Source organism: Odocoileus virginianus, chromosome Y (assembly GCF_023699985.2).
Source record: "Odocoileus virginianus isolate 20LAN1187 ecotype Illinois chromosome Y, Ovbor_1.2, whole genome shotgun sequence".
Taxonomy (NCBI): domain Eukaryota; kingdom Metazoa; phylum Chordata; class Mammalia; order Artiodactyla; family Cervidae; genus Odocoileus; species Odocoileus virginianus.
In genome coordinates this window covers 7030-257787 of record NC_069709.1, presented here as the reverse complement: position 1 = coordinate 257787, position 250758 = coordinate 7030, and the positions used below count along the sequence as shown (strand labels likewise).

General features: G+C 38.4%; 1 pseudogene; it reads left to right on the top strand.

Moving 5' to 3' along the window:
- Positions 1 to 20887: 20887 nt before the first annotated feature.
- On the top strand, positions 20888 to 130652 carry LOC110148077 (BCL-6 corepressor-like; annotated as a pseudogene).
- Positions 130653 to 250758: the final 120106 nt, after the last annotated feature.

Below are 250758 nucleotides of genomic sequence, written 5' to 3'. Positions count from 1 at the left end.
GCACCTTCCACAGGCAGAGCAGCGTCCTTTTATTTCCTGACAAGGACTCTGGATGGAACCTCAGGGACTCTGTGTACTGTGGCTTAAACACAACTGCAGATTCTAAACTGCCAGTTCTTTGTTAATCCTGAGTAAACTTATCTATGCTGGAGAAGCAACTGGGAGTTTGTTCCATCTCAGTACTAAAAACTATTCCAAAAATGTTCATGATTACATTTCTTATGGTGGTCTATGTCCAGTGGCTCACTTTTTTTTTAACTGAAGGCTCACTTGGTGGTTGGAATTTTTTATCAATAATAATTTTAATTAAAGATTGCATAATGATTTTTAGACATAGTGATATTGCACTTAATAAACTACAATAAAAGGGAAATACAAATTTTATACACACTGGGAAATCAAAAAATAAAAATAAATTCTGACTTGCTGTATTGCAATATTCATTTTTTTAAAGTGCCCCAGAACAAACAAAGTAGAATTTCTGAGAATCTCTGCTTCTACTTTGCCGAAAACAAGTGTGTATGTCTTTGAGAATTTCATTTTTCCAGCCCCAACACTTGTCTAGAATCTGGTCCCTTCACTGAAATTTTCACTGCTGTTTATCTGTCCTGAATTAATATGCAATGGGAGCTGCAATCTGTCTAAGCTGCATCCTTTACTGTAACTTTTCAGGTTTCACTTATAAGTTCATGTCTCTTCGTGATTTTTTAGCAGTTTGCATATACAAGAGTATGTCTTGAAACGATCTTACTTCTTCCTTTACCAATCTGGATGCCTCTGGTTACTGTTTCCCCAGAGCTCTGTGCTCAATTACTGAGGAGTTTTGAGGGATACTTCAATCAAAATAACTGGAACATAACTTTGAGACAATCTATAGGGGTGAAATAGAGAGGGAGATGGAAGGGAGGTTCAAGAGGGAGGAGACATATGGCTGATTCATGCTGATGAATGGTAGGAACCAACACAACATTGTAAAGTAATTATCCCTGGAAAAAGAGTTAGCCAACTTAATAAGCTAGAGGACTTAATATTTAGCCCCTAATTTGGTAAAGGAAAGTTTCAGAGCCTCTTGCTTGGTGAAGAAGATGTCAGGGAAAGTCTTTAAAACTTTGACACTCCTTTCCATACCTTCCCCAGCGCCCTGAACCCACAAGTCACCATCATACCCACCACCTATCTAGCTGTTGGCTGTCACTTCTGGCCAGACTACTGAAAACTCTCTTATCTTGTTCTACCATTTCACTGTCTTCTTCACCAGTCCCACCCTTGGCAGTCAGACTGCATCTCTGCCAAGAATCTGAGGTAAAATTCCTGCTGTCTATATAGGGTAGGGACAGCTGGTCCTGAGGTTCTTCGTCTTGCACTGCTTCCCTTTACACATGTGCCCCATGTATGCTATGTGCTACACCCAGGAACATTTATGAGAAAGGCTACAAAGTCCTCCTCCCAAGGTGCAGTGGGTACACTGTCTCCCAGGGGCTGGCAGCTAGATAAAAACCAGGCCACAGTCTCTCCAAAAAGATGGTAGCAGTTGGCACAAACTTATGTGCTGGGTAGCTACTGTCCTGGAATATCCTCAGGATAAGGAAAGGTAATTACAGTCTGCAGCAGCATAGGGATTTCTAACAGTAAATCACTATTTCTGAGATTGCCCTTTCTAACAGCTTGTCAGAGCTTTGACGGTTTCTACTATTCATGCCTTGAGCTAAAAGCAGGTTACCAAGCCCAGGGGTAATTGATATTCAGTGAAAGGACATCCTTTTCACCCATAAATCTCTGAAGTTTAATTCATAATTTGCCAAGAGCTATTCATCCTCTGCTGTGTGTAATTATACAGATTCACACCCTACCTCAGGGTTCTGAACCTCAAGGTCCCTCAAAGCAGAGCCCATGAATTTCCACAGCCTGGAATTCTAGCACTGCTACTTCACTGTTAAACATTTCTTTATGACTCTCTTCCTTGCTGAGACCCTTCATCTTACAAAATTAGAATAAACAGATGTACAAAGACATGTGAAACTTGACTCTTCTTGTGACTACTGATCTCTCAGGATTCTGAAACAGTTTCCTTGCACTGTTTGGTACTAACACCCAGGAGCACACAACTGGGTTTCCACCCAGCCTGGGAAAAATCTGTTACTGAGAAAGGGAAACATACTAACAAGACACCTATATACCTGTCTATCATAGTATACTCCCACATACACACACCCTATGACAAATGCTGCTGTATCTCCAGGGGTTAAGTGACTCATAGACCATAAACCTCTTGCAGCATGACAGAGGGTCTGTCTGCTGGATTGCTTTAAAATTATTCTCTCTGCACTGGGTGAAAGAGACAGTTCCAGCTTTTCCAGACTATGGAACAAACAGCCTACAAATGTGTGCTCTTGGTAGTTCTGATGCAGAATATACTCTGAGTCTCACGGAGAACTCAGAAAAGGATGCAGTGTTAGCTGAAGACATTGGTCTTTACAGCATGTGAGAGCAGAGGAGATTAATTTACTTGGCTGCCCACCAAGTTCAGTAAGTAATACTAGCTTTCTGAAACCTACTGGTAAATTTCCTTATATACGCAATATTTAACATGAGAATAGTTGCATCATCCTGCAGACTTCAGATACATTTCTCTTTTTTTTTCCCACTTTTTAAATTAATCCATTTATTTTAATGGAGGATAATGTTTTACAATATTGTGACAGTTTTTGCCATATATCAACATAAATGAGCCACAAGTATATGTCTTCCACACATTCTCAAGCCCCTTCCCCTGCCCATTCCACTACCCACCCCCCACCCCATCTCTCTGGGTTGTCTCAGAACACCTGGCTGTCCTTGCTTCATGTATCAAACTTACACTGGTCATCTATTTTACATATGGTAATATACATGTTTCAACACTATTCTCTAAATCATCCCACCCTCGCCTTCTCCCACAGAGTCCAAAAGTTGGTTCTTTTCATTTGCATTTCCTTTGCTGCCTTATATGTAAGATTGTCAATATCATTCTTAGATGATAAACTCTTTATCATATAAATATATGTATAAATATAAATATGTATATATAAATATATATAAATAGAGATATAAATTCTTTCTAGTATATATTCATTAATATACACTAATTGTTTTTCTATTTCTGAATTACTTCACTCTGTATAATATGCTCGTTTCATCACCTCATTGTTTTATACTGATATAAAATACTTCTAATTCATAGGATAAATGAATCTGTGAAGTAGAATTTTCATACACTTTCCCCTATATGTACTAGCCAAAAAGAAAAAAAAAAAGTCAAAGATTACCAGCAAACCACTGAAAATTAGGAGGAAACCATGAAAAAGGCTATCCCTCAGAGGAAGCTTAAAGAATGAATCACTCATATCAATCCCTTCATTTTAGACTTCTAGCCTCCAAGATTGGAAGAGAATAAATATGCTGTTGTTTCAAAACTTATTTTGTGATGATTTGTTATAAAAGCCTTAGAAAAGTCATTTACATGATTCTTAATATTCCTATGCTTCATATGAAAAAGGGGCTTGTTTGACTTCTGTTGTATATTGTATATATCATTTTATACATACATATTTATAATATGCCAGCAAGAGTCCAAAAACAGTACTTGGATGTAATCTCAAAAACGACAGAATGATCTCTGTTCATTTCTAAAGCAAACCGCTCAATATCACGGTAATCCAAGTCTATGCCCTGACCAGTAATGCTGATGAAGCTGAAGTTGAATAGTTCTATGAAGATGTATAAGACCTTTTAGAAATAAAACCCAAAAGAGATGTCTTTTTCATTGTAGGGAACTGGAATACAAAAGTAGGGAGTCAAGAAAAACCTGGAGTAACAGGAAAATTTGGCATTGGAATACAGAATGAAGCAGGGCAAATGCTAATAGAGTTCTGCCAAGAGAATGCACTGGTTCCTCCAGTTCCATTCTTCTTTCTCAAGGTTACTTTGGCTATTAGAGGTTTTTTGTATTTCCATACAAATTGTGAAATTATTTGTTCTAGTTCTGTGAAAAATACCGCCGGTAGTTTGATAGGGATTGCATTGAATCTATAGATTGCTTTGGGTAGTATAGCCATTTTGACAATATTGATTCTTCCAATCCATGAACACGGTATATTTCTCCATCTGTTTGTGTCCTCTTTGATTTCTTTCATCAGTGTTTTATAGTTTTCTATGTATAGGTCTTTTGTTTCTTTAGGTAGATATACTCCTAAGTATTTTATTCTTTTTGTTGCAATGGGGAATGGTATTGTATCCTCAATTACTCTTTCTGTTTTCTCATTGTTAGTGTATAGGAATGCAAGAGATTTCTGTGTGTTAATTTTATATCCTGCAACTTTACTGTATTCATTGATTAGCTCTAGTAATTTCTGGTAGAGTCTTTAGGGTTTTCTATGTAGAGGATCATGTCATCTGCAAACAGAGAAAGTTTTACTTCTTCTTTTCGTATCTGGATTCCTTTTACTTCTTTTTCTGCCCTGATTGCTGTGGCCAACACTTCCAAAACTATGTTGAATAGTAGTGGTGAGAGTGGGCACCCTTGTCTTGTTCCTGATTTCAGGGGAAATGCTTTCAATTTTTCACCATTGAGGGTGATGCTTGCTGTGGGTTTGTCATATATAGCAAGCAATAAATGCTGGAGAGGGTGTGGAGAAAAGGGAACCCTCTTACACTGTTGGTGGGAATGCAAATTAGTACAGCCACTATGGAAAACAGTGTGGAGATTCCTTAAAAAGCTGGAAATAGATCTGCCATATGACCCAGCAATACCACTTCTAGGCATACACACTGAGGAAACCAGATCCGAAAGAGACACGTGCACCCCATTGTTCATCGCAGCACTGTTTATCATAGCCAGGACATGGAAGCAACCTAGATGCCCATCAGCAGACGAATGGACGAGGAAGCTGTGGTACATATACACCATGGAATATTACTCAGCCATTCAAAGAATTCATTTGAATCAGTTCTAATGAGATGGATGAAACTGGAGCCCATTATACAGAGCAAAGTAAGCCAGAAAGATAAAGACCATTACAGTATACTAACACATATATATGGAATTTAGAAAGATGGTAACGATAATCCTATATGCAAAACAGAAAAAGAGACTCAGATGTATAGAACAGACTTGTGGACTCTGTGGGAGAAGGCGAGGGTGGGATGTTTCAAGAGAACAGCATCAAAACATGTATATCTAGGGTGAAACAGATCACCAGCCCAGGTTGGATGCATGAGACAAGTGCTCAGGCCTGGTGCACTGTGAATACCCAGAGGGATGGGGTGGAGAGGGAGGTGGGAGGGGGGACCGGGATGGGGAATACATGTAAATACATGACTAATTCATTTCAATGTATGACAAAAACCACTGCAATGTTGTAAAGTAATTAGCCTCCAACTAATAAAAATAAATGGGAAAAAAAAGAAAAGAAAAGAATGCACTGGTCATAGAAACACCCTCTTTCAACATCGCAAGATAAGACTGTACATGTGGACATCACCAGATGGCCAACACTGAAATCATATTGATTATATTCTTTGTAGCCAAAGATAGAGAAGCTCTATACAGTCACTGAAAACAAGACCAAGAGCTGACTGTTACTCACATCAAGAACTCTTTACTGCCACATTCAGACTTAACTTGAAGAAAATTGATAAAACCACTAAACAATTCAGTATGACCTAAGTCAAATCTCTTATGCTTATATAGTGAAAGTAAGAAATAGATTTAAGGGACTAGATCTGATAGAGTTCCCAATGAGCTATGGACGGAGGTTCATGCCATTGTACAGGAGACAGGGATCAAGAAAACCCCCAAGAAAAAGAAATGCAAAAAAGCAAAATGGCTTTCTGAGGAGGACTTACAAAAAACTGTAAAGAAAAGAAGAGAAAATCAAGGGCAAAAAGGAAAGATATACCCATTTGAATGCAGAGTTCCAAAGAATAGCAAGGAGAGATAAGAAAGGCTTCCTCAATGATCAGCGCAAGGAACTGGAAGACAATAATACAATAGGAAAGACTAAAAATCTCTTCAAGAAAATCAGAGATACCAAGGGAACATCTCAAGCAAAGATGGGCTCCATAAAGGACAGAAATGGTATGGACCTAACAGAAGCAGAAGATATTAAGAAGAGTTGGCAAAATTCCACAGAACTATACAAAAATGATCTTCACAACCCAGATAATAACAATGGTGTGATCACTCACCTAGAGACAGACATCTGGGATGTGAAATCAAGTAGGCCTTAGGAAGCATTACTATGAACAAAACTACTGCAGGTGATGGAATTCCAGCTGAGCCATTTGAAATCCTAAAAGGTGATGATGTGAAAGTGCTGCACTCAATATGCCAGCAAATTTGGAAAACTCAGCAGTGGCCACAGAACTGGAAAAGGTCACTTTTCATTCCAATCCCAAAGAAAAGCCATGCCAAAGAATCAGATGACCACACAAATGCATTTATCTAGAACACAAATAAACTAATGCTCAAAATTATCCAAGCCAGGCTTCAGCAATATATGAACCGTGACCTTCCAGATGTTCAAGCTGGTTTTAGAAAAGGCAGACAAAACAGAGATCAAATTGCCAACATTTGTTGAATGATCAAAAAAGGAAAAGAGTTCCAGGAAAACATCTATTTCTGCTTTATTGACTGCCAAGCCTCTGACTGTGTGGGTCACAACAAACTATGGAAAATTCTGAAAGAGATGGGAATACCAGACCACCTGACCTGCCTCTTGAGAAACCTGTATGCAGGTCAGGAAGCAACAGTTATAAGTGGGCATGGAACAACAGACAAAATTTTGTGACAGTAATTGCTAATGACACTGTATTTTGTATTAAATTATGTATGTATTAAATAATATTTACAAAAATATTAAATATGTATATTTAATATTACAAAAATGTTTGTTTTAATGTATAAAACATTAAATACATTTAATACAAATGTTTGTATTATGTAAATACAAATATTAAAAAAAATATGTAATACATAATTGCTAATGACACTAATAACAGTTTAACAATAATAAACCTTTGAAAATCTGAGTTGCTTTTTGTAACAATGGAACAACTGTTTTGCCTTGAAAAGCAGAAACATGTACAATTTACTTCCCTGTCACTATTGCTCTGAATATAAAATCTCAACCACTCATATTAATTATAACTTTTGGCTAATAAACATTCCATTTTTCAGAAGAATGCATAATTATCAACTGTCACATACCAGGATTTTTCAGAGGCCATTAAAACAGAGAACACAGTTCCCTGCAGCTACATACATCTCTTTTACAGCTTCTCAAAGTGCCATGAAAGTAATCAATAACAGACCATGTATATTACCTCTAAGTAGCCTAGAATTTATAAAAACTAGAAGTGAAAGTGTATACTATTAAAATCATGCTTAGTGATTTGTGTGTCCATATTCTATTGTACTTTAACCTATTACTTCAAGAAATAATCATTAATCTATTCAATTTGCTATCAATTCAATAGTTTAACAGAATTAAATATCTTGGAAAGTAATAATCCAACTTACAAATTACAAAATATGATTACTGTTGAAATCAGTTTGTCATAACAATGTTTCAATTAAAATTGAAGTAGGTTTATGTTCTCTGTAATCACAAATATTAAATGGAAATAACATTAGCTTATTTGTCAGTAAATCTGGATAAAACATATTTAAGAAGGATAAAGTGTAGCTTGTCTTTTACTTAACAAAAATTAATCAGAGAAGATAAAATTTTCTTATTAAATAAAAATGGCTAGTCTCATTTGAAAAAAAAAAATAATAACCTAAATGCATAAAGTTAGATTTTTGAAACTTTTCTGATTTACTTCCAGTGAAGAATAAGGTGTTTTTTTTTTTCTTTTTTCCATGCACAGTTAAAACTTAAGGAACTTATTTTTTATTTTCTGGATATTTAGAAATACTTAATTCAGATTCTTTTGTGTGCTAAAAAATTACAAACAAAATAAGAAGTACCTTGAGAATTACAGAGAAGCCCAGGGAGATGAAGACTAAAGTTTACATCTTCAACTAAACTTCCAAGTTCAAAAAAAAAAAAAAAAAAGCTAAACATAGGAAATAATAGGCAAAACCCTCATTATTCCAAATATTACAGATCTGTTCTCTTAGTTCACAGGATGAGAAATTCTTAGTTTGAGCTAAAGTAGACACACAGAGATTAACATACTGGATTTTCTTTCATATAGCCAAGTGTCCATAAACTGGTAAGCATTTTACAGAGAGTAGCTTTTGAACAGAGGATGCAATTAAATCGCTAGTCATTACTACCCAGGTGAGAAATACTTTCATTATCTATAAATGAAATAAAAAGCAATCCAAAGGGAAAAATGAACTGAGAACACACAGAAGTAAAGACTTGTTACAGGCTAAAATGTACCTCTGGGAGCTAATAAAAGATGTGTGTAGAGTTGTAATGTCCATCTATAATGCAATTAAGTTTATCTTCTCTGTCAAGCATAAAGTATTGTACAATATCCAGGTAACCTATAACATAGTTTTGAAAACTTTACTTTTAAAGGATGGTATAAATGTGACTTTCAGAAAGGTTTGGCCAAGTAGATGATCAGTTCAGTTCAGCTCATTTCAGTCGCTAAGTTGTGTCCAACTCTTTGCGACCCCATGAATCTCAGCACTCCAGGTCTCCCTATCCATCACAAACCCCCTGAGTTTACTCAAACTCATGCTCATAACTATCTACAAATCAAATAATGATGATAAGTATCTACAAATCAACAATCAAAGGCAGGACTTGAGCCACTTGTGTTTGAAGAAGCTCTGTCCATCACTAGGAATCCTTTTGAGGACATTATATATGCAATTAGTGTTTTCTTGTGTAGCAAGCTTCAGAGTTATGCTGCACTCATTGTCAATGAGCTTTTTAGATCTGTACACGGTGTAGAAAATTGAAATGGACCAGCAATACATTTCTGCTTTCCTTCCACTTTTGTGCTTGCTGCCTATTTTCCTCTTCTGTTTCTGGAAGTGGTTTCCTAATGAAACGTGAAGTTCTTTGTCTCTGATAGGTGGAAAACCTGAGAGTGAGTTAACGAATCAGTGATAGTAGGGATTGATTTGACATAGTTAAAGGAAGAATTTTGGTAAAGCGTAAATTATTCTATTTCGGCTTTACAGGGCCTGTTGACATGTTGCTATTCAGAGAAATACTCCAAGCCTTGGATTTTCAGACGCACAGCGCAGGAACCCCTCTTATTCCACTTCCTGAAAGTTCGGGAAAGTAATATCTGCTCTCGGGTCATCTGCGGCTGCAGCTCAGGAAGCCAGGGTTGTGTCCTCTACAACCGTCAGCCCCAGAATGCGTTCAGCCTCCATGATTATTCCCTACAGCCCTTACCAAGCCAGCATAGTATTTTAGCAGCTTTTTGCTTGGGATTCTGGAGTCTTGAGCAATTGGTAAAGGGCTTTCGCCTCATCATACCTGGCACTCTTCAGATTGCCTCCTTCTCAAGTCCTTCATTTAACCCTCCAGCACCCTGAATTCTCTCTTCTGGACTTTCAGAGGGAGAAGGGAAGTTTACAGGAAATTGGAAACACAAGAGAAACGGGGAAAACCTCGGACTAGTTCTCAGCTTCAGAGATGGCCAGGGGCACCTCGTGCAGGGTATCACAGAGCCTGGGTGCTCTCTCTTTCCTTATGGAAGCTGAGGGATGCCCATTGGCAGAAGACACGGAACTGGAGAACAAGGGCTCCAGGTCTGCTTTTGCCAGATCCCTACTGGCCGATTCCTACTACCTGCGGTAAAGGTGACTGGTTCTCTTGGAAAGGCTGAGCACCACCCCACAAGAGAAATTACTTGATTCACTCTTAATCCTCAAAAGAGACCAAAAAACTCTCAAATCTTAGACTGTCTGCCCGTCCCTGCCACCCGCCGCCTTGCGGTGTAAGTAAGAACCTAGGAGCTTTGCTTACCCTATGGTCCTCCACTCCTGAAGGTCCAAAATGATTAAATGTTGTCCCCTAGAAAATGCAGTCTAAACACCTTTTGAAGACACAAAATCTTACTTCATTATTAGCGTGAGAACAGATGACTATCTCAACAGTTCCTTAAGTATTATGAGGAAGTAAATGGGCTTGAAGAGTACAAAATTGGTTTACATTCTTGAAGCTTTGACCCTTAAATTAGCAATGGTTTTTCAACTCAGAATAGGAGGTACATCGTTCGTTGTTGTTTAATCTAACTGTGCAGTTCAGTTAAGTTCAGTTGCTCAGTCGTATCTGACTCCTTGCCACCCCATGACCACAGAATGCCAGGCCTCCCTGTCCATCACTAACTACAGCAGTCCACCGAAATTAATGTCCATTGAGTCAGTGATCCCATCCAACCATCTTTTCTGTCCTCCCCTTCTCCCCCTGCCTTCAGTCTTTCCCAGCATCGAGGTCTTTTCCAATGAGACAACTCTTCACATCAGGTAGCCGAAGTATTGGAGTTTCAGCTTCAGCATCAGTCCTTCCAATGAACACCAAGGACTAATCTTCTTTAGGATGGACTAGTTGGATCTCCTTGCAGTCCAAGGGACTCTCAAGAGTCTTCTCCAACACCACAATTCAAAAGCATCAATTCTTCGGCACTTAGTTTTCTTTATACTCCAACTCTCACATCCATACATGATCACTGGAAAAGCCATAGCCTTGACTGGACAGAACTTTGTTGGCAAAGTAATGTCTCTGCTTTTTAATATGCCGTCTAGGTTGTTCACAACTTTCTTTCCAAGGAGTAAGCATCTTTTAATTTCATGGCTGCAATCACGATCAGCAGTGATTGTGGAGCCTAGAAAAATAAAGTCAGCCACTGTTTCCACTGTTTCCCATCTATTTCCCATGAAGTGATGGGACCGGATGCCATGATCCTGGTTTTCTGAATGTTAAGCTTTAAGCCAACTTTTTCACTCTCCTCTTTCACTTTCATCAAAAAGCTCTTTAATTCTTCTTCACCTTCTGCCATAAGGGTGGTGTCGTCTGCATATCTGAGGTTATTAATATTTCTCCCAGCAATCTTGACTTCAGCTTGTACTTCATCTAGCCCAGAATTTCTCATGATGTACTCTGCATTTAAGTTAAATAAGCAGGGTGACAATATACAGCCTTGACGTACTCCTTTTCCAATTTGGAACCAGTCTGTTGTTCCATGTCTAGTTCTAACTGTTGCTTCCTGACCTGCATACAGGTTTCTCAAGAGGCGGGTCAGGTGGTCTGGTATTCCCATCTCTTTCAGAATTTTCCACAGTTTGTTGTGATCCACACAGTCAATGGCTTTTGCATAGTCAATAAAGCAGAAATAGATGTTTTTCGGGGATTCTCTTGCTTTTTCCATGATTCAACAGATGCTTGCAATTTGATCTCTGTTTCCTCTGCCTTTTCTAAAACTAGCTTCAACATCTGGAATTTCACGTAATGTTGAAACCTGGCTTGGAGAATTTGAGCATTACTTTACTAGAATGTGAGATGAGTGCAATTGTGTGGTAGTTTGAGCATTCTTTGGGATTTCCTTTCTTTGGGACTGGAATAAAAACTGACCTTTTCCAGTTCTGTAGCCACTGGTGGGTTTTCCAAATGTGCTGACATATTGAGGGCAGCATTTTCACAGCATTATCATTTAGGATTTGAAATAGCTCAACTGGGCTTCCATCATTAGCTTTGTTCATATTCTTAGGAAGCAGTAAATATCTTCACATTTTATAGAATTGATCAGTACTAGAATGAAGAATTTTTAGGGAGGACATTGAAGCACAATTGGGCGATATAAATTTTGTTCTGATACTTCAACAGACTAACCACTCATGACTTTGATGAATCAAATTTATGTAACATTTTTATCTTTAGGGACAGACAATTTTCCAAAACAGTAAAATATGTTGAAAACAATGAAATATTAAAACACGTAGCCATCTTCCAGTTTTCAGCATGAAGTCTGATTCTAGGCCATTCTTAAGGTGTCTGTGTCTCTGAGGAGAGTTGGGCAGAAAACAGTACTCATAGATTACTTTTGGCTTCCTCTGCAGTGCCTCATCACTCTTTCCAGCAGTGCAAACTTCCATCACTACTAGATACTGAGGATATATTGAGTGCTATAGGATCCACTTGGTCAAAAATACTCCTATTTAGAAGTTACCTGATACCTTCATGCTACTAGGTCTCAAGTTCAGATAATCTTACCACCTTTCCATCCAATGTGTTGGTCTGTCTCAGAGTCTCCCTGTAAGCTTTTCTCCTACAAGGCCTCCTCCATGCCTTTATGTCACAGTCAGTCACCTTTTCTGACATTGAAATGTTCTACTTTCCCCAAGGACAACAGCCAAATACTTCTCTTGTTTTTCCCAGTATGGTTTAGGCAGAGGGTTGGGAGAAACAAAAAGAAAAGAATGTTCAATAGTGAAGTGTGGAATGTTAGCTCCCTCTCCACCCATTACGACCCCACACTGCAATTTAAAGCTCACTCTCTTTTGCTGGTGGTATAAGTTTGAATAATGGAATCCTGAGAATGGCTGCTGTACCTCAGTTCTAGGTATTTCTTTATCTGCCTGGTATCATCAATGTCATTCCCAGGATTTTGAAGTGACAGTGTTTGGTTTCTTTTCTGAATATTTAAGGAGCCACTGAGTGACCTGGGACTGTAGTCAGTGTCCTGTGCCTCCAGGGCTGCCAGAAAGTTAAGCATAATTGGCTTGAGTAGCAATTAAATGAAGAAATGTTCCTCACAGAGGCCCAGCAATGCAACGACAATGACCTTCCATTTTATTTTTCAAGGGAAAGATTATGGAAAGAGCATACTCAAAATTTACCCAAAATATTAGGTAGGCCTGTTGCATGTTTGGTTTGTGTTTATGTGGGTGCACAACTACTCCAACTGTCATGGTTCTCTGATAATAACAGTTCTGGAAGTGTCAAGTTAAATTCAGAGTTTCCTTTCTTTTCTTTCTTTTTTTTTTTTAAGAAAGCTATGTGTTTTCAGGTTAAAGTAGGACAGATTAATGTAAGCTCCCTTCAACAAAATGTTTAACCAATGTATTACCAAGTATACACCAAATATAACCAGTGTTTCCAATTATATCCTGTTAACAAGTAGGACAGAGTTTTACCAAACCTATGTAAATACCTACATTGCCGTGAAAATAAGAATACACAATATTTCAATTTCTGACCCTTCATAAAGATTAGGCAAAGAATAAAATATTCTTCATAAGGATTTCACTGAGTTTACCAAATCAGAATGAATCTACTAAATTGCTTTGAATTAAAGCTTGGAAAGAAAGGCAAGAGCTTCTTTCATAAACAAAAGTAGAGCATCAAAACAATATCAACATTATCTCTATATCAGTTTATTTACTCTTGTGGATTTAGTTCATGTTTTCTCAGATCCTGGTTTCATTGTATTATGAATAAGTTTCTCTACTAGGAAGAATTCTGGAAATCTTGATTCTGCTCATCAATATGGCTGTAATGTTGTCTAAACTTACTGCCAGAAGCATGTAATCAACAGTGTATTTGAAGTAGCAATAGTTTGAACAGTTTTGGGGGCTGAGAGAGTCCTTTTCTGTGGAAGATTAAGTAGTCTGACCTATGTGCTATGCTGTGCTTAATCATTCATTTGTATCTAACTCTTTGTGACCCCATAGATTGTAGTGCACCAGGCTCTTCTCTCCACGAAGATTCTCTGGGCAAGAGTTCTAGAGTGGAATTCCCCTCCTCCAGGGGATCAAACCCAGGTCCCCCACATTGCAGTCTGCAGGCAGATTCTTTACCAACTGAGCCACTAAGGAAATCCAAAATACTAGAGTGTGTAGCCTATCCTCCTACAGGGAATCTTCCTGACCTGGGAATTGAACCAGGTCTTCTGCACTGCAGGCAGATTCTTTACCAACTGAGCTACCAAGGAAGAACCAATCTGACCTATAGTTGATTGCAATTATAATATACTAAGCATATGTCAAGATATAAAAAATTATATTCTGTATCAAATTAAGAAAATCAGTAAGTCTGAAAAAGATCATAATCATCTGTAAATAAGTAAAATTTGATAGGCAAATCTAACATGCAGCCCAGTTGAAAACCACTGGCTTAAAGCATGATGTATTCAGTTAAAGAAGAAGAGTTGTGATCAAATTAACACTGAGAATTCTAAAAATAACTGAATATGACTGTTAATATTGCACTGTTTTGTCTAATATTAGGCAAAGAATGTGAACAAATCTCTTAGAAGTTTGTGTAAAGTATACACGTTCTGAACCATTAATATTATTAACATTTCCCTATTAAAATTTAACAGTGTTGGTTATGTATTCCTTCTGATTTGATAACCCTTCCATCATTGTTGAGTTTGAACAAAAAACAAGGAAATGTCTGTAAGGCTTTTGAATTCTCCTTCATATCTGAATGAGCACTGGGAAGACTGGGCACTGGGAAGAGGGAGGTGGGAGTGGGAATCAGGATGGGGAATACATGTAAATCCATGGCTGATTCATGTCAATGTATGACAAAAACCACTACAATACTGTAAAGTAATTAGCCTCCAACTAATAAAAGTAAATGAAAAAATAAAAAAAACCCAAGGAAATGAGCTCATCAAACTTTACAGACTTTGCTAGGATAAAATCTCTGAACATTTCCTAGCTTCTCAAACAAAATTTGCATTCAAAATTTTTCTTTCATTGTTTAAAACTATCTGGAACAAGTCATTTTTAGATACATTTAGAAGATATGACTCTTATGCCAACTATTTCAGACATTTTGCTTACTTTGCTTTCATTGTGACTATGGGATATGGAGAAGGAAAGCATCTGTAGAAAGTCTCAGAGCTTAGCAGTGGCACCTAATCAAAGCTACTGGTAATGAAAGAACAGTTACAATATAGCAATATCTGCAATATAATTATATTCAGAGGTTATGGTGGGCACCAGAAAAGAACTTTAAAAGTAGGTAAACCCCAGACTTAAAATGCGTAAAACTTACAGGCTGTTAGGCATAAGAATAAGTCAGAAAGGTATCTATAAGCAGTCTGGGAGCATTAACTTTACTTATTTGTGTTTAGAGAAGACTAACATGTTCTTTCTCTTTGATAGTTTTCTGACAGCTACAGAACAAAAAGTCATAGCTGTATCAACTGTTATTTCCTAATGTTTCTTCCTTTTTACCTAATATTTAACATTTCTCACACTTTTACAACATGTTTCTGAGGTGATATTTTTGGTCTGTTATATTGGGGCAAAGTTCCAAGTCAACCTATACTGCTTTCAAGGTATGATAAAAGAATGGAGTGTATAAAACCAATCACATAATACTTTTTTTTAACATCTGGAACCCTCATTTCTCTCTTTTTTCTGCAATAACAAGAACAATAAATGAGTGTATCAGATATGTTTATTCTCATATGGTTGTTGTTCATGTATGAGAATCTTGCTTCTGTTTAAGAGGAAACGAAAAGTGGATTTTTATGTTTTTAATAGGAGGAAACTAATTTGCATTTCTATGTAGTTATCTGCAAGTGCAATTATAATCTGTTCTCTGCAAACTAGGTTTTTCTCGTGGATTTTTTTATTGTGGGTGTGCCTAACCACCAGAGTTTCTTCTTTGCCTTGTTATATTTTCAGCTATCAGCACATCCTAGGAGAGCTTGTGTGGTTTCCTAGTACCTTGGAAGAGAGATTTTGTGTGTGTGTGTGTGTGTGTGTGTGTGTCAGAATAATGTCTGTATATGTTAGCTGTGGATGTTTGGAACTCAAAAGGGAAAACTGCAGGTTTCAACACAGGCTGCACAGACTCTGAGAAGGTATAGTTAGGAGGGGCTGATTGTGCCCATCTGGGGAAAGTCACTGACAACTTGATATTGGAGGATTCTTTGGCCATTTATTTATATAGCTCATCCTTAAGCTGAAGAAGGAAATGGCAACCCACCCCAGTATTCTTGCCTGGAGAATCTGAGGGACAGTGGAGCCTGGTGGGCTGCTGTCTATGGGGCAGACAGAGTTGGACATGACTGAAATGACTTAGCACCAGCAGCATCATATTATCTATTTCTTCTTGGTTCAATCTTGTGAGATTTTATAGTTCTAAGAATTTCTGCATTTCTTTTATGTTTTATTGACATATAGTTGAGACTTTTATTTTACTAAGTTTGTTTATATGTCTGATTTTATGCCAGTCTGAATACTGTGGCTTTGCAGAAAGTTTTTAAATCAGAAGCTTGAGTCTTCATGTTTGTTATTCTTTTTTGATATTGTTTTGGCTCTTTGCAATCACTAGAGATTTAATATGAATGCTAAAATGAATTCCCTGTTTCTTCAAATACATCATAAAGATTTTATTTATTTTTTTTCTTCCATTTATTTTTATTTGTTGGAGGCTAATTACTTTACAACATTGCAGTGGTTTTTGTCACACATTGAAATGAATTAGCCATGGATTTACATGTATTCCCCATCCCGGTCCCCCCTCCCACCTCCCTCTCCACCCCATCCCTCTGGGTCTTCCCAGTGCACCAGGCCTGAGCGCTTGTCTCATGCATCCAACCTGGGCTGGTGATCTGCTTCACCCTAGATATACATGTTTCGATGCTGTTCTCTTGAAACATCCCGCCCTTGCCTTCTCCCACAGAGTCCACAAGTCTGTTCTATACATCTGAGTCTCTTTTTTCTTTTTTTGCATATAAGGTTATCATTACCATCTTTCTAAATTCCATATATATGTGTTAGTATACTGTAATGGTCTTTATCTTTCTGGCTTACTTCGCTCTGTATAATGGGTTCCAGTTTCACCCATCTCATTAGAACTGATTCAAATGAATTCTTTTTGATGGCTGAGTAATATTCCATGGTGTATATGTACCACAGCTTCCTCATCCATTCGTCTGCTGATGGGCATCTAGGTTGCTTCCATGACCTGGCTATTATAAACAGTGCTGCGATGAACCCTCTTACACTGTTGGTGGGAATGCAAATTAGTACAGCCACTATGGAAAACAGTGTGGAGATTCCTTAAAAAGCTGGAAATAGATCTGCCATATGACCCAGCAATACCACTTCTAGGCATACACACTGAGGAAACCAGATCCGTAAGAGACACGTGCACCCCAATGTTCATCATAAAGATTTTAGAAGGGAGTAAATTTAATTCAAAAATTGCTTTGGGTATGCATGTTCAGTTGCTTCAGTTGTGTACAACTCTTTGTGACACCATGGTCTGTATCCTGTATTCTCTCATTTCTTGCCAGAGGCAATACAAATGCTGAACTCTTGCCAACAACCTAAAGCTCTAAACAGGAGGCAACTCTTTGAAATGCACTAAACACTTGTTTTATTTCTAAGCAGGTGATGCCACCAAAAGATCTCACAGATGGGGAAGACAGATGAGGGTAGTTGGACAAACTAATGCCCCAGCTCTAAATGATGAGGGTGGCAAGCAAACCCACACTCAGAGACCCTCTTTGCCTCTGGTGCAGCACAACAAAAGCCAGTTGGCACTAGTTAGGGCTGTTACACGGTATCTCCCCATCAACACAGTCAAAATGGTGTGCCTCTGGCTGCCAGGCTAGGAAGTGGTGAAGTTAAGTGACTTAAAACTGGAGTACCAAGACTATATGCCATGGCCAGGATCCATATTAGCAGAGGAAAAGGCATGTCTTCTTGAATAGCATAGTGTGTGTCAGAGAAGAACACCACCAGAGGAGTCCACATGTAATCCTGGGATAGGAGTTTTACATTTCCTAGATGGGGAGCCTTGCTGTCATTTCCCCCACTCTGCAGAGTCACCCCACCCCACCAACATCTGCTGAATATACTCCCTGAAAACAAGCTTTCAGCTTCTTGCTCCCCTAAGTCTTCTTTACCCTTGCAGGATACTACAAAGAAGGCAAGAGCAGTTGGGGATGAGGAACGCTAACAAAGCCTGAAAATCAGCTACCTGAAAATATTCCTTCTCTACTGGCAAATACAAAACTAGAGTGGCCAGTTACCCTGAATAGTCAGCATATCTTCAAAAATAACAAAGTTGGAAGTTTCACTCTTATTGATTTCAACAGATACTGTAAACATACAGTAATCAAAAGAGATTTTCTGACATAGAAACAGACACTAGATTATCAGAATATGAAATCTAGAACTAAACTCTCACAAATGTGGTTAAGGGTAGTAAAATCTGCTTTATGAAGAAGAGACAGTCCATTCAAGAAAGTGTGTTGTGGAAACTAGATATCTATGTGAAAAAGAATTGCATTGGACCTTTACCTTATACTATGTGAAAAATTAACTCAAATGGTATCAAATACCTTAAAGTATAAGATGAAACCATAAAAATCCTAGGAAAAAGTGGGTGAAAACCTTTATGATACTGGTTTGCGAGAATTTTGATATATGACACCAAAAGCATTGTCAAAACAAATAGACAAATGGTACTATATTACACCTAAAAATTTTGTGCATTAAAAACCCACAATGAACATGTGAAAAGGCAAGTCATGAAATAGGAAAAAAAATACATGGAAATCATACATCTGGTAAGTGGTTAATGTCCAGAATATATAAGAAATTCTATTATTCAACCATAATAAACAGCTGTCACAATAAAGAATTATAAATATTTAAACAGACATATTTTCCAAATAATATGTAAAGAGTCCATACATGAAAAGATAAGTGAAATACACATCAAAACTATAATGAGGTATCACCTCACGTTAGGATAGCTACCAAAAAAAAAAAAAAGTGTTGGCGAGATAAGAGAAACAGGAACATTTGCTCATTGTCATTGAGAATATAAATTGCTGCAGTTGTTACAGAAAACAGTATGAAAAATTCCCTGGTGGTCCAGGGGTTAGCACTCTGTGCTTCCACTCCAGGAGGCCTGGGTTTAATCTCTTGTTCAGGAACTAAGTAGAAAACAATATGGCAATTCATCAAAAAAATAAAAGTAGAATTATCATATGGTATAGCAATTCCACTTTTATATCTATATCTAATATAATTGAAATCAAGTTTCAGGGAGATATTTGTATAGCCATGTTCATTGAACTATTATTCATAATCGCCAAAATATGGAAGCAACCTGGCATCCATTGAACAATGAATGGATAAACAAAGTGTGTTTTATACATACATACAAGGCAGTATTATAAATCCTCAAAAATGGAAGGAAATTCTGCAAGAAGCTGCCACATGGAAACTGTCCATAGCACTGAGGATATTAGGCTAAGTGAAACATTTCCATCACACACATACACAACTCTATTATTCCTCTTGAAACTGATTAAATTAAATCAGTGATGAAATTCACTGATTAAATTAAAACATTCAAGGCAGAAAGTAGAACAGGCCACTACCACAGGGTGAAGAAGAGGGAAAATGAAGAGTTATGATTTAGTGAGTATGGAGTTAAATAAGCAGGGTGACAATATACAGCCTTGATGTACTCCTTTTACTATTTGGAACCAGTCTGTTGTTCCATGTCCAGTTCTAACTGTTGCTTCCTGACCTGCATACAGATTTCTCAAGAGGCAGGTCAGGTGGTCTGGTATTCCCATCTCTTTCAGAATTTTCCACAGTTTATTGTGATCCACATAGTCGAAGGCTTTGGTGTAGTCAATAAAGCAGAAATAGATGTTTTTCTGGAACTCAGCAGGTAGGTATCCTTCACTTCTGTTCTAAGATATTTGTTGTTCCCCTGTACTGAGAGGTAAACAATATGAATACAGTTGAACCTAAGCTGTGATGGGTGGAGATGGTTTCAGTTTTAGGAAACAATTTGCTACTGATTATTTTTAGAAAAAGGACACTTCAGGATATTTTAACACTTTCTTTCTGTGTGGATTTATAATTACCTCCATTTTTTATTGAGTTCATTGATGTAGATTAATTTTGTTCTTGAGAAGAAGAAAGTTCCCAACCCCAGTATGAAGACTTTCATGGCAAGATTACTGGGACACTCTTCTCAACAATCTCCTGCTCTGAACTCTCTGTGTCTTATACTACAGTAGTCTTCCTCCATCCCTTCATCTCAGTGTACATTCAGTAATTCGGACCACTCAGGTGGAGGTTGAAACCCTGCTTCTGGGTTTTTCCCTGCAGGCTGCAGGTTCCCACCATGCTCTGCCCCTTGATCGCCAGAAGGCTCAATATGTGCCAATAGAATTGATCTGCAGATAGTGCAGGTTACAACAGGCAGAGGTCAAACAGAAACCAGCTACACCACCCAGGAGATGAAAAGTATTACAGAACAGTAGAAGCCAAAAATTGATCCATGTCAAGAAAAATAAAACCCTGAAGAGCAGGTCCCAAGGCCGGAGATAAAAACCAGAAGAAATCCACCAACTATTCGAGGACGTGCCTTCAAACAGTGATAAATTGAGGTGGATCTCCATTACACTGTCATCCGCTCACCTTCTTCCACAAGGTGTTCATCCTTCTCCTCCCCAACACTTTAAACAATTATTGTGTGGTCAAAGTACCCAGACACTTGGGCATTGAGTTCGTGTGAACAGTTGTCTACTATTTTCTAGGTGCAGTTTCATTGAAATTCTTAAGAGGGAAATACGAATGGCTCCCTTGGGAGGAAACTGAGAAAGAGGTCCGGGTAGGCCTTGATGGCTACTCTCCAACTTCTGGATAGTGCCAGAGGAGTCTCAACTTCTGGAAAAGGTGGAACAGAGCAGGAAAGACTCCTCTGTCGTTTTTTAAGAAATTAGGATGCGTGAAGTACTGGGTACGATAGTAACAGTATGGTACTATGGTACCAATACTATTTTACAGGTCTCTTGAACAGCGACTGGAGTCTTGGAACCTAGCTAGGAATGTTACCCTCTAGGCCCACAGCTTAGGCTCCGAGGGGCAACGATGGTCACAGTTGCTCAGGACATTCCACCTGCTCGCGCAGTTAACGCCGTCTTTGTGGGGGAGGGGAGAACCGGAGTAAGTAGAGGAACGCCCCCTACTGGTCAGGGGTAGTTATCACAGAAGTTAAAGGAGTCCGTTTACCTTCTGGGAAACTCAAGCAGACGTTCAGTTCAGAATCACCCGTGCAGAAAATCTGAGACCAAGGAGACCAAGGAGAGCTAAGCTTGAACTGGAATTGGAGGAGGCAGCGGCGGACCGCATTTCTATCTCCAAGGTAAAACATGCCTGAGTGGCGTGCCGGGGGCCCGCGGGAAGGAGGGCAGATGGAAGTAAAGTGGTGAACCGGCAAGAGAGAGGCATTAGGATTGCAGTGCACAGCTAGCCGCCGACTGCTGAACTTGGTACATTATCAAAAAGATGATGCAGAGATGCTTTCCTTGTTGAATGTAGGAGGAGCTTTGCAGCTTCGTGAAAAAAGCTCTGGGGCGAGGACAGCTGCCTAGAGGCAGAACCAGTTAGAGGCCTGAGAGAAAGCTGTTAAGTCTGTTTCGGCCCTGCCCCGTTATTGTAGTGGGCAGGTGTGCAAAGGGTTGTCCACAAAGCCCAAGCCCTCCGTCTCCAAGTCTGGCAAGAGCCCAGTCCTCTACTGAATGAACAAAGGTGAATGAAATGTCGGGTACCCAGAGATGGGAAGGTTTGCTGCTTCAGAAACTTCCTCATCCCAACCTGTTCTCTTCCTAACACTTCTTTCCCTGACTCACACCTCAGGCCTGTTACACAGTTACCCACTTTTCACCACGTGTCAGCTCTTCAAAAAAGTTAAAAGTCCTCAGGAAAACGGTGCATTTTTCGCTTTTGTTTTTATCTAATAACTATAAATAATTTATAATGTAACCAACATAAGTAGTGCTGCAGAGGTACCGAGGGAGGGGAGGCAATAGTCCATATTGCCCGCAGGTTTCCTGGGGACTCTGTTGCGTGTCTAAGAGGAGACAGCTTAGCTGGAAGCTTTGAAGCTATGCTCAGGAGCACTGGTCGGGAGCACTGAAGAGAAGGTGGCAGTTTCTACCGCATTCTTTTTGCACTTGGGTAGTTCTGTGGAACTATGCCATTTGCTGCGTCTCCGCAGATGGATAGCTCCTTAGAGCTATGGCACGAGAGTTAGTTCGTACTGTGCAAGAGTTAGTTGGTACAGCTCGAGAGTTAGTGGTATGACGCGTGTGTGATTAAGAGGGTGTTGTGAGCGTCCAAATATTGGAGAAGCTAGGCTTGAAGTCGCACCCGGCCAGCTTTTCCTCAGCTGACTCCAATATGATAATTTCATGAAGATAAACCAATTGCCAAGAAACAGAAGAAAGTAAGACGTTCCCATTTGTTTGATCCACTGTCGGTTTGCACTGATAAATACATACTCCTTTAAGATGGTCTGCCTTCATCTCTCACTGTTTTCAATTTTCTGTTATAAGTTCCTAGGGCTGGAGGAACAATTGGGTGTGCAGGGCGAGGTCGGGAGGCACTGCATCAGTCTCCCTCGGTGTGTAGAGTGTATGACTGGATGCATTGTCTTGGCTGTCTTCCCGCCTTTCTCTTGTTAGAAGGTGCATTACAGGGTTCTGGAGACAGCCACCTTCCCTGGTTTATAAACTTGGGCCTGGCAAGATTTAATTTACCATTCCAGAAAGTTCATTACCTGCAACTAGATGCTTAGTGTAGTATCTGCATTCGCTGGCATCTGAAGCCTGGCACTTTCAAAATGGATGAGAGGAGGAAGGAAAAGGAGAATTATTTAAAGTGGTATTTTTATATATGAGGAGTGTCTTTTAAAATAAACCTTGGAAAGAAGTCATAGTTCAAGAAAGTATTTGTAAACAGTAGTATAAATGAGACAACTCTGTTATAAAACTTTTGCTCCTTTTGAGGGATGAAGGTAGGTTAGGAGAAGTGGTATTGGGTGCCTGGTGAAACTTTTGGAGTAAGGGTAAAAATGATGAAAAATGACCACACAGATAATTGAGTATTTCTGGTCATCTGACATTCCCTTCACTTATGAAAATCGACACTGGAGCTGTTGAGTTACTTTTACTGTGACAAATTTCAGTGTTGTGCAGGGCAGCAGCAGAAGCAGCATACTTTCTATTTAAATTGAACTTCACTTCCACATTGTTCTCACTCCACTCTGGATCCGTTTTGCCTTCTGGGTTTTTGCATTTCTTCCCTTTTTACTTTGGATAATAATTTCACTGATTAGAGGAGGGTAGGAGATGGCAATTGTTAATATAATACACATTTATTGCTAGGCTGGTCTCTGTAATTGTACGCCATCCTGCAGCTGGATTACCTGGGTTGAAAAAGAGTTCCTGAATTTTTTGGTGCTTTGGGAAGTTCCTGTTTGGGACTAAATGAGGTATAGAATGGTCCTTTGAAGTCCTTGGGTACCTGAGAGTTAATTATTACCTGTTCTGGTGAATTAGTTAGATCATTGGCTTTTCTCTCTTTTGAAGGTGTGCCAGGTTTGTGTGTCCTGGACTGAACCCCAGAAGATGCCGTTCTGGAAAGTTTCACTGGGAAGGGATATACAGAATGAGGGGGAATTAGCAAGGAAGACTGTGGTGCAGCTCCACGTTGCTGCCAGGCTGCTACTTCTCTCCTGACTTGCTAGTATCCTGTTCTCTAAGCACTGGTCTTACTCTCTGCCCTTTTATGGATTTAGTTCAGTTGCTCAGTTATGTCTGACTCTTTGCAACCCCATGAACTGCAGCGTGCCAGGCCTCCCTGTCGATTACCAACTCACTCTGTCCACCCAAACCCATGTCCATTGAGTCCATGATGTCATCCAACCATCTCATCCTCTGTCTTCCCCTTCTCCTCCTGCACTCAGTCTTTCCCAGGATCAGGGTCTTTTCCAGTGAGTCAGCTCTTCGTATCAGGTGGCCAAAGTATTGGAGTTTCAGCTTCAACATCAATCCTACCAATGAACACCCAGGACTGGTCTCCTTTAGGATGGACTGGTTGGATCTCCTTGCAGTCCAAGGGACTCTCAAGAGTTTTCTCCAACACCACAGTTCAAAAGTATCAATTCTGCTCTCAGCTTTCTTTATAGTCCAACTCTCACATCCATACATGACCACTGAAAAAACCATAGCCTTGACTAGATGGAGCTTTGTTGGCAAAGTAATGTCTTAGCTTTTTAATATGCTGTCTAGGTTGGTCATAACTTTCCTTCCAAGGGGTAACTGTCTTTTAATTCCATGGCTACAATCATGGATTAGACAAACTTTATATATAGACTACATACATTTGTGTGTATGTGTACACCAGAACATGTCACAGTGTTTGCACAGGCAGTCAGGCTGGCCTGGAAAGGAACACCTATCCACTAGTGGGTGCAAGTGCATGTATGTGTACTCACCTGCCAAGACTCAGGTGTCCTCATGCTGGCTGGGTTCTATCTGAAGTGAATAGCCCTGTGCCCTTGAGGGTATTGGTGGTGTAAATATCTCCAAAAAAAAACTAGCTTAAACAGAGATGGAGACTCCTTTCTTGCTGAAGAAGGAGGAGAAGAGGAAGTTTGTTAACTGAAAGAAGGGTGGAATATGGAGAGGCCTTGGCTAATACCCACTAGCAGGGACTATGCAGCCTAGCCTTTCATGTCTCGTGGAACAAAGTGGAAAGAGGATTCTAGAATTTCTTCTTTCTCAATATAGTAGAGGTATTGGGAAATTTTATATATATATAAAATGCACAGCATGAGGGAACAAAGCCTACTGAGTATTCCTAGAGGCAGGGTATCCTCCATGGGGGAAAACATGACTGTCTGGGCCTATTTCTTTATTTTCTGTTGACCTTCTGAAGTTTTTTGTTTTTTCTTTTTTTAACCAAAATCAGGGGATATAGTGTCTAGTTCTACTAGGTCAATCTTAGTGAATGAACTGGGAACGTACACAGTAGTCATGCTCCTTTAACAACCTGAACTTGGCAGACTAACCCAGTGCTCATAGAAAGGATTCATGCTGATGTTCAAGTACAGGAAAGTTTGCTTAAAGCTCTGTGGTTTCATACAGTCCCTTACCAACACTGAAGCAGGAGTATGATATAGGCCTAAAATACCAGACCAGTGTCTATAGGTGGCCTTTGGAGAGAGCAGAGGGGACCCTGAGTTGTATATATGAAAACGCAAACTTTCAATCAGGTAAGGGTCAGATAGTGAGAAATTTTCAGTCAGACAATCTCTAAACATGAATTGGAGATAAATATGTGGATGCTTTGGAGACAATATTACATTTGTTTAAAAAGTTAATATACTGATGCAGACATTAGTTATTCCTGAAACAATGTTAGTACATGGGTTACAGATCACATATTCTACACCCTAAAAATAATTGCTGCTAATTCCTCTTTCTGTTGTAAACCCATGTTGCGCTGCATGGGGATTTTTAACATTTTAGACAGTTGGGAGAGCAAAAATGCCAGAAGAACCTAAGAAGCTGTATGTGTTAGGAATATGTGTCTTCAGAAATTCTCTTGTTTTACATGTTCTGAGAAAAATCCAAAGAAGTGGACTCAGATGTCATACAAAAATGGAGGTGACTGGCCAACTGAGAAATAAACATTGATGTGTAAATACAGAGCATATAAGATATAGCTGTATTTTAAGAGAAAATATAGGATTTTGTTGAATTGGAAGTTGGACATAATTTTTGTTAGATGTTTCCAGAGATAAGTCTTTTTAAAGATATGAAAATGGCCTCTTGGAAATACAAAATAATTCATACATGAATATTCATGCTTATACACACAATCTGAATGATGAAACTCCTCAGTGCTTGATGAAAAATTTTTGCCTAGTGAAAGCAACAGAGGTAGGGAAGCTTGGGCCCAGATATTCTTTCACAGACTCACAGTGAAGTAATACATCTTTGGCCAGAAGGCAGCTAAGCACAAAGTGACCTAGCTAAGTGTGGCTGGCCTTCAATTACTAAAATTAAGTTTTTTTCCTCTCAAGCTGGAAATAGAATATGTGTTAAATATGATGTAACATTGGTAAGAGATTTCAAGTTATTGACCTTGAGTGGATGAATAGTGGTGGAAAAAAGAGGAATAGCTTTTCATGTTGTAGTGGAGAATAGATATTGCTGTTGTCCTGTTGCTCAGCTGGATTATGGCCTAGTGAATGAGAATGGAACTGAAAGAAAAGCTGTCTCTAGGAGGAATATATGGTAGTTATTGCCTTATCATTTTGATATGCTTCAAGTTTTTTTTTACTGGAGGAGGTCAAGGGTGGATTATCAGATGCCTCCTTATCCAAGGAGGTCAAGTATGGTGGATTATCAGAATCCTCTTGATCCAAGAGGCTCAGACCTGCTTTAAATTTGCCTTAAATTCCATGTTAGATTTGATTTGCCTCCAAAGTCTACTTTCCTCTGAGATAATCCCAGCATTCAGCTTTTTATTGAGAGGATTCTGGGATTGCATGGAATCAGGTGGGGGTAGGGATGGGTCGGATGCAGTGCTCATCAACTCCAGCATTGCCATGATGGTCCTTGTGTGCGCCCAACAGCCATAACATTGCTTCATGGCGGACAGTGGGCTCATACTTCTCCCACTGACCTAAGCAGGAGAGAAGCTGAGAAGCCCTTTGTATTTTAGGCCTCACGGTTACAGTGGTGCTCTGAGACTTTCAAAGGGGAAGGAGAGTGGTGCTTTTGGCAGTAATACATGTGCTTTAGGGTCCTAGCCACTCCCACATGCTGTTATGGTCTGGAAGCGAGTCAGAGGCATATGTGAGTGACCCTAGTTTCTTTGCCAGTATATATGGCCTGTGTGATTCTGTCTCTTTTGCAGCTGGCTACGATACTGACTCCTGGGTGGCAGCCACTGGAATGAGAAGCAGCTGGGACTGGAATGGATGAACTTCTCAGTTTGCCCTGTGGCCCAAGTGATCTGTCTAAAGTCAGGTGTGACTTGATGGTTCTCTCCAAGGTTTATCTTTGGAAAAGATATCTAATTTTTTTTTGAGTAAGAATTCATTGAGGGTTCTGGAAAGTAGGATGTTCTACCTTTATTTTTTGAGAACTATGTTTCTCAAAGTTACAGTGTCATTCAGCTCTTCTTTATTTCACACTTGGCGATCAGACTCAGGGAAGTTGGCTTGAAGAAGTCCCAAGAAGACAAAAATATAGTTTGTGAACTAAAAGACAAGAGGCAGAAGGTGATCAATTTACATAGACTTGGAATTAGGAGAAAAGTCATATTGATTTACATGCAGAAGCCCTGGTAAAATTAAACACTGTATGCTATAATAAATTTGTCTAGGTGCAGATAGATAGGAGTGGATGATTTAGGTGAAGATGCTGACAGCAGAGCAGATGGGAGTTCCAAGAGCCTCTTCCAGGATACCTCCTTCTACACCATTTCTGACAGTCCCCTTGCCCAACCTAATTTCTGTTTTCTCTTCACAGTATGGCAAGGAGACCAACAATTTGGATCTGAAGACTTAAATTTTTAAAAAGCTACTGCTTCAGATTTACATGTATTCCCCATCCCGGTCCCCCCTCCCACCTCCCTCTCCACTCGATCCGTTTGGCTCTTCCCAGTGCACCAGGTCCAGAGACACAGATGTATAGAACAGACTTTTGGACTCTGCAGGCTTTTATTTTTTGAGGCTGAAAAATACTTCATGTATGTGTAAAAGTTCATATATGTATATAATACATTTTGCAGAGTATCCATTCATCTGCTAGTAGTGGATGGTTGCCTTATTTTTGCTATTGTGAATAATGCTCTAGTAGAGATAGTTGTGAATATGTCTTTATACTAATCTTCTTTTTGTTCTTTCAGCTATATGTTCAGATATAGGATTTTGATTATCTAGAAGTTTAATTTTTAATATTTTGTAGAACCTGCATATTTTTCATGGTGGTGGTGGTGGTGTAGTCACTAAGTACTGTCCAACTCTTGTGACGCCAGAGACGATAGCCTGCCAGGCTTCTCGGTCCATAGGGATTCTCTAGGCAAGAATACTGGAGTGGGTTGCCAGTTCTTTCACATATTTTCCATAGAAGCTGCCTTATTTACTTTCTTTTTTTTTCTGATTTTATTTTCTAATGAATAGTGCATGAGGGTTCCGGTTTATTCCACATCCTCACCAACATTTGTTATTTTCTGTGTGTGTGTGTGTGTATGTGTGTGTGTCTGTGTGTTTTAATGGCCCTCCTAATAGATGTGGAATGAAAGCTCATTGTGGTATTGATGCATTTGTATATTACTTTGGGGAAATAGTTTTGTTCCATATCTTAAAATTGGGCTGTTTGTTGTTTTACTAATAAATTATAGTAGTTCGTTTTACATTTTGGATATTAACCCTTTCTCAGATATACAGTCTGAAAATATTTTGTCCCCATTTTATTTGTTTCCTTTTCACTGTGTTGGCTATGTCCTTTGATACAAGATCTTTTTCTTTTAGTTACATTTACTTGTTTTGTTGCAGATCCAGGAAACTATGGTCAACTCACAGGTAGCCTTCCTATACTTTCTTCTAGGAGTTTTATGGTTTTGAGTTTTACACTTAATTCTTTCATCCATTTAATTTTAAAATTATTTATTTATTTATTTTTGGCCATGCTGGGTATTTGTTGCTCTGCAGGCTTTTCTCTAGTTGAAGTGAGCAGAGGCTACTGTCTCATTTGGGTATGCAGGCTTCTCATTGCAGTGGCTTCTCTTTTTGTGGAGCACAGACTCTAAGGTGTGCAGTGGTTGCGACTCACAGGCTCTAGTGCACAGGCTCAGTAGCTGTGGTGCATGGGCTTAGTTAGCTCCATGGCATGTGGGATTCTCTTGGATCAGGGATCAAACCTAGGTCTTCTGCATTGACAGGAGAATTATTGCCACCAGGGAAGTTCACTCCATTTGATTAATTTTTTTTCTACTGTTACGTGTACAGCTTAATGGTATTAAATATACCATAATGTTGTGCAACCATTACCACCATTCACCTACAGAATTCTTTTCATCTTTTTTTTATCGCTTTTTTAAAATTTATTTTTATTGAAGGATAAATGTTTTATAGTTGTATTGGTTTATGCCATATATCATATGCATATATGCATATATATTATAGCATAATAAAAAGCTGAGACATTACTTTGCCAACAAGTCTGTCTAGTCGAGGCTATGGTTTTTCCAGTGGTCATGTATGGATGTGAGAGTTGAACTGTGAAGAAAGTTGAGCACTGAAGAATTGATGCTTTTGAACTGTGGTTTGGAGAAGAGTCTTGAGAGTCCCTTGGATTGCAAGGAGATCCAACCAATCTATCCCAAAGGAGATCAGTCCTGGATGTTCATTGGAAGGACTGATGTTGAAGCTGACACTGCAGTGCTTTGGCCACCTGATGGAAAGAGATGACTCATTGGAAAAGACCCTGATGCTGGGAGGGACTAGGGACAGGAGGAGAAGGGGACAATAGAGGATGAGATGGTAGGATGGCATCACCAACTCGATGGACTTGAGTTTGAGTAAACTCCAGGAGTTGGTGATGGACAGGGAGGCCTGGCCTGTGGTGATTCATGGGGTCACAAAGAGTTGGACACAACTGAGCAACTAAATTAATGCCATATATCAACATGATGCTTTAATTTTTGAAAATGGTATAAGGGTCTAGCCATATTTTACATATGAAGTCTAGTTTCTCAACACCATTTGTTGAGGAGACTGTCCTGTTCCCAGGGTGATTTTGATACTGTTGAAAATGATTGACCATACAAATCTGAGGGTTTATTTCTTGACTCTGTTTACTTTGTTGAATTGTATCTCATTTTATGTCTTGACTGAGTAGAGTATCTGCTTCCTCATGTGTTTTTAACACTGCTGTTGAATGTCAGTGGACCTTACAAATATGAAGGTTTGTTTCTGGGCTTTCTATCTACTCTTTTGGTCTGTATCTCTGTGTTCTTGTGCCACATTCATTTGACTACCCTAGCATTGAAATATGTTTTGATTCCACAAGGTGTGAGTTCTATTTACTTCCTCTTTTTCACTTTTTTTTTTTACCTTCTGAAGTTTTTTTGGAAACTATTTAATTTTAAGATTTTAAAAATATTTTGCACAAATGCTGTCAGAATCTTTAGAGAGATTGCTTGGGTGTGTGGGTTGCTTTGGAAAGTATCAACATCTTAAGTCTTCCAATTCATGAACATAGGATATCTTTTGATATTTTGTATCTTATTTACTTCTTTTCATGAATAATTTGTAGTCTCGTTCTACAAATGAGTGGCCTCTTTAAAGTTGTTCCTAAGTATTTTATTGTTTTTTCATCAGGCACAATATCAGATCTAGTCCCTTAAATCTATTTCTCACTTCCACTGTATAGTCATAATGGATTTGATTTAGGTCATACCTGAATGGCCTAGTGGTTTTCTCCACTTTCTTCAATTTAAGTCTGACTTTGGCAATAAGGAGTTCATGACCTGAGCCACAATCAGCTTCCGGTCTTGTTTTTACTGACTCTATAAAGCTTCTCCATCTTTGGCTGCAAAGAATATAATCAATCTGATTTTGGTGTTGACCATCTTGTGATGTCGATGTGTAGAATTCTGTCTTGTGTTGTTGGGAGAGGGTGCTTGTTATGACCAGTGCATTCTCTTGGCAAAAGTCTATTAGTGTTTGCCCTGCTTCATTCTGTACTCCAAGGCCAAATTTGCTTGTTAGGCTAGGTGTTTCTTGACTTCCTACTTCTGCATTCCAGCCCCCTATAATGAAAAAGACATCTTTTTGGGGTGTTATCTCTAGAAGGTCATGTAGGTCTTCACAGAACTGTTTAACTTCAGCTTCTTAAGTGTTACTAGTCAGGACATAGACTTGGATTACTGTGATATTGAATAGTTTGGCTTGGAAAAAAACAGAGATCACTCTGTTGTTTTTGAGATTGCATCTAAGTACTGCATTTCAGACTCTTTTGTTGACTATGATGGCTACTCCATTTTTTCTAAGGGATTCCTGCCCAAAGTAGTAGATATACTGGTCATCTGAGTTAAATCCACCCATTCCATTCTGTCTTAGTTTGCTGATTCCCTAGAATGTCGATGTTCACTCTTGTCTTCTCCTGTTTGACCACTTCCAAAGGCAAGAGTTCCAGAAAAACATCTGTTTCTTCTTTATTGACTATGCCAAAACCCTTGACTCTGTGGATTGCACAGTCATAAGCTGTAGAAAATTCTGAAAGAGATGGGAATACCAGGCCACCTGACCTGCCTCTTGAGAAACCTATATGCAGGTCAGGAAGCAAGAGATAGAACTGGACATGGAACAACAGACTGGTTCCAAATAGGAAAAAGAGTATGTTAAAGCTGTATATTGTCACCTGCTTATTTAACTTAAATGCAGAGTACATCATGAGAAATGCTGGACTGGAGGAAGCACAAGCTGGAATCAAGATTGCTGGGAGAAATATCTGAGGTTAAATTCAGATGGCACCAGGCTTATGACAGAAAGTGAAGAAGAATTAAAGATCCTCTTGAAGAAAGTGAAAGAGGAGAGTGAAAAAGTTGGCTTAAAGCTCAACATTCAGAAAACTAAGATCATGGCATCTAGTCCCATCACTTTATGGCGAATAGATGGTGAAACAGTGGAAACAGTTGCTGACCTTATTTTTCTGGGTTCCAAAATCACTGCATATGGTGATTGCAGCCATGAAATTAAAAGACACTTACTCCTTGGAAGGAAAGTTGTGACCACCTAGACAGCATATTAAAAAGCAGAGACATTACTTTGTCAACAAAGGTCTGTCTAATCAAGGCTATGGTTTTTCCAGTGGTCATGTATGGATGTGAGAGTTGGACTATAAAGAAAGCTGAGCACTGAAGAGTTGATGGTTTTGAACTGTGGTGTTGGAGAAAACTCTTGAGAGTCCCTTGGACTGCAAGGAGATCCAACCAGTCCATCCTAAAGGAGGTCAGTCCTGGATGTTTATTGGAAGGACTGATGTTGAAGCTGAGACTGCTGTGCTTTGGCCACCTGATGGGAAGAGCTGACTCATTGGAAAAGACCCTGATGCTGGGAAAGATTAAGGGCATGTGGAGAAAGGGATGACAGAGGCTGAGATAGTTGGATGGCATCATCGACTCAATGGACATAGGTTTGGGTGGACTGTGGGAGTTGGTGATGGACAGGGAGGCCTGGCCTGCTGTGGTTCATGGGGTCGCAAAGAATCAGACACGACTGAGCGGCTGAACTAAATGAACTGATTTTATTGTTTTAATGGTCCTGTAACATAATTGTTTTATTAATTGCATTTTTTCTGGTTGTTTGCTGTTAGTATAGAAAGAAATGAAGTTGCTTTTTCTGTATTGACTTTATATTCATTTGCTAGGATTTTCTTTCTTTTTTTTTTTTTTTTTTTTGGTGGACTCTCTAGGATTTCTACATAGTAGATTATGTCATCTATGAACAGAGAAATTTTGCTTATTTCTCAGCTTGTGTGCATGTATGTGCATGCTAAGTTGCTTCAGTCATGTCCAACTCTGTGTGACCCCATGTGCTATCTTTCACCAGGCTCCTCTGTCCATATTATTCTCCAGGCAGAAATACTGGAGTGCATTTCCATGCTCTCCACAGGATCTTCCTGACCCAAGGTTCAAACCTTCGTGTCTTAAGTATTCTGCAATGGGGAATGGGTTCTTTACCACTAGTGCCTCCTGGGAAGTATAGAACAGAGAAATTATATTTCTTTATTTCCAGGTTGTATCCTTTTGTTTTTTCACTCTTGCTTATTTGCCTGGCTTTGCCTTTCACTACTAGGTTGGTCAGAGTGAAGAAAATGGTCTTCCTTGTCTTACTCTTCTTCTTGTTTTTGTGGAAAAACTTTCTGAGTCTTGTTTGTTGACTATGAGGTTAAGTGATGACTTTGCATTTTTGGCATTTATTTTGTTCAGGTAGTTTACATTTCCCATTTGTTGAATTCTTTTTATTATAAAATAGTGTTGAATTTTGTTAGAGCTTTTTCTGTATCAATTGAGATGCTTATGTGTTTTTTTTCCTTCATTCTGATAACATGTGTTACATATATCGTTTATATGTTGCATTATCCTAGCATCCAAGAATAAATCTCATCTGTTACCTGGTGTTTTGTTAAAAATGTTTGTATAACTATTTACTAAGGATAGTAGCAATTTTTATTTTTGTAATGTGACTTGTGTAAGAAACAGTGTGGCTTTAACAGAATGAAATTTGAAGTTGTTCCTTCTCTTCAATATCTTGCTGAGTTTGAAGAGGATTAGTATCAATTCTTTTCAAACTGCTTGATAGAATTTTCTAGTGTACCCAGGTGATCAATGGATTTTCTTTATGGGGAGGTTTTTTCTATCTGATTCAGTCTCTTTGCTGGTTATAAGTAAGTTCAGATTTTCCTTTTTCATAGAAAATGGTAAGTTTTATATTTTCTTTCAGTGTTTTAAAAAATTTCTCTGACAACATTATAACACTGTCTCTCATTTAAGTTAATAGAGATTTTTTTTTCTTGGTTAATCTAGCTAAGGATTTGTCAATTTTCTCGATGCTTAAAAGAAACCCAGAACTTACTTTAATAGATTTCATTTTGGCATTATTCTTATTTATTAAATTAATTTATTTATTTTAGTTGGAGGCTTATTGCTTTATATTATTGTGGTTGTTTTTGCTATACATGACACGAATCAGTCATGGGTGCATGTTCCCCAGTCCTGAACCCCTCTTCCATCTTCTTCCTCACTTCATCCCTCTAGGTTGTCCCGGAGCACCGGCTTTGCACTGCTAAATGCATCAAACTTGCACTGGTTGTCTATTTTACATACAGTCTTGTATACCTGTTTCAAAGCTATTCTCTCCAATCACCCCACCCTTGCCTTCTCCCATATAGTCCAAAAATCAGTTCTAATGAGGTGGATGAAACTGGAGCCTATTATATACAGTGAAGTAAGTCAGAAAGAGAAACACCTATATAGTACATTAACTCATATATATGGAATTTAGAAGCACAATAATGATGACCCTATATGCAAGACAGCAAAAGAGACACAGCTGTTTTATTATTTTACTCTTGATTTCACTGATTTCTACTCTGATCATTATCATTTCCTTCCATATACTAGCATTGGGTTTAGATCTTATTTTTCTTGAGGTATAAAATTAAGATACTAGTTTGAGATTTTTTTTAACTCTAAAACATTTACAACTATAAATTGTAGTATATACAATTATACACTCTTAGTGTTGTTTGTTGCATGTCATAAGTTTTAATGTATCATGTTATCATTTTTACCTCTTGATTTTTAAAATTTCTTTTTTGACCCATATTGTTTTTTAAGAGTGAGTGACGTTTAATTTCCACATATTTGTGGATTTTTTCACTTTTCCTTCTGCTATGCATTGCTAGTGTCTTTCTCTTGGAGTCCAGAAAGATGTTTGGCATGGTTTCAATCATTTCAAGTTTAGTAAGAGTTGACTTGTATGTTAACGTATGGTCTGTCCTGGACCATGTCCTCATGTACACATGAGAAGAATGCATAATAATCAGTTGCAGTTGATATTTTTTCATATTGATCTTTTGTCTGATTATTCTTTTTTCTTGAAATTTATTTAGTTATTTTAATTGTAGGATAATACATTTACAATATTGTGATGGTTTTTGCCATATGTCAACATGAATAAGCCATAGGTGTACATATGTTACACCATCCTGACCCGCTTCCCACCTGTGTGCCCACCCCTTCCCTCTGGGTTTCCCCATGCACCAACTTTGGATGCTCTGCTTCATGCATCAAGCTTTCATTGTTATCTATTTTACATATGGTAATATGCACATTTCAAATCTAATCTCTCATCACCCACCCTTGCCATCTCTGGCTGAGTCCAGTAGTCTGTTCTTTACATCTGTGTCTCCTTTGCTGTATGTAGGAGTCAGTACCATCCTTCTAGATTCCATATATGTGCATTAATATACAGTACTTGTTTCTCTTTTTCTGACTTAGCTCACCGTGTGTAATAGGCTCCAGGTTTACTCACTTCATTAGAACTGGCTCAAGTGCATCCCTTTTTATAGGTGAGTTAGTTTACCGTTGTGTTTATGTGCCACACCATATGCATTCATCTGCTGATGGACATCTAAGTTGCCTCCATGTCCAGCTTATTGTGATCAATGCTGCAATGAATATTGAGGTACTTGTGTCTCTTTCAGTTCTGGTTTCCTTGGTGTATATCCCAAGAAGTGGAATTGCTGGATCATATGGCAGCTCAATTCCCAGTTTTTTAAGGACTCTCCCACTGTTGTTATACCAATTTGGATTCCCACCAAAATGTAAGAGGGTTCCCTTTTCTCCACACTCTCTCCAGCATTTTTTTGTAGACATTTTGGTGATGGCCATTCTGAACAGTATGAAATGATACCTCATTCTAATTTTGTTTTCCTTTCCTTTTTTTTTTTTGTTTTTGTTTTTGTTTTTTGTTTTTCCATTATATTTTATTAGTTGGAGGCTAATTACTTTACAATATTGTAGTGGTTTTTGCCATACATTAACATGAATCAGCCATGGATTTACATGTGTTCCCCATCCTGAACAGCTCTCCCACCTCCTTCCCCATCCCATCCATCTGGTTTATCCCAGTGCACCAGCCCTGAGCACTTGTCTCATGCATCCAACCTGGATTGGTGATCTGTTTCACACTTGATAATATACATGTTTCAATGCTATTCTCTCAGATCACCCCACCCTCGCCTTATCCCATAGAGTCCAAAAGCCTGTTCCTTACACCTGTGTCTCTTTTTCTGTCTTGCATATAGGGTTATTGTTACCATCTTTCTAAATTCCATATATATGTGTTGGTATACTGTATTGGTGTCTATCTTTCTGGCTTACTTCATTCTGTATAATGGGCTCCAGTTTTATCCATCTCATTAGAACTGATTCAAATGTATTCTTTTGAATGGCTGAGTAATATTCCATTGTGTATATGTACCATAGTTTCTTATCCCTTTGTCTGCTGATGGGCATCTAGGTTCTTTCCATGTCCTGGCTATTATAAACAGCGCTGTGCTGAACATGGGTAAGCGTGTCTCTTTCAGTTCTGGTTTCCTCAGTATGTATGCCCAGAAGTGGGATTGCTGGATCATATGGCAGTTCTATTTCCAGTTTTTAAAGAAATCTCCAAACTGTTCTCCACAGTGGCTGTACTAGTTTGCATTCCCACCAACAGTGTGAAGGGTTCCCTTTTCTCCACACCCCCTCCAGCATTTATTGCTTGTAGACTTTTGGATAGCAGCCATCCTGACTGGTGTGTAATGGTACCTCATTATGATTTTGATTTGCATTTCTCTGATAATGAGTGATGTTGAGCATATTTTCATGTGTTTGTTAGCTGTCTGTATGTCTTCTTTGGAGAAATGTCTGTTTAGATCTTTGACCCATTTTTTGATTGGGTCATTTATTTTTCAGAAATTGAGCTGCAAGTGTTGCTTGTATATTTTTGAGATTAATCCTTTGTTCGTTTCTTCATTTGCTATTATTTTCTCCCATTCTGAAGGCTGTCTTTTCACCTTGCTTATAGTTTCCTTTGTTGTGCAAAAGTTTTTAAGTTTAAAGAGGCCCCATTAAAAAACTTTGTTTTTGCTTTTATTTCCAGTATTCTGAGAGGTGGGTCATAGAGGATCTTGCTATGATTTATGTTGGAGAGTGTTTTGCTTATGTTCTCCTCTAGGATTTTTATAGTCTTACATTTAGATCTTTAATCCATTTTGAGTTTGTTTTTGTGTATGCTGTTAGAAAGTGTTCTAGTTTCACTGTTTTACAAGTGGTTGACCAGTTTTTCCAGCACCACTTGCTAAAGAGGTTGCATTTTTTCCTTTATATATTCTTGCCTCTGTTGAAGATAAGGTGTCCATAAGTGTGTGAATTTATCTCTGGGCTTTCTATTCTGTTCCATTGATCTATATTTCTGTCTTTGTGCCAGTACCATGCTGTCTTGATGACTGTGGTTTTGTAGTAGAGTCTGAAGTCAGGCAGGTTGATTCCTCCAGTTCCTTTCTTCTTTCTCAAGATTGCTTTGGCTATTCAAGGTTTTTTTTTTTTTTTGTATTTCCATACAAATTGTGAAATTTTTGTTCTAGTTCTGTGGAAAATACCGTTGGTAGCTTAATAGGAATTGCACTGAATCTATCGCTTGCTTTGGATAGTATAGTCATTTTCACAGTATTGATTCTTCCAATCCATAAACACGGTATATTTCTCCATCTATTTGGATTCTCTGATTTCTTTCATTAATGTTTTTAGTTTTATATAGTTGTCTATATATAGGTCTTTTGTTTCTTTAGGTAGATATACTCCCAAGTATTTTATTTATTTATCTTTTTTTTGCAATGGTGAATGGTATTGTTTCTTTAATTTCTCTTTCTGTTTTCTCATTGTTAGTGTATAGGAATGCAAGGGATTTCAGTGTGTTAATTTTATATCCTGCAACTTTACTATATTCATTGATTAGCTCTAGTGATTGTCTGGTAGAGTCTTTAGGGTTTTCTATGTAGAGATCATGTCATCTGCAAACAGTGAGAGTTTTACTTCTTCTTTTCCTATCTGGATTCCTTTTATTTCTTTTCCTGCTCTGATTGTCGTGGCCAAAACTTCCAAAACTATGTTGAATAGTAGTGGTGATAGTGGACACCCTTGTTTTGTTCCTGATTTTAGGGGAAATGCTTTCAATTTTTCACCATTGAGGATAATGTTCACTGTGGGTTTGTCATATATAACTTTTATTATGTTGAGATATGTTCTTCTATTCCTGTTTCCCAGAGAGTTTTTATTATAAATGGATATTGAATTTTGTCAAGGGCTTTTTCTGCACCTATTGAGGTAATCATTTGGTTTTTATCTTTCAGTTTGTTAATGTGGTGTATTATATTGACTGATTTGCATTCCTGGGATAAAGCCCACTTGGTCATGATGTATGATCTTTTTAATATGTTGTTGGATTCCGTTTACTAGAATTTTGTTAAGGATTTTTGCTTCTATGTTTATCAGTGATATTGGTCTGTAGTTTTCTTTTTTGGTGGCATCTTTGTCTGGTTTTGGTATTAGGGTGATGTTGGGCTCATAGAATGAGTTTGGAAGTTTACCTTCTTCTGCAGTTTTCTGGAAGAGTTTGAGTTAGATAGGTGTTAGCTCTTCTCTAAATTTTTGGTAGAATTCAGCTGTGAAGCCATCTGGTCCTGGGCTTTTGTTTGTGGAAAGATTTCTGATTACAGTTTCAATGTCTGTGCTTGTGATGGGGCTGTTAAGATCTTCTATTCCTTCCTGGTTCAGTTTGGAAAGCTATACTTTTCTAAGAATTTGTCCATTCCTTCCAAGTTGCCCATTTTATTGGCATATAGCTACTAGTAGTAGTCTCTTACGATCCTTTGTATTTCAGTGTTATCTGTTGTGATCTTTCCATTTTCGTGTCTAATTTTGTTAATTTGGTTTTTCTCCCTTTGTTTCTTGATGAGTCTGGCTAACAGTTTGTCAATTTTATTTATCTTTTTTTCAAAAAATCAGCATTTAGCTTTGTTGATTTTTGATAAGGTCTCTTTTGTTTCTTTTGAATTTATTTCTGCCCTAATGTTTAAGATTTCTTTTCTTCTGCTAACCCTGGGGTTCTTCATTTCTTCCTTCTCTAGTTGCTTTAGGTGTAGAGTTAGGTTATTTATTTGACTTTTTTTCTTGTTTCTTGAGGTAAGCCTGTATTGCTATGAACCTTCTCCTTAGCACTGCTTTTACAGTGTCCCATAGGTTTTGGGTTGTTGTGTTTTCATTTTCATTTGTTTCTATGCATATTTTGATTTCTTTTTTCATTTCTTCTATGATTTGTTGGTTATTCAGAAGCATATTATTTAGCCTGCATATGTTTGAATTTCTAATCATTTTTTCATGTGATTGTGATGTAATCTTACTGCATTTTGTTCAGAAAAGATGACTGGAATGATTTCTTTTCTTTCTTTCTTTCTTTCTTTCTTTCTTTCTTTCTTTCTTTCTTTCTTTCTTTCTTTCTTTCTTTCCTTTCTTTCTTTCTTTTCTTTCTTTCTTTCTTTCTTTTCTTTCTTTCTTTTTTATCTTTCCTCCCTCCCTCCCTCCCTCCCTTTTCTTTCTTTCTCTTTCTCTTTCTTTCTTTCTTCTTTCTTTCTTTCTTTCTTTCTTTCTTTCTTTCTTTCTTTCTTTCTTTCTTTCTTTCTTTCTTTCTTTCTTTTCTTTCTTCTCCTCCCTCCCTCCCTCCCTCCCTCCCTTCCTCCCTTCCTTCCTTCCTTCCTTCCTTCCTTCCTTCCTTCCTTCCTTCCTTCTCTTTCTCTCTTTCTCTCTTTCTCTCTTCTCTCTTTCTCCCTTTCTCTCTTTCTTCTATCTCTTCTTTTTCTTTTCTTTTTTAATTTACCAAGGCTAGATTTATCGCCCCTGGATGTGATCTATTCTGGAGAAGGTTCCGTGTGCACTTGAGAAAAAGGTGAAGTTGATTGTTTTGTGGTGAAACGTCCTATAGATGTCAATTAGGTCTAGCTGGTCCATTGTGTCCGTTAAAGTTTGTGTTTCCTTGTTAATTTTCTGTTTAGTTGATTTATCCATATTTGTGAGTGGGGTATTAAAGTCTCCCACTATTATTGTGTTATTGTTAATTTCCCCTTTCATACGTGTTTCCATTTGCCTTACATATTGTGGTGCTCTTATGTTGGTTGCATATATATTTGTAATGTTATATCTTCTTCTTGGATTGACCCTTTGATCTTTATCTCGTGTCCTTCTTTGTCTCTTTTCACAGCCTTTTAAAGTGTATTTTATCTGATATGAGCATTGTAGCTTCTGCTTTCTTTTGGTCACCATTTGCGTGAAATATTTTTTCCCAGCCCTTCACTTTCAGTCTGTGTGTGTCCCTTGTTTTGAGATGGGTCTCTTGTAGACAGCATATGTAGGGGTCTTGCTTTTGTATCCATTCAGCCAGTCTTTGTCTTTTGGTTGGGGCATTCAACCCATTTACATTTAAGGTAATTATTGATAAGTATGGTCCCATTGCCATTTACTTTGTTGTTTTGGGTTTGCGTTTATACAACCTTTCTGTGTTTCCTGTCTATAGAAGATCCTTTAACATTTGCTGAAGAGCTGGTTTGGTGGTGCTGAATTCTCTCAACTTTTGCTTGTCTGTAAAGCTTTTGAATTCTCCTTCATATCTGAATGAGATCCTTGCTGGGTACGGTAATCTGGATTGTAGGTTATTCTCTTTCATTACTTTAAGTATGTCCTGCCATTCCCTTCTGGCCTGAAGGGTTTAGGGGAATCCCTTTGTGTGTTATTTGTTGTTTTCCCCTTGTTGCTTTTAATATTTGTTCTTTGTGTTTGATCTTTGTTAATTTGATTAAAATGTGTCTTGGGGTGTTTCACCTTGGGTTTATCCTGTTTGGGACTCTCTGGGTTTCTTGGACTTGTGTGACTTATTTCCTTCCCCATTTTGGGGAAGTTTTCAGCTGTTATCTACTCAAGTATTTTATCATTCCATTTATTTTTATCTTCTTCTTCTGGGACTCCTATGATTCAGATGTTGGGGCATTTCACATTGTCCCAGATGTCCCTGAGGTTGTCCTCATTTCTTTTGATTCTTTTTTCTTTTTTCCTCTCTACTTCATTTATTTCCACCATTTTATCTTCTACCTCACTTATCCTATCTTCTGCCTCTGTTATTCTACTGTTGGTTTCCTCCAGAGTGGTTTTGATCTCACTTACTGCAGTATTCATTTTTAATTGACTTAAAAAAATCTCTTCTAGGTCCTTGTTAAACATTTCCTGCATCTTCTCAATCCTTGTCTCCAGGCTGTTTATCTGTAACTCCATTTTGTTTTCAAGATTTTGGATCATTTTTATTATCATTATTCTAAATTCTTTTTCAGGTAGATTCCCTATCCCCTCCTCTTTTGTTTGCTTGGTGGGCATTTTTCTTTTTTTTTTTTTTAAAATTTTTATTAGTTGGAGGCTAATTACTTTACATCATTACAGTAGTTTTTGTTATACATTGATATGAATTAGCCATGGATTTACATGTATTCCCCATCCCAGTCCCCCCTCCCACCTAGCTCTCCATCCGATCCCTCTGGGTCTTCCCAGTGCACCAGGCCCGAGCACTTGTCTCATGTACCCAACCTGAGCTGGTTATCCGTTTCACCCTAGATAATATACATGTTTCAATGCTGTTCTCCTGAAACATCCCACCCTCGCCTTCTCCCAGAGTCCACAAGTCTGTTCCATACATCTGAGTCTCTTTTTCTGTTTTGCATATAGGGTTATCATTACCATCTTTCTAAAGTCCATATATATGTGTTAGTATACTGTAATGGTCTTTATCTTTCTGGGTTACTTCGCTCTGTATAATGGGCTCCAGTTTCATCCATCTCATTAGAACTGATTCAAATGAATTCTTTTTAATGGCTGAGTAATATTCCATGGTGTATATGTCCCACAGCTTCCTCATCCATTCGTCTGCTGATGGGCATCTGGGTTGCTTCCATGACCTGGCTATTATAAACAGTGCTGCGATGAACATTGGGGTGCATGTGGCTCTTTCAGATCTGGTTTCCTTGGTGTGTATGTTGGTGGGCATTTTTCATATTCCTTTACCTGCTGGGTATTTCTCTGACTTTTCATCTTATTTAAATTGCTGTGTTTGTGGTGGCCTTTCTGTATTCTTCTGGTCTGTGGTCCTTTTAATTGCAGAGGTTCCTCGCTGTGGATGGGCTTGGGCGATTGACTTGTCAAGGTTTCCTGGTTAGGGAAACTTGCGTCGGTGTTCTGGTGGGTGGAGCTGTGTTTCTTATCTCTGGAATGCAATGGAGTGTCCAGTAGTGAGTTTTGAAATGAGTCTATGGGTTTGTTGTGGCTTTGCACAGCCTGTATACTGACACTCAGGGCTATCGTCCTGCGTTGCTGGAGAGTTTGCATGGTATGTCTTGCTCTGGAACTTATTGGCTTTTCGGTGGTAGTTGGTTTCAGTGTAGGTGTGGAGGCTTTTGGATGATAATTTATTAATTAATGTTCCCTGTATTCAGGAGTTCTCTGGTGTTCTCAGGTTTTGGGCTTACGCCTCCTACCTCTGAATTTCAGTCTTATTCTTCCATTAGCCTCAAGACTTCTCCATCCATACAACAGTGATAATAAGACTTCTAGGTTAATGGTGAAAAGATTCTCCACAGTAAGGGACACCCATAGAAGTTCACAGAGTTACATGCAGAAGAGGAGAGGGAGGAAGGAGATAGAGATGAGCAGGGGGAGAAAAGGGGGGATTCAAGAGAGGAGAGAAAGATCTAGGCAGTACTCTGTTCCCAAAATGTTCTCCATAGCCCAGAACACTGAAAGAGATTCACAGAATTGGATTGAGAAGAGAAGAGGGAGGGAGGAAATAGAGGTGATCTGGGGGAGAAAAAGGAGAGTCAAAAGGGGGAGAGAGTAATCAAACCAGTTCAGTAATCACTGAACTCCTGAGTAAAAATAGATACTGAAGGTTGGATTCTTAAATGTCCAAAGTTGATATACTGAAAAACAGAGATTAAAAATCTAGAGTACAGGTTAGACTCTTAAAAATACAATATTAAAAAAAAAGACAAGAAATTTAAGAAATATTTCTTTTTATTTTTTTTTCTTTTTTTTTTAATTTTTATTAGTTGGAGGCTAATTACTTTACATCATTACAGTAGTTTTTGTTATACATTGATATGAATTAGCCATGGATTTACATGTATTCCCCATCCCACTCCCCCCTCCCACCTCCCTCTCCACCCGATCCCTCTGGGTCTTCCCAGTGCACCAGGCCTGAGCACTTGTCTCATGTACCCAACCTGAGCTGGTTATCCGTTTCACCCTAGATAATATACATGTTTCAATGCTGTTCTCCTGAAACATCCCAGTTCGCTTTAAAAATAGAGTCCTTTTTTCCAAGCTTATAGTGGGTTATAAAAATGAAAATTAAGTAGTAATAGAGAACTTAAGAAAAAAGAAAATAAAAAAAATATTAAATTTTTTTTAATTAAAAAAATAGTAGTAAACACATATTTAGGAATTTTTCTGGAGCTGTTGCAGGCAGTGTGGGTTTAGTTCAGTGTCAGTTACTTTTCCTAGCTTATACTTCTAAATATCTATAGGCCCCTTCCAGTGTAGTTGGTGTTAAATATAGGGCTTTTAATCTGTTGCACCTGTCACTTCTAAAGCGGTTCCCTTTGTTTATTTGGCTTCTGTTTGCAGGTCTCTTCAGTGTCTAATTTCTGCCCTGACACAAGTGGGTGGAGGTGGTCTCTTGTTTAGGTTCGCTTGTTCAGTCGTGCTGTGTGGAGGGAGGGGCACTGCAGACAAACATCACTAGCAAGTGTGGGCAGTACCCTCAGTGTTCTGGCCAAACTGGGTTTGCTCCCGCTCACGCCATGTGTGCTTTCCCTGTCTACATTGCTCAGGCTCCAGGTTGCTCTACAGGGAGAGGGCCCTGAGTTGTGTGCACTTCCCAGGCCTAAGCCGCTCAGGTTCAGGTTTTGGATACTCCACAAAGGCGCAGGCTTGGTTGGGCCTGCCTTTTGCACCTTCCCCGATTCAAGCAGCTCAGGCAACCAGGAACTTGATGAGCGCATTCTCCCGAAGTGCAGTGATCCTTTCCCCCTCCCTGTCCCAGCCTGTTTCCTGACGCGCCAGGTCCAGTATTTCTTGTGTCTCCTCTGGGGAGCTGATGTCTGGCTGTGACCCTCCCGGTGGATGTCAATCATCCAAAATGTTAGGAAGTCTTTGGTTAGAAACTAGAAGCCTATTTGCAGTTTGGTAGGGGATGCCGTCTCTGGTGCCAAAGCTTGCCCCTTTCCGGCTTTGGCTGGTGCCTTCCTCCCCCCCTGCCTCCTGCCTCCGGCGGGGGATGGGCTAGTCCACAGCAGCCGGCTAGCTCTTCTCTGGTATTGCTCAGTTCTGTTTTTCTGCGAATGAGCCGGCTATGCCTTAGGTTAGAGCTTTTCACAGGTTAATTCTCTCTCTCTCCTGTTATCCCACAGTTTAACTTGCTATCTCATGTTAGCTCCCTCAGATTGCATTCAGGTTCGGTCCTTACCCTAAGAAATGCGGCCTGCTCTTCTCTGTTCAGCCCCCTCTTGATGGTGGCGGATGCAAGCATCTGGGGTACTTTTCTGCTGGGAGTTGCTTTAAGGCATGCAATCTGTGAGTTTTATTTATTTTTCCTCTCGGTTAGGATGCCCTCCGAGATTAGAAAACTTTCCCCAGACCTGCCAGTGAGAGGGTTTCCTGTTGCTTGGAAACTTCCTCTATTAAGTCTCCATTCCTGGGATAGGTCTCTGTCCCTAATGCTTTTGTCTCTCTTTTTATCTTTTGTATTTTGTCCTACCTTCTTTCGAAGACAATGGGCTGCTTTTCTGGATGCCTGATGTCCTCTGCTTGTGATCAGAAGTTGTTTTGTATAGTTTGCTCTATGTTCAAATGTTCTTTCGATGAATTTGTGGGGGAGAAAGTGGTTCCTATTCCCCTGCCATCTTAGCTTCCTCTCTCTCTTTTCTCTTTTTTTTTTTTTTTTTCCATTTATTTTTATTAGTTGGAGGCTAATTACTTTAAAACATTACAGTAGTTTTTGTCATACATTGAAATGGATTAGCCATGGATTTACATGTATTCCCCATCCCAGTCCCCGCTCCCACCTAGCTCTCCACCCAATCCCTCTGGGTCTTCCCATTGCACCAGGCCCGAGGACTTGTCTCATGTATCCAACCTGGGCTGGTGATCTGTTTCACCCTAGATAATATACATGTTTCAATGCTCTTCTCTTGAAACATCCTACCCTCGCCTTCTCCCAGAGTCCACAAGTCTGTTCTATACATCTGAGTCTCTTTTTCTGTTTTGCATATAGGGTTATTTTTACCATCTTTCTAAAGTCCATATATATGTGTTAGTATACTGTAATGGTCTTTATCTTTCTGGGTTACTTCGCTCTGTATAATGGGCTCCAGTTTCATCCATCTCATTAGAACTGATTCAAATGAATTCTTTTTAATGGCTGGGTAATATTCCATGGTGTATATGTACCACAGCTTCCTCATCCATTCGTCTGCTGATGGGCATCTGGGTTGCTTCCATGTCCTGGCTATTATAAACAGTGCTGCGATGAATATTGGGGTGCACGTGTCTCTTTCAGATCTGGTTTCCTTGGTGTGTATGCCCAGAAGTGGGATTGCTGGATCATATGGCAGTTCTATTTCCAGCTTTTTAAGAAATCTCCACACTGTTTTCCATAGTGGATGTACTAATTTGCATTCCCACCAACAGTGTAGGAGGGTTCCCTTTTCTCCACACCCTCTCCAGCATTTATTGCTTGTAGACTTTTGGATAGCAGCCATCCTGACTGGCGTATAATGCTACCTCATTGTGGTTTTGATTTGCATTTCTCTGATAATGAGTGATGTTGAGCATCTTTTCATGTATTTGTTATCCATCTGTGTGTCTTCCTTGGAGAAATGTCTGTTTAGTTATTTGGCCCATTTTTTGATTGGGTCATTTATTTTTCTGGAGTTGAGCTGGAGAAGTTGCTTGTATATTTTTGAGATTAATCCTTTGTCTGTTGCTTCATTTACTATTATTTTCTCCCAATCTGAGGGCTGTCTTTTCACCTTGCTTATAGTTTCCTTTGTTGTGCAAAAGCTTTTAAGTTTCATTAGGTCCCATTTGTTTATTTTTGCTTTTATTTCTAAAATTCTGGGATGTGGGTTACAGAGGATCCTGCTGTGATTTATGTTGGAGAGTGTTTTGCCTATGTTCTCCTCTAGGAGTTTGATGATAGTTTCTGGTCTTACATTTAGATCTTTAATCCATTTTGAGTTTATTTTTGTGTGTGGTGTTAGAAAGTGTTCTAGTTTCATTCTTTTACAGGTGGTTGACCAGTTTTCCCAGCACCACTTGTTAAAGAGGTTATCTTTTTTCCATTGTATATCTTTGCCTCCTTTGTCGAAGATAAGGTGACCATAGGTTCGTGGATTTATCTCTGGGCTTTCTATTCTGTTCCACTGATCTATATTTCTGTCTTAGTGCCAGTACCATACTGTCTTGATGACTGTGGCTTTGTAGTAGAGTCTGAAGTCAGGGAGGTTGATTCCTCCAGTTCCATTCTTCTTTCTCAGGATTACTTTGGCTATTCGAGGTTTTTTGTATTTCCATACAAATTGTGAAATTATTTGTTCTAGTTCTGTGAAAAATACCGTTGGTAGTTTGATAGGGATTGCATTGAATCTATAGATTGCTTTGGGTAGTATAGCCATTTTGACAATATTGATTCATCCAATCCATGAACACGGTATATTTCTCCATCTGTTTGTGTCCTCTTTGATTTCTTTCATCAGTGTTTTATAGTTTTCTATGTATAGGTCTTTTGTTTCTTTAGGTAGATATACTCCTAAGTATTTTATTTTTTTGTTGCAATGGGGAATGGTATTGTTTCCTTAATTTCTCTTTCTGTTTTCTCATTGTTAGTGTATAGGAATGCAAGAGATTTCTGTGTGTTAATTTTATATCCTGCAACTTTACTGTATTCATTGATTAGCTCTAGTAATTTTCTGGTAGAGTCTTTAGGGTTTTCTATGTAGAGGATCATGTCATCTGCAAACAGAGAGTTTCACTTCTTCTTTTCCTATCTGGATTCCTTTTACTTCTTTTTCTGCCCTGATTGCTGTGGCCAACACTTCCAAAACTATGTTGAATAGTAGTGGTGAGAGTGGGCACCCTTGTCTTGTTCCTGATTTCAGGGGAAATGCTTTCAATTTTTCACCATTGAGGGTGATGCTTGCTGTGAGTTTGTCATATATAGCTTTTATTATGTTGAGGTATGTTCCTTATATTCCTGCTTTCTAGAGAGTTTTAATGATAAATGGATGTTGAATTTTGTCAAAGGCTTTTTCTGCATCTATTGAGATAATCATATGGTTTTTATCTTTCAATTTGTTAATGTGGTGTATTACACTGATTGACTTGTGGATATTAAAGAATCCTTGCATTCCTGGGATAAAGCCCACTTGGTCATGATGAATGATTTTTTTAATATGTTGTTGGATTCTGTTTGCTAGAATTTTGTTAAAGATTTTTGCATCTATGTTCATCAGTGATATTGGCCTGTACTTTTCTTTTTTTGTAGCATCTTTGTCTGGTTTTGGAATTAGGGTGATGGTGGCCTCATAGAATGAGTTTGGAAGTTTACCTTCTTCTGCAATTATCTGGAAGAGTTTGAGTAAGATAGGTGTTAGTTCTTCTCTAAATTTTTGGTAGAATTCAGCTGTGAAGCCATCTGGTCCTGGACTTTTTTTGTGGGAAGATTTCTGATTACAGTTTCGATTTCCTTGCTTGTGATGGTTTTGTTAAGATCTTCTATTTCTTCCTGGTTCAGTGTTGGAAAGTTATACTTCTCTAAGAACTTTTCCATTTCTTCCAAGCTGTCCATTTTATTGGCATAGAGCTACTGGTAGTAGTCTCTTATGATCCATTGTATTTCAGTGTTGTCTGTTGTGATCTCTCCATTTTCATTTCTAATTTTGTTAATTTGGTTCTTCTCCCTTTGTTTCTTAATGAGTCTTGCTAATGGTTTGTCAATTTTGTTTATTTTTTCAAAAAACCAGCTTTTAGCTTTGTTAATTTTTGCTATGGTCTCTTTAGTTTCTTTTGCATTTATTACTGCCCTAATTTTTAAGATTTCTTTTCTTATACTAATCCTGGGGTTCTTCATTTCTTCCTTCTCTAGTTGCTTTAGGTGTAGAGTTAGGTTATTTATTTGACTTTTTTGTTGTTTCTTGAGGTAGGCCTGTAATGCTATGAATCTTCCCCTTAGCACTGCTTTTACAGTGTCCCATAGGTTTTGGGTTGTTGTGTTTTCATTTTCATTCATTTCTATGCATATTTTGATTTCTTTTTTGATTTCTTCTATGATTTGTTGGTTATTCAGAAGCGTGTTGTTTAGCCTCCATATGTTTGAATTTTTAATATTTTTTTTCCTGTAATTGAGATCTAATCTTACTGCACTGTGGTCAGAAAAGATGACTGGAATGATTTCAATCTTTTTGAATTTACCAAGACTAGATTTATGGCCCAGGATGTGATCTATTCTGGAGAAGGTTCCGTGTGCACTTGAGAAAAAGGTGAAGTTGATTGTTTTGTGGTGAAACGTCCTATAGATGTCAATTAGGTCTAGCTGGTCCATTGTGTCCGTTAAAGTTTGTGTTTCCTTGTTCATTTTCTGTTTAGTTGATCTATCCATAGTTGTGAGTGGGGTATTAAAGTCTCCTACTATTATTGTGTTACTATTAATTTCCTCTTTCATACTCGTTAGTGTTTGCCCTACATATTGCGGTGCTCCTATGTTGGTTGCATATATATTTATAATTGTTATATCTTCTTCTTGGATTGATCCTTTGATCATTATGTAGTGTCCATCTTTTTCTCTTTTCACAGACTTAATTTGAAAGTCTATTTTCTCTGATATGAGTATTGCGACTCCTGCTTTCTTTTGGTCTCTGTTTGCGTGGAAAATATTTTTCCAGCCCTTCACTTTTAGTCTGTATGTGTCCCTTGCTTTGAGGTGGGTCTCTTGTAGACAGCATATATAGGGGTCTTGCTTCTGTATCCATTCAGCCAGCCTTTGTCTTTTGGTTGGGGCATTCAACCCATTTACATTTAAGGTAATTATTGATAGGTGTGGTCCCGTTGCCATATATTTTGTTGTTTGGGGTTCACGTTTATACCACCTTTCTGTGTTTCCTGTCTAGAGAAGATCCTTTAGCATTTGTTGAAAAGCTGGTTTGGTGGTGGTGAATTCTCTCAGCTTTTGCTTGTCTGTAAAGCTTTTGAGTTCTCCTTCATATCTGAATGAGATCCTTGCTGGGTAGAGTAATCTAGGTTGTAGGTTATTCTCTTTCATTACTTTAAGTATGTCCTGCCATTCCCTTCTGGCCTGAAGTGTTTCTATTGATAGATCAGCTGTTATCCTTATGGGAATCCCTTTGTGTGTTATTTGTTGTTTCTCCCTTGCTGCTCTTAATATTTGTTCTTTGTGTTTTATCTTTGTTAATTTGATTAATATGTGTCTTGGGGTGTTTCACGATGGATTTATCCTGTTTGGGACTCTCTGGGTTTCTTGGACTTGGTTGGCTATTTCCTTCCCCCTGTTAGGGAAGTTTTCAGCTATTATCTCTTCGAGTATCTTCTCATGGCCTTTCTTTTTGTCTTCTTCTTCTGGGACTCCTATGATTCGAATGTTGGGGCATTTCACATTGTCCCAGAGGTCCCTGAGGTTGTCCTCATTTTTTTTTCTTTTTTCCTCTCTGCTTCATTTATTTCCACCATTTTATCTTCTAACTCACTTATCCTATCTTCTGTCTCTGTTATTCTACTCATGGTTCCCTCCAGAGTGTTTTTTATCTCATTTATTTTATTATTAATTTTTAATTGATTTTTTTTTCCTCTAGGTCCTTGTTAAACATTTCTTGCATCTTCTCAATATTTGTCTCCAGGCTATTTATTTGTAACTCCATTTTGTTTTCAAGATTTTGGATCACTTTTATTATCATTATTCTAAATTCTTTTTCAGGTAGGTTCCCTATTTCCTCCTCTTTTGTTTGACTTGGTGGGCTTTTTTCATGTTCCTTTAGCTGTTGGGTATTTCTCTGCCTCTTCATCTTGTTTAGATTGCTGTGTCTGGAGTGGGCTTTCTGTATTCTTGTGGTCTGAGGTTCCTTTTTATTGTGGAGGTTTCACCCAGTGGGTGGGGTTGGACGATTGGTTTGTCAAGGTTTCCTGGTTAGGGAAGCTTGTGTCAGCGTTCTGGTGCGTGGAATTGGATTTCTTCTCTCTGGAGTGCAATGGAGTGTCCATTAATGAGTTTTCCGATGGGTCTCTGTGTTAGGTGTGACTTTGGAGAGCCTGTATGTTGACACTCAGGTCTATGTTCCTGCGTTGCTAAAGAATTTGCATGGTATGTCTTGTACTGGAGCTTATTGGCTCTTGGGTGGTGGTTGGTTTTGGTGTAGGTATGGAAGCTTTTGGATGGTCTCTTATTCCTTAATGTTCCGTGTAGTCAGGAGTTTTCTGGTTTTCTCAGGATTTGGGCTCAAGTCTGCCTCTGGATTTCAGTTTTACTCTTCCAATAGTCTCAAGGCTTCTCCAACTATACAGCACTGATAATAAAACTTCTAGGTTAATGGTGAAAAGATTCTCCACCGTGAGAGACAACCAGAGAGGTTCACAGAGTTACATGAAGAATAGGAGAGGGAGGAAGGAGATAGAGGTGAGCAGTAGGAGAAAAAGGGGACTCAAGAGGAGAGACAGATCTATGCAGTTATCTGTTCCCAAAGTGTTCTCCGTAGCCCAGACACCCACAAAGATTCACAGAGTTGGATTGGGGAGAGAAGGGGAATGGAGGAAATAGAGGTGTTCTGAGGTAGAAAACAGAGAGTCAAAAGTGGGAGAGTATCACCACACTCCTGAATAGAAATGGGAACTGAATATTGGATTCTTAAATGACGAAAATTTATATTACATACTACTGAAAAATAAAGATTGAAAATCTAGTGTAGAGGTTAGACTTTTTGAAATACAATATTTAAAAACAAAAACAAAAACACACAAAAAAATTCAGAACTGTATTTGAAGTTTGGTTTAAAAATAGGGTTTCTCTCTCTCTCTCTTTTTTTTTTTTTTGGCAAGGTTATAGTGAAATGAAAATGAAAGTTAAGTAATAATAGAGGAGTATTAGAGGACTCTAAAAGGAAATAGGAGAGAAAAACAAGAAAAAGAAAAAAAAAAGAAAAAAAAAATTTTTCCCTAATTAAAAAAATCGTAAAAATATATGAAAATGAAAGTTGAGGAGTAATGGGGGAGTAATAGGGAATTATAAAAGAAAATAAAAGAGAAAAAATAAAAAAAAGAAAAGAAGAAAAAAAAATTTTTTTAATTAAAAATTAAAAAAAATATGTACATATATATCTAGGAATTTCTCTGGGGTTGTTGCAGTCAGCGTAGGTTCAGTTCAATTTCAGATAGCTCCTCTTTCCAGCTTACACTTCTCGATATCTGTAGGCCCCTTCCCGTGTAGTCGGTGTTACCTTCAGGGATTTTAACCTGTTGCACCGGTCCTTTCTGAAGCGGAGGTGATCTCTTATTTAGGTTCTCTAGTTCAGTTCAGTCCTGCTTCGGGAAGGGCGGGGTGCTGCAGACAGATACCGCTCTGTGTGGATAGCACTCACCGTGTTCCGGCCACACAGGGTTTGCCCCGCTTACGGGTGTCTGTGCTTTCGCCGTCTACACTACTCAGGCTCCCAGCTGCTCTATATGGAGCGGGCCCTGCGTTGAGTGCGGTTCCAGTTTTCGGGTACTCCACAAAAGCGCAGATTCGGTTGCTCCTGCGTTTTGTGCCTTCCCCGGCCTGAGCGGCCCAGGCAGCCAGAGGCTTGGGCGCAATCTCCCCTGGTACGGCGCGCACCGCCAGTCGGGTCTTCGGAAGTCTTTAGATAGGAACTGGGGGCCTGTTTGCAGTGTGGGAGGGGGTGGCTTCTCAGGGGCTGAGTTTGCCCTTTTCCCCTCCCCCCTGCCTCCTATCTCCAGCGGGGATGGGCCAGCTCTTCTCTGGAGAGTCTCAGTCCCTTTGTTTTGGGAACCACCGGCAGTATGTTCGGGCCAGTTAATTTTGTCCCTTGCTATCCCACAGTTTAAAAAAGCTCCCTCCGACTGCTCTCAGGGTCTTCGGGCCGGTCCTCACCCTAAGCAATGCCGCCCGCTCCTCTCCTTTCCGCCCCGCTTGTTGCTGGTGGGTACGGGCGTCTGGGGTAGTTTTCTGCTGGGAGTTGCTTTTAGGCACGTAATCTGTGGGCCTTGTTTAATTTTTCCTCCCAGTTAGAATGCTGAAAACTTCCCCCAGTCCCGCCAGTGAGAGGGTTTCCTGGTGATTGGAAACTTCCTCTATTAAGACTCCCTTCCCGGGACGGGTCTCCATCCGTAGCTCTTTTGACTCCCTTATTATCGTTTATATTTTGTCCTACCTCCCTTCGAAGACAATGGGCTGCTTTTCTGGGCGCCTGATGTCCTCTGCTAGCGATCAGAAGTTGTTTTGTGAAATTTGCTCAGCATTCAAATGTTATTTCGATGAATTTGTAGGAGAGAAAGCGGTCTCTCCGTCCTATTCCTCCGCCATCTTGGCTCCTCCCTCTCCCTTTTCTCTTATAATGAGTTGTTGAGCATCTTTTCAAGTGCTTATTAGCCATCTGTGTGTCTTCCTTGGATAAATGTCTGTTTGGAGCTTTTGTCCACTTTTTGATTGAGTTGTTTGTTTTTCAGGTATTGAGCTGCATGAGCTGCTTGTAATCTTTGGAGATTAGTTATTTCTCAAGTGTTTAATATTCTATTATTTTTTTCCCATACTGAGGGTTATCCTTTCACCTTGTTTATAGTTTCATTCTTTGTACGAGAACTTTTAAATTGAATTAGGTCCCATTGGTTTATTTTCGTTTCTTTTCCCATTACTCTGGAAGGTGTGTCAGAGAGGATCTTGCTGTGATTTATGTCAGGTAGGGTTCTGCCTATGTTTTTCTCTAAGTGTTTGATAGTTTCTGGTCTTAAATTTAGATCATTAATCCATTTTGAGTTTATTTTTGTGTATGTTATTAGAAAGTGTTTTTTTTTTTTCTTCTTTTTACACATAGTTGACCAGTTTACTCAGAACCATTGTGGAAGATACTGTCTTTTCTCCATTGAATATTTTTGCCTCCTCTGTCAAAGATAAGGTGTGTGGATTTATCTCTGGACTTCTGTTTTGTTCCACAGATCTATATTTCTGTCTTTGTGCTAGTACCATATTGTCTTGATGACTATAACTTTATTGTGTAGAATGAAATCAGAAATGTTGATTCCTCCAGTTCCACTCTTCTTTCTCAAGATTGTTTTGGCCATGTGGAGTATTTCGTTTCCATGCAAATTGTGAAATTATTTGCTCTGGTTCTGTGAAAAACACCACTGTCCATTTGAATAGTATGGATTGGATTGTATCTATATATTGCTTTGGGTAATATACTAATTTTTCACCATATTGTTTTTTTCAATCAGAAAGTGGAATATTTCTCTATTTGTATCATTTTTGTTTCTTTCATCAGTGTTTTGTAGCCTTATATATATATATAGGTCCTTTGTTTCTTTAGGTAAGTTTGTCCTAAATATTTTGTCTTTTTCATTGCAGTAGTTAATGAGATTGTTTACTTAATTTCTTTTTCTGATTTTTCAGTGTTACCATACAGGAATGCAAGGGATTTCTGTGTAAGAACTTTATATCCTGAAACTTTACTATATTCATTGATTAGGTCGGTTTCCTGCTGGCATCTTTAGAACTTTTTTATGTAGAGGAATCATGTCATCTGCAAATAATTCTTTCCTAATCTGGGTTACTTTTATTTAATTTTCTTCTTGAATTGCTGTGGTTAGCACTTACAAAACTGTTTTGAATAGTCATGATGAATAGTGGGCACCCTTGTCGTCTTCCTGATTTTAAAGCATGTTCCTAAGAAATGCCCTCAGTTTTTCACCATTAAGTATAATGTTTGCTCTGCATTTGTCATATATGACTTTTAGTTTGTTCAGGTACATTCCTTGTTTGCCTGATTTCTGGTGAGTGTTTATAAATGGGTGTTGAATTTTGTCAGAGGCTTTCTCTGCATCTATTGAAATAATCATATGGTTTTCATCTTTCAATTTGTTAATATAGTGTATCACATTGATTGATTTCTGAATATTGAAGAAACCTGGCATCTCTGAAATAAAGCCCACTTCATTATAAACTCTGATTTTTCTAGTATGTTGTTGAAACATATTGGCTAGAATTTTGTTGAGGATTTTTGTATCTATGTTCATCAGTGATACTACCTGTACTTTTCTTTTTTTGTGGCATCTTTGTTTGGTTTGTGGCATCTTTGTTTGGTTTTGGTATTAGGGTGATAGTGGCCTCATGGAATGCGTTTGGGAGTTTACCTTTCTCTGCAATTTTTTGGAGGGGTTTGAGTGAGATCAGTGTTAGCCCTTCTCTCAATTGTTGGTAGAATTCAGATGTGAAGCAATCTGGTCCTGGGCTTTTGTTTGTTGGAAGATTATTTTTTATTATGTTTTTTATTTCCATGCTTGTGATCATTCTGTTCATATTTATGTTTATTCCTGGTTTAATTTCAGAAGGTTACACACTTTTCTAATCATTTGTTGATTTCTTCCATGTTGTACATTTTATTGGCATATATTTGCTTCTTGTAGTCTCTTATGATTGCTAGTGTTTCTGTATTTTAATTTCTCCATTTTCATTTCTGATTTTAATGACTTTAGTCTTTTCCCTCTTATTACAATTTGTCTGTCCTATCTTCTCAAAGAATCAGCTTTTAGTATTATAGATCTTTGTTATAGTCTCCTTCATTTATTTTTCATTTATCTCTGCTGCTCTGCTCAGATGTTTATGATTTATTTCCTTCTACCAACTTTGGTACTTTTTTGCTATTCTTTTTCTAGTTGCTTTATGTGTAAGGTTAGGTTGTTTAGTTGATATTTCTCTCTTGAGATAAATTTGTATCGCTATAAAATTTCCTATTAGCACTATTTTTTAGTGAATCTCATAAGTTTTGGGTTGTCATTTTTTCACTATCATTTGTTTCTATGCATATTTTGATTTGTGTTTTGATTTCTTCAGTGATCTTTTGGTTATTCAGAAACATGTTCAGCCTTCGTATATTTATGTTTTTATAGTTTTTTTTTTCCTGCAGTTGATATCTAATCTTATAGCAATGTGATCAGAAAATATGCTTGAAATATTTCAGGTTTTTAAGTTCACCAAGGCTAGATTTTTGGACCAGGTCATGATCTGCCCTGAAGAATGTTCTGTGTGCATGTCCAAAAGCTGTGAAATCCATTGTTTTTGGATGAAATACTTGTAGATATCAATTAAGTCTAACAGGTCCATTGTATAATTTAAAGTTTGTGTTTCTTTATTGATTTCTTGTCTGGATGATCTATCCATTATGGTGAATGGGGACTTAATCTGTTGCACTCTTGTTGTGTTACTGTCAGTTTCCCATTTTATAGTTATTAACATTTGCTTTATGCATTGAGGTACTCCTATATAGTGCACCTAGCATATATATATTTGTTTTATCTTCCTGGATTGATGCCTTGATCATTATGTAGTGCCCTTTTTTGTCTCCTATAAAAGTCTTATTTTAAAGTATGTTTTATCTGACTATCCCACTTTCTTTTGGACTCTCCGTAGTGCCTTTGTCTCCTATAATAGTCTTAGACTATTTTGTCTGGTATAGGTATTGGTACTCACTTTCTTTTGATCTCCATTTTCATGAAATATCTTTTTCCAGCCCCTCACTTTCAGTCTGTATGTGTCCCTTGGTTTGAGGTGAGTCATTTGTAGATAGCATATATAGGGGTCTTGTTTTTGTATCCATTTGGCCAGTCTTTTGTCTTTTGGTTGGAGCATTTATCCATTTACTTTTAAGGTGCATATGATCCCATTACCATGTACTTTATTGTTTTTGGTTAATTTTTACAAACCTTTTCTGTGTTTCCTGTCTAGAGAAGATTCTTTAATATTTATTGAAGAGCTGGTTTGGTAGTGCTGAATTCTCTCAGTTTTTCCTTGCCTGTAAAAGTTTGGGTTTCTCTTTTGAATCTGACTGATATCCTTGCTGGGTAGAGTAATCTTGGTAGTACCTTTTCTCCTTTCATCACTTTAATTATTGTTATTCTGTCTTTGAACTCTATGCTTACCTTCAATTCTTTTAATTTTTTTCATTAACTACTTGGAAATTTTGGAATAGTATTCATTCATAGTTTTAATTGTCATTTTGTTCTTGTTCTTTGGAATTGGCCCTTTTATAATTGTAAACTGTATTTGTTTATAATAAAAATTATTTTATAACTTTCTTTTTTTCCTTCTATAACTTTTGACTTAATCTGTTCTTTCTCATATTGGTATTACCATCCCTTCTCTCTCTTGGTTACTTTTTGTATGAATTATCTTTATCCATTCTTTCACTTTCAGCCTATGGTAGAGAAGTATTTACCAGTTGTTATTTTCTGTATTTTTGAACATTTTGGTTTCTCAATTCTTTTCCTACTCTTACTTTGTTTTGTTGACATTAGTAGTAACCTGCTTTGATTCCCATTATTTCCTTTGTCTTTATTCTGTTTTCTTTGTTGCTACAGTGATTATATAAAACATCAATCAGTACTAATAATCTGTTTCAAATTGGTAACTTCTAAGGCTTGACCTGCCTCTTGAGAAACCTGTATGCAGGTCAGGAAGCAACAGTTAGAACTGGACATAGAACAACAGACTGGTTTCAAACAGGAAAAGGAGTATGTCAAGGCTGTATAATGTCATCCTGCTTATTTAACTTATATGCAGAGTACATCATGAAAAACGCTGGGCTGGAGGAAGCACAAGATGGAATCAAAATTGCCAGGGGAAATATCAATAACCTCAGATATGCAGGTGGCACCACCCTTATGGCAGAAAGTGAAGAAGAATTAAAGAGCCTCTTGATGAAAGTGAAAGAGGAGTGTGAAAAAGTTGGCTTAAAGCTCAACATTCAGAAAACTAAGATCGTGGCATCTGACCCAATTACTTCATGGCAAATAGATGGGGAAACAGTGGAAACAGTGACTGACCTTATTTTTCTGTGCTCCCAAATCACCGTGGATCGTGATTGCAGCCATGAAATTAAAAGACACTTATGCCTTGGAAGTTAAGAGTAACATAGAGTGCATATTAAAAAGCAGAGGCAATACTTTGTCAACAATTGTCCTGGTCAAGGCTATGGTTTTTCCACTGGTCATGTATGGATTTGAGAGTTGAACTATAAAGAAAACTGAGCGCTAAAGAATTTATGCTTTTGAACTGTGGTGTTGGGAGGACACTCTTGAGAGTCCCTTGGACTGCAGGGAGATCCAACCAATCCATCCTAAAGGAGATCAGTCCTAGGTGTTCGTTGGAAGGACTGATGTTGAACCTGAAACTCCAGTACTTTGGCCCCCTGATGTGAAGAGTGGAAAAGACCCTGATGCTGTGAAAGACTGAGTGCAGGAGGAGAAGGGGAATACAGAGGATGAGATGGTTGGATGGCATCACTGACTCAATGGACATAGGTTTGAGTGGACTGCGGGAGTTGATGATGAACAGGAAGGCCTGGCGTAATGTGGTTAATGGGGTTGCAACGAGTAGGACACGTCTGAGTGACTGGACTGAACTCAACTGAACTCATCTCTTCCTGTAAGTTAAATAAGCAGAGTACAATATACAGCCTTGAGATATTCTTTTCCCAGTTTTGAACAGTCCATGTCAGGTACTAACTGTTGCCTCTAGTCGTATATACAACCTTCTCAGAAAACTGATAATGTTGTCTGGTATTTATATGTCTAAGAATTTTCTATAGTTTATTTTGCTTCACACAAGGGCTTTAGCATAGTAAGTGAAGCATAAGTAGATAAGTTTTCTGGAATTTCTGTGCCTTTTCTGTGATCCAGTGGATGTTTGCAATTTGATCTCTGGTTCCTCTTCTTTTCTAAATCCACCTGTACATCTGGAAGTTCTCAGTTCACATACTGTTAAACCTACCTTGAAGTATTTGGGGCATTACTTTGGTAGTGCATGAAATGAGTGCAATTGTGTGGTAGTTTGAACATTTTTTAGCATTCCCCATCTTTGAGATTGGATTGAACACTGACATTTTCTTGTCCTGTGACCACTGCTGAGTTTTCCAAACTTGCTGGCATATTGAGTGCAGCATTTTCATAGCATCATGTTTTAGGGGTTGAAATACCTGAGGAGGAATTTCATCACCTTCACTAGCTTTGTGTGTAGTGATGCTTCCTAAGGCCCACTCGCCTTCACACTCGAGGATATCTGGCTGTAGGCACCACTGTGATTATCTGGATCATTAGTACCATTTTTGTAAATTCTTCTGTGTGTTTTTGCTATCTTTTCTTAATCTCTCCTGCTTCTCTTAGTTTTGCCATTTTTGTCCTTTATTGTGCCCATATTTGCATGAAATGTTACCCTGGTGTCTCCAATTTTCTTGAGATCTCTAGTCTTTCCCACTCTTATTGTTTTCCTCTGTTTCTCTGCATTATTCACCTAATAGGTTTTCTTATCTCCCCTTGCTATTCTGGAACTCTGCATTCAGATGGGTGTGTCTTTCCTTTTCTCCTTTGTCTTTTGCTTCTCTTATTTTCTCATCTATTTTTAAGCCCTGCTTAGACAACCATTTTGCTTTCTTGCATTTCTTGTTCTTTTGGACGGTTTTGATCACCAAGCCTGTACAATATTATGAATGTCCATCTGTACCTGATCTAATGCCTTGAATCTGTTTGTTACCTCCACTGTATAATCATAAGGAATTTGAATTAGGTTTTACCTGGAAGTGAGGCTTCAACAGTATGTGAACCAGGAACTTCCATGTGTTCAAGTTGGATTTAGAAAAGCAGAGGAACCAGAGATCAAATTGCCAATTCTTTGGATCATAGAAAAAGCAAGAGATTTCCAGAAAAGCATATACTTCTGCTTTACTGACTATGCCATAGCCTTTGTGTGGATTGCAACAACCTGGAAAATCCTTAAAGAGGAGAGAATACCAGATCTCCTTATCTGCCTCCTGGGAAATCTATATGCAGGTTAAGAAGCAATGGTTAGAACCAGAATGGCTAGAGCAACAGACTGGTGCCAAATTGGGAAAGGACTTCATCAAGCCTGTATATTGTCACCGTGTTTATTTAACTTACATGCAGAGTACATACATGTGAAATGCCATGCTGGATGAAGCACTAACTGGAATCAAGATTGCTGGGAGATATATCAATAATTTCAGATATTGATTAAAGTTGTTATCACCTCAGATGACTCCACCCTTTTGGCAGAATGTGAAGGGGAACTAAAGATCCTCTTAATGAAAGTGAAAGAGGAGAGTGAAAAATGTGGCTTAGAAGTAAACATTAAAAAAAAAAAAAACCCTAGGTTCATGGCATCTGGTCCCATCACTTTGGGGCAAATAGATGGGGAAACAATGGAAACTGTGACAGACTTAAATTTCTTGGGCAGCCAGTATTGAAATTCGCTTACTATGACCAACCTAGACAGCATAGAGACCAACCTAGAGACATTGCTTTGCTGACAAAGATCCATCTAGTCAAAGATACGGTTTTTCCAGTAGTCATGTATGGATGAAAATGTTTGACCACAGAGAAAGCTGAGTGCTGACAAACTGATGCTTTTGAACTGTGGTGTTGGAGAAGACTCTTGAGAGTCCCTTGGACTGCAAGGAGATCAAATCAGTCAGACCTAAAGAAGATCAGTCCTGAATATTTATTGGGAAGACTGATGCTGAGACTCAGTACTTTGGCCACCTGATGCAAAGAACTGACTCCTTAGAAAAGACCCTGATGCTGGAAAGATTGAAGGTGGAGAGGAAGGGGGTGACAGAGAATGAGATGGTTTGATGGCATCACTGACTCAATGGACATGGGTTTGGGTGAACTGCGGGAGTTGGTGATGGACAGGGAAGTCTGGTGTGCTGCAGTCCATAGGGTCACAAAGAGTCGGACACAACTGGAGACTGAACTGAACTGATATCTGGATGGTCTTGTGGTTTTTACTGCTTTCTTCAGTTTAAGTTTGAAGTTTTCGATAAGGAGCTCATGATCTGAGCACAGTTTTGCTGACTGTATAGAGTTTTCTCTGTCTTCGGCTTCAAAGAATATAAATCAGTCTGATTTCAGTATCATGATCTGGTGATGTCCATGTGTAGAACTGTCTCTTGTGTTGTTGGAAGAGGGTGTTTCTATGACCAATGCGTTTTCTTGGCCAAATCCTGTTAGCCTTTATGCTGCTTCATTTTGTACTCCAAGGCCAAGCTTCCCTGTTACTCCAGTTGGCTCTTGATTTCCTGCCTTTGCATTCAAGTCCCCTGTGATGCAAAGGACATCTTTTTAGATGTTAGTTCTAGAAGGTCATGTAGGTCTTCATAGAACTGTTCAACTTCAGCTTCCTCAACTTTAGTGTTTGGGGTATAGGTTTGGATTACTAAAGTATTGAACGGTTTGCCTTGGAAATGAACTGAGATCATTCGGTCATTTTTTTAAGACTGCCCCTGAGTACTACATTTCAGACTTTTTTGTTATTGTGCAGGCTACTCCATTTTTTCTAAAGGAGTTCTTTCTGACAGTAGTAGATATAATGGTCATCTGAATTATAAGTTCAGTTCAGCAGTTAAAAATGAGTTCATGGACCTACATTACAGTAGTACACTGTTTTATTTATCTTTGTACTTAGCTTTATGGGAAAGTATTGAAATCCATATGATTCTGTGTTTCTATGGAATATTTTTTTTTTGTTTTAATTTGAATGACTCCAGCTAGGATTTCTTCTAAGGAAGAAATGAATTTCTTGTGATAATGAATTTATTTAGTGTTTCTTAATTTGGGGGTAACTCTTAATTTCTCTTCCAGTGTTTTGAAGATGTTGTAATCTTGGTTAACAGTTGTTTTTTTCTTACACTTTTAATTTATCATCTACTGCTTTCTTTCCTGGAATATTTCTGCTAAGAAATCTTAGCAATTTTAAATAAGTCTGTGTATATATATGAGTCAGTTTTCTCTCACTGCTTTTCTGTTTATAGCTTTGTTTTTGGCCAGTGGTGGCACCTGAATAGATTTTTAGCCTTTAGTTGACACTCTTGGTATATCTTTTACCATTGGGTATGAAACTCAGTTCTGTCACCAGATACCAGGTAGAGGAGGAGAAAGATGCAACAGCAGTTTGACCCTTGCTCTGTTGATTTAGAAATGAAGTTCTATTTCCAATTATTTGTGGAAGATTGTTATATCTTCCACAGATTGTTATATTCAAGATGGTTATATTAAGTCTTCCCTTTATGTGTCCAGGAAAGAATCCACATACAACCCTGGCAGGTCTGGGGAGGGTTATTGTAAATTGTTAAGTGTTGTATATTGTCTCTTCTCACTCATTTAATAATTTAATTAGTATATATGAACTCTAAAATTATACAAAATTTTATGTGCTTTTAGAAAGCTAATTGATTGAGTGGTGAAGAAATGCAGGAAGCACATTTATGTACTGTGAGATAGAAGTGAAAATATATAAGAGTGAAGGGAAATGGAATAATGAAGACCCATAGATATTTTATTTTTATTTCATCTTTAACCATGTTTGCTCTAATGTTAGGCTACTGTCATGAAAAATTAATCTATGGACTTTCTTTGGGATAGATACTTCTGCTTTGAAAGAATAATAAATAACATACAAGTAATATTCTTTTTCTGTAAAGGTGGATGTGGCTGCTGTCCACTGGATTGATGGCATTGCAGAGCTGAGCATGGACTGCACTGGCCTGATCCAGAAGGACATATGTGTCCTTGAAGGTATTGTCTCTTCTGGCTGGTGTGTATTGGCTTCAGAAAAAGGTCAGGAGACTGGCATGAGCTCTTTAGGTGGAGCTGAGTCTTCTTCAGAAAAAAGTCCAGAGATGGAGGTCAAACTGAAGACACCTGAAACCTTGGAGGCTTCCACTGTCTGGAAAATGGCCAGATAACTTCAGTGCTGTGTACAAGACACCACTTAGAACACAAACAATTGCAGTCCCTACAGCAGCAACATTGGGCTCAGATAGGTCTGTCAGTGGCAAATGCAGCCATCTCAACATAGATGTGCTCTTTACTTGCAGCTGCCCTGGGTCAATCTTTACATTGAGGGAGCCATGCCAGACATCTCCCCTTCCTTCAACTTTCCAAATAAATCTCAGTGAACATATACAAGACATTGCCACCTCAGTTCTAAAGGTTAGCTCAGCTGATGTAGTCCCCGGTCTGTACAAATGAGGAGTGCTTTCTCTGCCTGCCACCACCTCAGTCTGTGAATCCCCACATGGTATCATCTCTTGCTTATCTGTGAGGCTCTCAATACCTTCATCATCCCCAGGCAGCCCACGTGTGCCTTGTGCTGAGAAAAGCCTGTCCTGGAAGATTGGTGTCAGTCATGATTAATTCCCACTTTGAGAATAATGAGCAGCCTAGCATCTTCTGCCAAGGCAGTCACCACTGGCCTACTGGGTGACACAGGTCTTCTACCACTGTCACCCTGGCCTTTACCAAGATTCAACTTTCCTTCCCAGCCCACTGCAAACATCTGCTCTGAAACCAATAAGCATTATGGCAGGATCTCCACCTCACCCTCCATCACCATGTTGAAGCCATGCATGAAGCTCAGCAGCGAGTGACTCTTGGCCAAACTCTGCAGCAGCAAGTATCCACAGGGACCTGAAAGGACACAGCCAGTTCCTGGGAACACTTGGAAAAAATTGCATCAGGGCAGAAAGGATGGCAGGTCACCTCCTCTGTTGGAGAAGCATATGGTTACCAAAGGTGTCAGCAGTAAGCCACTAGACTGGTCTTCTGAAATGGTGGATGTTGATGCTTCCAAAGCTGACCACATGAAGAAAATGTCTCCTGAAGTCTTGGTTCACAGCAGAGCAGAACCACTTCTGGTTCTCCAGAAGTGAGATTCCAAAAGAAACTATTTCCTCCAGGAAAAGATTGTGTTGTCTATAAATCCGACATCATTAGCAGAGCCCCCTTATTCTCATTGGTACATGGGCCAAATTCTAATGAAGAGACAGTGGTAGAGGCTTGCTATTTAAGAACAAGAGTTTGGACTTGGCCATCCCACAACAGTGCAGTTCATAAATGAGAAACACAGTTGCCATGGTCACTGATGTGTTGGGGTCAAGATTTAGTATGGGCCACCAAGCCTTTGTGTTTTCAGTCCCAAATGGCAATGTAGATGTCACCAGAACTAGTAGGAGCTCCATGGATTCAGTGGCATCTATTAATCAACATATTGGTCAGGTGATGATCACACCTGTCAAACAAATCAATGACACTGGCAGCAAGGGCATCAAAGCCAGTAACCCAGAACTCAATTTCAAAGCAAATGAGGATGATCTTCCACCAAATTTGGCATTTCTGTCTCCAGATGAGGTGTTCAAGTCCCCACAAATTTCCTACCATTGGAGTTACCTTCCTTACTCAGCACATGAAACCATGCCTCTAAATCCTCTCTCATATCATATCAAGAAACCTGTGCACCCTCATGCAGTTTTGTTGCTAAACAGTACTCTCTTTCCCAGGCATCTTGCTCCAAAGCCTTGACTCCCCTAAAAGGTACCCATGGACCGGCCAGAGTTTGTGACAAATAAAGGCACATTGCTTGAACTCCCTGTAGAGATCACTAAAGAACAAAAATCCGAGAAGTTATCCTGCTCTGATGAGTCCTCATATGAGGACCCAGGCCTTCAAAATAAATTTTCTGAGATGTTTCAAGCTAACAGAATGATTTTATATTCAGAGAACTCCAGCAACAAGAACCTAAATGCAAGCCCTGTCTAGAATCAAGAGAAAACTGTCATCAGAAATGACCACCTTCTATATGCAGCTCTTCTGTAGGAAGAACCGGATGCAAAATATAATGGAGACATATAGCCAGCTTTTCAACTGAGAGTCTATGCTCAGCCAGAGTGCTGAGGGCACCAAACCCCTGACTGATCTGGTGCTGCCACCCTACCAGGATTTAATTACCCTGAGAGAGGAGTTGGGGTGCATCAGTGATGAAACCTACACTTTCAAACACACTCCAGCCCCCTCAGTCTTTAGGTTAGCAAAGAGAGTGTCCCAGTGGGACCCAACAGGGAGAACTGAGAAATGCCAGTCTTAACTCTGTTCCTGCAGCCAATTCTGGGAAATGATTGCCTTGCTGTAACTTCTGGTGATAAATGTACCCAAACCATTTTGCATGGCTGGTGCCCCACCAGGTGTGGATATCACCTCCACCAATACCAAAAATTTAGCTGATGAGGCAGAACCAACCACTAGCAAAGTTCTGAAACCAAAGCTGTCTAAGCTGGCAAAGAGAATTGTTAACTCTGCTGGTTACGTGGGTGACTGGTTCAAGTGTGTCACTACAGAGCTGTATGCTGATTCCAGTCCACTCAGCCTGGAGCAGCAGGCATTGCAGCTGAGCCCTCCACCTGGATTGCAGCAAATTGACCAGTTGTTCATTTTTTAAATGCATGAAGAGGACTGGGGGCTTATTTTATGGTAGGACACCAGGGAGATTTGGTTAATGAAGCTTATAATAATTTAAATGTTTGAAATTATTGTTAAGTTTGTCCAATAAGGGAAATTACATAGTAGCATTCATAGTTCTTTCAGGCTAAAAAAAAAAAAAAAAACACACACACAAAAAAAAACACTCAAATGCTGATACCAGAAGTTTTAATAATTGCAGAGGATTTTAAAGGTTGCATGATGTTTGTCAGTTATTTTAATTTTTATGCTGTTAGTGTATGTTAACATTGATGTTCAGAATGTGTTATGTGATATTTGGTGAAAATGTGTAGCAGCCACATGTCTGATAGTCATGCAGGATTCACACATCCACATAAGAACACACCTCTTACATAGTAGTGAATTATGATTCATGCAGGAATATAGCAAGACTTTTATCATTATCTGAAAAATGAATAAAGCCAGATTATTTTTGTAATGTCATGAAAAAATATTAGCTCAGGTTTATGAAATTTGAGGATTATATATATGACCCTTAATTACATAAGGATTATAGAAGGACGGTATTTTATGTCTACCTGCTACTAATCACAGTTAGTTTTGCAAATTTATTCTTACAAATTATTCTTGCTACAATATTATATAAGCCTTTAGAGCTAAATTTTACTACCAAAGAGTTGAAGGGAATTTTATACCCTGTGCTCATCTTTGTTCATTGTGCATCTCTTCTTACCACTGTCTTTTACATTTGATTGTGTGTCTATTTTTCTGAAAAAAAGAATATCATTTTTGCAAGTGTATTCATTGAATGTGCATTCATGTAGAATATATATCTTCATACCAACATTTATGAGGAGTGTATGGTAGAACAGCTTTATTCCATAAATCATGGTTGGTTTCAGGCAAATATTTTTTGGAAGATACTACCCTTAAGATAAGGCACCTAAAATATCTTTGATGCTTATGTGTTGTTGTTGTTGTTGTTGTTATTGTTTTGATAGGGGGGGCATTCTGTTTTTTTTTTTTTTTTTTTTTAAGCATGCAATGGTGCAGTTTCCACAGTTGGAGATGATAGAGAGAAAGTGTCGCCAGCCTGAAGCCAAAGATTCTGAGATGTGCAAGTTCAGCCCTGTTGACTGGGAAAGGGTGAAAGAAAATCAGGATAAAAAGCTGAAGTTGGTAGCCCTGGAGGTCATCGCTGACCAGAATGACCCAGAGAGATATAAGTATGTTGTGATACCACATCTATGAGAACAGGGTTGACTCTACCTCAGAGTTGAAAGAAGTGACAGAAATAAGTTCAGTTTTCAGTTTAGTGCCTGCAGGGGAAAATAACCTGCTCTTTATTGTGCTCCAAAAAGAGGTTCTTGAGACACATACTTTTTCAGAGAAGTACTGACTCTGAAGTTAAAAACATATCTGTCTAGTACATCTCCAGGTATATCTCTGTGGCAGCGGCCTAAGGAAAAAAAAATATGTTGACTTGAAAATTAATGCTGAAGATTTTCATTTACTCTGTGAGTGAGTGTATAGGTGTGCTTAGTCAATCAATTGTGTTTGACTCTTTGTGACCCATTGGACAGTAGCCTGCCAGGCTTCTCTGTCCATGGGGATTCTTCAGACAAGAATACTGGAGTGGGTTGCCATACCTTTCTACAGGGTATTTTCCTAACTCAGGGATCAAACCCAGGTCTCCTGCATTGCATTCAGCTGCATTGCAGCTTAATTCTTCAGCATCCAAGCCGCCTGAGCATGAGCTTCCTGTAAACTGGCAGTAGGATAAAATGTTCAGTTTAGAAGTCAGCAAATGAATTATGTTAATTAAACTAGTAAATACATGAATAGGAACCATTAGCTGAAATGCCAAAAGACAGTGATACTTTCTTAATGAAAAATGCAGTTATGGTCTCCTTTGCCAACTCTTTTGCTTGGGCAAACCTAGGACCTGCTCAATAGAAATGCCTGGCCAGGAGTTGGGAAAAGGCTAAGTCAGAGAGCTTCATGAAACTTTTAGGTCAGGAAACCTCTCTTCCACAAGAACATGTGTATGTTTTGTAAATTACTTTGAGTTTTGAGCAGAGATTCCCTGTGCCACTTTTGTAAAGGATATAAATTTTTAACAAAGTTAGATTTTGTTGGGGTTTCTAAAATTACCTGCACTGTTAGGATTTTAAATTATTGGATAGTCTTAATAGTACTTTTTCATTTTGTTTACATCTAACTGGGCATGTCTCAACAGTAGAGAGGTTGATGTGCTGCTTTGTTGCTATGAGGAATTAGAAATGTCACCATGGTGATCCTTTTGTGAGGTAATCATATGGTACAACATGATGAATTATGGGACATATGTGCTGTGAGTCATATGACTGTGTTACAGAAAGCAAGTGTTAAAACATAGGCATGGTCACCTCAGCCTAGGCTGTAAGGTAAAGGAGATGTGATTTTCTATACTTAGAAAAGTGGCAGCAATAACAGATTGCTATGGTCAATACTCCTGCATATCTCTTTGTCTATCTGTTTGTCCTCAGCCATAGTCATTTGGATGGTAATTAAAATTACCTCATTTAAGAAAGTCCAGATTGAGATCTGCAGAAATGTGCTGTGTAGCTTCTCTTCTAAGCAGTTCAGATAGCCTGTGTAACTTGATACTCAGATGTGTTCATCAGGAGGATAATGATAAATACCTTGGGAGGCTTCATTTTGGTGCACTACGATGACCCAGAGGTGTGGGATGGGGAGGGAGGTGGGAGAGGGGTTCAGGGTGGGGAACATATGAAAATCTGTGTCTGATTCATATTAGTGTATGCAAAAACCACTACAATATGTTAAAATAATTAGCCTCCAACTAATATAAATAAATGAAAAAGAAAAAAAAAGAATCTGAATCTTTGTTCTAAGAGGCAGTACTGAAAATGTGTCAGTTATTTTATATTTGTTTCTCATAATGCATTGCATTGGGTGAAAGGGTGGATGGATCTAGTTTGGGAAAATATTCTCTTGTGAAACTAAGAAAACAACTATGAGTGGTCTTCCCAGGTGGCTAAGACAGTAAAGAATCTGCCTGCAGTGAGGGAGACCTGGGTTTGATCTCTGGCTTGGGACGATTCCCTGAAGGAAGGCAAGGCAACCCACTCCAGCATTCTTGCTTGGAGAATCTCCATGGACAGAGGTTCCTGGCGGGCTATAGTTCATGGGTGTAGTAGAGCTGGACACAACTAAGCAACTAAGCACAAATTATGGGTATGGATTTGTTGTTTCAGTGGACCATGACTTTAGCAGTACAGGTTTTCTGGTCATGGTTCAGAATGAGGAAGCACGGATTTCGTACTTTTGGGTCCTCGAGAACAAGGCAGGAGGTGACTAGGTGCAGGCACAGGAGTTCCTTGTCTGGCTGAGTAGGAATGGTGATATATGTGCTGCGTGATCCTAGACTTAGAGGGTAATAAAGCGCCCTCTTACATTCCTGCATGTTTTACCAGATGGGAAGCCTGAAGAAGACAGGGAGAGGGCTCACTTTTTAGAAGTACTATTGTTTAATGAGGAACAGGAAGGTGAGGGTCCCCCCACTGAATCTCTGTTTGCCAACCTGTATGAAATAAGTCATCACAAACCCCTGGATATTTTCTGTGGGTAGAAGACACTACTGAAAAAGTCAGGCAGGTGAAATGTAAACAAATTTCAGTTTTACTAAGTTTGAATGAAAGTGAAACCTTAAGAAGAAAAACTTCTCGTTGAGAATAATGGCTATTTAGACATGGTTGAAAGTGCTAACAGAGGTAGCAGTAACTGCATGATAGGTAAATACATGACACTTGAAGTTGAAATGTAAAATGTGGACTTGGAATCTGAAACTGCACTGGATCAGAGGACATATGTGACAATGAAAGAATGGAAATTTGTCTTTGGGATACGTTTAAGTAGTTGCATGTGAAGGAATATGGAAAGAATGTCAGTCATAGTGTTACATGCATAGGTGTTAAGAAAATTCCTCTTTGACAGGAAATGGGAGGGGTAACATGGTTTTAGTAATAAAAATTTTCCCTCCAAGTGTGAGAGAAAAGTGAACACAGAATTTTACAGTAAGCCGTTTGACTTCTGTGAAGTTGCCTGTGAACTTCCTAGATACAATTAGAAACTTTGCTAAAGAGTTCCATTCATAATTTTTTTCTTAATAATTTGCCCTGTTGAACCAAGTACATTGCTGGTTTTCTTTCTATAGCTCATATTTGGTAAATATTTGGCCTCTTTATTATATCAGCCTTCACTCACTACAAAATGTGAAGTTTAGCTTACGTTTTAATAGAGATTTTTAGATCAGTAAAAATCTGGACTTTGTTGGATTCTGCTGTGAAAGAAAAGGGCCAAGTATAATTAACACTTAATGTTCTTTCTTGTTTTCATGCCGCCAGCTATAAAATGATAGTTACAGATTTTGTCAGTATAGGAGATAAGGCATTATCATTGAGTATGGGATCTTTCACCTGCTCCCAAGATCTTCCATTCTCATAGTGACCTTTGGGCCTTCACTTTTGTATTATTGTCTCCCTTCTGTATTATTGTCTAGTGAGTGTAGCACTAGAAAAAAAACAGGACCCCTTCAAGGTCCCAGAGAACACAGATCTTCCTGTGGAGAAGGACCTGATGAACAGGCAGCCTGAAGGTGGGACACCACACAACCAGGTGGACTTGGAGATGTGTCATAACCTTACTCTCTTGTTGGACAGAAAGCACAGTATCTCAGGTGACACTGTGGAAGAGCTGCCAGAAGACCGTTTGCTGAAAGTCAAGTGAAAATGAGTCTCAAAAGGTTAGTTACAGGAGTCCAAAACTGAACTGAAAGAAGGCATGGTGCTCACCCTAGCTTCTCAATGTCCAGGTGAAGTTTTGGGGCAGAGAAGTGAAGGTCTCTGTTCTCATATCAACTCCAGGGCAACATGGCATGTGATTGTATACAAACCACAGGCTCCAAGTATCCTGCTCATACCTCCTTTTACACCTCATCAGATGCTTAGGCTGAAAGATAGCCAAAGAGAATATTCAAAATGCCCCAAGACTTTTTAACCTGTAGCAGAGATAGTGACCAGACCTCCCTCCTTTACTGTACTCCCAATACAGATATATGATGAAAGTGAAAGTAAAGTCACTCAGTTGTGTCTGATTCCTTGTGACACCTTGGACTGTAGCCTGCCAGGCTCCTCCACCAATAGGATTCTCCAGGCAAGAATACTGGAGTGGGTTGCCATTTCCATCTTGAGGGGCTCATCCTGACCCAGGGATTCAACCTGGGTTTCCTGCACTGCAGGCAGATTCTTTACTATCTAAGCTACCAGGGGCTCCTATACAGTTGTATGACAGTCTGACTTACTCCTAGGGTACTTTTTGATTACTTTGTAGTTATTTCTCCAATGGATGACTGACCTTAGAGGGAAATGACAAGCGGTTCCTCTAACCAGTTAGAAGACCCACAGTACAATGAGCTGACTAACCTGAAGCTGTGCATTGAATTAATAGGGCCCTATCACCCAAAGCAACACCACCTTGGAGAGCAGCAGATGTTGGCAGCAAAGAGCAAATGTGGCTAGCAAGGCAGGAAGAAAGTAACCCAGGTGGTTAAGCCTCAGGTCATGGCCCAGGGCAGTAAAATATCTGAGGAGAAACCCAGCAGAAAGAGGGCAGAGGCCAGATGCAATGACAGTTGGTTGGAAAATTCTGTCAAACCCAATGACAATGAACAAGGTATGAGGGGGCCATTCCTGGAGGGTGCGTCACCTACTCTCTGTGGCAGAGGGTGTTGGAGGAACCTGGAAGACACTGAAGTTGATTGAGTAGTGTGTGATTAGGTGGGCAGTTTTCCCATGAGATCCTACTAGCCTCCCTACTTCCCTCTGGAGTGTTTACTGAGAAGCTCGTTTGAAAGGAGGGAGCTTTATTTCTTAGGCCTTTCTTTACCTAGACAGTCGCTGCTGAGGAGGATGTTTTATTGAACCCTGTGGCTTAACAGCACCCTCATTTCATCTTCTTACTGAATTAATTTCCTACTTCTGATAACATAAACTGATTGTCCTTGTTTGGGACGGTCTTGTATCTGAGCCCACTCAGCGGGATTGGAAAAGTGTGCATAGCTGACTCTTGCTTTGGCCCTTTGAACAGTGTTGACATTTGGCATTCTGTGGGTTAACTTGTTTGCTGTTTGAATGTCAACTAGTTAAAATATTAAGGTTTTGAAGTAAAATTAGTATGTCTTTGAAAACTGAAATGATCAATGTTTACAGAAAGCTTATCTTTCTGTACCAGCTAAAACTTGAAATGCATTTTTTTCCTTTCCCTAAAGACACTCCTTCAGCTCCTTTAGGCTTTCCTGTATTCTTTTGACTCCCTACCCTTAAAGAACCTTTTTATCCACTATTGCAGGCAATCAGATTCAGACCCAGCCAAGCTTTACATCAGGCTTGATGAAATATACCAAATAGCCAGGAATTAAAGAAAGTCAGAAGCCAGATGTACTGCACACACATGAACAAGAGGATCACCAGGGATACACAGATGACATTGAGAAACCACCTGGGAAGATACTGTGTAAAACCAAGCACCTAATTCCTCATGAGCCTAGACAGTGCACTTCAATGACAAGGGACAATGCAGATGAGAAGGTACCTTTTGATATCCTGTACTAAATGATGGTTGTATGTGCATTCCACAAATCAGTGTTTGCTCACCTGTTCTTTTTTCTCAGGAAAAAGGCTCTCCTTTTTCTGACCTCCTTTTCCAAGTTCAGTCATTCATTCAAAGGACTATGTCTCCTAGGTGGTGATGAAGTTTCAAACTCATTAGATAAATCTCTTCCCCTTACATCCTTTTGACATCTGTCCCTCATCCAAACAAGTTAAAAGGAAAAGTACCTTATATTAGTTTTATATGTCAGGGAGAAGTGAAAAATGCAAATATTGGAAGATGGCCTTAAATGTTTGCACTGCCTGGTTTTATGATAGGTAACTATCCAGAGATTCAGAAATCAGGCCAAGATCACTTGTAACTATGATCAGTCACCAGCCAAGCAGAACCAGTCCTTGCAGTCACTATGTTCAGGTTTACTTCCACAGGTGACCCAGTCTCGCTCTCTACCACCAGAAGCATGGAGACTTAGTGTTAATAAGAATGCTGGAGAGACCCCTACAGTGGTCTGCCCGAGGTGGCTATGAGGTGGGTGTCCTTGTGGGCATTTCAATTCAGAAATTACTTGCAACTGCTGCTTGCCATGGTGTGCGAGGGTGCTTGGCTGGACTAGGATGGTGGAGGAGATGAAATTCAAAACAAAGCCGCCTCATATTATAAACTGAGCTAGGTGTTCTACCACAATGTTTGTATCAGTAATAACTGTGTTTGTGTTATGCTTCTGTTGATGACTTCTTTTATGGATGAAAAGAAAGCCTTGTCATGAAAATTCACTTTGTTTAACTAGGAGGGTTGCTTTGGCATTCTCTAGTCTTGCTCATTTGTCTCTGCTACAAAATTTAATCTAACCCAGGGTGTGTGGAAATGAGCCCTTTTGAATTCTCATTAGCAAGGGGAGAGAAGTTATTAGCCTTGTTTAGCTTGCTTGTTAATACATAGATATTGGGATTAGCTGTGCATCATGTCTGCCAGGTAGGCAGTAAGGCAGCAGGGTTGTGGAAATTGTGCTGGCCAGACCTCTATTTCTAAGAGTGCAGGGGAAACCAAGGGCAAATCAGACAAGGACTAAGAGTTTGCACCAAATTTCTTGCCCATTTCACCAGTATGGCTCCAAAGCCATCTCCCATCTTTCCAAGGACTGGGTCACACTGGAGTTGCCACCATATATCCTCCTCTTGTTTTGGGAGTAACTGCCACAGTCACCCAAAGTAACAGTATGCCAGGAGCCAAGTTTAGCAGCATGTCACACTGGATTCGGAGCTTGAACAAATGGAACATACTTGTTACCCACCAGTCAAGGAGTTGATGCGTCTTTAGTTGATGTGTCTTTCAAAAGGCAAGAAAAGCTTCTCACAAAATACCTCACAACTGTGAATGCCTAGAACAAACCCCTGTTTAACATGTTATAAGTGAGTTATTTAACAGTTGTCATAGGGTGTCTTCCTGTGACCCCTTACAGCTCCACTTACCAAGTTGGGTTCCCTGTACCCTCTGTCTATGTTGTTTGCATCACCATTTTCAGAACCTGACAGACAGATCTCTGCCAATTTTGACTTGAAGGAATACAGTGACTTGTTTTCTGATGGCAGATGTTGTTCTATTTGAAACTTTCACCAAGGTAATAAAACATTGAATAAGCTGCTGCCCTGTCTACTGGAAGAATGTGTGTATATTTATATTTTTAATAAGCCATTGATTTTTTAAGGAGTTTTAATTGTATAGAATTGAGGATAAAGAGTTCCCACACAATGTTTTCCTCCCAAAATTCCTATTATGAATGTTCTCTTATAATTGATATATGAATATTATGTGTTATTAGTAACTAAAGTTCATAGTTTACATTATAGTTCACTCTTAATTTTTTGCAGCCTCTTGTTTTAATTAACTACTGATATTTTAACATACCAAATAAATAAGTTTGATAACAGATTTAATGCAAACAGTTTACATAGAACAGAAAACGTAGGGGTACACTTTTATTTCATACTTGAAATGTATACGTTGACCCTATCATTAATGTTTAGTTCAGTAGCTCAGTCATGTTTGACTCTTTGCCACCCCATGGACTGCCAAACACAAGGTTACTCTATCCATTACCAACTCTCAGAGTTTGTTCAAACTCACATCCATTGAGTCAGTGATGTATCCACTGTTGTCCCCTCTCATTCTCTGTTGTCCCCTCTTCCTGCCTTCAATCTTTCCCAGCATCAGAGTCTTTTCTAAGAAGTTAGTTCTTCATATGAGGTGGCAAAAGTGTTGGAGCTTCAGGCTCAGGGTCAGTCCTTTAAATGAATATTCAGGACTGATTTCCTTTAGGATTGATTGGGCTTGATCTCCTTGCAGTGCAAAGGACTCTCCAGAGTCTTCTCCAGCACCACAGTTCAAAGCATCAATTCTTTGGCACTCAGCTTTCTTTATGGTCCAATTCTCACATCCATATGTGACTACTGGAAAAACCGTAGCTTTGACTACCCAGATCCTTGTTGGCAAAGTAGGGTCTCTATTTTTAAATACTGCTAAGTTGGTCATAGCTTTTCATCCAAGGAGCAAGCATCTTTTAATTTCATGGCTGCAGTCACCATCTGCAGTGATTGTGGAGCCCAAGAAAATAAAGTCTGTCACAGTTTCCATTGTTTTCCCGTATATTTGCCATGAAGTGATGGAATCAGATGCCATGATCTTCATTTTTGTGGTGTTGAGTTTTAAGCCAACTTTTTCATTTTCTTCTTCACTTTCATCAAGAGGCTATTTAGTTCCTCTTCACTTTCTGCCATTAGAATGGTGTCATCTGTATATATGAGATTATTGGTATTTCTCCCAACAAACGTGTTTACAGCTTGTGCTTCATCCAGAATGGCATTTCACATGATGTACCCTGCATGTATGTTAAATAAACAGGGTGACACAATACAGCCTTGACATACTCATTAATGTTAGTATCATCAGTTACTTGATGTTATCATTAATGTTCATAAATAAGAAATTATTTTGTGAATTAAACCTGAACTGGGATGGAACCTGAAGCTACTAGAGGCGGAGGTTATTTGAAATTTTGTGTGTAGAATATAGGGACAGGATTTTTTTATATAATAACATAAGTGTTTTCTTCCTGCATTCTGATCTTACAGGAGATTGATGACCTGGCTAATCTCCTGTGTATGTCCCTCCCTCCTTAAGTTTAGGGTTGTTCTTTAGCTCATTTAATCCATTCTTATATATATATTTCATACTTTTATCTAAACTTGTATTGTCATATCCCCCTACCACCTATGTAGTGCACCCATCAAATGGGTATAGTTTTCTATTTATCAATACAACACTATTGCCATCATCAAGAATTTCACATATGCTCTTGCCCTTTCACCAATGTGGGTATTGCTTACTTAAGCTATAGTGTAATTTAGGCCTGAGTATAGATATCTTTGAGGTTCACTATATGTAATCTGATCATATCCTTTCTTCTCTACACAGGAATTGGTGTTGTATTGCCTGGAAAATAAGATTTATGATGTGAATTATCAAGATAATGCAGGTTACTGTGCCCTCCATGAAACTTGTGCAGGAGGATGGCTCCAAATTACTCAACACCTTCTTATATATGGTGCTACTGTAAACTGTAGTGCCCAGGATGGAACCAGGTTAGTGGCTTGTCTTGCCTGGGTACTGGCAGTGGCCCTCATATAAGTGGGAAGTGCTTCAGAAACAGTGAATAACCACATTGATAGCAAAATCCTCTGGAACTGAGTCAGACATACTTCAGCAAAGAAGATATTTATTTTTTTTTCAGATCTTAATTGAAATATAAGTGATTTATAATGTTGTGTTAGTTTATACATCACAGTGATTTCACACACACACACACACACACACACGTACATATATATATTAGATTCTTTACCATTTCAGGTTATTCAGTTCAATTCACTTGCTCAGTGGTGTCCGACTCTTTGCGACTCCATGAACTGCAGCACGCGAGGCCTCCCTGTCCATCAGCAACTCACGGAGTCCACCCAAACCCATGTCCATTGAGTTGGCAATGCCTTCCAACCATCTCATTTTCTGTCATGCCCTTTTTCTGCTGTCCTCAATCCTTCCCAGAATCAGGGTCTTTTGAAATGAGTCAGCTCTTTGCATCAGGTGACCAAAGTATTGGAGATTCAGCTAGAACATCAGTCCTTCCAGTGAACACCCAGGAATGATATATTTTAGGATGGACTGCCTGGATCTCCTTGCAGTCCAAGGGACTCTCAAGAGTCCTCTCCAACACCACAATTCAAAATCATCAATTCTTCTGCGCTCAGATTTCTTTATAGTCCAACACTCACATCCATTTATGACCACTGGAAAAACCATAGCCTTGACTAGACAGACCTTTATTTGCAAAGTAATGTCTCTGCTTTATAATGTGCCATCTAGGTTGATCATAACTTTCCTTCCAAGGGCCAAACGTCTTTTAATTTCATGGCTGCAGTCACTATCTGCGGTGATTTTGGAGCTCAGCAAAATAAAGTCAGCCACTGTTTGCACTGTTTCCCTATCTATTTGACATGAAATGATGGGACCAGAAGCCATGATCTTGTTTTCTGAATGTTGAGCTTTAAGCCAACCTTTTTCACTCTCCTTTTTCACTTTCATCAAGAAGCTCTTTAGTTCTTCTTCACTTTCTGCCATAACAGTGGTGTCATCTGCATCTCTGAGGTTATTGATATTTCTCCTGGCAATCTTAATTCCATCTTGTGCTTCCTCCAGCCCAGCATTTCTGATGATATACTCTGCACATAAGTTAAATAAGTAGGGTGACAATATACAACTTTGATATACTCCTTTTCCCTTTTGGAACCAGTCTGTTGTTCCATGTGCAGTTCTAACTGTTGCTTCCTGACATGCTTGCAGATTTATCAGGAGGCAGGTCAGGTGGTCTGGTATTCCTGTCTCTTCAAGAATTTTCCACAGTTTATTATGATCCACACAGTCAAAGCTTTGGCATAGTCAATAAAACATAAATAGATGTTTTCTGCAACTCTCTTGCTTTTTTGATGATCCAGTGGATGTTGGCAATTTGATCTCTGGTTCCTCTGCCTTTTCTAAAACCGCTTGAACATCTGGAAGTTCATGGTTCATGTATTGCTGAAGCCTGTCTTGGAGAATTTTAAGCATCACATTACTAGTGTGTGAGATGAGTGCAGTTGTGTGGTACTCTGAGAATTCTTTGGCATTGCCTTTCTTTGGGATTGGAATGAAAACTGACTGTTTCCAGTCCTTGACCACTGCTGAGTTTTTTAAATTTGCTGATGTACTGAGTGCAGCACTTTCACAGCATCATCTTTCAGGATTTGAAATAGCTCAACTGGAATTCCATCACCTCCACTAGCTTTGTTCTTAGTGATGCTTCCTAAAGCCCATTTGACTTCATATTCCAGGATGTCTGGCTGTAGGTGAGTGATCACACAATCATCATTATCTTGGTTGTGAAGATCTTTTTGGTAGAGTTATTCTGTGTATCCTGCCACCTCATTTTAATATCTCCTGCTTCTGTTAGGTCCCTACCATTTCTGTCCTTTATGCCCATCTTTGCATAAAATGTTCCCTTGGTATCTCTAATGCTCTTGAAGAGATCTCTAGTCTTTCCCACTCTATTATTTTCCTCTATTTCTTTGCATTGATTGCTGAGGAAGACTTTCTTTCTCCTTGCTCTTCTTTGGAACTCTGCATTCAAATGGGTATATCTTTCCTTTTCTCCTTTGCTTTTCACTTCCCTTCTTTTCACAGCTCTTTGTAAGGCCTCCTCAGAGAGCCATTTTGCTTTTTGTCATTTTTTTTTTAATTGGGGATGGTGCTGATTCCTGTCTGCTGTACTCTCATAAATGTCCATCCATAGTTCATCAGGTACTCTGTCTATCAGATTTAGCCCCTTAAATCTATTTCTCACTTCCACGGTATAGTCATAGGGGATTTGATTTAGGTCATACCTGAATGTTCTAGTTGTTTTCTCCACTTTCTTCAATTTCAGTCTGAATTTGGTTATGAGTTCATAATCTGAGCCACAGTCAACTCCTGGTCTTGTTTTTGCGACTGTATAGAGCTTCTTCATCTTTGGTTGCAATTTGATGTCGGTGTTGACCATTTGGTGATGTCCACGTGTAAAGTCTTCTCTTGTGTTGTGGAATAGGGTGTTTGCTATGACCAGTATGTTGTCATGGCAGAACTCTATTAGCCTTTGCCCTACTTCATTCTGTACTCCAAGGCCAAAGTTGCCTGTTACTGCAGGTGTTTCTTGACTTCCTACTTTTGCATTCCAGTCTCCTGTAATGAAAAGGACATCTTTTTGGGGTGTTGGTTCTAAAAGGTCTTGACCAGTTTTCATGGAGCTGTTCAACTTCAGGTTCTTCAGTGTTACTGGTAGGGACATAGACTTGGATTACCATGATAATGAATGGTTTGCCTTGGAAGTGAACAGAGATCATTCTGTTGATTTTTTTGAGATTGCATCCAAGTACTGCATTTCAGACTATTTTGTTGACTATGCTGACTACTTCATTTCTTTTAAGAGATTCCTGCCCTCAGTAGTAGATACAACAGTAATCTGAGTTAAATTCACCCCTTCCAGTCCATCTTAGTTTGCTGATTCCAAGAATGTCGAATTCACTTGTCATCTACTGTTTGATCACTTCCAATTTGTCTTGATCCATGGACCTAACGTTCCAGGTTGCTCTTTACAGCATCAAACCTTGCTTCTATCACCAGTCCCATCCACAACTGGGTGTTGTTTTTGTTCTGGTTCCATTCCTTCATTCTTTCTGGAGTTATTTCTCCATTGATCTGCAGTAGCATTTTGGGCACCTACTGACCTGGGGAGTTCATCTTTCAGTGTCCTCTCTTTTTGCTTTTTCACACTGTTCATGGGGTTCTCAAGGCAAGAATATTGAAGTGGTTTGCAATTCCCTTCTCCAGTGGACCACGTTTTGCCAGAACTCTTCACCATGACCCATCCATCTTGGGTGGCCCCACATGGCATGGCTTAGTTTCATTGAGTTATACAAGGTTGTGTTTCATTAATACTAGACACACACCCCCCTGTGTCATACAATATTGCTATAAAATTCCTGTGGATTGTTTGTTTTATGTATACTAGCATGAATATGTCAGTATTAAACTCATAATTTGACAATGCCTTGGCTACCCCTCTCCCCTTTGGTAACTGTAAGTTTGTTTCAATGTCTGTAAATCTGTTCCTGTTTTGCAGATAAGCTCATTGTATAGTTTCTTTTTAGATTCCACACATCAATGATATCATACAGTATTTGTCCTTCTGAGTTCCTTCACTTAGTTTGATAATGTCTAGATCCATCCACATCTTTGCAAATGGCCCGATTTCATTCCTTTTCATATTCCACTTTGTATATGTACCAAAACTTCTTTATCCATTCCTCTTTCAATGGACATTTAGGTTCATTCCATGTCCTGGCTATTGTAAATTGTGCTACAAACACTGGGGTGCATATGTTGTTTCTAATTACAGTTTTCTCATATATATATGCCCAGGAAAGCAATTATATAATTATATAATTACACTGGATCATATATGGTAATTCTATTTTTACCTTTTAAAATAAATTTTCATAATGTTTTTGACAGTGCCTATACCAGTTTACATACCTACCAATATGCACAAAAGGTGTCTTTTCATTTTGTGGATGACTTTTATCTGCTTTGCTAAATGTTTTAACTCAATTAGCTCCCATTTGTTTATTTTTATTTTTGCATACTTACTTTAGGAGACAGATCCTAAAAGATATTGCTTACAATTGCTGCAATTTATGTTAAAGACTGTTCTGTCTCCATTTTCCTCTATGAGTTGTATAGTATGAAGCCATATATATATAGGTGTTTAATCCATTTTGAGTTTATATTGTATATGGTGATTGACAATGTTCTAATTATATTCTTTTACATGTAGCTGTCCAGTACCAGTTATTGAAAGACTGTTCTTCCAACACTGTGTAGTCTTGCCTCCTTTGTCATAGACTAATCAATCAAAAGAGTATGGGTTTGTTTCTGAGCTTCCTACCCTGTTCTGTATTTCTTTTTCTGTTTTTGTATCAATACCATCTTCTTTTTATTCTAGTTCTATGAAAAACATAGTTGATAGTTTGGTAGACAGAGATTGCACTGAATCTGTAGATTGCTTTGAATAGTATAGTCACTTTCAGAGTATTGATTTTTCCAATCCAAGAATGTGGTATACCGCTCCATCTGTTTGATTTCTTTCTTAAAGGTTTCTGCATAAGGGGCTTTGGTCTCTCTAGATAGTTTTATAAACAGGTATTTTATTCTTATTATTGCAGTGGTGAATGGGATTGTTTTCTTAATTTTTCTTTCTGATTTTTTATTGTTTAGTGTATAGGAATAGAGGGGATTTCTGTGTATTAGTATTGTAGCCTGAAATGTTACCAACATAATAAAGGTTACATATGACAGACCCACTGAAACATCACACTGAGTGATGAAAAGCTGAAAACACTTCCTGTAAGATCAGGAGCAACACACGAAGGGGGGCACACTTTTCACTTTTATTCAGAGTATTCTGTGACTTTAAGGTGAAAGTTCATTTCATCTAATGTCTAATTCACATCCACTGTTTTCTTGTTGAATTTTCTGTCTGGTTTTCTGGCCTTTGCTAAACTTGGAGTTTTGAAGTCTCTTGCTCTTCAGTTCAGTTCCGTTTACTCGCTCAGGCATGTCTGACTCCTTGTGAACCCATGGACTGCAGGATGCCAGGCCTCCCTGTCAATCACCAACTGCTGGAGTTTATTCAAACTCGTATCCGTTGAGTCAGTGATGCCATCCAAACAACTCATCCTCTGTCTTCCCCTTCTCTTCCTGCCTTCAATCTTTCCCAACATCAGGGTCCTTACAAATGAGTCAGTTCTTTGTATCAGGTGGCCAAATTATTGGAGTTTCAGCTTCAACACCAGTCCTTCCAGTGAAGATTCAGGACTGATCTCCTTTATGATGGACTGGTTGGATCTCCTTGCAGTCCAAGGGAGTCTCAAGAGTCTTCTCCAATACCACAGTTCAAAAGATTCAATTCTTCAGTGCTCAGCTTTCTTCATAGTCCAAATCTCACATCTATACAGGAAAAATGATAGCCTTGATGAGATGGACCATATTGGTCACAACTTTCCTTCCAAGAAGTAAGTGTCATTTAATTTCATGGTTTCAGTCACCATCTTCAGCGATTTTGGAGCATAAAAAAATAAATTCAGCCACTCTTTCCACTGTTTCCCCATTTATTTGCCACCAAGTGATGGGACCAGATGCCATGATCTGACTTTTTTGAATGTTGAGTTTTAAGCCAACATATTTTCAACTTCCACTTTCATTTTCATCAAGACGCTCTTTAGTTCTTCTTCGCTTTCTGCCATAAGGATGTTGTCATCTGCTTGTCTGAGGTTATAGGTATTTCTCCCTGCAGTCTTGATTCCAACTTTTGCTTCCTCCAGTTCAGCATTTCTCATGATGTACTCTGCATATAAGTTAAAAAAAAAAAAAAAAAAAAACAGGGTGACAATATACAGCCTTGACATACTCCTTTTTCTATTTGGAACCAGTCTGCTATTCCATGTCCAGTTCTAACTGTTGCTTCCTGACCTGCATACAGATTTCTCAAGAGGTGTGTCAAGAGGTCTGGTATTCCCATCTCTTTAAGAATTTTCCACAGTTTATTGTGATCCACACAATAAGGCTTTGGCATAGTCAATAAAGCAGAAATAGATATTTTTATAGAACTCTCTTGCTTTTTCGATGAAGTAGAAGATGTTGGCAATTTGATCTCTGGTTACTCTGCCTTTTTGTAAAACCAGCTTGAACATCTGGAAGTTCACGGTTCACGTAATGTTGGAGCCTGGCATGGAAAATTTTGGGCATTGGTAGCATGTGAGATGAGTGCAATTGTCTGGTAGTCTGAGAATTCTTTGGCATTGCCTTTCTTTGGGATTGGAATGAAAACTGACCATTTCCAGTCCTGTGGCCACTTCTGAGTTTTCCAAATTTGCTGACATATTGAGTGCAGCACTTTCACAGGGTCATATTTTAGGATTAGTAGCTCAACTGGAATTCCATCACCTCCACTAGCTTTGTTCATATTGACACTTCCTAAGGCCCACTTAACTTCATATCCTAGGATGTCTGGATCTAGGTGAGTGTAAGTGATCGCACCATCATTATTATCTGGGTCCTGAAGGTCTTTTTGTACAGTTCTGTGTATTTTTGTCACCTATTGTTAATATCTTCTGCTTCTGTTTGGTCCAAACCATTTTTGTCCTTTATTGTGCCCAACTTTGCATGAAATGTTCACTTGATAGTCTGATTTTCTTGAAGAGCTTTCCAGTCTTTCCCATTCTATTGTTCTCCTCTATTTCTTTCCACTGATGAAGGAGGAAAATTTTCTTATCTTATTCTTTGGAACTCTGAATTCAAATGTGTATATCATTCTTTTCTTCTTTGCTTTTCCCTTCTATTCTTTTCACAGTTCTTTGTAAGGCCCCCTCAGACAGCCATGTTGCTTTTTTCCCCCATCTTTTTCTTGGGGATGGTCTTGATCCCTGTCTCCTGTACAATGTCATGAATCTCCATCCATAGTTCATGAGGCACTCTGTCTATCAGATCTAGTCCCTTAAATCTATTTCCCACTTCCACTGTATAATCTTAAGGGATTTGAATTCAGTCATACCTGATTGATCTAGTGTTTTTCCCAGTTTCTTCAATTTAAGTCTGAATTTGGTTATAAGGAGTTCTTCATCTGAGCCACAGTCAGCTCCTAGTCTTGTTTTTGCTGACTCTATAGAGCTTTATCATCTTTGGCTGCAAAGAATATAATCTATCTGATATTGATATTGACCATTTGGTGACGTCCATGCGTAGGGTCTTCTCCTGTGTTGTTGGAAGAGGGAGTTTGCTATGACCAGTGTGTTCTATTGGCAAAACTCTTGTTATCCTTTGCCTTACTTCATTCTGTACTTCAAGGCCAAATTTGCCTATTGTGCCAGGTATTTCTTGACTTCCTGCTTTTGCATTACAGTCCCCTGTAATGAAAAGGACATATTTTTGGGTGTTAGTTCTAAAAGATTTTGTAGGTCTTCACAGAACACTTGCTCTTAGTTTAGTGCTTTCCGTTTTTTTTTCTTTCAGATGTGTTACTCTTTGTCTAATATATTTAGGAGCTGTCAAATTAGGTGCACATATGTTTACCAGTGTTACATCTTCTCGATATGCTGACATTTTAATAGTGTATTACGAGTTTCTTTGTCTTTTCTGATCCTTTTTGGCTTTAAGTCTTTTTTTTTTTTTTTTTTTGTAATATGAGTATAGCTATTACTACCCCCTAGTGTTTTTCATGTGTATGCATTTTCTGTTTTAGTTCCTTCACTGGGAACCTGTCTGTGCCTTTAAAATGAAAGTTACATATTTAATAACAATGTATCATTGAGTCTTTTTTTTTTTAAATCAAGCCACTATTACTTTCTGATATGACAATTTAGCTCATATGCATTTAAAATATTTATGATAAATATCACTGCAGATGATGACTGCAGCCATGAAATTAAAAGACGTTTACTCCTTGGAAGGAAAGTTATGACCAACCTAGAGAGCATATTAAAAAAAAAACAGAGACGTTAATTTGCCAACAGAGGTCTGTCTGGTCAAGGCTATGGTTTTTCCAGTGGTCATGTATGGATGTGAGAGTTGGACTGTGAAGAAAGTTGAGCGCTGAAAAATTGATGCTTTTGAACTGTGGTGCTGGAGAAGACTCTTGAGAGTCCCTTGGACTGCAAGGAGATCCAATCAGTCCATTCTAAAGAATATCAGTCCTGGGTGTTCATTGGAAGGACTGATATTGAAGCTGAAACTCCAGTACTTTGGCCACCTCATGTGAAGAATTGGCTCATTGGAAAAGACCCTGATGCTGGGAGTGGTTGGGGGCAGGAGGAGAAGGGGACGACAGAGGATGAGATGGCTGGATGGCATCACCAACTTGAAGGGCATGTGTTTGCGTAAACTCTGGGAGTTTGTGATCGACAGGGAGGCCTGCCGTGCTGTGATTCACCGGGTCGCAAGGAGTCAGACACACCTGAATGACTGAACTGAACTGAGAAGGAAATGGAAACCCACTCCAGTGTTCTTGCGTGGAGGATCCCAGGGACAGCAGAACCTGGTGGGCTGCTGTCTATGGGGTCTCACAGAGTCAGACACGACTGAAGGAACTTAGCAGCAGCAACAGGGGCTTAGTAGCCTTGTCTCTGTTTTAGGCTATTTTGTAGTTCTCATGTTCCTTTCTTAGTATTTTTGGTATATTTATTTCTGTGAACTGTTGATTTCCAGTGGTCATAAGCTAAGATTTCTTGTCTTTATTTTTCTTATCCTATGGTTAGTCTTTGCTTTGTGGTTACAATGACTCTTGCCTAAATCACCTTTTAGATATAATGGCCTAACTTCATGCTGACAACAGCATCATATATATCCCCTAAAATACTTATCCTTTAATACCCTGCTTTATGTGTTTACATTTGCAACTTGACTTTTGTATTATATAGTCTTTTTAAAAGAAATTTAATTGGTGGCTAATTGCATTACAATATTGTGGCGGTTTTTGCCATAGTTTCACATGAATCAGCCATGGGTGTACATGTGCTCCCCAAGTGAACCTCCCTCCCACCTCCCTCCCCATTCCATCCCTCAGGGTCATCACAGTGCAACAGCTCTGAGCACCCTTTCTCATACATTGAACCTGGACTGGTGATCTATTTCACATATGGTAATATACATGTTTCAATGCTGTTCTCTCAAATCATCCCACCCACACCTTCTCCCTCAGAGTCCAAAAAGTCTGTTCTTTACATCTGTGTCTTTTTTGCTGACTCATATATAGGATCATAGTTACCATTTTTCTAAATTCCATGTGTATGTGTTAATATACTGTATTGGTGTTTTTCTTTCTGGCTTACTTCACTCTGTATAATAGGCTCCAGTTTCATCCACCTCATTAGAACTGATTTAAATGCATTCTTTTTAATACCTGAGTAATATTCCATTGTGTACATGTGCCAGAGCTTTCTTATCCATTCATCTGCTGATGTACATCTAGGTTGATTCCATGTCCTGGCTATTGTAAACAGTGTTGTGATGAAAATTGGGGTACTTGTGTCTCTTTCAATTCTGGTTTCCTTGGTGTGTATGCCCAGCAGCGGGATTGCTGGGTCATATGGAAGTTCTGTTTACAGTCTTTTAATGAATCTCCATACTGTTCTCCATAGTGGCTGTATTAGTTTGCATTCCAACCAAAAGTGTAAGAGGATTTCTTTTTCCCTACACCCTCTCCAGCATTTATTGCTTGTAGACTTTTGGAAAGCAGCCATTCTGACTGGCGTGAGATGGTACCTCATTGTAGTTTTGATTTGCATTTCTCTGATAATGAGTGATGTTGAACACCTCTTCATGTGTTTGTTAGCCATCTGTATGTCTTCTCTGAAGAAACGTCTCTTTAGTTCTTTGGCCCAGTTTTTGATAGTGTCACTTATTTTTCTGGAATTGAGCTGCAGGAGTTGCTTATGCTTGTATATTTTTGAGATTAATTCTTTGTCAGCTGCTTCATTTGCTATTATTTTCTTCTGTTCTGAAGGCTGTCTTTTCACCTTGCCTATAGTTTCCTTCATTGTGCAAAAGCTTTTAAATATAATTATATCCAATTTGTTTATTTTTGCTTTATTTCCATTACTCTGAGAGGTGAGTCATAGAGGATCCTGCTATCATTTATGTCAGAGAGTGTTTTGTCTGTGTTTTCCTCTAGGATTCTTATAGTTTTCAGTCTTAGGTTTAGAGCTTTAATCCATTTTTGTGTTTGGTGTTAGAAAGTGTTCTAGTTTCATTCTTTTACAAGTGGTTGACCAGTTTTTTCCCAGCACCACTTGTTAGAGACATTGTCTTTTCTCATAAAAAGGAAAAGACATGGTCTTTTCTCTATTATATATTTTGCCTCCATTGTCAAAGATACAGTGTCCATAGATGAGTGGATTTATCTCTAGGCTTTCTGTTTTGTTCCATTGATCTGTGTTTCTGTCTTTGTGCCAATACCATACTGTCTTGATGACTGTTGCTTTGTAATAGATCCTGAAGTCAGGAAGGTTGATTCCTCCTCCAGTTCCATTCTTCTTTCTCAAGAGTGCTTTGGCTATTCAAGGTTTTTTGTATTTCCATACAAATTGTGAAATTATTTGTTCTATTTCTGTGAAAAATACCATTGGTTGCTTGATAGGAATTGCATTGAATCTATAGATTGCTTTTGATTATATACTTATTTTATTATATTCATTCTTCTGATCCATGAACATGGTATATTTCTCCATCTATTTGTGTCCTCTTTGATTTCTTTCATCAGTGTTTTACAGTTTTCTATATATATAGGACTTTTTCCCCCTCTTTGTAGTTTTATTAGTATTTTATTCTTTTCATTGCAATGGTGAATGGAATTGTTTCCTTAATTTCTCTTTGTTTTCTCATTGCTAGTGTATAAGAATGTAAGGGATTTTTGCATGTTAATTTTATATCCTGAAATTTTATTATATTCTAGTAATTTTCTGGTGGAGTCTTTAGGGTTTTCTATGTAGATGATCATGTCATCTGCAAACAGTCAGAATTTTACCTCTTCTTTTCAGGTCTGGATGATTTTTATTTCTTTTCCTTCTCTGATTGCTGTGGCCAAAACTCCCAAAACTGTGTTGAATAATAGTGGTGAGAGTAGACTTCCTTATCTTGTTCCTGACTTTAGGGGAAATGCTTTCAGTTTTTCACCACTGAGGATAATGTTTGCTGTGGGTTTGTCATATATGGCTTTTATTATGTTGAGATATGTTCCTTCTATGCCTGCTTTCTGGAGGGTTTTTTTTTTAATCATAAATGGACGTTGAATTTTGTCAAAGGCTTTCTCTGCATCTATTCAGATAATCATATGGTTTTTATCTTTCAATTTGTTGATCTAGTGTATCACATTGATTGATTTGTGAATATTGAAGAATCCTTGCATCCATGGGATAAAGCCCACTTGATCATGCTGTATGATCTTTTACATATGTTGTTGGATTCTGTTTGCTAGAATTTTGTTAACGATTTTTGCCTCTATGTTCATCAGTGATATTGGCTGGTAGTTTTTGTGACATCTTTGTCTGGTTTTGGTATTAAGGTGATACCCTTATAGAATGAGTTTGAAAGTTTACCTTCCTCTGCAATTTTCTGGAAGAGTTTGAGTAGGATAGGTGTTAGCTCTTCTCTGAATTTTTGGTAGATTCAGCTGTGAAGCCATCTGGTCCTGGGCTTTTGTTTGCTGGAAGATATTTGATTACAATTTCAATCCCCGTGCTTGTGATGGGTCTGTTAAGATTTTCTATTTATTCCTGGTTTAGTTTTGAAAACTTATGCTTTTCTAAGAATTTGTTCATTTCTTCCAAGTTGTCCATTTTATTGATACATAGTTGCTGATAGTAGTCTCTTATGATCCTTTGTATTTCTGTGTTGTCTCTTGTGATTTCTCTATTTTCATTTCTAATTTTGTTGATTTTATTCTCCTCTATTTTTCTCTTGATGAGTCTAATAGTTTGTCTATTTTATTTATTTTCTCAAAGAATCAGCTTTTAGATTTGACGATTTTGGCTATGGTCTCTTTTGTTTCTTTTCCATTGATTTCTGCTCTAATTTTTATGATTTCTTTCCTTCTACTAACCCTGGGTGCTCCATTTCTTCTTTATCTAGTTGCTTTAGGTATAGAGTTAGGCTATTAATTTGATTTCTCTCCTGTTTCTTGAGAAGGCTTGTATTGCTCTGAGCCTTCCCCTTAGCACTGCTTTTACTGGAGCCCATGGCTTTTGGGTTGTATTGTCACGTTTATTTGTTTCTAAGTATATTTTCATTAGTTTTTTTATTTCTTCTGTTATTTTTTGTTTATTCAGAAGTGTGTTGTTTAGCCTCTATATGTTTGTATTTTTAGTATTTTTTTTTCCTGTAGCTGACATCTAATCTTACTGCACTGTGATGAAAAAATATGTGCAGGATGATTTCAATATTTTTGAATTTACCAAGGCTAGATTTATGGCCCAGGATCTGATCTATCCAGGAGAAGGTTCTGTGTTCACTTAAGAAAAAGGTGAACTTCATTGTTTTAAGGTGAAATGTCCTATAGATATCAATTAGGTCTAATTGGTCCACTATATCATTTACAGTTTGTGTTTCCTTGCTAATTTTGTTTAGTTGATCTATTCATAGGTGTAAGGTATTAAAGTCTCCACTATTATTGTGTTACTGTTAATTTCCTCTTTCATATTTGTTAGCATTTGCCTTACATATTGTGGTGCTCCTATGTTAAGTGCATGCATTACATATTGTGGTGCTCCTATGTTAAGTGCATGCATTTTTATCATTGATATATCTTTTTCATGGATTGATCCTTTGAGCATTATGTGGTGTCATTCTTTTTCTCTTTTCACAGCCTTTATTTCAAAGTCTATTTAATCTGATTTGAGTATTTGTACTCCGGCTTTCTTTTGGTCTCCATTTGATGAAATGTCTTTTTCCAGCCCTTCACTTTCAGTCTTTATGTGTCTCTTGGTTTGAGGTGGGTATCTTGTAGACAGCATACATAAGGGTCTTGTTTTTGTATCCATTCAGCCAGTCTTTTGGTTGATGTATTCAACCCATGTACATTTAAGATACTTATTGATAAGTATGATCCCATTGCCTTTTACTTAGTTGTTTTGGGTTTGAGTTTCTAAACCTTTTCTGTGTTTCCTGTCTAGAAAAGATCCTTCAGCATTTTTTGAAGAGCTGGTTTGGTGGTGCTGAATTCTCTGAGGTTTTGTTTGTAAAGCTTTTGATTTCTACTTCATATCTGAATGAGATCCTTGCTGGGTATAGTAATCTGGGTTGTAGGTTTTTCTCTTTCTTCACTTTCAAGTATGTCCTGCCATTCTTTTCTGGCTTGAGAATTTCTACTGAAAGATCGCTGTTTATCCTTATGGGGGTCACCTTGTATATTATTTGTTATTTTTCCTTTGCTGATTTTAATATTTGTTCTTTGTGTCTGATCTTCATTAATTTGATTAGTATATGACTTGGGGGTGTTTCACCTTGGTTTTATCCTGTTTGGGACTCTCTGGGTTTCTTGGACCTCGATGGCTATTTCCTTACCCATTTTAGGAAGTATTCAACTACTGTCTCCTCAAATATTTTCTCATGGTCTTTCTTTTTGCCTTCTTCTTGTCTCCTCTATGATTCAAATGTTGGGGCATTTAACATTGTCCCAGATGTCTCTGAGGTTGTCCTCATTTCTTTTCATTCTTTTTTTTTTCTTTTTCCTGTCTGCGTCATTTATTTCCTCCTTTCTCTCTTCCACCTCACTTATCCTGTCTTCTGCCTCAGTTATTCCACTGTTAGTTCCATCCAGAGTGCTTTTGATTTCAGTTATTGCATTATTCATTATTGATTGAGTCTTTTATTTCTTCTAGGTCCTTGTTGAACTTTTCTAGCATCTTCTCAATTCTTGTTTACAGACTATTTATCTGTAACTCCATTTTCTTTGGACAATTTTGGATCATTTTTACTATCATTATTCTGATTTCTTTTTCAGGTAGACTACTTATTCTCCTCCCATTTTGTTTGATTTGATGGGAATTTATCATGTTCCTTTAGCATTGCTGAACATTTCTTTGCTTTTTCACTTTGTTTAGATTGCTGTGTTTGGGGTGGCCTTTCTGTATGCTGGAAGTTTGTGGTCCCTCTTTATTGTGGAGGTTCTTCCCTGTGGGTGAGTTTGGATGAGTGGCTTGTCAAGGTTACCTGGTTAGGGAATCTCAAGTCTGTGTTCTGGTGGGTGGAGCTGGATCCCTTCTCTCTGGAGTGCAATGAAGTGTACAGTAGTACGTTTTGAGGTGTTTATGGATTTGGTGTAACTTTTGGCCCCCTGCGGTTTTGTGCTCAGGGTATGTTCCTGCTTTGTTGGAGAATTAGCTTGGTATGTCCTGCTTTTAAACGTTTTGGCTCTTGGGTGGAACTTGGTTTCAGTGTAGGTATGGAAGCTTTTGGGTGCATTCTTGTCAGTTAATGTTCCCTGAAGTCAGGAGTTCTCTAGTGTTCTCCAGCTTTGGATTTAAGACTCCTGCCTCTGGCTTTCAATCTTATTCTTACAGTAACCTCGAGACTTTTCTATCCATACAGCCCTGGTGATAAAACATCTAGGTTAATGTAGGAAAGATTCTCCACACTGTGGGACACCCAGGGAGATTACAGAGTTACATGAAAAATAGAGCGAGGAGGGAGATAGAGGTGACCAGGAGGAGAAGAGGGGGAATCAAAAGGGGAGAGAGCAGTCTAGCCAATATTCAATTCCTTATTTGGTTTCCACAGTCTGGAACACTCAGAGAGATTTATGGAGTTCCACAGAGAAGAGAAGTGGGAGGAAGGAGAATGAGGTGCCAGGAGAAGAGGAGGGGGAGTCAAAAGGAGAGAGACCAATCTAGCTTGTGATCAGTTGCCTAAGTATTCACCACAGCCCAGAACACCAAAATGGATTTCACAGAGTTAAGTAGAGAAGAGAAGTGAGAGGGAGGAGATAGGGGTGACCTGGGGGAGAAAAAGAAGAGTCAAAAGAGGAGAGAGCAATCAAACCAGTAATCACACTCCTAAGTAAAAATGGGTACTGAAGATTGGATTCTTTAAGGTACTGAATTGATAGCAAACACCAAAAAGCAAAGATTAAAAATCTGCAGTAGAGGTTAGATTCTTAAAATACAGTATTAAGAATACAAAACAAAATTGCAAAAGTATAAAAAAATATATATGAAATTTGCTTTAAAAATAGGGTCTTCTCCCACAGAGTCCCAAAGTCTGTTCTGTACATCTGTGTCTCTTTTTCTGTTTTGCATATAGGGTTATTGTTACCATGGGAACTCATGCAAATCCATGGCTGATTCATGTCAAGGTATGGCAAAAACCACTACAATATTATAAAGTAATTAGCCTCCAACTAATAAAAATAAATGAAAAAAAAAAAAGCACAGGATAAGAAAATAGGGTCTTTTTTTCAAGGTAATAGTAGGTTTAAAAAATGAAAATTAAAGGAGTAATAGAGAACTTAGAAATAAACAAATAAAAATGAAAAATTATAATAGTAAAATATATCTAGGAATTTCTCTGAAGCTGTTAAGGGCAGTGTGAGTTCAGTTCAGTTTCAGATAGTTCCTTGTTCCAGCTTATAGTTCTTCTCCAGGTCTATAGGTCCCTTCCAATGTAGCCAGTGCCAACTACAGAGTTTTCACCTGTTGCACCTGTCAGTTCCAAAGCTGTTCCCTCTTCTTTGTTTATTTTGGCTTCTTCTGTTTGCAAGTCTCTTCAGTATCTAACTTCTTCCCTGACACAAGGGGATGAAGGTGGTTATTTATTTAGGCTCCCTTGTTCAATTTTGCTGTGGGGAGGGAGGAACACTACAAATATCACTGGTGTGTGTGGGGAGTGTTTGCAGTGTTTGGACCATACTGGCTTTGCACCTGTTCATGGAATGTGTGTTTTCTCCGTCTACACTGCTCAGGCTCCAGGTTGCTCTGTCAGAGAACTGTCTAAGTGGGTTTCTGTGTTGCGTGCACTTCCCAGGTCTTTGCTACTCAGGTTCATCTTCTCAGGTACTCTACAAAGGCACAGATTCAGTTGCGTCTGCATTTTGTGCCCTTCCCAGGCCTGAGCAGCTCAGGTGACCAGGTGCTTGGCGAGCGCACACTCCCCAGCTGCATTGTATCTTATCACCTCCATGATCCCAGCCGTTTTGTTTCCTGAGTGTGCAGCAGGAGTGCAGTCTCAGGTGTGCCACATGTCTCCTCTGGGGAGCTGATCTCTGGCTGTGACCCTCCTGGCAAATATGAAGTGTCCAGGATCCCAGGAAGATGTGGTTAGCAACTGCTCCCAGTTTGGTAGAAGATGCTGTCTCTGGGGCCGAGTTATTCTCTTGCCTTTTGACTCAGGCTGTCGCCCACCTGCCTCTCCGCCTCCCATGGGGGATGGGCTGATCCACAGCTGGTTAGGTCTACTCTGGTATTTGCTCAGTCCTTTGTTCTGTTAGCGGACCTGACAGTGCCTTAGATTAGAGCTTTTCACTGGAAAGTTCTCTCACTCTCTTTTTCCTCTTTTCACCTTTTCCCTCTCTGGCTATCCTGTGGTTTGGGTTGCTATCTCATGTTAGCTCCCTCAGATTGCCCTCAGGGTAATGCAGCCTAAGCAATGCAGCTCAAGCCTCCCTGTTCAGCTTCTGCTTACTGGTGGTGGACATGAGCACCTGGGCTACTTCTCCACTCCGAGTTTCAGTTAGGTACGTGTTCTGTGGGTTTTATTTATTTTTTCCTCCCGGTTATGTTGCCCTCTGAAATTCCAAAACTCCCCGCAGACCTGTCAGTGAGAGGGTTTCTTGGTGTCTGGAAACTTCTCCTCTTTTATGACTCCCTCCCTCGTATGGGTCTCTGTCCCTAACTCTTTTGTCTCTTTTTTTCTTTTATATTTTGGCCTACCTCCTTTCAAACACAGTGGGCTGCCTTTCTTGGTATCCGCTGTCCTCCACCAGTGTTCAGAAGTTCTTTGTGGTATTTGATAAATGTTCAAATGATCTTTTGATGAATTTGTAGTGGAGAAAGTGGTCTCCTTGTCTTATTCCTCTGCCATCTTAGGACTGCCCCTGGTATATATGTTCTTTAAAAAAAATTATAAGCAAGGTCCGATGCTGGAAAGAGCAATATTGCATAGGAACCTGGAATGTTAGGTCCATAAATCAAGGCAAATTGAAAATAGTCAAACAGGATATGGCAAGGTAAATGTCCACATTCTAGGAGACAGTGAACTAAGATGGATGGAAATGGGTGAATTTAACTCAGATGATCATTATATCTACTACAGTGGGCAGGAATTCCTTAGGAGAAATGGAGTAGCCATCCTAGTCAACAAAAGAGTCTGAAAATGCAGTACTTGGATGCAGTCTCAAAAATGATAGAATAATCTCTGTTCATTTCCAAGGCAAACCATTCAGTATCATGGTAATCCAAGTCTATGACTTGAACAGTAACACTGAAGAAATTGAAGTTGAATGATTCTATGAAGATGTTTTAGAACTAACACCCTAAAATGATGTCCTTTTCATTATAGGGGACTAGAATGCAAAAGTAGGAAGTCAAGAATCACCTGGAAAACAGGCAAATTTGGCTTCAGAGTACAGAATGAAGCAGGGCAAGGTTAATAGAGTTTTCCCAAGAGAATTCACTGGTCATAGTAAACACCGTCTTCCAACAACACAAGAGAAGACTGTACACGTGGACATCACCAGATGGTCGACACCAAAATCAGACTGATTATATTCTTTGCAGCCAGAGATGGAGAAGCTGTATACATTCAGCAAAAACAAGACTGGGAGTTGACTGTGACTCAGATCATGAATTCCTTATTGTCAAATTCAGGCTGAAATTGAAGAAAGTGGAGAAAAACCACTAGACCATTCCGGCATGACCTAAATCAAACCCTTTATGACTATACAGTGGAAATGAGAAATAGATTTAAGGGACTAAAATCTGCCAGACACAGTGCCTGATGAACTATGGATGGAGGTTTGTGACATTGTACAGGAGACAGAGATCAAGACCAGTGCCAAGAAAAAGAAATGCAAAAAGGCAAAATGGCTGTCTGAGAATGCCTTACAAATAGCTGTGAAAAGAAGAGAAGTGAAAAGCAAAGGAGAAAAGGAAAGACATACCTCTTTGAATGCAGAGTTCCAAAGAATAGCAAGGAGAGATAAGAAAAATCAATACAAAGAAATAGAGGAAAACAGTAGAATGGGAAAGACTAGAGATTTCTTCAAGAGCATCAGAGATGTGAAAGGAATAGTTCATGCAAATATGGGCTCAATAAAGGACTGAGATGGTATGAACCTAACAGAAGCAGAAGATAATAAGAAGAGGTGGCAATAATGCACAGAACTATACAAAAAAGATTTTCATCACCCAGATAATCATGATGGTGTGATCACTCACCTAGAGCCAGACATCCTGGAATATGAAGTCAAATGGGCTTTAGGAAGCAACACTACAAACAAAGCTACTGGAGGTAATGGAATTCCAGTTGAGCTATTTCAAATTCTGAAAGATGATGCTGTAAAAGTGCTGCACTCAATATGTCAGAAAATTTGGAAAAGTTAGCAGTGGTCACAGGACTGGAAATGGTCAACTTTCATTCCAATCCCAAAGAAAGGTAATCCCAAAGACTGCTCAAACTACCTCACAATTGCACTCATCTCACAGCTCTAGTAATTTTCAAAATCCTTCAAGACATGTTTTCTTCAGCAGTATGTGATCTGTGAACTTCCTGATGTTCATCTGATTTTAGAAAAGTCAGAGGAGCCAGAGTTCAAATTTCCAACCTCTGCTGGATCACCAAAGTGCAAGAGTTCCAAAGAAACATCTATTTCTACTGTATTGACTATGCCAAAGCCTTTGACTATGTGGATCACAATAAACTGTCAAAAATTCTTAAAGAAATGGGAATGCCGGACCACCTGACCTGTCTCTTGGGAAATCTGTATGCAAGTAAGGAAGCAACAGTTAGAAGAGGACATGGAACAGCAGACTGGTTCCAAACAGGAAAAGGAATACATCAAGGCTGTAAATTGTCATGCTGTTATTTAACTTATATGCAGAGTGCATCATGAGATGTGCTGGGCTGGATAAGGCACAAGCTGGAATCAAGATTTCTGGAAGAAATATCAATAACCTCAGATATGCAGATGACCCCACTCTTATGGCTGAAAGTGAAGAAGAACTAAAGAACCTCTTGATGAAAATGCAAGAGGAGAGTGAAAAACTTGGCTTAAAGCTCAACATTCAGAAAACTAAGATCATGGCATCCAGTTCCAGCACTTCATTGCAAAATAGATGGGGATAGAATAGAAACAGTTGCTGAATTTATCTTTTTGGGCTTCAAAATTACTGTAGGTGGTGATTGCAGCCATGAAATTAAAAGATGCTTGCTCCTTGGAAGGAAGTTATGGCCAATGTAGATAGCATATTAAAAAGCAGAGACATAACTTTGTCAACAAAAGTCCGTTTATGGTTTTTCCAATGGTCATATATGGATGTGAGAGTTGGACTATAATGAAAGCTTAGCACTGAAGAATTGATGATTTTGTGCTGTGGTATTGGAAAAGACTCTTGAGAGTCCCTTGGACTGCAAGGAGATCCAGCCAGTCCATCCTAAAGGAGATAAGTCCTGGTGATCATTGGAAGGACTGATGTTGAAGCTGAACCTTCTATATTTTGACACCTGATGCGAAGAGCTGACTCCTTTGAAAAGACCCTGATGCTGAGAAAGATTGAGGCCAGAAGATGAAGGGGAGGACAGAGGATGAGATGGTTGGATGGCATCACTGACTCAATTGACATGGGCTTGGGTGAACTGCAGGAGTTGATAGACAGGGAAGCCTGGAGTGCTGCGGTTCATGTGGTCAAAAATATTTGGCCACTACTGAGCAACTGAAGTGAAGTGAGCTGAACTAAAAAATTGCACTCGAATTAGGTAATTTTGATATTTTTAACTTCTCAAATATAGCTAAGTGATTTACCTTGTCTAATTCAGTGAATCCACGAGCCTTTGCATGTAGGACCACCAAACATGAATGGGTCATGATGGAGATTTCTGACAAAATGTTGTCAACAGAAGAAGGAAATGGGAAATTACTTTGGCATTCTTGCCTTGAGAATCCCATGAGCAGTATGAAAAAGCAAAAAGATATGACCCAGAAAGGTGAACTCTGCAGGTTGCAGGGGCTCAGTATGCTACTGGAGAAGAGTGAAGAAATAACAGCAGAAGGAATGAAGAGACTGAGCCAAAGTCGAAACAGTGCCCAGTTATGCATGTGTCTATTGGTGAAAGAAAAGCCTGATGCTGTAAAGAAATGTTAAATGAGTTGCCAGTCTGGTTTCCATGCATGAGACAGGGTGCTCAGGGATGGTGTGCACTGGGACAACCCTGAGGGATGGGATGAGATAGGGTTCAGAATGGGTGACACGTGTACACCTGTGGTTGATTCATGTTGATGTATGGTGATAGCCACTACAATGTTTAAAGTAATAGCCTCCAATTAATACAAATAAATTAATGGAAAAAAAAGAACAATATGGCAGTGGAACCTGGAATGCTAGGTCCACGACTCAAGGTATATTGGAAGTAATCAAATAGGTGTTGGCAAGACATAGACATTTTAGGACATAGTGAAGTAAAATGAACCAGAATGGGTGAATTGAATTTGGATGACCATTATATCTATTATTGTGGGCAAGTAGCCCTTAGAAGAAATGTAGTAGCTGTTATGGTCAACAAAGGGGTCTGTGAAGTGCAGTACTTGTGTGCAGCCTCAAAAGCAACAGAATCATCTTGTTTTGTTTCCAAGGTACACCATTCAGTATCACAGTAATCCAAATCTGTGCCACAACAAAAATGCTGAAGTAGCTGATGTTGGACAAATCTATGTGGACCTACAAGACCTTCTACAACTAACACTAAAAAAGGCCTTGACTTTTTCAATATAGGGGACTGGAATGCCAAAGTAGGAAGTTAAGAGATACCTGGAGTAACAGGCAAGTTTGGCCTTGGAGTAAATGCAGCAGGGCAAAAGCTAACAGAATTCTGCCAAGAGAACACATGGGTCATAGCAAACACCCTCTTCCAACAACCCAAGAGAAGACTACACATGGACATCACCAAATGGTCAATTCCAAAATCAGACTGATTATATTCTTTGCAGCCAAAGATGGAGAAGCTCTATAGTCAGAAGAAAAAAAAAAAAAAAAAAAAGACTTGGGCCTGATTGTGGTTTAGATTGTGAACTCTTTATTGCCAAATTCAGACTTAAATTAAAGAAAGTAGGGAAACCCACTAGACCTTTAAGGTGTGAACTAAATAAAATCTCTTAAAGATTATACAGTCGAAGTAACAGATTGAAGGAATTAGATCTGATAGGCCCAAAGAACTGTGGATGGAGGTTCGTAGCATTGTACGGTGGCAATGATCAAGACCATCCCAAAGAAGAAGTGCAAAAAGGCAAAACAGTTTTCTGAGGAGATCTTACAGATAGCTGAGAAAAGAAGAAAAGTGACAAGCAAAGGATAGAAGGAAAGATGCATCCATCTGAATGCAGAGTCCCAAAAGGAAAGAGAGATAAGAAAATCTTCCTAAGTTATGTGAAGAAGTACAGGAAAACTATAGAATGGGGAAGCCTAGAGAAAATTAGGAATTTAGAGAAATTAGAGGTTCAAGAAAATTAGAGATACCAAGAGAGCATTTCATGCAACAATGGGTACAATAAAGGACAGAAACCGTGTTGATCTAACAGAAACAGAAGATATTAAGAAAAGGTTGCAAAAAGAAAAAAAAAAAGAAAAGAAAAGGTGGCAGTAATACACAGAAGAACTGTACAAAAAAAGACCTTAACCAGATAACCACTCTGGTGTGATCACTCACCTAGAGCCAGACATCCTGTAGTGCAAAGTCAAGCAGGCTTTAGTAAGCATTACTGTGAACAAAGCTAGCAGAGGTGATGGAATTCTAGCTGAACTATTTCAAATCCTAAAATATGATGCTGTGAAAGTTCTGTACTCAATATGCTAGCAAAACTTTAAAATATAACGGTGGCCACAGGACTGGAAAATGTCAACTTTCATTCCAGTCCAAAAGAAAGGAATGTCAAAGAATGTTGTTTAACTGCAGAGTTGCAGTCTTTTTCTTGCTAGCAAAGTAATGCTGAAAATCCTCAAAACTAGGATTCAACAGGATATGAACTGAGAACTTCCAGATATTCAGGCTGGATTTGCAAAGGGCAGAGGAACAAGTGATCAAATTATCAACATCCTTTGGATCATAGAAAAAGCAAAGAAATTCCAGAAAACCATCTACTTCTGCTTCAGTGACTATGCTAAGGCCTTTAACTGTCTGGATCACAACAAACTGGAAAAGTTTTACAGATATGGGAATACCAGACAATCTCACCTATGAGAAACCTGTATACAGGTCAAAAAGCAACAGTTGGAACCAGACATGAAAAAAACAGACTGGAAAAGGAATATATCAAGGCTTTGTATTGTCACCCTGCTTATTTAACTTACATGCAGAATACATCATGTGAAGTGCTGGACTGGATGAAGCACAAGCTGGAGTCAAGATTGCTGGGTTAAGTATCAGTATTCTCAGATGTGCAAATGACTGCACCATAATGACATAAAGCAAACAGGAACTAAAGATCTGCTTGATGAAAATGAAAGAGAGTGAAAACACTGGCTTAAAACTCAACATTTGAAAAATGAAGATCATGGCATCCAGTCTCATCCTTTCATGGCAAATAGATGGGGAAACAATGGAAACAATGACAGATTTTATTTTCTTGGACTCCATAATCACTGCAGATAGTGATTGCTGCCATGAAATTTAAAAAAAAAAAAATGCTTGCTCCTTGGAAGGAAAGCTTTGACAAACCTAGACAGTGTATTAAAAGGGACATTACAAGGATCCATCTTGTCAAACCTATGGTTTTTCCATTATTCATGTGTGGATGTGAGACTTAGACATAAAGAAGGCTGAGCACTGAAGAATTGATGCTTTTTAACTATGGTGTTGGAGAAGACTCTTGAGAGTCCCTTAGGCTGCCAGGAAATTGAACCAGTCATTTCAAAAGGAAATCAGCCATGAATGTTCATTGGAAGGACTGATGCTGAAGCTGAAGCTCTAATACTTTGGCCACCAAATGCAAACTGAATCATATGAAAAGACTCTGATGCTGAGAAAGATTTAAGCCAGGAGGAGAAGGGGAGGACAGAGGATGAGATGGTTGGATGGTATCACCAACTCCCAAGGATATGAGTTTGAGTAAGCTCTGGTAGTTGATAAAGGACAAGGAACCCTGGCATGTTGAAGTCCATGGGCACAAACCATCAACTGAACAACAAGAGCAGCATGTTACAAAGGTCCATCTAATCAAGTCTATGGTTTTTCCAGTAGTCATGTATGGATGTGAGTGTTGAACTATAAAGAAAGCTGAGTCCAAAGAATTGATGCTTTTGAACCATGGTGCTGGAGAGGACTCTTGAGAGTCCCTTGGACTGCAAGGAGATCCAACCAGTCCATTCTAAAGAATATCAGTCCTGGGTGTTCGTTGTAAGGACTGATGTTGAAGCTGAAACTCCAGACTTAGTCTACCTTATGTGAAGAGCTGACTCATTTGAAAAGACCCTGATGCTGGCAAAGATTGAGGGCAGGAGGAGAAGGGGATGACAGACGATGAGATGGTTCGATGGCATCACAGACTCAATGGGCATGGGTTTGGGTGGACTGCGGGAGTTAGTGATGGACAGGGAGGCCTGGCATGGTGCGGTTCTTGTGGTTACAGAGTCAGACACGACTGAGTGACTGAACTGAACTGACAATATTAGAGTTTCACAATTATACTACATGTTTAGCTTTTGCAGTGTATTGTGTATTTCCATATGTTTTCATTACTAATTAGCATCTTTTTACATCAGCTTAAACAACTACTTTGAACATTTCTTGTAAGATAGATCTGTTGGTGATTAATCCTTTCATCTCTGTTTCTAGAGGAAAATTTTGCTGGATACAATATTTGTGTTGTTAGCTTTTCTCATTTAGCATTTGGAGTATGTCATTCAGTTTTTTTTTTTTTTTTTCTTTAATTCTGCTCAGAAATCTGCTAGAACCTAATAAGATTTTCTTACATTTCTTACAGTATATATGTATATATGTATACATATATGTATATATGTGTATATATGTATATATACTTTCTTTAGAATCTGTTTTTGACTTTTCACTGTTTACTGGAATGTTTCTCAGATAAGATGACTTGAACTAAAATAATAGGGTGATGTTTGTCTTCATGATTTTGGATTTCAAATTTCCCCCAAGCCAAACTTTGGGATGTTCTTGGCCTTTCATTTATTCCTTGAATCATAGTTGATATATACTATTAGTTTCAGATGTACAGCACAGTGATTCAATATTATGCCTTCTATTTTTTCAGTGATTTGAATATTGTTGTTTTTTCATGGTGGCCCTTCAATCATGTTAGTGTTTGTGACATTTTTTTTTTCCCTTTCATTGAGTCCTTCTGACTGACTGACTGTTCTCTGTGGTCTGTTTTGAGTTTGATGCTCTGTTTTGCACTTTTCATTTCATTTATTGAATTTTTCAGATGCAGAACTGTGATTCTTTTTATGATTTCTGTCATATATTTCACATTTTTGTGTTTTACTTTTCTTATTTCATTTAATTGCTTTCTGTATTTTCTTATAGTTTACTGAGTTTCCTTATTTAGTTCATTTGAATTCTTTAATTCACAGTAGGTTTTTTGTCTTCAGGTTGGTTACTTAGAAGATTGGTGAGATCATTGAGGTTTCATGTTACTTGGAAATTTGTGTTGTGGTTTTCATGCTGGAAACAATTGCAAAATTGCAGCCTTTCCTGCTATAGATTCTTAGGACTTTTTAGACCTTGGATGAATAAGATATACCTTTGTCTCATGGAAGAACTCTTAAGCTCATTTGTGTTCACTTGATCCTGAAGAGCTGAGCCAAGGGGTTTGGAACAGAACCTCTTTTCCATTATTTTTTGGAACTAGTTTAAGAGTATGGTGTTAAATATTTGATATTTTCCAGTGAAGTCATCGAGTGAAGTGGGGTTTTATTTCTTGGGAAACTTGATGATTCGTTATTTGTTGTTCAAATTTCCTATTGCATGTTTCTAGGAGTTTATCTTTTTTTTCTGGGCTATTCTGTTTGTTGAAGTTTGTATTAAATAATTGTAGAGAAATTTTTTTTCTTTTTATTTTTTATTTCTGTAGCATCAGTTGTAATATTTTCTTATTTTTATTTTATTTGATTAAAGATTTCTGAATTTTTTGATGTTTAAGAAGTTATCTCATTTCATCCATTTTTAATATGGTAAAACTTGAAGATGTAAAGAAAAATTGCCATGTTGAAAGTGAAAATTAAGTCGCTCAGTCAAGTCTGACTCTCTGTGACCCCGTGGACTGTGGCTCATCAAGTTCCTCCATGCATGGGATTTTCCAGGCAAGAATACTGGAGTGGGTTGCTATTTCCTTCCCCAGTGGATCTTCCCAACCCAGGGATCAAACCCAGGTCTTTTGCAGTGCAGGTAGTTGCTTTAACTCTGAGCCAACAGGGAAGCCAGTTGCCATGGTAATCAAGCAGTAAAAAACAATAGATGAAAAAAAGGAAGAGAAGGAGTCTAACACACTAGGCCTTTGGGCTTATTAAAAAAAGAAGTCTTTGAGAGATGGGCTTATTAAAAGAGGAGTCTTTTGAGAGATTAAGAGATTAATTAATGAGAAGCCAGTGAAAAGTTTGTTGTTTAGTCACTCAGTCATGTCTGACTCTTTGAGACCCTGTGCAATGCAGCATGCCAGGCTTCCCTGTCCTTCACTATCTCTTGGAGTGTGCTTAAACTCATACCAAATGAGAAGGAAGCAACCGGCAGATCAGAAATAGTCTTCACCCGAAGTAAATCAGTTGGAACATTAATCTTGCACTTGTTGACTTCCAGAAGTACATTTTTTCTTATTTAAAGCACCCATTTCACGTTATTCTTTTAAAGAGCCTGGACAGATTAATACAGCTTTCAAAGAATACTTCTATTAATTGACTTCTGATGTTATCATAAAGACAAGTTAGTATGTATATTGTTAAGTCAGTATCTCTGAGTAGAGGGAGTTATGGCCTAAGCTTCTGCTTCCACTGTCTTGTTGATGTTACTTAATTCTGTAATTCTAATTCATTCTTATGATAGTACCACCAGTATTTATTGATGAGAGAGAAAAATCCGTCCTAAAATTTATGTGAAGTCCCAATGAACCGCATTTGTCCTGATTTCAGAATTTAGTATAAAGCTATAGTAAGGAAAGCAGCATATGACTAGCATAAATAAAAATATATTGTCCATATTTTATGGAATAAATTAAATAAATAAAGCATTGCATATATCATAAGATGACCCTCTACAAGTATGCCCAGGTCATTTATGTGATAAACATTTCTTCAGCATAGGTGGAAGGATACTTGCTAATCTGTATGCAAGAGAATGAAGTTTTATCTGTTCCTTATGTTGTATATAAGATTAACTTAGCATTAATTTTATGACTAAATAGGCTGCCCTGGTGTTAATATGGTAAAGAATCTGCCTGTGATGCAGGAGACTCAGGTTCAAGATGAAAACTTATGAAGAAAACTTTATGACATTTGACTCAGTACTGATTTTTTGGATATGGCATCAAAAACATAATCAATAAAAGGAAATATAGATAAATAAGACTACATCTGTTTTCCAAAAGATACATCAAGTGTAGAAATAATGGATGAAATTATTTGAAAATTTTGTATCTAACCAGGAGTTAATAAATAGGATTATATAAAAAAATAAATACCTTCATAAAATTGATTATAGTTTCTAAAAAAAATTGATTATAGTTTCTAGGTTGATAAATTTATGTATGTGCACATGAATGCATGTTCAGTCTAGTTTTGTATGTTGCAGTGATGGACTTGAACTTATTTTATTGTTCTCATTCTATAATGCTGTTGTTTAATGTTTTAAAATACCTTGTTTTTTTTTTTTCCTGTATCTCTTCATCTTTCCGTATTTTCTTTCCAAAAATCAGTAATTAAGGTATTCTCATATTCAAAACTGACAAAAAAGATAAAGGACAATGGGGCATTATCTTGGCCACTTTCTCCTCTTGAATTTGCATGACTTTCCTTTGTGTCCAGCAGGAGCAACTCCCTAATCCATCAGACTTGGTCGGCTTTGTGTGTGTTCTGTCAATAGTTCCAAGCTCTCACTCCAGCCTTTACTTTGGGGCTAGCCTTTGGACATTTATTGGCCAGTTGCAGTATTTCTTCTTCCTGATTCTTTGTGTGGTTGTTTCTTTTCCTTAACTAGCTAATAGAGTCAAGGAAAGAAATACTGGCCAGTTGTTTGGTGCCCCTCTAGGTTAGTCCCTGAAATAATCCCAAGCGTTATATGAATAAATAGTGATATTAAATTTTAAATCACTGTATTCAAAATACATGTGACCTACAAGTTCAAGCAGCAATGAGTACAGACCTGTGATGGCTTTGTGTACACCTTGCTGTCATAAACCCCATCTTCAGAGCTGGCCCATGCCCAACATGATCACAGTTTATTGGCCTGAGGTCCAAGCCTGTGCTTAGGTGCATGAAATTCTATCTACAGGCAATGTACTAGGATTGTTCTGACAGCAAAACTGAAAAGTGTATGATATTTCATAGTTTCAAAATAGTACTCATTTGGCTTGGAATGCAGGTAGTATTTTATCACCTTGTGGATATGGATATGAAGATTCCAGTTCTTCATGAAAACTCATCCTATTGACTCTGCTTCTGAGCTGACTTTGGCTCCTGTTTCTTTGCTGCCTATCACTGATTTTCTGAAGCAGAATTTTCATTGTTAATGTCTTAAATTCCTAGGGTCCAGGTTCCGGGAAAGATTTCTACCTCTCCCTCAACTTTGTATCCTCATTCTTCTAAAAATGGAGTAGTTTTTGAAACAATTGATACTAGTATTGGGATTCCATAATGTTGGAGTTTCTTTTTTCCTTCTGAACTCGCCTTTAATCAATATTGTCACTGGTTAAGTTCTTTGAAAAAAATCTCATCATTGTCTTCAGTGAAGCCTTGGATTAAAATAGATTTTCATTTGAGAATTATTTCTGAAATTGTTCATTCATCTGTCCTATAAATCACTGATATAGAACTAAGAATAATTTATTATTTCATCTTGGCTCAGTCATGCCTCACTTTCACTATCTGCTGTAGAATGGCTTGAAATTGTATACTTTCTTGTTAAACTCCTTCAAAAATAAATATCTGCACACAGATACTTTAATTCCACTCTACATCTCTTCCTAGGCCTCTTCGTGATGCAGTTGAGAATGATTACTTGGAGATTGTTTGCCTGCTTCTCTCCTATGGTGCTGACCCCATTTTGAATACTTACTCAGGTAGAACCATCATGGATATGACACAGAGCAAGCTTATGGAAATGTTTCTGGCAGGTAGGTAACTTCAAGAAATGATAATGACAAAGTTCCACAAACACTATAAATTAAAAAATTTTTTGTAATTTGCAACATTTCCAATTTGTCTAGATTCTCACTAACATTTTGTTGTTGTTGTTCTAATTGATGTGATATCTTACAGCTTATGTTTGCATTGTGCTAACTAGTGAAAAATGTGCTCACTGGCCATTTATAGATTTTTGGAGAAATTTTTATTCAAGTTATTTGCCTGTTTTAAAATTAGATTGTTTCTTTTTTGTTGAGATGTGGGAGTTCCTTATATTCTCCTGGTTAAAAACCTTTATGAGATAAATTCCTTGCAGTATTTTCTGCCATAGTTTTGTACATTGTCTTTCCACTATCTTCACTTAATTTTACTTTATAATGAGATTTATTATTTGTGATCATTCACCATTTTCCCATGGCAAATTCACATAGGTGCTATTCTAACAATGGTTTAGGAAAATGCTTGTCAAATTAATGTTCATTATACTATAAGCAGAGGCATTACTTTGCCAACAAAGGTCTGTCTAGTAAAGGCTATAGTTTTTCCAGTGGTCATGTATGGATGTGAGAGTTGGACTGTGAAGAAAACTGAGTGCTGAAAAATTTATTCTTTTTAACTATGGCTCTATTTCATGTGGAGATTGCTTGGGGGTAGTATACTCATTTTCACTATATTGATAACTTTGATTTATGAACATGGCATATTTCTCCAAATGCTTGTGTCATCTTTGATTTCTTTCATCAGCATTCTATACTTTTATATAATATAGGTGCTTGGTCTCTTTTGGCAAATATATCCTAAGTATTTTATTCTTTTTGTTGCAGTGGTACTTGCAATAATTTCCTTAATTTCTCTATTTTTCCATTGTTAGTGTATAGGAATTCAAGGGATTTCTGTGTATTAATTTTATAATATGCAACTTTACCATATTCACTGGTTAGCTATATTAATTTTCTAGTGGCATCTTTATGGTTTTCTCAGTAGAGGATCATGTCATCTACAAACAGTGAGCGTTTTACTTCTTTTCTAATCTGCATTCCTTTTATTTCACTTTGTTCTGTGATTGCTTGTGACAAGGACTTCCAAAACTATGTTAAATAGTAGTGGTTAGAGTTGGCACTGTTGTTTTGTTCCTGGTTTTAGAGGAAATGCTTTTAATTTTTCCCATTGAGGATAATGTTTGCTGTGGAATTGTTGTATATTACTTTTATTATGTTGTGACATGTTCCTTCTATGCCTGCTTTCTGGAGAATTTTCGTCATAAATGGGTGTTGAATTTTTTTTTCGAGGCATTATCTGCATCTATTGAGATAATCATATGGTTTTTAACTTTCAATTTGTTATTATGGTGTATCACATTGATTGGTTTGCTAGCACTGAAAAATTCTTGCCTCCCTGGGATAAAGCCAACTTGGTCATGATATTTGATCTTTTTAGTATATTGTTGGAATCTGTTGGCTAGAATTTTCTTTTTGCGGGGGGGGGGGGGATTTTTGCACCTATCTTCATCAGTGATATTGACCTACAATTTTCCTTTTTTGTGACATCTTTGCGTGATTTTGGTATTAGGGTATGATGGCCTCATAGAATGAATTTGGGAGTTTACCTTCCTCTGCAATTTCCTGGAGGAGTTTGAGTAGAATAGGTGTTAGCTCTTCTCTCAATTTTTGGAAGAATTCACCTGTGAAGCCATCTGGTCTTGGATTTTTTGTTTGTTGGAAGATTATTGATAGTTTCACTTTCTATGCTTGTGATGAATCTGTTAAGATTTTTTATTTCTTCTTGGTGCAGTTTCAGGTTATACTTTTTCAAGAATTTGTCCACTTCTTCCAAGTTAGCCATTTTATTGATATATAGTAGCTTCTTGTAATCTCTTATGATATGTTGTATTTCCTGTCTGTATACAGTTTTTCCAACATAATTTGTTTTGTTTGTTTTTATTTTGACCACACCCTGTGGTTCTGAAATATGTCTCCAGACCAGGGATTTAACCATGTTCCATTCTTTGCAACCCTATGAATCACAGCATTCCAGGCCCCCCTCTCCATCACCAACTCCAAGAGTCCACCCAGACCCATGTCCATCGTGTCGATGGTGCCATCCAGGCATCTCATCCTCTCGTTCCCTTCTCATCCTGCCCCCAGTCCCTCCTAGCTTCTGAGTCATTTCCAATGAGTCAGTTCTCCACATGAGGGGCTAAGATATGGCAGTTTCAGCTTCAACAATTCTTCGGCAATGAGCTTTCTTTATAGTCCAACTCTTACATCCATACATGGCTACTGGAAAAACCACAGCCTTTACTAGATGGACATTTGTTGACAAAGCAGTGTCTCAGCTTTTTAATGTGCTGTCCAGGTTGGTCATAACTTTCCTTCCAAGGAGTAAGTGTCTTTTAATTTCATGGCTGCAATCACCATCTGCAGTGATTTTGGAGCCTCCCAAAATAAAGTTAGCCACTCATTCTGCTGTCCCCCCATCTATTTCCCATGATGTGATGGGACTGGAGGACATGATCTTAGTTTTCTGAAAGTTGAACTTTAAGCCAAAATTTTCACTCTCCTCTCACTTTCATCAAAAGGCTCTTTTGTTCTTCTTCACTTCCTGCCACAGGGGTGGTGTCATCTGCATATCTGAGGTTATTAATATTTCTCCTGGCAATCTTGATTCCAGCTTGTGCTTCTTCCAGCTCATCATTTCTCATGATGTACTCTGCGTATAAATTAAATAAGCAGGGTGACAATAGACCTCCTTGACATACTCATTTTCCTATTTCCTGTTTCCAGTCTGTTGTTCCATGTCCAGTTCTAACTGTTGATTTCTAACCTGCTTACAAGTTTCTCAAGAGGCAGGTCGGGTGGTCTGGTATTCCCACCGCTTTCAGAATTTTCCACAATTTTCATTGTGATTCACAAAGTCAAAGACTTTGGCATATTCAATAAAGAAGAAATAGATGTTTTTCTGGAACTCTTGCTTTTTCAGTGATCCAGAAGATGTTGGCAATTTGATTTCTTTTCCCTATGCCTTTTCTAAAACTAGTTTGAACATCTGTAAGTTCACAGTTCATGTATGCTGAGGCCTGGCTTGGAGAATTTTGAGCATTAATTTACTAGTGTGTGATATGGGTGCAATTGTGCGGTAGTTTGAATATTCTTTTGGATTGCCTTTCTTTGTGATTGGAATGAAAACGGACATTTTCCAGTCCTGTGGCCACTGCTGGGTTTTCCAAATTTGCTGACATATTGAGTGAAACACTTTCACAGCATCATAATTTAGGTTTCGAAATAGCTTAACTGGAATTCCATCACCTTCACTAACTTTGTTCATAGTGATGCTTCCTAAGACCTGCTAGACTTCACATACCAGTATGTCTGGCTCTAGGTGTGTGGTCATTTTTAGATATACACAAAAGCAAAGAGTTCACATATATTAGAAATTTCCCATTCATCATAATATAGTTAAGTAGAGCACCTACTTTATTTCTAAGATTTTTCCTACTAAGATGCTCTGGATTTTTGTTTGTTTGTTTTGTTTTTCCTCAATTTTTTTCTATTCCAGGAACTCATCCCAGATCCCACATTGCATTTAGTAGCATGTCATTTTAGGCTGTTCTTGGATGTCACAATTTCTCAGATTTCCCTTATTTTTACGATCTTGATAGTTTAAGAAGTTCTGGTCAGATATTTTATAAAATGGTCCTCAACTTGTATTTGTGTGAAGGCTTTCCTATTATCCTGGTGACATTGATTTTTGGGGAGGAAGATTGCTGAGGTGGAGTGTCCTTCTCATTATGTGATACTATCAACATACATTATCCCACTTAATGTTGAACTTGGCCACCTAGCTGAAGCAGTGTTTGTCAGCTTATTCCACCATGAAGTTGCTCTTTTCTCCTTCTCCATATTCTTGTAATTTGGGGGCAGGAATCCACTCTGTGTAATTCACTCTTAAATAATAGGGGTTAGACTATCACCCTGAGAGAGCCAAATTACTTATGCTATTTACCTGAAATCTATATGTATGAGAAATTGGTTTATTATCATCCTATCAATCATTTATTTATATCAGTATGGACTCATAGATATTTATTTTATACTTTGGGGTATAACCCCAAAAGATGACTTACTTCATTTATTATGTTGCCCCTCTTGTTACAATTTTTGCCCTTGGAACCTCATTCCTGTCTGCTTTGATGTAAGTCCATTACTGTGGGTCCTTTTTTTCCCATAGCAGTTCCTTCTTGACACAATAAGATCCTCCACACTCCTCTTCTCTATTTCCTCTATGAGCTCTACAATCAGTCATTTCTCCAAGAATTCTGGTTTCTTTTATTGAAAGTCAGTATTGGGAACCAAGATCTATGCTTCCTTCTATGTCATTGTTTCTTTCAGATTTTGGAAGTATCATTTTTTAAAAAATCTTTCAGCCAGAATAACAAAGACATATATGATTGTATACTCATGTGCCATCTAATTAATTGTTCAATGAAAGTATACATGTATAACAGTATGAAGATTTTTGGCTTGCGCATCTACAAGCAAGAACACTGTCAACTAGAGTCAATACTTTTCTTTTTTGCTTTTAGTCTTGAAAATCCATCATTGCCAAAGATTCATAAATCAAAGGATCTTAATGTGGTGGTTTCACACATTTGTAATTTAATTATATTGCTTATTCAAATCCTGCATTCCATTTTGAAGTCAAACTGATTCAAATTTGTCATGTAAGTTTATAAGGATTTTGAAAAGTATGTAGTCGTGTATTCAACATAATTTCATACAACATTTTTTCACTCCCCTGAAAAGTCCTCTAAGCCTAGGGAAGGAAATGGCATCCCTCCCCAGTATTCTTTCCTGCCAAAACCCATTAACAGAGGAGCCTGGCAGCCTACAGTCCATGGGGTTGCAAAGAGTCAGACAGGACTTAGGACTGGATACAATTAATTTTAGGAATACTGTATACCTCACAAAACACATCAGTATCTTTTGGTTTGTGGCCTCTTGTTTAATACCCTTTTTTACACTTGGCTCTCAGTTTCACAGAGACACAAGCCCACATGTCTTCCCTGCTCTCTATAGTGCCTGAATTAAACAAAGGGAAATCTAAAACTAGAAAAGTGACCCATCCTCCCAGGAGAGCACCAGATTCAGAAAAAAACACACTGGCAAGAGATGATATTCTGTCCCCCTATGCCTCTCTTTCAATTGCCTATTGGAAATGTCACCACTTCCCTTTAAAACTTACCCCCAGTTAACCCCTATAAGCCTTCTTTCCTCTGCCCTGAAGTCAACATGGTGGCCATATGGGTTCTGGCTATGACAAGTCTCTCTGTTACATCAGCAAGGGCCCATCCCTGCATGGTCCTCAGTCTACAGGTGCCAGGGCATACCAGCACAACAGGAGCCAATTCCCCTTTGTCACAATTTGGTCCCTGAAGTGGTTCTTTTTCTTATCCATACATGTCTCCTCTTTTTATACCTTTCTGTTTTCTTGTCTGAGAAATGAAACTGAAAAGCTCCCAGGACAGGTGCCCTACAGAAAGCACTTTGAAATTCAATACAATCTATCAGAACATGGCTGGTATAGGAGTAGTTTTTTCTCCTAGTTACACTAGTCACACTAGTTTTTTCTCCTTATTGTTCTGTATGTGATACTGAAGTTTCCGGGAGACAGTGACAAGAGAAAAGCTCAGACTCCACTGCTTGAGGGCTGTTCATTTGGCTTTCCTGGAAAGAAAAGTAAAAGTGCTTCCCCCAACAAATCTCTACATTTAATACCTTATCCCAGCCTGAGATGGACCTGTGAAATTTGTGTCCAGGGTGTGGAATCAGAAACTAGTCCTGGCAATTGGTAGTAATGCTCACAGTGAAAATTATGAAAGAGAAATTAAGAAAGTAACTACAGAATTTCCCTGGAGGCTCAATGGGAAAGAATCTCCCTGTCAATGTAGATGTGAGTTCAACCCCTGGTCCTGGAGGATTCCACATGCTATGGAACAACTAAATCTGATTAACACATCTATTGAATTTGTGCACTAAAGCCCAGGAACAGCAGTTAGTGAGCCCATGCACCCCAGAGGTCATGGACGAAGGACTCAGTGATTATCTTCTGCTCCACAGGTATGCACAACAAAAATTATACCTCCTCTCATGATCACTTTTTTCTTCCGTGTTTTCCCTTAGATTTACTGAGATATTGTTTGACTTTAAGACATACAACATGATAATTTTTATACAAGTATGTATTGAAAATGTCTCCAGCAATAAGGTTAATTTCCTTAACCTTACATAATTAGCATTTTGTTGTGGTTGTCACAGTGAGAACATTCATGCTCTAGCAACTTTCAAGAAAATAATACAGTACTTTTAACTATAATCTCCATGCCCTACATTAGGTCCTTGGAACTTACCCTTCTTAACATTGAAGGTATGTATTCTTTGATGAGCATCTCTTCATTTTCCACCATCCCATCCCCTCATGTCCATTTCTTAAATATTCTTAAATGGCATTAAATCGTGTCAATTAGTAGGAAGAAAAACACAAAAGAGCAGAATTCTGCTTGCAGAAAGCCTTTTTTTTTTTTTAATTTACCATGATATTTTGCTCAGTTTTTCTTCTTTCTGCCTCATAGAGTACTACCTAAACATTAAGTGTGGTAGCTGGGCTAACCCTACCAATTTCCAGGTGCAATTCCAGGGAAGGGGAAATGAATGAAAATAAAAGAGATTAGGGTGTTCCTTTTATTATTATTAAATTTTACCCTTGAGAATTACCTGAGATGTTTCACTTGTAAATCCAGAATTAGTCTTAAATTAATGATTGTTAAAGAGAACAGTATGTATGATTTTTGCTATAAGTTCTAAAAACAATTGAAAGGAATGTACTGATACAATTATGGTTTAATGGGCTTTAAAAATTTTCAGACAACAGTAATAACAGGTGAAAGCAACATGAAATGTTTTATTGAGAAAATGACAACTCAGATGAGCACTATCACAACATCAATGTCAGATCATTTTCTGCATGAGATTATATTCACTTATGTATTAAATAAAAAAAAATTTTAAAAATTACTTCACATATTTCACCTGGAGATGTAGAATAATAGCTGTGTTCCTCTGATCATATCTTCAAAAAAGAATAGATTCAGTGATGTGTGTTAGTGTATTTTTCTGTGTGTGTGTGTGTGTGTACAGAAATGACCAAGGCAGATGGTATGAAGGAATTTGACAGTACATAGGTCTTGTAATTTTTCCTCTCACCTTGGGTAAAGGACATCTATTTTTTGCAGGGCTCATATCTCAGTTAGTGTGGATGTTTGGGCTGAACTGCAACAAAGGGCATCATCTCTTTGGAACATTACCTGTAGTCCAGGTCAAGGAGTCCTTGCAAAGGGCACCTAGATGTTAATCAACCCAGGTAGTTTACAGTGTATCCATGACCTCCTCAGGGGTTCTAAGGAGTTCTCATCCTCATGTGTGTCATTCTTCTTGGCCACAGCATCGGAAACAAGTATTTCAGTGGAGCTTTTTTTATCTTTCCCTCTCTTCCCTTGGAATCCTGGCTCTGGGTGCCAGATAGTTGCTGAGGGCTGCACTGTGCATTATTGTGGTGGCAGAATCCCTAGCACAGAGGGTGCCTCTGTTGTGGATAGCTGCTAGAGTTGCACCCAGTCTACCTGTGCTCTGCCTCTAGCTCCTCAGAGATACCTGGTGAGTGTCTTGAATCAGGAGTGGTGCCTTGACCCCCAGGACAACTCAGCAGGTAGTTGGGGCCCCTATCTCGCTGAAGGTAGCCCTGTTGCCTTGAGGTGGGGGTAGACTCAGGCTGGTGATTGGATTTGAGGCCACTGGTGTTAGCCAGGATCGTGGGTGACAGGTCACAGCTTGGGATCTGCAGCAGCATGGGGAGCGTCTCAGTCGTTGGTCTTCAGGGTGCCCAGGCAGAAGAGATCTGAGACCCTAGGCCGTGGTGAAGCCATCACTGCTGACCTTGTGGTTATAAAAGTAGTCCTCGTTTGCTTGGGACCAAGTGGTGGTGGCACAAGGAGGTGCATGCAGAGGCGCTAGTCAGCATACTGACTTTCTTTCACAGAGGATAACCCACTGGCAGGGTTATGTTTGTGGCCTTGGTGCCCCACTTACCCTGCACCATATCGAACTCCACCGTCTGGCTGTCTCCCATGCTGCATTGGAATTTGCTGGGGTTATTCTGGGTGACGGTCGTCTGGTGAAAGAACCAATCTTCCTGTGGATTGTGCCTGTATTCAACCACTTGATGAAGCCTTACACCCTTTTAGCGATGAACTTTTAAAGAACCTTTTCTTGGCACCAGAGACAGTGGACTTGGGGATGTCATCCTTGCTCAGGTTGCCTGAATTTTGGGTTTGGGGTGGATCTCTGTCTCCCAAGGACACCAGGTAGTCCCCACATGGCTTGAGGGATGCGAGAAGAAAGTGGTCACCTCCACTCCTGCCTAACTCCTATTGCCATCCTTACTCTACTTTTTTAGAGTCTGAGGCAAAGTAGTCCCTGTGAGTTTGTAAGGGGGCAGTGGGGGAGTGGGGTGAAGGGTGGGAAGAAGGGGAAGGGCGATCTGGCTGGAGGCAGGATCCTTACACTGGAAGGTTTATGAATTAGGGTCAAGGGTTCTCTGGCTTTAGTCTGAGATTCCAGAGGCCTGAGGTCTTTCCTGTGACAACAGGACACAGACCAAGCTATAGTTACTGAGGTGATGGTGATGGTGATGTCTCTAGGGGTGGGGCTGGGTCCTAGGCAGGTCCAGAGCCAGAGAGTGGGACAAATGCACTCTTCCTTAGGCTACTGACACCACATCACGATACCCCCTGGTTAATAGTAGAGAAAAGGCACAGTTGAAGCTCTAGGTAGGAGTCTGGAACAGCCTCTTGCTTGCTGGAGTGGATGTGAGGAGAGGACCCACTTTCCATCCCTATTCCTTGTGTGGGGATATTCACAGCATTTTAAGGGCACTCTCTCAATATTCTCTCACAAAACCATTGTCTTATTCTAAGCCATGGAGTGCCTTCTTTGTATCACATGCATTTTGTGTAGCTTGAGGCCAGATGATAGCTACATGATTTTAAGATCTTCTCAAAGAAACCCGCTGTGGTTTTTGTTTGTTTAGTTTTTGTTTTTATTCAGAGAGACAGAGGAAGGCTGCCAGTCCTTTATAATAGTACTGAGAGGACACCAAACTGATGGAGATTTAGCCCAACTAGTGTTACAATTGTTTTTACTTAAAACAGATTGTCACATATTGCTTCAACAAAATGAGTCTTTTCCAGATCAACAAAAACTTTCATTCCAAAGTCTGCAACCATGGTGAACTGCATGCAAGTCTCACTAGCAGGGAGAAGATAACTGTTTTAAGGAAAGAGGAAATTACAAAGGCAACAATAAGCAATGTGTGCATGGGAAGGTAAGGGTTTGAAGCATGTGGCTTTTCATTGGCTGATCCCTGACAGTTTCTCATTGTCTGAGCTCTTGCCAGGCAAGAAGAAGAAGACTTTCTTCTTCCTGTTGGGCTCTCCTGTCATCTCTGGGAGCTCTACATTCTGTCCTCCCAACTCTATTTTAATGGAAGTTTGTTTTAATTTTTACATTTCTCCATTTTGATTCAGATGCTTCTCTGAAAATATCACTGAGTCAGATTTCCAGTTTCAGCTCCTTTTCCCCCCTTCCCCACTACCTGTAACAGGAAGGCAATTTCTTAATGTAATATCCCATGGTAGAGTGAAGCTGCACAGCTTGGAAGCATGTTGAAGTCACATTAGAGTAACAAGGAGGGGTAAGAGAGAGAGAACTCTCAGGCACTTCTTATCTAAATTTCATGTTGTCTAGATCATGGACATTGGAAATCATCTAAAGCCACGTTCAGAGGTTTGGCAGACAAACTTTCAAAACACCTCCTCTGAATATCTTAGGAAAGCTATCTTATCAGATATTATCTTCAATTTCATAGAACCTTTACTTTCATATCAGTAGATGATATGCAGATCCAGTCAGGATTGATTCTTTCTTTTAGGTGTTTTATGTGTGTCCAAGAGACTATTTCCTGGAACTTGGTAGCACAAACACTTGTTAGCAGTACCTACTAGGGTCTTTCCAGAAAGGTTAAAGAGGGTCCTTCTGGAAGTGTTTCTTCCAGTAGAGGAAATTATCAGATGTGTAAATTGTAAGATGTGTTGAAATATCAGAATGCCTCTTCTTTTATCAGTTGTGGGTCAAAAGTGACAGGAGCCAAGTGGCTGTCCTGTGTCTATCTCAAAAGACAAATATTTATGAGTTCAAAAGGGTGTTATCTGTGATTTGTAAGGGACAATGGCAATGCCTTTGGCCAAGGTCATTGAGGGCCTCTACAAATTTTGCCAACTGAGTCTTAATAATTGTTGTTAGTGCATTTGGCTAAGTCAGAGGACTGACAGTACTGAGTGCAGTGAAAATATTGAAAAACTATGCAAAGTAGTTGACAGGTAAAATGGGTACCTCGATAATTATGCAGTTTGAGAGGAGTTCCCCACATACAGATAATCTTTTCCTAAAGTACTTTAGTCACAGAAGAGGCAGTAGCCTGTCTGCAAGGGAAGGTTTCTGTCCAATGTGAAAATGTACTGACCATGATGAAAACATATCCATGAGGTGGAGAAACTTGTAAGGAATCCTATTTACAATGCCTGGATGCTCCATGATCCAGTTTAAATTGTTCAGGAGGAATACAGATGGTCTTCTCTGGGTTGTATTTTGGACATGTGGGGCAAACATTTATTCAAAGAAGACATACATGTAGTCCCTGGAGGAGCATATGACAATAACTCCAGTATTCTTGTTAGGAGAATTCCATGGACAGAAGAGCCTGATGGGGTCTTCTACAGTCCATGGAGTTGCATATGTCAGATAGGACTGAGGACATATTCTGTTCATGTTCAGAACAGAAATAGAGATTAGAAAAGCAATAGACACTTCAGTTAAACAATGTTTCTGAAATAATAAACAAAATGAACAAACTCTCACCTAGACTGACTAATGAAGAGTGATGAGCAAATAAATAAAACCTGAAAAAAAAAGAAACAATAAAATTGCTAATGCATACGTGAAAGGTGCCATATTAAACTAAGATGGAGAGTGCATGTGTTCTGGTTACTCAGTCATGTCCAATTCTTTATGACACCACAGACTGCAGGGCACCTGGCTCTTCTGTCACTAGAGATCCTCCAGGCAGGAATAATGGAGTAGGTTTCCATACTCTCCTCCAGGGGTCTTCCCAACTCAGGGATTGAAATTAGGGCACCCCCATTGCAGGCAAATTCTTTATTGTCTGAGCCACCAGGAAAGCCCAACAATACTGGAATGGGATGCCTATCCCCCTCCAGGTGATCTTCCCAACATAGGAATTAAATGAATCAGGGTTTCCTGCATTCCAGGCCAGTTTTTTTTTGTTTAATCATGTGAGTTACCAAGGAAGCACACTATGAATAATAAATGCACATAAATGCAATACCCAGGAATAAAATGATATAGTGTTACCAAAAAAAAAAAAAAAAAATCTACCAAGATTGGAATCATAAGGAAATAGAACATTTGAATAGATTTAAATCTAGTTAGGAGATTGAGTCCAAAATAATGATAAACCTTCCTAATAATTGAAGACAAGAGAATTATGTCAAATCATCATGAGGCTAAACTTACTCTGGCACAATACCTGATGAAACCAATACAAGAAAAACAAAATTACGTATCAACATCCCTAGGGAAGGTATATGCAGATAGTTTCAAAAATATTGGCAAACCTAATTTAACAGCACATTTAAAGAATCTACATCAAGATAATATGAGATTCACTCCTCGATTCAATGATTGTTCATCATATAAATGTCAATAAATGCTATACAATACACTGACAGAATGAAAATAGAAATCATAACATAACATCAACAGATGCAGAGAAAATCATCTGTTAATATTCTACACCCTTTAAAATAGTAACTCTCAACCAATTAAGCATAGAAAGAAGGAATTTAGATGTGGAAAAAACCATATATGACAACTATACATCCAACACCATACTCAGTGATGCAAAAATCTGAAAGTGTTCTAGTTTTATACTTTTACAGGTGGTTGACCAGTTTTCCAAGCGCCACTTGTTAAAGAGATTGTCTTTTCTTCGCTGTATATTTTCCCCTTCATTTTCAAAGATAAGATGTGCATAAGTGTGTAGATATATCTCTGAGCTTTCTATTTTGTTTCATTGATCTATATGTCTGTCTTTGTGCCAGTACCATACTCTCTTGATGATTGTAGCTTTGTAGTATAGTCTGAAGTCAGGCAGCTTGATTCCTCTACAGTTCCATTCTTCTTTCTCAAGATTGCTTTGGGTATTTGAAGGTTTGTTTGTTCATTTTTGTAGTACAATACAAATTGTTACGTTATTTGCTTTCATTCTGTGAAAATCACCAATGGTAGTTTGATATGGTTTGCATTGAATCTATAGATTGCTTTGGGGCCACATCCTCATTTTCACTATATTGATTCTTCCAATACACGAACATGGTATGTTTTAGCAAGATAATACTTATATATGCACCTCACAAGACAGCCTAAAAATCCTTGGGAGGAAAACAACTGATAGAATTGTGGAGACAAATAGACAATTCAATAATAATTGTTAGATTCTACTAATCAATTTTCAATAACTTATAGAAAGACAAGGGAGAAGGTCAACTATGAAATATAGAACTTGATTGATAATATATACCAACTGGACCGAGAAGATATTGTAAAGCAATGTATTCACTGCAAGATATGCATTCTTCTTAAGAGTTCACAGAACATTTTCCAGGATACTCTATATGCTAGGAAATAAGACAAATCTAAATAAACATTACAGTGTTGAAATAATATAAAGTACATCCTTTGATATAATGAAGTTATAATACAAAAAAATTTTGAGAAACAGATCGATAAGTGGAAATTAAGCAGCATAATCCTATAGGATGGAAGGGTGAAAGTAGAATCACAAGAAATAGTATCCAATACAGTTGACCCAGGAATCAAGGTTGCTGGGAGAAATATCAATAACCTTAGCTATGCAAATGGCACCATGCTTATGACAGAAAGTGAAGAACTAAAGAGCCTTTTGATGAAAGTGAAAAAAAGTTGGCTTAAAACTCAACATTCAGAAAACTAAGGTCATGACATTCAGCCCGATCACTTCATGATAAATACATGGGGAAACAGTGGAAACAGTGGCTGGCTATTTTTTGGGGCGCCAAAATGATTGCAGATGCTGACTGCAGCCATGAAATTAAAAGACGCTTACTCCTTGGAAGGAAAGTTATGACCAACCTAGATAGCATATCAAAAAGCAGAGACATTACTTTGTCAACAAATGTCTAGTCAAGGCTACGGTTTTTCCAGTGCTCATGTATGGATGTGAGAGTTGGCCTATAAAGAAAGCTGAGCTCTGAAGAATTAATGCTTTTTAACTGTGGTGTTGCAAAAGACTTTTGAGAGTCACTTGGACTACAAGGAGACCTAACCAGTCCATCCTAAAGGAGATCAGTCCTGGGTGTTCATTGGAAGGACTGATGTTGAAGCTGAAACTCCAATACTTTGGCCACCTGATGCGAAGAGCTGACTCATTGGAAAAGACTCTGGTGCTGGGAGGGATTGGGGGCAGGAGGAGAAGTGGATGACATAGGATGAGATAGTTGGATGCCATCACCAACTCAATGGACATGGATTTGGGCAGACCCCGCAGTTGGTGATAGCCAGATAGGCCTGGCTTGCTGCGGTTCATGGGGTTGCAAAGAGTCAGACACAACTGAGTGACTGAACTGAACTGAATAGTTGACCCATGAAATATGTGGGCCTTAGGGCAACAAAATTTTCTCCCGGTGGCAATTCCTTGTAAATTTTAGTTAGCCCTCCATCTATATGGTTCTCCCACATTCAGGATTTTACATATGAATATTTATCCAGCTGCAGATTGTGTAGTGCTCTAGTATTTTCTATTGAAAAATAAAATCTTCTTATTAGTGTAGTTGCACAGTTCACAGACCTCTTATTCAAGGGTCAACTGTATTTTGAGAGGAAAATAAACAAAAACACAGCAAACCAAAGTTAGGTGATGTAGCAAACTAAAATCAAACTAAGCAGACCTGAAAGAAATAAATCGAAATTGCTCAGTCTGACTCTGCAATCCCATGGGCTGTAACCTACCAGGTTTCTCTGCCCGTTGGGTTTTCCAGGCAAGAGTACTGGAGTGGGTTGCCATTTCTTTCTCCACAGGATCTTCCCAACCCAGGGATCGAACCCGAGCCTCCGTCATTGCAGGCTGACACTTTACCCTCTGAGCCACCAGGGAAGTCCTAAGCAGACAACAGCAACAAAATGAAGCTAAATAAATGAAATAGAGAAGAAAGAGAGAGAGAAAAAAAAGAGGAAATCAACAAATCAAAGATTGCTTATTTAGAAAGATCAATAATTTGACTCAACTTTAATGATAACAATCAAATGGATGAAGATGATGAAAATAACTTAGATTAGGAATTAAAAAGGGGAAAAAATTCTACCAACTTTAGAAGAATAAATATAACTGTAAGGGAATTACTATCGCACAAATCAGAAAATTTAGATGAAATGGACAAATTTATAGAAATATACAAATGACTGAAATTGACTCAAGAAGAAGTTAAACATCTGAATAGCAGAGAGATAGAATTAGTAATTTTTAAACTTCTTTTAAACTTAATTCTTAAACAACCAAACTCATAAAAACCACCCCCACCACACATACACCCAGATAGACTCTCTGGTGAATCCTCCCAAATATTTAAGTCAATAATCATCCCCGTTCTCCATACCTGCATTCTAAATATATCAATAGAAGTGGAAAGGAACCTGTCCTAACTTATTCTGTGAGGCCAGTACTAACTGGATGCCAAAACGACATACATTTTGTTTGTTTGTTTGTTTGTTTTTTAGAATTCTCCTCAGTGTTGGTTTATCCAGTATTTGCTCATGATGAATTTAATGTTTTACAACTTTGACAGGAACATGACAGGAAATGATATTGAGTTCATATCATAACACCTCATTATTGATGATGTTCACTTGGATCATTTGACTGAAGTGGTTGTAGTCAATCTCCTTTAATATAAAGTTACTCTCCTCTGTCTTCCAATTAGCATATTTATTGTATTTTAAATTATGTAAATATTTCCTTGTTCATCAAACTTTAGGTTTATTAATTATTTATATTTATTTGATTAATCACCTATCATTTTACGAAATGAATTATGAACTCTCACTGTCAATATTTATTTTGATGCTCACCTATTTCCTGCCTTGGGCAGTGGAAAATATTTTAAGCTGCCTTCTCTGTCCTATTGCTATCTCCACATCATTTTTTTTTATATATACAGGTTGATGCTTTTGGTACAAGATATTCAAGGCTCATGAGTACTTTTCCTACACTAGCCATGGCATTAACAGTTTCTCTAAGGATACACAATTATTTCACTGGAAGACGAAATTTATGTTTTTTATTATTTTTTTTAATTTTTTATTTTTTTCATTTATTTTTATTAGTTGGAGGCTAATTGCTTTACAATATTGTAGTGGTTTTTGCCACACATTGACATGAATTAGCCATGGATTTACATGTATTCCCCATTCCGATCCCCCCTCCCACATCCCTCTCCACACAATCCCTCTGGGTCTTCCCAGTGCACCAGGTCCCAGCACTTGTCTCATGCATCCAACCTGGGCTGGTAATCTGTTTCACCCTAGATAATATACATGTTTTGATGCTGTTCTCTTGAAACAGCCCACCCTTGCCTTCTTCCACAGAGTCCAAAAGTCTGTTCTATACATCTGTGTCTCTTTTTCTGTTTTGAATATAGGGTTATTGCTACCATCTTTCTAAATTCCATATATATGTGTTAGTATACTGTAATGGTCTTTATCTTTCTGGCTTACTTCACTCTGCATAATGGGCTCCAGTTTCATCCATCTCATTAGAACTGATTCAAATGAATTCTTTTGAATGGCTGAGTAATATTCCATGGTGTATATGTACCACAGCTTCCTTATCCATTCGTCTTCTGATGGGCATCTAGGTGGCTTCCATGTCCTGGAGTGTCTCAGATCTGGTTTCCTCGGTGTGTATGCCCAGAAGTGGGATTGCTGGGTCATATGGCAGTTCTATTTCCAGTTTTTTAAGTAATCGCCACACTCCTCTCCATAGTGGCTGTACTAGTTTGCATTCCTACCAAAAGTGTAAGAGGGTTCCCTTTTCTCCACACCCTCTCTAGCATTTATTGCTTGTAGGCTTTTGGATAGCAGCCATCCTGACTGGCGTGTAATGGTACCTCATTGTGATTTTGATTTGCATTTCTCTGATAATGAGTGATGTTGAGCATATTTTCATGTGTTTTTTAGCCATCTGTATGTCTTACCTGGAGAAAGGTCTGTTTAGTTCTTTGGCCCATTTTCTGATTGGGTCATTTATTTTTCTGGAGTTGAGCTGCAGGGGTTGCTTATATATTTTTGAGATTAATCCTTTGTCTGTTGCTTCGTTTACTATTATTTTCTCCCAATCTCAGGGCTTTCTTTTCACCTTTCTTATAGTTTCCTTTGCTGTGCAAAAGCTTTTAAATTTCATTAGGTCCCATTTGTTTATTTTTGCTTTTGTTTCTAATATTCTGGGATGTGGGTCACAGAGGATCTTGCTGTGATTTATGTCGGAAAGTGTTTTGTCTATGTTCTCCTCTAGGAGTTTTATAATTTCTGGTCTTACATTTAGATCTGTAATCCATTTTGAGTTTATTTTTGTGTATGGTGTTAGAAAGTGTTCTAGTTTCTTTCTTTTGCATGTCGTTGACCAGTTTTCCCAACACCACTTGTTAAAGAGGTTGTCTTTTTTCCATTGTATATCCTTGCCTCCTTTGTCAAAGAAAAGGTGACCATAGGTTCGTGGATTTATCTCTGGGCTTTCTATTCTGTTCCATTGATCTATATTTCTGTCTTTGTGTCAGTACCATACTGTCTTGATGACTGTGGCTTTGTAGTACTGTCTGAAATCAGGCAGGTTGATTCGTCCAATTCCATTCTTCTTTCTCAAGATTACTTTGGCTATTCGAGGTTTTTTTTGTATTTCCATATAAATTGTGAAATTATTTGTTCTAGTTCTGTGGAAAATACCATTGGTATCTTGATAGGGATTGCATTGCATCTATAGATTGCTTTGGGTAGTATAGCCATTTTGACATATATTGATTCTTCCAATCCATGAACACGGTATATTCCTCCATCTGTTTGTGTCCTCTTTGATTTCTTTCATCAGTGATTTATAGTTTTCTATGTATAAATCTTTTGTTTCTTTAGGTAGATATACTCCTAAGTATTTTATTCTTTTTGCTGCAATGGTGAATGGTATTGTTTCCTTAATTTCTCTTTCTGTTTTCTCATTGTTAGTGTATAGGAATGCAAGAGATTTCTGTGTGTTACTTTTATATCCTGCAACTTTACTGTATTTGTTGATTAGCTCTAGTAATTTTCTGGTAGAGTCTTTATGGTTTTCTATATAGAGGATCATGATATCTGCAAATAGAGAGAGTTTCACTTCTTCTTCTCCTATCTGTATCCATTTTACTTCTTTTTCTTCCCTGATTGCTGTGGCCAACATTTCCAAAACTATGTTGAATAGTAGTGGTGAGAGTCGGCACCCTTGTCTTGTTCCTGATTTTAGGGAAAATGCTTTCAGTTTTTCACTGTTGAGGGTAATGCTTGATGTGGGTTTGTAAAATGTAGCTTTTATTATGTTGAGGTATGTTCCTTCTATTCCTGCTTGCTGGAGAGTTTTAATCATAAATGGTTGTTGAATTTTGTCAAAGGCTTTTTCTACATCTATTGTGATAATCATATAGTTTTTATCCTTCAATTTCATAATGTGGTGTATTATATTGAATTATTTGCCGATATTAAAAAATCCTTGCATTCCTGGGATAAAGCCCACTTGGTCGTAGTGTATGATTTTTTAAATATGTTTTTGGATCCTGTTTGCTAGAATTTTGTTAAGGAATTTTGCATCTATGTTCATCAGTGATATTTACCTTTAGTTTTCTTTTTCTGTGGCATCTTTGTCTGGTTTTGGAATTAGGGTGATGGTGGCCTCATAGAATGAGTTTGGAAGTTTACCTTCTTCTGAAATTTTCTGTAAGTGTTTGAGTAATATAGGTGTTAGCTCTTCTCTAAATTTTTGGTAGAATTCAGCTGTGAAGCTATCTGGTCCTGGGCTTTTGTTTGCTGGAAGATTTCTCATTACAGTTTTGATTTCCTTGCTTGTGATGGGTTTGTTAGGATCTTCTATTTCTTCCTGGTTTAGTTTCGGAAAGTTATACTTCTCTAAGAACTTGTCCATTTCTTCCAAGTTGTCCATTTTATTGGCATAGAGCTGCTGGTAGTAGTCTCTTATGATCTTTTGTATTTCAGTGTTGTCTGTTGTGATCTCTCCATTTTCATTTCTAATTTTGTTAATTTGGTTCTTCTAACTTTGTTTCTTAATGAGTCTTGCTAATGGTTTGTCAATTTTGTTTATTTTTTCAAAAAAACAGCTTTTAGCTTTGTTGATTTTTGCTATGGTCTCTTTAGTTACTTTTGCATTTATTTCTGCTGTAAGTTTTAAGATTTCTTTCCTTCTACTAACGCTGGGGTTCTTCATTTCTTCCTCCTCTAGTTGCTTTAGGTGTAGAGTAAGGTTACTTATTTGACTTTTTTCTTGTTTCTTGAGGTAGGCCTGTAATGATATAAATCTTCCCCTTAGCACTGCTTTTACATTGTCCCATAGGTTTTGGGTTGTTGTGTTTTCATTTTCGTTCATTTCTATGCATATTTTGATTTCTTCTATGATTTTTTGGTTATTCAGAAGTGTGTTGTTTAGCCTCCATATGTTTGAATTTTTAATAATTTTTTTTCCTGTAATTGAGATCTAATCTTACTGCACTGTAGTCAGAAAAGATGACCGGAATAATTTCAATTTCTTTGAATTTACCAAGACTAGATTTATAGCCCAGGATGTGATCTATTCTGGAGAAGGTTCTGTGTGCACTTGAGAAAAAGGTAAGGTTGACTGTTTTGAGGTGAAATGTCCTATAGATGTCAGTTAGATCTAGCTGGTCCATTGAGTTCTTTAACATTTGTGTTTCCTTGTTAATTTTCTGTTTAGTTAATCTATCCATAGTTGTGAATGGGGTATTAAAGTCTCCAACTATTATTGTGTTGCTATTAATTTCCTCTTTCATACTACTTGGTGTTTGCCTTACATATTGTGGTGCTCCTATATTGTGTGCATATATATTTATAATTGTTATATCTTCTTCTTGGATTGATCCTTTGACCATTATGTAGTGTCCTTCTTTGTCTCTTTTCACAGCCTTTATTTGAAAGTCTATTCTATCTGATATGAGTATTGCGACTCCTGCTTTCTTTTGGTCTCCGTTTGTGTGAAATATTTTTTTCCAGACCTTCCCTTTTAGTCTGTATGTGTCCCTTGTTTTGAGGTGGGTCTCTTGTAGGCAGCATATATAGGGGTCTTGTTTTTGTATCAATACAGCCAGCATTTGTCTTTTGGTTGGGACATTCAACCCATTTACATTTAAGGTAATTATTAATAGGTATGGTCCCATTGCCATTTATTTTGTTGTTTAGGGTTCAAATTTATACCACCTTTCTGTGTTTCCTGTCTAGAAAGGATCCTTTAGCATTTGTTGAAGAGCTGGTTTGATGGTGCTGATTTCTCTCAGCTTTTGCTTGTCTGTAAAGCTTTTGAGTTCTCCTTCATATCTGAATGAGATCTTTGCTGGGCACAGTAATCTAGGTTGTAGGTAATTCTCTTTCATTACTCTATGTATGTCCTGCCATTCTCTTCTGGCCTGAAGGGTTTCTATTGATAGATCAGCTGTTATCCTTATGGGAATCCCTTTGTGTGCTATTTGTTGTTTCTCCCTTGCTGCTTTTAATATTTGTTCTTTGTGTTTGATCTCTGTTAATTTGATTAATATGTGTCTTGGGGTGTTTCACCTTGGGTTTATCCTGTTTGGGACTCTATGGGTTTCTTGGTTTCCTTTCTTTTTGTCTTCTTCTTCTGGTACTCCTATGATTCGAATGTTGGGGCGTTTCACATTGTCCCAGAGGTCCCTGAGGTTGTCCTCATTTTTTTTAATTCTTTTCCTTTTTTCCTCTCTGCTTCATTAATTTCCACCATTTTATCTTCTACCTCACTTATCCTGTCTTCTCTCTCCATTATTCTACTCATGGTTCCTTCCAGAGTGTTTTTGATCTCATTTATTGCATTATTCATTTTTAATTGACTCTTTTTTATTCCTTCTAGGTCCTTGTTAAACATTTCTTGCATCTTCTCAATCTTTGTCTCCAGGCTATTTATTTGTAACTCCATTTTGTTTTCAAGATTTGGATCATTTTTATTTTTATTCTAAATTCTTTTTCAGGTAGATTCCCTGTCTCCTCCTCTTTTATTTCAGTTGGTGGGCATTTTTCATGTTCCTTTACCTGTTGGGTGTTTCTCTGCCTTTTCATCTTGGTTAGATTGCTGTGTCTGGAGTGGGTTTTCTGTATTCTGGTGGTCTGTGCTTCCTTTTTATTGTGGAGGTTTCACCCAGTGGGTGGGTTTGGACAATTGATTTGTCAAGGTTTCCTTGTTAGGGAAGCTTGTGTCAGTGTCTGGTGCATGGAATTGGATTTCTTCTCTCTGGAGTGAAATGGAGTGTCCAGTAATGAGTTTTGCGATGGGTCTATGTGTTAGGTGTGACTTTGGGCAGCCTGTATGTTGACACTCAGGTCTATGTTCCTGCGTTGCTAAAGAATTTGCGTGGTATGTCTTGTTCTGGAGCTTATTGGCTATTGGGTGGTGGTTGGTTTTGGTGTAGGTATGAAGGCTTTTGGATGGTCTCTTATTCCTTAATGTTATGTGTAGTCAGGAGTTTTCTGGTTTTCTCAGGTTTTGGGCTTAAGTCTCCTGCCTGTGGATTTCAGTTTTATTCTTCCAGTAGTCTCAAGGCTTCTCCAACTATACAGCATGGATAATAAAACTTCTAGGTTAATGGTGAAAAGATTCTCCACCATGAGGGACAACCAGAGAGGTTCACAGAGTTACATGAAGAAGAGGAGAGGGAGGAAGGAGGTAGAGGTGAGCAGGAGGAGAAAAAGGGGACTCAAGAGGAGAGAGACAGATCTACGCAGTCATCTGTTCCCAAAGTGTTCTCCGTAGCCCAGACACCCACAAAGATTCACAGAATTGGATTAGGAAGAGAAGGGGAAAGGAGGAAATAGAGGTTCTGACGTAGAAAACAGAGAGTCAAAAGTGGGAGAGAGTAATCAACACATTCCTGAATAGAAATGTGAACTGAATATTAGATTCTTAAATGTCCAAAAATTATATCACATACTGAAAAACAAAGATTAAAAATCTAGCATAGAAGTTAGACTCTTTGAAATACAATATTTAAAAATAAAAACAAAAACACACAAAAAATTTAGAAATATATATAAATTTGGTTTAAAAATAAGGCTTCTCTCTCTCTCTCTTTTTTTTTTTTTTTTTTTTTTTGCAAGGTTATAGTGAAATGAAAATGAAAATTCAGGAGTAATAAAGGAGTGTTAGGGGACTTAAAAGGAAATAGGAGAGAAAAACAAGAAAATGAAAAAGAAAGAAAGAAAGAAATTTTTTTTCCCTAATTAAAAAAAATCATAAAAATATATGAAAATGAAAGTTGAGGAGTAATGGGTGAGTAGTAGGGAATTTTAAAAGAAAATAAAAGAGAAAAAAATTTAAGGAAGAAGGAAAGAAAACTTTTTTTTTTCTTTTTTTAAATTTAACAAAAAATATACATATATATCTAGGAATTTCTCTGGAGATGTTGCAGTCAGTGTAGGTTCAGTTCAATTTCAGATAGCTCCTCTTTCCAGCTTACACTTCTCGATATCCTTAGGCCCCTTCTGGTGTAGTTGGTGTTACCTTCAGGGATTTTAGTCTGTTGCACCTGTCCTTTCTGCAGCGGTTCCCTTTGTTTATTTGGTTTCTGTTTGCCGTCTCTTTGGTGTCTAATTTCTGCCCTGACACAGGTGGGCGGAGGTGACCTCTTATTTAGGTTTGCTAGTTCAGTTCAGTCCTTCTATGGGGAGGGCGGGGCGCTGAAGACAGATATCGCTCTGTGTGGATAGCACTCAGTGTTCCGGCCACACTGGGTTTGCCCCGTACAGGGGTGTCTGTGCTTTCCCCGTCTACACTACTCAGGCTCCCGGCTGCTCTATATGGAGCAGGCCCTGGGTTGAATGCAGTTCCAGTTTTCGGGTACTCCACAAAAACGTGGATTCGGTTGTGCCTGCATTTTGTGCCTTCCCTGGCCTGAGCAGCTCAGGCAGCCAGGGCCTTGGGTGCACTCTCCCTGGGTGTGGCACACTTTTTCCCTCCACCGCCCGAGTGCGTGCCTGCAGCTCGTGTTTGTTCTCAAAAGCTGGCCTCTAGCCGCGACCCTCCCGGCAACGGATGTCGCCCATCCAGAATCTCAGGAAGTCTTTAGATAGAAACCAGAGGCCTGTTTACAGTGTGGGAGGGGGTGCCTTCTCTGGGGCTGAGTTTGCCCCTTTCCCCTCCCCCCCGCCTCCTACCTCCAGCGGGGATGGGCCGGCTCTTCTCTGGAGTTTCTCAGTCCCTTTGTTTTGCGAACGGCCAGCAGTGTGTTCTGTCTGGTCAATTTTCTCCCTTCCTATCCTACAGTTTAAAAGAGCTCCCTCCGATTGCTCTCAGGGCCTTTGGCCCTGTCCTTAACCTAAGCAATGCCACCCGCTCCTCTCCGTTCCACCCCCACTTGTTGGTGGCGGGTGTGGGTATCTGGGGTACTTTTCTGCTGGGACTTGCTTTTAGCCATGTAATCTGTGGGCCTTATTTAATTTTTCCTCCCAGTTAGGTTGCCCCCTGAAATTCAAAACCTTTCCCTAGACCCGCCAATGCAAAGGTTTCCTGGTGATTGGAAACTTCCTCTATTAAGACTCCCTTCCTGGGATGCGTCTCCATCCCTAGCTCTTTTGTCTCCCTTTTTATCTTTTATATTTTGTCCTACCTCCCTTCGAAGACAATGGGTTGCTTTTCTGGGCGCCTGATATCCTCTGCTAGCGATCAGAAGTTGTTTTGTGAAATTTGCTCAGCGTTCAATTGTTCTTTCGATGAATTTGTAGGGGAGAAAGTGGTCTCCCCTTCCTATTCCTCTGCCATCTGGAAGGTGAAATTTAGAATCTGATACAGGAAATTTTCTTTTTCCTTGGGATGGTTTTGATCTTTGTCTCCTGTGCAATGTCACAAACCTCCATCCATAGTACATCAGGCACTCTGTCTATCATATCTAGTCCCTTAAATCTGTTTCTCACTTCCACTGTATAATCCTATGGGATTTGATTTAGGTCATACCTGAATGGTCTAGTGGTTTTCCCTATATTCTTCAATTTAAGTCTGAATTTACCAATAAGGAGTTCATGATCCGAGCCAAATGGCTCTCTGAGGAGGTCTTACAAATAGCTGTGAAAAGAAGAGGAATAGAAAACAAAGGATAAAAGGAAAGATATATCAATTTGAATGCAGATTTCCAAACAATAGCAAGGAGAGATAAGAAAGCCTTCCTCAATGATCAGTGAAAAGAAATAGAGGAAAACAATAGAGTGGGAAAGACTAGAGATCTATTCAAGAAAATTAGATACCAAGGGAATATTTTATGCAAAGATGGCCTCAATAAAGAATAGAAATTGTATGCACCTAACAGAAACAGAAAATATTAAGAAAAGGTGGCAAAAATACACAGGAGAACTGTACAAGAAAAATCTTCATGACCCAGATGATCATGATGGTGTGGTCACTCACCTAGAGCTAGACATCCTGGAATGTGAAGTCAAATGGACCTTAGGAAGCATCACTATGAACAAATCTAGTGGAGGTGATGGAATTCCAGTTCGGTTAAATTTCAAATCCTAAAAGATGATGCTGTGAAAATGCTTCATTTAATATACCAGAAAATTTGGAAAACTTAGCAGTAATCACAAGACTAGAAAAGTTCAGTATTCACTCAAATTCCAAAGAAAAGCATTGCTAAAGAATGTTCAAACTACCGCACAATTGCACTCATCTCACACACGAGTAAAGTAATGCTCAAAATTCTCCAAGCCAGGCTTCAACAATACATGAATTGTGAATTTCCAGATGTTCAAGCTGGTTTTAGTAAAGACAGAGGAACCAGAGTTCAAATTGCCAGCATCCACTGGATCATTGAAAAAGCAATAGAGTTCCAGAAGAAAAAATCTGTTTCTTCTTTATTGACTATGCCAAAGACTTAAGCTGCGTGCAGCACAGCAAACTGGAAAATTCTGAAAAAGGTAGGAATTCCAGACCTCTTCACCTGCCTTTTGAGAAATCTGTGTGCAGGTCAGGAAGTAACAGTTAGAACTGAACATGGAAGAGCAGACTGGTTCCAAAGAGGAAACGGAGTACATCAAGGCTGTCTATTGTCACCCTGATTATTTAACTTATATGCAGAGTGCATCATGAGAAACGCTGGGCTGGAAGAAGCACAGCTGGAATCAAGATTTCTGGGAGAAATACCAATAACCTTAGATATGCAGATGACACCACCCTTATGGTAGAAAGTGAAGAACTAAAAAACTTGATGAAAGTGAAAGAGGAGAGTGGAAAAAAGTTGGCTTAAAGCTCAACATTCAGAAAACTAAAATCATGGCATCGAGTCCCATCACTTCATGGCAAATAGATGGGGAAACATTGGAAACAGTGGCAGACTTTATTTTTTTGGGCTCCAATATCACTGCAGATGGTGACTGCAGCCATGAAATGAAAAGACACCTGCTCCTTAGAAGAAAAGCTATGACCTACCTAGAGAGCATATTAAGGAGAGACATTACTTTGCCAACAAAGGTCAATCTAGTGAAGGCTATGGTTTTTCCAGTAGTCATGTATGGATATGAGAATTGGAGTATAAAGAAAGCTGAGCACCAAAGAATTGATACTTTTGAACTGTGGTGTTGGAGAAGACTCTTGAGAGTCCCTTGGACTGCAAGGAGGTCCAATCTAAAGGAGATCAGTCCTGAGTGTTCCTTGGAAGAACTAATGTTGAAGCTTAAACTCCAATATTTGGCCACCTGATGGATGCATGAGACAAGTGCTCGGGCCTGGTGCACTGGGAAGACTCAGAGGGATTGGGTAGACAGGGAGGTGGGAGGGGGGATCGGGATGGGGAATACATGTAAATCCATGGCTGATTCATGTCAATGTATGACAAAACCCACTACAATATTGTAAAGTAACTAGCCTCCAACTAATAAAAATAAATGAAAAAAAAAAAAAAAAACTACGAAAGAAAAAGGAAAAGAACTGACTCATTGGAAAAGATCCTGATGCTGGGAAGGATTGAAGGAAGGAGGAGAAGGGGATGACAGAGGATGAAATGGCTCAATGGCATCACCGATTCAATGGACATTGGTATGGGTAACTCCAGGAGTTCATGATGGACACGGAGGTCTGGCATGCTGCAGTCCCATGGGGTCAAAAAGAGTCAGACACAACTGAGCAGCTGAACTGCACTGAACTGATATGAGGCCTATGTTTACTTGTAATTTCCCATTTCCTCTAAATAGACAGAGTTAGGGAAGCATTGATATATTTCTGCATGCCTGTGTGTGTGTGTGTGTGTGTGTGTGTGTGTGTGTGTGTGTGTATGTCTGCATCCTCTTTATATATCTCAGGCTTTGATACCACAAAATGCTGAATTGTCTCCAACCCTGTTAATGCCTTTCTCAACATGTTCAAACTCTTAGACCCACTCCAGGTAATGCTTTTACAAACATGCCCCCATCCTATTACCTTTCTCGGCCTTTGATGCTCTGCACTGGGACATCCCTATGTGAGGATACTCTCCTTTTTCTACTCAGCCTCTTACTGCCCACACAGGACTCCCCCACCTCTATGCATGGATGCCCTGCTCCTCTTCTTGGCCTCTGAATTTATTCATACAACTGCCTACTACTTGTGGATTTCCTCTTCTCAGGATTTAGACTTTTATTCTGCATGACTTCCAGCCTCTTATGTAATGTCCTGTGGACTAAATGTGCTTCTCCTGGAAAGTTGTTCTTCTCTGTGAATGTCTCTTAAACCCATTTTGGAACTGACTGCTCTTGACAAGTCCTAGGATGGATATCCTGTTATCTCTGCTCTAGTTCTGAGATCTGATGCAACACATGTCCCTTACTTGCTTTTGTGGATCTTATCACTTCACTGTGAGGAGTGACTCCCCATACTAGGCTACTCTGACTGCATGGATATCTTATTTACCCCTATGTATCAAATGTCTCACTCAGGCCCACTATAGTTTCATGCCTCCCTATCATAAAGTCCTGTCTTGATTTACCTCACTTTTTATTTTATGATGAGTTTCTCAGCAAGGGAATGAAGAAGGGAGGAGGGTCTTGAATTAAATTTTGAAGGATAATTGGGTATTGAAAATCAAAGATATATAAAACACATTTCAGGTAAGGAACTTATATATGAAATATGGGTATAGGAAAATAATTCTTCAAGTTTATATTTTTCCAAAATGTTACTAAATAGCTGCATTGTTATCTGCTGAGAAGAAAAATTTCATCTCCCAATGTAAACTGACATCTTCTACTTTAGCATATGATTATGTGTGTATGTGTGCATATATCTTAGCTCATTGGGAACAGTATAAAAAACTATCATGCACAGATGGGCTTCTGAACAACATAGATTTATTTCTGACAGTTCTGTAGGCTACAAGTACATCAGGGTACCAGCATGGCCAGGTGAGGGCCTTTTACTTAGTTGCAAACTTGTCTCACATAGGATTTCCCTTGTATATGAACGAGTTCCATTCTGAGATTGCACGTGTAAGTCCAGATTGTTTGTAAGTCAAAAAATGTTTGCATTAGCACCCAGCTAACAGATTTGTGTGTATACTGCTGCTTTTGCACAGGCTTCTGGACATTCTGGACTTGAGATAAATTTACTGTACTAATGTACTCCATATAGTACTGTGCAGCAAAATACCCAAAGCACAACCATTTCTAGAGGATGCACTCATGTGACAATGTCCACCAGACACGTGAGAAAAAAAATTAAAGCATCTTAGACCAAGTTTAGATTTACAAAAATCAAAGATAGCTCACATATCTGAAATTTTCTATAAAACACACATATTGTTATTAGCTAGAATGGATATTTATTTTCTAAGATTTTTCCCACTAAGATTTTCTTAGTTTTTATCTAATACCATTTCTTCAGCTACAGAAACTCATCCCAAATCCTATATTGCATTCAGTAGCCTTGTCTCCTAAGACTTTTGGATGTGACAATTTCTCAGACTTCCCTTATTTTTATGATATTGATAATTTTGAGAAATTTTAGTCAGGCATTGTAAAAAATGATCCTAAACTTGGGTTTTCCTGATAATTGTCTGATTTTTTTTTTCTTTTAGCTTGGGACTATTGATTTTGGAGGAGGAAGACTGCAAAAGTGGGATGTCGTTTATATTTTGTGATGATATCGACATGCCTTATTCCTCTTAATGTTAATCTTGACCTCCTGGCTAAAGTAGTTTCTATGTAGCTATTCCACTGTCAGTTATTCTTTTTCAGCCTCTCCATATTTTCATTTTGGGGGAGGGTGGGGGAAAGGAAATCCCCCACATAGTAAGTAAATTGTTTCTTACTATGTGTAACTCACTATCAAGGAATAGGGAGTTTCTCTCCACCTCCCTGAGACCCGAATTACCTATGTTAATTATATGAAATTTGTCTGTGTGGCAGAATGGTTTATTCTCTCACATGTGTTCAATCATTTATGTAAATCAGTATGGACTCACAGACATTTATTTTACACTTTGGGGTATAATCTGAAAGATTACTAATTTAATTTATTACGTTGCTCATCATGTTATAGTTTTGTCCATTGGAGCTATTCCTGTCTTCTTTGACATAAACCTATTACCGTGATACTGTTTATTTGTTTGCTTATTTTAAAGCATTTTCTCTTTGACACAGTAAGATTCTCCAGATTCCACTTCTATATTTCCTCTCTCCATGATCTCTACTTCCTTCTACATCATTGTTTCTTCCAGATTTCATGAGTATCATTTCTTTTATACCCTTACAGCTAAACAGAACAAGCAAATATATGTATTTATAATCATGTTGCATCTGTTTAATTGTTCAGGTATACGTTTATAATAGTACCATGATTGTTAACCTGCACCCCTAAGAGAAAGAACACTATCATTAGATTAGAGTAATTTTTGATTTTGCTTTATCTTGTAAGTCCATTCATTTCGAAAGGTATGTAAGTCAGGAAGAAGACCCTGCCTACTATAGCATCTGGATTCAACAAATGGAAATATAAAACTAGAAGGTGGACCCACCTTCCCATTTCAGCAGCAGTTCAGAAAGAATACACTGGCAGGGAGATGGCATTCTGTCAAACTGCACCTCTTTTTCAAATGCCAGCTGGAAATGTCACCAATTCCTTTAAACCCTACTTCTAGTTGACCTTTAAGCCTCCTCATCATATGCCCGGCAATCAACACAATGGTTTCAGTGGAGTGGGTCTCTCTGTGACATCATCTTAGTTCTAACTCTGCCTGGTACTCAGTCTTCAGTTGTCAGGGCAGAACACCACACCAAGAGTCACTTCTTCTCTGCTCACTGTTTCATCCCTGAAGTGGTTCTTTATCTTGCCTATGTTTGTCCCCTCTCTTTATGTCTTTCTGTTTCCTTTTTTGAGAGAAGAAACTGAAGAACTCCTGGGGAAAGTGCCCTCTGGAGAGTGCTTTGGAATTAGGTTCAGTCTACCAGAAGTGCCCAAGGCTGGCCTGTGAGCAAGTCTCACTGGCTTTTCCTCCACATTTCTTGTACATGATATTGATGTTTGCAGGGTACAGTAGCCAGACTAAGGTGCCGACTCCTCCTGCACTTCAGGGCTGTTCATTTGGGTTTCTGGAAGGAAACATAAATACCTGACCCCTAACAAAAATTGTACTTTCAATACCTTAAGCCAACCCTAGAAAAAAAACTGTGAAATATGCATCTGTGGTGCAGAATTGGAAGCTTTCCACAGCAATAGGTGCTCATCTCAACCGCCCCAATTTCGAGGTGCCTACAAACACACAAATTACACTGCAATATATGGGCTATTGGGCGACAGTATCTCTGAGTGCATTTCTGTGTCAAAGTAGGAGAGGAAAATTTGGAGAGGATTATTGACATACTGTATTCAAACTAATAAAACTGTTCAGTAGCAAAACATAAAAACCTCTGATATTTTTCCCAACTCCACAGTTTTACCTTTTCCAGAATGTCATATAATTGGAATCAGGGAGTGTATAACCTTTTCCAGACTAACTTATTTCACTTAATATTATTCATTCAGGTTTCATCCATTTCTTCTTGTGATTTAATAGCTTTCTTTTCATTCTCGAATAATATATTAAATTGATGTACCATAGTGTGTGAGTATGTTTGTGTGTGTGTATGTAAGAGATAAAGAGTTGGAATTAAGTTGTTATATAATGCATGGGCATGTTTTTGTGTGGGCCTTAACTTTCACATCATTTGCTAAAATATCTAGGAGGATAATTGCAAGCTCATTTAGTGTGAGAATTCTAACCATGTAAGAACTGGCTTCCAAAGTGACTGTACCATTTATCATTCCCAGCAACAATGAAAGACTTTCCTGTTGTTCCTCCTCTTTGCCAGTAGTTGGTATTGTCAGATTTTTGTATTTGCCATTTCCAGTAAAGCCGTGGTGGTGTCTCATTTATTTTACTAGTCTACTTTTAAAAAGTCATTTTATTTCCATATTTCCATTATGTTTTATTACCATAAATTCCTCAGGTGTTTTATCTTTACTCTGAGTTTTAAGTAGATCTCCTGCTCAGGAAATCTTCTGATACTGTTCATACCATAATTTACTATTTTGTGAATTAGTTCTCTCGTGATTTATTCATGAAAGACTCACAATTTTAGATCATACATATTGGGAAATATTTTATTTTTAATTGAGCAACACTGACCACATCTTATTTTTATCAATACTGCTTTGACCAGTAATGTTTAGTATCTCTGCGCAAAAGTTTAAGTTTTTTTTTTCATTTATTTTTATTAGTTGGAGGCTAATTACCTTACAATATTGTAGTGAGTTTTGTCATACATTGACATGAATCAGACAGATATTTACATGTATTCCCCATCCCAATCCCCCCTCCCACATCCCTCTCTACCTGATCCCTCTGGGTCTTCCCAGTGCACGAGGCCCGAGCACTTATCTAATGCATCCAACCTGGGCTGGTGATCTCTCACTATAGATAATATACATGTTTTGATGCTGTTCTCTCGAAACATCCCACCCTTGCCTTCTCCCACAGAGTCCAAAAGTCTGTTCTGTACATCTGTGTCTCTTTTTCTGTTTTACATATAGGGTGATCATTACCATCTTTCTAAATTCCATATATATGTGTTAGAATGCTGTAATGTTCTTTATCTTTCTGGGTTACTTCACTATGTATAAGGGGCTCCAGTTTCATCCATCTCAGTAGAACTGATTCAAATGAATTATTTTTAATGGCTGGGTAATATTCCATGGTGTATATGCACCACAGCTTCCTTATCCATTCGTCTGCTGATGGGCATTTAGGTTGCTTCCATGTACTAGCTATTATAAACAGTGCTGCGATGAACATTGGGATACACGTGTATCTTTCAGATCTGGTTTCCTCGGTGTGTATGCCCAGAAGTGGTATTGTTGGGTCATATGGCAGATCTATTTCCAGTTTTTAAAGGAATCTCCACACTGTTCTCCATAGTGCCTGTACTAGTTTGCATTCCCACCAACAGTTTAAGAGGGTTCCGTTTTCTCCAATATTTTGACAATGTTGATTCTTTCAATTCATGACCACGGTGTTTCTCCAGCGTTTATTGACTGTAGACTTTTGGATAGCAGCCATCCTGACTGGCATATAATGGTACCTCATTGACGTTTTGACTTGCATTTCTCTGATAATGAGTGATGTTGAGCATCTTTTCATGTGTTTGTTAGCCATCTATATCTTCTTTGGAGAAAGGTCTGTTTAGTTCTTTAGTGCATTTTTTGATTGGGTCATTTATTTTTCTGGAGTTGACCTGCAGGGGTTGCTAGTATATTTTTGAGATTAATCCTTTGCCTATTGCCTCGTTTACTATTATTTTCTACCAATCTGAGGGCTATCTTTTCACCTTGCTTATAGTTTCCTTTGTTGTGCAAAAGCTTTTAAGTTTAACTAGGTCCATTTGTTTATTTTTGCTTTTATTTCTAAAATTCTGGGATGTGGGTCATAGAGGATCCTGCTGTGATTTGTGTCGGAGAGTGTTTTGCCTATGTTCTCCTCTAGGAGTTTTATAGTTTCTGGTCTTACATTTAGATCCGTAAACCATTTTGAGTTTATTTCTGTGTATGATGTTAGAAAGTGTTCTAGTTTCATTCTTTTACAAGTGGTTGACCAGTTTTCCCAGCACCACTTGTTTAAGAGGTTGTCTTTTTTCCATTATACATCCTTGCCTCCTTTGTCAAAGATAAGATGTCCATAGGTTCATGGATTTATCTCTGGGCTTTCTATTCTGTTCCACTGATCTATATTTCTGTCTTTGTGCCAGTATCATACTGTCTTGATGACTGTGGCTTTGTAGTATAATTTGAAGTCAGTTAGGTTAATTTCTCCAGTTCCATTCTTCTTTCTCAAGATTACTTTGGCTATTCAAGGGTTTTTGTATTTCCATATAAATTGTTAAATTATTTGTTCTAGTTCTGTGAAAAATATCATTGGTAGTTGAATAGGGATTGCATTGAATCTATAGATTACTTTGAGTAGTATAGGAATTTTGACAATATTGATTCTTCCAATCCATGAACACGGTATGTTTCTCCATCTGTTTGTGTCCTGTTTGATTTCTTTCATCAGTGTTTTATAGTTTTCTATGTATAGGTCTTTTGTTTCTTTATGTAGATATACTCCTAAGTGTGTTATTCTTTTTGTTGCAATGGTGAATGGTAGTTTCCTTAATTTCTCTTTCTGTTTTCTCAGTGTTAGTGTATAGGAATGTAAGGGATTTCTGTGTGTTAATTTTATATCCTGCAACTTTACTATATTCATTGATTAGCTCTAGTAATTTCCTAGTAGAGTCTTTAGGGTTTTCTATGCATAGGATCATGTCATCTGCAAACAGCAAGAGTTTCACTTCTTCTTTTCCTATCTGGATTCCTTTTACTCCTTTTTCTGCTCTGATTGCTGTGGCCAAAACTTCCAAAACTATGTTGAATAGTAGTGTTGAGAGTGGGCACTCTTGTCTTGTTCCTGATTTTAGGGGAAATGCTTATAATGTGACACTGACTTATTGACTATGATTTTGGAAAATTAAATGCTTATTATTCAAGTGTGACCACAGTTTATGCCTCTTCTCTACAGAGATTCAAATGAATCCACTTGATAATGTTACAAAGAGGGAGTAATCATAAAATATGTTGATATAGATATTGAAGGAAGTATATTTAAAAAGAATAGTGACTAAAGAATTTGATATTTGCTAAGGCATGTTAATTTTCTCTCAGTGCATTTTGTAATTATTAAAGTCCAAATGCCCGTGCATATAGTCTAAAACAAGGTAAGTTAGCAAGCACCTCAATCAAACATAGGTCTATAGAAGGCCTAATTTTTGGCTTTCACTAGCTTAGCTCTGATTCTAGTTGTAGTTCAGTTACCAACATTCTTACGTCTCTGTCAGTAAAGAGAATGTACTTGTTCTCTTGGAGGAAAAACTATTTTAATCAATATTTTCCAATGTTTTGATTTCCATAGGAAAGAAATCTTAAACTAAACACCTGTTTTTGATTGTATGGTACTGTGCCTAATGAACCCTAACCCTAACCCTAACCCTAATCTTTCTAATTAATATGTTATTACTAGTAAAATGTACATTCTGTTTACTTACAACACTGATTTAAGTGACTTATGATAAAAGGCATATTAAGTTTGGGATTATAATTTACACACTGCTGTAATATAAAAATGGATAAAAAAAGAATTGCTATATACTGTGTGATACTCTGCTGAATATTCTATAATAAACTAAATGGGAATGGAATTTGTAAATGAACAGATATATGTATAATGGATCAGTCTACTGTACACATGAAACTAGCACAACATTGTTAACCAATAATACCCTAATAAAACAAATATGAGAAAAGAAAATAAACTTTCATAGAAGACAAAAATAGAAGTAAGCTAAAAAGCTAATAAACTATACAGTCCATGAAATTCTCCAGGCTAGAATACTGAAGTGGGTAGCATTTCACTTCCCAAGGGGAACTTCCCAACCAAAGGATCAGACCCAGGTTTCCCACATTGCAGGCGGATTCTTTAACTGCTGAGCCACAAAGGAAGCATGACTAGTAGTGGGTAGCCCGTCCCTTCACTAGGGAATCTTCCTGACTCAGGAATCAAACAGGAATCTCCTGCATTGCAGGCTGAATATTTACCAACTGAGCTATCGGGGAAGCCCCTACAAAGCAAATATGGAAAAAGAAAATAAACTTTCATAGGAGACAAAAATAGCAATAAACTAAAAAACATTTATTTTTTTCATTTATTTTTTCCATTTATTTTTATTAGTTGGAGGCTAAATGCTTTACAATATTTTAGTGGCTTTTGCCATACATTGACACGAATCAGCCATGGACTTACATGTGTTCCCCATCTCGATTCCCCCTCCTGCCTCCATTCCCATCCGATCCCTCTGGGTCATCCCAGTGCTTGAGCCCTGAGCACTTGTCTCATGCATCCAACCAGGGCTGGTGATCTGTTTCACCCTTGATAATAGACATGTTTTGATGCTGTTCTCTCGAAACATCCCACCCTCACCTTCTCCCACAGAGTCCAAAAGTCTGTTCTGTACATCTTTGTCTCTTTTTCTGTTTTGCATATAGGGTTATCATTACCATCTTTCTAAATCCCATATACATGCATTAGTATACTGTATTGGTCTTTATATTTCTGGCATACTTCATTCTGTATAATGGGCTCCAGTTTCATCCATATCATTAGAACTGATCCAAATGAATTCGTTAATATTCCATGGTGTATATGTACCACAGCTTCCTTATCCATTCATCTGCTGATGAGCATCTAGGTTGATTCCATGTCCTGGCAATTATAAACAGTGCTGCGATGAACATTGGGGTACACGTGTCTCTTTCAGATTCAGTTTCCTCAGTGTGTACGCCCAGAAGTGGTATTGCTGTGTCATATAACAGTTTTATTTCCAGTTTTTTAAGGGATCTCCACACTGTTCTCCATAGTGGCTATTCTAGTTTGCATTCCCACCAACAGTGTAAGAGGGTTCCCTTTTCTCGACACCTCTCCAGCATTTATTGCCTGTAGACTTTCGGATAGCAGCCATTCTGACTGGCATGTAATGGTACCTCATTGTTGTTTTGATTTGCATTTCTCTGATAATGAGTGATGTTGAGAATCTTTTCACGAGTTTGTTAGCCATCTGTATGTCTTCTTTGGAGAAAGGTCTGTTTAGTTCTTTGGCCCATTTTTTGATTGAGTCATTTATTTTTCTGGAATTGAGCTGCAGGAGGAGTTGCTTGTATACTTTTGAGATTAATCCTTTGTCTGTTGCTTCGATTGCTAATTTCACAACTTGTATGGATACAAAAACCTCGAATAGCAAAAGCCATCTTGAGAAAGAAGAATGGAACTGGAGAAATTAACCTGACTGACTTCAGATTATACTACAAAGCCACAGTCATCAAGACAGTATGGTATTGGCACAAAGACAGAAATATAGATCAAGGGAACAGAATAGAAAGTCCAGAGATAAATCCACTAACCTAACGATACACTATCTTTGACAAAGGAGGTAAGGATATAACAATGGAAAAAGACAACCTCTTTAACAAGTGGTGCTGGGAAACCTTGTCAACCACTTGTAAAAGAATGAAACTAGAACACCTTCTTACACCATACACAAAAATAAACTTAAAATGGATTAAAGATCTAAATGTAAGACCAGAAACTATAAAACTCTTAGAGGAGAACATAGGCAAAACACTCTCCGACATAAACCAAAGCAGGATCCTCTGTGACCCACCTCCAAGAATATTGGAAATAAAACAAAAGTTAAGCTTTTGCACAACAAAGGAAACATAAACAAGGTAAAAAGACAGTCCTCAGAATAGGAGAAAATTTAAAAAAAAAAAAGAAAACATTTAGAATGAGGCAAAATGTCACTGTGCTTCACATTACAATAGCTTTATCAATATAAATATCAATCATTATTTTAAATTGAAGTGAATTAACTCAGTACTGCTCTTTCACATGAGTGAATAGTGAAGTGAGTGAAGTCACTCAGTCGTGTCCGACTCGTTGCGACCCCATGGACTGTAGCCTACCCATCTCCTCTGTCTATGGAATTTTCCAGGCAAGAGTACTTGAGTGGGTTGCCATTTCCTTCTCCAAGGGATCTTCCTGACCAAGGGATCAAACCCGAGTCTTCCACACTACAGGCAGACGCTTTTCCATCTGAGCCACCAGGGAAGCCCACTGCATATAAATACAAAACAGATATGAATAGAAACATATAATTATATTTCTATCAATGATTCATGTACTTTTATATTATTCCATTATAATAGAATCTGTGCTCATCATCTCTCTGTTAATGTACTGAAATATTTTTCTTTCATACACCAGATATTTGCTAAGTACCTACTATGTGTCAGATAATATCAGGCACTGGAGTTACAGCATTAAAAAAGAAAATCCTTGCCTTCAGAGGCTCATAATTTACTCCCAAGTTAGTTAGAGATAGACAATAAGCAAATAAGCCAAATAGATCATATAATCACTCAGGACTATGGAGAAAAAAAACAGGCTCAGAGTCAAAGAACACAATTTACTAAAGATACATGGGATCATAATGAACACTTGTGTGTTCTATGGCGTTCATTTTTGTCACTATATAGGAAATCTGAAACAATGTGGAATGACATTGAAAAAGTCATATTATAAATTATATCTTGTTATCAGTCAAGGTACTGTGTATGGTAGACCTGGTGAGTTTTTAGTCGCATTCTCAAAATGACATTCTTTATGTATTTTACATACAATCTTCCTTTCTAAAGTAGAAGTACATTTAATGGGATCTCAAGAGTCTTATCGGAGAAGGCAATGGCACCCTGCTCCAGTACTCTTGCCTGGAAAATCCCATGGATGGAGGAGCCTGGTAGGCTGCAGTACATGGAGTCGCTAGGAGTCAGACACGAGTGAGCAGTTTCACTTTCACTTTTCATTTTCATACATTGGAGAAGGAACTAGCAACCCACTCCACTATTCTTGCCTGGAGAATCCCAGGGGTAGGGGAGTCTGGTGGGCTGCTGTCTGTAGTGTCGCACAGAGTTGGACACGACTGAAGTGGCTTAGCAGCAGCAGCAGCAACAGCAAGAGTCTTACATGACTCAAGGACTAAGAACAGCACATATTTGAAATATAATGTGGATTATTTTTTCCTTAAGTTTTTATACACATTCTTAACCTTGCTATTGCAGATTAATGGCTATCACTTGGGATAATCTTAGTAAGTTTGAAATTAGAAACAAAGGCTTTCCTGAGATGAACTTTATTTTTGTATAATTCTTATTTGATGTTTTGCATTGTAGAAAATAGCACATTATTTGTTTTTGAAAATGACAAGAGTCTTCTCCAACAGCACAGTTCAAAAGCACAAATCCTTTGGTGCTCACTTTTTCTTTCTTTTTTTTTTTTCTTTTTTTTTTTTTATGGTCCAACTATCAAATCTGTACATGACTACCACATGCTTTCAGACATTCTGGCATGAAATAAAGGTACCATACTAATGTACTCTATATGGTACTGTGCAAAAAATTATGCAAAGTTACAACTTCTTTATAAAATGCACACATATGACAATGCCCTCCAGCCAGGTGACAAAAGCTTTAGAGAATCTTAAAACAATTTTGGATTTACAAAAATGCAAAGAGAATGCCCATATATCAGAAATTCCCCATAAATCACACATATTGTTATTAACTATAGTGCCTAATTCATTTATAAGATTTCTCCTACTAACATTTTCTTAATTTATATCTGCTATCCACCTAGACTAGGACCAGGGATTGAACCTATGTCTCCTGCATTGGTAGGCATATTCTTATGGGTGACACCAAAGAGAAGGCCCTGGGAAACCATTTATTTGAGAAAATCTAATAAATATTGAGAGAACTAGAGTACATGACATTTGAACATGGCCTGCTTATTTAAGTTTTATGCAGAGTATATCATGGAAAATGCTTGGCTGGAGAAGTACAGCAACATTCAAGATTGCCAGGAGAAATATCAAGAACCTCAGATAAGCAGATTACATCACCCTTATGGCAAAAATTGAAGAGGAACTAAAGAACCTCTTGATGAAAGTGAAAGCAGAGTGAAAAAGCTGGATTAAAACTCAACATTCAAAATACAAAGATCATGGCATCCGGTCCCATCACTTCATTGTAAATAGATAGGCAAACAATGGAAACAGTGACAGATACTTTCTTGGGCTCCAAATTCCCTGCAGATGGTGACTGCAGCCACAAAATTAAAAGACACTTACTCCTTGGAAGCTATGATATAGACAGCATGTTAAAAAGCAGAGACATTACTTTATCAAAAATGGTCCCTCTAGTCAAAGCTATGATATCTGCAGTAGTCAAGATATGGATGTGAGAGTTGAACCACAAAGAAATTTGAACACCAAAGAACTGATGTTTTTGAACTGCAATATTGTAGAAGACCCTTGAGAGTCCCTTGGACTGCAAGGAGTACAAAACGATCAGTCATAAAGGAAATCAGTCGCAAATATTCATCAGAAGGATGATGGTGATGGTGAAGCTGAAGCTCCCATAATTTGGCCACAAAGAACTGATTCAAAGAACTGATGCTGAAGACACTGATGCTGGGAAAGGTTGAAGGCAGGAGTAGAAAGGGACGACAGTATAAGAGATAGTTTGATGGCATTACCAACTTGATGGGCATGAGCTTGAGCAAACTCTAGGAATTGCATTTCATGGGGTCAAAAGAATCTGACATGACTGAGACTGAACTGACTCGCTATTCCCCACCCCCAAATTTCCCAGCTTAGTGTAACAGAAACTCTATTCCGGGTAGAATAACTAATTACTCTTGACTCTCCCACCCCTTTTTAAACCAGATTTCAGGTCAGGACAATGATTTTCAGGAGCAGTTGGCTCCAGCACTTTTATTCCTTCCTAGCTCTATTGGAGAAGCACTTTCAAGGCAAGAGAGATCCAAGATTCTCTCCCTCCGCCAGCTGCCATCCATAGGACAGAAAGTTTATGCAAACCATAGTAAGCTGAGTATACTAGTGTTCAATAGTCTTCATGCTGGATTCCCTATAGGGCAAATATTACATACTTGGAGAGACAAACGAAGAAGACCAGTGATGATCCCATCCCCTCCTGGCCCCCAGTCTGCAGTCTTGCCTTTATGTTGATACCATGTCAAGAAAGCCCCTGTTCCATTTCTGGGGCAGTAACACAGAAATTTTGCAGAGGGTCAGGCCCTAAGAAGAAAGATGTGTCATCTCTCCCAGAAGAGACTAATTTTTTGGAATAGAGAACGAGAAAGTCCAAGCTTAAGGGTGCTATAAAGAAATACTGGGTTTGGGGACTGTCCTAAGATGGTGGAGGAATAGGATGGGGAGACCACTTTCTCTCCTACAAACTGATCAAAAGATCATTTGAATGCTGAGCCACTTCCACAAAATACTGAACATTGGTGGAGGATACCAGGCACCCAGAAACATAGTCCCTTCTCTTTGAAAGGAGGTAGGAAAAAATATAAAAGACAAAAAGAGACAAAAGAGTTGGGGACAGAGACCCATCCCAGATAGGGAGTCATGAAAGAGGAGAAGTCTCCAAACAGCAGGAAACCCTTTTACCTGCAGGTCTATAAGGAGTTTTGGAGTCTCAGAGGGCAACATAACTGCGAGGGAAAAAAGACACACACACACACACACACAAAAGCCCACAGAATATGTGCCTAACTGTAACTCCCAGAAGAGAGGTAGCCCAGATGCTTGAGTCAACCACCAGCAAGTGGGGGCTGGACACGAGGTGCAGATTGCCTGCTTAGGGAAAGGACTGGGTCTGAATACCCTGAAGACAATCTGAGGGAGATAATGTGAGATAACATCCGACTGTAGAATAACCAGATAGAGGAAAGAGAGAGAGATAGGGAGAGGAAAGAGAGAGAGATAGAGAGAGAGAACTTTCCCAGGAAAACTCTAACATAAGACACATTCTGGCCCACTGACAGAACAAAGGATTGAGCCAATACCAAAGGAGAGCTAGCTGACAGGAGAATGACCCATTCCCCTGCCTGAGAGAGAGAGGCAGACAGGCTACAGCTAGAGCCAGAAGGCAAGCATCAATCTTGGCCCCAGAGAGGACATCCTCCACCAAACTGTAAGTAGGCTCCCAGTTGCTAACCAAGTCTTCCTGGGATCCTGGACGGTTGACATCTGCCAGGAGGGTTGCAGCCAGAGATCAGCTCTCCAGAGGAGATGCACATCACACTTGAGATGGACACGCTTGCAGTGCACTAGTGAAACCGAGCAGCAAGAACTGGGAAGGTACCTAAAATGCACGGTTCATCTGGGACAGTGCGCTCACCAAGCACTTGGTGGCCTGAGCTGCTGGAACTTGGGAAGGGCACAAAATGCAAGCCAAATTGAGTTTGTGCCTTTGTGGAGTACCCAGGACCCTGAACCTGAGCAGCTTAAACCTGGGAAGTGCATGAAAAGCAGGGTCCACTCTGGAGTGTTCCCCTTCAGAGTAACCTGGAGCCTGAGAATTGTAGACTGGGAAAGCACACACCACTGTGAGGTGGGGAAACCCCAGTGTGGTCCATATACTACAATCACTCCCCACTCGTGCCAACGATATTTATTTTCAGTGTTCCTCCCTCCCCACAACACAACTGAACAAGTAAGACTACATACGTGACCAATTTTGCCCCCTTGTGTCAAGGTGAAAATTAGACACTGAAGAAACTTACAAACAGAGAAGGCCAAATAAAGAAAAAAGAGGGAACTGCACTGGAAGTGACAAGTACAACACATTAAAACCCTGTATTTAACATTGAATAAACATTCAAGGGGTCTATAGACCTTGGAAGAAGTGTAAGTTAGAACAAGGAACTATCTGAAACTGAAACTACATCACACTGCCCTCAACAGCTCCAGAGAAATTCCTAGATATATTTTCACTATTATCATTTATATTTTTTCCATTTTTTAAATTTTAATTTTGGTATTACTCTTTTAATTTTCATTTTTATAACCTAGTATTACTTTGCACAGAAAAAGAGCCCATTTTAAAAGCAAATTTCATATATATATATATATTATATATATATAATATATATAGTTTCATGATTGATTTTCTTTTGGATTTTTAATATTGTATTTTTGAGAGTCTAACATCTACTCTAGGTTTTTAGCATTTGCCTTTTTGTATTTGTTATCAGTGTTGTACCTTTAAGAACCTAATCTTCAGTATCATTTTTACTTAGGGGTGTGAACACTGGCTTGATTGCTCTATCACATCTTGACCCTCCCTGTTCTCTCCTAGGTCACCTCTATCTCCCTCCTCCCTATTCTCTTCTCTATATAAATCTGTGAAACTCTCTGGGTGTTCCAGACTGTAGAGGGAACATAGGGAATTGATTACTGGTTAGACTGCTGGCTCCCTTTTTGACTTCCAGTCTTCTCCTTCTGGTTACAAGTATCTCCCTCCTCCCTATTCTCTTCTCTATGTAACTCTGTGAAATTCTCTGTGTGTCCCTCACTGTGGAAAATCTATTCACCACTAACTTTTCCCATTTATTTTTATTAGTTGGAGGCTAATTACTCTACAGTACTGTAGTGGTTTTTGCCATACATTGACATGAATCAGCCATGGATTTAGATGTGTTCCCCATCCTGATACCCTCTCCCGCCTCCCTCCCCATCCCATCCCTCCGAGTCCTCCCAGTGCACCAGCCCCGAGCACTTGTCTCATGCATCCAACCTGGGCTAGTGATCTGTTTCACCCTTGATAATATACATGTTTTGATGCTGTTCTCTCAAAACATCCCACCCTCGCCTTCTCCCACAGAGTCCAAAAGTCTGTTCCGTAGTACATCTGTGTCTATTTTCCTGTTTTGCATATAGGGTTATCATTGCCATCTTTCTAAATTCCATATATATGTGTTAGTATACTGTATTGGTCTTTATATTTCTGGCTTGCTTCACTCTGTATAATGGGCTCAAATTTTATCCATCTCATTAGAACTTATTAAAATGAATTCTTTTTAATGGCTGGATAATATCCCATGGTGTATATGTACCATAGGTTTGTTACCCATTTGTCTGCTTATGGGCATCTAGGTTGCTTCAGTATCCTGGCTGTTATAAACAGTGCTGCAATGAACATTGGGATGCGTGTGTCTCAATTCTGATTTCCTTGGTTTGTAAGCCCAGAAGTGGCAGTTCTATTTCTAGTTGTTGTTGTTTAAGAAATCTCCACACTGTTCTCCATAGTGGCTGTACTAGTTTGCATTCCCACCAACAGTGTAAGAGGGTTCCCTTTACTCCACACCCTCTCCAGCATTTATTGCTTGTAGACTTTTGGATAGCAGCCATTCAGACTAGGGTGTAATGGTACCTCGTTGTGGTTTTGATTTGCATTTCTCTGATAATGAGTGATGTTGAGCATATTTTCATGTGTTTGTTAGCCATCTGTATGTCTTCTTTGGAGAAAGGTCTGTTTAGTTCTTTGGCCCATTTTTTGATTGGGTCATTTATTTTTCTGGAATTGAGCTGCAGGAGGAGTTGCTTGTATATTTTTGAGATTAATCCTTTGTCTGTTGCTTCGTTTGCTATTATTTTCTCCCATATTGAAGGCTGTCTTTTCACCTTGTTTATAGTTTCCTTTGTTGTGCAAAAGCTTTTAACTTTAATTAGGTCCCCCTTTTTTACTTTTGCTTTTATTTCCAATATTCTGGGAGGTGGGTCATAAAGGATCCTCCTGTGATTTATGTCAGAGAGTGTTTTGTCTATGTTCTCCTCTAAGAGTTTTATAGTTTCTGGTCTTAAATTTGGATCTTTAGTCCATTTTGTGTTTATTTTTGTGTATGGTGTTAGAAGGTGTTCTAGTTTCATTCTTTTACAAGTGATTGTCCAGTTTTCTTAGCACCACTTGTTAAAGAGATTGTCTTTTTTCCGTTGTATATCCTTGCTTCCTTTGTCGAAGATAAGGTGTCCATAAGTGTGTGGGATTTATCTCTGGGCTTTCTATTTTGTTCCATTCATCTATATTTCTGTCTTTTGTGCCAGTACCATACTGTCTTGATGACTGTGGCTTTGTAGCGGAGTCTGAAGTCAGTCAGGTTGATTCCTCCAGTTCCATTCTTCTTTCTCAAGGTTGCTTTGCCTATTCGAGGTTTCTCATATTTCCATACAAATTGTGAAATCATTTGTTCTAGTGCTGTTAAGAATACCATTGGTAGCTTGATAGGAATTGCATTGAATTTATAGATTGCTTTGGGTAGTATAGTCATTTTGACAGTATTGATTCTTCCAAACCATAAACACGGCATATTTCTCCATCTGTTTGTGTCCTCTTTGATTTCTTTCATCAGTGTTTTATAGTTTTCTATGTGTAGGTCTTTTGTTTCTTTAGATAGATATACTAATTATTTTATTATTTTGTTGTTGTTGCAATGGTGAACGGTGTTGTTTCCTTAATTTCTCTTTCTGTTTTCTCATTGTTAGTGTATAGGAATGCAAGAGATTTCTGTGTGTTAATTTTATATCCTGAAACTTTACTGTATTCATTGATTAGCTCTAGTAATTTCCTAGTAAAGTGTTTCGGTTTTTCTATGTAGAGGATCATGTCGTTTGCAAACAGCAAAAGTTTCACTTCTTCTTTTCCTATTTAGTTGTTTTGCTTCTCTGATTGCTGTAGCCAAAACTTCCAAAACTATGTTAAATAATAGTGTTGAGAGTGGGCACCCTTGTCTTGTTCCTGATTTTAGGGGAAATGCTTTCAATTTTTCACCATTGAGGTTGATGCTTGCTGTGGGTTTGTCATATATAGCTTTTATTATGTTGAGGTATGTTCCTTATATTCCTGCTTTCTGGAGAGTTTTAATCGTAAATCGATGTTGAATTTTGTCAAAGGCTTTTTCTGCATCTATTGAGATAATCGTATGATTTTTACCTTTCAATTTGTTAATGTGGTGTATTACATTGAATGATTTGTGGATATTAAAGAATCCTTGCATTCCTGCAATAAAGCCCACTTGGTCATTATGTATGATTTTTTAAAATATGTTGTTGGATTCTGTTTGCTAGAATTTTGTTAAGGATTTTTGCATCTATGTTCATCAGTGATATTGACCTGTAGTTTTCTTTTTCTGTGGCATTTTTGTCTGCTTTTGGAATTAGGGTGATGATGGCTTCGTAAAATGAGTTTGGAAGGTTATCTTTTTCTGCAGTTTTCTGGAAGAGTTTGAGTAAGATAGGTATTAGCTCTTCTCTAAATTTTTGGTAGAATTCAGGTGTGAAGACATCTGGTCCTGGGCTTTTGTTTGCTGGAAGATTTCTGATTGCAGTTTCGATTCCCTTGCTTGTGATGGGTCTGTCAACATCTTCTATTTCTTCCTGGTTCAGTTTTGGAAAGTTACACTTTTCTAAGAACTTGTCCATTTCTTCCAAGTTGTCCATTTTATTGGCATAAAGCTGCTGGTAGTAGTCTCTTATGATCCTTTGTATTTCAGTGCTGTCTCTTGTGATCTCTCCATTTTCATTTCTAATTTTGTTGATTTGATTCTTCTCCCTTTATTTCTTAAGGAGTCTTGCTAACGCTTTGTCATTTTTGTATATTTTTTCAAAAAAAAACAGCTTTTAACTTGGTTAATTTTTGCTATGGTCTCTTTTGTTTCTTTTGCATTTATTTCTGCCCTAGTTTTTAAGATTTATTTCCTTCTACTAACCCTGGGGTTCTTCATGTCTTCCTTCTCTAGTTGCCTTAGTTGTAGACTTAGGTTATTTATTTGATTTTTTTCTTGTTTCTTGAGGTAAGTCTGTAATGCTATGAACCTTCCCCTTAGCACAGCTTTTACAGTGTGCCATAGGTTTTGTGCTGTTGTGTTTTAATTTTCATTTGTTTCTGTGCATATTTTGATTTCTTCTAATATTTGTTGATTATTCAGAAGCATATTATTTAGCCTCCATATGTTTGACTTTTTAATAATTTTTCTCTGTTATTTAGATCTAATATTACTGCACTGTGGTCAGAAAAGATGACTGGAAAGATTTCAAGTTTTTTAAATTTCCCAAGGCTAGATTTATGGCCCAGGATGTGATCTATTCTGGAGAAGGTTCCATGTGAACTTGAGAAAACGTTGAAATTGACTGTTTTGCAGTGAAATGTCCTATAGATATCAATTAGGTCTAGTTGTTCCATTGTGTCATTTAAATTTTGTGTTTCCTTGTTAATTTTCTGTTTAATTGATTTATCCATAGCTGTGAGTGGGGTATTAAAGTCTCCCACTATTATTGTGTTTCTGTTAATTTCCCCTTTCATACTCGTTAGCATTTGCCTTACATATTGTGGTAGTCCTATGTTGGGTGTATATATATTTACAATTGTTATATCTTCTTCTTGGATTGATCCTTTGATCATTATGTAGTGTCCTTCTTTGTCTCTTTTCACAGCCTTTATTTGAAAGTCTATATTATCTGATACGAGTATTGTGACTCCTCCTTTCTTTTGGTCTCCGTTTGTGTGAAATATTTTTTTTCCAGCCCTTCACTTTCGGTCTGTATGTGTCCCTTGTTTTGAGGTGGGTCTCTTGTAGACAGCATATGTAGGGGTCTTGTTTGTATCCATTCAGCCAGCCTTTGTCTTTTGGTTGGGAATTCAACCCATTTGCATTTAAGGTAATTATTGATAGATATGGTCCCATTGCCATTTACTTTGTTGTTTAGGGTTCGCGTTTATACGACCTTTCTGTGTTTCCTGTCTAGAGAGGATCCTTTAGCATTTGTTGAAGAGCTGGTTTGGTGGTGCTGAATTCTCTCAGCTTTTGCTTGTCTGTAAAGCTTTTGAATTCTCCTTCATATCTGAATGTGATCTTTGCTGGGTACAGTAATCTAGGTTGTAGGTTATTCTCTTTCTTTATTCTAAGTATGTCCTGTCATTCCCTTTCTTTATTCTAAGTATGTCCTGTCATTCCCTTCTGGCCTGAAGGGTTTCTATTGATAGATCAGCTGTTATCCTTATGGGAATCCCTTTGTGTGTTATTTGTTGTTTCTCCCTTGCTGCTTTTAATATTTGTTCTTTGTGTTTGATCTTTGTTAATTTGATTAATGTGTGTCTTGGGTATTTCACTTTGGGTTTATCCTGTTTGGGACTCTCTGGGTTTCTTGGACTTGGATGGCTATTTCCTTCCCCATTTTAGGGAAGTTTTCAGCTATTATCTCCTGGAGTAACTTCTCATAGCCTTTCTTTTTGTTTTCTTCTTCTGGGACTCCTATGATTCGAATGTTGGGGCGTTTTCACATTGTCCCAGAGGTCCCTGAGGTTGTCCTCATTTCTTTTAATTCTTTCTTCTTCTTTCCTCTCTGCTTCTTCTATTTCCACCATTTTATCTTCTACCTCAATTAACCTGTCTTCTGTATCCGTTATTCCACTGTTGGTTCCCTCCAGAGTGTTTTTTATCTCATTTGTTGCATCACTCATTTTAAATTGACTCATTTATTTCTTCTAGGTTTCTATTAAACATTTTTTTCATTTATTTTTATTAGTTGGAGTTTTTTGCATCTTCTCAATCTTTGTCTAAAGGCTATTTGTCTGTAACTCCATTTTGTTTCAAGATTTTGGATCACTTTTATTATCATTATTCTAAAGTCTTTTTCAGGTAGATTCCCTAGCTCCTCCTCTTTTGTTTGACTTGGTGGTCATTTTTCATGTTCTTTTACCTGCTGGGTATTTTCTGGATTTTTTATCTTATTTATATTGCTCTGTCTGGAGTGAGCTTTCTGTATTCTGGTGGTCTGTGGCTCCTTTTTATTGTGGAGGTTTTTACCAGTGGGTGGGGTTGCATGATTGGTTTGTCAAGGTTTCCTGGTTAGGGAACCTTCATCAGTGTTCTGGTGTGGAACTAGATTTCTTCTCTCCGGAGTGCAATGGTGTGTACAGTAGTGAGTTTTGAGATGGGTCTATGTGTTACTTGTGACTTTGGGCAGCCTGTGTGTTGATGCTCAGCACTGTTCCTGTGTTGCTGAAGAATTTGTGTGGTATGTCTTGCTCTGGAACTTATTGGCTCTTGGGTGGTTGTTGCTTTCAATGTAGGTATGGAGGCTCTTGGATGGTCTCTTATTCCTTAATGTTCCCTGTAGTCAGGAGTTTTCTTATGTTCTCAGGTTTGGGGCTTTAGTCTCCTGCCTCTGGATTTCAGTTTTATTCTTCCAGTAGCCTCAAGACTTCTCCAGCTATACAGCATGGATAATAAAACATCTAGGTTAATTGTGAAAAGATACTCCACAGTGAGGGACACCCAAAGTGGTTCACAGAGTTACATGAAGAAGAGGAGAGGGAGGACGGAGATAGAGGTGAGCAGGAGGAGAACAAGGGGGACTCAAGAGGAGATAGACAGATCTACACAGTACTCTGTTCCCTAACTGTTCTCTGTAGCCCAGACACCCACAGAGATTCACAGAATTCGATTGGGGAGAGAAGGGGGAGGGAGGAAATAGAGGTGACCTGAGGGAGAAAACAGAGAGTCAAAGTGGGAGTGAGTAAACAATACACTCCTGAATAAAAATGGGTACTGAATATTGGCTTCTTAAATGTCCAAAATTCATATCAAACACTGAAAAACAGATATTAAAAATCTAGAGTAGAGGTTAGACTTTTAAAACACCATACACACAACACCATACACAAAAATAAACTCAAAATGGATTAAAGATCTAAATGTAAGACCAGAAACTATAAAACTCCTAGAGGAGAACATAGGCAAAACACTCTCCGACAAATCACAGCAGGATCCTCTATGACCCACATCCCAGAATTTTAGAAATAAAAGCAAAAATAAACAAATGGGACCTATTGAAACTTAAAAGCTTTTGCACAACAAAGGAAACTATAAGCAAGGTGAAAAGACATCCCTCAGATTGGGAGAAAATAATAGCAAACGAAGCAACAGACAAAGGATTAACCTCAAAAATATACAAGCAACGCCTCCTGCTCAACTCCAGAAAAATAAATGACCCAATCAAAAAATGGGCCAAAGAACTCAACAGACATTTCTCCAAGGAAGACATACAGATGGCTAACAAACACATGAAAAGATGCTCAACATCACTCATTATCAGAGAAATGCAAATCAAAACCACAATGAGGTATCATTATACGCCAGTGAGGATGGCTGCTATCCAAAAGTCTACAAGCAATAAATGCTGGAGAGGGTGTGGAGAAAAGGGAACCCTCTTACTCTGTTGGTGGGAATGCAAATTAGTACAGCCACTATGGAAAACAGTGTGGAGATTTCTTAAAAAGCTGGAAATAGAACTGCCATATGACCCAGCAATCCCACTTCTGGGCATACACACCAAGGAAACCAGATCTGAAAGAGACACGTGCACCCCAATGTTCATCGCAGCACTGTTTATAATAGCCAGGACATGGAAGCAACCTAGATGCCCATCAGCAGACGAATGGATGAGGAAGCTGTGGTACATATACACCATGGGATATCGTCCAGCCATTAAAAGGAATTCATTTGAATCAGTTCTAATGAGTTGGGTGAAACTGGAGCCCATTATACAGAGCGAAGTAAGCCAGAAAGATAAAGACCATTACAGTAAACTAACACATATATATGGACTTTAGAAAGATGGTAACGATAACCCTATATGCAAAACAGAAAAAGAGACTCAGATGTATAGAACAGACTTGTGGACTCTGTGGGAGAAGGCGAGGGTGGGATGTTTCAAGAGAACAGCATTGAAACATATATATTATCTAGGGTGAAACAGATCACCAGCCCAGGTTGGGTGCATGAGACAAGTGCTTGGGCCTGGTGCACTGGGAAGACCCAGAGGGATCAGGTGGAGAGGAAGGTGGGAGAGGGGACCGGGATGGGGAATACATGTAAATCCATGGCTAATTCATTTCAGTGTATGACAAAAACTACTGTAATGATGTAAAGTAATTAGCCTCCAACTAATGAAAATAAATGGAAAAAATATCATATTAAAAACAGAAACAAAATCACAAAAAATTTAAGAAATACATATGAAGTTCGGTTTAAAAATGGGGCCTTTTTTTTTTTGCAAGGTTATAATGAAATGAAAATGAAAATTAAGGAGCAATAGAGGAGTAATAGAGGACTTTAAAAGAAAAATTTTTTTAAATCTTTAATTAAAAAAATAATAAACTATATGAAAATGAAAGTTAAGGAGTAATAGAGGAGCAATAGGGAATTTTAAAAGAAAATAAAAGAGGAAAAAAAACAAAATTTTTTTTTAATTAAGCAAAGTAACAAACAAACAAACAAAGTAAAAGTATATCTAGGCATTTCTCTGGAGCTGTTATGGGCAGTGGGGGTTTGGTTCAGTTTCAGATAGCTCCTTGTTCCAACTTACAATTCTTGATATCTATGGGCCCCTTCCAGTGTAGTCAGTGTTAACTACAGGTATTTTAATCTGTTGCACAGGTCACTTCTGAAGCGGTTCCCTTTGATTATTTGGCTTCTGGTTGCTGGTCTCTTCAGTGTCTAACTTCCGCCCTGATGCAAGCGGGCGGAGGTGGTCTCTTGTTTAGGTTCACTTGTTCAGTCGCGCTGCCAGGGAGGGAGAGGCGCTGCAGTCAAATGTTACTGGCCTGTTTGGGGAGCACTTGCAGTGTTCGGGCCACACTGGGTTTGCCCCAGCTCACGGATGTGTGCTTTCCCCATCTACACTGCTCAGGCTCCAGGCTGCTCTATAGGGAGCAGGCCGTGCATTGCATGTGGTACAGTTTTCGGGTGCTCCACAAAAACGCTGACTTGGTTGGGCCTGTGTTTTGTGCCTTCCCTGCCCGAGCAGCTCAGGCAGCCAGGAGCTTAATGAGTGCACTCTCCCCGCGTGCAGCGCACCTTATCCCCTCCACGGTCCCACCCTCAGTTTCGGCATGAGCCAGTTGGGTGTGCCTTGTGTCTGTTCTGGGGAGCTGGTGTTTAGCCATGACCCTCCCAGCAGATGTCAACATCCAGAATCTCAGGAAGTCTTTGGTTAGAAACTGGAAGCCTGTTTGCAGTTTGGTAGGGGATGCCATCTCTGGGGCCGAGTTTGCCCCTTTCCCCTTCCCCCTGCCTCCTGCCTCTGGCGGGGGTAGGCCAGTTCGCAGCTGGCTAGCTCTTCTCTGGTATCTCTCAGTTCTTCCTTTGTTCTGCAAATGCGCCCACAGTGTGTTTGGATTGGTTAATTTTCTCTCTCGCTATGGCACAGTTTAAGTTGATATCTTACCTTAATTCCCTCCTATTGCCCTCAGGGCATTCTGGCCTAGTCCTTGCCCTAAGCAATGCTGCCTACTCCTCTCTGCTCCGCCCCCACTTGCCGTGGCAGATGCAGGCATCTGGGGTACTTTTCTGCTGGGAGTTGCCTTTAGGCATGTAATCTGTGGGTTTTAATTATTTTTCCTCCCAGTTATGTTGCCCTCTGAGATTCAAAAATTTCCCCCAGACCCACCAGTGAGAGGTTTTCCTGGTATTTGGAAACTTCCTCTATTACGACTCCCTTCCTGAGACGGGTCTCCATCTCGAGCTCTTTTTTCTCTCTTTTTATCTTTATATTTTGTCCTACCTCCTTTTGAAGATGATGGGCTGCTTTTCTGGGCGCCTGATGTCTTCTGCTCATGGCCAGAAGTTGTTTTGTGAAGTTTGCCCAGCGTTCAAATGTACTTTTGATGAATTTCTAGGGGAGAAAGTGGTCTCCCCGTCCTATTCCTCAGCCACCTTAGCTCCTCCCTCTTTTCACCATTAATCTAGACGTCTTATCACCTGTGCTATGGATGGAGAAGCTACTGTAAAAATAAAACTGAAAGCCAGGGGTAGGAGGTTTAAATCCAAGACTTGAGAACACCAGAAAACTCCTGATTTCAGGGAAATTTTATCGACAAGAGCTCATCCAAAAGCCTCTATACCTACACTGAAATCAAGCTCCACCAAAGAGCAAACAAGTTCCAGAGTAAGACATACCATGCTAATTCACCAGCAATGCAGGAACACATCATTCAGCATTAAAATACAGGCTCCCTTTGACAAAATTCAACGTCTACTTATGATAAAAACCTTCCAGAAAGCAGGAATAAAAAGAACATACCTCAACATAATAAAGGCTACATATGACTAATGCTCACCTAACAGTATCCTCAATGGTGAAAAATTGAAAGCATTTCCCCTAAAGTCAGGAGCAAGACAAGGGTGCCCACTCTCATCACTACTATTCAATATGGTTTTGGAAGTTTTGGCCACAGAAATCTGAACAGGAAAAGAAATAAAAGAAATCCGGATTGGAAAAGAAGTAAAACTCTCACTGTTTGCAGACGACATGATCCTCTACATAGAAAACCCTAAAGACTGCACCAAAAACTTACTAGACCTAATCAATAAATGCAGTAAAGTTGCAAGATATAAAACTAACAAACAGAAATTCCTTGCATTCCTATACACTAACAATAGAAAACAGAGAAATTAAGGAAAGAATTCCATTCACCATTACAATGAAAAGAATAAAATACTTAGGAATATGTCTACCTAAAGAAACAAAAGACCTATATATAGAAAATTATAAAATACTCGTGAAAGAAAACAAAGAGGACACAAATAAGGGAGAAATATACCGTGTTCATGGATCAGAAGAATCAATACTGTAAAAATGAATATACTACTCAAAGCAATCTATAGATTCAATGCAATCCCTATCAAGCTACCGATGGCATTTTTCAAAGAACTAGAACATATAATTTCACAATTTGTATGGAAATAAAAAAAAAACCTCAAATACCCAAAACTATATTGAGAAAGAAGAATGGAACTGGAGGGATCAACCTGTGTGACTTCAGTCTCTTCTACAAAGCCACAGTCATCAAGACAGTATGGTACTGGCACAAAAGACAAAAATATAGATCAACGGAACAAAGTAGGAAGCCCAGAGATAAATCCACACACTTATGGACACCTTATCTTTGACAAAGTAGGCAAGAATATACAATGGAAAAAATACAACCTCTTTAACAAGTAGTGCTGGGAAAACTGGTCAACCACTTGTAAGAAAATGAAACTAGAACACTTTATAACACCATACACAAAAATAAACTCAAAATGTATTAAAGTTCTAAATGTAAGACCAGAAACTATCAAACTCCTAGAGGAGAACATAGGCAAAACACTCTCCGACATAAATCACAGCAGGATCCTCTATGACCCACATGCCAGAATTTTAGAAACAAAAGCAAAAATAAACAAATGGGACCTAATGAAACTTAAAAGCTTTTGCACAACAAAGGAAACTATAAGCAAGGTGAAAAGACAGCCCTCAGATTGGGAGAAAATAATAGCAAACGAAGCAACAGACAAAGGATTAATCTCAAAAATATGCAAGCAACTCCTCCAGCTCAACTCCAGAAAAATAAATGACCCAATCAAAAAATGGGCCAAAGAACTCAACAGACATTTCTCCAAAGAAGACATATAGATGGCTAACAAACATGTGAAAAGGAGCTCAACATCACTCATTATCAGATAAATGCAAATCAAAACAACAATGAGATACCATTACATGCCAGTCAGAATGGTTGCTATCCAAAAGTCTACAAGCAATAAATGCTGGAGAGGGTGTGAAGAAAAGGGAACTCTTTTACACTGTTGGAAATGCAGACTAGTACAGCCACTATGGAGAACAGTGTGGAGAAACCATAAAAAACTGGAACGAGAACTGCCATATGACCCAACAGTACTGCTGCTGAGCATACACACTGAGGAAACCAGAATTGAAAGAGACACGTGTACCCCAATATTCATTGCAGCACTGTTTATAATAGGCAGGAAATGGAAGCCACCTAGATGTCCATCAGCAGATGAATGGTTGAGAAAGCTGTGATACATATGCACAATGGATTACCCAGCCATTAAAAAGAATACATTTAAATCAGTTCTAATGAGGTGGATGAAACTTGTGCCCATTATACAGAGTGGTGTAAGCCAAAAAACAAACAAACCAAAACATGAATACAATGTACTCACACACACACACACACACACATATGGAATTTAGAAAGATGGTAACGATAATCCTATATGCAAGACAGCAAAAGAGACATTGATGTATAGAACAGATTTTTGGACTTTGTGGGAGAAGGTGAGGGTGGGATGATCTGAGAGAATAGCACTGAAGCAAGTATATTATCATATGTGAAACAGATCGCCAGTCCGGGTTCAATGCATGAGACAGGGTACTCAGGGCTGGTGCACTGGGATGACCCAGAGGGGTGTTATGGAAATGGAGGTGGGAGGGAGGTTCAGGATGGGAACACATGTAATGGCATGGCTGATCCATGTCAATGTATGTCAAAAACCGCTATAATATTGTAACATAATTAGCCTCCAATTAAAATTTTAAAAAAAGAGGGCTCTTAATTCCCTCTTTGCTTGATACAATTAGAATTCTATAATCTGCATTTCTGAGGTTGTTGATGTTTACCCTGTATATTCTGTTTCCAGCTTGTAAATCACCCAAGTTGTCATGTTTTCTGATGTGCCAGTGTACCGGTTATACAAAGAGGGTGACTGCAAGAGGCCATGTGTTACACCTTTCTCAATCTTGAAAAAATCAATTTCTATACAGGGGTCTATGCTGTTGAATGCCTTGCCTTGGAAATGAACAGAGATCATTCTGTCATTTTGGAAGTTGCACTCAAGTCTTGCATTTCAGACACTTTGTTTACTTTGAGGTCTACTCAATTTCTTCCATGGTATTCTTACCTACAAGTATTTGATATAATGGTCATCTGAATTTTAAGTGAGCCATATCTGTCCATTTTGGTTCCCAGATTTCCTGGATCTTGATGCATATTCTCACTAAGTTAGTATAAATCTGAATTAGAGATATTAAGTTAACAGGTATACTGAAAGTCGCAGTGTCGTCACTAAGGAAATTAAATTTAAAATATATCGTTAAAGGAAACCAAATGTAAATAAAAACATTCATTTGCAAATGAAGCCAGTAAAGATAAATAAAAGAACAACAAAAAATGAATTTTTGAACAAAAACAGCAATAACAAAAAACCACACAGGAATAAATTTGAACATGTTAATAATGATATAAATACGACTGAATTGAACTATCCACTCAAAGTCAGACATATTCAGTCTAGATAGAGACAAGAAAGTTTCAAGTGTATGCCATCTATGGGAGATATAATTTAGATTCAAAGATGTGGATTTTAAGTGAAATGACTAAACAATTTTTATATCATGCAAACATCAATCAAAGATAAAATTGACTACACTGTACTGATGTCAACCAAAAAAAGGTTTTTATTAAGAATCATGACAGAATAGGAATACAGAACAACATCTTATAATGATAAAAATGGGACTCTATTAGGAACACATAGCAAGTAGACACACACATAGCAAGACAACCCCAAAATGCATGAAAATAAAAACTGATAGAATTGAAGAGAGAAATAGACTATTCAACAATAATTGTTAGGCTTTGTTAATCCACTTTTAATAAGTGAAAGAAAGACTAGGCAGAAAATCAACTATGAAATAGAGAAGTTGAATGATAATATAACCCAGCTGGACCTAAAAAGTATCTATAGAGCAATTTATCAAACACAGGATATGCATTGTTCTTAGTGCATGAAACAATCTGCAAGATACCCTATATATTAGGACCTAAGACAAACATGCATAAATATTAAAGAGTTCAAATCTTACAAAGCACATCATCTGAATATAATGAAATTAGAAACAAAACAAAACTTTTGAGAAACAGATAGGTGAAAATTAAGCAACATACTCCTAAATAATCAAAGAAAGAATCACAAGAAATAGAAGATGATACAATTAACCCTTGAAAAATGCAGTTCATGGGGCACCAATGTTTTCTAGAGACAGAAATGTATTTTATTCTCCAGTCAGCACTCCATCTATGTGGTTCTTCTACATCCATGATTTCACTTCTGCAAACTCAGCCAACTGCAGATTGTGTGGTGCTCTAGTGTTTACTATTGAAAAAACAACAATTTTTTACAAGTATCTGCACAGTTCACATTCTTGCTGTTCCAGTGTCAAGTGCACTTTGAGAAGAATGGAAACATTACACACCACACCTAAGGTAGGGTGTATAGCAAACTAAACTAAAGTTAGGCAGACATAGTAAGCAGTAACTCTATATCTTACTATATATTGTACTGTGCAGTAAAGTACACAGTAGCACAACCACTTGCAGAGCATGCCCACAAGTGACAATGTCCATCAGAAACTTAAAAACAAACAAACAAACAAAAAATAACAACTTAATTTTTTTTTTTCTTACCTGATAGCTCAGTCTGTAAAGAATCCACCTGTAATGCAGGAGATCCCAGTTTGATTCCTGGGTTGGGAAGATCTGCTGGATAAGAGATAGGTCACCCCCTCAAGTATCCTTGGACTTTTATTGTGTCTAAGCTGGTAAAGAATCCACCTGCAATGCAGGAGATCTGGGCTCAATCCCTGGGTTGGAAAGGTCCCTTGGAGAAGAGAAAGTGTATCTGCTCCAGAATTCTCGCCTGGAGAATTCCACGGACTAAACTGACATGGGGTGGCAAAGAGTTGAACACTACTGAGTGACTTTCTTTCTTTTTTTTTTTTTTTTCTGAACAGAGGCTTTATTTCTTTTTTCTTTTTTTCATTTATTTTTATTAGTTGGAGGCTAATTACTTTACATAATTGCAGTGATTTTTGTCATACATTGAAATGAATTAGCCATGGATTTACAGGTATTCCCCATCCCAGTCCCCCCTCCCACCTCCCTCTCTACCCGTTCCCTCTGGGTCTTCCTCATTTCTAAGTTTTGTTTGTTTGTTTTTTTCTGCTAATATTTTCTTGGATTTTACCTAATGTCCTTCTTCTGTTTCAGGAACTCATCCTAAATTCCACATTGCATTTAGTAGCCATGTCTCTTTATGCTCTTCTTATGTGTGACAATTTCTTCATAATTTTGAGGAGTTCCAGTAAGGTATTTTATAATATGTTCCTCAACTTGGATTTGACTGATGTATTTCCTATGAGCCTGGTACTATGGATTTTGGTGGAGGAATAGTGTAGATTGGAGTGTCCTTTTCATTGTGTGATACTATTTTATCTATTAGATATCTTCCTTATCTCTCTTACTGTTGACCTTGATCACTTGGCTAAAGTAGTGCTTGGCAGATTATTCCACTGTCAAGTTAGTCTTTTTCTCCCTTTCCATACTGTTGTGTTTTGTGAAGGGAAGTCACTATGTGGAACTCACTCTTTAGAAATAGGGAGTTACACTCCACCACCCTGAGAGCCAGATTACCTGTATCAACTATCTGAAATTCATCTGGTCTATTCTCTCACATGATTTAAACTTTTATTTATAACAGCTTTTGAACTATGGTGTTAGAGAAGACTCTTTAGAGTCCCTTGGACTGCTAGGATATCCAACCAGTCCATCCTAAAGGAGATCAATCCTGGGTGATCATTGGAAGGACTGATGTTGAAGCTGAAACTCCAGTACTTTGGCCACCTTATGCAAAGAGTTGACTCATTGGAAAAAGTCCTGATGATGGGAGGGATTGGGGGCAGGAGGAGACAGGGCTGACAGAGGATGAGATGGTTGGATGGCATCACCAACACGATGGACATGGGTTTGAGTAAACTCCAGGAGTTGGTGATGGACGGGGAGGCCTGGTGTGCTGCGATTCATGGGGTTGCAAAGAGTCGGACACGACTGAGTGACTGAACTGAACTGAACTGATAACAGTATGGACTCATAGACATTTATTGTGTACTTTGGGGTATAATCCAAAAAGTGACTTATTTAACTTATTATGTTGCTCATCTTGTTATAGTTTCGGCCAGTGGAAACTCATTCTTGTTTTCTTTGACATAATCCCTTTATGTGGGGTGCTTTCATTTTTTAACACTTCCTTTTGACACAGTAAGATCCTCTATATCCTTCTATGTTTCCACTCTGAGCTCTAAAATCAGTCATATCTCCAAGAAGCCTGGTTTCTATTACCGAAAAGCAGTACTGGGAACGAAGATCTGTGCTTCCTTCTCTGTCATTGCTTCTCTAAGATTCCTGCAGTATCATTCTTTAAGACCCTTTTAGCTAACAGAAGAAACAAATATATGTATGTATATTCATGTTCCACCTATTTAATTGTTCAATTCAAGTATACATATATAGCAGTATCAGGATTGTTAACCTTTGTCCCTAAGAGAAAGAACACTATCAACTAGATTGCAGTCCTTTTCTCTTTTGATTTCAGTCTTCAAATCCATTCACTCTTAAAGGAACTTAAGTCAGGGATCTTACTGAGATGGTTGCTAACATCTTGTACATGTGGATATGTACATGCAGATATTCTCAAAAGATTTGTAATATAATTAGATTGTTTAGTCAAATTCTGCGTTCCATTCTTGATGTCAAATGTATTTTTATTATTTACTTATTTTAAATTTTAATTTCTCTATAATATTGTGGTGGTTTTTGCCATACATTCACATGAATCAGCCCTGGGTGTACATGTGTTCCCCATCCTTACTCCATCCCTCTTATCAAAATGTTTTTTTAATATGCATACATTGATTCACTTTTTGTGCTGTAAGGTTCTATGGGTTTTGACAAACATGTAGTGTCATATATTTACCACAACATCATACAGAATAGTTTCACTACCCTAAAAGGTCCTCTGTTCCTGGGGAAGGTAATGACATCCCTTTCCAGTATTCTTGCCAGGGAAATTCCTCAGAAAAAGGATCCTAGTGGGCTACAGACCATGGTGTCACAAAGAGTCAGACACAGCTTAGGAATGCTAAGTCACTTCAGTCGTATCCGACTCTGTGAGACCCCATGGATGGCAGCCCACCAGGCTCCCCTGTCCCTGGGATTCTACAGGCAAGAACACTGGAGTGGGTTGCCATTTCCTTCTCCAATGCATGAAAGTGAAAAATGAAAGTGAAGTCGCTCAGCCGTGTCTGACTCTTAGCGACCCCATGGACTGCAGCCTACCAGGTTCCCCCGTCCATGGTAGTTTCCAGGCAAGAGTACTGGAGTGGGATGCCAGTGCATCCTCCATAGCTTAGGACTGAGCACAATCATTTTTAGGAACACTGTAGGCCAAACAAACAAACAAAAATGTGTCTCCTAGTTTGTGGCCTCTGGTTTAATATCTCTTTCCCACTTGGCTCTCAGCTTCACAGGGACACATATCTACTTGTCAGCTCTGCTCACCACAGCATCTGGATTCAATAAATGGAAATATAAAACTAGAAGTTGGACCCACACTTTCAGGGGAGCAACATTTACAGAAAGAAAACACTGGCAAGAAGATGGCAATATGTCACTCCATGACTCCATTTAGATTGCTTGTTAGAAGTGTCATCATTTCCCTTTAAACCCAACTCCCCGTTGACCCCCACAAGTCTCCTTATCCTCTTCCCTGAAATCATCACCTTGGCCAAATGGTGTCTGGCCACTGTGACATTAGCAAGGGTGTAAAACTGCTTGGGCCTCAGTCTCCAGGTGCCATGATAGACAAGCACAACAGGACCTATTTCCTCTCTACTAACCATTTGGTCCTTGAAATGGTGCTTTTCTTGCCTGTATGTGTCTCTTCTTTTTATGCCTTTCTGTTTTCTTGTCCAAGAGATGAAGTCAAAGAATACCCATGGAAGATGCCCAATAGAACACCTTTCAAATTCATCAAAATCTACCAATATGCCCAAGACTCACTGGGGATAATGTCTTCCTGGCTTTTTCTCCTCCTCTTGCTCTATCCAAGGGACTTCCCTGGCAATAATACTGGAGAGGGATGTCATTATCTTCCCCAGGCACAAACTGAAGTTTACAGGAAACACTGAAGAGAGTAAGGTGTGTATTTCTCCTGCTCTTCTTGGATGTTTATTTGGCTTTCTGGGTAAGAAAAATAAAAGTTCTTTCCCCCTTTGTCTGCTGATGGACATCTACATTGTTTACATGTCCTAGCTATTGTAAACAGTGCTGCAGTGAACATGAACATACATTTGGGGTATGTGGGAGAAGGCAAGGGTGGGACAATATGAGAAAATAGCATTGAAATATGTATATTACCATCAGAAAAATAGATGACCAGGGAAAATTTGATCCTTTTTGTGTATTTGTGTACCTAAACAGAGTACGAAAACGTGGTTCTAGGAGACAACCCAGAGGGATGGAATGGGGAAGGAGGTGGGCCAGGGGTTCCAGATTGTGGGATACATGTACACCCATGGATGATTCATGTCAATGTATGGCAAAAAAACACCAAAATATTGTAATTAACTTCCAATTAAAATAAATAAATAAGTTGAAAGGAAAAAAAATTTTTCCCCCAACAAAAACTCTACATTTTATACCTTAATTCAAGTCAAGATAACCTTGTGAAATTTGGTTCAGGGTGCAGCATCAGAAGTTCACCAAGGCAATAAAAGGTAACCTCAACCTTACCAATTTTGAGGTGCAAGAAGACAGACACAATAATATTACTATATATGAGTTATAGGTTGATGAATTTTCTGGTTCAGTGGTTTTGTGTGTCAAAATAGGAGACAAAAAATGGCATCATTACAAACTGTATTCAAAATGAAACTATTCTGAAGAAATAGAAAAAAAATGTACACTTAGACACTACAGTTTTACCTTTTACACCATGTCATATAGTTGGCTTCATGCAGTGTATAACCCTTTCCAGACTATCTTATTTTACTTAATAATATTCATTCACATTTAATCCATTTCTTTTTGTGATTTGATAGCTCATCTTTTTATTCTGTAATAATATTTTGTTCTATTCATGTGCCGTAGCTTGTATATCCACTCAGCTATAAAAATATACTTTGGTGGGTTCCAATTTGTGTGTGTGTGTGTTTGTGAGAAAGAGAGGGTAGGAATTATACTGTTATTTAATAAGTGGCCATGTTTTTGTGTAGACATTAGTCTGCAAATGATTTGGTGAGCTATCTGAGGCATAACTGTTAGATCATAGGTTATAACAATGTTTACCTATGTAAGAAATTGCTTCCAAAGTAATTGTATCATTTTGCATCCACCCATAACAACAAATGAGAGTTCATGTTTTTCCTCATCTTCACCAGTAATTGGTATCATAAGATTTTTGTGTTTGCCATTCCAATAAGTGTAGAGTGGTGTCTAATTTATTTAACAAGTCTACCTTAAAAAGTGATCTTATTTCAATATTTCTGTTGCCATTGTGTTTTATTACCGTAAATCACTCAGGTATTTGATCTTTAATCTCTGAACCCACTTCAGGCAAAACTTTTACAAACATGTCTCCTTGCCCATCTTGGCCTTTGATACTCGACACTCTGACACCCCCATGTGCAGATATTATTCTTGTTTTACCAAGTACCTAACTGCCCACAGAAGGTTACCCCCCTCTCCATGCATGGATGCCCTCCTCCCCTTGTTGGGTCTCTGTTTTCCTACACAAAACTGAATCCTACATTTGGATTTCCTCCTCTCCAGACTTAGGCTTTTATTCTGCATGTGAAGCCAGCCTTGTATTTAATATCCTCTGGATTAATGGAACTTCTTGTGGCAAGCTGCTCTTCTCTCTCTGTGAATGTCTCTTAACCTCACTTTGCCACTGACTGCCCATGACAAATGATACCAAAAATAACCTGTTTTCCCTGCTCAAATTATGAATGTCATGCAACACATCTTTCTTCTTTGCTCTTATGGATCTTATCGCTTCACCCTATTTGAGTTCTGACTCCACATACGAGGCTACTCTAACTGCATGAATATCTTCTTCACCCCTCACTTCGGGTGAGTTCAGGAGGTCAGTCTGTGTCAACCATTGCAACTCCATAGACTTCAGAATGCCAGGCTTCCCTGCAGCTGATGATGGACAGGTAAGTCTGGCACACTTCAGTTCATTTGGTTGCAAATAGTTGGACACTACTGAGAGACTGAGCTGAACTGAACTGACATTTATCATATTCTTAACGTGTATGCATATGTTTGCATTTTGGTCCATTTGGGCCTGTATAGCAAAATGCTTGTAGGAGAAAATGGCCAGCCTACTCCAGTATTCTTGCCTAGAGAGTCACATGGACAGGGAAGCCTAGTGGGCTGGAGTCCATGTAGTAACAAACAGTCAGACACTACCTAAGTGTCTTAGCAGAATCAGCAGAAAAATACCGTGCTCAGAGGAGATTATGAACAAAATTAATTTCTCAAAAGTATGGAGGCTAGAGGTAGAAGATCAGTGTACCAGTATGGCCATATGAGGGACCTTTCCTGAGTAGCATGCTTTTCTCCTATATAAAGTCTCCTGAATATGAACAAGTTCCATCCTGAGAGTGCATTTTAAGGCCAAGATTAGCCTCTGTACACTACTGATAGATTTGGATAAATATTGCTGCTTTTACACATGCTTTCAGATATCCTGGGCTTGAGATAAATGTACTGTACTAGAATACTTTATACAGTATTGTTTGGTAAGTACACAAAAGAATAGCCACTTGTAGAGGATCACAGATGTTACAAGTTCCACCAGATGCATGAAAAAAAAATTAAGGAATTTTATAGCAATTTTAATTATTTATTTATTTATTTATTTATTACAATTCAATGCTTTTTATTTTTTTTCCTTTAAATTTTATTTTATTTTTTTTCCATTTATTTTTATTAGTGGGAGGCTAATTACTTTACATCATTACAGTAGTTTTTGTCATACATTGAAATGAATTAGCCATGGATTTACATGTATTCCCCATCCCAGTCCCCCCTCCCACCTCCCTCTCCACCCGATCCCTCTGGGTCTTCCCAGTGAACCAGGCCCGAGCACTTGTCTCATGCACCCAACCTGGGCTGGTGATCTGTTTCACCCTAGATAATATACATGTTTCAATGCTGTTCTCTTGAAACATCCCACCCTCGCCTTCTCCCAGAGTCCACAAGTCTGTTCTATACATCTGAGTCTCTTTTTCTGTTTTGCATATAGGGTTATCGTTACCATCTTTCTAAAGTCCATATATATATGTTAGTATACTGTAATGGTCTTTATCTTTCTGGCTTACTTCGCTCTGTATAATGGTAAAGCAATTTTAGATTTACAGAAAAGCAAAGATAGATCAATATTATCAGAAAATTCTCATAAATCACACATATAGTTATTAATTACTTCATTTCTAAGATTTTTCCTACTAAGATTTTCTTAATTTTAGCTAATCTCCTTATTCTGTTCCAGGAACTCATTGCAGATCCCTACTTTTAGTAGCCATGTCTCTTTGGGCTCTTCTTGGATGTAACAGTTTCTCAGAATTCTCTCATTCTTATAATCTTGATAGTTTTGAGTTCTAGTCAGTAATTTTATAAAGTGTTCCTCAACTTGGATTTGTCTGATAGTTTTCCTATTAGCCTGAGACTATGGATTTGGGGGGAGGAAGACTACAGTGTGGAATATCCTTTTAACTGTGTGCTACAATCAACATACCTTATCTCTGTTAATGTTGACCTTGACCATGGTTGAAATAGTGTTTCTCAGGATATTCCACTAAAAAGTTACTATTTTATTCCATTTATATATTTCCTTATTGTTGTAGTTTTTTGCAAGTGGTCTCTATGTGTGACTCACTCTTAAGGAATACAGAGTTAATCTTCATCTCCAAGAGAGCCAAATTGCCTATGCCATCTACCTGAAATTCTTTTAGACCCTTTTAACTAACAGAACAAAAAAATACAGATATGTATACTCATATACCATCATTTAATTGTTTGATTCAAATATACATGTATAACTATCAGGATTTTCTTTTTTCAGTATCAGGATTACTAACCTGTAACCCTACAAGAAAGAACACCATCAACTAGATTTCAGTGCTCTTCTCTTTTCCTTTAAGTTTTGCAAAGGCAATCATTTCCAAAGGTACATTAGTCAGGAGATCTTAGTGAGGTGCTTTCATTCATTTGTAATATAATTAGATTATTTAGTCATATTCTACATTCCATTTTTGATGTCAACATTTTTTTTAATACACATACATATTCACTTTTTTTGTGCTGTCTGTTCTACAGGTTTGACAAATACGTAGTCATGCATTGACCATAATAACATCATACACCATAATTTCACTGCCCTAAAAGTCATCAATGTCTGGAGAAGGAAATTGCATCCTTCACCAGTATTCTTTCCTGGAATATCCCATGGAAAGAGGAGCCTGGCAGGCTAAAGTCCATGGATTGTCAGAGCCAGACAGGATTTAAGACTGAGCACAATCATTTTTAGGAGCACTGTGAGCTACACAAAGCAGAGTAGTTTCTCCATTTGTGGCCTCGGGATCAATATCTTTCTTCCCCTCTTGGCTCTATGCTCCAAGGATCTGTCCTGCTCATCACAGGAATTGGATTCAACAAAAGGAATAATAAAACTAAAAGATGGACCCCTCCAGATGGGCCCTCCCATTAGACCACTAGGTTCAGAAATAATAGCATGGCAATTTGATGGCATTCTGCCACTCCAAACCTTTTTTTGATCAGTTGCTGGAAATGTCTCCACTTCCCTTTATTTATTTTTTAAGTAATTTTTTTCTTTTTTTTTTTTAATTAGCTGGAGGCTAATTATTCACAATATTGTAGTGGTTTTTGTCATACATTGGCATGAATCAGCCATGGATATACATGTATTCCCCATCCCAATTCCCCCTCCCACCTCCCTCTCCACCCGATCTCTTTGGGTCTTCCCAGTGCACCAGGTTCGAGCACTTGTCTCATGCATCCAACCTGGGCTGGTGATCTCTTTCACTATAGATAATACACATGTTTTGATACTGTTCTCTTGAAACATCCCACCCTCGCCTTCTCCCACAGAGTCCAAAAGTCTGTTCTATACATCTGTGTCTCTTTTTCTGTTTTGCATATAGGGTTTTCATTACCATCTTTCTAAATTCGATATATATGTGTTAGTATACTGTATTGGTCTTTATCTTTCTGGCTTACTTCACTCTGTATAATGGGTTCCAGTTTCATCCATCTCATTAGAACTGATTCAAATGAATTCTTTTGAATGGCTGAGTAATATTCCATGGTGTATATGTACCACAGCTTCCTTATCCATTCGTCTGCTGATGGGCATCTAGGTTTCTTCCATGCCTGGCTATGATAAACAGTGCTGCGATGAAAAATGGGGTGCACGTGTCTCTTTCAGATCTGGTTTCCTTGGTGTGTATGCCCAGAAGTGGGATTGCTGGGTCATATGGCAGTTCTATTTCCAGTTTTTTAAGAAATCTCCACATTGTTTTCCACAGCGGCTGTACCAGTTTGCATTCCCACCAACAGTGTAAGAGGGTTCCCTTTTCTGCACACCCTCTCCAACATTTATTGCTTGTAGACTTTTGGATAGCAGCCATCCTGTCTGGAGTTTAATGGTACTTCATTATGGTTTTGATATGCATTTCTCTGTTAATGAGTGATGTTGAGCATATTTTCTTGTGTTTTTTGGCCATCTGTAAGTCTTCTTTGGAGAAATGTCTGTTTAGTTCTTTGGCCCATCTTTTGATTGGGTCATTTATTTTTCTGAAATTGAGCTGCAGGAGTTACTTGTATATTTTTGAGATTAATCCTTTGTCTGTTGCTTCGTTTTCTATTATTTTCTCCCAATCTCAGGGCTGTCTTTTCACCTTGCTTATAGTTTCCTTTGCTGTGTAAAAGCTTTTAAGTTTCATTAGGTCCCATTTGTTTATTTTTGCTTTTGTTTCTAAAATTCTGGGATGTGGGTCATAGAGGATCCTGCTGTGATTTATGTCGGAGAGTGTTTTGCCTATGTTCTCCTCTAGGAGTTTTATAGTTTCTGGTCTTACATTTAGATCTGTAATCCATTTTGAGTTCATTTTTTTGTATGGTGTTATAAAGTGTTCTAGTTTCATTCTTTTACAAGTGGTTGACCAGTTTTCCCAACACCACTTGTTGAAGAGGTTGTCTTTTTTCCATTGTATATCCTTGCCTCCTTTGTCAAAGAAAAGGTGACCATAGGTTCGTGGATTTATCTCTGGGCTTTCTATTCTGTTCCATTGATCTATATTTCTGTCTTTGTGCCTGTACCATACTGTCTTGATGACTGTGGCTTTGTAGTAGAGTCTGAAGTCAGGCAGGTTGATTCCTCCAGTTCCATTCTTCTTTCTCAAGATTACTTTGGCTATTCGAGGTTTTTTGTATTTCCATACAAATTGCAAAATTATTTGTTCTAATTCTGTGAAAAATACCGTTGGTAGCTTGATAGGGGTTGCATTGAATCTATAGATTGCTTTGGGTAGTATAGCCATTTTGACAATATTGATTCTTCCAATCCATGAACATGGTATATTTCTCCATCTGTTTGTGTCCTCTTTGGTTTCTTTCATCAGTGATTCATAGTTTTCTATGTATAGGTCTTTTGTTTCTTTAGGTAGAATACACCTAAGTATTTTATTCTTTTTGTTGCAATGATGAATGGTATTGTATCCTCAATTTCTCTATTTCTCATTGTTAGTGTATAGGAATGCAAGAGATTTCTGTGTGTTAATTTTATATCCTGCAACTTTACTGTATTTGTTGATTAGCTCTAGTAATTTTCTGGTAGAGTCTTTAGGGTTTTCTATGTAGAGGGTCATGTCATCTGCAAACAGAGAGAGTTTCACCTTTTCTTCTCCTATCTCGATTCCTTTTACTTCTTTTTCTGCCCTGATTGCTGTGGCCAACACTTCCAAAACTGTGTTGAATAGTAGTGGTGAAAATGCGCACCCTTGTCTTCCTGATTTCAGGGGAAATACTTTCAATTTTTCACCGTTGACGGTGATGCTTGCTGTGCGTTTGTCATATATAGCTTTTATTATGTTGAGATATGTCCCTTCTATTCCTGCTTTCTGGAGAGTTTTAATCGTAAATGGATGTTGAATTTTGTCAAAGGCTTTTCCTGCATCTATTGAGATAATCATATGGTTTTTATCTTTCAATTTATTAATGTGGTGTATTACATTGATTGATTTGTGGATATTAAAGAATCCTTGCATTTCTGGGATAAAGCCCATTTGGTCATGGTGTATGATTTTTTTAATATGTTGTTGGATTCTGTTTCCTAGAATTTTGTTAAGGATTTTTGCATCTATGTCCATCAGTGATATTGGCCTCTAGTTTTCTTTTTTTGTGGCATCTTTGTCTGGTTTTGGAATTAGAGTGATGGTGACCTCATAGAATAAGTTTGGACGTTTACCTTCTTCTGCAATTTTCTGGAAGAGTTTGAGTAAGATAAGTGTTAGCTCTTCTCTAAATTTTTGGTAGAATTCAGCTGTGAAGCTATCTGGTCCTGGGCTTTTGTTTGCTGTAAGATTTCTAATTACAATTTCGATGTCCTTGCTTGTGATGGGTTTGTTAAGACCTTCTATTTCTTCCTGGTTCAGTTTTGGAAGGTTATACTTCTCTAAGAACTTGTCCATTTCTTGTCCATTTTATTGGCATAGAGCTCCTGCTAGTAGTCTCTTATGATCCTTTGTATTTCAGTGTTGCCTGTTGTGATCTCTCCATTTTCGTTTCTAATTTTGTTAATTTGGTTCTTCTCCCTTTGTTTCTTAATGAGTCTTGCTAATGGTTTGTCAATTTTGTTTATTTTTTTCAAAAAAACAGCTTTTAGCTTTGTTGATTTTTACTATGGTCTCTTTAGTTTCTTTTGCATTTATTTCTGCCCTAATTTTTAAGATTTCTTTTCTTCTATTAACCCTGGGGTTCTTCATTTCTTCCTTTTCTAGTTGCTTTAGGTATAGAGTTAGGTTATTTATTTGACTTTTTTCTTGTTTCTTGAGGTAGGCCTGTAATGCTATTAATCTTCCCGTTAGCACTGCTTTTACAGTGTCCCATAGGTTTTGGGCTGTTATGTTTTCATTTTCATTCATATCTATGCACAGTTTGATTTCTTTTTATATTTCTTCTATGATTTGTTGGTTATTCAGAAGCGTGTTGTTTAGCCTCCATATGTTTGAATTTTTAATAATTTTTTTTTTCCTGTAATTGAGATCTAGTCTTACTGCACTGTGGTCAGAAAAGATGACTGTAATGATTTCAATTTTTTTTTAATTTATCAAGACTAGATTTATGGCCCAGGATGTGATCTATTCTGGAGAAGGTTCCATGTGCACTTGAGAAAAAGGTGAAGTTAATTTTTTTGGGGTGAAACGTCCTATAGATGTCAATAAGGTCTAGCTGGTCCATTGTGTCCTTTAAAGTTTGTGTTTCCTTGTTAATTTTCTGTTTAGTTGATTTATCCATAGGTGTGAGTGTGGTATCCACAATATGTAAGGCAAATACTAATGAGTATGAAAGAGGAAATTAACAGTAACACAATAATAATGGTAGACTTTAATACCCCACTCCACTTCCCTTTAATACCTACTCCCAGTTGACCCCTCAGGCTTCCTTATTCTCTTCCCTGAAGGTATCACAATGATCAGATGGGTTCTGTCCATGGTGTGGCCCTCTGTGACACCACAAAGGTCACAGCCACGCCTGTTCCTCCGTCTCCAGGTGCCAGGGCAGACCAACGCACCTGGAAGCCACTTACTCTCTGCTCAGTTCTTTTTCTTCCCTATCTGTGTTTGCTCTTTTTATGCCTTTCTGTTTTCTTGTCTGAGAGATGAAACTCAAGGTCCCCCAGGGAAGGTTCCTATGGAAAGCAATTTTGAATTTGGCCAAATATACCAGAACATGCCCAAGGCTGGGTTGGGAGCATGCCACACTGAATTGTTCTCATTTTGCTGTTTGTGATATTGACATTTCCAAGAGAGATGATGAGAGTAAGGTGCAGATTCCTCCTATTGTTCAGGGCTGATCATTTGGCTCTCTGGGACAGAAAAGTAGAAACACTTCTCCCAACAAAAACTCTATGTTTAATACACTAAACTGGATCAAGATGGACTTTGTGAAATTTGCATCCAGGATGCAGAAATGGAAACTCACCACATAACCAGCTGTAACCTCAAACTTCCAAATTTTGAGATGCCTGCAGTTGCACAGTAACATTATGATATATGAGCGATTGGGTGATGGAAACTCTAATTGGGTGCATTTGTGTGTCAAAGGAGAGAAAAAGTTAAGGGTTGACAAACTATATTCAAGCTAATAAAAACACTGAAGTAAAAGAGAAAAACCTCTAATATTTTTTATTGACTATACAGCTTTACCTTTTCCAGAATGTCATATATTTGGCATCATGAGGTTTATAATCTTTTCCAGGCTAGTTTATTTTTCTTAGTAGCATTCATTCAGGTTTCATCAATTTCTTTTTGTGATTTGATAGCTAATTTCTTCTCATTCTTGAATAATATTGCTATATCAATGTACTGTAATTTGTTTATTCATTCAGATTTTAAAAGGCATTTTGGTGGCTTCCAATGTGTGTGTAAGAAAGAGAAAGACAGTAGAAACTAAGCTGTTATATAATGCATGTGCATATTTTTGTGTGGGCCTTAACTTTCAAATCTTTTTGTGAACTAGGAGTATAACTGCAAGATCATATGTTATGAGGATGTTTACATATGTAAAATTGTTTCCACAGTGAATATCTCATTTTTCATTCTCTGTAACAGTGAATGAGAGTTCCTGTTATTCCTTGTCTTTGCCAGTAACTGATATTGTCAATTTTTTGTAATTTTCCATTACAACAAATATGTAGTGGTGTTTCATTAATTTCACCACTTTACTTTAAAAAATCATCTTCTTTATATATTTATATTGTAGCATTTCCATTGTGTTTTATTACCATAGATTCCTCAGGTGTTTTATCTTTAATCTGAGGTTTAAATAGATCTGCTCAGTGAAACTTCCATTGCTGTTTATACCATCCATTTTTACTTTGTTAAATTAGTCCTGTAATAATATTTTTATGAAGGACCCATAAATTTAGATCATGTGTATTGGTAAATATTCATTTTTAATTGAACAACATTGACTACATTTTCTTTTTCCTGAGTACTGCTTTGTTCAGTTATGCTTAGAGCCTCCACATGAATTTGTCCACTTATTGTTAATGTCTCCACACAAAAATTCAGCATAAGAGTCTCCATTTTGTTGTTTATTTTTAATTTCTTATATACTTGCTAGGTATTAATCAAATCTGTATTAGTAGCAGTTGCAGTTATAAATTTACTCTAAAGTTTTACCTAGAAGCATACAGTTATGTTATCAGAATCTTGACTTCATTTTCTCCTTTATATGATTTTGAAAAACTAAATTGTCATTATTCATGCATTCTATACTTACTCTATACATTTTCTCTACTGAGATTCAAATGAATCCACTTATACAATGTTCTTAAGAGGAAACAATCATAAAATATGTCGATATAGTCACTGAAGGAAATATATTTTTTAAAAACGTAACTAAACAATTAGCTAGAATTGTCTCTCACTGTATTTTGTAATGATGATAGTCCAAATACTCTCACATATATGAAACACTATTTTTTTCTTTTTTTTTTAATTTATTTTATTTTATTTTTTATTTTTTCCATTTATTTTTATTAGTTGGAAGCTAATTACCTTACATCATTACAGTAGTTTTTGTCATACATTGAAATGAATTAGCCATGGATTTACATGTATTCCCCATCCCAGTCCCCCCTCCCACCTCCCTCTCCACCCGATCCTTCTGGGTCTTCCCAGTGAACCAGGCCCGAGCACTTGTCTAATGCACCCAACCTGGGCTGGTGATCTGTTTCACCCTAGATAATATACATGTTTCAATGCTGTTCTCTTGAAACATCCCACCCTCGCCTTCTCCCAGAGTCCACAAGTCTGTTCTATACATCTGAGTCTCTTTTTCTGTTTTGCATATAGGGTTATCGTTACCATCTTTCTAAAGTCCATATATATGTGTTAGTATACTGTAATGGTCTTTATCTTTCTAGCTTACTTCGCTCTGTATAATGGGCTCTATTTTCATCCATCTCATTAAAACTGATTCAAATGAATTCTTTTTAATGGCTGAGTAATATTCCAAGGTGTATATGTACCACAGCTTCCTCATCCATTCGTCTGCTGATGGGCATCTAGGTTGCTTCCATGTCCTGGCTATGATAAACAGTGCTGCGATGAACACTGGGGTGCACGTGTCTCTTTCAGATCTAGATGAAACACTATTTTAATCAATATTTTCCAATGCTTTTGATTTTCAAGAGAAAAAAATCTTAAACTACTCACTTGTTTTAGATTATTTTCCTAAATATGCCTTATGATTATTTTTCTAATTAATATGTTATCATTAGTAAACATATATTCTCTTTACTTTCAGTATTGATTTAAAGCGACTTACAATAAAAGACATATTAAATTAGATAAGTTTGGGATTGAGATAAACACACTGCTATATTTAAAGTGGACAATGGAAAAGAAGCTTTTGTATACCACAGAGTACTCTGGTGAATACTCTAACAACCTAAATGGAAATGCAATTTTTAATAGAGTGATATGTATAAATGAATCAATTTGCTGTATACCTGAAATTAACACATCATTAACCAATTATACTCCAAAATAAAAGAAAAAAATTAAAATAAACTTTCATAGAAGACAAAAAACAATAAAGTGAAAAACATTTAAAATGAGTAAAATATCAATGTACTTCCCAGTATAATAGATTTATCAATATAAATATTAGTCATTATTTGAAATTGAAGATTAGCTCAGCATTGATGTTTCACATAAAGGCATATAAATACACATACAGATGTAAATAGAATCATGCCATGGCATTTCTATCATTCATCTCCTTTTATGTTGTTCCTTGATAAGAGAACCTGTGCTTTTTATCTGTCTATTAATATAATGGAATCATTCTCTTTTATACACAGGATATTTGTTAAACACATGCTATTTGTCAGAATATTTCAGGCACTGGACTTACAGATTTAAACAATTATCCTTGTTCTCATATATTTTACTCCTAGGTTAGGTAAAGGTTGACAATAATCAAAGAAACCAAATATATTGTATAATCACTCAGGGCTATAGAGGAAAAACAGGCATAGAGTGAAAGAAGTCAATTAGCTAAAGATGTTCCATGTTTTTAATTTTTGTCACTAATATAGGAAATCTGAGGCACTGTGGAACTGACATTGAAAAAGTCATGACCTGAATTATATCTTGTTATAAGTCAAAACATTTTGTAAATTAGACATGGTGTGTTTTTAGGAACATATTCAAAATGTCCATTATTTTATATTATGTATTTTTTATACAATCTTCTTTTTAAAGTGGAATCTTTTTTAAAGTTAAAGTTCATGGGGTTGCACGAGTCAGATATGACTGAGTGATTAAGAACAACACATATTTGATCTACAACATTGACTTTTGTGGTTTTTTTTAACTTTTTTTTTTACACAATCTTAACTGTGTTACTGAAGACAGATTTCTTTTGCACTAATAGCTAGCAATTTGTAATATCTTAGCAAGTTTGATTAGAAACAAATACTTTCCTGAGATGCATGTGGTCTTAGGCCTTTTGTACATTTCTTACTGGATATTTCCATTTATAGAAACATAGGGCATTATTTTTTTTAATGACAATGTATCTTGTTCAGGCATAACTCTGGAATTTCACAAAAGGAAGCTATTTTCCCACTGTTCATTTTGCAAGCCCCCAAACTCATACCATTAGTCATTTCTCTGGATTATATCATTCTAATTCTTAAATGAAATTAGCTTCTGAATTTGATGATTTTATAGTATAAAAACAGTTCCTATTGGAAAGGACACCAAAGAAATGAGCTCCAGGATCACCTCTAACTATTCTTCTCAGGATAAACCATTAAAATATTTTGAACATCACCCCTGGTTTTTAATATCAGAAAATAAATTATTAGAACCTTAGAAATCACTCACCACCCATGCATCCTGTCATCTACCCATTCTTCCATACGTTTCACTGAGGAAGGCTTTCTTATCTCTTCTTGCTGTTCTTTGGAACTGTGCATTGATATGGGTGTATCTTTCCTTTTCTCTTTTTGCCTTTAACGTCTCTTCTTTTCTCAACTATTTGTAAGACCTCCTCAGACAACCATTTTTGGATTTTTGACTCTCTTTATCTTGGCTTTGGTTGTGATCACTGCAACTTCACCCCTGTTCTTAGTCACTTAGTTGTGTCCAACTCTTTGTGACCCCATGGACTGTAGCCTGCTAGGCTCCTCTATCCATGGGATTCTCCAGGCAAGAGTAATGGAATGGGCTGTCATTCCCCTCTTGCCCACTATGTCTCCATGCCCCCCTGTCCAGGATGCCTGTCTTGATCAATCTTACCTAATTTCCTTTTATTTTTCCCCCTCATTTATTTTTATTAATTGGATGCTAACTACTTTACAATATTGTAGTGCTTTTTGCCATACATTGACATGAATCAATCAGCCATGGATTTACATATGTTCCCCATCCCACACTCCCCTTCCGCCTCCCTCTCCATACCATCAATCTGGGTCTTCCTAGTGCTGAGCACTTGTTTCATGCATCCAATCTGGGCTGGTGATCTGTTTCACCCTTAATAGTACACTTGTTTCAATGCTATTCTCTCAGAACATCCCACCCTCGCCTTCTCCCACAGAGTCCCAAAGTCTGTTCTGTACATCTGGGTCTTCTTTTTCCATTTTGCATATTGGGTTATCGTTACCATCTTTTAAAATTCCATATATATGCATTAGTATATGCTGTTGGTCTTTATCTTTCTGGCTTACTTCACTCTGTATAATGGACTCCAATTTCATCCATCTCATTAGAACTGAGTCAAATGAATTCTTTTTACTGGCTGAGTAATATTCCATTGTGTATATGTACCATAGGTTCCTTATCCATTCGTCTGCTGATGGGCATCTAGGTTACTTCCATGTCCTGGCAATTATAAACAGTGCTGTGATGAACATTGGGGTGCGTGTGTCTCTTTCAGATCTAGTTTCCTCAGTGTGTATGCTGAGGAGTGGGATTGCTGGGTCATATGGCAGTTCTATTTCCAGTTTTTTAAGAAATTTCCACACTGTTCTCCATAGTGGCTGTATTAGTTTTCATTCCCACCAACAGTGTAAGAGGGTTCCCTTTTGTCCACACCCTGTCCAGCATTTATTGCTTGTAGACTTTTGGATAGTGAAGCACTAAATCCTAATTTCCTTTTGATGAGTTGCTTAGTAAGAGAGAGAAGGGGAAAGGAGGGTCTTGAATTAATTTTTGAAGGATAAGTGGGCATCACCAAGCAAATATAGAAAAAATGCATTTAAGGCAAAGAACTTATACATGAAATATGGGGTATAGAAAATAATTCTTCAAGTTTCCATTTTTATAAGAATGTTACTAAGTAGGTGCATCATAATTTGTTGAACAAACATTCTTCTCCCAGTGTAAAATGACAATTTCTACCTTTATCACATTCTTAATACATTTTTGGCTGAAAATAATCAGCCACATATAAATGGTTGATATATATCTCAGCCCATTTGGGCTTATATAAGAAAATACCATGCACAGAGGTGCTTTTGCACAACAGAAATTTATTTCTCACAGTTTTGTAGGATAGAGGTACAATATCAGGGTACCAGAATGGCCAGATAAGGGCTCTTTTCTGACTTCCAGTCTGTCTCATATAGAAAGTCTCCTGCATATGAAATAATCCCATTGTGAGAGTGTTCTTATAAATCCAATTTCCTCATAAGTCCAACAAAGTCCAATTTCCTCATAAGTCCAACAAAGTTAGGTTTAGTACCCAACTAACTTATTTGCCCATATTCTGCTGCTTTTGCACATGCTTCTGTATATCCTGGAGTTGAAATAAAGGTACTGAACTAATGTACTCTATACAGTGACATGCAGTAAAGTACACAAAAGCACAATCACATGTAGTGGGGGTATGCATGTAACAGTGTTCACCAGACACATGAAGAAAAATCTTAAAACAGCTTTAGATTTACAAAAAAGCAATTAGGGTTCCCATAAATCAGAATTTTCCCTCAAATCACACATAGTGTTATTAACTAGATTATGTGCTTCATTTCTAATATTTTTCCTACTAAGAATGTATTAGTTTTTACCTAATGTCCTTTGTCTTTCTTGGAGATCATATAAGATCCCACAGTGCATTTTGTAGCCATGCCTCTAGGTTCTTATTGGATGTTACAATTTCTCAGAATTCCTTTATTTTTATGATCTTGATATGTTTGAATTGTAGTTAGATATTTTATAAAATGTGTCTAGTTGGGTGCATCTGATGTTTTTCCTAATAGTCTGGGAATATGGATTTTGTGGGAGGAAGACTGAAGAGATGGAGTGTCCTTTTCATCATGTGATACTATCAGCATATGTTATCCCTCTTAATCTTGACCTTGACTACCTTGCTGAAATAGAGTTTGCTGGGTTACTCCACTATTAAGTTACTTGCTCTCCATATTGTTCTATTTTTTGGAAGGAAGTCACTATGTATAACTCACTTAAGAAATAAGTCGTTACACTCCATCTACCTGAGAGCCAAGTTCACTATGTCAGTTATCTGAAACTTGTCTGCATGGAAAATTGGTCCATTCTCTCACATTGTTCAATGATTTATTTATATAATGTTGAACTCATAGATACTTATTTTATATTTTGGGATATAATCCCAAAGGATGACTTACTTAAATTATTACATCTCTCATCTTGTTATAGTTTTGGCTGTCAGAAGCTCATTCTTGGCTTCCTTAACATAACCCCATTAATGTGGAGCTCTTTTATGTTTTTAGGGCTTCTTTCTTGCCACAAAACCTCCTCTAGACGCCTCTTCTGTATTTCTTCTCTGAGGTCTACAATCAGTCATTTCTCCAAGAATCTTGGGAACTAAGATCTCCTCTTTCTCCTTTGTCATCCTTTCTTTCAGATTTTGGGAATACCATTTCTTCTAGACGTTTTCAGCCAACAGAATAAAGAAATACAGATATGTATAATCATGTACTCATGTACCATCTAATTAGTTGTTCAATTCAAGAATACATATATAACAATATCAGGATGGGAAAGAACACTATCAACTAGATTACAGAGCTTTTCTCTTTTGCTTTCAGTTGTGCAAATTCATTCATTTCCAACAATACACATATCAGGGGATCTTAGCGAGGTGATTTAATTCATTTATAATATGGATTGTTTAGTCTAATGCTCCATTCCATTTTAATGTCAATTTTTTTGATACACATACTTTGATTCACTTTTTGCACTGTAAGTTTCTCCAGGTTTTGACAAATATGTAGTGTCATTTACTTACCATAACATCATACAATATAGTTTCATCCCCCTAAAAATCCCTCTATGCCTAGAGAAGGAAATTGCATCCTTCTCCAGAATTACTCAGTGGACAAGGGTTTGGGTGGACTGTGGGAGTTGGTGATGGACAGGGAGTCCTGGCATGCTGTTGTTCATGGGGTCACAAAGAGTCAGATATGACTGAGTGACTGAACTGAACTGAACTGAGCAGTCATTTTCCACATCACTGTAGGCCACTCAAAGCTCACCACTGTCTCCAATTTTTCACCTCTTGTTTAAAATCTTTCTTGCCCACTTGGCTTTCTGCTCCACAGGAACACATGCCCATGGGTCTTCCCTGCTCACCACAGCAACTGAATTCAACAAATGGAAAAATAAAACCAGAAACTGGACAGACCATCCCATTTGATCACCAGGTTCAACAAGAATACACTGGCAAAGAGATGGCCTTATGTCACTTCACAGCTCTTTTTTGATTGCTTGCTGGAAATGTCACTTCTCTTTAAACCCTATTCCCAGTTGACCCTGCAAGCCTCTTTATCCTCTGCCCTTAAGTCATCACAATAGCCAGGGCGGGTTCCTCTGTGACATCACCAAGTGCACAACTCTGCTTTGCCCTAGTCTCCAAGTGTCAGGGCAACACACCAGGAGAAATTTCTTCTCGGTTCAGTGTTTGGTTCCTGAAAATTGTTATTTTCCTTGCCTATGTGCCTCTCCTTTGTTTATTCCTTTCTGTTTTCTTGTCTGAGATATGAAGCCAAAGAATTCAGGGGAAATGTGCCCTGTGGAAGGTACTTTCAAATTCAGCAGAGTCTTGGCTTGCTTGGGAACAAGTTGCACTGGCTTTTTCTCCGCCTTATGCTGAACGTGAATCTGATGTTTCCAGGAGACAGTGAAGAGAGTAAGGTGAAAACTCCTCCTGGTCTCTGGTGCGCTCACTTAGCTCCCCAGAAAAGAAAAATAAACATTCTTCCCCAGACAAAACTCTATATTTGATACCTTACACCATCTCAAGATGGACCTTGTGAAATTTGCATCAAGGCATGGAATTGGAAACTCACCACAGCAACCAACGGTAATTTCAACCTTTCCAATTTTGATGTGCCTGCATTTGCACACAATAAAATTACAATATATGGGCTTCCTTGATTGCTCAGCTGGCAAAGAATCTGCCTGCAATGCAAGACAACCTGGTTTGAAGACTGGGTAGGGAAGCTCCCTTTAAGAAGGGATATACTCCAGTATATAATACCCACTCAAGTTTTCTTTGGTTTTTCTGGTAGCTCAGCTGGTATAGAACCCAATAGCTATGCAGGGGAAATGGGTTAAATACCTCTGTTGGGAAGATCCCCAGGAGAAGGGAATGGCTACCCACCCTAGCATTCTGGCCTGGAGAATTCCATGGACTGTATAGTCCATAGGTCCCAAAAAGTTGGACAGGAATGAGTGATTTTCACTGATTGATCTGATAAGAGCTGTGGGGTGATGGAGATGCCAATTGAGTGGCTTTGTGTATCAAAGTAAGAGAGAAATAGTTAAGTGTTGACAAATTCTACTCGAATGGGGGCAAAAAACTATTCTGAAGCAAAAGATAAAACCTCTGATATTTTAATTGACTCTGTAGCTTTACTTTTTCCAGAATGTTATATAATTGGCATTATGTTGTTTATAACCTTTTCCAGACTAGTTAATTTTACTTAATAACATTCATTCAGATTTCATCCATTTCTTTTTTTGTGATTTGATAGCTTATTTCATTTCATTATTGAATCATATTCTGTTATATTGTTGTAGTGTTGTTTGTTTATCCACTAAGTTAGTAAAGGACATTTTGGTGACTTTCAAATTTCTGTGTGTGTATGTGTGTGTGTGAGAGAGAGAGTAGTGAGTGAGAGAGAGTAGGGATTAAGTTGTTATATAATGCATGTGTGTGTTTTTATGTGGACATTAGCTTTCAAATCACTTGGTGAACTGTGTAGGAACATGATAGCTAGGCCATACAGTATGAAAATATTTAGCTATGCAAGAAATCGCTTCCAAAGTAACTGTAGCATTTTGCACTCACCATAACAACAAATGAAAGTTCATTTTGTTCCTCATCTTTGCCAGTAATTGGTATTGTCTGATTTAGTACTTGGCCATTCCAGTAAGTGTATAGTACTGTCTCATTGTTTTCACCAGTCTACTTTAAAAAGTTTTCTTACTTCCATATTTCCATTGTAGCATTTTCATTGTTTTTTTTTTCATTTATTTTTATTAGTTGGAGGCTAATTACTTTACAATATTGTAGTGTTTTTTGTCATACATTGACATGAATCAGCCACAGATTTACATGTATTCCCCATTATGTTTTATTACCATAAATTCCTCAGGTATTTTCCTTCAATCTGAGATTTAAGTAGACCTCCAGCTCAGCAAAACTTTTGAAGTTTATCCCATCAGTTAATACTTTACTAAATTAGTCCTCCATTTTTTTTTCATGAAGGACTCATACCATTAGATCTTGTATATGGGAATATATTTCCATTGAGCAACACTGACCATATTTTCACTTCCTGAGTAAAGCTTATAGTAGGAAATTCCATCTTTGGAGGCTGAGTGGGTCTTTAGGCTTTATTATTTCCAATTTGCAGTAAGGAACATGCATAAAAAAACTCTTCTAATCGAAGATATATGAACTCCCTGACATAAACTTAGAAGTCCCTACGAGGATTGTCCGCATAAACTGGCTAGGCCAACCTTGAGGTACTAAATCCACACAGAGTTGGATATTGCAAAAGGACCCCATAACTCCTGACCTGCTAGCTCTATAGATTTATTAACCTTTAAGTAATGTGACCACAAACTTTCTAAAATTGAATTTTTATTGCCCCCTTTTTAAATTTGTTTTGCATTATGATAGAGTTTTATGGTAGTCATTATTTCCCAATATGTGGTATATGTACAGTGCCTTAAGCCACTATCCCCCTCTTGGCCATCTGTTTTTTGCCCTTTAGGTCTGTCTTAGGCCCTTTCTTTGAACACCCACTCTTACAGTCTTTGAGAAACTAAAAAAAGACAAGAGGAGTTCCCTAGGATCCTATCTGGGGCAAAAGTGAGTGAGGATGACTCCTTGGGTGTGCTTTTGTGCAGTTACACAGGGTCCTTGTAATGTTTGAAATTGTAAGCTTGGAATTTTCTTGGATGCTTGGAAAGGCTTCAATCATGGTTTAATGATCAGCTGTGACAATCTTGAAATTTTGAATCTTTTTTAAAGAAAGGGATTCTTCAGTTCTAATGAGATGGATGAAACTGGAGCCCATTATACAGAGCGAAGTAAGCCAGAAAGATAAAGACCATTACAGTATACTAACACATATATATGGACTTTAGAAAGATGGTAATGATAACCCTATATGCAAAACAGAAAAAGAGACTCAGATGTATGGAACAGACTTGTGGACTCTGGGAGAAGGCGAGGGTGGGATGTTTCAGGAGAACAGCATTGAAACATGTATATTATCTAGGGTGAAACGGATAACCAGCTCAGGTTGGGTACATGAGACAAGTGCTCGGGCCTGGTGCACTGGGAAGACCCAGAGGGATCGGGTGGAGAGGGAGGTGGGAGGGGGGACTGGGATGGGGAGTACATGTAAATCCATGGCTAATTCATATCAATGTATAACAAAAACTGCTGTAATGATGTAAAGTAATTAGCCTCCAACTAATAAAAATTTTTTTAAAAAAAGGGATTCTTGTTTTACTTTTATTGTATTTTTAAAATTATATAACCATTGCTGAGTTTCAGCATCTGTTCAAGTTAATCTGTTCAGGATGTATCATTAAAATATTTTGAACATCACCCCTGGTTTTTAATATTGGTAAATCAATTACTATAACTTTAGAAACCAACCAGCACCCAACCATGAATGCTGTTATCTACCCATTCATCAATCCAGTTCAACAATCATTGCACATAACCATATTCCAGACACTCTGGTATAGGTATAGCTATCCAGTTTGACAGTCATGTGCTTGAAGGGCAGAAAATTGATGTTAAGTGTCTGCTGTGAGATAACTTCTATGAAAGGTACTTAAGTAACACTATTTCAATAGTATTTCAGTCCTCACCACAATTTGAGAGAGAGATATACTAGGTGCAATATATACAAGTGTTTAAACTGAAATATAATTATTACTATCATGATCAGAACAGTACTAGTTTTATTCTCTGTAAAAAAATGTTATTTAAAATAACACTTCAAAAAAAAAAAACTTCTAAAATTGTGGCACCATGCAAAGATCCTTAGGTCCCATCTACAGCACAACGAGTATAACTGGTAGTTTAAACAATAAATAAATAAATATTTAATATATATAGTAATTGCTCTAAATCCTACAGCAAATGGAGAAGACTTTTTAAAATAACATATTTATTTTTACTTTTTATTTTCGTTGCAGTTGGTCCTCACTACTATGCCAGGGCTTTCTCTAGTTGCAGAGAGCAGTGTCTACTTTTATTTTCAGTGCTCATTCTTCTCATTGTGGTGGCTTTCTTGTTTCAGAACACTGGCTTCAGGGCTGGAGGCTCCAGTATTTGCAGTATGCTTGCTCTGGAGCAGGGGCTCAGTAGCTGTGTCACACAGTCTTAGTTGCTCCATGGTATGTGGGGTCTTCCTAGATCAGGACAAGGGATCAAGCTTGTGGCTCCTGCCACAGGGATATTACTAGCCACATCACTACCACAAGTAACCCTGTGAAATATTTATTCAAGAAAATCTAGTAAATCTTGATAACATCAGCTGAAGTCTATAGCGTTTGAACCATGATATGCTGATTTAACTTACATGCAGACTATGTCATGCCATATTCACAACTGGATGAGACGTAAGCTGAAATTAAGATAACCAGGAGAATTATCAATAACCTCTGATATGAATTAGCCATGGATTTACATGTACTCCCCATCCCGGTCCCCCCTCCCACCTCCCTCTCCACCTGATCCCTCTGGGTCTTCCCAGTCCACCAGGCCCGAGCACTTGTCTCATGCACCCAACCTGAGCTGGTGATCTGTTTCACCCTAGATATACATGTTTCAATGCTGTTCTCTTGAAACATCCCACCCTCGCCTTCTCCCAGAGTCCACAAGTCTGTTCCATACATCTGAGTCTCTTTTTCTGTTTTGCACATAGGGTTATCATTACCATCTTTCAAAAGTCCATATATATGTGTTAGTATACTGTAATGGTCTTTATCTTTCTGGCTTACTTCGCTCTAAACTACTGTAATAATGTAAAGTAATTAGCCTCCAACTAATAAAAATAAATGGGGAAAAAAAATTAAAAAAAAATAAAAACTGTTTCAAAAGCCAAAAAAAAAAAAAAGATAAATACCTAGAAAACTAAAAAAAAATAAAAATAAAAAAAATAACCTCTGATATGCAGATGCCATCACTATTTTTCAGAAAGTGAAGAGAAACTAAAGAGCCTCTTAATAAAACTGAAAGAGGAGAGTTAAAAAATGGTTTAAAACTTAACATTCAGAAAACAAAGATCATAGCATTTGGTCCCATTACTTCATGGCAAATAAATGGGGAAACAATGTTTCCATTGTTGTCCATAAAATGGACTTTACTTTCTTGGGCTCCAAAATTACTTCAGGTGGTGACTGGAACCCTGAAATTAGAAGACACTTGCTCCTTGGAAGAAAAACTATAACCAATCTAGACAACATATTAAAAAGTAAAGACATTACTTTGCTGACCAAAGTCCATCTAGTCAACGCTATGGTTTTTCCAGGAGTCATGTATGAATGTGAGAGTTTAACAATAAGGAAAACTGAACTTTTAAACTGTGGTTTTGGAGAATAGTCCTGACAGTCCCTTGGACTGCAGGGAAATCGAGTCAGTCAGTCCTAAAGGAAATCAGTCCTGAATGTTCATTGGAAGTACTGATGCTGAAGCTTAAACTCCAATACCTTGGCCACCTCATGTCAAGAACTGACTCACTGGAATAGACCCTGATGTTGGGAAAGATTGAAGTCAGGAGGAGAAGGGGATGACAGAGATTGGATGGATGTTATCACCAACTCAATGGATAATAGTTTATGCAAGCTCATAATTGGTGATGGACAAGAAAGCCTGGCATCATGCAGTCCATGGGGTTGAAAATAGTTAGACATGACTGAGAGATTGAACTGACTGCCTGTCTGTTCCACAGCACCCATATTTCCCTGCTCAATGCAACAGAAACCCTATTCCAGGTAGGCATAATTAATTACACAGTGAGAGAGTCAATTCCTAGGCAGATTGGTAAGAAGCCAAGGGGTCCCCAAGGAAAGAAGGGTCTGGAATTCTCATGGAGGAAGAAAAGACAAACTTTTTTTCCTCTCTACAGTCCTTAGGATTAATTAACAATAATGTATCCTGCTTGAGGACAGTCACTGGAAAAAACCTTCTGGCTAATCCTTTAAGTTAAAATGTAAATTAGGGGAGTAGGTCTAGTGAGGTCTTTACAACCTCCAGACATTATTTTCATTCACTGTCATTACTAATTGGAGAGTATATAATTCCATTGCTAACACTAGCAAGGGGGTACTCTTTCTGCCCCTTCTGATGCTTATGTCAGAAGCTTTTTCTATTTCCTCTATTCTTTAATACAACTTTATTACACAAAAGCTCTGAGCAATCAAGCCTCGTCTCTGGCCCCAAATTGAATTCTTTTCCTCTGGAGGCCAAGAATCCCGATGTCTTTTTGTGGTTCAGAAACAACCTTTCAACAGGACTTGCTCCCCCACCCCTGCACCATCCTCCCTGCTCATATTTCAGGTAAAGGCAATGATTCCTTTTCAACTGGGGTTGGCTTCAGAACTTTTTTTTTTAACTTCCCATCTCTATTACAGATGCTCTTTCCAGGTAAGAGAGATCAAAGACAGCTTTCCTCCACCAGCTTATATCCATAGGACAGAAAATTTAACCCAGGCATAATAAACTGAGAACACTAGGCTTCAATAATCTTCACACAAGGTTCATTGTAGGCAGCATATTCCATGCTGGGAGAGACAAATCAAGAAGACCAAAAATGTTTCATCCCTACCTGCCCTCAAGCCTAAAGTCTTACTTGTGTGTGAATGGCACTGCAAGAACAAAAGTTCCTATCCCAGCTCTGGAGCAGTATCAAGTTTATTCTTCAGAGTTTGAGAGTCAGGCCGTATGAACAGACCTCTGTATCTCTCCCAGAAGAGACTAACTTTATTTGATATAGAGACTTAGGACGTTCAAATTTAAAGGCGCTGTAAAGAAGTGCAGGTTTTGCTGGTGAAGAAAGGTAACATCAAAAAAAAAAAAAAGCAGAAGATTAGATAGAAGTGTTTAGGAATATTATTTCTGTATCTCACTGTCACTGCTGTTGTTCAGTCACCCAGTCATATCCAGTTCTTCGTGACCACATAGACTACAGCACGCCAGATTTCCCCATACCTCACTATCTACTGGGATTTGTCCAAGTTTATGTGCATTGCTACAGTGATGCTATCAGCCATCTTATCCACTGATGCCTTTGTCTCATTCTGCCCTCCATCTTTCCCAGTATCAGTGAATTTTCCAGAGTCAGCTGTTCACATCAAAGGATGAAATATTGGAAATTCTGATTCGGCATCAATCCTTCCAGCGAGTATCGGGGTTCAACTCCCTTAAGATTGACTGGTTTGATCTCCTGGAAGTCTAGTTAATTTCAATTATCTTGTCCAGAAACACAGGTCAGGGGGTCGATTCTTTGGCACTGGGCCTTTTCATGGTCCTGCTCTCACAGCCAATATCTGCAATGACCATAGATCCCAAGAAGAGGAAATCTATCAACATTTCCACATTTCCCTACTCTTTTTGCCATAAAGTAATGGGCCAAATAGATTTAAGGGACTAGATCTGATAGACAGAGAACCTGATGAACTATGGGCAGAGGTTCGTGATGTTGTACAGGAGACAGGGATCAAGACCATCCCCATGGAACAGAAATGCAAAAGGGCAAAATGGTTGTCTGAGAAGGCCTTACAAATAGCTGTAAAAAGAAGAGAAGTGAAAAGCAAAGGAGAAAAGGAAATATATCCCCACTGCAATGCAGAGTTTCAAAGAATAGCCAGGAGAGATAAGAAAGCTTTCCTCAGCAATCAATGCAAATAAATAGAGGAAAGTAACAGAATGGGAAAGACTAGAGATCTCTTCAAGAAAATTAGAGATACCAAGGGAACATTTCATGCAAAGATGAGTTCAATAAAGGACAGAAGTGGTATGGACCTAACAGAAGCAGAAGATATTAAGAAGAGATGGCAAAAATACACAGAAGAATTGTAAAAAAAAAGATCTTCATGACCCAAATAATCACAATTGTGTGATCATTCACCTAGAGCCAGACGTCCTGGAGTGTGAAGTCACGTGGGCCTTAGAAAGCATCACTACAAACAAAGCTAGTGGATGTGATGGAATTCCAGTTGAGCTATTGCAAATAGTAAAAGATGGTGCTTTGAAAGTGCTGCACTCAATATGCCAGCAAATTTGGAAAACTCAGCAGTGGCCACAGGACTGGAAAGGGTCAGTTTTTATTCCAATCCCTAAGAAAGGCAATCCCAAAGAATGCACAAACTACAGCACAATTGCACCCATCTCATACAGTAGTAAAGTAAATCTCAAAATTCTCCAAGCCAGGCTTCAGCAGTATGTGAACAGTGAACTTCCAGACTTTCAAGCTGGCTTTAGAAAAGGCAGAGGCACCAGAGATCAAATTGCAAACATCCGTTTGATCATTGAAAAAGGAAGAGAGTTCCAGAAAAACATCTATTTCTGCTTTATTGACTACACCAAAGCCTTCGACTCTGTGGATCACAATAAACTGAGGCAAATTTTGAAGGAGATGGGAACACCATACCACCTGACCTGCCTCTTGAGAAACCTATATGCAGGTCAGGAAGCAACAGTTAGAACTGGGCATGGAACAACAGACTGGTTCCAAATAGGAAAAGGAGTACCTCAAGGCTGTGTATTGTCACCCTGCTTACTTAACTTCTGTGCAGACTACATCAGGAGAAACACTGGGCTGGGAGAAGCACAAGCTGGAATCAACATTGCCAGGAGAAATATCAATAGCCTCATATATGCAGATGACACCACCCTTATGGCAGAAAGTGAAGAGGAACTAAAAAGCCTCTTGATGAAAGAGGAGAGTGAAAAAGTTGGCATAAAGCTTAACATTCAGAAAACTAAGATCATGGCATCTGGTCCCATCACCTCATGGGAAATCGATGGGGAGACAGTGGAAACGGTGTCAGACTGAAGTTTTTTGGACTCCAAAATCACTGGAGAATGTGACTGCAGCCATGAAATTAAAAGACGCTTACTCCTTGGAAGGAAGGTTATGACAAACCTAGATAGCCTATTAAAAAGCAGAGCCATTACTTTGCCTACAAAGGTCCATTTAGTCAAGGCTATGGTTTTTCCAGTGGTCATGTATGGATGTGAGAGTCAGACTGTGAAGAAACTGAGTACCAAAGTATTGATGCTTTTGAACTATGGTGTTGGAGAAGACTCTTGAGAGCCCCTTGGACTGCAAAGGAGTTGCAACCAGTCCTTCCTAAAAGAGATCAGTCCTGGGTGTTCATTGGAAGGACTGATGCTGAAGGTGAAACTCCAGTACTTTGGCCACCTCATGTGAAGAGTTAATTCACTGGAAAAGACCCTGATCCTGCTAGGGATTGGGGGCAGGAGGAGAAGGGGATAACAGAGGATGAGAAGGTTGGATGGCATCACCGACTCGATGGGCATGAGTTTGAGTAAACTCTGGGAGTTTGTGATTGGCAGGGAGGCCTGGTGTACTGTGATTCATGGGGTCACAAAGAGTCAGACCTGACTGAGCCACTGGACTGAACTGAACTGAATGGGCCAAAATGTCATAATCTTGCTTTTTTTTTTTTTAATTACTAGGTTTTTTATTTTCTCCCAATCTGAGGGAAGTCGTTTCACCTTGCTTATAGATTTCTTCATTGTGCAAAAGCTTTTAAGTTTAATTAGGTCCCATTTGTTTATTTTTGCTTTTATTTCAAGTATTCTGAGAGATGGGTCATAGAGGATCCTGCTCTGATTTATGTTGGAGAGTGTTTTGCCTATCTTCTCCTCTAGGAGTTTTATAGTTTCTGGTCTTACATTTAGATCTTTAATCCATTTTGTGTTTGTTATTGTTTATGGTGTTAGAAAGTGTTCATTGCATTCTTTTACAAGTGGTTGACTAGTTTTCCCAGCACCACTTGTTAAAGAGGTTGTCTTAAGTTGTTTTTTGTACTCTCCTCCTTCACCCTCATCTAGAGGCTCTTTAGTTGCTCTTTGCTTTCTGGCATTAGAGTGGTATCTGCATAACTGAGAATGTTGATGTTTCTCCTGCCCATGTTGATTCCAGCCTGTAAATTATCAAGCACATCTCATGATGTGCTACGTGTACAGGTTAAGCAAACACAGGAATTCCAGACAACCATGTAGTTCAACTTCCCCAACCTTGAACCAAACAATATTCCCATACAGGGTTCTAAATATTTATTCTCAAGCCACATACAGATTTATCAGGGGAGGTAAGATGGTCTGATATCCTATCTCTTTAGGGGTTTCCACAGTTTGTTATGATCCACACAAAGGGTTAAGTGTAGTTGATGAAAGACTGCTGGATTTTGTGTGTGTGTGTGTGTGTGTGTGTGTGTGTGTGTGTGTGTGATTGCCTATAGTATTTTACTGAGATTCATGACAAAATATTTCTTGTTTCCAAGTAGTTGACAATCTGATAGATCACACAGATGAAGGTATGATAAAATATTTGAAAAACAATATCTGCAAAGACAAGTTGAAAAGATTAGGCATATTTGGAGAGAATATAAAAAGTGATACAAAATGTTTATTGAAAAGGATTACTGTACAAAGAACTTTGAGCTGGAAGTTCACATATCATGTAAAAACAAAGCAAGTGGAAATGATAGTGATCTAGAAAGTATTTTAAGTAAAATAGGAATTCAGGGGTGGATTTACTGAGAAGTCAGTGAAGCTCACCCATCAGAGCCTCTCATTTGCATAGGCCTTTTTTTAAATCCAGTTGCTTTCTCTATGATCCAGCAATGGTTGTAAATTTGATCTTTGGTGCCTCTTCCTTTTCTAAACCTGTCTTGCACTTGAGGCTCTCAATTTACCTAATGATGAAGCCTACCATACAATCTTTTAAGCATGACCTTACCAGGACTGGAGATGAGCAATTGTCCACTGGCTAGGGCATACACTGATACTACCCTTCATGGGAATTGGGATGAGGATTGACCTTATCCAGTCCTGTGAACACTGCTGGACCTTGCAGATTTGCTGACATACTGAGTGTAACACCATGATGAAATCATCCTCTAGGATTTTTAGCAGTTCTACTGCAATTTATCATATTCAGTAACTTTATTAACAGCAGTTCTTTAGGGTCTAATGACTTCACACTCCAAAATGTCTGGCTCTGAGTAACTGAAAATGAAAATCCCTCTGTTGTGTCTGACTATTTCTGACCCCATGGACTATACAGTGCATGGATCTATCCAGACCAGAATACTGGAGTGGGTAGCTTTTCCATTTCCAGTGTATCTTCACTACACAGGGATTTTCTTCCATATTGCTGGTGGATTCTTTACCAGCTGTGCCACAAGGGAAGCCCAAGACTACTGGAGTGGGTAGACTATCCCTTCTATGGAGATATTCCCAACACAGGAATCAACCCAGGGTCTCATGCATTGCAAGAAGTTTCTTTACCAGCTGAGTTATCAGGGAAGCATGGGTGACTGAATACACCAGTATAATAATCCTCTTCATTAGGATCTTTTGTACAGTTCTTTTTATGCTTTCCATCTCTTGTTGATCTCTTTAGCATCTACTACTTCTCTACCAATGCTGTCCTTTATTGTGCCAATCTTTGGGTGAAATGCTCCCTTGATGATTCCAGTTTTCCTGAAGAGGTTTCTAGTCTTTCTCCTCCTGTTGTCTCCTTCTAGTTTTATTCACTATTCATTGAAGAAGGCCTTCTTCTCTCTCCATGCTCTTTTTAGAACTTCACTTGTTGTTGGATGTGTCTTTCCCTTTCTCATTTGCTTTCAGTTTCTCTTTTTTTTTTCTTTCAGCTATTTGTAAAGCCTCCTGAGATAACAATTTTGCCTTCTTCCTTTTCTATTTATTTGGGATGTCTTTGTTCACTGCCTCATGTACAATGTTATGGACTCTCATCCCTAGTTCTCCAGACATACTGTTAACTAGGTCTAAGCCCTGGAATCTGTTGCCTCCACTGCATATTCATAGGGGATTGGATTTCAGTGGTAGCTAATTGGTCCAGTGTTTTCCCTCACTTTCTTTAGTTTAAACCTGAATTTTCCAATGAGAAACTGATAATATGAACCCATAGTCAGCTCCACATCATGTTTTTGCTTACTGTGTACAGCTTCTCCATTTTCAACTGCAAAGAATGTAATCAACTTGATTTTGGTATTGATTACTTGGTGATGGCCATGTGTAGAGTTGTCACTTGTGCTGTTGAGAATGGGTATTTGATATGACCAGTGTATTAACTTGAAAAATTTCAGTTAGACTTTGTCCTGCTTCCTTTTGTACTACAAAACCGAACTTGCCTGTTACCCCAGTTATCTCTTGACTTTCTGATTTTGGATGCCAATACACAATGATGAATTGAACGTTTGTTTTTGCTGTTATTTGTAGGATACTTTCTAGATCTTCATGGAACTTATCAACTTCAGATTCTTTGGCAACTGCAGTAGGGGAATAGATTTGAATTACTGTGATATCCAATGGCTTGCCTTTTAAACAAACCAAGATTATTCTGTCATTTTGGAAGTTGCACCCAAGTACTGCATTTCAGACTCTTTATTGATTATGAGGGTTACTCCATTTCTTCAATGGAATTCTTGGCTACAAGTAGTTGATATAATGGTTATCTGCATAAACTCACCCACTTCTGTCCATATTAGTTTCCTGATTCTCAAGATGACAATGTTTGTTCTTACTATAATTCAGTTCACTCACTCAATTGTGTCTGACTTTTTGTGACCCCATGAACCTCAGTAAAACCAGGCCTCCCTGTCCATCACAAACTCCCAGAGTCTACCCAAAGCCATGTCCATTGGTTGGTGATGCCAATCATATCATCCTGTCATCCCCTTCTACTGCCCTCAATCGTTCCCAACATTAGGGTCTTATCAAATGAGTCAGCTCTTCCCATCAGATGGCCAAAGTTTTGGAGTTTCAGCTTCAACATCAGTCCTTCCAATGGACACCCAAGACTGATCTCCTTTAGGATGGACAGGTTGGATCTCCTTGCAGTCCAAGGAACTCTCAAGAGCCTTCTCTAACACCACAGTTCTAAAGCATCAACACTTTTGCACTCAGCTTTCTTTATAGTCCAACTCTCACATCTGTACATGACTACAGGAAAAACAATAGTCTTGACCTGATGGACCTTTGTTGGCAAAGTAATGTCTCTGCTTTTTAGTATGCTATCTAGGTTGGTCATAACTTTTCTTCCAAGGAGTAAGTGTATTTTAATTTCAGGGCTGCAATCACCACCTGCAGTGGTTTCGGAGCCCCCCCAACCCCCCTCAAATGAAGTCAGCCAGTGTTTCCACTGTTTCCCCATCTATCTGCCATGAAGTGATGGGACCAGATTTCATGATCTTAGTCTTTTGCATGTTGAGTTTTAAGTAACCTTTTTCACTGTCCTCTTTCACTTTCATCAAGAGGCTCTTTAGTTCTTCACTTTCTGCCATAAAAGTGGTGTCATCTGCATGTCTGAGTTTATAGATATTTCTCCTGGAAATCTTGATTCCAGCTTGTGCTTCCTCCAGCCCAGCATTTCTCATGATGTACCTGCATATAAGTTAAATAAGCAGGGTGACAATACACAGCCTTGAGGTACTCCTTTTCCTATTTGGAACCAGTCTGTTGTTTACTGTCATTAAGTTATTATAAATGTGAATTAGAGACAATAAGACAATATGTACACAGAAAGTCCTATTATGGTCAGTAAGAATACAAAATTTAAAATATATCATTAAAGCAAACCAGGTACTACACTGAAAACATGAATGTGCAGATGAAGGCAATAACAATAAAAAGAAGAACAAAAATGTGAATTTAAAGACAAAACAAAATAAAAAATAGCAGGCATACATTTGATCATATTAATAATGATATAAAATATGAATGATTGAACAATTTAATAAAAAACAGATGTTTTCAGACTAGAAAGAGAAAAATAAAGATTCAACTACATGCTATCTATGGGATACATAATTTAGAGTCAAAGATGTAGATTTTATGTGACATAGCTAAAAACTAAATATCATGCAATCAACATCCAAAGAGAATGGCTATTCTGTATTAATATCAACCAAAAATTATTTTTATTAATAACTGTTACTAGGGGTAAAGAAATCTTATAATGATAAAAAGATTAATCTAATAGGAAGATATAAGAACTATATATGCATCTAAGAAGACATCCCAAAATTTCAGGGAGAAAAAAAACTGATAGAATTAAATAGAGAAATACAAATTCAACAATAATTGTTAGACTTCACTAATCTACTGTCATTAAGGGGAAAAAAGACTAAGCAGAAGACCACCGATGAAATAAAGAACTTGAATGATGATATAAACCACCTGCACCTAACAGATATCTATAGGGAAATTTATCCAATGCAGGATATGCAAGATTCTTTAGAGTTCATTAAACAATCTCCAGGATACTTGAAATGCCTGGACTTAAAATTTAAAAAAAAATTAAGAGTTGAATAATACAACTTCAACTTCAAAAAAAACTATGAAGGGATTCAATTTGTAAAACCAGTCTACAAATATTGAAAATAAAGTCAGTTTGAACAAAAAAAAAAAAATTAAGGGTTGAAATCATATAAAGTATGTTCTGTAAATATAATGAAATAAGAAAAGAAAAAAATGAGAAAGAGAAAAATATGTGGAAAATAAGCAACATAATCCTAAATAATGAAAGGATCAAAGAAAGAATCTCAAGAAATAGATGACGCTACAGTTGATCCTTGAACTATGCGTGCCTTAGGGTATCAACATTTTCTGCAGTTGACAATTTGTGTACAATTGGGTTTCTTTCTATATGGTTCTTCCACATGTGTGACTCCACCTCAGCAGATTCAAACAGCTGAAGATCATATGCTGCTCTACTATTTACTACTTGGAAAAAAAAAAAAAAAACCTTTGCACAAGTGGACTTGCACATTTCACACTCCTATTGTTAAAGTGTCAACTTTGAGAATAATGAAAACAAAATGACATCACACCTATGTTAGCAGGTTAACAAACTAAAACCAAGTTAAGGAGATATAGTAAACAAAAAAATATAAGACCAAACTAATTGAAACATAGAAGAGAAAAGCCACAGAGAGAATCAACAAATCAAATGTTGGTTATTTAGAAAATTTAGTAAGTTGGAGCAACTTTAGAGATACTGACCAAAGAGAGGAAGTAGATTACACAACTTACTAAATTTAACAAAAAAAAAAAAAAAAGAAAGAAAGAAAAGAAGAAGAAGAAACAAACTAACAATATTAGAGAGATACATATAATTATAAGGGAATACCATATCACAAATTAGAAAATTCAGATAAAATGGAAAATAAAATTCTAGAAATACACAAATGACTGAAACTGACTCAGGAAGAAAGTAAAAATCTGAATAGCAAAGAGATAGAATTAGTAATACCTGGGGAGTAATTGAGCTTCTCCCCAAAGTTACTTCACAAAAGACCCTTACCCCCACCACCACATCTAAACCCAGATAACTTTTCTGGGGAATTCTCCCAAATATTAAATGAAAAGTCATGCCAATTCTTCATGCTGCTGCTGCTAAGTCACTTCAGTCTTGCCCAACTCTGTGTGACCCCATAGATGGCAGCCCACCAGGCTCTCCTGTCCCTGGGATTCTCCAGGCAAGAACACTGGAGTGGGTTGACATTTCCTTCTCCAATGCATGAAACTGAAAATTGAAAGTGAAGTCACTCATTCGTGTCCAACTCTTAGCGACCCTATGGTCTGCAGCCTACCAGGCTCCTCCGTCCATAGGATTTTTCAAGCAAGAGTATTGGAGTGGGGTGCCATTGCCTTCTCCGCAGTTCGCCGTACATGCATTCTTAAGCAGTCTAAATGTATCAATAGAAGTGGAAAGGAACATTTCTAAACTCGTTTTATGAGGCCAGTATTACTTGGATGTGAAAACTTGAGACCGGTTATTTTGCAAATTTCTCCTTAATTTTGGTTTATCCAGCATTTGCTCATGATGAATTTCATGTCTTTCATTTCTCAGAGGAAAATGATGTAAATGTTACTCTATCCATATCATCTTATTCCATCAAGTATTTCATGATTTTAATGCATCACATTGTTGAAGAAATTCTCCTGGATCACTTGATTGAAGGAGTTGCAGTCTAGCTTCCCATTGTCAAGTCACTCTCCCTTATCATGCAATTAATATTTTCTTTCTATATTTTTTCTTTTAAAATTTTTTTATTGAAGGATAACTGCTTTACAGAATTTTGTTTTCTGTCAAACCCCAAAATGAATCAATCATATACCTATGTATATATTTTATTTCTTATCAAGATTTCATTTCAGTTCAGTTCACTCAGTCGTGGCTGACTCTTTGTGACCCCATGGACTGCAGCACGCTAGGCCTCCCTGTCTATCACACTCTCCTGGAACCTACTCAAATTCATGTCCATTGAGTCGGTGATGCCATCCAACCTCTGTCATCTCACCCTCTGTCATCCCCTTCTCCTCCTGCCCTCAATCATTCCCAGAATCAGGGTCTTTTCAAATGAGTCAGCTCTTCTCATCAGGTGGCCAAAGTATTAGAGTTTCAGCTTCAACATCAGTCCTTCCAATGAACACACAGGACTGATCTCCTTTAGGATGGACTGATTGGATCTCCTTGCAGCCCAAGGGACTCTCTAACACCATAGTTAAAAACATCATAGTTCAAAAGCATCAATTTTTCTGCACTCAGCTTTCTTTATAGTCCACCTCTTACATCCATAAATGACTACTGAAAAAAAACAGAACCTTGATTAGATGGACGTTTGTTGGTAAAGTAATGTCTCTGCTTTTTAATATGCTGTCTAGGTTGGTTGTAACTTTCCTTCTAAGGAGTAAGTGTCTTTTAATTTCATGGCTGCAATCACCATCTGCAGTGATTTTGGAGCCCCAAAAAATAAAGTCTGACACTGCTTCTACTGTTTCCCCATCTATCTGCCATTAAGTGATGGGACTGGATGCCATGATCTTAGTTTTCTGAATGTTGAGCTTTATGCCAACTTTTTAACCCTCCTCTTTCACTTTTAAGAGTTTATGTTCCTCTTCACTTTCTGTCATAAGGGTGGCCTCGTCTGCATATCTAAGGTTAATGATATTTCTCCTAGCAATGTCGATTCCAATTTGTGCTTCTTCCAGCCCAGTGTTTCTCCTGATGTAGTCTGCACAGAAGTTAAGTAAGCAGGGTGACAATACACAGCCTTGAGGTACTCCTTTTCCTATTTGGAACCAGTCTGTTGTTCCATGTCCAGTTCTAACTGTTGCTTCCTGACCTGCATATAGGTTTCTCAAGAGGCAGGTCAGGTGGTATGGTGTTCCCATCTCCTTCAAAATTTGCCTCAGTTTATTGTGATCCACAGAGTCGAAGGCTTTGGTGTAGTCAATAAAGCAGAAATAGATGTTTTTCTGGAACTCTCTTCCTTTTTCAATGATCAAACGGATGTTTGCAATTTGATCTCTGGTGCCTCTGCCTTTTCTAAAACCAGTTTGAAAGTCTGGAAGCTCACTGTTCACATACTGCTGAAGCCTGGCTTGGAGAATTTTAAGATTTACTTTACTACTATGTGAGATGGGTGCAATTGTGCTGTAGTTTGTGCATTCTTTGGGATTGTCTTTCTTAGGAATTGGAATAAAAACTGACCCTTTCCAGTCCTGTGGCCACTGCTGAGTTTTCCAAATTTGCTGGCATATTGAGTGCAGCACTTTCACAGCATCATCTTTTAGTATTTGAAATAGCTTAGCTGGTATTCCATCACCTCCTCTAGCTGTGTTTAATGATGCTTCCTAAGGCCTACTTGACTTCACATTAGATTTATAAATTTATTTATATCTTTTTATTGATAGTCTCTTGTTTTATTAAATTAATCATCATGTCTCACTATCATTATTTATTTTGATATTCACATTGTTCCAGCCTTGGACAGTGAGAACCTCTTTAAGCTGTCTTCCCCCTCCCTTTGCCATTTTTCCTTCATTCTTTGAACAATTTGGCACATTTTGGTACAAGATATTCCAGGTTTGTTTTGTACTTTCCCTGCCCTAGCCATGGAATTAACAATTTTTCCAGGGTGTCCAATTCAGTTTCATGGAAGTAGGAGTTTAGAATTCAATGTGTGAGGCCTATATGTGCTCATTATTTCCTAGTACCTCTCATTAGACAGAGTTTAGAAAGTGTATATGTGTGTGTACATGCCTGAGTGTCCATGTGTATCACCTCTATATATCTCATGCTCTGATACCACAAAATTCTGTGTTGTCCCCAGCACATATGAATGCCTTTCTCATCAAAATCTGACACTTACTCCAGGTAAACTTTTTATAAACATGTCCCCCTTACTCTACTTTTTCTTTCATACCATTCACTGGGACACCCCCGTGTGCAGATACTCTCCTGGTTTTACTCAGCCTCTTCCTGCCCACTCAAAGTTGTCCCACATCTATGCCTGGATGCCCTCCTCCCTTTGCTTGGTCTCTGTCTTTCTACATAAACTGCCTCCTTCTTGTGGACTTCCTCTTCTCCAGATGTAGGCTTTTAAACTTCATGCCAGTTCAACTTCCTATGTAATACCCTAAGAGCCAAAGGGACTTCTCATGAATGTGAATGACTTCAAGCTCCTCTTCTCTGTGAATGCCACTTAATCCAACTTTGGCACTGACTGCCCTTAACCTAAAATGGGTTTCAGTTTTAACCTGTTCAAGTTCTGACACCTCATACAACACATATCCCTTCCCTGCTTTTGTGGATTATCACTTCACCCTATTTGAGTTATTACTCCCCAGACTAGGGTGCTCTGTATGCATGGATATCATCTTCACCTCTAACATCTCACTCTTATCTATTATGGTTGCATGTTGCCTTTTCATGGTTGCCTATCATGATCAACCTCATGTAATCATTTTATGGTGAGTTGTTCAGCCAGAGAGAGAAGTAGATAGGAGTGCGCCTCTTGAATTAAATTTTGAAGGCTAAGTGGGCACGACAATCATAGACAGAAAAACCACTTTGCAGGTAGGAAACTTATATATGTGTATATATAAATTATGAGGTATAGAGAAAGAACGATTCAAGCTTTATTTTTGCCAGAAGGTTACAGAATAGTTACACCACAATAGGTTTGAATAAACTTTTGTTTTCTAATGTAAAATGACACCATTACCTTAATCATGTGTGTGTGTATTTGTGTGCAATTTTCTTAGTCCATAAGGGTTGGCATAAATAATATCATGCAGGGAGGGTCTTATGAACAACAGAAATTTATTTTTCACAGTTCTGGAGGCTAGATGTAGAAGATAAGGGTGCCAGTATGGCCAGATGAGGCTCTTTTCTGAGTTGCAGATTTGTCTCCTATAGCATATCTCCTGCATATGAACAAGTTCCATTCTGAGAGTATGCTTGTATGAACAAGTTCCATTCTGAGAGTATGCTTGTAAGTCCAGTTTTTTCATAAGCCCAAAAAAGTTAGCCTTAGTACACTACTAACAAATTCATCTTTATACTGCTGCTTTTATACACACTTCTGAACATCCCAGCCTTGAAATAAAGGTACTTTAATAATGTACTTGGAGAAGGCAATGCCAACACGCTCTAATACTCTTGCCTGGAAAACCCCATGGATGGAGGAGCCTGGTAGGCTGCAGTCCATGGGGTCTCGAAGAGTCAGACATGACTGAGCAACTTCACTTTCACTTTTCACTTTCATGCATTGGAGAAGGCAATGGCAGTCCACTCCAGTACCCTTGCCTGGAAAATCCCAGGGATGGCAGACCCTGGTAGGCTACTGTCTATGGGGTTGCACAGATTCGGACAGGACTGAAGCAACTTAGCAGCAGCAACAGCAATAATATACTCTCTACTGTACTGTGCAGCAAATTACACAAAAGCACAACCGCCTGTAGAGGATGCACACATGTGACAATGTATACCAGACACTTGAAATAAAACTTCAAAGAAATTTAGAACAATTTTAGATTCACAAAAAAGCAAAGGTAGCTCCTATATTTCAGAAGTTTCCCATAAATCACACATATTATTAGGTAGAGTGACCAATTCATTTTAAGATTTTTCCTACTAAGATTCTCTTAGTTTTTACCTAATGATATTTTTCTATTCCAGGAACTCATTCCATATCCTCCAGTGTATTTAGTAGCCATTCTTGGATGTGATAATTTGTCAGACTTCCCTTATTTTTAAGATCTTGATAGTTTTGAAGAGTTCTAGTCAGGCATTTTATAAAATGTTCCTCAACTTGGATTTGTGTGATGTTTTTCCTGTTAGTCTTGGGTTATGAATTCTGGGGGAGGAAGACTATAGAGGTAGACAGTCCTTTTCATTTTGTGATACTATTAGTATGTGATACTATTATCCCTCTTAAAGTTGACTTTTGACCACCTGGCTGAAGTAGTGTTTGTCAGCTTATGCCACTCACAAGTTACTCTTTTTCTCACTCTCCATATTATTCTTCTTTTCCTTGTGTGTGTAACTCATGCTTAAGTAATAACAGTTACTACCTCACTAAGAAACAAATTACCTATGCTAACTATCTGAAAGTCTTCTGTATGGGAATTTGTTCTATTATCTCAGGCATATTCAATCATTTATTTAAGTCAGTATGGACTCATAGATATTTATTTTGTACTTTGGGATATAAGCTAAAAAGATGATTTAATTTATTATATTGCCAATCTTGTCATAACTTCAGCCATTACAAGTCATTCCTGTCTTCTCTGACATATTCCCATTTGTATGGGGCTTTTTTATTTTTTAGAGTTTCCTTTTTGACACAATAAGATCCTCCAGATTCCTCTTCTATATTTCCTCGTTGAGCCCTACAACCAGTCATTCCTCCAAGAATCCTCATTTCTTTTATTAGGAAACAGTATGGGGGACCAAGATCTGTGTTTTCTTCTATATCACTGCTTCTTTCAGTTTTCAGGAGTATCCTTTCTTTTAGACCCTTTCAGACAGACGGACAATATAAATAAATATATATATTATGTAAATTTTATATTTATTTTATAATCATATATTTATTATAAATTATATATAATTATATATATTTTAATACATATAATATATAAATATATATACATTATATAATATATATAATATAATATATTTTATATATCATAATATATATAAATTATATGTATAAATAAATATAAATATATAAATAAATTATAAATTATAAGTAAATATATATGATATATATAAATAAATAAATATATATATAAAAATATATATATATGGTACAATCTATTCAATTGTTCAATTCAAGTATACATGTATAACAGTATCATGATTGTTAACTTTTATGCTTAGGATAAAGTACACTATCAACTGTATTGTAGTTCTTTTCTCTTTTGCTTTTAGTTTTGCAAATCCTTTCATTTCCATAGGACATAAAACAGGGGATCTTAGTGAGGTGGTTTCATACATTTGTAATATAATTATTCTTTAGTCAAATTCTTCATTCTGTTTTTGAAGTCAAAGTGTATTTTTAATATGAATATTTTGATTCACTTTTGTGCTGTAAGGTTCAACAGGTTTTTACGAATATGTAGTGACATGTATTCACCATAATTTGAAACAGTATAGTTTGACTCCCTAAAAGGACCCGTATGACTGGAGAAGGAAATGGCATTCCTCTCCAGTATTGTCTGGGAAATCCAGTGGACAGAGGAGCATGGAGGGTAAGAATCCATGGGGTTACAAGGAATCATACAGGTCTTTTGTCAGGTTATAGTTATTTTTAGGAACACTGCAGACCACACAAAACACATATGTGATTCCTAGGCTGTGGCCTCTTGTTTATTAGCTTTCTTTCCCTCTTGGCTCTCTTCTTCACAGGGACAATGAATGCAGGTCTCCCCTGCTCACCAGAGCATCTGGTTCATTAAGTGGAAAAATAAAACTAGAAAGTGGACCCACTTTCCCAGTAGAACACCAGGTTTGAAAGAATACATGGGCAAAGAGATGGCATTCTGTCACGCCAAACCACTTTTACGATTGCCTGCTGGAAATGTCATGACTTCTCTTTAAATCCTACTCCCAGTTTACCCCTCCAAGCCTCCTTATCCTCTCTTCTCAAGTCATCACAATGGCCAAATGGTTTCTGGCTTGGGCAGAGCCCTCCTTGGTGACATCACTAAGGACCAACACTGCCTGGTCCTCAGTCTCCAGGTGTCAGGGCAGACTAGCTCACCAGGAACCAATTCCTCTTTGCTCACCATTTGGTCCCAGAAGTGTTTCTTCACTTACTATGACTTTCTATTTCCTTGTCTGAGAAATAAAGAACACCCAGGGAAGGTGCCCTGTAGAAGAGACTTTGGAATTTGGTAGAATATACCAAAGTATGCCCGAGTCTGGCTTAGGAGCAAGTCACACTGTCATTTTCTCCTCATTTACTATACATGATACTGAGTTTTCCAGGAGAGAGTAATGAGAGTAAGGTGCAGACTCATCCTGATCTTCAGGGCTTTTCATTTTGCTCCCTTGGCCACAATAACAACAACAACTACAACATGCTTCCCCCAACAAAACTCTGCAAGTACTTTAATCCAGCTCAAGGCAGACCTTGTAAAATTTGTCTCCATGATGCAGAATCAGAAACTCAGCACAGCAACTGGTAGAAATCTAAAAATGAAAAATATGAAAGAAATTAAGAAAGTAATTTCAGAGTTTGCCTGGTAACTCAGTGGGAAAGAATCTCCTTGTCAGTGAAGGAGACATGGGTTAGATCCCTGGTTCTGGAAGATTCCAAATGATGTGGAGCAACTAAACCCATGCAGCATATCCACTGGATTTGTCCTTTAGAGACCAGGAAACACAGTTACTAAGCTTATGCACCACAGAGACTGTTGACTATGGACTAGATGTTTCTCTTCAGCTCCAGAGGTATGCACAACAAAAATGATACCTCCTTTTATGCCTACTTTTTTTTCTGCCTTCAGTGTTCTCCCTCATATTTATTGAGATGTAGTGTAAGTTTAAGATGTACAGTGTGATAATTTTCATACGGGTATATATTATAAAATGTTTCCAGCAGTACAGTTAATTAACACAAGCTTCAATTCAGTTCAGTTTAGTCACTCAGTCATGTCCGACTCTTTGCAACCCCATGAATCACAGCATGCCAGGCCTCCCTGTCCACCACCAACTCCTGGAGTTTACTCAAACTCATGTCCATCGGGTCAGTGATGCCATCCACCCATCTCACCCTCTGTGGTCCCCTTCTCCTCCTGCCCCCAATCCCTCCCAGCAACAGGGTCTTTTCCAATGAATCAAGTCTTCACATGAGGTGGCCAAAGTATTGGAGTTTCAGCTTCAGCAAACACAACCTTAATCTCACATAATTAGCATTTTGTTGTGATTTTCACAATGAGAGACACTAATGGTGGGTAATTGGTCCCAGCTTGTCAATTTCTTGGTCCAATTCCAGAGCAGGGGAAGAGGATGAAAATAAAAGGATTGGGGTGTTCCTTTTATTTGTATATTACCCTTTAGGATTATCTGAGACATTTGACCTGTAAGTCCAGAACTAGTCTTAAATTCATTACTTGTAAAGTAATCAGTATGTGTGATCTTTGCTAAAAAAAGATGGAAAGAACTGTCTCAATACAATTGTAGTCTAGTAGGATTTTTTTTTTAAAAATCAGAATACACTGATAACAGATGAAAGCAACATAAGATGTTTCATTGATAAACTGACTACTCAGGTAAGTAATGTCACAACAGCAACGCCAGATCACCTTCTGTATGAGATAATTTTAATTTTTGCATTAAAAATAAAAAAGGGGGATGTGGAATAATAGTTGTTTTTGGTCAGATCTTAAAGAAAGATTCAGAGCTATGCATGAGTGTGCATTCATGTATGTGTGTGCAAAAATTACCAAGGCAGATTGTATGAAGGAATTTAGAAGTACATACATCTTATAATTTGTCCTCTCATCTAGGGGAAAGGACATGCATTTTTCTCAGGGCCCAAATCTAACAGTCAGTGTGGATGTTTGGATTGAGCTGCAATAAAGGGCATCAGCTCATCAAAGGGACATCACCTGCAGCCCAAAACAGGGAATCCCTGAAGAGTTAGTCGAGTTTTTACTCATCCTGGGTGGCAGAGGGCATATCCATCATCAAGGGTTTTTCCTAAAAAATGTCCTTCTGCACCACAGTGATGAAGCAGGTGTTTCACTGGGGTTCTTTTTTATCTTGCACTCTCTTCCCTTGGAATCCTGGCCCTGGGAGACAGGCACTTGTGGTGGGCAGTGTCGTGGGTCACTCTGGCGGTGGGATCCATAGTTTGGAGGGTGGCCTCTGTTGCAGATTGCTTTTGACTTCTTGCCGGCTTTCTCTTTGCTCTGTCTCCTGCTGGATGCCTGGTGAACATCTTGGATCAGGAGTGAGGCCTTGGTACCTAGGGCAACTCAGCAGGTAGTTGGGACCCAGGCCCCGCTGAGGATTGCTCTCTGGTCTGGAGGTGGGGTCTGGACCCAGGTTAGTGGTGTGACCAGGGGCCGCTGGTGGTAGCCAATACCCAGGGGCTGGTCACAGCTGGGACCTGTGTAAAGATGGAAAGCACCTCAGGCATTGGTCTTGGATCTGGCCAGGTAGCAATTCTCTGAGGCCCTGCACTGTGGTGAAGCACTTGTGGCTGACCTCGCTTTCACCAACATTGTGCTTGGTACCCTTGGGCCAGCATAGTGGTGATGCACAGTGGTGGATATAGAAGCCTTGACAGAATCTAGGGGCAGTTGGCAGCATAGAGGGTTCCCTTCATTTTGGCTAAGCTGCGGGCCCAATCACATTAGTGGCCTTGGTGCCCCTCTTGCCCTGAACCACATTGAACTCCACTGTCTCACTGTCACCCACAGTATGTTGCAAGAGTTTTTCCGGGTGATGGCCTCACTGAATTTTCACATCTTCCTGGGTATCATGCCTGCTAATGAAGTGGTACCCATTCTTCACATTAAATTATTTGTCCGAATCTCCCACCGTCTTAGCAATGAACATTTTGGACACATTTCAATTGGTGCCTGAGGAAGAAACCAAGGGGATCATATCACCTTCAGGTGGTCAGCATCTAGGATTAGGGGAAGATCTCTGCCTCTTAAGGATGCCAGTTATTTCTGCCTGGCATGAGCAGGGAGGGAAGTGGCTACCTCCTTATGGCTGGCCTCTCCTGCCTCACTAAAGATGTCAGCCTTACTTTCCTTTTTTAGAGAATCTGAGTGAAATTTTTCTCTCTGAGTTTGGAAAGGGGAAGAGGGTGACTTCAGCTGGTGTTGGGAGCCTCTCTCTGGGAGTTTTGTGGGTTAGGAGCAATGGCTCTCAGCTTTATTCTGAGACTCTGGGAAAAGCTTGGGGTGTCTCCTGGGACAACAGGACACTGACCAAAGAATAGCTACCACAGTGAGGATGATGTTTCAAGAGGTGGGGGTGGTCCTAGTCTGGGCTGAAACTGGAGGGTGGGACAAATGCATACCACCTTAGGCTCCTGCCATCAGCACAATACCTTCTGGTTTATTTTGGAGAGGAGGCATACTTGAAGCTCTAGGGAGGGATTTTGAACACCCTCTTGCTTGCTTGAGTGGCTGTGAGGAGAGAACTCACTTTCCACTCCTATTACTTAGTCGAGGAGATTCACAGTCTTTTAAGGTCACTCTCTCACTAATCTCTCACTTTTCTCACTAATCGAAGGTCCTCTCCCAACCTCTGGTATGCCTTCTGTATGAATCACACATTTCCTGTAACTAGAGGAAAAATGAAAGTTGCATGATTTTAAGACCCACTCAAACAAACCTCTGTGATTTTGTTTTGTTTTCCTTCAGAGAGACAAAGGAAGGTTGCCAGCACTACAATACTAGAACTGAGAGGACAGTAAGCTAGGATAGGGTTATCCAGACTTGTGTTAAGATTGCGTTGACTTAAAACAATTGTCAGGTATTGATCCAACAAAAATGAGTTTATTCCATTTTAACAAAGAATTCCAATTGACAGTTGGCCACCATGGTGAGCAACATGTAAGTCTCACTAACAGGGAAAAGATAAATCTTTTAAAGAAAGAAAAAGGAAATCAGATGCTACAAATTGTCCATGGAAGGCTGAGGGTTTGAAGGAGTGGCTTTTCATTGGCTGAGTCCTGACTCTTTCATTGGTGGAGCTCTATCTAGGCAAGAAGAAGAAGAAGTCTTGCTTGTTCCTGTTGGATTCTCCTGTCATCTCTTAGAGCTTTATATTCTGTTCACCAAAGTATGTTTTAATGGAGGTTTCACTTTATTAATGATTACATGTCTCCTCTTTGGGCTCTTTCCTGAAAAACATCATCAATCAAAATTCAGATCTTCTAATTTCAGCAGCTTCCACACAGACACACACCCATTGACAGCAATGAGTGTAGCATTCTAAGTTATAGTGAAAACGGACAGTTTGGAATCATACTGAAATCACATTAGAGTAACCAGGAGGGATAAGAGGAGAACTCTTGAACACTTTTTATATAAAGTTCATGTTACCAAGATCATAGACATTGGAGACCACCTGAAGCATTCTGCCACCATCAGAGGTCTGGCAGACAAAGTTTCAATGGATCAAATTGGAATATTTTGGAAAGCTATCTTAATAGATATCACCTGTTTCAGTTTTAGAAAAACTTTTCTTTCAGATCAGTAGATGGTGTGCAGGTAAAGTCAATACTGGTTCTGTCTTTAGCTTTGTCAAGTGAGTCCAAGAGTCTATTCCCTAGAGATTGGTGACCCAAGGGTTTGTTAATTGTACATGACAGGGGACTTTCCAGCAAGTTTGAAGTGAGTCTTTCTGGAAGAATTGCTTTGAATAGAGGGAATTTCCAGGTTGCAAGATATGTTGAAATATCATAGCACCTCTTCTTTTATCAGTTCTCGGTCAAAAGGCAGAGCCAGATGACTCTCCTGTGACGATCTCAAACAGCAAGCATTTATGAGTTCCAAAACTCATATTATGGATCTGTGATTCAGAAGGCCCAATGCAATGCTTTGGGACAAGGTAATTGTAGGGGCTCTACAATTTTGCCACCTGAAATGTTAATGACTGTGGTTACTGGATTTACCTAAACCAGAGAACTGAGGATGGGAAGTGCAGTGAAAGTGTTGTCAAACTAGTCAAAATAACTGACAGTCAAAATGGGTACATCAGTCATTATGAACTTTGAGAGGAGTTCCCCACAAAGGAAAACCTTTTCCAAAAGGACTTAGCCACAGAAGAGGTAGTAGCCTGTCTGTAAAGAAAGGCTTCAGTTCATTGTCAAAACATACTAACCATGAATAAAACATATTCATGAGTTGGAATAAGTTGCACTCAATCCTGTTTTCAGTGCCTGAATGCTTCATAACACAGCTTAAAATGTTCAGAGGGAGTAAAGACAGTCTTCTCTGACTTGCATTTTGTACAAGTGGGACAAGTGTACATTCAATGAAGACATACATGTACCCCCCCTGGAGGAGGGCATGGTAACCCACTGCAGTATTCTTGCCTAGATAATTCCACGGACAAAAGAACCTGGTGGGCTACAGTTCATGGTACCTCAAAGAATAAGACACAGCTGAGTGACTAACATCTCACTTTCAAGCTGGTGAATAGCTACTCAGCCCTCAGAAAATCTAATGGAAGAAAACCTCTTCATTTAGGGTTTCTGTTTTACCTTATTTCCCCATTTAAGTAGATTTATTCTACTGTTTATCTGTGTTAAGTCACCTTGTACATATCCTTAATGATACAGTTTGTTCCAGGGTTTCTCAGGTAGCTCCGTAGTAAGGAATTCATGCCAATTCAGAGGAACACAAGAGACATAGATTTGATTTTTGGGTCAAGATGATTCCCTGGAGTAGGAAATGGCAACCCACTCCAATATTCTTGCCTGGAAAATTCCAGGGACAAATTATCCTCTGGCTATTGTCCATGGGGTGGCAATAACTCAGATAGGACTGAGCACACATGCTTAATTTCATGTTCAAAACAGAGGTAAATGAAATAGAGACTAGAAAAACAATAGAAAAATCAGTGAAGTGAAATATTTTGTTTCTCACAAAATAAATACAATTGACAAACTCTCAGCTAGACTGACTAATAGAAGAGAGATGATACAAATAAATAAAATCAGAAATGAAAGAAGAAACAATACAACTGATAGTTCATAAATACAAAGGACCATAATAGGCAGGTTTTGAACTATGTAGGAGAAGGCGAGGGTGGGGTGATTTGAGAGAACACTGCTGAAACATGCATATTACCATGTGTAAAACAGATGACTAGTGCAAGTTTTATGCATTAAGCAGGGCACACAAAACTAGCACTCTGAGACAATCCAGAGGGATGGGGTGGGGAGAGAGATAAGAGAGGGTTTTAGGATGTGGGACACCTGTGAACCCTTGGTTGATTCATGTCAACATATGGCAGAAGACATGACAATATTGTGAAATAATTAGCTTCCAATTAAATTTATGAACTGTTTTAAATTCATTAAAATTCAAGGAGATCAAACCAGTCAATCCTAAAGGATATTAGTCCTTAATATCCATTGGAAGGACTGATGATGAACCTGAAACTCAAATATTTTGACCACCAGAAGCAAAGTACTGACTCATTGGAGAAGACTCTGATGATGGAAAAAAGTAAAGGCAGGAGGATAAGGAGAAGACAGAGGGTGAAATGGTTGGATGGCATCACTGACTTAATGGACATGAGTTTGAGCAGGCTCTGGAAGTTTGTGGTGGAAAGGGAAGACTGGAGTGCTGCAGTCCATGGGGTCACAAAGAGTTGGACATGACTGAGCAACTGAACTGAACTGAGTTTTAAAATTTTTAAATAAGAAATGTGAGAACAATAATATAAAAACTTTAATAAGTGGAAAAACAGACGATTTGGCCAATTAAGGATAGCTTTTGCTATTGGATAAGAATATTGAAAGTATAAAAATTAATTTATAGTTTAATTACCATCAAAACTGTGTATAATACACACACAACACACACTCTTACACACATACATATATATGTATATGCAACATGTATTCATATTGGTGTTATTTCAATAAATCATAAAACAGACAAATCACAACCTAACTTTTGTTTTCTGCCAACTCTGCTGATTCTTTTTTTTTAAACTTATTTTAATTGATTTTAATTAAAGGAAACTTGTTTTACAGTATTGCATTCATTTCAGCCAAATATTGTCATGAGTCACACATAGTTTTGACTCACGTCATGTAAAACCATGTAAAACCTAACTTTATAAAAACTAAAGAAAAGCACCCATGTAGAACACAGGAAATAAAAATAAAAGTATTCTGAGGAACAGTGGAAATTAGGTGATTCCTAAACAATTATTTTCCCCAAATATATTCACATATACGTGAAATATTGTCAGTGTGAAAAGACTACCACAATATGTGTTTATTAATGAAAGCAAGGTAAATAATTAAAAAAATAATGTTTTGTTTGTAAAAAGAAAAAACAAAATTGTGTATTCATTGTTACTTTTATCTGACAATTCTCAAAGGACACTTTTACCTGAAAATTTGAGAGATTACACAGGATACTCAAAAAGGTTGCACCTGGGTGAGAGACGGGTATGATAGGACGAATTTTCACAATATATCTTTCCTATTGAACAATGTGAATGTGCAACCAATTCAAAATTTTAAGAAATAATACTAGCATGCTGTATTTTGGAAACTGAAGGGCAGTTACTAATCTGTTGAAAAAGACATGCTTTGAATCCTGGCCATATAAAGTTCTACTCATTTCACTAGAAAGCAGCCTTGCTTAGGAAGCATATGGTTTCAGTTAACTAAATCTCTTGATGATTTTTATAGGTCTTTCAATTCCTATTGAGTCTGAAGAAAAAAAAAATCCCCTTTACATCATAGTGTATGTTTGGTCCAATTTCTTGTTTGCTTGTTTGTTGTTTTTAATTTAAATTATTTATTTATTTTACTTTACAACATTGTATTGGTTTTGCCACACATTGACTTGAATCCGCTATGGGTGAACATGTGTTCCCCATCCTGAACCCTCCTCCCAGTTCCCTCCCCATCCCATCCCTCTGGGCCATCCCAGTGCACCAGCCTGTATCATGCATCAGACTCAAACTGGCGATTCATTTCACATATGATAACTTACATTTCAGTGACACTCTTCCATATCATCCCACCCTTGCCCTCTCCCACAGAGTCTGATCTCCCAAAAGACTGTTCAATACATCTGTGTCTCTCTTGCTGTCTCATATGCAGGGTTATCATTACCATTTTTCCAAATTCCACATGTATGTGTTAGTATACTATACTGGTGTTTTTCTTTCTGTCTTACTTCACTCTGTATATATAATAGGCTCCAGTTTCATCCAGCTCATTAGAACTGATTCAAATATGTTCTTTTTAATGGCTGAGTAATATTCCATTGTGTATATGTACCACAGTTTCTTACCCATTCGTCTGCTGTTGGGCATCTAGGTTGCTTCCATGTCCTGGCTATTATAAGCAGTACCACAATGAACATTGGGGTACATGTGTCTCTTTCTATTCTGGTTTCCTCAGTGTGTTTGCCCAGCAGTGGGATTGCTGGGTCATATGGCAATTTTATTTCCAGTTTTTTAAAGAAATCTCTACACTGTTCTCCATAGTGAATGTACTGGTTTGCATTCCCACCAACAGTGTAAAAGGGTTCCCTCTTCTCCACACCTTGTCTAGCATTTATTCCTTGTAGACTTTTGGATAGCAGCCATTCTGACTGGCATGTAATGGTACCTCATTGTGGTTTTGATTTGCATTTCTCTGATAATGAGTGATGTTGAGCACCTTTTCACATGTTTGTTAGCCATCTATATGTCTTCTTTGGAGAAATGTCTGTTTAGTTCTTTGGCCCACTTTTTGATTGGGTCATTTATTTTTCTGGAATTGAGCTGGAGGAGTTGCTTGTATGTTTTTGTGATTAATTCTTTATTTGTCTCTTCTTTTGTTTGTTGATTTTATTTATGTATGTATTTATTTTTATTTTTTTCCATTTATTTTTATTAGTTGGAGGCTAATTACTTTACACCATTGCAGTGGTTTTTGTCATACATTGAAATGAATTAGCCATGGATTTTTTGCTATTATTTTCTCCCATTTTGAAGGTTGTATTACTAACTTGATTTCCTTTCTCATAATCTCTGAATCAATTTGTTTCTATGCCTGAGCAGGAATTCAGTTCAGAAATAAAATAGAAAAAATTGTTAGGTAAGTCTGAAGTAATATTTTTTTCTGTTCTGCTTCTTATTCTCTGAATCTATGATTCTCTGTATAGCTTACTTTTTTAAAAGAAAAATAAATATTTCTAGGCATAATTCTTTGAACTCTGAATTTGAGATGGTTTTACATGTTTATTCTTTTTTTTCAGGACCATAATGAGCTCCAAAATAGGCTGAAAGGGTTTTTAGCAAACGTGATCAAATTGTTCTCCTCCAGAACTATTATATTTTGCATAATTCTCTCCATAATTCAGATATTTGACTTGTACCTGTAATTTATTCAGGATAGTTTCACTTCCATACATTTTTATTAAAAATATATATTTAACCTATGAATTTTCATTTTAACTCATGAATGATATATTCAGCAGAATTTGGAGATTGTATAATTCACCTTATTTATCTTTACTTTTATTTTATATTAAAATGAAAGCTGATAGTTGGGGAATGATTGCTACTTTCAATCTCTTGCAACATATAGTATCAAAAACTGCAGAAATCGTTCTTATGATCCAAATCCTCCTTTCCTAGAGAATTTCCTTTCCCTGAAATTTCCATTTTCAACATGCTAACTCTTAATGCTTCTAAATTTCATCTGTGGCTAACACACCCACTGCTTGCAAAAAGCTGATAGCATTTGTAGAGATATGGGTGGGCAGTAATAAAAGAAGTTGCTTAGGGAATTATTCTCTCAGGGAAGTGAGTTATTTGGTACACTTCATATATGAAGAGCTTTGTATGTGTCCTCTATGCAATATTAGCAGTAATCTAAAAATTCTTTTCAGATGTTGTAATACAACATTTTGTATCTCAAAAATGATATAATGTTCATCTGAGTTAAATTCATCCATTCTCTTCCACTTCAGTTCACTGATTCCAGGTTCTTGAAGTTTATTCTCACTGTCATTGCTGCTGCTGCTGCTGCTGCTGCTGCAGTCAAGTCAGTCGTGTCCGACTCTGTGCAACCCCATAGACGACAGCCCAGCAGGCTCACCTGTCCCTGGGATTCTCCAGGCAAAAACACTGGAGTGGGTTTCCATGTCCTTCTCCAGTACAGGAAAGTGAAAAGTGAAAGTGAAGTCACTCAGTCGCTCCAACTCATAGGGATCCCATGGACTGCAGCCTACCAGGCTCCTCTGTTCATGGAATTTTCCAGGCAAGAGTACTGGAGTGGGTTGCCATTGCCTTCTCCAGCTCATTGTCATTAAGATAGTATAAATCTGAATCAGAGGTAATCAGTTACTATGTATACAGGAAGTCTTAATGTAGTCACTAAGAAAATACAATTTGAAATATACCATCAAAGCAAAGCAAAGGATACACTAAAAACATTTATTTACAAATGAAGGCAATAAAGAAAAAAAAGAACAAAAAAAGCATGACTTCTAGAAAAAGCAAACCAAAAAATTGCAGGCATAAATTTGATCATATTAACAATTATGCAAAATATGAATGAATTGAACAAGCTTGTCATAAAGCAGACATTCTCAAAATAGATATTAAAAAACACACAAAAAATCTAACTGTAGGAAATCTATGTGTGACATTTTTAGAGTCAAAGATATAGATATTTAAGTGAGATGACTAAAAACTATATATCATGGAGATATCAACTAATGAGAGAATTGGCTATACTGTACTAATGGTAATTAGAAATAAATTAAGAAATACTACTATGATAAAGAGAGATATTTTATAATGATAAAAAAGGGATGCTATTAGGAAGCCATAACAATTATATATGCACTTAAAGTGACAAAACCTAGTCCACTGGAGAAGGGAATGGCACACCACGTCAATAATGTTGTCAAGAGAACCCCATGAACAATATGAAAAGGCAAAAATATAGTACACTGAAAGACAAACCCCCCAGGTCAATAGGTGCTCAAAATGCTACTGGAGATCAGTGGAGAAATAACTCGATAAGAATGAACAGACAGAGCCAAAGCATAAACAACACCCAGTTGTGTGAATGACTGGTGATGGAGGTAAAGTCCTATTCAATAAAGAGCAATATTGCATAGGAAACTGGAATGTTAGGTCCATTAATCAAGGCAAATTGGAAGTGGCCAAACAGGAGATGGCAAAAGTGAACATCGAAATTTTAGGAACCAGCAAAATAAATGGACCGGAATGGGTGAACTTAACTCAGATGGTTAGCAGGCCATATCTACAACTATGGGAAGGAATCCCTTAGAAGAAATACAGTAGCCATCATAGTCAACAAAAGAGTCTGAAATGCAGTACTTGGATACAATCTCAAAAATGACAAAATGATTTCTGTTTGTTTCTAAGGCAAATCATTCAATATCACGGTAATCCAAGTCTATGCCTTGACCAGTAATGCCGAAGAAGCTGAAGTTGAATGGTTCTAAGAAGACCTACAAGACCTTCTAGAACTAACACCCAAAAAATATTTCCTTTTCATTATAAGGGACTGGAATGCAAAAGTATAAAGTCAAGAAATATGTGGAATAACAGGCAAATTTGGCCTTGGAGTACAGAGTGAAGCAGGGTGAATCTTAGTAGAGTTTTGCCAAGAGAACACACTTGGTCATAACAAACACCCACTTCCAAAAACACAAGAGAAGACTCTATATATGGATATCACCAGATGATCAATACCAACATCAGATTGATTATATTCTTTGCAGCCAAAGATGGAAAAGCTCTATACAGTCAGCAAAAAACAAGACTGGGAGCAAACTGTGGCTCAGAATATTAACTGCTATGGTCATATTCAGACTTAAATTGAAGAAAGTAGGAAAAACCAATAGAGTATTCAGGTGTGACCTAAATCAAATCCCTTAAGATTATACAGTGGAAGAGACAAATAGATTCAAGGGATTATATCTGATAAACAGAGCGACTGAAGAACCATGGATGGATGTTTGTGACACTGAATAGGAAGCAGTGATCAAAACCATCCCCCCAAAAAAGAAATGCAAAAAGGCACAATGGTTGTCTGAGGAGGCCTTACACATAAAGCAAAGGAAAAATAAGAAAAGGAAAGATACACCCATTTGCATGCAGAGCTCCAAAGAATAGCAAGGAGAGATAAGAAAGCCTTCCTTAGTGATGAATGAAAAGAAACAGAGAAAAACAATAAAACGGGAAAGTCTAAAGATCTCTTCAAGACAATTAGAGCTACCAAGTGGTTTCATGCAAAGATGGGCAAAAAAAAAAAAAAAAGGATGGAAATGGTATGGACCTAACAGAAGCAGACTACATTAAGAAGAGGTGGCAAGAATACAAAGAAGAACTATACAAAAAAAGATCTTCATGACCCAGATAACCACAATGGTGTGATCACCAACCTAGAGCCAAATATCCTGGAATGTGAAGTCAAGTGGGACTTAGGAAGCATCACTATGAACAAAGCTAGTGGAGGTGATGGGATTCCAGTTGAGATATTTCAAATCCTAACCGTTGATACTGTGAAAGTGCTGCACTCAATATGCCAGCAAATTTGGAAGACTCAGCAGTGGCCACAGGACTGGAAAAGGTCAGTTTTCATTCCAATCCCAAAGAAAGGCAATGCCAAAGAATGCTCAAGCTACTGCAGAGTTTCACTTATGTCACACGCTAGTAAAGTAATGCTCAAAATTCTCCAAGTCAGTCTTCAGCAGTACGTGAACTGTGAACTTCCAAATGTTCCAGCTAGATTTAGGAAACGGAGTGGAACCAGAAATCAAGTTGCCAACGTCCGCTGGATCATCAAAAGAGGAAGAGTTCCAGAGAAACATCTATTTCTGCTGTATGGACTACGCCAAAATCTTTGACTCTGTGGACCACCACAAAATGTGGAAAATTCTGAAAGGGATGGAAATACCAAACCACCTGTCTTACCTCTTGAGAAATCTGTATGCACATGAGGAAGCAACAGTTACAACTGGACATGGCCACAACAGAGTGGTTCTAAATAGGGAAAGGAGTACAGCAAGTCTGTATATTGTCACCCTGCTTATTTAACTTGTATGCAGAGTACATCATGAGAAGCATGATACAGTTAGAAAAATTAGGAATAAAACAGGAAAAAATTACCAAAATCAATGAAATTAAATATAACTGTAAGGGAATAACATGACACAAATTAGAAAATTTAGAAGAAGCAAGCAAATTTGTAGAAATAAACAAATTTCTGAAATTGATATAAGAAGATAATACAAATCTGAATAGCAAAGAGATAGAATTAGTAATTTTTATACTTCTTTCCCAAACAACCTCACAACCCCTCCCCCCCGCCCCATGACACCTAGACCCTGACACTCTCTCTGGTCTATTTCTAGCAAATGTTAAAAAAAAGTGTCCTGCAAATTCTCCATTCATGCATTTTAAATGTATCAATACATATGGAAAGGAACATTTCCGAACTTACTCTTTGAAGTCAGTATTACTTGGATGTCAAAACTAGACCACCATTTTATTTTAAAGTTCTCCTCAACTTTGGTTTATGGGGTATTTGCTCATAATAAATTCCATGGTTTGCACCCTTGACAGGAAAATAATGGAAATAATAGTGTGTTCATATCATCATATTATATCAGGTGAGTCATGATTTCTATGTGTCCCATGGTTGATTATGTTCACTAGGATCACATGATTGTAGTGGTTGCAGTCAAGATTTCCACCATCAAGTTACTTTTCCCCACCTTGTAATTAATATTTTTTTTGCATTTTACAGTATGCAAAATTTTATTTCTCATCAAACTTTAGGTTTACTACTTTATTTATATCTGTTTCATCAGTAGTCTCTTATTCCACTAACTAGATCATGATTTCTCACTATCATTATATATTTTGATGTACACATTTTTCTTGGAAAGTGGTAACTTTTTAAGCTGGCTTCTTGTGCTTTTGACATCTGCCCATCATTCTTTGAACAAGTTGATGCTTTTGGTACAAGGTATTCCAGGCTTATCTTGTTCTTTCCCTGTCCTAGCCACAGAATTAACAATTTCTCCAAGAATGCCCAATGATTTTTAGTGAAAGATGGAATTTAGAATCCAATATATGAGGTCTATATACACTCATTATTTCCCAGTTCCCCTCATCAGACAGTTTAGAATGTGTACAAGTGTGTGTGTGTGTGTGTACATCCTACGTATATAGCTCAGGGTATGATATCACAAAATGCTGGATTGTTGCCAACATGTGTGAATGCCTTTCTCAAACTGTTCAGACTCTGACACCCACTCCAGGCAACCCATTTATAAACATGCCCCCATTCCCTGCTTGGGCTTGGATGCTAGTACCGGTACACCCCAGTATGCGGATACTCTCCGTGTTCTACTCAGCCTTTAACTGCCAAACAGGGCTGTCCCACCTCCTTGCATGGATGACCTCCTTCCCTTGCTTGGCTTCTGACTTCCTACACAAAAGTGTCTTTACTTGTATATTTCCTGTTATCTGGACTTAGGCTTTTACTCTGCATGACTGGCTGCCCTCCCATTTAATATTGTCCTGACTAAACTAACTTTTGAGGTAAGCTTCTCTTCGGGCGATCTGGTTGCGATGTCGCCAGGGTTGATTTGGCTGATCTGGCTGGCTAGGCGGGTGTCCCCTTCCTCCCTCACCGCTCCATGTGCGTCCCTCCCGAAGCTGCACGCTCGGTCGAAGAGGACGACCATCCCCGATAGAGGAGGACCGGTCTTCGGTCAAGGGTATACGAGTAGCTGCGCTCCCCTGCTAGAACCTCCAAACAAGCTCTGTGAACGCCTCTTAATCCTACTTTGGCATTGATTGCCCATGTCCAAGCCCTACTATGGATATCCTGTTTCTCCTCAAATTTGACATCCCATGCAACACAACTCCCTCCCCTGCCTTCATGGATTTTATCCCTTCACTCTGAATTCTGACTCCCCATACTAAGCCATTCTGATTGCATAGATAACTACTTCACCTCTCAGTTCAGGTCAGTTTAGTCTCTCAATCATGTCTGATTCTTTGTGACTCTGTGGATTGTGGCACACCAGGCTTCTCTGTCCATACCTACTCCCGGCACTTGCTCAAACTCATGTCCATTGAGTCAGGGATGCCATATAATTATCTCATCCTCTGTCATATTCTTTTCCTCCTGCCCTCAGTTTTTTCCCAGAAAAAGGGAGTCAGGCCATTGCATCAGGTGGTCAAATTATTGGAACTCCAGCTTCACCATCAGTCCTTCCAATAAATATTCAGAACCAATTTCCTTACAATTGACTGGATGGATCTCTTAGCAGCCCAACGGACCCTCAGGAGTCTTTTCCAACACCACAGCTCAAAAGCATCAGTTCTTCAGCACTCAGTTTTTTTATGGTCCAGCTCTCACTTCCATACATGACTACTGGAAAACCCATAGCTTTGACTAGACAGACCTTTGTTAGCAAAATAATAGTTCTGCTTTTTAATATGCTGTGTAGGTTGGTCATTGCTTTTCTGCCAAGGAACAAGCATCTTTTAATTTCATGGCTGCAGTCACCATCTGCAGTGATTTTAGAGCCCAAGAAAATAAAGTGTGTCACTACTTCCATTGCTCTCCATCTATTTGCCATGAAGTGATGGGATCAGGGGCCATGATCTTAGTTTATTGAATTTGAGATTTAAGCCAAGTTTTTCACTCTATTCTTTTAGTTTTATCAAGGGGCTCTTTAGTTCCTTTTCACTTTCTGCCATAAGAGTGGTTTCATCTGCATATCTGAGATTTTTTTATATTTCTCCCAGCTATCTTGATTGCAGCTTGCGCTTTATGCAGCGACTTAGCATGATGTCCTAATAAGCAGGTTGACAATATATGGCCTTGACATACTCCCTTCTCAATATGGAGCCAATCTGCTGTTTTATGTCTGGTTATAATTGTTGTTTCTTGACTTGCATACAGATTCCTCAGGTGGTAGATAAGATGGTCAGGTTTTCCCATCTTCTGAAAAATTGCTTGCAGTCTCTCATGGTCCATACTGTAAAAGTATTTGGCATAGTCAATAAAGTAGAAGTAGATGTTTTTCCTCGAAGCTCTTGCTTTTTGCATGATCCACTGGATATTGGCAATGTGATCTTTGATCCTTTTGCCTTTTCTGAATCCAGCTTGAAGATTTCAATTCAAATTCTGTTGAAGCCTCACTTGGAGAATTTTGAGCATTATTTTGCTAGTGACTGTGATGATTCAAATTTTCATTAGTGTCAACATTCATTGTCATTGCTTTCATTAGGATTGGGATGTAAAACTGATCATTTCCCTTCCTGTGGCCACTGTTGAGCTTTCAAAATTTGCTGGCATATTGAGTGCAGCACTTTAACAGTAGTGTCTTTTAAGATTTGAAGTAGTTCTACTGAATTCCATCACCTCCACTACCTTTGTTTGCAGTGATGCTTCCTAAGGCCCTCTTAACTTCTTATTACAGGATGTCTCGATTTAGGTGAGTGACCACATCCTAATTGTTATCTGAGTCATTATGATCTTTTTTGTCCACTTCTTTTGCGTATTCTTACAACCTCTTCTTAATATCTGGTGCTTCAGTTAGGTCCATACCGTTTCTGTCATTTATTGTGCCCATCTTTGCTTGAAATGTTGCCTTGGGATCTCTAATTTTCTTGAAGAGACCTCTAGTCTTTCCCATTCTATTTTTTCCCTTTATTTATTTGCATTGATCAATGAGGAAGATGTTCTTACTTCTCCTCACTCTTCCTTGGAACTCTGAGTTCAGGTGGGTAATCTTTCATTTATAATTTTCCTTTAGTTTCTCTCTCTCTTTTTTTTTTTTTTTTTTCAGCTATTTGTTAGGCCTCCTCAACTTTTTTGCCTTTTGGCATTTCTTTATCTTGAGGATGGTCTTAATCACTTTCTCCTATGTAATGTTACAAAACCTTCATCTGTAGTTTTCAGGCACTCTGTTTATCAAATCTAATCCCTTTTTTCTATCTGTCACTTTCACAGTATAATTGTAAGGAACTAAATTTAGGTCATACCTGAATGGCCTAGTGATTTCTCCTACTTTCTTTAATTTAAGTCTGAATTTTGTAACAAGGAGTTCATGATTGGAGGCACAGACAGCTCCTAGTCTTGTTTTTGTTGATTGTATAGAGCTTATAGAGCTTATACATTTTGGTGACAAAGAATATAATCAGTCTGTATTCTGTGTTGCCCTTCTAGTGATGCCCATATTTAGAGTTTTCTGTTGTGTTGTTGGAAGAGTGTGTTGGTTGAGGGGGTTGTTTGGCAAACTCTGTTAGCCTTTGTCCTGCTTCATCATGGACTCCTAGGGCCAACTTGGCTGTTACTCCAGGGATCTCTTCACTTCCTAAATTGGATTCCAGTACTCTACAAATAATTGGATATATTGGTATTAGTTCTAGAAAACCTTGTAGGTCATCAAAGAACATTTCAGCTTCAGTTTCTTTGGGATTAGTGTTTGGGGGCATTGACTTGGATTATTGTGTTATTCAATGGATTGCCTTGAGTGAAGAGATATCATTCTGTCATTTTTGTTATTGTACCCAAGCACTGCATTTCAGACTCTTTTATTGACTCTGTGTGCTACTCCATTTCTTCTAAGGGGTTTTTGGCCACAGCAATAGATATACTACATTTGAATTAAATATGTCCATTCTGGACCATTTTATTTCACTGATTCCTAAAATGTTGACATTCATTCTTGCCACCTCCTGTTTGACTGCTTTCAATTTACTTTGCTCCATGGACCTAACATTCCAAATTCCTATGCAATGTTGTTCTTTACAGCACCAGACTTTACTTTTATCACCAGTCATGCCCACAACTGGGTGATGTTTTTGCTTTGTCTCCATCTTTTCACTTTTTTTTTTTTCTGGAGTCATTTCTCCACTCTTCTGCAGTAATATATTGTGCACTTACTGACTTGGGGTGTTCATCTTTCAGTGTTATATCTTTTTTCCATTTCAAATCATTCATGGAGTTCTCAAGGCAATAATACTGACATGGTTTGCCTTTCCCTCCTCCAGTGGACCACATTTTGTCAGAATTCTCCACCATGATCTACCATGGGTTGCCCTATATAACATGGCTCATTGCTTCTTTGAGTTAGACAAGGCTGTGATCCACATGATTTGTTTGTTTAGTTCCCTGTGATTGTGGTTTTCATTCTGCCTGCTCTCTGATGGATGAGGATAAGAGTATTGTAAAAGGTTCTGATGGGAGAGACTGACTATGGGGGAATCTTAGTCCTGCTTGTTCTTATGGTCAGGGCCATTCTCAGTAAATCTAGAATCAAATTTTCTATTGATGGGTAGGGCTGTGTTCCTTCCTTGTTGTTTGGACTGAGGCCAAATTATAGTAGTGGCAATGACAAAAATGATGTCCACCTTCAAGATGACATATACATGCACTATTGTATTCAGTGCCCCTGAGCCCACAGCAGGCCACTGTAGACCCATGCCTCCACTTGAGATGCGTGGACATTCATAGGCAAGTTTGGCTCAGTCTCTTGTGGGGACACTGCTCTTTCTCCTGACTCCTGGTTGTGTTTGTGCCCTCCAAGAGTCTGTTTCCCTAGTCCTGTGGAATATTCTGTAATTAAACCACACTGGCCTCCAGCATCATATTCCCTGGGAGTTTCTCAGTCCATTTGCCAGGTCCTCATGTTGGTAAATCTGTTGTATGTTCTTTGGGGCCATTGGCTGGAAAGCAAGAGGGATTTCATCTTGAAGGGTGTCAGACACCTTAAGGTGGGATGTGAACTGGGCCTGTATCCTGTTCTGGAATGAGGACACCATCATTAAAGAAAAATCATGTCTCCTTGGAAACCCCCTCCTCACAGATGGCAGACGAAGATTAGAAGTAAATATTAGGTTGTCTCAGGTTAGATTAATGATAGTGCCTGCACCTGCATGTTGTAATTGTTAATTCTTCCTGCACCTGAACTTTGTAAAACTAAGTAAATTACTAACATGTAATCAGTCACATGGACAGAGAAGCCTGGCATGCTGCAGTCCATGGAGTCACAAAGAGTCAGACACAATTGAGCAGTTGTACTGAACTGAACCAATCACATAATGGGGATTATAAAACCAACTCCTATGAAATCATTGGGGTCCTTGTTGGGAAAAAAATCCCCCATGGACCTGCTGGCATAATAAACTGTATTACACTGTCTCAAGCATCCTCTGAGGTGTGTTTTGTGACTCCAGATTCCACAACATTTCTGGTACATTGTTTACTGAAATAAGTAAAACTCTGTTAACTGAATGCATATTGATTGTTTGTCAACACATTTTCTGGTTTCCAAGGGGATGTCCTTTTGTCATGACACCCTCCTGTTCTCTAGGGATTCACGGACCTCCAAAATATTGTTTAGGACTGGACTGGGAACCATGTGACTCTGGATGCATGTTTGTCTGCACCGACCCATGATAAAACAGACTTGGATCTTGTCAGGATCAGACTTGTATAAGGAGGAGTACATGGGACCCTTAATTGATTAGATTTGGCTGACTGCTGACAGAGAAACATGAGAGATATTACCATTGAAACATTTAGCAGGTAAGACTCTTTTCATCCCGGTCATAGCCAAGGTAAAGTGGCATTTGTTGTGCTTCTTTGAGTGGAGACATTATCAGTGGCTGGGGTATAAGACTACAACAGAGAGTGACAAAATAGAAGATGGACTTTCCATAAGTGATAGAAGGAAAGTTAAAAGTAGGATGGATAGCAGAGAATCAAAGTCAACCTTGCTTGAACACAGGATTAAAAACTTCAAAAAGGGCTTTGGTGTATATGGTATAAAGTTAACCCCAAACAAGTTTAGAAACTTTTGTGAGATAGACTGGCCATCCTTTGGGGGTGGGATGGCCCTCAGAGGGAACCCTAGAAATGGACAAAGTTTGGGTTGTGTATTCTGTGGTAATCAGGCAGCCAGGCCATCCAGATCATCCTGTACATTGACTCATGGCTACTAATTGTGCAAAACCCAACCCCTTGAACCAAGTGTGTTACCATGGAAAATGAGAAAGCAAAATCTTGCTGGCACAGGCAAATCCAACTGAGGAAAATTAAAGGAAATATATTATGATCCAAAGGAGGAGGAACTCCTACCTCCCCCTCCATACTGGGGAACATGAACGGGACCCTCAAAACAAGAGGAAAGGGCAAGAGAGGAGGAAGACTTTACTATTCCACCTCCCCCAGTGGAGGAGATTTCTCTCCCTCATACTGCACTGTTAAGTGTGATGGGAGCTACTGCATCAACACTATACCCACCCCTCCCCAGTTTAGAAGAGAGGGAAAAGGGAAAACCAGGTGTTCAGAGAAATCTCAAGAGAGAAAGGTTTTGCAAATGCATCTTAGGGAAGTCCAAGAAGCACTGCAGGTGGGGCCAGATGTGTACATTCATCCTGGTCCCACTGCTCTTTACTATCAGTCATTCTTTACCGTGAATATCCTGAACTGGCAAACACACACTGCTCCATATTCTGAGAAGCCACAGGTATTATTCATCTAATGAAGACTATTTTCAAGACTATTTCCACACCAACTGGTGTGGGATGATGTAGTCCAGATTTTCCTCACCCTCTTCACTATGGAAGAAAGACACTGATCCTCACAGAGGCATGCAAGTGGTTCCAAGAAAATGCACTAGAGGACATTGACCTGAAAGAGGAACTGGGGCCCAAGAAGCCACCTCTCACACAAGACCAGACAGGGACTTCAATACAGATCAAAATAAGCAATCCTGGAATGATATAAGACATTATACAAGGCCTCAAGAGGGGGGCTTACTTACAAGGCTATTAACATGGCTGAGACTAATACCATGATCCAAAAGGCATGTAAGACTTCCACAGAGTTTTATGAGAGTCTGTGTGAAGTCTCTCAATACATCCCCTTTGATCCAGAGACCCCTGAAAAATCAAAGATTCATAAATGCTGCCTTTGTGGCCCAGTTATATCTGGATACTAGAAGGAAACTCTAAAAGATCAAGGGACCCTTGGCTCTTGCAAGCAGCTAGATGATAGAAATCTCTGACAAAGTTTTCATCAGTAGGGACCAGGAAGCTATAAAAATGGCTGAAAAAGAACAAAAAGAGAGTGATAGAAGGTCCTGTCAAAAAATAGCTTTCATGGCAGCCATGCTGTGCCACCCAGATCCCAATAAGCAGCCAGCTGCTCCACCCTGAGGAAGCTCTAGGAAACCAGGTGCTCAAAACCTGGTTCTGCTGGAGCAGAACCAATGTGCTAGATGTTGTGGGTTCAGATGTTGGAAGAATGAATGCCCCTTAAACAAGACTAAGCCAATGTCTCCCAAGCCTACAGATCTTGACTGGAATTGCTGGAATGGACTCTGAATATAGCTGACCAAGGCTCCAGCCAACAATGTCCCCAGGAACCTATGGTAACATTAGAAGTGGGGGCCCACTCTATAACCTTTTTGGTGGATACAGGAGCCAAAGTTTCAGTCATAACAACTTAGGTGGCCCCTTGACTAATAAATATATCACTATTGCTGGGGAAATCAAAGGAAAAATGGAGCAGGCTTTCTGCAGTCCAAGACTATACCATATGTGGGGGCAGGGGGAACATATGCATGGATTCTTGTATGTTCCTGAAAATTCTTTCCTATTATTGGGAAGAGACTTATTGACTAAACTAGAAGCTATATTATCCTCTTCACAAAAGGATGCCACCACTACAGGCTCTGGGAATGACTAACTTGTGGGCCTGAGCAGAATCATACTTTTGAACACTTAAAGAGAGCTGTAGCAGAGGCCCCTGCACTAGAGGGCCTTTCTGGTTTAACCAAACCTTTCACTTTGTACATCCAAGAGAAAAAACAAATAGCACTAGGAGTCCTGATAAACAAAAGGCTCCTGACAGTGGCCTGTGGCTCATTTATCCAAGAGGTAGGATCCCATAGCCTTTGGATGACTCCCAAGTCTGAGAGCAGTGGCAGCTGTCACCAATTTAATAAGAGGCTGACAAACTGACTATGGGACAGGCTATTAAAATAAAAGTGCTCCATGCCACCATCACTGTCCTAACAGGGCATGGGGCAAAATGACTTTCCGCCTCTTGGCTGTTACATTATCAAGGGCTTTTATGTGAAAATCCCTGATTAAGAGTGGAAGCCTGTCAAGCTTTAGACCCAGCAACTTATTTGCTGGTAAGCCAAGGTCCTCCAACCATGAGCATGAGAAGATGCTAGAGGAAGTTTTTCCTAGCTGACTGGACCTCAGAGACATCCGCTTAAGAAATGAGACATACTACACAGATGGGACCAGCTGCCTGGAATATACACAGGAAAACTGGATATACTGTGTCTACTAAGCATACATTAGTTGAGGTAGCAGGCCTCCCCACACACTGGTTGGCTCAAGGATCAGAGCTCTGAGCACTTTATACGTGTCCTAAAATTGACTAAAGGTAAGAAGTTAAATTCCGGGCTGCCGTCTCTGGGGTCGCACAGAGTCGGATATGACTGAAGTGACTTAGCAGCAGCAAGAAGGTAAATAAATATACTGACTCATGTTATGCCTTCCCTACCCTACATGTACATTGGGCCAAAATAAGGAAATCGAGTAACTGCAACTGGCGCAGAGATTAAAAACAAATAAAGGGGAATTCTTTAATGGCTGAGTAATATTCCATGGTGTATATGTACCACCGCTTCCTTATCCATTCGTCTGCTGATGGGCATCTAGGTTGCTTCCATGTCCTGGCTATTAGAAACAGTAACCCTATATGCAAAACAGAAAAAGAGACACAGGTGTACAGAACAGACTTTTGGACTCTGTGGGAGAAGGTGAGGGTGGGGTGTTTTGAGAGAACAGCATAAAAACATGTATATTATCTAGGGTGAAACAGATCACCAGCCCAGGTTGGATGCATGAAACAAGTGCTTGGGGCTGATGCACTGGGAAGACACAGAGGGATCGGGTGGAGAGGGAGGTGGGAGGGGGGATTGGGATGGGGAATACATGTAAATCCATGGCTGATTCATGTCAATGTATGACAAAAAAAAACACTACAATATTGTAATTAGCCTCCAACTAATAAAAATAAATGAAAAAAAAAAGGTGGGGGAGGGAAATTCTACTGTTGGAAACAGTGTGGGAACCTGCCGCAGTAGCAGTAATACCATGTATCGGCCACCAGAGGGAGGACACACACCTGGCAAATCGAGCAGCAAAACAAGGAGCCGCCCAGGACAATGTAACAACCAAACAGGCCTGTAGTATCAGGCCTACTAACCGCCCAAGCTGTCCATGGACAAGGGAAAACAAAACAAAACAAAACACCTGGGGACGAACTGAGCAAGGAACACTGAGGGTGAATGGATGGCGAACTTTCAGATGGGAGATTTTTTGTCCCCTCCAGGTTGGCATTTCACCTGGTTATAGATTTACATCAGTCCATCCATTTAGAGAAAACAGACTTGTGAGATTTTAGCCAGTTTCTCATACCACTCTGACAGCGTTTTGTGCAGATGCCTGCCATGGATGCCTAACCTGTGCTAAAAATAACCTGGCTCCCAAGAAGACAGCACCTCCCGAAATACAATTAAAAGGGACCGCCCCATTTGAAAATCTAGACGTGGACTCCACTGAGGTTAAGCCATGCTGAGGATACAAGTATTTGCTAATGATGGGATGTACTTTTATGGGACGGGTGGAAGCTTATCCCACCAAGACTAAGGCAAAGAAAATGGCCCCGATGCATGCTGAGAGACATTTTTCATAGGTTTGTGTTTCATCTGAGTACAGGATCAGATAATGGGCCCTGGTTTGTGGCTGAGTTACTCCAATTGGTTTGCAAAGCAGTAACTGTCTAGTGGAAACTACATACAGTGAATAGGCCACAAAGTTCCGAAATGGCTGAGAGAATGAACCGGACCATTAAGGTGACTTTGGCAAAATGGGTGCAAGAAACTGGTACCCCCTGGATGGACATGCTGATTTAGTGTTAATGAGGATCAGAATGACCCTCCCAAATCACATGGCTTTTCCCCCCTGAGACAGTGTTTGGGAGGCCTCCCGCACTTATTTGGGAAGTAAAGGGAAATTTATTACAAAGAGGAAGGATGGAGGTGTCCCAGCAACTGAAACAGTTGGGGAAGGAGATCCATGACATCACCTCCTATGTTGAGGAAAGAATTCCATTTTCTCTAGGCACTACTGTACACCCATACTCTCCAGGATATTTAGTGTGGGTAAAGAATTGGAAGAAGCAGATGTTGTCCCCTACCTGGAAAAGGCCATACACAATTGTGCTAACTACTCCAGCTGTAGTTAGTTTCAGGTATCACTCTCTGGATTCAACACATTTGGCTCAAGACAGTAGTGGAAGAAAGGGGACACTGGACCACCCATACTAATCTGGTGGAACCACTGAAGACCAGACTCATTTTCCATTGATGACCACAGATCCAGTATAGGGTCACTATGGATGATTCTGCTGTTCCTGATTGGTATGACAACCTTACAGGGACTGCAAACTCAGGATAATATGTTTTTGTCCTGTGCCCACTCATATGTGAACTTCCATAATATTTCTAACTGTTGGATTTTGTGGGATATGCTTTTGTTGCTGATGGATGGACTTCCTTGGTGGGTATCTCCCTTGTGCAGAGGGGACTTAAGCTCCCTATGCTCATTCTTGAGACAACAACGAGAAATGTTTCTTTCTTTGGTAACTCACAACCTGTCAATTCTTTCTTGGTTTAATCTGGACTCTAAATTGATCAAGGCCATGGGGTAGCATTTGAGGTAAATGCAATCTTTACAGAAGTTACTTAGAACATAGAAAACTAAAAACTCAATGGCTGACTAAAAGGGCCAATCCATCAGGTACTTTAAATAATTTTACCAGATATGGGATAAATATTTATGGATGACTCCAGAAAACAGCAAAGTTATTGCCCTTGTCTATATCTGCTGGGAACAAAAAGAACAGAAAATTGGATTTGGTGACCATCCCATAAATCCAAGAGAATGAAAACATGTGGGATATTGTCGTCTGGACAATGTGGACAGTATTGGAGGTCACTTATCACCCAGATATATCAGCTCACTGGCCTGGCTCAGGTGGAAATAAAACCCTGGGATGGATCCCTGGAATGGTTTTAGGTGGCCCCTAAAGGCACCTAGTGGCTGTGCAGATTGAATTTTTGGCCTCGACTTCCAGTCAGTTGGGTCAGCCATTGCACTTTAGGATTTGCCTTTGCTCATGGAAGCATTAGCCATCCTTACAACAAGCCCCAATAAATTTGCCTTATTTGCATGTGCAGGGACCAAGATCTGTGTTTGAATGATATAATTACCTAGCTTCCCTATTTGTGCCATCTGTAGGAACAACAGATATTATGTTTAAAGTAGAGGCTTGGACTAACTTCACAAAACAGGCCCTCCTAGATCATGCAAAGGAAAACCAAGCCATAAATGAATAACAAATACAAATAAGAAAAGTAGTGATTCAAAACTGAATAGCTTTAGGCATACTTATGGCTGCTCAGGGAGGGACCTGTGGTATAATTAAAGCTGAATGTTGTGTATATATTCTTGATCTATACAGCAATGTATCAGCCACTCTAGATTATATATATATATATTATATAAATAAATATATATATTTAGAATATAAATATAAATATATAAATATTATATTTATTATATAATATATAATATATTTGTATATATATATAATCCTCTATACAGCAATGTATCAGCCACTCTAGATTATATATATATGTATATATTATGTAAATAAATATATATATTTAGAATATAAATATAAATATATAAATATTATTATATTTATTATATAATATATAATATATATATATAATCCTCCTTTTTAGTCATTAGTATTCTCTTGAACCAAAGATAATTGGTGGAAAATTGTTTTGTGAGTATTCTGTTAATCATTGTAATATTAATTTTTGGGCCTTGTATTCTCCAGTGTATAACTTAATGTGAAACCTCTAGATTGACAGCCTTTCTACAGCTACATACTCCCCATGTACAATACTTACTATGTCTAATGACCATCATTAAATATAAGATGAGCATTAAAAGGAGTGAATGTTAGAGCTGCTAGGAGGAGGGCAAGAGGGATTCAATCTTGAAGACTCTCAGCCATCTTAAGGCAGGATGTGAACTGGGCTTGAACCCTGTTCTGGAATGAGGACACCATCATTAAAAGAAAATCAGGTATCCTTATAAACCCCCTCCTCTTAATGTGAGTTCCATGGTGTTGTCAGTCCCTTCCAATCAACAAAGATGGGAAGTAAAGGTCTGCTGGTCTCAGTTAGATTAATGATAGTGCCTGCACCTGCAAGCTGTAATTGTTAACTCTTCCTACACCCGCATGTTGTAAAACTAAGTAAATTACTAACAAGTAACCAGTCATATATCCGGGATTATAAAACTGAGTCCTCCAAAATCATTGGGATCCTTGCTGGGAACCAATTCCACTTTGGACCTGCTGGTGTATGTAATAAACTGTACTCACTGTCTTGAATGCCCTCAGAGGTGTGTTTTGAGACTCTGGATTCCACAAGAGGTCCTCGAATTTTCTTAACAGTGAGATAATTTTTTTGTTATACTGGTTCTGCCATGGATCATCTGCTTGGTGGCTCTGTGGTGGTGCATGGTGATTACCTCCTAGAGATCTTATGCCAAACATTGCGTGTCCCAGGTCTGCTGCAGCCAGAGCCCCTCCCCCACAGAAGGCCACTGCTGACCTGTGCCTCTGTAGGAGACAGTGAAACACTCAAAGTCAGGTTTGTTTCAGTCTCTGTGGGGTCTCTGGGTGCTGGTGTGTACAAGGTATTATTTGATCCATCTGAGCTATATCCAGAAGCTTACTAATTAGTTCCATCAGAATTTGTTGAACAGATTTTTCTGTTCCAGTGTAAAATGACAACTTCTACACTTATCATATCCTTAAGGTATGTATGTATGCATATACCTTAGTTTATTTAACCTGATATAACAAAATACTATGCATGTAGGGTTTATCAACAATAGAAATTTACTTTTGTCACTAATATAGGAAATTTGAGACACCATGAAACTATCATTGAGAAAAGCATGCCCTGAATTATGTATTGCTATTAGTCAAGGCACTGTGTCAACTAGACAGAGTAAGTTTTCAGCCATATCCTCAAAATATACATTGTTTTATGCATTTTACATCAATCTGCTTTTAAAGTTGAAGTACATTGCATGGGTTCACAAGAGTCAGACATGACTCAGTGAGTAAGAACACCACATAGTTGATTTACATCATTGTATTAGATTTTGCTATCTTTTAAGATTTTATATGCAACCTTCACCACATTGTTGAAGACAGATTTCTTTTGGCTAGATGGCTATTGCTTGGTAGAATCTTAATAAGTTTGAAGTTAGCAACAAAGACTTTCCTGAGATGCTTGTGGTCTTGCATCTTTTACACATTTTTTATTGGATGTTTAAGTTATAGGAAAATAGCACATACATTATTTGAAAATGAAAATATATATTATTCAGGAATAACTCTGGAAGGTCACGAATGAAACCTATTCATCTACTATTAATTTTGAATGTAAAAAATCTCACATCATTAGTAATTTCTCTGAATTATATCTTTGCAATTCTTAACTGAACCTCACCTATGAATTCAGTAACTTTTTAGTAGAAAATAAGATCTTAAGGGACTAAGTCACCCAGAAAAAGGTGGGTATCAAAATAGTTTTGAGAGTAGGTATAGACCTAGGATTCAAGATGTTCAAAAGTATATAAAAAACAGGTGGGCGGTGCTAATTTTGGAAGAACAGACTTGTGTACTTTTTAAGCCTTGTCCACTGATTTCTTATTTCTGCTATGTACTGAATGTCATTCCTGAATATTTGTGTCCATAGAACTATAGCCCATCTGGCTCTTCTGTCCATGGAGTTTTCCAGACAAGAATACTAGAGTAGGTTGCCATTTCCTTCTCCAGAGGATCTCCCTGAGCCAGGGATCAAACCCACTTCTCCTGCACTGTAGACAGACTCTTTACTGACTGATTGAGCCACAGAGAAACACTTGTTATGCAGAAGAGCTTTTAAACCTTCATCCCTACATATAAACTCATGGCTGATACATGTCAGTATATGGCAAAAAAACACTGCTGTATTGTAAATAATTAGCCTCCAACTACAAAACAAAACAAAGACATGCAATTCATCCCTAAAAGGAAGGAAAAAGAGAGAAGGAAAACTTTATTTATTCAGTCTCCAGAATCTGAGACAACTTTAAAACATGTAACCTCTAAAGACTAGCTGCATTATTTGCACTGACACTTTTACAGAAGATCAACTCTCAGTTATTACAGCATTGTATGATATAAATACCAGGGAAGCCCTAGGCATGCAGAATAACCACCTCCTCCCCCCATGCACACACGCAAAGGAAAAAGTAAGGAAAATTTCATTTCTTCAGACTCCAGAATGTGAGATAACTTTAAAAACATGACTTCTAAAGACTAGCTCCACTATTTGCACTGACACTTTTCTTTTCATTTACTTTTATTAGTTGGAGGCTAATTACTTTACAATATTGTAGTGGTTTTTGTCATGCATTGACATGAATTAGCCATGGATTTACATGTATTCCCAATCCCAATCCCCCCCTCCCACCTCCCTCTCCACCCGATCCCTCTGGGTCTTCCCAGTGCACCAGGTCCCAGCACTTGTCTCATGCATCCAACCTGGGCTGGTGATATGTTTCACCCTAGATAATATACATGTTTTGATGCTCTTCTCTTGAAACATCCCACCCTCACCTTCTCATACAGAGTCCAAAAGTCTGTTCTATACATCTGTGTCTCTTTTTCTATTTTGATATAGGGTTATCATTACCATTTTTCTAAATTCCATATATATGTGTTAGTATACTGTAATGGTCTTTATCTTTCTGGCATACTTCACTCTGTATAATTGGCTCCAGTTTTATCCATCTCATTAGAACTGATTCAAATGAATTCTTTTCAATGGCTGGGTAATATTCCATGGTGTATATGTACCACAGTTTTCTTATCCACTCGTCTGCTGTTGGGCATTTAGGTTGCTTCCATGTCCTGGCTATTATAAACAGTGCTGCAATGAACATTGGGATAAACTTGTCTCTTTCAAATCTGGTTTCCTCAGTGTGTATGCCCAGAAGTGGGATTGCTGGGTCATATGGCAGTTCTATTTCCAGTTTTTTTAAGAAATCTCCACACTGTTTTCCATAGCGGCTGTACTAGTTTGCATTCCCACCAACAGTGTAAGAGGGTTCCCTTTTCTCCACACCCTCTCCAGCATTTATTGCTTGTAGAATTTTGGATAGCAGCCATCATGACTGGCGTGTAATGGGACCTCATTGTGGTTTTGATTTGCATTTCTCTGATAATGAGTGATGTTGAACATCTTTTCATGTGTTTTTTAGCCATCTGTATGTCTTCCTTGGAGAAATGTCTGTTTAGTTCTTTGGCCCATTTTTTGATTGGGTCATTTATTTTTCTGGAGTTGAGCTGGAGGAGTTGCTTGTATATTTTTGAGATTAATCCTTTGTCTCTTGCTTCATTTGCTATTATTTTCTCCCAATCTGAGGGCTGTCTTTTCACCTTGCTTATAGTTTCCTTTGTTGTGCAAAAGCTTTTAAGTTTCATTAGGTCCCATTTGTTTATGTTTGCTTTTGTTTCTAAAATTCTGGGATGTGGGTCATAGATGATCCTGCTGTGATTTATGTCAGAGAGTGTTTTGCCTATGTTCTCCTCTAGGAATTTTATAGTTTCTGGTCTTACATTTAGATCTTCAATTCATTTGGAGTTTATTTTTGTGTATGGTGTTAGAAAGTGTTCTAGTTTCATCTTTTACAGGTGGTTGACCAGTTTTCCCAGCACCACTTGTTAAAGAGGTTGTCTTTTTTCCATTGTACACCCTTGCCTACTTTGTTGAAGATAAGGTGACCATAGGTTCGTGGATTTATCTCTGGGCTTTCTATTCTGTTCCATTGATTTATATTTCTGTCTTTGTGCCAGTACCATACTGTTTTGATGACTGTGGCTTTGTAGTTTAGTCTGAAGTCAGGCAGGTTGATTCCTCCAGTTCCACTCTTCTTTCTGAAGGTTACTTTGGCTAGTCGAGGTTTTTTGTATTTCCATACAAATTGTGAAATTGTTCTAGTTCTGTGAAAAATACCATTGATAGCTTGATAGGGATTGCATTGATCTACAGGTTTCTTTGGGTAGTATAGCAATTTTGACAATATTGATTCTTTCAGTTCATGAACACGATATATTTCTCCATCTGTTTGTGTCCTCTTTGGTTTCTTTCATCAGTGATTTATAGTTTTCTATGTATAAGTCTTTGGTTTCTTCAGGTAGATATACTCCTAAGTTAACACACAGAAATCTCTTGCAGTCTTATATACTAACAATGAGAAAACAGAAAGAGAAATTAAGGAAACAATATATTATATATATATATTTATATATATGCTATTTTAAAAAATTGTCCATACATTTTCTTTGCACTGGGTCTTTGTTGATACACCAAACCTTTCTCTAATTGCAGTGAGCAGGAATTTCTTTTTGTTTCATTGCTTGTTCTCCTCATTATGGTGTCTTCCCTTGTTTCAGGGCACAGGCTCTAGGCCTGCACACTTCAGTACTTTCAGTATGTGGGCTCCATAACAAGGGCTCAGTAGATGTGGAACACCATTGTAGTTGTTCTGTGGCATGTGGGATCTTCCTAGACCAGGCAGGGATTGAACCTGTGCCCCCTTCATTGGTAAGCAGATTCCTATCCACAGCACCAACAAGGAAGTTGCTGGAGAAATATTTATTCAAGAAAATCTAAAAATCTTGGTAAGATCAGCTACAGCCCTTGCATCTGAATCATAGCCTGCTCATTTAACTTATATGCAAAACACATCATGGGAAATGATGGGATGGATGAAGCACAGGCTGGAATCAAGATTACCAGGATAAATATATATAACCTCAGATATGCAGATGACACCACTCTTGTGGCAAAAAGTGAAGAGCAACTAAAGAGCTTCTTAATGAAAGTAAAAGAGCAAAGTGAGAAAGCTGACTCAAACTCAACATTAAAAAAAATGAAGAACAAGGCATCTGGTTCCATCACTTTATGGCCAACAGGTGGAGAACCAATAGAAACAGTGATAGACTTTCTTTTCTTAGGCTACATAATGACTGCAGTTCCTGACTACAGCCATGAAATTAAAAGGTGCTGTAAGAAGCTTTCCTCCTTTGAAGGAAAGCTACGACAAATCTAGACAGTAAATTAAAATGCAGAGATATTACTTTTCTGTTAAAAGTCCTTCTAGTTAGAGCTATGGTTTTTCCAGTAGTTAAGCATGGTTGTGAAACTGGGACCATAAAGAAAGCTGAGCACTGAATAATTGATATTTTGGAAATACGGTTTTGGAGAAGACTCTTCATAGTCTCTTGGACTGCAAGGAAATCAAATTAGTCAATCCTACAGGAAATCAGCCCTGAGTATTCATTGAAAGGACTGATGTTAAAACTGAAGCTCCAATACTTTGACTACCTGACATGAAGACCTGACTCATTGGAAAAGACCCTGATGCTGGGAAAGATTGAAGACTGAAGAAGGGGACGACAGAGGATTAGATGGTTGGATAACATCACTGACTCAGTGGAAATGAGTTTGAACAAGCTCTGAGTGTTGGTGATGGACTAGGAAGCTTAGCATGCTGCTGTATACGGGGTCCAAAAGAGTCTGAAGTGGCTGAGCCACTGAACTGACTGATTGACACTTCAGAACCTCCCATCTTTCCGAGTTCAGTGACAAGGAAACTCTATTCCAGGTGGGTATAGATAATAACACGGAACTTGCTTTGTGTCCATATTTGAGTTCAAGACAATGATTACTTTTAAGGAAGAGTTGGCCCCAATACTCTCTATCCTTCCCAGCTTTAATGTAGAGGCTCTTCCTAGCAAAGAGAGACCCTTGTTCTCCAGCTCACATCCATAGCACAAAAACTCTACCCACAGCATAGAAAGCTGCAACTACTAGGCTCCAATTATCTTGATACCAGATTCCCTCTAATGCTTCAGTTCAGTTCAGTTCAATTGCTCAGTTGTGTCCGACTCTTTGCGACCCCATGAATAGCAGCATACCAGGCCTCCTTGTCCATCACCAACTCCCGGAGTTTACTCAAAATCATGCCCGTCGAGTCGGTGATGACATCCAGCCATCTCATCCTCTGTCGTCCTCTTATCCTCCTGCCCCCAATCCCTCCCAACATCAGGGTCTTTCCAATGAGTCAACTCTTCGCATGAGGTGGCCAAAGTATTGGAGTTTCAGCTTCAGCAGCAGTCCTTCTGTTGAACACACAGGACTGATCTCCTTTAGGATGGACTGGTTGGGCCTCCTTGCAGTCCAAAGGACTCTCCAGAATTTTCCTCAAAATCATCAATTTTTTGGTGTTCAGCTTTCTTCACAGTCCAACTCTCATATCCATACATGACCACTGGAAAAACCATAGCCTTGACTAAATGGACCTTTGTTGACAAAGTAATGTAGTAATGTCTCTGTTTTTTAATATGCTGTCTAGGTTGGTCATAACTTTCCTTCCAAGGGATAAGTGTCTTTTAATTTCATGGCTGCAGTCACCATCTGCAGTGATTTTGGAGCCCAAAAAAATGAAGTCTGACACTGTTTCCAATGTCTCCCCATCTATTTCCCATGAGGTGATTGGACCAGATGCCATGATCTTAGTTTTCTGAATGTTAAGCTTTAAGCCAACTTTTTTACTCTCCTCTTTCACTTTCAAGATGCTTTTTAGTTCCACTTGACTGTCTGCCATAAGGGTGCTGTCATCTGCATATCTGAGGTTACTGATATTTCTCTTGACAATCTTGATTCTAGCTTGTGCTTCTTCCAGCCCAGTGTTTCTCATGATGTACTCTGCATATTAGTTAAATAAGCAGGGTGACAATATACAGCCTTGACATACTCCTTTTCCTATTTGGAACCAGTCTGTTGTTCCATGTCCAGTTCTAACTGTTGCTTCCTGACCTGCATACAGGTTTCTCAAGAGGCAGGTCAGGTGGTCTGGTATTTCCATCTCTTGAAGAATTTTCCACAGTTTGTTGTGATCCACACAGTCGAAGGCTTTGGCTTAGTCAGTAAAGCAGAAATAGATGTTTTTCTGGAAAGCTCTTGCTTTTCTCCATTATCCAGCAGATATTGGCAATATGATCTCTGTTTCCTTGGCCTTTGCTAAACACAGGTTGAGCATCTGGAAGTTCTTGGTTCACATATTGCTGAAGCCGGGTTTGGAGAATTTTGAGCATTATTTTACTTGAGTGTGAGATGAGTGCAATTGTGCGGTAGTTTGAGCATTCTTTGGCATTGTCTTTCTTTGGGGTTGAAATGAAAACTGACCCTTTCCAGTCCTGTGGCCGCTGCTTAGTTTTCCAAATTTGCTGGCATATTGACTGCAGCACTCTAACAGGATCATCTTTCAGGATGTGCACTAACTTAACTGGAATTCCGTCACATCCACTAGCTTTGTTTGTAGTGATGCTTTCTAAGGCCCACTTGACTTCACATTCCAGGATGTCTGGCTCTAGGGGAGTGATCACACCATTGTGATTATCTGGGTCGTGAAGATCTTTTTTGTAGAGCTTTTCTGTGTATTCTTGCCACCTCTTCTTAATATCTTGTGCTTCTCTTAGGCCCATACCATTTCTGTCCTTTATCAAGCCCATCTTTGCCTGAAATGTTCCCTTGATATCTCTAATTTTCTTGAAGAGATCTCTAGTTTTTCCCATTCTGTTGTTTTCCTGTTTCTTTGCACTGATCACTGAGGAAAGCTTTTTTATCTCTCCTGGCTATTCTTTGGAACTCTACATTCAAATGGGGATATCTTTCCTTTCCTCCTTTGCTTTCCACTTGTTTTCTTTTCACAGCTATTTGTAAGGCTTTCTCAGACAACCATTTTGCCTTTTTGCATTTCTTTTCCATGGGAATGGTCTTGACCCCTGTTTCCTGTGCAATGTCACGAACCTCCATCCATATTTCATCAGGCTCTCTGTTTATCAGATCCAGTCCCTTAAATCTTTCTCACTTCCACTGTATATACATAAGGGATTTGATTTAGGTCATACCTGAATGCTTTAGTGGTTTTCTCTACTTCCTTCAGTTTAAGTCTGAATTTGGCAATAAGGAGTTCATGATGTGAGCCACAGTCAGCTCCTGGTCTTGTTTTTGCTGGCTGTATAGAGTTTCTCCATCTTTGGCTGAAAAGAATATAATCAATCTGATTTCGGTGTTGACCATCTGGTGATGTCTGTGTGTAGAGTCTTCTCTTGTGTTGGAAGAGGGTATTTGCTATGGCCAATGCATTCTCTTGGCAAAACTATATATGTCTTTGCTCTGCTTCATTCCATACTTCAAGGCCAAATTTGCCTGTTACTCCAGGTGTTTGTTGACTTCCTAGTTTTGCATTCCAGTCCCCTAGAATGAACAGGACATCTTTTTTGGGTGTTAGTTCTAAAAGGTCCTCTAGGTCTTCATAGAACCATTCAACTTCAGCTTCTTCAGCATTACTGGTTAGTGCATAGTCTTGGATTACCGTGATATTGAATGGTTTGCCTTTGAAATGAACAGAGATTATTCTGTCGTTTTTGAGATTGCGTCCAAGTACTGCATTTTGGACTCTTGTTGACTATGATAGCTACTCCATGTTTTTAATGGATTCCTGCCCACAGTAATAGATATAATGGTCATCTGAGTTAAATTCACCCCTTCCAGTCCATTTTAGTTTACTGATTCCTAGAATGTTGACATTCACTCTTGCCATCTCCTGTTTGACCTCTTCCAATTTGCCTTGATTCATGGACCTCACATTCCAGTTCCTATGCAATATTGCTCTTTACAGCATGGGACCTTGCTTCTATCACCAGTCACTACTACAACTGGGCATTGTTTCTGCTTTGGCTCCATCACTTCATTCTTTCTGAAATTATTTCTCCTCTCATCTCCAGTAGCATATTGGGCACCTACCGACCTGGGGAGTTCCTCTTCAGTATCCGATCATTTTGCATCCTCATCCCGTTCATGGTGTTCTCAAGGCAAGAATACTGAAGTGGTTTGACATCCCCTACTCCATTGGACCACATTCTGTCAGACCTCTCCACCGTGACCCAGCCATCTTGGGTGGCCCCACATGGCATGGCTTAGTTTCATTGAGTTAGACAAGGCTGTGGTCCTGTTATCAGTTTTCTGTGATTATGGTTTCAGTGTGTCTGCCCTCTGATGCCCTCTCCCAACACCAAGTGTCTTATTTGGGTTTCTCTTACCTTGCATGTGGGGTATCTCTTCACGGCTGCTCCAGCAAAGTTCAGTCTCTGTTCCTTGCATTAAAGCATAGGTTCCCTTTAGGGCTATGTTCCCTGTAGAGGAGATAATGCTGTGTAGGAAAACCCTTTTTATATCTCACTGTCTCTGCTACTTTTTGGTAACCCAGTGGTGTACAGTTCTTTGTGACCCCATGGACTGAAGTACATCAGGCTTCCTTGTTTCACACCATCTTCTGGAGTTTGCCCAAGCTCAGGGCTATTGCACTGGTGATGCCTTCCACCCATCTAATTCTCTTATGCTCTCATCTCTTCCTGTCCTCAATCTTTCCAAGGATCAGGGACAATAACAATGAATTGGCTCTTCCCATTAGAGGAACAAAATACCAGAGCTTCAGCTTCAGCCTCAGTCCTTCAAATGACTATTCAGCATCATCTCCTTTAAGATTGACTGGTTTCTTTTCTTTGCAGTCCAGGGAACTTTCAAGTGTCTTGCCCATTACCATTATTCAAGGTTTCAATTCTTTGGCACTCTGCCTTTTCATGGTCCAGTTCTCACAAACTTACATGACCACTGGGAAGACCATAACCTTGACTAGATGGCCCTTTGTGGGCAGAGTAAAGTCTCTGCATTTTGACACAGTGTCTAAGTTTGTCATAACTTCCTACCAAGAAGCAACCATCTTCTAATTTCGTGACTGCTGTAAACATCTTCAGGGATCCTAGAGCCCAAGAAGAAGAACATGTCACTACTTCCACATTTTCCCCCTCCTTTTGCCATGAAGTAATTGGCCAGATGCCATAATCTTTTTTTCCCCCATATTTAGTTTTAGGTTGGCTCTTTCACTCTGCTCTTTTCACCATCATCAACAGGCTCTATAGTTCCTCTTTGTTTTCTGCCATTAGAGTAGTATTATCTACATATCTGTGGTTGCTGATGTTTCTTCTGTCTTGATTTTAGCTTGTAAATCATTCAGCCTGGCATTTCTCATGATGTGCTCAGTGTACAGGTTAAGAAAACAAGGTCCCTGAAGATTGCCATGGCCTATATCTTTCTCAATCCTGAATTTATCAATTGTCCTATACAGGATTCTCTTTCTTCTCCACCCACATACAGGTTTTTCAGGAGAAAGGTAAGATGGCCTGATATTCCCATCTCTTTAAGCACTTTCTACAGTTTGTTATGGTCCATAGAGTCAAAGGTTTTAATGTAGTCAATGAAACAGAGGTAATTTTTTTGAAAGCTCTTGCTTTCTCTATATCCAGCAAAAATTTTCAATTTGATCTCTGGTACCTCTTCCTTTTCTAAACTGAACTTGGACACCTTGAATTTCTTGGTTCACATAATGCAGAAACCTAGCCTTCAAACTTTTAAAGAAGACCCAACTAGCCTGGGAGATAAATGCAATTGTCAGATGGTTAGCACATGCTTTAGTACTACACTTCTTGGGAATTGAGATGAAGATTGACCCTTCCAGTCCTGTGGCCACTGCTGTGTCTTCCATATTTGCTGACATAATGAATGCATACTATGATAGAATCATCCTTTAGTGTTTTGAATATTTCTACTGGAATTGCATTGCATGCACTAGCTTTATTAACAGCAGTGCTTCCTAAGGACCTCTTGATTTCAATAACTGGCAGGGAGGGTTATTCACACAGTAGGATTTGTAACATGGAGTGGAAACTGAGTTGCAGATTGCTGCTGGCACACTGCCCAGTTTCACTGCGCTCTGTCCCCAGCTCCTCAGAAATTCATTGAGTGTCTTGGAACAACAGTGGTGCTTTGACCACCTAGGGTAAATCAGAAAGAAGCTGGGGCTGCAGAGGATGACCTTGCAGAGGATGGGCCTTCAGCTTTGAGGTGAGGGCAGGCCAAGGCCGTGGTCTATTGGTAATAGTCACAACTGATAGGCAGCAGGTCACACTGGGTCTGTGGAAGTGCCTCACACATTGGTCTTGAGGCTTGCCAGGTAGAAGTTGTCTGAGGTCTTGGTCCACTTTGAAACCTCACTGCTATCACATCCATCAACGTCATCCTGGGAACACTTGGGATGGTGTGATGGTGGCATAATGCAGTGAATGTATGGGCAGTTGTCAGCATAGTAGCTTCCCTTCCCTAGGGCAAACCCTCTGGACTGATCCTGTTTCCAGCATCAGTTCTCCGCTCACCCTGCACCACATTAAACTCCACCATTTGCCTGTCACCCACACTTCGTTGGTAGTTCGGGGTTGTTCTGGGTGATAGCTGTCTGGTAAATGAACATATCTTCCTAGGTATCCTGCCTACTAGTGAAACCATACCCATTCTTCACATTAAACCACTTGTTGGAGTGTCCCCTCCTTCTTAGGATGAATTTTTGGGCACCTTTCCTTTGACGCTGATGGTGGGGGCTATGGGGATCTTATTCCTGCAAAGGTTGCCAGAATCTAGGATTTGGGTTGGATCTCCACCCCCCAACGATGACAGGTATTTCTCACTGGCTTGAAGGTAGATGGAAGTAGCCATCTCCCTGTGGCTGGCCTCTCCTGCCTCTTTAATGAGGCCATCCTTATTTTCCTTTTCTGGGGATTCTGAGGGAAATTTATCCCTCTGAGTTTGGAAGGGAGAAGAGGGAGACTTGGGCTGGAGTTGGGAGCCTCTCTGGGGGGTTTGTGGATTAGGGCCAAGGGCTCTCTGGCTTTTGTCTGAGACTCTTGGAGAGATATGTGACATCTCCTGTAGGAACAGGACACAGGCCAAACAATGGTTACTATTATGATAATGACATCTCTTATGGTGAGGGTGGGTAATAGACTGGACTCAAGCTGGAAGGCAGGGTAAAGGCACTCTGACTTGGTCTTCGGCCCCCACATCACAATTTCGCCTGAATCTTGGTGTAGAGAATGCACTATTTAAGCTGTAGGCTGAGGTCTTGAACACCCTCTTGCTTGCTTCAGTGAATGTGAGGAGAGGATCTGCTTTCCACCCCTATTCCTTGAGTGGGGAGAGTCACTGCCTTTTAAGGGCACTCTTTCAATATTCTCTCACAAATCTGGGATCCTCTTCCAATCCCAGGTGTGCCTTTTGTGAGGGTCATGCATTATATGTAACTGGAAACAGGATAACAAACCTATGATTTTAAGACCTGCTGAAAGAAACCTACTGCATTTTTGTTTGTATAGTTTTTGTTTTCTATCAGAGAGATAAAGGAAGGCTGCCAGGCCTACAATACTAGCACTGAGAGGAAACTCAACTGGTAGAAGTTTATTCTGACTAGTGTTAAGATTATTGGGACTTAAACAGTCAGTGAGTGTTACAAATTAAATGAGTTTATTCCAGGTCAACAAAGAATTCCAATTCAGGGTCTGCAACCATGGTGAACCACATGTAAATCTTCCTTAGAGTGAGAAGATGATTTTTTTTTTTTTTTTAAGAAAGAGAAAGTTGGGAAGCCTACACTAAGCAAAGTATCTATTTGAGGCTGAGAGTTTGCAGTGTCATGGCTTTTCACTGACTGAGTCCTGACAGTCTCTCATTGGCTGAGTTCTTCTCAGATAAGAAGAAGAAATATTTTTTATTCCTGTTGGGCTCCCCTGTCATCCATGAGAGCACTACCTTTTTGTCTTCCCAAATCTATTTTGAAGTTTCTATTTAACTATTTTTACACTTCTCCAATTTGATCAAGATCTTTCTCTGAAAACATCACTGATCTAGAGACAGAGTTTCCAATTTCAGCAGCTTTTTGCCACCACCACCCGGCGGCGCCCCTCCCCCCCCACCTCCAGTGCCAGGAAGGAAATGTTCTTGCATGTTAGAGTGAAAGTGCTCTATTTGGAAGCATATTGAAGTCACATTAGAGTTACAAGGAGGGATAAGAGGGAGAAATTTCAGGCACTCTTAATCTAAAGTTTATGTTACTAAAATCGTAGACAATGGGGATCATCTGAAGCAACATGCCACCTTCAGACTTTTGGCATACAAACTTTCAACACACCTCATCTGAATATCTTAGGAAAGCTATCTTATTGGATATCATCTGCTTCAATTTCAGAAAATATTTACTTTCAAATTATCAGATACAGTGCAGGTCCAGTCAAGATTAATTCTTTACTTAGGTATGTCATGTGAGTTCAAGAGTCTATTCCCTGGAACTTGGTGGAACAAGGATTGAATAATGGTACCTTATAGTGACTTTATGCAGAGTACATCATAAGAAACGGTGGGCTGTAAGAAGCACAAGCTGGGATCAAGATTGCTGGGAGAAGTATCATAACCTCAGATAAGCAGATGACACCTCCCTTTTGGGAGAAGGTGAAGAGGAACTAAAGACTTCCTTGATGAAAGTGAAAGAGGAAAGTGAAAAAGTTGGCTTAAAGATCAACATTCAGAAAACTAAGATCATGGCATCTGTTCCCATCACTTCATGGGAAATAGATGGGGAGACAGTGGAAACAGTGTCAGACTTTACTTTTTTGGGCTTCAAAATCACTGCAGATGGTGATTGCAGCCATGAAGTTACAAGACACTTACTCCTTGGAAGGAAAGTTATGACCAACCTAGATAACATATTAAAAAGCAGAGACATTACATTGCCAACAAAAGTCCATCTACTCAAGGCTATGGTTTTTCCAGTGGTCATGTATGGATGTGAGAGTTGGACTGTGAAGAGAGCTGAGTGCCAAAAAATTGATGGTTTTGAACTGTGGTGTTGGAGAAGACTCTTGATAGTCCCATGGACTGCAAGGAGATCCAATCAGTCCATCCCAAAGGAGATCAGTCCTGGGTGTTCATTGGAAGGACTGCTGCTGAAGCTGAAACTCCAATACTTTGGCCACCTCATTCGAAGAGTTCACTCATTTGAAAAGACCCTCATGCTGAGAGGGATTGGGGGTAGGAGGAGAAGGGGATGACAGAGGATGAGATGGCTAGATGGCATCACTGACACGATGGAGATGGGTTTGAGTGGATTACGGGAGTTGCTGATTGACAGGGAGGCCTGGCGTGCTGTGATTATTGGGGTCGCAAAGAGTCGGACATGATGGAGCAACTGAACTGAACTGATAGTGACTTTCTAGCAAGGTTGAAGAGGATCCTTCTGAAAGTATTTCTTCCAGTAGAGGAAATATCCAGGTTTCAAGATCTGTTAAAATACCAGAGTACCTCTCCTTATCATTTGTGGGTCAAAAGCAATGGGAACCAAGTGGCCCTCCTGTGCCTATCCAAATGACAACTCTATGAGTTCCAAATGGAATGGATCTATGATCCAGAAAGAACAGTAGTATTCCTTTTGTAAAAGTTAACTGGGGTCCTCTACAAATTTTGCCAACTGACTCAATAAATACTGTTAGTGCATTTGACCAACTCAGAGGACTGAGGGTGTTAAGTGCAGTAAAAATGTTGAGAAAATGTGCAAATTAGTTGGCCGGTAAAATGGGTCAATTGATTATTATGAAGCTTAAGAGAAGTTCCCGTTAGAGGTTTAATCTTTTCCAAAAGGACTTAGCCACAGAAGCGTCAGGAGATTGTCAGGAAGGGAAGGTTTCAGTCCAATGTGAAAACATATTGACCATGAATAAAACAATTCCATGAGATTAAAGAAGTTGTAGCAAATTGTTTTTCCAGTGCCTGAAAGCTCCATTTAAGCAGTTTATTTATTTTTAAAAAATTAATTTATTTATTTTAGTTGAAGGCTAATTACAATGTTGCAGTGGCTCTTGCCATACATGGACATGAATCAGACATAAGTGTACCTGTGCTCCCCATCCTGAAACCCTCCTCCCATCTTCCTTCCATGCCATCCCTCAGGGTGATCCCAGTGCACCAGCCCTGAGGACCCTGTCTCATGAATCGCACTTGGACTAGCAATCTATTTCCCATATGACAATACACATGTTTCAAGGCTATTCTCTCAGACCATCCCACACTCACATTCTCCCACAAAGTCCTAAAGTCTATTCTTTACATCTGTGTCTCTTTTGCTATCTCGCATATAGGGTCATCGTTACTATTTTTACCATATAAGCTAATTATAAATTACTATATAAATAGGGTCATCATTACCATCTTTACCATCATTACCATATAAATTCCATATTTATGTGTTAATACACTGTATTGGTGCTTTTCTTTCTGATTTACTTTGATCTGTATGATAGTTCCCAGTTTCATTCATCTCATTAGAACTAATTCAAATGCATTATTTTTAATGGCTGATTAAACTTCCATTGTGTATGTGTACCACAGCTTTCTTATTCATTCTTGTGCCAAAGGAAATCTAGGTTGTTTCCATCTCCAGGCTATTGTAAAAAGTGCTACATGAACACTGGGGTACACACGTCTCTTTTAATTCTGGTTTCCTTGGTGTGTAGACCCAGCAGTGGGATTGCTGGGTCATATGGCAGTTCTATTTCCAGATTTTAAGGATTCTCCGCACTGTTCTCCATAATGGCTATACTAGTTTGCATTTCCACCAACAGTGTAAGAGAGCTCCCTTTTCACCACACCCTCTCCAGCATTTATTGCTTGTAGATTTTTGGATAGCAGCAATTCTGACAGGCATGAGATGGTACCACAGTGTGGTTTTGATTTGCATTTCTCTGATAATGAGTGATGTTGAGCATCTTTTCATGTGTTTGTTAACCATCTATATGTTTTCTTTAGAGAAATGTCAGTTTAGTTCTTTGGCCCAGTTTTGATTCTGTCATTTCCTTTAATGGAATTGAGCTGCAGGTGTTGCATTAATATAATTGAAATTAATTCTTTGTCAGTTGCTTCATTTGCTATTATTTTTTTTCCCATTTTGAAGGCTATCTTTTCACCTTGCTTATATTTTCCTTCGTTGTGCAAATGCTTTTAAGTTTAATTAGGTCCCATTTGTTTATTTTTGCTTTCATTTTCATTACTCTGGGAGGTGGGTTATAGAGGATCCTGCTGTGATTTATGTCGGAGAGTATTTTGCCTAAGTTTTCCTCTAGGAGTTTTGTAGTTTCTGGTCTTACATTTAGATCTTTAATCCATTTTGAGTTTATTTTTGTGTATAGTGTTAGAGAGTGTTCTAGTTTCATTCTTTCACAAGTGGTTGACCAGTTTTCCCAGCATCATTTGTTAAAAAAAAAAAAGTCTTTTCTCCATTGTATATTCTTGCCTCCTCCTTTGTAAAAAATAAGTTGTCCATAGGTGTGTGGATTTATCTCTGGGCTTTCCACTTTGTTCCATGGATCTATAGTGCTGTCTTTTTGGCAGTACCATACTGTCTTGATTATGGTAGTTTTGTAGTATAGCCTGAAATCAGGTATGTTGATTCCTCCAGTTCCATTCTTCTTTCTCAAGATTGCTTTGGATATTCGAGTTTGTCTGTTTGTTTTCCCATACAAATTGTGAGATTATTTGTTCTAATTCTGTGAAAAATCCCAATTGATAGGGATAGCATTGAATCTACAGGGAGAATTCTAGTTTTCACTATATTGATTCTTTCAATTCATGAACATGGTATATTTCTCTGTTGTTTGTGTCCTTTTTGATTTCTTTCATCAATGTTTTATAGTTTTCTATATATAGGTATTTTGTTTCTCTAGGTAGAAAAATTCCAAAGTATTTTACTCTTTTCATTGCAGTGGAGAATGGAATAGTTTCCTTAATTTCTCTTTCTGTTTTCTCATTGTTAGTGTATAGGAATGCAAGGGATTTCTCTGTGTTAATTTTACATCTTGAACCTTTACTATATTTATTGATCAACTCTAGTAATTTTCTGATGGAATCTTTAGGGTTTTCTGGGTAGAGGATTATGTCATTTGCAAACAGTGGGATTTTTACTTTTTTACAATCTGGATTCCCTTTATTTCCTTTTCTTCTTTGATAATTACAGCTAAAACTTCCAAAACTATGTAGAATAGTAGTGGTGAGAGTGGGCACCCTTGTCTTGTTCCTGACTATAGGGGAAATTCTTTCAGTTTTTCACCATTGAGGATAATGTTTGCTGAGGGTTTGTCATATATAGCTTTTATTATGTTGAGATATGTTCCTTCTATTCCCGCTTTCTGGAGGATTTTTCTCATAAACTGACGTTGAATTTTGTCAAAGGCTTTCTCTGCATCTAATGAGATAGTCATATGTTTGTTTGTTTTTTATTTTTCAATTTGTTAATGTGGTGTATTACATTGATTGATTTGTGGATATTAAATAATACTTGCATCCCCGGGATAAAGCCCACTTGGTCATGGTGTATGATTCTTTTCATATGTAGTTGAATTCTGTTTGCTAGAATTTTGTTAAGGATTTTTGCATTTATGTTAATCAGTGATATTGACTGGTAGTTTTCTTTCTTTCTTTTTTCTTTTCTTTTTTTGCAGCATCTTTGTCTGGTTTTGTTATTAGAGTGATAGTGGCCTCATAGAATGAGTTTGGAAGTTTACCTTCCTCAAAACTTTTCTGGAAGGGTTTGTGTAGTATATGTGTTAGATCTTCTCTAAAATTTTGTTAGAATTCTGCTATGAAACTGTCTGGTCCTGGACTCTTGTTTGCTTGAAGATTTTTACTTACAGTTTCGATTTCCGTGCTTGTGATGGGTCTATTAAGATTTTCTATTTCTTCCTGGTTCAGTTTTATAAATTTATACTTCTCTAAGAATTTGTCCATTTCTTCCAAGTTGTCCACTTTATTGGCATATAGTTGCTTATAGTAGTCTCTTATGATCCTTTGTATTTCTGTGTTGTCAGTTGTGATGTCTCCACTTTCATTTCTGGTTTTGTTGATTTGATTCTTCTCCATTTGTTTCTTGATGAGTCTAGGTAATGGTTTGTCTATTTTATTTATCTTCTCAATGAACCAGCTTTGAGCACTATTGATTTTTGCTATGGTCTCATTTGTTTCTTTTGCTTTAGTTCTGCCCTAATTTTTTATGATTTCTTTCCTTCTACTAACCTTGGGGTTCTTCACTTTTTCCTTTTCTAATTGCTTTAGGTGTAGAGTTGGGTTTTTTATTTGACTTTTATCTTCTTTCTTGAGGTAAGCCTGTATCACTATGAACCTTCCCCTTAGCACTGTTTTAACAGTGTCCAGTAGGTTTTAGGTTGTTATGTTTTCATTTTCATTCATTTATATGCATATTTTTATTTCTTTTTTGATTTCTTCTTTGATTTGTTGGTTATTCAGAACCATGTTGTTTAGCATCCATATGTTGGAATTCTTAAGTTTTTTGTTGTTGTTGTTGTTGTTCAATTCAGTTCAGTTCAGTAACTCAGTCTTGTCCAACCCTTTGTGACCCATGGACTGCAGCATGCCAGGCCTCCCTGTCCATCACCAACTCCCATAGTCCACTCACACTCATGTCCATTGAGTCAGTGATGCCATCCAACCATCTCATCCTCTGTCGTCCCCTTCTCCTCTTGCCCTCAATCATTCCCAGAATCGGGGTCTTTTCAAATGAGTCATCTCTTCGCATCAGTGGCCAACATATTAGAGTTTCAGCTTCAGCATCAGTTCTTCTAGTGAACACCCAGGACTGGTCTTCTTTAGGATGGACTGGTTGGATCTCCTCACAGTCCAAGGGACTCTCAAGAGTCTTTTGCTATACCATAGCTCAAAAGCACCAATTCTTCAGTGTTCAGCTTTCTTTATAGTCCAACTCTCACACCCGTACATGACCACTGGAGAAACCATAGCCTTGACTAGATGGACTTTTGTTGGCAATGCAATGTCTCTGCTTTTTAATATGCTGTCTAGGTTGGTCATATCTTTCCTTCCAAGGAGTAAGCATCTTTTAATTTCATGTCTTCAATCACAACCTGCAGTGATTTTGGAGCCGAAAAAAATAAAGTCAGCCACTGTTTCCCCATCTATTTCCCATGAAGTGATGGAAGCAGATGCCATGATCTTAGTTTTTTGAATGTTGAGCTTTAAGCCAACTTTTTCACTCTCCTCTTTTCACTTTTTTCAAGAGGTTTTAAAGTTCCTCTTCACTTTCTACCATAAAGGTGGGGTCATCTGCATATCTGAAGTTATTGATATTTCTCCGGTCGATCATGATTCCAGCTTGTGCTTCCTCTAGCCCAGCATTTCTCAGATGTAGTCTGCATATAAGTTAAATAAGCAGGGTGGCAATATATAGCCTTAATGTATTTTGATCAGAAAAGATGCTTGGAGTGATTTCAAATTTTTTGAATTTACCAAAGCTATATTTATGGCCCAGATGTGATCTATCCTGAAGAATGTTCCATGTGAACTTGAGAAAAAGGTGAAATTCATTGTTTTGGGGTGAAATGTCATTGGGGGTGAAATTAAGATATCATTTAGGTCTAACTGGTTGATTGTATCATATAATTGTGTTTCCTTTCTAATTTTGTGTTTAGATGATCTATCCATAGGTGTGAGTGGTATTAAAGTCTCCCACTATTATTGTGCTATAGTTCATTTCTCCTTTCATATTTGTTAGCATTTGCCTTACATACTGTGGTGCTCCTGTATTGGGTGCATATATATTTATAATTGTTTTATCTTCTTCTTGGATTGATCCTTTGATCATTATGTAGGTTTTGTTTTTATTTTAACTTTTCATGGCCTTTATCTTAAAGTCTGTTTTATCTATGTACTGCTTCTCCAGCTTTCTCTGGTCCTCATTGTGTGAAATATCTTTTTCCAGACCTTCACTTTCAGTCTGTATGTGTCCCTTGTTTTGAGGTGGGTCTCTTGTAGACAGCATATATAGGTTTCTCATTTATTTATTTATTTATTTATTTATTTATTGTAGGTTGATATTATAACATTTATTAAAATAATGCTATGGGTTAATAGAAACAGCAAAGAACCAAAGAATTAAAATGCAAGCTATGTAAAATCCCAACTAAAACCCAAAAGTGTCTAATGTATTCATTCATTAGCTAACTAAAAGCCCAAGAAAGACAAGACACCCAATGTAATAAAGTACTGGAAAACAATTGGCAATTTTCAGTTATCAAAATTGTGGATTCTGCATTTTGTATCCTTTTCTCAATCAAGAAAAAAATTCTTTTTGAATGTTATATAACATACATATAAAACAAGATAGAAAAATACATTATAAACTTGTAACAACGGCTGTAAATACATTATCTTACATGTTTCTCATAGGCAATAGGTTGGTTATGGTACATACATAGCATGAAACTACTGAGATAATAAAGAATAGACAAAAATACAGCGACAGAGGCAGTTACTGTGAGAGACTTCTAGGAACCTAACTGCATAGCGAGTCAGAGCTCTGAATGTACTGTGTGCTGATGCATCATGCATGAACCTTTGGTCAGGGATGTCATTGGTGAAGCGATTTCAAAAAGTATTCAAAATTTGACCTGCTCTTTAGTCACTACAGTGCCCTCAAAGGGCAGAAGTCGCAGCCTTTTTTATATTGCCTGCCAAAATTTGAAGTATTAGAAGTGTGCCATGAGAGAGAAACTTAACAAGGAATTTTGGAAAGTAATGCAAAGAACAAAACTGCAACACTATTTTTTAAAAGATAAATATCTGAGTTAAAATTACTGAACCTTTATTTTACACCTCCTTTAAAAAATATATGAGAACAAGGTACATGCATTATGTGTCACATTACTGGGCAAACTGTTCAAATATTTTTTTAAACCTCCCTGTATAGAAAAAAAATCATTAAGGATGTAAAAGCCATGCTTGCCTATTTGCTGTATACATGTAATGAAATTGTAGATAAAGTGTAGTGCATTGAAACAAATGAACAAAAAAAGTAGATACTTTTACTATACAAGGGTGCGGGTACAGAAAAAATATATATATTTTTGGAAATGTAGCATTTTATACTTTCAAGTGTTATAAAAAAAAGAAAAAGAACAAAGAAACCCTTTATTTCATTAAATGATTTTTTCTGGTGGTTGTCAAGAAACAAAAGACCAAAAGAGCCTTTTTGTCTTTCTTTTTTATTTTTTAAGTATTGGAATAAGTCTAAAGAAAAGAAAGTGCCTTATTTTCCTTCATGGTCATTTAGTCAAGTGTCTTGTAAGATCAGCTCCTCCCTCAGAATACAAGTCAATGCCTGTCACTCAGTCGCCCAGTATGTGAAACAAGATGTGAGGGGAGACACATGAGTTGATGGCTTGAATTAAATGATTTTTGCCACATTACCTTGATATCAATTTGCCAAATCTGATACTGTGAAAAAATTTGATAACTTTTCTAATTCCTAACAAGTAAGTTTGAAAACATCCTTTTAAAATCACAATCGAGTGCTTTTGGTAATTAGTATACGTAATGTTAGCCCAAAGGGTTCTGAAATAAACATTACGTGTGATTAGAACACCATTTCATAGACAAATTTAGAATCTTATTTGGTGGGCGTGTTGTTGGATTTTTTTCTTATTAATCGGTGGTAATAGTATACGCAGCAGTCTTTTTCACAAGAGTGAATCTTTGTGATTTTCATTCTGGATAACAGTGTTTGTAAATGACCCAAATTTAAATCAGACTCGTTTCTACGGAACCAGATCACTTGTGTAGTCCATCTCTGCTGGTTTCAGTGGCCTAAGCCTCGACCACACATACACACACACATACACACACACACACACACACACACACACACACACACACACCCCACACGCCCCCAGCCCCCATTTAACTTTAAAGGAATGAGAGAAACTAGCATCCAATTGTGCATAGAATACTCAACTACATGTGAGTATGAACTTGCAGTTTCTCCGGACGTTCAGTCAGTTTTGTAGCTGAAGTGATCTGTGCACAAAGCTCTGCGTCGGAACTCGAGCTTGCAGATCTAACTGATCTGTAAGCGAGCATTAAATGCCCAGTACCAGATATGGCAAATGGCAAGTGGCTGTAGGTCCCCAGCTCATCAACTCCTGCCCTCTGCATACCGTCACGGCTTCAAAGTCAAAGGTCAGCAGGAAGCTCAGTAAGCACCTTCGCGGTGACCTCCATCATCTTGTCCCCCTTGGAGACCGTTTTCAGTTTATTTACTATGCAATAGACATTTGTTGTTTTGTATTCAGCTAGCTTTGGTTCAGTGTGACACTGCTTGTCTTTCTGTTACACATAGAGTTGTTTTGATTGATTTACCATATGTGCTGTGCCATTTTGATTTTTATTTTGTTTGGTTGGTTGAATAAATTTGTGACACTCAAACACTTGAGGTGATAGTTTAAAAACGATACCAGTATTTGATCCAGTTTCATCTCAACTGTGTTATACCTGGACATTTTAGATGTTTATCAAAGGTCTTTTATAGGGAAGAAAGTAAATGTATAAAATAAATGCGTGACATTCTCATTTATTTTTATCCATTCAGCCAATCTTTGCCTTTTGGTTGGGCCATTCAACTCCTTTACATTTAAAGTAGTTCTTGATAAGTATGATCCCATTGCCATTCATTTTGTTGTTTTGGGTTCAAGTTTGTAAAACTTATCTGTATTTCCTGTTTATAGAAGATCCTTTAGCATTTGTTGAAGGTTTGTTAGTGCTGAATCCTCTCAGCCTTTTGTTGTCTGTAAAACATTTGATTTCTCCTTCATATTTGAATGGGAATCCTTACTGGGTACAGTAATCTGGGCTGTAGGTTATTTTCTTTCATCACGTTAAGTATGTCCTGCCATTCCTTTCTGGCCTGAAGTGTTTCTATTGAGAGATCAGCTGTTATCCTTATGGGAATCCCCTGTGTGTTATTTGTTGTTTTTCCCTTGTTCTTAATATTTGTTTTAATATTTGTTCTTTGTGTTTGATCTTCGTTAATTTGATATGTGTCTTGGGGTGTTTCACCTTGGGTTTATCCTGTTTGGCATTCTTCGGGTTTTTGGTGTTGGTTGACTACTTCTTTCCCCATTTTAATATTTTCTCATGGATTTTTTTTTTTGTCTTCTTTGAGCTTTAAGTCATCTTTTTTCACTCTCCTCTTTCACTTTCATCAAGAGGCCCTTTAGTTTCTTTGCTTTCAGCCATTAGGGTGGTGTCATCTGCATATCTGAGGTCATTGACATTTCTTCCAGCAACCTTGATTCCAACTTTTGCTTCATCCCACCCAGCATTTCTCCTCATGTAATATGCATATAAGTTAAATAATCAGGGTGACAACATACAGTCTTGATGTACTTATTTGCCAATTTGGAATCAGTCCATTGTTCCATGTCTGGTTGTAACTGTTGGTTCTTGACCTGAATGTTGGTTTCTCAGGAGGCAGGTAAGGGGGTCTGGTCCATATCTTGAAAATTTTTCCACAGTTTGTTGTTTTCCAAATAATCAGGACTTTGGCATAGTCATTGAAGCAGAAGTAGACGTTTCTCTGAAACTCTGTTACATTTTTAGTGATTCAGTGCATGTTGGCAATTTGATCTCTGGTTTCTCTGCCTTTTCAGTCAAGTTTGAGCATGTAGAAGCTTGAACACTGGAAGAAACAGTGCATCATAGAAAATATAGTGATTTACCTATGTCTTTTAGGAAAATCTCCATTCTGATCTTCAACTGTGAAATATACAGATTTCCAGCTTCCATGAAGGAGTAGTAATGCCTAGATTTGGTATAGAAAACACACAGAACTCCATGTTTTATGGTGGCACATTGTAGTCTTAATATATGTGGGAGAAATACAAAGAATTCTATAGGTCATGACAAAACAGTGATGCACACATTTTCATTTGTGAAGCACAGATAATTTCAACACCATATTGCGTCTCTGTATCCCAGGAAAACCGGTGCCAACATTTTCTTTTGTGAAATATAGATAATTCCATATTTAAGGTAAGAAAATTGCCACTCAGATTTTCATATATAAAGTGTAGAGGATTATATATTTTATGAATAAACTCACCATACAGATTTTAATAAAGTGTAATATTAAAAAAATCAATACTTTATGAAGTAAAATCAGCTTTGGAATTTTCATGTATAACATATAAGGAACTCTATTTTCAATTGAGTAAAACTTTCACTCTGATTTTCACATGTAAAATATACAGAATTCTGTATTTTATGTAGTAAAATCTATGTGCAAATTTTGATAACTGAAATATTCAGAATTCCAGACTGCATGTG